A 288,358-nucleotide genomic window follows, 5' to 3' on the forward strand; every position below is an offset into this window, starting at 1 on the left:
ACACAAAGTACTGTACCTGACACATAAACACATACAGTACTGTACCTGACATAAACATATACAGTACTGTACCTGACATAAACACATACAGTACTGTACCTGACATAAACATATACAGTACTGTACCTGACACATAAACACATACAGTACTGTACCTTACATAAACATATACAGTACTCTACCTGACATAAACATATACAGTACTGTACCTGACATAAACACATACAGTACTGTACCTGACAAACATATACAGTACTGTACCTGACATAAACACATACAGTACTGTACCTGACACATAAACACATACAGTACTGTACCTGACACATAAACACATAAAGTACTGTACCTGACACATAAACACAAAGTACTGTACCTGACATAAACACATACAGTACTGTACCTGACACATAAACATATACAGTACTGTACCTGACACATAAACATATACAGTACTGTACCTGACACATAAACACATACAGTACTGTACCTGACACATAAACACAAAGTACTGTACCTGACATAAACACATACAGTACTGTACCTGACACAAACACATACAGTACTGTACCTGACACATAAAGTACTGTACCTGACACAAACACATACAGTACTGTACCTGACACATAAAGTACTGTACCTGACACAAACACATACAGTACTGTACCTGACACAAACACATACAGTACTGTACCTGACACAAACACATACAGTACTGTACCTGACACATACAGTACTGTACCTGACACAAACACATACAGTACTGTACCTGACACATAAACACATACAGTACTGTACCTGACACAAACACATACAGTACTGTACCTGACACATAAACACATACAGTACTGTACCTGACATAAACATATACAGTACTGTACCTGACACATAAACACATGCAGTACTGTACCTGACAGATAAACACATACAGTACTGTACCTGACACATAAAGTACTATACCTGACACAAACACATACAGTACTGTACCTGACACAAACACATACAGTACTGTACCTGACACATACAGTACTGTACCTGACACAAACACATACAGTACTGTACCTGACACATAAACACATACAGTACTGTACCTGACACATAAACATATACAGTACTGTACCTGACACAAACACATACAGTACTGTACCTGACACATAAACACATACAGTACTGTACCTGACACAAACACATACAGTACTGTACCTGGCACACACACATACAGTACTGTACCTGACACATAAACACATACAGTACTGTACCTGACACATAAACACACACAGTACTGTACCTGACACATAAACACATACAGTACTGTACCTGACACATAAAGTACTGTACCTGACACAAACACATACAGTACTGTACCTGACACATAAACACACACAGTACTGTACCTGACACATAGGGGTCAATCCTATTAGGTGCAAATTGCGAGGTGCGAGGTACGAGTTTCACTTCAAATTCGCATAGCTAATTTATTATTCAATCCAATTAGCAACTCGCACTGATCAGTCAGACTGAATTCACAACTTTCCATTCGCACCTCCCTGAGGGTGAGATGTAAGGGAAAATCTTTATTTTAAAGTTAAAATGTGGGGAAACCATGCTGAACCCCTTGGACACCCCCATAATGACTAATTCGGCATTTGGAAGTTTCCAATTAGCTTAATTAGTCCAACAATTACATGTCGTTTTTTGGGGGTAAAAAATAAAAATGTCCTTAAATTACCCCAAAATCTACTTTTTCGTTAGTTTAGGCACCCCAAATTTAATTACAATCATTTTTTAGTTGAAAAATAATTGTTTTTATCATTTTTAAAAAAAAAAATTTCAAGGTGCCCTCAAAGTACCCCAAAATCACCCTTTTCCCTATATTTTTTTTTTTGCACTTTTCGTTTAATTTTAATTAACAAAAAAAGTCCGCCATTTGACACAATTTAAAACCCTACAGTACCTTCCTAATGCCCACAAACAGCCTTCTATACGGTCCTGCTAACACAATTATCCATTTGGGGGGGTCCAGGATGGTCTCCCCACATTTTAATGCATTTCTCTCAAATCACACTTGACAGTCAATTCGCACCCCTCCGCTGCGAGTAGTGTGAATAGGCATTGTTAATTGGATTGGAGAATTCTCGGGAGTGCGCTTCGCTGCGAAGTGTGCGAGTTTCATGAAACAAACTCGTTACTCGCCATTCGCACCCAATAGGACTGACCCCATAAACACAAAGTGGAGAAGTTGTCATAGCAACCAATCAGCTCCTAGCTATCATCTTTCAAGTACATTCTATAAGATGATCGCTACAATCTGATTTGGTTGCTATGGGGAACTTCTCTACCTGTCCACTTACAGCTCAGTGAAACTGGGACAAGCTTCTCAGCTGACCTCCCAGCCCAGGATAAATCTCCTTCCCCTGTGACCACCAGTGGCATCGATATGGGGGTGCGAGTCACACCGGGTGTCACTAAAATGCAGTGTGACATTCTCCTGCAGAACCCGGCTCCTGTCGCAGAGAAGCCTACAGTACAAGCACCAATCTCCGGGGGTAGCCCAGCATCACCGGTAATGCTGGGCACGCCCCCAGAGGGATTTCCAGAGAGGCCACGCCCCTTTATCTTAGGCCACGCTCCGTTTTTCGGCCGCGTGAGGGGTTTATAGAGCGTTCACAGGGTGTCACCAGACCCGGTGATGCATCTGCACCGCCTCACAGCAGAGACATCCTCCACATGTCACCAGTATTTAAGGACAAGTGAAGTTCCCCATAGCAACCAATCAGCTACTAGCTATCATTTTATATAATGTACTTCATAAATGATAGCTAGGTGCTGATTGGTTGCTATGGATAACTTCTCCATGTGTCCTCCTAAAGGTGGGTACACATAAGATGAAACGTCGCCCGATATGGCGGATCGGGCCAACGTATCGTTCACATAGGCAAATGTGTACCCACCATGGACGACCCTCCGCGCTCCCGCCGGGTCGTTCATCGCATCGACACATTGAGCTGCATGGATGCTCTGGCCCTCATTCAGAGCCGCTCGTAAGCGGCCGCTCGTTCGTTATGAGCGATGTTCGCTCATCTGCGCATGCGTACGGATTTTAATACGCATGCGCGAACCAGTCAGTGCGGCCGAAAATCATTTGTTCGCTAAATAGCGAATGCCTGCTATTTTGAGTGACAGGAGGAGGCGTATGTGGGTGGTAACAGGGGAAGGTGCTTGAAAACGGGGAGTGGAGATCAGAACGTAGGCGTGCTTAAAGGTCAAAACGGGCGTTTTATTGGAGTGCATAATTAATACAGCAGCGTCATTGACCATGTCACTTGGTTGTTTTATAGTCAGAACTGCTCGCAAAATAGCGGTAGGAAAAACCAACCACAAGAATAGCGAGCAGTTCATACGCTGTTCGATGTACTCGATTAATCTATTAAATAGTGGACATGACGTATGGTGCGAGCGGCCAGGGGGCGTCTTTTTCAAAATTACGACCGCAAGTTTTGTTCGCTCGTTCAGACATAGAGGCGTGAACAGACCGCAAAGAGCGAACGGTTCATTTGAATAGCCACCCCTTTTTATAAAATGAACGACCGCAAATAGCGAGCGGCTCTGAATCAGGCCCACTGTGTGCCAATTTGATAGATGACCTCCATGCTACTATATTGTGGCTGGTGAGTGACATATCGCGCGGTGTGTACGGATCACACGATATTCTCGTTCATTGCATAATGGGTCGGCTGGGTACACGTCGTCTAATGTGTACCCAGCTTTAGAAGGCTTGATACATCTCCCCCTAAGTCCCCTAAGATGTGTCTCTCACCTGGGATGATGGTAGCAATAGACAGCATTGGGCCTGATGTACAATTTATATGATAATGCTTGCAGGAGGAAGCGTCTGTGGGAAAAAGACGCCTCCAGCTGGCGTCAATGATCCAAGTGCTGCATCCTACGACGCAGCATTAGATCAACAGAGCGATGGTCGCAGCCATCTGAATATGCCTCAGCCTACGCAGAATGACCGGCGGAACTGCTCAGCTGGACCAGGAGGTCTGTGTCAGAAGACGCAGACCCTGGCCACGCCTAAAGAACAGGGGCGACCGGCCCTTGTTTTGTAGAATGGTCCCCAGTCGCTGCTCCCGCTCCACCCCCCATACGTCACAACATGTCCATCACACTGCAGCTTGGGGGAACTGTGAGCAGAGGGAAACCTGCACGTGCGCATACAGATCCTGTGTACAATCAGTGAGTACGCCAACCATCGGGTTTGCGTACAACACTGAATTAGGCCCATAATCCGCTGATGTATCCAAATGTAGGCCTCATCGGACTTTGACTAGTGGTCTCATTCAGCAGCGTACGCAATGGTGATTTACGGACGCAGAAATTTCTCCAACGCCCCTGCACCCACCCTCCCTTCCACTCTATTACCTGGGCATGCAGGGACTATATATATATATATATATATGTATATATATATATATACATATATATATATTGTGATACAGTCAGATTAGGAGGTCTCTCTCCTGAGTAGGGGACTCCTTCCTTACACACACACACACAGCAGCAGGGAAGCAGCACACCAGTATGGATGCGAGTACAAGCTGGTCGGCGCCAGTCTTTATTGTACAATGTCAGAAATAACATAAAGAAAACAGAAACATAAATCCTAGCCCTGTCGGGGCACTAACTTCACAGGTGGTTCCCTCACTACCAGAACCTGGCAGGGCCTAATGCCCTCACCAGCAACAAAGGCACAGCACAACACTCACAGTTAGGTTTTCAAGTGTCTCTGAGCAAACTCCCTGTCTGCTCTCCCAGGTGAGACACTCAGCCCTAAACATACTAGGCTTATATTGGCCATTCTCAGGTGGGAACCCTAACAAGCCTGTTACCAGGCTGTGAGAACCAAAACCTGGAGTGGCCGTGGGTGGAGCCCTCCCTCTCCTCTCACCCACAACCCCCAGGTCCCAAACCGGCTTTTCAAAAAGCCGAGACTCAAGCCTGCTACACTGCAGACTTTCTCCTGGAGGTTTAAAACACATAAGACAGGAATCTGGGACAAATGTACCTGCCACAGACCACTTCACCAGTGATCCTATCACATATCCCCCCCCTTTGTTTCGACCTATGGGGCGGAGCAACTGAAGCCCCCAAACAATGAACGCGTGACAACGCGTCTGCATTAAACAACAGGCCCCCTGGCCTGTGTTCCACTGAAAATTTTAAAGTTTGTAACGCCAAGAACCATCTCGTAATTCTCGCACTACTGTCCTTATTTTCGGACATCTACTTCAAAGGGTATGGTCAGTGATCAATTTGAACTTTCTTCCAACCAAGTAGTACCTGAGAGCCTCTAACGCCCACTTTATGGCCAACGCCTCCTTCTCCACTGTGGCACCGGGTAGGCATCGAATTTTGAAACACTGTTCAACTTTCGGAAGTCATTGCAGAAACGCACACTCCCGTCGGGCTTTGGAATCAACACAATGGGACTTGACCATTCACTATGTGATACTTCAATAACCCCTAACTCTAGCATATTTTTAATTTCTTTCGCCGATGCTCTTGGTGCTTCTGGTAACCTATAGGTCTTTAGATTAACTTTAACCCCTGGGTCAGTGATGATGTCATGTTTAACGACCGAGGTTTTCCCAGGTACGTCAGAGAACAGCACCCTATTTCTGACCAGAAACTCCTTGACCTCTCGTTGTTGAATTGCCGACAGGGTTTTTGCCACTGTCACTTCGGGAACTAAGGGCCCTGGATTTACTGGAGGGGCTCGGACGGCCGACAGTACCGTTCTATCTTTACAGATTTATATGGTATATCTGTTCCGGCTTTCTTTTCCCCGGCTGGTAAACTTTGTAATTGACCTGTCCCACTCTTTCTAAGATTTCAAAGGGCCCTTGCCATTTAGCCAAAAGTTTATTTTCCACAGTGGGAACCAACACTAACACTCTGTCCCCAGGAGCAAAGCTGCGTAACCAAGCATTGCGGTTGTATACCCTCTGCTGTGCCTGTTGAGCCGGTTCCAGGTGCTCTCTTACTATCGGTACCTCTATAATAGGCACTGGAACTAGTGGACCCTTAAAATGTGGCCTGGGAGCATGATACTGACACTCAGGGCAGGATGCGCAAAAGTCAGACACCTCTTTATGAAGCCCGGGCCAGAAAAACCTCTGCATTATTCGCTCAGTGGTTTTCTCTACCCCTAGATGGCCTGCCGTTATATGACCATGGGCCAGATCCAACACTGTTCTTCTGTAGGCTTTGGGAACTATTAGTTGTTCCACAATATCTTCCCCCTTCTTAGTCACCTGATATAACAAATCCTGACACATTGCCATGTGGGGATAGGACAAAGGACTATCAGGGTCTACGGGTTTACCATCAACTACTTTTACATTCTCCCTGGCTTTTACCAAAGTAGGGTCATTCAACTGCTCCACGGCAAAGACCTCTCTTCTGAACTCTAAATCAGGCAGACGATCACCTGGCCCAACAACACTTCCCACCTCAATGGGAGGCACATCAGTTGGCGGGCCACCGTCACGCTCCGCATTCTCTAGTTCGCCAATCATAGTAGAAAAAGGGAGTACCTCTGACTCAGAAGGAACTCCCTCCTCCACTACACCGACAGCCTTCTCAAATGGATCGGGGTTGTTCACTTCTGGAACAAAACGGCTTTCCCACAACTTCCAGAAGTGAGCAAAGTCTCTCCCCAATATTGCATCGTACATCAGACCATGCACCAAACCCACAGAAACTATAACAGAACCACATGGTGTCTCGATGTTCACCTCGGCAGTAACATAATATCGAGTATCCCCATGTATGCAGGTCACACCAACAGTTTTCCCTGTACACCTCAAGGGGTTCACCAGCTCAGCTTTCATAAGTGTCACCGCGCTAGCAGAGTCTAACAGTGCCTCTACTCGGTTGCCATCTACAGTGAGTACATACATGTGCTTATCAGTCTCAGCCTGCCGGTCAGTCGTACAGGCTGTCTGTGCAAAGAAAGACCCCCTGCGGTAGACATGAGCAGTATCACATTGGTTCAGTTGTAAGTGAACAATTAGCGGAAATATGGCCGAAGTCACCACACCGGAAACACTGAATCATATTAATGTCTAGTCGTTTACAGGGCAAGAACCTTCGTGGCCTGGCAGGCCTGTCTCCAGGTTCTACACCCTCAGTCTTAGGTACATCCCACCGCCCAGCACCCTTCTCCCCTGGAACAGTCTTACCAGTGTCTGTGGGAGTTCGCCGGTGCTCCATCGGGGCTCGGTGGGGCATACTCATCAGCTCCTCAGCCGCCACGTACCTCTCCACCAGCTCGACCAACTGGTCCGCGGACTTAGGGTCTGCATGGCTCACCCACTTGCGCAGAGTCACGGGTAACGATCGCAGGTACCGGTCCATCACGACCCTTTCCACGATCTGTGGTCCCGTCAGCGTCTCGGGCTGTAGCCATTTTGAGGACAGATGGACGAGGTCATGCATCTGTGAACGTGGAGGCTTGTCCATATGGAACTCCCAGCGGTGGACCCGTTGGGCACGAACAAAGGTGGTGACTCCCAAGCGAGTTAGGATCTCCTGTTTTAGTTTTTTATAGTCCTTGGCATCAGCCAGGCATAAGTCGAAATATGCTTTTTGTGGCTCCCCAGACAAAAAAGGTGCCACCAGACTTGCCCACTGCTCCTTGGGCCAAATCTCCCTTTCGGCCGTTCTTTCAAATGCGGCGAGATAGGCCTCCACATCATCGCCCGAAGTCATCTTTTGGAGGAAGTGACTGGCTCGTATGGAGTGAGTGGTGGTGGGAGGACCAGTGGTAACATCTCTGGGCTGGGCGACCAGGTGCTGTACCACCTCTTTTATGGTCTGGCTGTTTTCCGCTAAGGCCCGGCTGTTTTCCGCTAAGGCCTGGCGGGTTTCCTCGACGGCGACCTGTTGTTGCCTCTGGGCTGTCTCCAAGGCCAACAGTTGCACCCTGGTGGATTCCTGCTGAGCCCAGGTAGATTCCTGCTGAGCCCTGGTAGATTCCTGCTGAAGTTTGTTCGTCTCCTGCTGAGCTCTGGTAGATTCCTGCTGAGCTGTTGTAGCTTGGAGCAAGGCCTTAATAATGTCCTCCATTTTGTCCTGGGGTGTAGGTTGGAAGCTGAACCTTGCCTCTCTGAGCATTGGCTGATGCCTCCTCTATGGAACTCCAAGGACACAGTGTTATTTCCACACTCACAAATTGGGTGTCTGTCCCTTTAATTTTTAAACGGAAAGTTTTCCTCTTGCTGCAACTTCAATGTGTGTGGGTTCCCGCATTCTCCACCATATTGTGATACAGTCAGATTAGGAGGTCCCTCTCCTGGGTAGGGGACTCCTTCCTTACACACACACACAGCAGCAGAGAAGCAGCACACCAGTCTGGATGCGAGTACAAGCTGGTCGGCGCCAGTCTTTATTGTACAATGTCAGAAATAACATAAAGAAAACAGAAACATAAATCCTAGCCCTGTCGGGGCACTAACTTCACAGGTGGTTCCCTCACTACCAGAACCTGGCAGGGCCTAATGCCCTCACCAGCAACAAAGGCACAGCACAACACTTACAGTTAGGTTTTCAAGTGTCTCTGAGCAAACTCCCTGTCTGCTCTCCCAGGTGAGACACTCAGCCCTAAACATACTAGGCTTATATTGGCCACTCTCAGGTGGGAACCCTAACAAGCCTGTTACCAGGCTGCGAGAACCAAAACCTGGAGTGGCCATGGGTGGAGCTCTCCCTCTCCTCTCACCCACAACCCCCAGGTCCCAAACCGGCTTTTCAAAAAGCCGAGACTCAAGCCTGCTACACTGCAGACTTTCTCCTGGAGGTTTAAAACACATAAGACAGGAATCTGGGACAAATGTACCTGCCACAGACCACTTCACCAGTGATCCTATCACAATATATATATATATATATATATATATATAGAAACAATACCAATAAAACATATAATATTCAGAAGTCGTCAGTCTGTCAGTTATCGGGAGAACAGGCTCATCTGCATAACATATACATGGACTGATATTGTTAATAATATCTGGACAGTTTTGTGTCCTTGTTTTACTAAGAACACCTCCTTCTATACCTCCTGCCTGCCGTGCTCAGTGTGGGGACAGCTGATGGGCAAACATACAATTTAAGATGTTTCAATTAAATTTGAATAAAAAAATTTTTTTTGCATTCGTCAAACTGCTGAAGAGCAATTTAGTAGTGGCCTGTACAGTTCCTCAGATTATCTCCTTATGGGGAAGTTTAGTAGTGGCCTGTACCGTTCCTCAGATTATCTCCTTATGGGAAAGTTTAGTAGTAGCCTGTACCGTTCCTCAGATTATCTACTTATGGGGAAGTTTAGTAGTGGCCTGTATCGTTCCTCAGATTATCTCCTTATGGGGAAGTTTAGTAGTGGCCTGTACCGTTCCTCAGATTACCTCCTTATGGGGAAGTTTAATAGTGGCCTGTACCGTTCCTCAGATGACCTCCTTATGGGGAAGTTTAGTAGTGACCTGTACCGTTCCTCAGATTACCTCCTTATGGGGAAGTTTAGTAGTGGCCTGTAACGTTCCTCAGATTATCTCCTTACGGGGAAGTTTAGTAGTGGCCTGTAATGTTCCTCAGATTATCTCTTTACGGGGAAGTTTAGTAGTGGCCTGTAACGTTCCTCAGATTATCTCCTTATGGGGAAGTTTAGTAGTGGCCTGTACCGTTCCTCAGATTATCTCCTTACGGGGAAGTTTAGTAGTGGCCTGTACCGTTCCTCAGATTATCTCCTTACGGGGAAGTTTAGTAGTGGCCTGTAACGTTCCTCAGATTATCTCCTTGCGGGGAAGTTTAGTAGTGGCCTGTACCGTTCCTCAGATTATCTCCTTATGGGGAAGTTTAGTAGTGGCCTGTACCGTTCCTCAGATTATCTCCTTACGGGGAAGTTTAGTAGTGGCCTGTACCGTTCCTCAGATTATCTCCTTACGGGGAAGTTTAGTAGTGGCCTGTACCGTTCCTCAGATTATCTCTTTACGGGGAAGTTTAGTAGTGGCCTGTAGCGTTCCTCAGATTACCTCCTTACAGGGAAGTTTAGTAGTGGCCTGTAGCGTTCCTCAGATTACCTCCTTACGGGGAAGTTTAGTAGTGGCCTGTACCGTTCCTCAGATTACCTCCTTACGGGGAAGTTTAGTAGTGACCTGTACCGTTCCTCAGATTACCTCCTTATGGGGAAGTTTAGTAGTGACCTGTACCGTTTCTCAGATTATCTCCTTACGGGGAAGTTTAGTAGTGGCCTGTACTGTTCCTCAGATTATCTCCTTACGGGGAAGTTTAGTAGTGGTCTGTAGCGTTCCTCAGATTATCTCTTTACGGGGAAGTTTAGTAGTGGCCTGTAGCGTTCCTCAGATTATCTCCTCACGGGGAAGTTTAGTAGTGGCCTGTAGCGTTCCTCAGATTATCTCCTTATGGGGAAGTTTAGTAGTGGCCTGTAGCGTTCCTCAGATTATCTCCTTATGGGGAAGTTTAGTAGTGGCCTGTAGCGTTCCTCAGATTATCTCCTTACGGGGAAGTTTAGTAGTGGTCTGTAGCGTTCCTCAGATTATCTCCTTATAGGGAAGTTTAGTAGTGGCCTGTAGCGTTCCTCAGATTATCTCCTTACGGGGAAGTTTAGTAGTGGCCTGTAGCGTTCCTCAGATTATCTCCTTACGGGGAAGTTTAGTAGTGGCCTGTAGCGTTCCTCAGATTATCTCCTTACGGGGAAGTTTAGTAGTGGCCTGTAGCGTTCCTCAGATTATCTCCTTACGGGGAAGTTTAGTAGTGGCCTGTACCGTTCCTCAGATTATCTCTTTATGGGGAAGTTTAGTAGTGGCCTGTAGCGTTCCTCAGATTATCTCTTTACGGGGAAGTTTAGTAGTGGCCTGTAGCGTTCCTCAGATTATCTCCTTATGGAGATAGGCTAAATGTAGGTGGCTGTCTGTCTCACCAATACGCAGATTGCCGCAGCAAATATCAGGACGGCGACAACAGATGGAAACAATTATTTGAATTGTGTAAATGTGCAAAGTTTTCTATTATTTCTTTGTTTTCATTTATTTTAAAACTTTTCCACTTTTTTTTCTAGAACGTGGTACTGTAAAGCCTTCTCTGTGCTCTCGGATACACTACGCCTGCTCCAGCTGGCCCACAAATCAGCTACAGCCACTGATCTGGGAACCATAATGCTGGGAAACGATATCAGACCTCCCAACTGTCCTGATTTCAGAGGATCCAGGGACTGTCCCAATGACCTACCCTGTAGGAAGTCAGCAGGTGAGTCCCCATCATGGTCAGGTGTCCCAGGCACCAGAGTCTGGTGTGTCTGCTGCTCGCTGCAATTGAATTGTGATTTTAAGGGAGAGAGGAGAGGTTTTAAGGAAGGCCTAACATCGTACACTACCCACGTCCCCAGGGTGGAGGCCATGATTTAGCCATGTGCCCTTCCCAAGCTGTGCCACAATAATGATATAAGCACTGCATTTTGTCTGTGAGCGTATATTTATCGTACATACTGTGTGTGTATATATATATATATACGTGTGTGTGTGTATGTATTTATCTACTGTATCTATTGTGTGTGTGTGTGTATATATACTGTATATACTGTTTGTGTGTATGAAACACATTAGCACATATCTAGTTATTGGACATCAAATAAGCTGTTTAAGTCATTTACAATGGACACCAATTACTTCTTATTTAAAGGTGAATACATTTTGTAATTGTAACAATATCATACTATCTGATTTAGATTGTAATCACATGATAAAACACTACTCTATTGCTGGGTACACACTGGCAGATATATTGACCGGTTCAATTGATCAGCCAATATATCGGGTGCTCGGCGGCCAGTGTGTACCAGCGATATGTCTGTGAATGACGTCGTTCTGCAGATACATCTGTCCATCGTACTGTGTGTGTACGGGCGGATAGCCAATCGCCCATACATTTGCAGCTGATGCCGCGGGAGGGGGGCACAACACGTCCCCTGGCCAGTGGGACCCGCGGACAGTTAACAGATGATGGCTGTTCAGTGTGTATGAACACCCATCATGGGCAGATACATCGGTTAGGTGTGTACCCAGCTTTAGAAGGCACCAGTCGGGTCTTTTCCCGATGGTTGTACAGCTGGGTAATTTAATAGAAGCAGACATCTAGGCCAGAATCTGGTGGTTGCTCAAATCAATGTCTAAGCCCATTACAGGTGCATGTAAGGGAGGGAGGGGTTCATCTAGGCCAGAAAAAACACACAAACAAAATGCCCCCAACACTCTGCACATAGGCCAATAGAGAGATTGGCATACTATATAAAAACAGTAATTGCAGAGATCTCAGAACATATATTTGCAAACATATGGTCCAGCCACGCCAAGGCGTCTCTGCTTTTGGTGCTCCTAACGCTACATGATAATAGCACCCACAGTGGCTCATACATTTATGCATTGCTACATGATAATAGTACATAGATTTATATATTTCTAACTTGAGAGTAAACTCGCCTACGTGGAGGCACCCCAGGAACCTCCAATATGGGACTACAAGGACCAGCACACCCTCCAACCACTGGTCCCATCCATGCATCTCAGAACATTAACACACAAAATGGTGGTTGCTCAAAATCAATTTAAAAGCCCATCACAGGTGCATGTAAGGGAGGGGTTCATTGAGGGGTTGTTGGTTTTATTTCTGGCCTAGATGAAGCGCTCCGTCCCTTACACGCACCTGGAATGGGCTTACCACCATTTTGTGTCCCATTAAATACACTCTGCTAAAGGTTCTATCTAACCCACAAAGCTGGTTTGGGCCAACTGAACTGACCGCAAGGTCCTGGGGAAGCTTGGCACAATGAGCTTCTGTAGGATGGTTAGGTCAATAATCGTTGCTCATCATGGGCCTGATCCTTGGTCAGAAGCCGCGGCGTCCGTGTGCAGCTCTTGCCGATAATTCTTATGCGAGTTTATGCAAATACCGGTATATATGCCCCTCCCTAGTGTGCAGCCATGCTTCTGTATGTGCAAGGACTGAGGCACCCACTTTGCGCCTCTTTAGACGCAACAATCGGTCGCACCATGAAAACTATCACCAGCCTCGTGCTGGACAGTATATCTGTCCGGGTACGGCCTCCAATGTCAGAGATTTAGCCACACGCCTGCGCTGTGCTACTTTTTAGCGACTTAGATGCATGCGCAGTAGCAAAAAAACCTCCATGAACAACGGCGCTGTGTGCGACTCAATCAGGCGCCATGTGTGGGCACAAATGAGCGATGTTTTCTTTACTTGTTTTGCCTTATCGTGCAGAAACACATTGCGCTATGCTGCTGCGCGGCCTCGCGGTTAATTTAATCGGCTCCTTTGGAATAAGTAACAAAAAATAAAAAGGGCCGGGTTTTTCCTTTAACGATTTTTGCTTCTGCAGCACAATTACGCGGAGAAGCAGTGACTGGGCACGGCTGCTGCACTTTGGCACAGACAGCGGGTTACTAGTTAGACTTTCCACATCTATTATGTAATGTTACACAGAGCAATTCTACAGTCACCCTTGTCCCCTATTACTGTACATCGTATGTACTAACTCAGCAATGATGCGGTTACAACAGATATTCATTAACCCCCATTCCCGACATATGAGCGTAACTTTGTGTCACTTTTAAACTAACTTCGGTTCCTCCTCTTCACTTTTTTTTTTTATTAATGATTTTTTTTATTATGGCACCACAAAGGGTCAGTGTCGCCGTACAGGGAAATTATAATAAAACGCAAACAATACATTGGGGTATATTTACTAAGGTGCAGGTTTTTAGAAGTGGTTTTGTTGCCCATAGCAACCAATCAGATTCTAGCTATTACCTTCTAGAAGGTGCTAGATAAATGTTAAGTAGAATCTGATTGGTTGCTATGGGCAACAAAACCACTTCTAAAAACCCGCACCTTAGTAAATATACCCCATTGTATTCAAACACACCGTAGAAGGGGAACACAAATCAGCTAGAGAGCTTTCTATACAACTCAGGGTGGCGGATGGACGGAGAGGGTCAGAAGCGCTGACTGTGCGTGGGGGCCCACTGGAGACCAGGATCGTGCAGGTTGAGGACAAGAGGGTGGAGGGCCCTGCCTATGACAGCTTATAGTCTAGATGAGAAAGGGGGTAAACTGGGAAGAGATAATGATGGAGGACAGGCAGCTTGATTTAAGGGTGTGAGGAGGGCTGAAGGGCGCATGTTCAGTTCACTTCTGAAGCCCTGCTGGCTGGTATAGAGTCTTATAGGGCAGGGGAGTGAGTTCCAGGGTAGGGGAGCAGCACGGGAAAAGTTTTGGATGTTGAAGTGGGAGGAGTTACAGCAATCAGCACAGAGGAGAGGTGTCAATCAAAGGAGGAGCGGAGAGGGCGAGAGGGCAAGCGGATTAAGAGGAGTTCGGAGATGTAGGGGGGTGAGGAGCTTCGATTGGATTCTGTAGACGGCCAGGAAAGGAGAGGAAAAGTGGAATCAGAGCCACGAGGTAGGAAGATGAGATGAGCATGGAGCAGCATGAAGGATAGAGGGGAGAGAGGGAGGACCACATATTATGAGGTTGCCGTAGTCCAGGTGGGAGAGGATGAGGGTATGATTAAAAGATTTAAGGAATAATTAGGGGTGGGGAGGGGGGGGTCAGAAGCAATCGCAGTAGCAGCTGCGTCTTTGTCCAGCCATTACCGAGTCTTTGTTAACGTCGTGGCTGATGGGCGTCCTATTGAGACTGCCACCAGCTAAGGCGTGACTCCGACGAATCTGCGTACAAAGACGCAGCCACTGAAACCGGCACGCCATCAAACTTTTTTTGCCACCCCTTCTTGTGGATTTTGGGCAAGGCGTATGAATGCAGCCACATTGCCAGGGAAATTACATTTCTACGGCTTTACCTCACTTTACTGCCATCAATAGACTCAATGGGGACAGCAGCCAAACTCTACCTACCCCGTGACAAGACCCCCTAAGCTCTTTGACACTAGGTAACGCCATCTTGAGACGGCCTAACCCAGACGTCGCCTCTGGCCAGCAATGGAGACCAGTGAAGCAGCTCCGGCGAGTACTGTAATCCCATTACACACAGTGCGTCCCCGGGTCTGTAATGCCCCCTGTGCTAGGATGCCGATCTGGCCCTGGGTTTTATGCTGGACAGATAAAAAAGGAGCATTGTGGAACTAGACGTCCAGGTCTATTACTGGGAGAAAGGTCAGCACTGATGTATTCCCAGGACAGGGCAGCGATTCAGATATTACAGCAGGTTTCATTTTCCTGGCATCAGACAGTGACGTTCTTTGTCCACCCTCACAGTTATTTACCAGCGATATTCAAAAGGACAGTCGCCCATAGCAACCAAGCCGCTGCCTTCCATCTAGTGCAAGTCGGGTAAATCGTAAATATCCATGATGTAATGTTGCAACGGGATAATGCGCAGTTACCGTTCTAAGTGGATATCCTTAAGAAATAAATCCATTTTTAAATCACTTAAAAATAACACCTCTTACCTGGTGTACGTAGGTTGCATCACAGGCCTATCCGTTTTGTTCTTGTTTTTTTTACTACGCGTCAAATTTTTTCCTTCATGCATCTATCCCTATGGCAGCTAGGACACAAATTACTTACACTTGAGACAGAGGCTGGGGTGGGTATGAAAGCTCGGGGAATGTACAAACACTGAACGATATCATGAACGTTATCGTTCAGTGCCGGTCTACCTCCCTCATTCCCGAATCGTTATCGTTCCGTCGTCAAAAATATCGGCAAGTGTGTACGCACCTTATGGGTGTCTTTGGGCAAATGCGCCTTGTGCTGATGTGTATGCACCAGTCAGTACGCGGATCACATACGGCCGCTGGGCCTTTGGCGCGAGATAGGACTAGGACAATTGGCGGCAGCTTCTGATGGGCTGAGTGCAACTGAATCCCTCCCGCTGATATTGTGGCTATTGCAACGTGACGGCTGCTCTCTAATAGCATTCTTACAGTGCTAATAGCCATAGGTCCAGGCGAGGAAGAAGATCTGAGCTTTTAATGGGGAAGGGAACGGATGTTTGTACTTAATGTGTTCATCTTGTATACGTTCCTGGTTTCGTTTGCCTTTTACATTGGCTCTTATACAGGGTGTTTCACTCGCTTTAGGCCCTAAAGTTGTTCCCGCATGTGCTAAGTGAAGGCCAGCTGTTCACCTCCCTAGTCCGCTGCGCAGTCCAAAATTCAAATAGGGGAGCCACACCAACTGCCACCCTCACAGGTTATATCCTCGCTGGCAGTTGGTGTCTCTCCCCCATTTGAATTTTGGGTTGCGCAGCGGACTAGGGCAGTGAACAGCGGCCTGGAAGCTAATGGAGGACACTTTCAGCACTTGCTATAACTTCCTTGTGTCTCTCATAGACCACGGTATGTCTGTGTCACATTTCACAAAATTATGTCAATTACTTTAAAAGTTATAAGAAAAACTTTGGGGCCAATAGCGAATGACACACCCTGTATGTTATCATCACTGTCCTGACAAACGATATGGTTTATGAATGATTGAATCGCATCCTGTGTAGCATTTAGTACAGGGGTGGGGAACCTTTTTTCTGCCGAGGACCATTTTGATATATATATATATATATATATATAACATTATTCGTGGGCCCGGTGCAGGCCATGCCCCCTCCATGTAATGTCACACGGGAGCGTGGCCACAATCCCCGGAGAATACAGCAATGCCCGGAACATCCTGAGGATGCTCCGGGGAGCTGTAAGGGCAGCGGTGTGACCGTCTGAAGTGTCCTAAGGACGCTCCAGGTGGCACTGCTGCATAGATTCTGGCTGCCATTCTAGACACCCTGCTAGCCAGATGAGGCTAGCAGAAAAAAGCTCCGAGGGCCAGGCCAAATGATGCCGGGGGCCTTATACGGCCCCCAGGTCTGAGGTTCCCCATCCCTGATTTAGTATTCGATACTGCAGCCGCACCCAGCACCATAAACCTGGAGCACTTACTGACGTTCTCTCCTGGCAGAACCCAGGCACATACAGTATGCCATCAGTGCCCAGCTGGATACAACTTGCTATACGACCACCTCAGCAAACTGTGTAATTTTTTTTTGGGGGGGGGGGAATGGGGGAGGGTATGAGCATTTTACGCTTGTATCCGTCCTCCTCTGCACGAGCCCCTTCGTGTTTATGTATAAACCCAATGACTCACAGTCCAGCATTATGGAAATCCTATTACACCAGAGACTATAGTGAGCCCGGCTAGAGCACAGATCCACCCGTTACCACTACAAATGATTCAGTCATGTAGAGCCGGGGGGGGAGGATTTATATGAAGCAGGGGGAAATGCATAATGATCCAAGTACACGGGATAATGAGGGAATTTGCTATAAATAGTTTTTTTATTTCAAACTTTTCTGCAAAAAAATAAATTAGACATAATAGAGTTGTGGTAAAACAAAAGTACAAATGTGACAGAATAATTTAATAAAAAATAGTTATATAATACATATGTTGCACACATCTTACACGGGATCACAGTGCCGGTCATATGGACGCATCAGACAGTCTGTTAGTGATCCTGAGACCAGTGCATTCAGGATCTGCATTACAATTATCCGGAGTGAAACGGATGGTTAGAGATGAATTATTGGGACTCTGAGATCTGAAGAGATTTATGGCGGCTGGTTTATTTCGGCTCTGCCCCCCCCCCCCCCCCCCCCTTCCATCCGGGTCCTGCTCATATAAACTCTACACATCCGTTATATGATCCTTTACCATGTCTGAATCTCTGAAACTGGGGACTGTATATTAAAAGACTAAATTAGTGAATAGGAGCATCTTACAGCCGAATGATACAGCCACGACTATGTTCCCACATCTATAGGTCCAGCGCTAGTCTTATAACGTCCTGCAATGCTGTACATGCTGAATAATTACATGACCGATTGTCCATGTAACTTGGTCCCAAATGAGGCCCTCTTATTACAGACACAGGATCAGAGCAGCCAAAGGCAACTTGTGGCTCGGCCGGCCTCCATTGTGGAACTACAAGGCACAGCAGGCCCTGCCAGCCAAAGCGTCTTCTACCAGAGATACCCACACGGGTCGCTATTATGTGATCCCAGGCGGGAGGAAGTGGATCATCACTTTTTGTTGGAAAACTGTGTAGCAAAAATCCTTGCAATGCGATTGGCCTCCTCTTTCGGCAACTGGGCTGCTGTCATCCTGGGCACTTCCCGGGGGCGACGTCGAAAAGGGATTCCTTTACCGATCTGTGCCTCATTTTCAGCCTAAAAAAAGAGGAAATCTTTGTTAATTGAAAAAAAAAAATTAAATAAAATGTAAATACCTTATATAATACCAAATTCTGCCACACTAAAATATATATATATATATATATATATATATACATATATATATATATATACACACATATACATACACACATATATACATACATACATATACACACACACACATATATTTTTCCTTCTGTGCACTTCCGTCCATCCGGCTGTACACACACTCGCTGTGTTGATCAGAACGGTGGCGGTCTTCCAAGTCACCTGCTGTTTTCCCGTGTAATATATATAGGAGCTCTCTCTGTCCGGTACGCAGACATTTTTAGACCAATTTTTGCAGCATCACAAGTTGGAGTCCTAATGACACAGGGAGAGGAAACCTCACAAAGGAGCATCTAGCGGGTTCCCTAATGTCATCGCGGTACAAAGTCAGTGCTTTTACACACCGAGTTACTGCCGAGACTCGCAACATGCTCTATATATGACCTGGCACCAGCAGACTGGATGGCTCACCCGGGGAGGTCTTCTCTGGAGTAGGTCACATCATGCTCATGAATTAGGGGGTCACCAAGATCATTTTCAGGGGCTGGAGAGTACTTTTACAGGTTATATAAGGCGGATCTACCCTAGTATCGGGCAGTGGGACTGACAAACAGTAGGTGGAGATGGAGGAAGACCGGAGGCACTGACTGCTGCTCGGCCACCCATGTGCTAACTGGCTCCGAGGTGATTCTGGTGGCATGACGGGACTGTCGCTGATAGCAAATGTCCTCCATGTATTGGTGTCCTGCGTGTCCTCTGTATAATGGTGGTTACTCAGAATCCCGACAGGTTTAGGACACGGAAACTGGTCGATCGCTATCATAACCCTCTCCAAAGGGCCTAAACCCAACTTCCCCCTCCCCGCACCCTAACTCTCCCACCTTAGTGCCTAACCCCTAACCTCGCTGCTTTCCTTCAGGATGTTGGTGGTCGGGATTCCAGGGCTGGGTTTCTGACGGGTGTCAGGATTCCGGCATTGGCATTCTGAGCACCGGAATCCTGGGGTCTGTATTATGACCGCATCCCACTGACAGCACCTGGCCACCATCTTCAATGTAGGTTTATAAACGTCCAGAGAGGGACACGAGATGGACAAAAAATTCTGTTTGGCAGACCGGGTTAAAGAAGCCCTTTCTGTCCTCCCTGCGACGATCACAGCGCCGGTGTGTAAGGAATCGCAGTGACGCCCATCAGTCTCCGTGTTAATGTTATGGGTCATTTAACCCCCTGGCTGCTGAACTGGCAATTTTTGGGCTGATATATTGTCAGTAATGATGTATGCAGCACCCACACAAGTTATACCTCGTTTTCTGTCAGAAGACTTTCAATTTCCGGAGAATAGCGTTTCTTATACCTCACATCGCAAAACGCCCAGAAAAAAGTGCTTTCATCACTGACAGTGAACACAAAGTAAACGTGTGTATTTACCACCACTAAGAAATGCCCTGTGGTACCCATCCTGGCAGTAGTACACGTTTCCCACACGGCGTAACGCCGGATTACACACGCAGGTTTACATAATAAACTCTGCACTTGAGGACAATGCGATATTTGTACTTGAATGAAACACATAATGGGCGCATTCTGATTTGGGAGCAAAGCAGATGGTACAGTAACTCTGCACCTAGACAAACCATGCTGCAATGCCAGGGGGGCACACACATGTTTTATTTCTGCATACAGGGTAAATACCAGCTGCTTCTGCATGTAGCCCACAGATGCTGGACAGCTTTATACTTCCACTGCAGGTTAGATGTGAGCTAGAACATGTCCCTCCCGAATCTAATCTCTCTGCACATCTTAGACAACCTACCACAATACATAAGGGGACCTCTGTGTCTGAAAGGGGAAATGGCGACCACTGGCTTCCCGACTGTCAAATCCCAGCAAGGTACTAATGACAGGCGTCGAAATCCCAAAATCATTAGACCTACGCCGGGAGCCTGACGCCCAGCATACCGAACGAAGGTAAGCCGGGCATGGACAGCCACGTGGGGGGGGCTAGGTTTTTGGCTCCCGGGGGGGACTTAGGGTTAGGCACCCCCGGGGCAAGGTTAGGGTTAGGCAGCCCCCCCGGGAGACTTTAGTTTAGGCTGCAGGGAAGGGGGGGTTAGGTTTAGGCACTGGGGGGGGGGGGGGGAGGTATTACATACTGATCCCTATGAAAGATATATTGGTGCATGTGTGTACGGGCGACCACCGCCTGCCTGTACACTGGTTGCAGGGATCGCTGACACCGACATCACAACTGGGCAGGCAAATTTAAATGCAAGCCCAGTTGTGATGTCAGCCCAGACACACAGGGGTATATTTATTATAATGATGGTTTTTAGAAGTGGAGATGTTGCCCATAGCAACCAATCAGATTCTAGCTATTATGTTCTAGAAGGTGCTAGATAAATAAGCAGAATTTGATTGGTTGCTATGGGCAACATCTCCACTTCTATAAACCCGCACTTTAGTAACTATACCACCCAGGGCGGTTGATTAGTAAGTGTGTATAGCTAACCAATCACTGCTCTGATTGTGGATCAGTCAGCAGATCAGTCGTCCTAGTGCATACCCTCCAACATGACCCGTTCCATTAGGTACAACATGCTCTGCTCCTGGACTTGCCACCTGATGTATGATTGCAGTCACCTGTGTTGAACTAGGTAATAGATGAGACAGGTGTTTCAGCTCAGGTGTCTGCAATCATAAATTAGGAGGGAAGTCCAGGAGCAGAACATTTTGTACCTAATGGAACGGGTCATGTTGGAGGGTCTGCTAGTGTGTACCCAGCATAAGAGGGAACATTGTATCAGAGAGGGCAGTCCCCTGTTTCATACATAGGTGCCCCCCAGCGTGTAAGTGCCCCTTCTGCACATGACTGCTAGGGGTAATAGAGAAGAGGGGATAGTATACTCTACCAGCCGGGTGACAGGGCGGGACGCCGCAGCCGGGTGACAGGGCGGGACGCCGCAGCCGGGTGACAGGGCGGGACGCCGCAGCCGGATGACAGGGCGGGACGGTGCAGCTCAGCAGAGCTTTATCTGACAGGTCTGGGCACACGGAACAAGGTGAAGGTGATGTGGGAGTAAGCTGGCGATGACGGGGTTAATGGGCACGTACAGTAGACACAGCTGCAATTGAGTAATATCAGATCCCAAGGCTCCTGGTACATCACCAAATTAGCTGCTAATATCAGCACCGCCAGCCAGACTGAGCCGGATCCTGATTATCACTGCCTGACCTTTGTACACAGTCCCACACATTACATGGGAAGCACGCAGAGTGCAGAACACGCAGACGTCATGTAATGCTCCGCTCACAGGACACAGAGATGACATGACACTATAGAGACCGTGCTGTACCACTCACATATACAGGACACAGAGATGACAGGACACTACAGAGACCGTGCTGTACCACTCACATATACAGGACACAGAGATGACAGGACACTATAGAGACCGTGCTGTACCACTCACATATACAGGACACAGATGACAGGACACTATAGAGACCGTGCTGTACCACTCACATATACAGGACACACAGATGACAGGACACTATAGAGACCGTGCTGTACCACTCACATATACAGGACACAGAGATGACAGGACACTATAGAGACCGTGCTGTACCACTCACATATACAGGACACACAGATGACAGGACACTATAGAGACCGTGCTGTACCACTCCCATATACAGGACACAGAGATGACATGACACCATAGAGACCGTGCTGTACCACTCCCATATACAGGACACAGAGATGACATGACACTACAGAGACCGTGCTGTACCACTCCCATATACAGGACACAGAGATGACATGACACTACAGAGACCGTGCTGTACCATTCACATATACAGGACACATAGAGGCCATGACACTACAGAGACCGTGCTGTACCACTCACATATACAGGACAGAGATGACAGGACACTATAGAGACCGTGCTGTACCACTCACATATACAGGACACAGATGACAGGACACTATAGAGACCGTGCTGTACCACTCACATATACAGGACACAGAGATGACATGACACTATAGAGACCGTGCTGTACCACTCTCATATACAGGACACTATATAGAGACCGTGCTGTACCACTCCCATATACAGGACACAGAGAGGCCATGACACTACAGAGACCGTGCCAAACTACTCACATATACAGGACACTGTAGCGACCGTGCTGTACCACTCCCATATACAGGACACAGAGAGGCCATGACACTATAGAGACCGTGCCAAACTACTCACATAGGATATATTACCTGTTATATACATACACCTTCATCTCCCATAGTGCAGGACAATGTAGATATATAGGATACAGGACAGTATACAGACAGGCCTAATCCCCTCACATAGGGTATATTACCTGTTATATACATATACCTACATCTCCCACAGTGCAAGATGATGAGGATATATAGGATACAGGACAGTATAGAGACAGGCCTAATCCCCTCACATAGGGTATATTACATGTTATATACATACACCTACATCTCCCACAGTGCAGGATGATGAGGATATATAGGATATAGGACAGTATAGAGACAGGCCTAATCCCCTCACATAGGGTATATTACCTGTTATATACATATACCTACATCTCCCACAGTGCAGGACAATGTAGATATATAGGATACAGGACAGTATAGAGACAGGCCTGGTCCCATAACATAGGGTATATTACCTGTTACATACATATACCTACATCTCCCACAGTGCAGGACAATGAGGATATATAGGATACAGGACAGTATAGAGACAGGCCTAATCCACCTCACATAGGGTATATTACTGAAGTGCCGTAAGTCATGGGATAGCGGTATGTAAAGGTAATGGTAGGTGGCGTCACTGTACTGTGACATCTTGGAAATGCCCAGACCTGTATCGGTTGTAATCTGACATCTCGTGAGTCAGATGAACACCGGCTAGGCTGCTCATGGCAAGGCGTCGTGAATTACTCGAGTTCGAACGGGGCATGATAGTGGGTGCCCGACAAATGTGACAATCCATTTCCGAAGTTGTACAGACATTCAACATTCTTCGATCTACGCGGTCACGTGTGTACCGGGAATACCTAATGAAAGGCATCACCACCCACTATGGACTGTGCAGTGGCCGACCAAGGGCGCTCAATTATCATGATCAGGGGCATCTGGCCAGAATTGTCCATGGTAACAGACAAGTGACACTGGCTCAGATCACATCCACATTCAATGCAGGAGGCACCAGACGCATACCCAGCAGGTCAGCGCAGCGTTCTGTAGTTACCATGGGATATGGGAGCAGAAGATCCACCAGAGTGCCTCTGTTACCACTACGACACCAGACACAGAGCCTCACCGTCACTAATTGGACCCTGGAGGATTGGCAACATGTGGTGTGGTCCGATGAGTCACGGTTACAGAGGTTTTGGGCTGATGGTAGGGTTCGGGTGTGACACAGACCCCATGAGGCCATGGACCCCAGTTGTCAACAAGGTACCATGCAGTCTGGCGGTGGTTCCAGGAGTGTGGGGGGCAGTGGATACGGATAGAAGGAGTGTGGGGGGCAGTGGATACGGATAGAAGGAGTGTGGGGGGCAGTGGATACGGATAGAAGGAGTGTGGGGGGCACTGGGATAGGAGGAGTGTGGGGGCAGTGGATATGGATAGAAGGAGTGTGGGGGCAGTGGATATGTTTAGAAGGAGTGTGGGGGGCACTGGGGATGGATAGAAGGAGTGTGGGGACAGTGGATACGGATAGGAGGAGTGTGGGGGGCAGTGGATACGGATAGAAGGAGTGTGGGGGGCAGTGGATATGGATAGAAGGAGTGTGGGGGGCAGTGGATATGGACAGTAGGAGTGTGGGGGGCACTGGGGATGGACAATAGGAGTGTGGGGGCACTGGGATAGGAGGAGTGTGGGGGGCAGTGGATATGGATAGGAGGAGTGTGGGGGGCACTGGGGATGGACAGTAGGAGTGTGGGGGCACTGGATATGGACAGTAGGAGTGTGGGGGCACTGGATATGGACAGTAGGAGTGTGGGGGCAGTGGATATGGATAGGAGGAGTGTGGGGGGCAGTGGATATGGATAGGAGGAGTGTGGGGGGCAGTGGATATGGATAGGAGGAGTGTGGGGGGCAGTGGATATGGATAGGAGGAGTGTGGGGGCAGTGGATATGGATAGGAGGAGTGTGGGGGGCAGTGGATATGGATAGGAGGAGTGTGGGGGGCAGTGGATATGGATAGAAGGCGTGTGGGGGGCAGTGGATATGGATAGAAGGCGTGTGGGGGGCAGTGGATATGGATAGGAGGAGTGTGGGGGGCACTGGGGATGGACAGTAGGAGTGTGGGGGCACTGGATATGGACAGTAGGAGTGTGGGGGCACTGGATATGGACAGTAGGAGTGTGGGGGCAGTGGATATGGATAGGAGGAGTGTGGGGGGCAGTGGATATGGATAGGAGGAGTGTGGGGGGCAGTGGATATGGATAGGAGGAGTGTGGGGGCAGTGGATATGGATAGGAGGAGTGTGGGGGGCAGTGGATATGGATAAAAGGAGTGTGGGGGCAGTGGATATGGGAAGGAGTGTGGGGGGCAGTGGATATGGCTAGAACAGGGGTCAGGGAACTTTTTTACCTTTTACCCCAAAATATATTTAGATACACCGAAGTTACCCCCTTGATTTGAAAGGAAGGAAATCATATAGTAGTGCCCCCATATAATGCCCCTATAGTGCCGCTTGTACAATATTCTATATTATACAATGATTCATATGCATGCCTGGCTGTCCATCCATTACCCCCAGGAATTTCATTTTTACCCCATGTGGGTTAATTTACCCCTGTTCCTCAACCACTGGGATAGAAGGAGTGTGGGGGGCAGTGGGGATGCATAGTAGGAGTGCGGAGGCACTGGGGAAGGGTAGAAGGAGTGTGGGGGGCACTGGGGATGGATAGAAGGAGTGTGAGGGGCACTGGGGATGGATAGAAGGAGTGTGAGGGGCACTGGGGATGGATAGAGGGAGTGTGGGGGGCACTGGGGATGGATAGGAGTGTGGGAGCACTGGGGATGGATAGAAGGGGTGTGGGGGGCACTGGGGATGGATAGAAGGAGTGTGGGGGCAGTGGGGATGGATAGTATGAGTGGGGGGCACTGGGGATGGATATAAGGAGTGTGGGGGCAGTGGGGATGGATAGTAGGAGTGCGGAGGCACTGGGGAAGGGTAGAAGGAGTGTGGGGGGCACTGGGGAAGGGTAGAAGGAGTGTGAGGGGCACTGGGGATGGATAGAAGGAGTGTGAGGGGCACTGGGGATGGATAGAAGGAGTGTGGGGGGCACTGGGGATGGCTAGAAGGAGTGTGGGGGGCACTGGGGATGGCTAGAAGGAGTGTGGGGGGCACTGGGGATGGATGGAAGGAGTGTGGGGGGGCACTGGGAAGGAGTGTGAGGGGCACTGGGGATGGATAGAAGGAGTGTGGGGGGCACTGGGGATGGCTAGGAGTGTGGGGGCACTGGGGATGGCTAGGAGTGTGGGGGGCACTGGGGATGGCTAGAAGGAGTGTGGGGGGGCACTGGAAAGGAGTGTGGGGGGCACTGGGGATGGATAGAAGGAGTGTGGGGGCACTGGGGATGGATAGAAGGAGTGTGGGGGGCACTGGGGATGGATAGAAGGAGTGTGGGGGGCACTGGGGATGGATAGAAGGAGTGTGGGGGGCACTGGGGATGGATAGAAGGAGTGTGGGGGGCACTGGGGATGGATAGAAGGAGTGTGGGGGGCACTGGGGATGGATAGAAGGAGTGTGGGGGGCACTGGGGATGGAGTGTGGGGGGCACTGGGGATGAATAGAAGGAGTGTGGGGGGCACTGGGGATGAATAGAAGGAGTGTGGGAGGCACTGGGGATGGATAGGAGTGTGGGAGGCACTGGGGATGGATAGGAGTGTGGGAGGCACTGGGGATGGATAGGAGTGTGGGAGGCACTGGGGATGGATAGGAGTGTGAGAGGCACTGGGGATGGATAGGAGTGTGGGGGCAGTGGGGATGAATAGAAGGAGTGTGAGGCACTGGGGATGGAGTGTGGGGGGCACTGGGGATGAATAGAAGTAGTGTGAGAGGCACTGGGGATGGAGTGTGGGGGGCACTGGGGATGAATAGAAGGAGTGTGGGGGGCACTGGGGATGAATAGAAGGAGTGTGGGGGGTACCGGGGATGGATAGGAGTGTGGGGGCAGTGGGGATGAATAGAAGGAGTGTGAGGCACTGGGGATGGAGTGTGGGGGGCACTGGGGATGAATAGAAGGAGTGTGAGAGGCAGTGGGGATGGAGTGTGGGGGACACTGGGGATGGATGGAAGGAGTGTGGGGGGCACTGGGGATAGATAGGAGTGTGGGGGCACTGGGGATGGATTAAAGGAGTGTGGGGGGGCACTGGGAAGGAGTGTGGGGGGCACTGGGGATGAATAGAAGGAGTGTGGGGGTTACCGGGGATGGATAGGAGTGTGGGAGGCACTGGGGATGGATAGGAGTGTGGGGGCACTGGGGATGGGGGCTGGTCCTTTTGTGGCAGGGCTGAAATGCAGTGGAAATGTTGTTTTTGGGATAAAGGGTCTGATTCGCACGCAGCTATCAGCAGCCAAAGTATGTAAATCCCGCAATCACTAACAAGACATTAGCACGCCCACTATGTCTTGTCGTGTGATCGCGGTATGAAATTAGACGCCCACCAGCCTGACACAAGTCGCCCACTTTCCCTTAGTAACATACGTCATCTCCAGGATGTGTATTAAACAATCGGTAACATCGAGTAACATCGGACCCATACGCAGCACTTGTGGCTGACCATACCCTACCACAAGCACTGCGAGTGCTGCTGTGTGTAATTCAGCCATGTGACGTGTACGCTGACGATGCGTCTTAATTATGCACGCCTACGGCATTACGACGCTCGGACACGCCTACGTTCGCACCACCACACCCCGTTTCCATTGACCACCCCCTGTCACCGCCCACCAACGGCTCGTCCTGTCACTCATGCTTGCGGGGCATCGGTGTACTGCGTGCGATTGCTTCCCGATCGCAGTCACTGGTTCGCACACCCGTACTGCGTCTTGTACGCATGTGCAGATTGCAAACATCGGCAGGCTACATGCGAACGCAGCCTTGTGACCGGGTCTGAATCAGGCCCTAAGTTCATTGTCATGGCACAGAGGGACTTTGCCATTCATCTGATCACTCTCCATGACAGTCTGGAGTATATGCAATCTGCCATCATAGACACTTGCCTGGCATGGGCATAACACCAGGCTTATCTTTAACTGACATGGTTATCATGGTCAAAGCCAGTCAAAAACACCCACTATGTCAGAGGGACCTCCTGGTCCATCTACACCCTCGACCCCCCTGCTTTGTGTCCCAATCACTGCTGGCCACAGTGATCAGGACTCGGCGGTAACCCCCTCTTGCAGCTGCGGCTGCTGCTGAGTCCCGATCACTGTCGCCAGCAGTGATCGGGAAGCCGGATTCATCCCCTGCCTGGCGCGGCTGCAGTGCAGCAGTGACCTTCCAGATAAACAGCAGCTGCGGCTCCTGGAAGCCGGCCGCGGCTGCTGCTGTGTGTACTCGGCGACGCCCCCACCTTCCGCTCCCGGCTACCGTCTGGGGATAAGCCCGTCCCTCCTTCCTACCGGGCACAGCCAGCAAGCTCTGCCTCCCATGTTCTGCCTGATCACTGCTGGCCACAGTGATGGAGCAGCAGAGTCTGTATGTATATAAAATATATATTATATATACACCACATGCATAAACACATACACACGCACATGTGTACGTGTGTGTGTGTGAGAGATATATATAACCATCTATCATATCACTGCTGGACCCCCCGCCGCAGGCAAAACCCCTTTCCGGCTTATATGCCGCCGGGCCCCACATCCCTGATGAGGATGCCGCCAGATCCCTGCAACATAGCCGGAACCCCAGTCTACGCTGCCGGAAATACATACACACATTATATATGGGATGTAGTTATGTGAGAATCCTGACAGCAGAATGCCGGCTAGGTCGAAATACCGACGCCTCTCATAATCTTGACGCCAGAACGCAGAGGACGACATCCCTTGAAGAAGTCTGATACCCAGACGAAACGCGTTGGAGGCTCCTCTTACCCTTCATGAATTTACCATTATTTTACCAGATAATCTTTTTTTATTCAATTCTAATACATGTGATGTTTTATGTATTTTATGTCTGTTTTCTTGAAGTATTACGTTCAGTACTTCATCACTGAATGCTAACCCTACCTCATATGCCTAGAATTTGTCTTAAATAAATTGTCTTTTAACACTTAAGTTATTGTATGATCCATTTGTCACCTATTTTTATTCGTATTTATATGTATACGTACATAAGTGGGTGCTGATACTGCTGCACATTAATATAGGGGTTGAAACTCTTTTATACACCCTGATTGCGTAATACACTTTATTGTATAAACATTGTCTTTTGTATAAATAAGGGACGGAGGTCAGATCCGAATAGTAGATATATGTACACAGCGTACTCTGATAGTGATATTTCATGATGTACTTGTCTTGCACAATGCACTTTATGGTATAAATATAGTTTATTTTCCAAATACAGAGTACACTGAAGGTATTTTAGGTCTATTATTTACCATAGTTTTGCACTTTGAATATAATTTCAATACTTCACATCTATTTTTATATACACATTAGTTATACAAGCACATTGGGCGCTCTAATACAGTTCTAATTATTGCATGTTTTACTAGCAACAGATTACCGGGTTGCAGTCAAAAGTCGACCGCCGGCTTCCCGACTCTCAAATCCCGGCAGGGACTAATGACAGGCGTCGAAATCCTGACACCTATCATACCTATGCCAGGAGCCCGACGGCCGGCATACCGAACGAAGGCAAGACGGGTGCGGACAGTCACAGGTGGGGGAGGGGAGGGGGGGGTTGGAGGGTTAGGTTAGGGGCTCCTGGGGGGGATTTAGGGTTAGGCATCCCCCCAGGAAGGTTAGGCTTAGGAAAGGGGGGGGGGATAGGCTCCCCACCCCACCCCGAGGGTTAGGTTTAGGCACCCCTTAAGGAGGGTTGGGGGGGGGGGGGGCGAAAGGTTCGGGATAGTTAGAAACTTACTATAGTCGGGATCCTGCTCTTCTGCTTTCCGGCATCGGTATAACATCCGGCTGTATTTCATACCGATCCCAGATTACCACTGTTGCTGTTTGAGCAGACACCTACACAGTGGAGGTGTGCTGTATATGCATTCGGTATGAAATGCTGGCTGCCGCATGGCCGGCAGTTCGATTCCCGGCAGCAGCAGCCCGACAAAAGAGCAGAGACCGATAGTGGAAGCCCGACAGCGCTGGAAATCCCGATCGTCCCTGAGGTAAGTACTTACTAACCTAACCAAACCCCTAACCCTAACCCTCCTTAGGGGTGCCTAACCCTAACCCCCCCTTCCCCGCTGCCTAACCCTAAGTCCCCCCCCAGGGGTGCCTAACCCTCCCTCCCCCTAGCCTAACCCTAACCCTCCAGGGGAGGTGCCCTAAACCTAACCCTCCCCCCCCCCGCGGCTGTCCGCTTGCGGCGCCCGGCATCCGCTCGATCGGGATGCCGGGCGCCTGTCTCCCAGCGTCGGGAAAATGACAGGCGTCTAGATTTAACCCTAGCCGGGATTGAGGATTCGGGAAGCAGGCGGTCGGTATTGCGGCCGCTGGCTTCCTAAACGTATCCCGCTGTATACACATAATTTAATATTTAATACGGGCACATCTCCTGTTTATCTTTGTACATTTTTATTTATACTTCGAGAAATATCTTAAATAACTACTCACTGATTATAGTAAGGGTTCATATCAAATGTTTGAATCGTGTTTAAATAGCTCTTATTTACATAATTTGATAATAATAAAAACTAAAATTTTGGGGATGTTTTTGAAAAAAAAAAGTGTCTCAGAAAAGTGGTTAAGTATCATTTCATATCGCGGCAATCATAAATTAAGGGGCCCATACATATGCAATCGATTGCCGCAATTTCCAGTTCTGACGATGCTAGGGAATCGGGGATATTCAACATGTTAAACAATCTCGATTCCTCGATCCTGACCCAAAAATGGATGGAATTGTCCATTTCAGGGATTTTAAAATGTTGAATTTCCCCGATTTGTCGGCATAGCGCTGATCGATGGTCGCCGATTCGCAGATTGGATTGCGATACGGGAGGGCTCGAAGAACGGGGAATCGGTGCTGTAGATGATGGCCCACATTACATTAAAACGGAATTTAATAAAGGTACCTTGCCGGCATACAGGCTCTGATAAGAGCAACATGTAACGCGCTCGCTTACATTATCACTTTACGTCCGAATCGGACCCGGCAAGGTTAATGTGCGTACGGAGCCTATAGGCTTACTATGGGCAATTGCCATCTGAAGATTTTGAGTCTTGGTAAATGTGCCATTATGGACAGCGATGGCGGCGGCTTGTGTTGACTATAGCAGAGAGACCACAGCAGATGTTTCCCATGTTTGCTGCGCTACCCTCATAATAAAAGGCCGTGCTACATAAACATGCTGCAAGCTTCTGACAATGTCCGGTTTTGCAGGATACTTTAATACATATGCACCAGAGAGGACAATTCACCACGTATGCAGCCATTGGCCATACAAGACATCGCGCGGCCAGGATTCATCACCCTGCCGCAACACATAACCCGGGCAGGGCAGTGCCAGGTCTGACTAGTGCCCACGGGTCACACAAAGGATGCCGGTATGTAGGTCACTGATATGGGAGCTCAGGCAGAGGGACCAATAGCCAGGTCACAAAGCTTTCCATGTCTGCCTATAGTAGCAGCACTCGTGCAGTCCGTTATAAAGAGGACGGTCATCGTTCAATCTGGCGTTGATTTGGTTGGTCATCGTTCAATCTGGCGTTGATTTGGTTGGTCATCGTTCAATCTGGCGTTGATTTGGTTGTGTTGAAGAGCAAAGTAAAACTGTTTTTACAGCAAAGAGGAAAACATCAGATCTTATTCCAGCTCTTTTGTTTGTCTCCGTCTCTATGTAAAACCGGTTCTCACAAACAAGAAGAAAACATGTTTATGATCCGAGGAAGCAGAAACTACCTCCCTGAGACGTCTGTCCCTGACCTGTGAGGTTCCCCGTCATTGTCCCCTCACACGCAGCACATTGCTCATTGCAGCTCCTGGAAAGTCATGTACAGTATGTTCACAGCATTCCTGGGCACTGCCAGCTGGACGGGGGAGGGTGGGAACCGATGGGGTCCTTGTCACACTCTGGAGGGAGGACATTACTAATCCCCCAAAAATAAAAAAACCACCACAAAGAATAAAACTTTTCCTTTCCAATTACTATGTCTTAATATCATCAGTAAAGTGTATAAATAGGTCTAATTTCATGTGACTTTATATAAATACCGCTACAAGCCCCTCCCCTGGCGTACAGCCGTGCGTCTGCATGTGCAAGGATTGAGAAGCCCACTTTGAGCATCTTTAGACGCTGTAATACTGCTTGGTGCATCTTTAGACGCAACGATCGGTCGCAGCATCAAAGCTTACACCAGCCCCATGCAAGGTGCAGATTATGGACCCCAATGTGAGCCAGTAAGCGTCCGAGTTCGCAACCAGTTCAGCGGCATGCCTGCGACACTCCCATAACACAGACCACCTTCGTGCGTCTAAATATCACCACCCAGTCACTGCCCGGGGACGCGCATCTCAATCGGTGCTGCCACTCTCTGCGCACACACTCTAGACGTATGCGCAGTGTGACGTGCAAGCAAGAAAACTCACACAACTGCATCCGCCATCGGCAGTACATCCGACTAAGAATAAGCCCCTAACGAGGAACCAGTCTATAGGAAAATACTTCAAAATTAAGTTACATATTTTAATTTTTCTCTGCCCCTACTGAAAACCCCGGGAGATAATAAATCTATTGTACAATCAATATCCGGACGTCTAATTTTAGGACATTCTAGTACGCGCTCCATGTGATTGCATTTCCCACAGAATTCCAGCGATTTCTGACACTTGCAACCGATGATTAATCATCACAGAGCTCCCTCTAGTGGTGCTCACACGCACTGCGACATACAGTAAGATTAAGCAGCATAATGTTCCTGGGAGGGCGCAATTGCTGGAGTTAGGGAAGTAATGTTTCAGTGCTGCACAGAATATGTACAGAAATGAATGTTTTCGGTCTTGAAAACACTGGATTTAAAGTTTACCCGTCGCTTCCACAAAAGGAGGCCTGAACCAGTATCCCTGTGACAGCGGCCTAGGGGATCATTAGGAACCCTGATATCGGCCAGCGGGGGCGCACATAGTGGGTACATACTAGACAATGGACCGAAATCAAATAGAAGTGAAAAGTCTGTTTCTGCGATAATTTTTCGCCGATGACGTCATTTTCGCCAATTCCATTTATCTCCGTATTTAATTTGTCTGACTTTTCGCCGGTGCGAAAAGTTTGCGCCTTATAACCAGCGGAAAAAAGTTTTGCCTATGAATACCTGGCGGAAAAAAGTGCAGAATCGGGGTTTTGGGGTGCAAAATTGCGGAAATCCCCCTAAACCCTTTTTACACCCCCCTTCACACTAACTGCGCCAAAATACGCTAAAAAACACAAAAGACCCCCCAAAAAAGCACATTGAAAAAATGGGCAAAAAAAATCAAAGTGAGGGTACAAAATAAAAAACTAGTGAAATAGCCTTTGGGGGGGTCTGTAAGTATGGGGGGGGGTGTATTTTTGATTGCAGGTGTTTGCTGAAAGTGCGTTTTTGGCGCTTTTAATGCTTGACTTTTGCAACTTTAAAATATGCTACCCCCCATATTCATGTACCCCAAATGTGATGGAAATACTTATTTTCCCCCAAAAAGTGGCTAAATGCTATTCTTCACCACTGACCCAAAGACGCTAAATAGCGCCTATTGAGACCATTCAAAGACCCCAAATACCTTCAGCAGGGCTAATCGGGGGTACCCATAGTGAACCCCCATGTCAGAGCATCTTTTGGGGGTGTCCAGCTGATTTCCCCAAAAACTACAGGACTTTTCGCCTGTTTGCGTTTCGCCTGGTCCCGTTTTCGCCGATTTGGAATTGAATAATAATAATGGTACCAGCGTCAGTCGGAGGGAGCAGGACACAATAGGCCACAGGTTCTCAAACTCGGCCCTCAGGACCCCAAACAGTGCATGTTTTCCAGGTCTCCTCACAGAATCACAAGTGACATAATTAGCTCCACCTGTGGATCTTTTAAAATATGTCAGTGAGTAATGAATACATCTGTGCACCTGCTGGGTGACCTGGGATATGAGGACTGTTTGGGGCCCTGAGGACCGAGTGTGAGAACCACTGTACTAGGCTACTACAGCTGCTGCCAATTATCACCCTCCTCAGTGCGGGTTGTGTACCAGGGGTCTGGCATCTGCAAGCGATATGTCTCCCGCCAGGTACTTCTGCTTCTTCAGGCCTCCATACATCAGAGATGGATTGCAGCAATCGTACAATTTGCATTCGATTGTGTATAAAAATCTGCAATGTATGGGCTTCACAGATCGCAGATTGCAACCAAAAAGTGATTGGAATTGTTTAATCAGATTGTCCAACATGTTGGATGTCACAGATCGATTGGGGCTGTAGATTGCTAGTGTATGGACATGATCAGCAGATTTGCAGACCGTTTCTAGCAAAATGATGGAACCTTTCGAGATTGCCAGATCTGTGTTTGCTGCAATCGATCTGCAAATCACTGAAAAAGATCTGTAGTGTATGGGCGCAGATTGCTCGATTGGGAAATCAAGATCGGGCAATAAATCTTCAAACTGTTTAATTGTGGTTTTCAGATTGCTGATGTATGGGGGCCTTTCCATGTGACCAGGATTAGAAACATTTTTTCATGACCACTCGTTTACCATGCTCGCCCAACAATTGCAGGATAAGTCCATCGACCGTTTAGCTCCTCTAAGCGAAGGGAAGCATAAACGCAAAACGTGTCCCAATTTACAAATGAATGTACGTAAATGTGCAAAATTTTTGTGCACTTGTGCGGTATTGAAAGAGGAAAAGAAAAGAAAAACGCATTTTTCTCCGAACAAAGCGTGCTGTCCCAGCTTTCCTGGGAAAAGTGCTGCCATATGTATATAGAAGCTTACATTCCAAGTATTATGTCATATAATACAGAAGGAAGTTCACAGGAAAGATATGAAGCTGAAGTGCCCTCTGAGAAGTGGCCGTGCTCACTAAGGGCCTGATTCATCATTGGGAATAGAGTGAGATTTAGCACTTAACTGATCATCTTGGTGACACCAGGCTGCACTGCAGGGGGGGGGGGGGGGGGGGCAGATTTATAATGTGCAGAGAGATTTAGATTTGGGAGGGAGGTGTCCAAACTGACATCTAAATTGTAGAGTAATAATAAAGCTGTGCAGTATTTGTGGTCTACATGCAAAAGCAGCCAGTATTTACCCCACATGCAAAATAATGTATTCACACCCCTTGCATTGCAACATGGTTTGTTCAAGTTCACAGTTAAGTGCTAATTCTCACTCTATTCCCAAAGCTGAATCAGGCCGTAAAGCTGGCCACACACTATTCCAACTTACATCCAACCAGCCAACTTGTTGATTGGTTGGAATGAAAATCTGGTAGGGTATGGGAGTAACTGACAATCAGCAATTTTCTCCCTAATGCCGGAAAATGGGCAAAAACTGTTGTTTGAACAAATTGTTTAGATCAAACATTTAACAAACTTGTCTGACGCCATTTTCATCTGTTTTCTGGCATTTAGGAGCAAATTGCTGATCATCATTTACTCCCATACATTACCAGATTTTCATTCCAACCAATCAACTAGTTGGATGGTTGGACATATAATCTTTAGATGTGTGGCCAGCTTAAGCCTTTTTTATTTTCCTTTGAAACCATGTAAGCCCATGTGAAACCATGAAAGCCCATGTGAAACCATGAAAGCCCATGTGAAACCATGAAAGCCCATGTGAAACCATGAAAGCCCATGTGAAACCATGAAAGCCCATGTGAAACCATGAAAGCCCATGTGAAACCATGAAAGCCCATGTGATTTCAGTAAAGAGGTGTCCTTTTACACTGCTGGCTTCAGTCGTGTCAAACAGCCCCTCTTCGCGCGCCAGTGTCTTCCTCGCTCTAAATGTGTGTCTTATTCACATAAATAAAATTGGGAGTGACAAATGCGTGTTGTTTGTATGTCTGTGTGCGACTTTATGGAAATGGCGCTACAAAGCCCTTCCGTGGTGTACACCCATGCCTTCCAATGTGCAAGGAATCCCACTGTCAGTGCTCGTAGATGAAGTACCGATTAGTGCGTGTTTAGAGGCCACCATTGGTCGCATTATGGCAGGTGCAGTTTCTCCGTCCGCGTACGGCCTCCTATGTCAGCGGTTTAGCATCTGTTTACACAAAAACGGTCACTGACACACGGCTGCAACACTACCATAACACTCCATAAGACAGACCATCTAAGTGCGTACGCTAATACACACAAAAAGTGTAAAAAGGGCTCCTGTGCGATCGGCCGCGGCTTTTCCTTGTGCCAAGTTCCGTTGTGCTCCATCTGCGACTTTGTACGTGTGTAAGACCAATTCCTGTGCGGTTAATATTGCAGCACATGGTTAAATGCCATTTTCTCTACACCATTGTGGTCTCTTATTATTTTTTCGGTCTTGGATTGCGGTCTGGGATTGTTTTTACCCACTAAATATTAGGCTTATGGAATAGTGTACGGCCATTAGTTATTGTGACATTTATATTACCATACATCCATCGGAACTTCTTTACATTTCACGTTGTCTATTTATTTAAATGCTAGTATATTTTGATAAATAGCTATGCCCTTCCTACAGGTAATCTATGTTTTGCTTGGTTATAAAACTGGTTTTTTGTTACAGCAAAATTACTTAATAGCAACAATGTTTTCTCGTCTTTTTTTCTTTGCTCAGAAATTAAATGTAATTTTACGATTTGTTTGTTCTCCCCTCTCACTGTTTTGTTTTTCCTCCCCCTTATGTTCAGTTTCTCCCAGATTGTTTTTCTTTAATAACATTTGTATTTATAATATTATATCTGGGCTAGTTCTCATTCACTGTAACGTTTTGCATTCTCCCTTCTACCCTGAGTTTGGATTGTTAACTTGACTCTCAATTTTCCACTGCACTGTCTGTTCATTTTATATCTGGTTATCTCTGGTATTTAATCCAGAGAGGGCTCCGTTTGTTTGGATAGGTAAATTAAGAAAATTGGTTGAGCCATAGACATGTTGATACTTTAATGTTAACCGTGTGGCTTCGGTTATTACCTCTGTTATACTTTTCTAACTTATCTTTTGTTTCCAGTGTTGCTTTTAGCCAGTTTGAACGCACCTCTGTTTTGTCTATATTATATTGTTTACATATCGCTTGTACCATCAACATTATCTTCATGTCTGATATGTGATATGATTTGACTATTACATCAATATGTCATGTTTCAATAAAAAAAAATGAAAAAAAAAATAATATTGCAGCCCAGCATATCTAGTGGTTATTCCTCCCGGAGCGCCGCAGTCGAGACGAGAGGGGGTCTCGCGACCATATACCGCATAGACACTAAGGTGTATATTTACTAAAGTGAGGAGTTTTTAGAAAGTGGAGATGTTGCCCATAGCAACCAATCATATTCTACTAAACATGTATCTAGCACCTTCTAGAAGATAATAGCTAGAATCTGATTGGTTGCTATGGGCAACATCTCCACTTTAGTATATGTATCCCTAAGTGTAGAAGAACATATCTGTACAAATGTGCATGTGAAACCTCCGAGCTACACAGTCACTTATAACCATCAAGGAGAACATAAGAAACAGACTTTAGTGGAGAATATTAAATCATACGCACAGATAGGAAAATGACTACACGCGCTCCCCAATGCTCACACAGACATAAATAACAGCAATAGGCAAGTAGATTGCACATACCGTCCGAGCTGGGGGTGACGGGAGAGCTGGCGAGAGGCTCAGGGCCCTCATGGAAGCCTCCAAGTGCTGCGGTGGGAGGAAGAAATTTGGGAGCAGGATGGGGTCACAACTGGACAGGTGGAGTTAGGGAAAGTAACAGCAGCTCCGCGTACAACAGGCAACAGATTATACTTGGAGACTGGCCTTTATTCCCATGTGATGTCACTTACATATAACACCCGCGTAGGTGACAGATTATACTCGGTGACTGGCCTTTATTCCCATGTGATGTCACTTACATATAACGCCCGCGTAGGTGACAGATTATACTCAGTGACTGGCCTTTATTCCCATGTGATGTCACTTACATATAACGCCCGCGTAGGTGACAGATTATACTCAGTGACTGGTCTTTATTCCCATGTGATGTCACTTACATATAATGCCCGCGTAGGTGACAGATTATACTCGGTGACTGGTCTTTATTCCCATGTGATGTCACTTACATATAACGCCCGCGTAGGTGACAGATTATACTCAGTGACTGGCCTTTATTCCCATGTGATGTTACTTACATATAACGCCCGCGTAGGTGACAGATTATACTCAGTGACTGGCCTTTATTCCCATGTGATGTCACTTACATATAACGCCCGCGTAGGTGACAGATTATACTCAGTGACTGGCCTTTATTCCCATGTGATGTCACTTACATATAACACCCGCGTAGGTGACAGATTATACTCGGTGACTGGCCTTTATTCCCATGTGATGTCACTTACATATAACGCCCGCGTAGGTGACAGATTATACTCAGTGACTGGCCTTTATTCCCATGTGATGTCACTTACATATAACACCCGCGTAGGTGACAGATTATACTCAGTGACTGGCCTTTATTCCCGTGTGATGTCACTTACATATAACACCCGCGTAGGTGACAGATTATACTCAGTGACTGGCCTTTATTCCCATGTGATGTCACTTACATATAACGCCCGCGTAGGTGACAGATTATACTCGGTGACTGGCCTTTATTCCCATGTGATGTCACTTACATATAACGCCCGCGTAGGTGACAGATTATACTCGGTGACTGGTCTTTATTACCATGTGATGTCACTTACATATAACGCCCGCGTAGGTGACAGATTATACTCAGTGACTGGCCTTTATTCCCATGTGATGTCAGTTACATATAACACCCGCGTAGGTGACAGATTATACTCAGTGACTGGCCTTTATTCCCATGTGATGTCACTTACATATAACACCCGCGTAGGTGACAGATTATACTCGGTGACTGGCCTTTATTCCCATGTGATGTCACTTACATATAACACCCGCGTAGGTGACAGATTATACCCGGTGACTGGCCTTTATTCCCGTGTGATGTCACTTACATATAACGCCCGCGTAGGTGACAGATTGTACTCGGTGACTGGCCTTTATTCCCATGTGATGTCACTTACATATAACGCCCGCGTAGGTGACAGATTATACCCGGTGACTGGCCTTTATTCCCGTGTGATGTCACTTACATATAACGCCCGCGTAGGTGACAGATTATACTCAGTGACTGGCCTTTATTCCCATGTGATGTCAGTTACATATAACACCCGCGTAGGTGACAGATTATACTCAGTGACTGGCCTTTATTCCCATGTGATGTCACTTACATATAACGCTCGCGTAGGTGACAGATTATACTCAGTGACTGGCCTTTATTCCCATGTGATGTCACTTACATATAACGCCCGCGTAGGTGACAGATTATACTCAGTGACTGGCCTTTATTCCCGTGTGATGTCACTTACATATAACGCCCGCGTAGGTGACAGATTATACTCAGTGACTGGCCTTTATTCCCGTGTGATGTCACTTACATATAACGCCCGCGTAGGTGACAGATTATACTCAGTGACTGGCCTTTATTCCCGTGTGATGTCACTTACATACAACACCCGCGTAGGTGACAGATTATACTCAGTGACTGGCCTTTATTCCCATGTGATGTCACTTACATATAACACCTGCGTAGGTGACAGATTATACTCAGTGACTGGCCTTTATTCCCATGTGATGTCACTTACATATAACGCCAATGCCGCAACATGCAGTAATTAAAGGGCTTAAACAAAAATGGTTGCTACTAACAGATTTTGCTCATTCATCCTATGGGGGCCACTGGTCACAAAGGGGAATAAAACATGGCGACAAGAGCTTGGGATCCCTATCCTCTATCATCCTATTAGCGGTCTGGGAATTTCAGTAGTGTTAGGATTTGGGGAGCTCTCCTGGGTTTTCAGTGCCCACCTTTACAGGATTTTATAATGGTCAATACTTTTGAATACAAAGGGGTCAATCTTATTATGTGCGAAGGGTGCGAGTTGCAGTTGCAACGGCGTTAAAACAGTGGCAACGAACCAGCACCTCACAACCTTTGCTGCCCGCTCTGAGCCCGAATTCGCGGAATTTTGCTGCAAAATTCAGCAATTCCAGGCTGCCGTAAAGTGCGCCCATTGCCGCGATGGCTCACGCCGGTGAGATCATTGCGGTTAATAGGATTGACCCAAAAGATGGCAGTTATGAGTGCTAGCTCGGGGATATTCCCATTATACTCAGGTTCCTCAATAGGATGAAAGAGCAAAATGGCATTTTTATATTCGCATTAAATCCTATTCCAGAAACCCTCCTCCCCTCCGCCTCCCCACCCCCTGCCATATGTCCTCCTCTCCTAAGGCTGTCCCGCCTCCCCGCCCCCTGCCATATGTCCTCCTCTCCTAAGGCTGTCACGCCTCCCCTCCACCTTCCCACCCCCTGCCATATGTCCTCCTCTCCTAAGGCTGTCCCGCCTCCCCTCCGCCTCCACACCCCCTGCCATATGTCCTCCTCTCCTAAGGCTGTCCCGTCTACCTTGCAGTGGGATCCGTTAGGGCGCTCCCAGTTTTCCACTGCCTGCACATTGAGGAGACAGGACAGACCTTATGCAATATATAGATATAATTGTATTATCTTGGCCCTGTTTTGGAATAAAATGTCTTAATGGATCTTATTAGCATAACACTTTGGGACCAGTAATTGCTTATTACAGTAACACTGGCAGACATGACAATGACATCTCTTAGCAAGGAAAGGATACAGGAGATTAACGCTCTGCTCGTCCGTACGCTCTGCAGTGTCTGGCTCTTCCCCTGAGCTCCCCAATGAGGGACTGGTGTTGGGCTGTGTAGAATCACAGTGTGACGATGACGGATATCCAGACTTACAGTCTTCTATCTCCTGGTTTCTGGAGGGATCACCTTTCCCATTATAATCCACATCAGGTACATGAGAGGCGTCAGGCTCACTGCTGCTGCTTACTGTCTCTGCAGACACAGTCTGTATTTCTGGCGCCCCCCTCATTTTATCTGTCCCTCCGCAATCCGAGTCATCGGAGAATCCGGGAGAAATGCTTTGCGCATTGACAGGCTGTGACCCCCAAAAGGTTTCTGCGTCTTGTAATCCAAGGTCATCCTGCTGGGCACAGCGGACAATCCTGGACTCCTCTTCTGCACTCTGGGACTCATACGATCCAGCGGAGCTGGGGGTGTTGGGCTGGTCAGAGTCGTGGCCAGAGGAGATCACATCAAGTCTCTCAATGTGTTTTCCACCGGTCAGAACATCTCCCAGTGTCCCCTGATCCGCCTGCGGATTCTGTTCTATGAAATCCGGCTCAGTGTCGTATAATATACTGGACCAGGGGCTGGTTCTATCTGTCATAGTGGTAATCTCATTAAGAGTCCTTGGTTCAATTAGATTTTCCTCATACTCCTCATCGCTGCCGGCATGAAGGTCTTGTTCTTCATAATCATAATCTAAAATCTGGCTTCCTTCCCTACCCGTGGGTTCCAGCAAGTCGTCCATGTTGTCCTCTTTTCGGGATGGGGATCCGGCCGATGAGAACGGGGGAGTATCTGCACGGAGACCCTCACGCTCATCATCAGACACCTCCCTGTGATCTATAAGCCGCCTGTTGTCCTCCTGTTGGATGGTTGGGATTTCCATCCTTCCTGTATCTAGGTTCTGAACACGACCTGTAACATCAGAGGTGCTGGGAGGCGCTTCCCTAAAGCTAGGATTCTCCTGAAGACCTAAGAGGAACAAACTGCAGCTGTAAGCTCCTGTAATTACTTATATTGGCACATTATAGGCAAGAACAAGGGGAGTGAAATAAAAGTGATTTTTCTTTTGACTTTCCATTGGCCTATACATTGGGTAACAAGTAAATTACCGATTATAATCTAATGTTATCTAAGACAGTAAAATATTCATTGGAAAAAATTTTGCACGATTGCTGTGATGTAGAATATATTAGGTCAGTGTTATTTTACAGATATGTACAGGACCTTACCGGTAATGAGGCTGCTGACTTGGGAGACCAATAGATTAGATTTTCTCAGCAGTAAATGAGCATCGCTGTCCTCATCTGGATGAGCAGATCTCTGAGGCTTTATACCCACACTATGCACTGAAGCTGCCCCGGGTGGCTCAGTGTTGGATAGGCTCCTGTACAGCTTCTGATGGAAATACTTCTGAATATCATCTAGTTCACTTATATTCTTCCTATAGGAACAAACAACATTGCATTATTATCCTGCAACAGATCACGGCCGAACCAAGAGAGCATAGAGGTCACTACTGGGCACAGTTACCCTGACAAAGCCACTACCGGGCACAGTTACCCTGACAAAGCCACTACCAGGCACAGTTACCCTGACAAAGCCACTACCGAGACTAGTTACCCTGACAAAGCCTCTGCCAGGCACAGTAACCCTGACAAAGCCTCTGCCAGGCACAGTAACCCTGACAAAGCCTCTGCCAGGCACAGTAACCCTGACAAAGCCACTACTGTGCACAGTAACCCTGAGAAAACCACTACCGGGCACAGTTACCCTGACAAAACCACTACTGTGCACAGTAACCCTGAGAAAACCACTACCGGGCACAGTTACCCTGACAAAACCACTACCGGGCACAGTTACCCTGACAAAACCACTACCGGGCACAGTTACCCTGACAAAACCACTACCGGGCACAGCTACCCTGACAAAACCACTACCGGACACAGTTACCCTGACAAGGCCACTACCGGGCACAGTTACCCTGACAAGGCCTCTACCGGGCACAGTAACCCTGACAAGGCCTCTACCGGGCACAGTAACCCTGACAAGGCCTTTACCGGGCACAGTAACCCTGACAAGGCCTTTACCGGGCACAGTAACCCTGACAAGGCCTTTACCGGGCACAGTAACCTTGACAAAGCCACTACCGGGCACCGTAACCCTGACAGAGCCACTACCGGGCACAGTAACCCCGACAAAGCCACTACCGGGCACAGTAACCCCGACAAAGCCACTATCTGGCATAGTTACCCTGACCCCTGACAAAACCACTATCTGGCAGGATCAAGCTGCAACTTGTAGAACTTTTAGTGTAAATGTCACAAACAGAGGAACGCTCATTAGAACCTCTCATACAGACAGAACGCTCGGCCCTTACCTGAGTGCAGACAGAAGAGAAGTGCGTGTGGATTGTGACAGAGCGTCCAGGTGTTCTGCGCTGCGAGTGTTCCATTCTGCCTGCTGTACGGATTCCTGGAACCGACGCATATTCTCCATGTGTTCTTCATGACGGATGGGTAGGGGCCCGTCCTCACTCCTGATAACATACAAAGACTTACATGGAAGGTGTAACATGGAACTACGCAATACAAATTCACCATTAACACAGCTGGCTGTTACCAGTCACACCAATTCATCATTCATACAGCTGGTGGTTACCAGTCACACCAATTCATCATTCATACAGCTGGCGGTTACCAGTCACACCAATTCATCATTCATACAGCTGGCGGTTACCAGTCACACCAATTCATCATTCATACAGCTGGCGGTTACCAGTCACACCAATTCATCATTCATACAGCTGGCGGTTACCAGTCACACCAATTCATCATTCATACAGCTGGCGGTTACCAGTCACACCAATTCATCATTCATACAGCTGGCGGTTACCAGTCACACCAATTCATCATTCATACAGCTGGCGGTTACCAGTCACACCAATTCATCATTCATACAGCTGGCGGTTACCAGTCACACCAATTCATCATTCATACAGCTGGCGGTTACCAGTCACACCAATTCATCATTCATACAGCTGGCGGTTACCAGTCACACCAATTCATCATTCATACAGCTGGCTGTTACCAGTCACACCAATTCATCATTCATACAGCTGGCGGTTACCAGTCACACCAATTCATCATTCATACAGCTGGCGGTTACCAGTCACACCAATTCATCATTCATACAGCTGGTGGTTACCAGTCACACCAATTCATCATTCATACAGCTGGGGGTTACCAGTCACACCAATTCATCATTCATACAGCTGGTGGTTACCAGTCACACCAATTCATCATTCATACAGCTGGCGGTTACCAGTCACACCAATTCATCATTCATACAGCTGGCGGTTACCAGTCACACCAATTCATCATTCATACAGCTGGCGGTTACCAGTCACACCAATTCATCATTCATACAGCTGGCGGTTACCAGTCACACCAATTCATCATTCATACAGCTGGTGGTTACCAGTCACACCAATTCATCATTCATACAGCTGGTGGTTACCAGTCACACCAATTCATCATTCATACAGCTGGCGGTTACCAGTCATACCAATTCATCATTCATACAGCTGGCGGTTACCAGTCACACCAATTCATCATTCATACAGCTGGCGGTTACCAGTCACACCAATTCCTCATTCATACAGCTGGTGGTTACCAGTCATACCAATTCATCATTCATACAGCTGGCGGTTACCAGTCACACCAATTCCTCATTCACACAGCTGGCGGTTACCAGTCACATCAATTCATCATTAATACAGCTGGCGGTTACCAGTCACACCAATTCATCATTCATACAGCTGGCGGTTACCAGTCACACCAATTCATCATTCACACAGCTAGTGGTTACCAGTCATACCAATTCCTCATTCACACAGCTGGCGGTTACCAGTCACACCAATTCATCATTCATACAGCTGGCTGTTACCAGTCACACCAATTCATCATTCATACAGCTGGCGGTTACCAGTCACACCAATTCATCATTCATACACCTCTGAATACAGTTCTGAAGAAGAGAGCTGGTCTGATATTTAAATGTGGTTTAAAAATTAGGATTAGTACAGACCTCTCACATACAACATGAAAAATACCCGTATGGCTCACCTATCGCATGGTCTAGTGTAGACATCACTCATGTGAGATGTGTGCGGAACAGGGTAGCTGCTGAATGAGCCACAGGAAGGGGGGATGGGATGATACAGGAAAGACGTATGTGGGGTGACCTAGAAATAATATATAGGGGGAGATATTACTCTATTCTACTATGAAAGAATATAATATTACAGGTGGGTAATAGGAAGCTGCTCATCACATAGACATTTATCTTTATGTCTCCTTTTATCCAGAGATCTCCACCTCAGGTAGAGGCCCCAGGGGAGAGCAAAACACTCAGGGGACTGGTCTGCAAGTCACTGCCCCAGTAATGAGAATACAACTGAAACAATATAAGGTAAAGGATAAATACTGCACCCCACACAAGCATATAAGGAGAGGCGGAGCCAAGAAACCCACAGTCACACACCGAGAGGGGCAAGGCAGACACACCCACAGACCCCAGGAGAGGCGGAGCTGACACCCACAGACCCCAGGAGAGGCGGAGCTGACACCCACAGACCCCAGCAGAGGCGGAGCTGACACCCACAGACACCAGGACAGAAGGAGCTGACACCCACAGATCCCAGGAGAGGCGGAGCTGACACCCACAGACACCAGGAGAGGCGGAGCTGACACCCACAGACACCAGGAGAGGCAAGGCAGACACACCCACAGACCCCAGGAGAGGCGGAGCTGACACCCACAGACCCCAGGAGAGGCGGAGCTGACACCCACAGACCCCAGGAGAGGCGGAGCTGACACCCACAGACACCAGGAGAGGCGGAGCTGACACCCACAGACACCAGGAGAGGCCGGGCAGACACACCTACAGACCCCAGGAGAGGCGGAGCTGACAAATATACAACAAGAGAGGTGCAGCTGACACCCACCGACAACAGAAGAAAGCTCACGTTTGCAAGAGAGGGCTCATGAATAAACAGAGAAGACATGAACTGGTTATGAGGAGAAGACCCTTGTCCCAGTAAAGTCAGGGTACGTATAGTACTTCTATGAATGATAGATACTGTCTCAGTATGTTAGAGGAGTATCACACACCTCAGATCGCGTTGCAGCCGCCGTGCTCCTCACCCGTCTCTCCTCCTTTAGATGGGAAATATTTTCTAGAGGAGTGATGGAGACTTTCATTTGTCCCTGGCATTGCCCGGCAAAGTCACCGATATTGTACCAGCCGCACACAGACTGGAAGCCGGAGAGTAACGGAGAGAGATCGACGGAGGCGAAGCCCAGGACTCGCTCCACGTCTGCAGGAGACCAGAGATGCGTCAGGGGTACACTTCTACAGACACATGGATAGCAGCACACACGTGTAACACGGACACAACTGCATGAAACATGCAGCAAATCATGGACAGAATAAACATTTATCGCAGAGAGCAAAGTGTCCAAAGAGAGATTTGCCATAAACATCAGACAACTGCTGCAGCTGTACATGTGACAATAGGGCTAAGTCATTCCCCTCTGTGGGGTTCTCGGGTACCCACAATGGCTGATCACAGCGGCCCTGTGTTATATCCCTGCTGTACATGTGACAATAGGGCTAAGTCATTCCCCTCTGTGGGGTTCTCGGGTACCCACAATGGCTGACCACAGCGGCCCTGTGTTATATCCCTGCTGTACATGTGACAATAGGGCTAAGTCATTCCCCTCTGCGGGGTTCTCTGGTCCACACTATGGCTGATCACAGCGGCCCTGTGTTATATCCCTGCTGTACATGTGACAATAGGGCTAAGTCATTCCCCTCTGTGGGGTTCTCGGGTACCCACAATGGCTGATCACAGCGGCCCTGTGTTATATCCCTGCTGTACAGCGACCGTCCAGAACGTGGCTCTGCAAGGCCATTTCCCACTAAATACATTACAGGCACACCGCAGGTGGAGATTATTGTACATATCCTGAATACACCCACAGGCCCTATGTACTACACCTATTATGTCACCATTACCTGCTTTATGCCACACCTTAAACACCAAGGTCTGCTGCGGGTCCAGGAGAAGCTCTTTGCTCAGCCTACAGTAACAAAGACAAGAATAGGAACCATTTATTCGCCGCTATCCATGACAGGTACGACTGATACTGTACATACGGGATGTGCGTGTGATGCGGGCGACTCGCGAGATGATCCAGACGCCCTGCCTGAGTGAATCATTGTCCGGCTGGATTATACAGAATGACTGTGGCCAGTTACTGGGGCCAGGGGATGACAGTACAGACAGTAATGACTCTATAGGGTTACTATTGGGCATGGGGCTTGTTTCGGGTGAACGGCTGAGTATCGTTGTCAATGTCACAGTGTCTGCAGCCAGCCCCCGCTATGCGTGCCACTCCCTGTACTATAACACCATCATCTCACACATATGGGTACACTTGGCCTGGGGGGGTAGTTACCTTGCTTGGTGCTGAAAGTTCCATGTCGGGGAGTCTGTGCTGGCCATTATCGGGGTAGCTACAGGGGTTGCGTTACCAGCTACAGGAAAGGACACACAGCAGCTGGGTGTGGACACGTCTCGCTCAGTCAGAGGACTCCCTGTAACATATAACATTGGGAAATTACACAGAGAGGGTAACGAAGGTCATTGATAACAGGGATTTGTTGGCAGAGAGATAAATTGTGAGGCCCTAAACAAAAATAAAATTCAAAATGCCAAAAATATTTGTGTGTAATAACTTCAGCTTTGTTGAAGGCATTTTAAGTACAGATCATGTGCACAAAACACATCCACACTGTTCATATAGTTATACACACAGTATAATGGGGTTTGTGGGCCTCCAGGTAAAGCCATCTCTTACAGTTCATTGGCAGACACAGGATCGCTACAGCCTGGCTCCATTACTTGCCGCACCGTAAAACCGCCTGACCAGGGCGATCTCGGAGGAGACACTGGCTGTCATCTGCTCCTTTATACCCGGCTCCATAACTTGAGGTAAAATCATCTCTGCCTCTTCCTCATCCATTTCTTTACGCCTCTACCCCAGGCAGACCTGAGTACCATTTGGTCCCTGCTTCAATTAGGCCTTTGTACCATTAAGGCATCACTCATACTTCAACCCACCCTCCTGCAACTTGTACTACCGTGTCACACCCTCCACTACTGCAACTTGTACTACCCCGTCACACCCTCCACTACTGCAACTCGTACTACCCCGTCACACCCTCCACTACTGCAACTCGTACTACCCCGTCACACCCTCCACTACTGCAACTTGTACTACCCCGTCACACCCTCCACTACTGCAACCTGTACTACCCCGTCACACCCTCCACTACTGCAACTTGTACTACCCAGTCACGCCCTCCACTACTGCAACTTGTACTACCCCGTCACACCCTCCACTACTGCAACTTGTACTACCGTGTCACACCCTCCACTACTGCAACTTGTACCACCCCGTCACACCCTCCACTACTGCAACTTGTACTACCCCGTCACACCCTCCACTACTGCAACTTGTACTACCCCGTCACACCCTCCACTACTGCAACTTGTACTACCCCGTCACACCCTCCACTACTGCAACTTGAACTACCCCGTCACGCCCTCCACTACTGCAACTTGTACTACCCCGTCACGCCCTTCACTACTGCAACTTGTACTACCCCGTCACGCCCTCCACTACAGCAACTTGTACTACCCCGTCACACCCTCCACTACTGCAACTTGTACTACCCCGTCACACCCTCCACTACTGCAACTTGTACTACCCCTTCACACCCTCCACTACTGCAACTTGTACTACCCCGTCACACCCTCCACTACTGCAACTCGTACTACCCCGTCACACCCTCCACTACTGCAACTCGTAGTACCCCGTCACACCCTCCACTACTGCAACTTGTACTACCCCGTCACACCCTCCACTACTGCAACTTGTACTACCCAGTCACACCCTCCACTACTGCAACTTGTACTACCCCGTCACACCCTCCACTACTGCAACCTGTACTACCCCGTCACACCCTCCACTACTGCAACTTGTACTAAGCCGTCACACCCTCCACTACTGCAACTTGTACTAAGCCGTCACACCCTCCACTACTGCAACTTGTACTACCCCGTCACACCCTCCACTACTGCAACTTGTACTACCCCGTCACACCCTCCACTACTGCAACTTGAACTGCACGGCCTCTACCAGCTACCTGACGTGTACCAAAAGTCAGTCTCTAGAGCATCATGTGTGGCCAAGCTGCCGTCCTCTAATTGTCTCTTATTTCCCCTTTAGAATGTAAGTTCTCATGGGCAGGGCCTCACGTCTGCTCTCGCTCAGGTCTTCCCCATGTGTCCCAGGCATATGTTATGATGAAGGGTTTTTATGCTTTTACACAAATGGCATCCTTATTCCGTGTTTGCTCATGTCTGTTACCCATCTCCCATGTCTTATGCCAAATGCTTCTATCTACATTGCAATTTGGTAGAAATCTCCTCCATGCTATTGTATTCTGCTACTTGTGACGGTCACTTATACCACTTTGTCGTCACCGGCTGTCTGATGTTACTGTGATGTTGTGATCTTTGCTTTGTGCTTAAGCTATGGGGACCTGCTGCGTACTGTACTTATTCTCCGCAATTCTAATATGGTTTTGTACGGCGATGTAATAATATTAGTCCCTGCATCCAGACAGATTCAGGACTAAAGGCCTGATTCATTACCGTACGCAACTGCGAATACGCACACAACTGCACGATTGTAGCGTTATGCGCATGCATCGCACTGTGTGTGCGTGAACTGGCCGCTGCGATCGCAGAGACTATGCAGACCCATCGCAGAGCGATAGACAGAAAGCACCGTTTGTGGGTGGTGACGGGGGGGGGGTGGTTGGGGGAAACGCAGGCGTGCCAGTGCGTTCGCATGCCGTTTCAGGGGCGTGCATAAATTAACCACTGCGATGCCATACGCAGTGTGAGGTCTCATAGCGTGCATGGCTGGTAGCAATTTCTGAGTAAGGTCAGAGCTTGTACAAGTGTGCGTGAGGCTGCGATGGTACTCACTGTTACTGATGGTTTCGCTATTCTGGGAAGTATTACGGATGTGTGTAATGTAAAGTGAGCGTCCTTATGGCTCCTTGGTTAGCCTATCGGGAGACGCATCATTAGCTTAGGATGGCCTCTTGGAGGCGACTCCACATGCCAACTCTTCCCTTCCTGCCTCTTACCTCCCTTATTGTTCCTCACTAACTCTTCCTCGCTCTCCCTCCTCTTTGTTTCCCTCGGTCTCTCTCTCCTTCTCTTCTGATAGTGATATTTCTTATCACATATAAAATATTAGGGGTTTGTTTCGATTTATATTTGCGAAGCTTAACTGTGTTCGTGTGTTTTCTCATATGGCTTGGAATATTATGAAATTTTGTGTCTTTTGACTCTACATTTTTTATGCTTTTGTGTTTTGTTTATTGTACCCTGAAAAGTCCAATAAAATAATTTGAAAAAAAAAGTGGGCGTCTTTATGTAGTGCTGAGTTTGCATTGCGATCGCAATGGATTATCATACTATCTCAGTTGAACTGCGTGCGTACGCAATATTACGATCCGTAGTGCATCAGGCCCTAAGACTAAAGACCTATTTCGTCCCAAACACAGACAACAGTAAAAGGGGAAAAGAACCAAGTAGATAAACAACTAAGGTAACAACATGGAGGAACCCTGGTTCCCACATTGAATTACAAGAGGGAGGGACTTGATGGGAGATACAAAAGCCCTGTAAAGATGTTTGTGAAGTGCCTGATTGTAGAACGAATGTCCCTATGCAGCCTATATATAGATACCGCTGCCTGATGTGCAGATAGCACATTTTTCCTGTAATACTTCAAGAGGCATCAAATAGCCACCGACAAATAGGTTTTTAGAGCGGCGCTACCCAGGGGGCGCTCGTGGCATCGGAGCCCAGGGGCTGAGTATTTTTTCCCCTGGGTTCCACAATTCAACTCGCTAAGCTGGGAAAGAACTGGTGCTGAGTGATGCTAGGGGCAAGGGCGGGGGGGATAGCGGCTTCTGACCGGGCCTTCTCCAGCCTCCTAAAGTGGTAGTCTAAAAGTTTTGTTAGATCTATTAGCCTAGATGCTAACACAGATGTATAGTTTAGGTCTCCTGTAATCCATAAGCGATAGCTAAGGTATAATAACTTCTACAGCAGAGGGGCTTCAGTGTACCCCCAAATAGTTTGTCCTTTACTCATATTAGTATTATTTTGGTGGGTTGGGTATGGGATCCCGGCGATCGGGATGCCAGCGTTTAGAATACTGACAGCGGCATCCAGTCAGAATCCTAAATACCCCCAACACTAACCCCAAACCCACCTTTCCCATCAGGTCACATTAGATAGGCAGATGGAGATAGATTATTATATATAAATGAAGATAGACTATTATACATAGCAAATGTAACTACACCGTAACAATGTGTCATTACGCTGCCCATAAACCTGTTATCATAACCTTTGCCCCTACGAACAATATGCTCTGCACCCAGGCTCTGCGTCTTACAGGTAGACAATGTAATTCTGTATGGAAGCGTACCTTTCAGGCTGAGGTGCATCGCTCGTTCTACAACTATATTCACAGCAAACGTGTTCCCTAGATCGACCTCGACTGGTGGACTGCTGGAGCTCTTCAGAGGATCATCAGGCCGTTCTGTCTCATTGGTTGCAACACGAACATCTGGTCTCCCATCAGAATTCTGTCCGGAGACATCCTGTGCATCGTCACCCTCGCTGAGGCTCTGCTCCTCTTCAGAGCTTGGGCACCGGGCAGTTACCGACGGGTGATAGGCAGAGCCCAAGGACAGGTGAGCCCTCACTGCGGAGCCCCACAGATTGGGGGAGTTACGCTTGAACAGAGGATAAACACCTGTAAAATAAGTAGAATGGGTTTTCAAACAACGACGTGCAGTTGTCACCACTGTCTTCATAACTACTTTTTAATTTATTTTTTTAAATCCCCCTCGCCACAAATACGAATACTGCAATGCTTTTACTTGCACGACCACCATGGTTCAGATCACCACCAGCGCCCATAACATGATGCGTTTTCCGGCTACAGCAGTAAAAGTTTGGAAGACTGTTCTTCCATCTGACAACCTTACAATGGGCCCGATCTACTTTCAAACTTCCCTTGAATGGTAAGATTTAGAAGAATCATGTTTGGGCACCAAAGGGTGAGGATCTCCAGGAGTTCAGAGTTCCTATTTATGGCTCCGTCTTAGTTCTACTAGAGAAGAAAGGTCCAACGCTCAATAAACAAATTCCATGGAGTTACGCTTTAAGTAGGTAAGAGAGAATCCTTGAAACACTCAGAAAAATTAGTCATGTGACATAAGATAACAGGGGCCTGTAATAATAGTAATGGAGTGGACAGATACATGAAGTGCTGCATGCATTTAGAATGCCGCCACTGACAAAGAACTTGACAAATCAATAGACCTACCACTAACTGAGAGAGTCGGAGAAGTGTTTTCAGAGAGAGCGGTAAGGTCCACATAGGCACATCCGAGAAGTCGGTCAGTCTCTTGAGGTCTTGGCCCACTGGTGTCCTTGCCGTAAGAGCGCCAGATCTGAATTTCTAACTTCTCCTCCCTCAGGTACCACACGAGAGGCTGGTGTCTCATTAGCTCTATACTCTTCGACTGCTCAAACACAACGGTTGCCTGCTGGCCATCTTCAGAGAGCGTTGGCCTTTTCAAGGAAGAGCAGACCGCATCTTTATCGTACAGCTTGTACCTTAAATAGCAGTGAGTGCTCTTCTGGATGTGTCTGTGTCCTGCGATTAGAAGACAGTGGACCGGAAGCCAGACCTTGGGAATAGTAACGGACAGGTTGACCAGGTCTTCCTTCTGCCACTCATCCCCTGCATGAACCCCGACTTCGTCCTCATCTTCACTCCAGCCCAGACCTCGAGCAACCTCCAGGACACGTTCTCTGTCTGAGTGATGAGCAAAACCAACGGAAAGCTCCAGGCCACCTACAACATTTTCCAAGATGCCTGAAGAACTGGGCAGCTTGGTGTCCTCGGGTATCATTACTGGGTACCAGCCGGAAATTCCTAAAAGAGAGAGACAGTAGTAAAATGTCAGACAGCCAGAGGTCAAGTTTTAATGGAAAGTCAGGATGAATACACAAAAATAACTTTACATTATAGTGTGATAAATTATATCGCTCTGGGACACTTAGGACTGTTCCCCACAACACTCACAGTAAATCTGGATCTGCAGAGTTCACACCACACCAGACAGGACAGGCTTGGAGTGCATGTCTCTTGCAGGCCAGGAAGGTGAAGCGTGTCGGCCTACACTACAATTCTACATAAAGCACATTGCTGGGTAAAGGCATTTTGTATTCCATCTGTGTGACATTGCTTCCCGAGTCCTTTACTCAAGAGACACAATGTAGACTTTTATATATCAACTAGCTGGAGTACCCGGCGTTGCCCGGGATTTTAAGAATGTTTGTTTACACTTCATCCTCCAAGAAACCTCTCCTTAGGCAGGCCTCAGGAAAAGTGTGGCCAACTTCCCCATCAACAGTCCTGAGGTCTTGGAAGGAAGTAGGACCTGTAACGGTGTAAAGCAAACTTCGGAGATAGAAGCATTTAAAATGTGTCGGATGAACAGTGTAAACACGGCCAAGGGCTTCTGTTGCTCTGATACCAGGATGATCATCTACAGCGACTCCCTGTTTCCTGCGCATAAAAACGTTTCGAGAAGCATTGCATGTGTAATATTTTGGCAGCTCACAGTACAGCAGGGTCCTTGCAAAGTCATCATTTTGACACAGTTGGAAGAAAGAAGTCAATGTTGTTGCGTAATTTGGTATAGTCAGGGAGCTGAGAATGCTGGCAAAGCCTACTAAAGCTCTCTTCGATAATAAACATTAAGATCATGACAAAACATGACAACACAAAACACTTGCTCCGAGGCCCTACCCATATGCCGTGAGGCCCCACAATGAGCATCCAGCAAAAATTGTGTTTTTCAATGAATTCAAAATGAACAGTAATTCATTTCAATTTAAAAAATTTTTTTGTTGCCTCGGCCGTGTATTAATACGCTCGTATGTAAAATTTCACGATCTTGGCTTGTACACTGTGGATTTGTATAGAAGGACAAATTTTCGCTTTTATATAGTAGATTTAGCGGATTTAGAATCTTGCAATTACCAACAAATACAATTTTACTGTCATACTATAGAACGGAGGTGGGAAACCTGTGGGATGGGACCCAGAAGCTGCATTAGTAGTTCCTGGATTGTCAGATATGCAAAATGGACCTATTGGGAACTGCTTTTTTTGGGGGGGGGGGGGGGGGGAAAGAGGGAGGAGGCTAAAGAACAATGAAGCACTAATGAAGGGGGAGGGTGCCCAATTACCTGATCTCTTGGTCAGCAGATCTCGAGCTGGGATTCTCACCACTCCCAGTTGATGGTCACGGGCTGGCAGAATTTTGCTACCACCGGCTGCAAATAAAACCATCAATTAGTTCTCCAAGATCTGGAAAAATGGTTCTTTAATGTTGTGCAGCACTTGATTTATAATCACAATGTGTGGGCAGACTGGCGACGCGGGCACACCTATAATGGAGTAGTTGGTTTACTCTTACCTTGCGTTACACTCTGGTGGTGAATGGACAGGACGATCTCGGAGAAGTGAAGGACCTCTGCCAGGCTGCAGGCCTCCCCGCTGCTCCTCTGTGTCACAAGGCTACAAGGGAACTCCGAGTGATGGTCAAACTCTGGGCAGAAACTGCGAGCGACCGTGCGAGTGCTACGACTCTCCGCCTCCGGTAAGAAAGGTGGGCGGATGACGACGAAAGTGTTCACACCAACGTCTGCGCTGTACTGAAACGAAGGGTCCTGCTGGGCCAGAACTCTGACAGAATATAAAAGGGAAGAAGTAGTCTTTCATCTCTTCATTTATCTGGCAGAATATAAAGAAAGACCCGTTTCCTGCCAAATAGCATGTGCCTGTACCCTCTCTGATGCTCCTCTCCATTCCTGTCCCACTTACTCTTTGTATCATGTGTTATCTCTTTTTATACACTAACATCTATGTCTCTCTGGTCTTACGTCCTGTATAGCTCAACGTAGCACGTTGTATACATAACCGGAGACATGACAGAGGTATATGTCCCATGGGCACTGGGGAAAAGAAACAGTCCAGGTTCTTCCAACGTTTCCCACGGCAGGGGTGGGATGTAACTGCAGAAGGAGAAGCTGTCCTGCATCACATACTAATATAGACAGAGAAGGAGGAACTTGTAAGAAGTACCTGGCGGCAGCCTGCAGACCAGACGCCCGGTGGATCTGGACGGATATAGAGACCATGCGAGTAGCCAACATTCCCACCGGGTTCCTGACGGAGTGTCTGTAGCTCACATTCACGCTCAGTAGACCTGGAAACATTTGGAGATGTTAGTTGTTCGGTTTGCACCACACTTATGCTGGTTTTAGGCGCAGAGTGATGTGCTGGTTACCGGAGGATGGAGGGTGAGACGCTGCTGGGATCTCACTCACAGGAGTAAGCGGCAGACAGAACGCCTGGATTCCCACTTCCTCTCGGTGGTGCATGGTCACCATGGCGCACAGACGAGACAGTGGAAGGACACCCTTGGCCACCATCTGGTCCCGGACATTGGGGTAATAGTACCTGCGCGGGATTGAAAAACAAAACACTGTCTGTAGGGTGATAATATGTCCACATGTGGTATTAATACAGCACCAGTGATATTTACCGCTATACCCTACGAGTGATTACAATATAGAAGGAGACCGCTAAAGCCTACAAGAGATTACAGTATAGAGGAGACCGCAAAACCCTACAAGAGATGACAATATATAGAAAACCGCAAAGCCCTACAAGAGATGACAATATGTAAGGAGACCACTAAACCCAACAAGAGATGACAAAATGTAGGAGACCACTAAACCCAACAAGAGATGACAATATAGAGGTGACCACTAAACCCTACAAGAGATGACAATATAGAGGTGACCACTAAACCCTACAAGAGATGACAATATAGGAGACACCACTAAACCTTACATGAGATAACAATATAGGAGACACCACTAAACCCTACAAGAGATGACAATGTAGAGGAGACCACTATACCTTACAAGAGATGACAATATAGGAGACACCACTAAACCTTACATGAGATGACAATATAGAGGAGACCACTAAACCTTACAAGAGATGACAATATAGAGGGGACCACTAAACCTTACAAGAGATGACAATATAGAGGAGACCACTAAACCCTACAAGAGATGACAATATAGAGATAACCACTAAACCCTACAAGAGATGACAATATAGAGGAGGCCACTAAACCCTACAAGAGATGACAATATAGAAGAGACCACTAAACCCTACAAGAGATGACAATATAGAGATGACCACTAAACCCTACAAGATATGACAATACAGAGGTGACCACTAAACCCTACAAGAGATGACAATATAGGAGACACCACTAAACCTTACATGAGATAACAATATAGGAGACACCACTAAACCCTACAAGAGATGACAATATAGAGGAGACCACTATACCTTACATGAGATGACAATATAGGAGACACCACTAAACCCTACAAGAGATGACAATATAGAGGAGACCACTAAACCTTACAAGAGATGACAACATAGAGGAGACCACTAAACCTTACAAGAGATGACAATATAGAGGAGACCACTAAACCTTACAAGAGATGACAACATAGAGGAGACCACTAAACCTTACAAGAGATGACAATATAGAGGAGACCACTAAACCTTACAAGAGATGACAATATAGAGGAGGCCACTAAACCTTACAAGAGATGATAATATAGAGGATACCGCTACACCCTACAAGAGATGACAACATAGAGGAGACAGCTAAACCCTACAAGAGATGACAACATAGAACACCAATATGAACATCACTAAAATAAAATGAATATATGTGTGAGTACAGCAGGCTTGGTTATCTAATAAGATTAATGATATCTAAAACAATAAATTCTAACATTACATATTGTACAGAGAGATAAACATACTTTATCACTGTATTCATCGATAGATGAGGTATATTTACTTAAGCGTTGCATGTCAATAGGCCCCACCCTATAACTGCTGTTCTGGCTCACTGAGCCTACCACTGCTGTCCTGTGTTACTGAGATCCTGTCTCACTGAGCCTATCACTGCTGTCCTGTGTTACCGAGATGCTGTCTCACTGAGCTAACCACTGCTGTCCTGTGTTACTGAGATCCTGTCTCACTGAGCCTACCACTGCTGTCCTGTCCCACTGAGCCTACCACTGATATCCAGGCCTCATTGATCCTACCACTGCTATCCTGTGTTACCGAGGATCCTGTCTCACAGAGCTTAACCACTGCTGTTCCTGTGTTACCAAGATCCTGTCTCACTGAGCCTACCACTACTGTCCTGTGTTACCGAGATCCTGTCTCACTGAGCCTATCACTGCTGTCCTGTGTTACGGAGATCCTGTCTCACTGAGCCTACCACTGCTGTCCTGTCCCACTGAGCCTACCACTGATGTCCAGGCCTCATTGATCCTACTACTAAGGTCCTGTCCCACTGAGCCAACTACTGCTGTCCTGTCCCACTGAGCCAACTACTGCTGTCCTGTCCCACTGAGCATACCATTGTTGTCCAGACCTCACTGTGCCTACCACTGCTATCCTGTCTCGCTGAGCCTACCACAGTTGTCTACTCACTGAGACAAGTGTGGTAGATGAGCGAAACTTTGTTAATTTTCCAATATCTTCTCACAACAGGCTATATACATATATACTGATTCCACTAATGAAATAATGGAACCAGTATCTGAGCATATAATTGGACTTCATTTTTTTTTATATTCAGTTTCATAACTCAACACTTTAGCAGTAAATGTAACTTTTGTTAGTCAATAAAACACAGCCTCATGTAATAAGGAAAGTGCTAAGCATCAGCCCAGAGAGAGAGACCACACATGCAAGTATAATAACCACATACTAGGCTTTAATATGGCACATAGAACAAAGCTCAGAGTAGGCGCCAGATCAATAAGTCACATCAGCCTCATGCCTGTAACTTACCGGCACCAGACCTCGAATGTCAGCCCTCCTCCCCCGGATAGGCCCTGCGTGGAGAACGCACCGAGCAGCAGCCTCTGTACCGGGGTGTCTGACGGCGCAACCAAGGCATGGCTCTGCCGATCATTGAAGACGGGATCTGGTACACAAAGAGTGGTGGCTGTGCGCACAGGCTTCAGGCTGATACCTGGAATACAGATATATTTATTTATTTTATTTATTAACAGTTTCTTATATAGCGCAGCATATTCCGTTGCGCTTTACAATTGGAAACATTGATAGAACAAAACTGGGTAATAACAGACAGACATAGAGGTAAGAGGGCCCTGCTTGCAAGCTTACAATCTATAGGGAAATAGGCATTGATACATAAGGATAGGTGCTATATATATTGCAATTTGGTCTGGCCAGAATGCAGAGTTTCTTGGTGGGCTGCATGATCCAGTCACACAGGAATGTCGGCAAAATGTCAGGAGTATGTGAAAGAAAGACAATATGTGAGGTTATGTGTGGACTGTGAGAGGGGATGTAATAAGACATGGAAGGTATGAAGGTTATGTGGTCAGTTCTGGAATCTGATAAGCTTGACTGAAGAGGTGAGTTTTCAGGGAACGCTTGAAGTATTGGAGAGTAGAGGAAAGTCTTATTGTGTGTGGTAAGGCATTCCATAGAGTGGGTGCAGCCCGAAGAAAGTCCTGTAACCGTAAATGGGAGCAAGTAATGCGCGGGGATGAGAGATGCAGATCTTGTGCTGAGCGGAGAGGTCGGGTTGGGTGATATTTTGAGATGAGTGAAGAGATGTATGTTGGTGTAATTCGGTTAATGGCCTTATGTGTAAGCAACAGTATTTTGTATTGAAAACGGTAGAAAACCGGCAACCAATGGAGGGACTGACAGAGCGGGGCAGCAGACGATGAACGTTTGGCAAGGAAGCCTTGCAGCTGCATTCATAATGGATTGTAATGGCGATAGCCTGTTTTTGGGAAGACCAGTAAGGAGACTATTGCAATAGTCAATGCGGGAAATAATGAGTGCATGGATTAGAGTTTTTGCAGTGTCTTGTGTGAGATATGGTCGAATTTTGTATATGTTTTTTAGATGTATGTAACATGATTTTGAGACAGATTGAATGTGGGGAACAAAGGACAGTTCAGAATCAAGGATGACACCAAGGCAGCGAGCTTGTGGGGTGGGGTGGATTGTTGAGTTATCAACAGTGATATAGAGATCAGATTGGTAACTGTAATTGGCCGGTGGAAATATAATTAATTCTGTTTTAGAAATATTAAGTTTCAGGTGGCGAGATGACATCCAAGATGAAATGGCAGAAATACATTCAGTGACACGGACCAATACAGATGGTGATAAATCTGGAGAGGATATGTAGATTTGAGTATCATTCGCATACAGATGGTACTGAAATCCAAAAGAGCGGATTAGTTTGCCAAGAGAGGTGGTATAGATTGAGAATAGTAAAGGACCTAAGACAGAGCCTTGAGGTACTCCAACTGACAGAGGTAGCGAAGAGGGGGCAGAATCATAAAAACGAACAGAAAAGGAGCGATCAGATAGGTAGGAAGAGAACCAAGAAAGAGCTGTGTCCTTAAGACCTAGGGATTGTAATGTTTGTATGAGAAGAGAGTGGTCAACAGTGTCAAAAGCAGCAGAGAGATCTAGAAGAATTAGTAGTGAGTAATGGCCTTTAGCCTTGGCAGTGATCAGATCATTTACTACCTTAGTCAGTGCTGTCTCTGTGGAGTGCTGGGAACGGAAGCCAGACTGAAGTGGGTCCAATAAGTTGTGGGTGTTAAGAAAGTGTGTGAGGCGGGTGTAGACAAGTCTCTCCAGTAGCTTGGAGGGGCATGGGAGCTGGGAGATAGGACGGTAATTAGAGAGTGTGTTAGGGTCAGAATTTTGTTTTTTCAGAATGGGAGTAATCACAGCATGCTTGAACAGTGATGGAAAGATGCCAGTAGAAAGAGAGAGATTACAGATTTTAGTTAGGGTTGGGATGAGCACAGGAGACAGAGCTTTACTAATTTTTGAGGGTATAGGATCTAGAGGAGAGGTAATAGAGTAGGAGGATGAGAAGAGTGTAGATACTTCATCGTCATTTGTGGGGTCAAATGAAGAGAATGTGCCAGAGGGTTCAGGTAGGGAATTGAGTAGGTCACTAGCTGAGGAAGAGAATAACATTTCATTTCGGATATTATTAATCTTGTCCTTGAAATAGGAAGCAAGATCTTGTGCACAGATAGTAGCAGGTGGCTTGGGTGAGGGAGGGGTAAGAAGCAGTTTAAATGTATTAAAAAGTCGCTTGGGGTTAGAGGCTTGAGCCGAGATAAGAGATTGGAAATATATTTGCTTGGCAGTGTCCAGAGCAGTACGATAAGAGTTGTAGATAGACTTATATGTGAGGAAGTCACTTGGAGTGCGAGACTTTCGCCACTGACGTTCTACTTTACGTGAGAGTTTTTGTAGATGCCTTGTTAAGTTAGAATGCCACGGTTGACGTCTAAGTCTACGCGGAGTGTGATGGGTAGCTGGAGCTACTTCATCGAGGGCTTTTACTAGAATCTGGTTTAGGTGTGATGCAGCAGTCTCAGGAGAAGTGAGTGCAGAAATTGGTGAGAGTCGTTGTTGTAGAGAGGTAGATAGTTGTTGAAAGTTAATCACATTAATATTTCTGCGGTTTTTAGGAGGTTTGGTTGATTTCACTGACATTGAGGTTGATGTAATGGAGGAAAGTGTGCAGGTGATAAGATTGTGATCTGAGAGAGGGAAAGGAGCATTAGTGAAATCAGAGACTGAGCATAGTCGGGTGAGTACAAGATCAAGGCAGTGGCCCTCCTGATGAGTAGAGGAGTCCATTGGGAGAGGCCAAGAGAGGAGGTTAGAGAGAGTAGTTTGGAGGCATGAGGAGATTGTGGACTGTCAATGGGGATATTGAAATCACCCATAATGATGGTGGAGATGTCTGAGGATAGGAAGTGAGGGAGCCAGGCAAAAAAATGTTCCAGAAATTGTTGTGGTGGCCCAGGCGGGCGATAGATAGCAGCAACTCGCAGAGAGAAAGGGGTGAAAGTCCTGATAGAATGTACTTCAAATGATGTAAATGTGAGTGAAGGTACCTGTGGGAGAACTGTGAATGTGAAAGATTGGGAGAGTAATATTCCTACCCCACCTCCTTTACAATTGCTAGGCCTGGATGTGTGTGAGAAGTGTAGGTTACCATGTGAAAGTGCAGCAGGGGAGACAGTGTCTGATTGTGTGAGCCATGTTTTTGTTATTGCCAGAAGGTTGAGGTTAGTTGAAATAAAGAGGTCATGGATGGATGTTAGTTTGTTGCAGACAGAGCGTGCATTCCATAAGGCTCATTTTAGTGACTTGGATGGTGAAGGGAGGCATGCAATGTTTATGAGGTTAGCTGGATTTATAGTTCGTTGTGGGTGTGGCATGTGGGTTGGGCCTGGATTTGGAGATATGTCACCAGCTAATAGAAGCAACAGGAGCGAGATATAAATATATTTGTTGGATTTGTCTGAATGTTTGTTATGGCGACAGGTTGTGGATGTTATTGTCAATGTGTATAGATAATTTAAAAGCTCATGTGTGTTTGTAAGAGAAGAGGAAAGTAATGAGGCAGCAATATGTACAAAAGGATGAGCTGCAGGGAGAGTAAAGGATGTAGTAGTCTTAGAGATGATTCCATGGAGTGAGATCATTAATAGAAGTTTCTGATACATTTTTTCAATACATTCAATAATGTACAACACACAAACTACTGGTAAGGAATGATATTGTAATTAACTTGTCGTAGATGTTGTTCAATGTTTGTTCAACTGTTTTTTTTTTAACTGTTATATAATTACACTTTGTGTTATAACACACTTAGTGCTTATAATACACGGCTGCCATCGACATCCACGGCTGCCTCTATACTGGTTCTAAACTTAAAGAATTATCACTCAGTCACAGTATTCTTGCCTACAGCATACAAGGCTGGCTCAAGTCACACTTTAAAGGCCAACAATAGACATTATCATGTGTGACATCGGAAGGAAATTACACTGCTCATGCCCGCAAGTCTGTGGCTCCCAATCTGGTGGCTCAGCCCCACGGCTCCCACCCACTCACCTCCCCATCCCAACCTGATGCAGATGGGTGAGAGAGAGCATGGGACGTACTGACTTCCTGAAATAACTTCAGCTAATGCATGTATATTAATAGCTTAATCCCTAATCCCAAAGGAATCTCAAAGAGATTTATGCATAAATGTATTTGAAACAATTGCTCCATAACATCACAATTAAAAAGCTCAATAGAAAAAAAAAATACTCAAAAATACAAAAGAAAATGCTGTTTCCTTCACTGCTCCAACACAAGTAACAAATTAACAAGAGCGATAACTTGCACAACTCTAGCACCAGGCGGAGAAGGCTGGTGATGCCCCGGCAGCAATCTCTCAGTGCCACGTCTTCACCAAAGAGACTTCAAGGGGGAGATTTACTAAATCCACTATAGCAGACAATCAGAGTCTGTCAATCATTTTCTAGGATGCTAGACAGAAAAATCTCTATAATCTGACTGGTTGCTATGGGAAACAGCACTACTTTTCATTTTTAGCTTTAGTGAATCTACACCCAAATCTCTTATTCAGGCTGATACTACTGCACTGCCCCACCCCCACCCCTTCTATTCTTCAGTTATGGGAGATAGGACCCTCTTTACCCTCATCAGCAGATCTTTCGGGGACAAATTCAATTGGCTGCACAATTTTTGCCAGAAAATGTAACGAGGCGATGGCGGACTCCCAATTTGCACATCCAATTGGAAAAAATTGGGCGCAATCATTTTTAGATAAAAAAAAACCTGCAGTAAAAAAATAATGGGGAAATCAGTCTGTAGGCTACCCTAAAAAACTTCAAACAAATATTGGATATCAGTATAGATATCTACTTCTGCCCTCAAGAAAAATATTTTGCGGTTTTTCAAATGGTTGATTTTTGCATTTTTTTTATAGCAGTAAAAAAAAAAAAAGAATCTATAGAAAGCAATAATTTTTTTGGTAAAATAAATGCTGTAGTTAAATTTAGGGCGCATAAAAATGCCAACAAGTTGGGTTTTGAATCTTTTAAAGCCACTTTAACAAATTCTTTAAAAAATAACTATAACTCCCACCTGCAATGTTTAAAACACCTGTCCCATCCATACAGCATCCCCATACACCTGGCCTGCCCATACAGCTCCCCCATACTTCTGTCCCTCCCATACAGCACCCTGATACACCTGTCCTGCCCATACAGCACCCCCATACACCTGTCCCGCCCATATAGCACCCCCATATACCTGTCCCTTCCATACAGCACCTCCATAAATTTGTCCAATCCATACAGCATCACACATACAGCACCCCATACACCTGTTCTGCCCATACAGCACCCCCATATACCTGTCTCACCCATACAGCACACCCATACACCTGGCCTTCCCATACAGCACCCCATACTTCTGTCCCTCCCATAGAGCACCCCGATACTCCTGTCCTGCTCATACAGCACCCCATATACCTGTCTCGCCCATACAGCAACCCCATACAACTGTCCTGCCCATACAGCACCCCCATATAGCAGTCATACCCATACAACACCTCCATATGCCTTTCTAGCGTTTCCGCAAGGCTGTTTCAGCGGGGCGCCATGCCCTGCCTTATTTCTAAAGGGCAGAAAGCACCCTGCCCTCCGGCATTGCGCCCCGCTGAAACAGCCTGCAGGTTCTGTCCCCTCCCGCGTGCCGCAGTGTCCAGCAGGTGGGATAAACGGTGGTGCAGCGGTCACTGCTGGTGAATGGATGCCAGATGCCAGTGACCGCAGTGCTTGGGGGCTGCCCGGGTACGGCCCCAAGAGTGATGAAAAAGGGACGCGTCATAAAGACATGCCCCCTTTTCCTTGGCCATGCCTACTTTTTGGGCGCCAAACCGACCTACACTACCTCTCCCACATCTTTTAACCCATTATTCTGCACTTTCTAAATAACACCCCAATAATATGTAATTATTGGCCCAATTAAGCTAATAGAAAACGTCCAAATTGTCTAATAAGTCATTAAGTATCCCAGGGTTTCTGATCCAAGTCCCGACTTTTTTACTTGCTCTGGGTCTGCGAGAAGAAAAGCATTGTTCATTTTTATTGAAATTACTATAAGTAAAATACTCGCGGCCACAATTTCTCACGACACGAGAAAAACGGAATTAACACGCCCAAATAAATAGGCCCCTTAAAGTTCAGTGCAGCTGTCAGCATCTTAGTACAGTGTGAATATGGATAACGGAATCAGGGGTCTGTCCAGTAACCCTGGTCAAAACGTTACAGAGCAAAGAGGAGATAAAAAAGGGGAAAATTCATGAAAACTGGCGCAAATAAAACAAAACAAAAAACACTGCAATAGAAAAAGGACACTCTGAGCAATAACAGTTTCCCTTTGTACCAGTTTTCATTAATATACTACTAATATCTATGCGGTGATCGATTAGCTGTATCGGCACAATAATGAGAGCCCACATACCTCTCTCGGGGAGCTCCGGTCCAATGCCTGGGGTGATAGACTGTACAGGGAAGTAATACTGTATAAAGCAGTCCGCTTCCCCCCACACCGTGGCCTGCAGAGGAGCGAGGCCTTTCACGTTTTCCACATGTACCTCAAAGACGTGATCAGTTGTCCTCTCTGATGCTCCAACAACCTGAGGAGACAGAGAAACGTCATTCTACGCACAAACACCTCCGAGTGTTCCCATCTCAGTGAGCATTAGGTCTGTACCTCCATCCATGGCTGCAGTGGGTCCAGAAAATGAGCCGGTCTTGGGGGCTGAACTGACGAAGCCCCCGCCTCACTCTTTAATCTCTGCAGCGCCATCACTTGGTCACCTGATCCCATGGCAAGTAAAACCTTCAGTCTGCCCCGCTCATCGCCGCTAAGCATGTCGCTGACGGGCACAAGGCTGTCTACCGCGACCACCGGATACTGCGCTTGGAGCAAGAGCCGGCAAACTTTCTGATCGCTGCACAAAGACAACCAAATAATCAGCACGACAGCTGCCACAATTCAGATTTATTCCACATTAATAGACCACGTTTACCCCGGAAAGGAAAACGGTTGCCGTCCTTCATGAGAAGGATCTGTGTAACATACACCGATATGGGGACCTGGGGTACAGAGTAGGAACTGTAACTGAGGCCCATAGTAAAGGGGAACACCTGGACAATGCTGCCTCCTAGTGGACAGGCGTAGACGGCACCAATTCCCAGAGGTAATACGATTAGTAGAGGTACCAGATGACACAGTCACTTTGCGTTTACCTGAAAGACATGTAGAACTGGTGCAAGGGGAGTTTTGCCAACCCCAACAGCTGGTCTGTCCCGGGGGCAGGAATTTTATTCCAGACCTCAATGACCATAACATTGTTCTTCATTCTCTCAAGGAGCAGACGGGTCAGATTCACAGGAGCCACCTGGTGGGGAAAAGATCATCATACAGCGAGACTGGAGAACACACAGGACACCTGATAGTAACCGGCAGTCTGTGCCATCAGTGACAGGAGCCACCTGGCGGGGAAGAGAGCATCATACAGCGAGACTGGAGAACACACAGGACACCTGATAGTAACCGGCAGTCTGTGCCATCAGTGACTGGAGCCACCTGGCGGGGAAGAGAGCATCATACAGTGAGACTGGAGAACACACAGGACACCTGATAGTAACCGGCAGTCTGTGCCATCAGTGACTGGAGCCACCTGGCGGGGAAATGAACATCATACAGCGAGACTGGAGAACACACAGGACACCTGATAGTAACCGGCAGTCTGTGCCATCAGTGACAGGAGCCACCTGGCGGGGAAATGAACATCATACAGCGAGACTGGAGAACACACAGGACACCTAATAGTAACGGGCAGCCTGTGCCATCAGTGACAGGAGCCACCTGGCGGGGAAGAGAGCATCATACAGCGAGACTGGAGAACACACAGGATACCTGATAGTAACCGGCAGTCTGTGCCATCAGTGACAGGAGCCACCTGGCGGGGAAGAGAGCATCATACAGTGAGACTGGAGAACACACAGGACACCTGATAGTAATGGGCAGTTTGTGCCATCAGTGACAGGAGACACCTGGCGGGGAAGAGAGCATCATACAGCGAGACTGGAGAACACACAGGACACCTGATAGTAATGGGCAGCATGTGCCATCAGTGACAGGAGCCACCTGGCGGGGAAGAGAGCATCATACAGTGAGACTGGAGAACACACAGGACACCTGATAGTAACCGGCAGTCTGTGCCATCAGTGACAGGAGCCACCTGGCGGGGAAGAGAGCATCATACAGTGAGACTGGAGAACACACAGGACACCTGATAGTAACCGGCAGTCTGTGCCATCAGTGACAGGAGCCACCTGGCGGGGAAGAGAGCATCATACAGTGAGACTGGAGAACACACAGGACACCTGATAGTAATGGGCAGCCTGTGCCATCAGTGACAGGAGCCACCTGGCGGGGAAGAGAGCATCATACAGTGAGACTGGAGAACACACAGGACACCTGATAGTAATGGGCAGTCTGTGTCATCAGTGACAGGAGCCACCTGGCGGGGAAGAGAGCATCATACAGTGAGACTGGAGAACACACAGGACACCTGATAGTAACCGGCAGTCTGTGCCATCAGTGACAGGAGACACCTGGCGGGGAAGAGAGCATCATACAGTGAGACTGGAGAACACACAGGACACCTGATAGTAACCGGCAGTCTGTGCCATCAGTGACAGGAGACACCTGGCGGGGAAGAGAGCATCATACAGTGAGACTGGAGAACACACAGGACACCTGATAGTAACGGGCAGTCTGTGCCATCAGTGACTGGAGCCACCTGGCGGGGAAGAGAGCATCATACAGCGAGACTGGAGAACACACAGGACACCTGATAGTAACCGGCAGTCTGTGCCATCAGTGACAGGAGCCACCTGGCGGGGAAGAGAGCATCATACAGCGAGACTGGAGAACACACAGGACACCTGATAGTAACGGGCAGTCTGTGCCATCAGTGACAGGAGCCACCAGGCGGGGAAGAGAGCATCATACAGTGAGACTGGAGAACACACAGGACACCTGATAGTAACCGGCAGTCTGTGCCATCAGTGACAGGAGACACCTGGTGGGGAAGAGAGCATCATACAGTGAGACTGGAGAACACACAGGACACCTGATAGTAACGGGCAGTCTGTGCCATCAGTGACTGGAGCCACCTGGCGGGGAAGAGAGCATCATACAGCGAGACTGGAGAACACACAGGACACCTGATAGTAAACGGCAGTCTGTGCCATCAGTGACAGGAGCCACCTGGCGGGGAAGAGAGCATCATACAGCGAGACTGGAGAACACACAGGACACCTGATAGTAACGGGCAGTCTGTGCCATCAGTGACAGGAGACACCTGGCGGGGAAGAGAGCATCATACAGCGAGACTGGAGAACACACAGGACACCTGATAGTAACGGGCAGTCTGTGCCATCAGTGACAGGAGCCACCTGGCGGGGAAGAGAGCATCATACAGCGAGACTGGAGAACACACAGCACACCTGATAGTAACAGGCAGTCTGTGCCATCAGTGACAGGAGACACCTGGCGGGGAAGAGAGCATCATACAGCGAGACTGGAGAACACACAGGACACCTGATAGTAACGGGCAGTGTGTGCCATCAGTGACAGGAGCCACCTGGCGGGGAAGAGAGCATCATACAGCGAGACTGGAGAACACACAGGACACCTGATAGTAACGGGCAGTCTGTGCCATCAGTGACAGGAGCCACCAGGCGGGGAAGAGAGCATCATACAGCGAGACTGGAGAACACACAGGACACCTGATAGTAACGGGCAGTCTGTGCCATCAGTGACAGGAGCCACCTGGTGGGGAAGAGAGCATCATACAGTGAGACTGGAGAACACACAGGACACCTGATAGTAACAGGCAGTCTGTGCCATCAGTGACAGGAGCCACCTGGCGGGGAAAAATATGAGATATGGTAAGAACTTACCCTTGTTATCTCTATTTCTACGAAGTCCATAGGGTTCCACAGGATACCTTGGGGTATAGGTGTGACGTCAGTCGCAGGGCACCAAAGAGTTAAGCTTTCAGCCTCCCAGGATGCACTAGGTCCCCCTCCTATACCCCGCCCACGGGCCAAGGCACCTCAGTTAGTTACCAAGCCATAGGCCGGAGGAGGAGAAGGAAGAGAGAGAACAAAGATCTGGACACATACAAGAATCACATTCTCACCAGAGGGAGACGGAAAACCGGTGACCAGAGCAAAGCCCATCTGCAGCACAGGTGCGACAGGGCGGGAGTCCTGTGGAACCCTATGGACTTCGTAGAAATAGAGATAACAAGGGTAAGTTCTTACCATATCTCATATTTTCTACTTCAGGGTCCATAGGGTATCCACAGGATACCTTGGGGATGTCCCAAAGCAGTATCCTTTAAGGGTGGGGACGCTCCTATGCAGAAAGGAGAATCCGCCGCCTGAAGGAAGCATCCTGAGAGGCGAAGGTGTCAAACCTGTAATACCTCACGAAGGTATGGACAGAAGACCACGTAGCAGCCTTGCAGATCTGAACTGCCGAGGCACCACGTCGAGCTGCCCACGAAGGACCCACAGACCTAGTGGAATGAGCCTTCAGAGAAGGAGGGACCGGTAGGCCTTCATGAAGATAAGCTTCAGAAATAGCCATACGGATCCAGGCTGCCAAAGTTTGCTTTGAAGCAGGCCAACCCTTTTTACGGAAGCCATAGAGGACAAACAAAGCGTCCGACTTCCTAAACGAAGAAGTGCGGTCAACATAAGTCCTTAAGGCCCGCACAACATCCAAAGAGGCCTCACCCACGGAAAGACCCGGTGAGTTAAAGGCCGGAACAACTATTTCCTCGTTAACATGAAACTGGGAAACAACTTTGGGAAGAAACTCGGGCCGAGTGCGGAGCACTGCCCTGTTCCCATGAAAAACCAAGAAAGGGGGTCTACAAGAAAGAGCCCCTAACTCAGAAACACGTCTGGCCGAAGCAATGGCCAGAAGGAAAACAGTCTTAGCTGTTAGCCATTTAATATCCACTGAGCCCAGTGGTTCAAACGGCGGTCCTTGGAGAGCCCTCAGGACCACAGCCAAATCCCAAGGCGCCACAGGTGGAACAAAGGGCGGCTGAATACGGAGAACACCTTGCATAAAGGTGCGCACATCCGGGATTGTAGCAATCCTACGGTGAAACCAGACAGATAGGGCCGAAACCTGTACCTTCAAAGAAGCAAGGCGAAGCCCATGATCTAGTCCCGCTTGCAGGAAGGCGAGAATCCGAGACAGACGAAACTCCCGCGGTGCATAACCTCTCGGTCGACACCACTGGAAGAACGTATGCCACACGCGATGGTATATCCTCGTGGAAGACTGTTTCCGAGCTCGTAACATGGTACGCACCACAGAGCTGGAAAACCCCCGGGACCTCAGCATGGCCGTCTCAACAGCCACGCCGTCAAAGACAGCCGAGTCAGGTCCGGGTGAAGACAAGGACCCTGAGACAGAAGGTCCGGTCGTAGCAGCAACCGCAGAGGACTGTCCACGGACAGACCCTGAAGGTCTGAGAACCAGTGCCGTCTGGGCCACGCGGGAGCTATCAACAGGAGCGTCCCTCCTTCCTGTTTGAATTTCCGGATTACCCGTGGAAGAAGGGAGACCGGAGGGAACAGGTATGCGAACCGGAACGTCCACCGGACGGACAGAGCATCCACCAGAAACGCCCCTTCGTCTCTTGTGCGAGACCCGTACACCGGCAACTTGTTGTTGTGCCGGGACGCCATGAGGTCGATTTCTGGAAGACCCCACCTGTCCACCAGTAGTTGAAAAACGTCCGGGTGCAGGGACCATTCCCCTGGATGAACGTCCTGGCGACTTAGAAAGTCCGCCTCCCAATTTAGCACTCCCGGGATGAAGACCGCTGATATGGCCGGAAGATTGCGCTCCGCCCAAACCAGGATCCGAGAGACCTCTACGAGAGCCGCCCGACTGCGAGTTCCTCCTTGCCTGTTTATGTAGGCCACGGTGGTAGCATTGTCCGACTGGACCTGCACCGGGTGACCCTGGAGAAATCGCTGTGCCTGCAGGAGAGCATTGAAGACCGCACAGAGTTCCAAGATATTTATTGGAAGCTCCGCTTCTGTCGGCGTCCACCTGACCTGGAACAAGTGTGGACCCGAAACTGCTCCCCAGCCCCGAAGACTGGCGTCCGTTGTCAACAGGACCCAATTTGGAACCCAGAACGGACGTCCCTTGTTGAGGTGGGTCGTCTTTAACCACCACGCAAGGGACAGGCGAACCTCCGGGGTGAGCACAATCGTCTGGAACTTCAGAGACTGCAGCACCTGATCCTGTCCAAGTGGAACGGGCTGCCTCAGAGGTCTGGAGTGAAACTGGGCGTATTCCACCATGTCGAACACCGACACCATGGAGCCCAGTAACCTCATCGCCGAGTGTAAGGACACCCAGCGGCTGTGCAGACAACTGCGCACCCTTGACTGTAAAGCAGAGATCTTGTCCTCTGTCACGAAGATCCTTTGCTGTCCCGAGTCCAATAAGGTTCCAAGATGCAGAATCCTCCGAGACGGGATTAGAGTGGACTTCTGCCAGTTGATTAGCCAGCCGTGCCGTTGCAGCAATGCAATGGTCAGGTCCAAGTGGTGTAACAGGAGCTCTGGAGATCCTACCACCAATAACAGGTCGTCCAAGTACGGCAACATGCGGACTCCTTGCAGCCGCAGAGAAGCCGCCATGACCGCCATCACCCTGGTGAAAACACGTGGTGCTGTCGCCAGGCCAAAAGGTAACGCCCGAAACTGGAAGTGGTCGCTGCGGATTGCAAACCGAAGGAACTCTTGATGGCGCAAAAGAATAGGGACATGCAGGTAAGAGTCCTGTATGTCCAATGACACCATGTAGTCCCCAGGTTGCAGCGCCAGAATGATGGACCGTAGGGTCTCCATCCGAAACTTCGGGACCCGCAAAGACTTGTTGAGTGCTTTGAGGTTGATAATCGGACGATATGACCCATTGGGTTTCTGTACCAAAAATAGATTTGAATAGAAACCCTGGCCCCTCTGGGAGAATGGAACAGGCACTATAACTCCAGCCTGGAGCATAGTGTGCAATACCTTCCGCAGCTCCGTAGCCTTGTCCCGGTCTGATGGTAGACCCGTGGTGAAGAATCGAGCCGGGGGTCTGTGCCGGAAGGAGAGGGCGTACCCGTGGGAGACCACCTCCAGAACCCAAGCGTCTGTCGTAGTGAACGACCAACACCGGGAGAACTGCAGCAGGCGGCCTTCCACCCTGGGATCCCCCAAGGGGAGACCCGGACCGTCAGGCCGCAGGCTTGTCATCTGGCTTGGGGGCCGGACGTCTGGTACTCCATGCCTGTTTCCGGGGCTTGACCGATTTCTTAGGGCCAGCCTGTCGAGGAAACGACTGTGGTTTGGGCCTGCCCTGGGCCCTAGATGACCGAAAGGACGATGGTCCAGAACCAGAAGGAGCAGCGGCCGACGGGAGACAAGCAGATTTGGCTGCCGCCAGCGTGGCCACAATCTTATCCAGATCCGGACCGAAGAGAACTTCTCCGGTAAACGGCAACGCTTCCAGACCTTTCTTGGAATCTGCGTCCGCCTTCCAGGATCGCAGCCACAAGGTGCGACGAGCAGCTACCGCTGCTGAAGAAATTCTAGACACCAGAGTACTAATGTCTAGAGCCGCCTCGTTGATGTAGGTGGCCGAATCACGGAGATTGCCAATCAACTCCGCCTGTTCGGCCGGACAGTCGGATTCAAAAGAAGCCTCTAATGAATCCGCCCAGCGCTCCATCGCTCTGGCAACCCAGCAAATGGCCATAGCCGGCCGTGCTGCCCCCCCTGCAAGGGAATAAGCGGACTTCAGGCAGATTTCTACCTTGCGGTCCGTAGCATCCTTAAGGGAGGACATGGATGGCATCGGCAATGTGGCACTACGGACAAGACGGGTCACGTGAGAATCCACCTGTGGAGGGGATTCCCACTTAGCAAAATAATTATCCGCGAACGGATAAGCCACCGCCAGGCGTCTCTGCGGCTGGTATCTTTTGCCAGGTTGTTTCCACGCCTCCTCTAAATGGTCCACCAACTGACCCGAAAGAGGAAAGACTGTGGCATCGCCCTTCACATCTTTGAAAAAGGCATACTTAGATTTAGCCGCTGGGGGAACTTCGTCCTCAATCACCAAGGCTGTGCGGACCGCCCGAATAAGTCCAGGAATATATACTTTGGACTTAGCATCAGCGTCCTTAGTATGGAGAGGTTCCTGATCGTAAGGATCCAGAATCTCCCCATCATCAGACGTCCCCTCGTCATCCTCATAAGGAGCCGACAGAGACGCCACCGGCCTTTTATGAGGCCGCATCACAGACTCCCCTTGCAACACATCCGACAAGTGCTGTACAGAACTCGTCAGGGAGTTAACCCATGCTGGCTCCTGAGAACCCGGGAGCGGGGAAATAGGGAGACTGTGGGGTACCACCAATTGTCGTGGGAACCCCTGCATGGGTGACGACACCACAGACTGCTGGGACAAACCCATCGGAGTAAACGCGGGCTTTAGCAGAAAGAACAGGGACAGTAATAAAGCTGACAGTTTAGAGAAGAAAAGTTACAGGCAGCGCTAGCACAGTCACATACAATGCAGAGAAATAACAATTCCTGCACTAACAGCGCTGATCACTCAACTACACAGACACAGGGCCTGGTAGGACACAGCGCTGCATACACAGACCTGAGCCACAGCGGAGGAGAGGTATGCGGGGGGACCCAGACCACGATGCTTCCTTCCAGACTTCCAGCAGCATTCACCATGCGTTGCAGAGAAGATGGCCGCCGAGGAGCAGAGAGAAGCTGGCCTGGGGGAGGAGCGCTGACACAGGACCAGTCAGCACAGTGCAGAGAGGGCTGTGTGCAGCGGGGGAGGCGCCGGCTGTGAGACAGGGAAGGCGCGCTCCCCTGGCATGCATTTAACCCCTGGGACGCCGCTCTGCTGCGGTCCGCTGTCCCAGGGGGTAGTGGAAAGCGCAGGTTCAGTACCTGGCTCCACGCTGCAGCCAGTCCCCAGGGAGCCCCCTGCCTGGGGACTTAGGACCATGTGACCAGCGGGGACCCACCGCGGGACCCCGCTGCTTACCTTTATCCCACTTGGATCCGGCCATGGTCCGGAACATCTGGGGTCACCGCTAGCTGTGACCCCAGATGCTCATCAGCATCCCCGGATCGGTACCGGCGTTCTGGTACCGGCGGGGGTGTAGGGAAGACAGCATGGACGTCAGGACTGACTGTCCATGCTGTTCATCCAGATGTGCAGCCACAGCTGCACTGAAGAAAGCTTCAGGGGCTCTTCTAGCCCCCACTCCGGCAGGTGCACCAGACGCCGGCCGGGCACCAAACTAAACTGAGGTGCCTTGGCCCGGGGGCGGGGTATAGGAGGGGGACCTAGTGCATCCTGGGAGGCTGAAAGCTTAACTCTTTGGTGCCCTGCGACTGACGTCACACCTATACCCCAAGGTATCCTGTGGATACCCTATGGACCCTGAAGTAGAAAGAGCATCATACAGCGAGAGAGGAAAACACACAGGACACCTGATAGTAACGGGCCGTCTGTGCCATCAGTGACAGGAGCCACCTGGCGGGGAAGAGAGCATCATACAGCGAGACTGGAGAACACACAGGACACCTGATAGTAACCGGCAGTCTGTGCCATCAGTGACTGGAGCCACCTGGCGGGGAAGAGAGCATCATACAGTGAGACTGGAGAACACACAGGACACCTGATAGTAACCAGCAGTGTGTGCCATCAGTGACAGGAACCACCTGGCGGGGAAGAGAGCATCATACAGCGAGACTGGAGAACACACAGGACACCTGATAGTAACAGGCAGTCTGTGCCATCAGTGACAGGAGCCACCTGGCGGGGAAAAGAGCATCATACAGCGAGACTGGAGAACACACAGGACACCTGATAGTAATGGGCAGCCTGTGCCATCAGTGACAGGAGCCACCTGGCGGGGAAAAGAGCATCATACAGCGAGACTGGAGAACACACAGGACACCTGATAGTAACCGGCAGTCTGTGCCATCAGTGACAGGAGCCACCTGGCGGGGAAAAGAGCATCATACAGCGAGAGTGGAGAACACACAGAACACCTGATAGTAACGGGCAGTCTGTGCCATCAGTGACAGGAGCCACCTGGCGGGGAAGAGAGCATCATACAGCGAGACTGGAGAACACACAGGACACCTGATAGTAACGGGCAGTCTGTGCCATCAGTGATAGGAGCCAGTAAGAAGAGATGCCTATAACAAAGCTACGTTACCTATGGTAACGTTTGTGTTCCTATTAACACCGCATAACTTGCTTTACAGCATAATCTACCAACAGACAATGGGCCTGATTCAGACCCACTCGCGAGCGGCTGTCCGCTCGCAAGTGGGTCGATGTTCTGGACTGAGCATGCGCACGACGGAGGGAGCTCCGTCGTGCGCATGCGCCAGACGCGACGAGCGAAGGAAAGTCCTTCGCTCGTTGTGTCTGATCAAAGGGGGCGTGCTGTCGATGTTGATTGACAGCATGCCCCCTTTGGTAGGCGTGCCGGGGGCGTGCCTCCCTGACGGGGGCGTTCCCACGGGAACGCCTCCCGTCAGAAGCCGGCCCACTGACTTCACTAGTGATGTCAGTGGGAGTGATTTTGGCTCTGATAGAGCCAAAATCACTCCGGAGCTTGCGGTTGAAAACCTCAACCGCAGGCTCCGGCTCGCAGTTTCGATGGTCAAGACCATCGCGGCCATCAAACTGCACGCTCGTATAGCCTGTGGGTGGTGACCCACAGCTATACGAGCGTCCAGGAGGACGCTCCATTTTCATGGAGGCCGACCCTCATTCAGAGCGTGCGCTCTGCTCAGAGCGTACGGCTCTGAATGAGGGCCAATGTTTCTGAAGCAGGCGAGGGGAATAGTAATTAGTGGATGCCTACTATGCAACAATTTAGTAACAGAATTCAGGACCCGACTAAAAGCTATACGGAATATACAACACCGGGCAGCAAAATTAAATGTTATATAGAGAGAACCTGTGCGGTGCGTACACACCTAAAGATTTTCTGTCCAACCAGCCAACTAGTTGATTGGTTGGAATGAAAATCTGGTAACGTATGGGAGTAACTGATGATCAGCAATTTGCTCCTAAATACCAGAAAACAGATGAAAATGGCGTCAGACAAGTTTCTTAAATGTTTGATCTAAACAATTTGTTCAAACAACAGTTTTTGTCCATTTTCCGGCGTTTGGGAGCAAATTGCTGATTGTCATTTGCTTTCATACATTACCAGGTTTTCATTCCAACCAACCAACTACCCAGCCTTAGTCTCCTGGGAGGCTGTACAGAAACAGGTGGAGAGGGCAGCTCACCTGGGAGAAGTTAAACACAGGCTGGATGCTGCCCCACACGACGGCGGACCGAGTGGCTTCCTGGGCAGAGAAGAGCTTGAAGTTCAGGTACGGGTTACACGTGGAAGCGTCTGTACCACAGGTTAATCCCTTCCCTTCAGGCACCATGAGGACAACGTGCAGTAATAAGATACTCTCCTCGGATGTCTCATGTGCTTCCTGGGACACCCGTGACCCTTCTGGTAGACTTTGATGGATGACATTAGGTTTAGCTGGTTTGTATAAGGACAACGGCTCTGTCCGATGCTCAGGAGGCGGCCGGGTGTCAGACTGGTCTTCAGGGGCTGCCATGCTCACACTGTGCCCTGCAGGAGAGGGCGACGCTTCCCGCACTGCTCCTGGCAATTTCTCTGGATGACCTGAGAATTCACTGCTGTCTCCAGCGACGACCACAGAGACCTGTCAGAGGGAAGGAACATGCAAGAGATGAAGCAGCTGCGTCTTCAGTGGCGTTGACCGCTGGATTTAAAGGCGTAATAATATTAAATACAACGCATGTCTGGTTTACTATTTAATATTATTGCCCCCTTTAAATTCGGCATCCGAAGACATGGCGGCTTTGAAAAGGGCTTCTCAGTAAATTTACCCCAAAGTGTCGCCCAGAAACAACAATTATAAGAAGAGAACACGATTTGGTTCTACTGCCTTACGCAATTCAGAGGGAATATGGTAAGGACGAGGACAGCCAGTGATTTTCTAAGTTTAGATATAGTGTAAATACTTTTAAGCTGAATGTGCCAGTAGATGCCAGTTTTATTGCCATGCACTGACTGTCCAATGAGACACTTCCTCACTCAGATCCTGATTCAGTCCCGCTCGCTAGGATGCGTTCGCTCGTAGCTGCCCGATTTTTCCATTCTGCGCATGCGCGAACCAGTGCAAGAGATTGGGAAGCATTTGCTCGCTGCGCATAGACAGCCCAGCAGAGTGAGTGACAGGAGAAGCCGTTTGTGGGTGGTAACAGGGGCTGACCATTAAAAACGGGGGAGTGGAGGTGCGAATACAGGCGTGCCTGAACGTCTCAACGCCGTTTCAGAGGCGTGCATAATTAAGAGACAGCATCATAGTACAGGTCACCTGGGTGGATTTTACACTGAATTGCTCGCAGTGCTTGTGGTAGGGTATGGTCTGCCTCAAGCGCTGCGATCGCATCCGATGGTACCCGATGTATCGATGGTTGCATACACTTCCTGGATATGACGTGCGCAAGTGGGCGTCTCTAGACAGGCTGGTGGGCGTCTGCATACACAGGGCGATCGCATGCCAAGACATAGTGGGCGTGCTAATGCCTTGCCGAGTGATAGTCTGCCTTGCATACGCTGGGTGCGTGTGAACACTTAGCTCGTTACAATGCATTAATGCTCGCTCTACACGGAGATTAGGTTTGTAATGTTACCTTCAGCGGCCCAACATCTGCCACTTCCCGTTGTTTCTCCGAGCAGCGCACAGGAAGTGAGCGCAGAATGGAGAGGTCTTCAGAGCGCAGGACATCGCGCAGAGGCAGAACAGCAGAACCAAGCAACCCGGCCTGGGGACAACACACAGAAACAACATTCCCGTATTACATGGAAGTAATGAGTCTTATGTGATGGGAGCATGAACACAAGCTCTTTCCTACATATATAATTAATGTGTTTAATGTCAGAGCCAACAAGCTGCTAATAGCCCCAGGGGGAAGAGTCTGCATGAGCGAGGTCTGCATGAGCGAGGGCTGTACCTTTTTCTGGGTGCCCTTTCTCAGGTAGATGGTGAAGGTCAGGTCGGCGTTCCACCAGTTGTGGATCATGTGTCCGCTGAACAGGACGGGAAACACAAATCTCTGCTGGAACTTCACAGCTGCAGAAAGGACAGATTAAAGGGCTGTAATGCAGTGTCAGGGAGAGCGCTCAGGACTAACACTATTATGAGGTTTTACTCCAGCAGACAAACTAAAGGTGCCCCACACACTAGGCAATATTTTACACGATCAGCCCGATTCTGACGCATCGGGACGACAGATCGTGTAAAATAGGTCCTAATCGTGAGTCCTAATCCTAATATTTAGTTACATAATAATAATAATAATAATAAAACAAAACATTATAATGAACAAGTGAGCACTTACCTCGGCCTATAATCTTGTTTGACACCAGACGGGTAATTTCATTGGCCGCAGTCACCTGTCCAGCTTTGTTTTTGGAGGACACAGGGAAATGGAACTCCACGAAGAAGGTTCTGCCAGCAGAAGAGAGCAGAGGAATTAGAGCCAGCAGAAGAGAGCAGAGGAATTAGCGCCAGCAGAAGAGAGCAGAGGAATTAGCGCCAGCAGAAGAGAGCACAGAAGTTAGCGCGTGGAAGAAGAGAGCAGAGGAATTAGCGCCAGCAGAAGAGAGCAGAGGAATTAGCGCCAGCAGAAGAGAGCAGAGGAATTAGCGCCAGCAGAAGAGAGCAGAGGAATTAGCGCCAGCAGAAGAGAGCACAGAAGTTAGCGCGTGGAAGAAGAGAGCAGAGGAATTAGCGCCAGCAGAAGAGAGCAGAGGAATTAGCGCCAGCAGAAGAGAGCAGAGGAATTAGCGCCAGCAGAAGAGAGCAGAGGAATTAGCGCCAGCAGAAGAGAGCACAGAAGTTAGCGCGTGGAAGAAGAGAGCAGAGGAATTAGCGCCGGCAGAAGAAAGCAGAGGAATTAGCGCCGGCAGAAGAGAGCAGAGGAATTAGCGCCGGCAGAAGAGAGCAGAGGAATTAGCGCCAGCAGAAGAGAGCAGAGGAATTAGTGCCGGCAGAAGAGAGCAGAGGAATTAGCGCCGGCAGAAGAGAGCAGAGGAATTAGCGCCGGCAGAAGAGAGCAGAGGAATTAGCGCCGGCAGAAGAGAGCAGAGGAATTAGCGCCGGTAGAAGAGAGCAGAGGAATTAGCGCCAGCAGAAGAGAGCAGAGGAATTAGCGCCAGCAGAAGAGAGCAGAGGAATTAGCGCCAGCAGAAGAGAGCAGAGGAATTAGCGCCGGCAGAAGAGAGCAGAGGAATTAGCGCCGGCAGAAGAGAGCAGAGGAATTAGCGCCGGCAGAAGAGAGCAGAGGAATTAGCGCCGGCAGAAGAGAGCAGAGGAATTAGCGCCGGCAGAAGAGAGCAGAGGAATTAGCGCCGGCAGAAGAGAGCAGAGGAATTAGCGCCGGCAGAAGAGAGCAGAGGAATTAGCGCCGGCAGAAGAGAGCAGAGGAATTAGCGCCAGCTTTTTGAGGTGAAGCAGGAAGCAAGAACGCAGAGATGTATTAACATCTCGGCCTCTGGAATAGGGGAGAGAAAACCCCCCATTCAGCGATCCCTACAAAACTCACAGAGCATCAGCCTAGTGCTGATTCGCTGTGTGTCTTACCTCCTGGCCAGCTACATGGCACAAGATCTCGTGCACATGCTGAGACCCCCACAGGGGCCATCCGGTCGCCTCAGGTTAGCACATGTGGCGGCAGGTAATCCAGGAAAATATGTTAAAAAACGATAAGCCCCAAAAGCATTCTTATCGTTTTTTTATTAACATCTGAATGATTTTCCGCTACTGTATGGCGATGATGTCATCGTTAGATATTTGCAGGTAACAGAGAATATGACCTCTACATTATCTGCTTTCATACATACTGATCTCCGTTGTAAGTGTCAAATAGCGCTGGTTATTGCACATTTGGCAATTACAACCTCTGCTTACATCTGCCTCTCGGAATTAGACCCCAGTGCATCCTAGAAATCTAAATAGGTAATGGGATACTCTAGCGGTAATACCCAATATAGAAACAAAACATCATTCTCATTACAAATCCAGTTTGTAAACACAGACAATAAAAATATTATAAAAAAAAAAATAATATATATATATATATAACGCTCTTGACTACTCTAATACAGGTCTTTTATGGGTGCTAATAACCACTGGTCCTTTACAATAAAGAAATACCGTTTTGCAGAGGATGCTGGCCGTGGCGGTTTTCCCTTGCTACTTCTCTTGCTGGGTGTGACCTGTGTGCTCTCTGGCTGGACCTTTAAAGACTCCACGATGACCCGCGCCACGTGCATCCGACCCAGGAGAGCCAGGCGGTCGACCGTCAGATCAATGGCTTCAGATCTTGCTGCAGCTTTATCAGAGAGTTCGTCAGACCTGTGCGTTCTTATAGATGACAAGAGTTTACATTTACTCCTGTTACTGACCCCATGAACACTGTGCGACTTCAGATTCAAGCAGGTAATTTCAGAGATATACGTGCTCAAATTACTTTGGGTCAATTATTATTATTATTAGTATCTTTTATATATTAGGTGCCACAAGGCGTATGCAGAATAGCACAAGAGGTAGACATAAAAACAAATACAAATCAACGGCATAAATGCAATGCACAGCAGTGAACCATCGCTTTAGTACACAGCATTAATACAAACATTGCAGTATAATCACAGACGAGGAGTGGTAAGAACAGGGGGAAGGGTCGGGCACTCGCTGTAGATAGAGTCGCAGGGGGAAGGCACAGCAGCTCTCAGTGCTCGCCCGTACCATGGGTACTGCTGAGGGAAACAAAAAGACAAGGTGCACTGGTGGTAAGGATAGTGCAAAAGGAAGAACAGGAGGGAAGATGGTACTGCCCGAGAGCTTACATTCCAAAGTCCACTAGCTTGAATACAAGATAGGAGAGATGGAGAACGGTGTAGAAAACAAACCCGTAAGTCTCAAACATCCATCCAGACTCTCCTGCAAAAATAATCTAGAACACAACAAAATGGGTCAATTGAAATAAAGAGTATTAAATCTTTTCTTCCAAACCTTACGATAAGTCTTAACCCGAAATGGACTTGGCCATGGTTAGTGACCTCACTGTAAGAGAAGCTCTTTGCCATAAGCATCATGGACTCAACAGCCACTAAGTTACATCCAGCCGGACTAAACCCTGAAGATGAAAGGGTCCCGGACATAACCGTCCCTGCATTAGAGCGAGAGTCCATGATGAGTCTCTTTCATCTTGTTCATGTCCATGTACCAGGTCATTCTTGGCTAGTCTGGAACCACCAGAATAACTTAAATAATTTCTTGTGAGTACATTCTTTAGCGCACCCAGAAGCATTGCCATCACAGGAAACCGATAAATCAGATAAGAGTCTACCAAACAGGCCTGCGGATCCCTCCCATCTTGTGTCCCATCATGTTGTCGACACCTGACTGACCTCACTTCTCTACAATGTTTGGGAACCCTGCTAAATGTAGAGATCATCCTCCAGGGTGAAGACACTCCAGCTGAGGAAACCGGCTTTCTCGTTTTCTACCCAAAGCATGATCTTGCTGGTTTCCATCATGGTAAGGGAGTTTTTGGTCCCTCGCTGATGTTGTCTGATGGAACTTTTGTGGCCTTTCCTCATAAAGTAGACATATATCCTCTGACTTCCTCATTTAACATCACTCTCTGATCAAGTTCGTTTATTGGGAGGTTTGATCCCCTCGTAGTGGTGGATGCCAATCTGGCCATATTTAGAATTCACAAAGTTTTAGGTCAATCTGGGGTGAGAATAAATTGCCTGCACCCATTATCCGAGTAAACAGAAAACAAAGATTAAATTTACACAGAACGGACATGGTGTAATGTCTTACACTGAATTCAACCTGGATGCCACCAGCGATTAAATATTTTCCGGATGACGCGACTACTCTCCTGGATAAAATGTATTTCTGCTTCCCGGAACTCCTGGAATAAACACTGTGGAAAGTGCTGCTACACTAACTTTTGTTCATCCCATGATATTCCTGACTTTTTGCTGAGCTTGCCGACCGACTCTTAGTAACTTCCTTGGACTACCCTTCAACAGATGTTGAGCACTCAAAAAAATCAAAAATAAAAAAAATCATTGTTTAAGACTGCTCTTAACTCAAGGACAGTTTTTGGTAACTCCAACTCCTCCTATCTCGGGTAACGTTTCTGAAGGGGATGGTAATGAATTACTACTCCCCCATCCAAGATGAGTGGAGCCTGTGGTCACAATTTCCTAGTTGCAAGTTAAGAAGGGACAATCTCTGCCGATATATAATCGCTTTAACCTCCGAAGAGACCACCTTGTATCGGGGGATTTCGTCAAATATTTGTGAATCAAGCAGGAATGGTCTTAAGTGAAACTGAGAAAACTGTATAGCCTTAGGGTGGGTAAACACCTAAACGACCGGCAATCGTGCCGATGTTCAGGGGAATTTGCCTTCACCCTGGACATTGCATGATTGCCAGTACACACTGCACGATTTAATGAACGACGGAACTATTACTTGTTCCGTCCTTCATTAATATGTATGGCTGCACAGCCAATCACACGATAACGCATGCGACAGCGGGGAGCTCTCAAATCGGGCATACACACTGCACGATATGGCCGATTTGTTGTTCCGATTTAGCTAAATCGGGGCGATATCGTGCAGGTGTGTACCCACCCTTAAACTTCGAGACCTTCTTGTCTAATAACTTTCATGCACACCGAAACTAAAGCAATTTCAATAATCCTGGATGTTTTATGCCCATTGACAAAATCACTGTTACACAGAAAATAAGTCCTAGGAAACACATTCACTTAGCCGGAATTTGACCGGACTCTGGGCCTGATTCAGACCCGGTTGCGAGCGCTGAGCGTTCACAACCGGGTCGATGGTGGTCCAGTGGGCATGCGCACGATGGAGCCGGCTCCGTCGTGTGCATGCGCGAGACCCGGATAGCGACGGGGACTCCGTCGCTCCGGGTCTCGCAACAAAGAGGGCAAGCTGTCGATGGTGAGTGACAGCTCGCCCCCTTTGGTAGGCGGACCGAGGGCGTGGCCGGCCAAACGGAGGCGTTCCCGAAGGAACGCCCACCGTTTGGGGGCGGCCCCACTGACATCACAAGTGATGTCAGTGGGAGAGCTTCCGGCTCCATTTGAGCCGAAAGCTCTTTGGGGCTTGCGGCTACGAGACCCTACCACAAGGGTCTCGTCGCAAGCCCAATGGTCGCGATGGCCTTGACCATCGCGACCATCATCATGGCTGCTCGCTATAGCTGTGGGTGGTCACCCACAGCTATGCGAACGGCTAGGAGGCCGTTCTAAAAAAACAAAAGCCTGGCGCTGATTCAGAGCGAGCGCCTGTCAGAGCGTCCGGCTCTGAATCAGGGCCTCTGTCATGGATGAGCCATCAATGAGGCTGTAATATCTTAATGGTTATTTTGGTCTGAAACTGTAGACAAGCATAGGATTAAAAGAACGCCTAAACACAAAATAATCGTAATACTTTAGATCTTAAAAGGGTTGCCGTGATGGCCATGATTTTTGTGAAGACCATAAGGGGAGAGACTGAAACTGAAAATATTGACATTTCCTTTAAACTTGGGAAGCACCGATGTGTATCCTATACTGGAACATGTAAAAATATACATCTTTTAGATCTATAGACACTACAAGTTACCCTGTTCCCATGCCCTGAACACGGGCTTTAGCTATTCCATATTAAAAGACTCAACCTGAAGGTATATGTAAGAAGTCCGGCAATCGTAGAATTAGCTGGAATGAAATGATTTGAATAACGCCCCAACCTCTTGGTGAGTCAGGAATGCAGTAACTACACCTGAATCTATTAGTAAATGAATCGCTGCTGAAAAAGGCCGTTTTAGGTTGGCGATAGAAAAGGCTTGGGTAAGGAAGAGCTTTGGAGGGGGTTTCAAAAACCGTTAGTATACAGTCGTGATCCACAATTCTCACCCAGGTATCCAGGGCTGAAGAGAACAGGTCCCTGAAGATAAGATGAGCAGTAATCATGGGGGACCCTGGGAAGGGAAGGTCCCGTCATACAGACTGTCTATACGCTTAAGCCGCATATACACTACACGACTAATGAACGATAACGACATAGGCCCTCATTCAGAGCCACTCGCTAGCGGCAGTACGCTCGTTCCGAGCGATGTTCGCACATCTGCGCATGCGTACGGATCGTTATACGCATGCGCGAACCAGTCAGTGCGGCCGAAATTCATGTGCTCGCAATATAGCGAATGCCTGCTATTTTGAGTGACAGAATGAGGCGTATGTGGGTGGTAACGGGAAGGTGCTTGAAAATGGGGAGTGGAGATCCGAAAGCAGGCGTGCTTAAAAGTCAAAACGGGCGTTTTATGGGTGTGCATAATTAATTCAGCAGCGTCATTGACCACGTCACTGGGTTATTTTATAGCCAGAACTGCTCGCAAGATTGTGGTAGCAAAAACCAACCAAAAGAATAGCGAGCAGTTCATACGCTGGTCGATGTACTCGATTAATCTAATAAATAGCGGACATGACGTATGGTGCGAGCGGCCAGACTTAGAGGTGTGAACAGACTGCAATTTGCGAACGGATCATTTCAATAGCCACCCCTTGTTTTTGAACGAACGACCGCAAATAGCGAACGGCTCTGAATCAGGCCCATAGTTCATTGCACTGTGCAGTGGATATTGTGCCCACACTGAACGATATGTCGGTCAGTGCAGACACCCTCTCTCATCTCCAGACCTGCACAACCTGACGATATCATCAGGTTGGACAGTAGGTTCAGGTGATGACAGATGCCGACAACGACCAGCGGAAGCGCGCATCGTTGTCGGCATATCCACTACACGATTAATGAAAGATTGAACGATATCGATGTCACTATCATTCAATCGTCCATTTATATCGTGTAGTGCAGTGGTTCTCAAACTCGAGCCTCAGGACCCCACACAGGTCACCCAGTAGGTGCACAGGTGTATTCATTACTCACTGACGCATTTTAAAAGATCCACAGGTGGAGCTAATTATTTCACTTGTGATTCTGTGAGGAGACCTGGAAAACACGCACCGTTTGGGGTCCTGAGGACAGAGTTTGAGAACCTGTGGTGAAGTGGATATGCGCCTTTAGCGTTAGCCTGTTCACTCTTTCTGGGGGGGGCGGGCAGATAGGAATTTCTACGGCCTGTGACCTGATGATTCTTTCCAATTTGGGATGGAATAGGACATGCCTGAGAAAGGAATAGCCTCTAGTGACCTCCTGGACTCTGGGGGGTCTGCAACCTACTCTAAGCCAGAGGAAACACCTGGCTCCAACAGAAGAGGCAGAAATTAAGGCTGCGTCCAATAATGCATCTGCAGTCTACTCAGAGGCATCCTAAATATGTTACTAAAGATAATTCGGCAATAGACCTTCCACAGCCTGAATCACTTTGCCCAGTTTTCCTGACCAGGTCAAAATTGCCTTAATTAACCCAGGCAGTCGCAAGCATAGGTCTTGCCGATGCCCGAGCAGCCACATAATTAGATTTAAGTGCGGACTCCCATTTCCTGTCTGAAGGATCTTACAACAATGATGCATTTAAAAATAGGTGTAGTATTTGTGTTGTCGCAATATAGGGGGCACTTTAGAAGGGAATTCCCATTTTTCACGATCATACAAAAAAAAATTAAAAATATGGATTCCAGGATAAAATAGTGATTTTTTTTTTTTAAATAAGACTTTTCCACGTCTCCACCAAAAATTATTATATTGGGAGGATGTTATTTCTTTCACTTAAAATAAAAACAATTTGGAAGACTGTTCGTTCTGAATTCTGATTCCCAAGAGTCTCACAAACAGCTCTTATTAAATAGTCATTTTTTTAAACGGAATCTTTCCCGGTATACGCCGATTAGGAAGAGGAAAAATTGCGAAACCGTCGTGAATTAGTCAAAGATTGGGCTGATTATGGTTCCTACATTTGAACCACTGGGGACGGTTGCTTGTAAGGCCGTTGGGCCAGAATCCTGAGCTGGACAAGAGGACATGTAATAACAGCACTTACCCCGAGACTAGTAACGATGTCTCAGGGGGAGCCGCTTTACGTGGAGACTCCCCCATTTGCCGTCCTTCATTCCGGACTGCTTTATTTTCGCCTTTATTCCTTTGAGATTTAGCGCGATCATCTTCATCGCTCATGTAATCACTGGTGCTGCCGTCTGATTTCTGCGCACAAATGCCCACCGCCAAAAAAATAAATAAAAAAATAAATAGACAAACATGTTAGAAGAGGTCCTTGGAGAACCCTCAGTTGTACTTTATAAAAGCAAACTCAGAGTTTATAGAACATAAAACCTGTTTGATTCCGAGCCCTTACAGGTGCCGTATAGAAGAGGTTCTCCAGCAGGCTCTGGTCATAGTGTGGATCATTCAGTTCACTCTCATTGTAGAAGTCGCTTCCTGCTATGGATTCTGGTGGTGATCCCGTCCCATCCCAGTACTGGCCATGAGATAGAGGAGAGCTGAGAGAGACACAACCAAAGCTGCAGCATTAGTGACTGGGGGAGGCGGAACAGGGTGCACAGCATTGGGAGATGACACACAAGGTATATACTGTATACACAGGTGGCAGGAGTGTGTGTCAGAAATTATGTTATATATACTGACGTACAGGGCGTAGTCATGTAATCAGATATTTATACAGGAACAATTTTTTGCCCAGGTAAGAAAAAAAAAACAGGATTTTGGTACTTACCGATAAATCCCTTTCTCCGATTCCACAGGGGACACTGGAGTTCAAGACAGTGGGGTATTGACGGTGGTAGAGCAGAGCCTGGCACTTTAAATAATTCTGAAGTGTGACTGGCTCCTCCCCCTCTATGCCCCATCAGCCCCAGTTTAAGAACTGAGCCCGAGAGGAGACGGTAGACAACAGGAAAATGAGGAGAAGGAGAAGACCACAGAACGGAACAATACCGACTGAAGAAGAACAGAGGAACCCACTGCAGGGAACACATGCAGTCACACAACTAGATAAGGACCCAACAAAACGGCAGGAACGCAGCGCTGGGTGGGCGTCCAGTGTCCCCTGTGGAATCGGAGAAAGGGATTTATCGGTAAGTACCAAAATCCTGTTTTCTCCTTCATCCACTAGGGGACACTGGAGTTCAAGACAGTGGGGACGTCCCAAAGCCAACCTCCCGGGTGGGAAGCGCGGAGAACTTGCCGACCTTTCGGCCAACTGAAACAGGGATAGCCCAAGACTGGAGGCATGTCGTAGAGCCAGGAGACAATCAGAGCTCCTTGCTGAACAGTCACAGACATTCCACAACTTACAGCGTAAATTCAATGGAATACGGCTAGAGAGAGTACCCGCAGATGAGAAGCATCAGAACACCATAAGCTCAGCCAAAAACAGACCAAGCAAGACCGCTGGGAGCAGAAAAACCCCAACTAGAATCCATAGAACGGCAGTAACAGGAGAACAAAACTCGAGAAAACCGTACCAGCGACAACTACAGGAAGCTGCAACAGTCTCAGACAGCAGAATCCCAGCACTGCGAGACATCATATAGATAAAAGTATAATGAGACCAATATACAGAGACAGAGCTGAACCTGTCCACAGACTCCTAACAAAGCAAACAAGGAGGCAAGAGTCACGACTTAACAGTCGCCCTGAACCATTCTCGAGGTCCAACAACTAAAGGGTTGGTAACCAGTGGAAGGATAGACCATAGAAGTTGTCAACGAGTGGAGATCCCACTGGGCATGAGGCAGAGGGGGATACGAGAGGATTGAGACTACAATTCCCTCCAGTGGGTCAGACGGCAGTAGCACCCATCCTGTCAAACAGCAGACAACTTCCTACATGATGGTAGAGTGTAATCAGTACCAACTACTGGCCTGAACACCCAGGATACCCTTAGCAGAAAAAGAGCACGGATGCCACCTCCACCCAGGGAGAGCTACCAATATAGGGAAGTATCCCATCCGCAAGGCTAAAGCACTAGGACAACTATGAAGGTACCATTGAGGTACCTGTCAGTGAGATGAAGTTATCAACAGATACTGAGCAGGAAACAAACCAGGCCTCCTGTATGGAACATAGAGATGTACTTCAGTCCATAACCCCAACAGATTCCAGTAGAATAGGGTCACAAATCTCAATGTTGCAATTATGCACCCACACACCAGGAAAGCTCTAAAGTGTACAGCCAACTGATTTAAAAGAACTGAAGGCTGCTAGGACAGCAGCTAGGGTGCGTAAGAGAGAACAACAGCTATGTCAGGATGCATGAAAAAGAAAGCATCTTCCGAGGCATTAGTGGGGTAAGCCCGCTTACCTGTGAGCGACCAGAAGCCCTCTGGACGCTATGTAGGATGTCACTGACCTTATTCATCTCACAGCAAACCACCACGTCAGGTACAGAGAGTAACCTCAGTGGGCAAAGATCAATGCTCTACAGCACGGACTTCAGTCTGGAGATGCTGCAGAAGAAAATACTGTAGAAACTAGCAAATTGTTAACGGAGACAAGAAGGCCGTACAACAGGACGCTATACCTGAGCCTATTCCATTAGGGATATGTATCCATATAGAGATTACACATACCCCAAAAACGGTCTGCTAGTGTATCCTTGCATTAACACTTATAATGGTGAATTGTGTATTACGCCCACAATCTGATACAACCCAGGCCAGACCCTGCCTATATCGGCGGGTGGCCCTAGGCCTCATGTAAATTAACTAAATAAGCCATGAGGATGGAATAGATCCTGGATTCTCTATGTACTGATAGGAAATGTACCCAAGGGACCTTCAGATACCTATTTTATTGAGATATGCGACAAGACAATAAGGTACCAGAATCGATACTGGGAAAGGTACCTGTACATAGACATAGAATGCGTTAATTATCCCAAGTAAAGAAGAGATATATCTGTAGTGATAACGCCAGTCAGGGCCAAAAACAGATTTCTCCAATTATTAGGAAAATTCATACAAGGAATGGGAATATATCAGTATATATACACATACACAGTCACACACATAAACATAGCTGCATGAAAAGGCATACCGACATAGTAAGTCACTTGTCAAACTCCTGCACCAGGAGATCAGCACGCACACACACATACACATATATACACACATATATATATATATATATATATATATATATATACACACACACACACACATACACATATCCCGCAACAGGAGATCAGCATGCTATATCTATATATACACACATTGCATTCCTAGTGTCTTACAAGTTTGTTACTAAGTGCACCCTAGAGTGTAGTTGTAATTAATAGGTCCCCCGAAGTGGACGCCGTAGATATAGACTAACGGAAACAGGACTATAACCCGAGGCGGGTGTAAGTACATATCCTTATATACATGTGTGGACATACAGGAAGGCCCCAGGACATGTATAGAGTCCATACTAAAAGCAATGCCATAGGAGTCTGTGACTATCCTATGTAAGCTGCAGAACATGACTCTAATCTATAGAGCCACCATATAATATGTATGGATATAACCGACAGCTTCTGGTAAACCCTGGCAGCTTTCCAGACGTGGAATAATATGTATCTTAATGAATGTGGAAGTATAGGCATACCTACACATATCCATAATTATATACATATACACACACCACCCAATCCCTAGGGAGAGATGGTGTAAAGCGGAGTTATAGAACAAACTACCAGATCAGGAGAGTCCAGCCTCCCATCGCAGCATCCTCTTTAAATATGCTAGGTATCAGACATAAAACTGAGAAGAACATATCCTACCCCTGCTTTAATGTTAAGGATAAGAAGCAATATATATATATATATATATATATATATATATATATATATATATATATGTATATATACATATATATATATACACACACACATACATACACATATATACACACACACACATAACACATACATAAATCCCTACATGCCTACGCGTACCTACATACAAGATTAGTAGGTGACGATATAATTTGAAAAATATAACATGGGCAATAGTTAGAAGGAACTGAGCCCCAGGTCTTAACGCCGGGTTTAGTATAAAATACAAGTATATACATACATGTGGCTTACCTCCACACAGGGAGACTGCTCATGTGCCGCGCGTGGCCGTCATTCTGCTACAGCGTTGGGGCAGGAAATGTTAGCAACGTACTATCCCAGACTGATTGCGATCCTGGGACTCTTCCGTTACCGGTGTACTCGCAGCAATGCCAACCACTACAACGGCCATACGTTACTTCTTGTGTGTGCTGCCGAAGGGAAGCAGCAGCCAGAACAGTGGCCCCGACTATGCATACTATACACATTTAGGCAGAGTGATCTCTGGCAGCTATAGATGCAAGAAACACACTGCATTATTCTGTTACACATCAACCATATTTGCCCCAGATGTTCAATGTAATAAGCCTGCCGCACCTGGTATACCCAGGCGGTCTCCCATCCAAGTACTAACCAGGCCTGGCGCTGCTTAGCGTCCAAGATCAGACGAGATCGGGCGTGTGGCCGTAGGCGCTGATAGATATGTGGTGGGCAAAGTGGCATGGACACAACCTCTATATTAGGCTGTGGCATGTTCCTCCCTGTGCTTCAGGGTGCCTGGGACCCGGACACTCTCTATAATAGTGGCGGCGGGTCCCTTTTTGTTATATATATATATAATATTAAACCAGTACACTGCCCAGTTCCGTAGGGGAACTACCTGCAATATAACAGAGATGAGGCAGAGCCAGAATCTATATAAGGACTGCAGGTTAAAGTACAAACTCCACAGTTGTGCCGTTAAACCTAATAAGACCAGGTGCTGTAGGTTTAAGTAAAGAAAAAAATAACAGTAGAGGCGCATATGCAAGCACAGGGAGAATATACAAACTCCAAACAGCTAGGGCCGTACTGGGAATAAAACCCACAAGCCTGTTAAGGGTTGCACCCCCCACACAACTCCAGAGTGAGGATGCAGGAGATGCTGGCAATAAGCCCCGGCTCCTTTTAAGGCAGGTGCATATGCTAATAATACTCGCTGGAGTATGGCGGCATCTGTGCACGCCAGCATGGACTAGACTCTGCCCCTACTATAAATAAGCGGGCGGGGCGCAAACAATGTATAGTAGGCATAATGAGAGTGGGGGAGCGGGAATGAAATAGACAGCGCCGGTGCAATCTTCATACAAGCACCGGCGCCGCAACCCGCAGCCGAGAGCTCTGTGAATAACAGCCTCGCTCTCCGGCGGCTGTGTGCAGAAGCCAGCGCCAGTGCTTCTACAAGCACCAGCGCGGCAGGGAACAGCCGCGCTGAGCAGCTCCCTAAGCCCCGCCATACGGCCAATTGGTGCGCAATGTAGACTGCCTTTTGGGAGTAGCAGGGCGCGGCAGGCTCCCTCCCTGTGGGGATAGAGCAGAGGGAGGATTCGGCTCTCGTGAGAGCAGCAAACAGAGCGCTGTCAGGCTCTATTAAGTCAGACAGCGCTCAGTCGTGCAGGGATTCAGGCATGCTGCTAGGCAGCAACGTTACAGACTGTCTGAACAGTCTCCCTGTACATGTATCCGCACTCTATGCGCGGTAGCTCCGCCCCTTGTAATAACGCTAGCGGCGTTATAACAGGATTCCAGGAGGGGATATACTACAGTATAAACCACATGAGCCTGGGAGGGGGCGGAGGGGCCGCAGATTAAACTCCGTTCCCCATAAGAGGAACAGTGCTATACTTACCACTGCTGGCATCAGGGCTGCGGCTAGGCATTCGGAAGCACGGACACAGTCTCTATATTAAGCTGTGGCATTTCCTCCCTGAGCTACTGCCAGGGTGCCTGGGACTCCGACACGCACTCTTTTTTAGTGGTGGCGGGTCACCTGATGCCTCCATGTAGCAGGCTGACAGACGCAGTACTCTGTCAGCATGTCCTCAATGCTTTGTGAAAGCTAGAAATTAAAATAAAGTTGAAAATAAAAAAATAAAAATACTAAGAGTGGGCTGGAGCTCAGCCCTATGTGACCGGCTCTCTCGGGCACATTCTAAAAACTGGGGCTGATGGGGTATAGAGGGGGAGGAGCCAGTCACACTTCAGAATTATTTAAAGTGCCAGGCTCTGCTCTACCACCGTCTATACCCCACTGTCTTGAACTCCAGTGTCCCCTAGTGGATGAAGGAGAAAATATATGGAGAATCAACAATACACAAACCTAGAACACCTGCAGAATTATAGAGACGATGGGACATCTGACAGCCCAGAGACACTAAAGAGTAGGACACTTAGTGAGGTACAAGACCATCCTGACCAGGGACAGTGCAAAGTCTGCAGCACAAATTACTTATTCAATAAATTAATACGTGCTAGGTGGATCATCCTATGTAAAACCCCCTCCCAAATAAATATTAAGCTGCAATCCAGTATTCATATTCTTCAATGAGTCCCACGAAACAGTGATGGGAGCAGGCCAAGCAGCGGCGGGAGTGAGCCGGGAGCAGGCCAAGCAGCGGCGGGAGTGAGCCGGGAGCAGGCCAAGCAGCGGCGGGAGTGAGCCGGGAGCAGGCCAAGCAGCGGCGGGAGTGAGCCGGGAGCAGGCCAAGCAGCGGCGGGAGTGAGCCGGGAGCAGGCCAAGCAGCTGCGGGAGTGAGCCGGGAGCAGGCCAAGCAGCTGCGGGAGTGAGCCGGGAGCAGGCCAAGCAGCTGCGGGAGTGAGCCGGGAGCAGGCCAAGCAGCTGCGGGAGTGAGCCGGGAGCAGGCCAAGCAGCTGCGGGAGTGAGCCGGGAGCAGGCCAAGCAGCTGCGGGAGTGAGCCGGGAGCAGGCCAAGCAGCTGCGGGAGTGAGCAGGCTAAGCAGCTGCAGGAGTGAGCAGGCTAAGCAGCTGCAGGAGTGAGCAGGCTAAGCAGCTGCAGGAGTGAGCAGGGAGCAGGTTAAGCAGCTGCGGGAGTGAGCAGGCTAAGCAGCTGTGGGAGTGAGCAGGCTAAGCAGCTGCAGGAGTGAGCAGGGAGCAGGTTAAGCAGCTGCGGGAGTGAGCAGGCTAAGCAGCTGCGGGAGTGAGCAGGGAGCAGGTTAAGCAGCTGCGGGAGTGAGCAGGCTAAGCAGCTGCAGGAGTGAGCAGGTTAAGCAGCTGCGGGAGTGAGCAGGCTAAGCAGCTGCGGGAGTGAGCAGGGAGCAGGTTAAGCAGCTGCGGGAGCGAGCAGGGAGCAGGTTAAGCAGCTGCGGGAGTGAGCAGGCTAAGCAGCTGCAGGAGTGAGCAGGGAGCAGGTTAAGCAGCTGCGGGAGTGAGCAGGCTAAGCAGCTGCGGGAGTGAGCAGGGAGCAGGTTAAGCAGCTGCGGGAGTGAGCAGGCTAAGCAGTTGCGGGAGTGAGCAGGGAGCAGGTCAAGCAGCTGCGGGAGTGAGCAGGCTAAGCAGCTGCGGGAGTGAGCAGGGAGCAGGTTAAGCAGCTGCGGGAGTGAGCAGGCTAAGCAGCTGCGGGAGTGAGCAGGGAGCAGGTTATGCAGCTGCGGGAGTGAGCAGGCCAAGCAGCTGCGGGAGTGAGCAGGCTAAGCAGCTGCGGGAGTGAGCAGGAGCAGGCAGGAAGTTAGGGGACGTGCTGGCGACTCTGATGGCTGGTAAAGGATTATGGGACATAATGGGACATGGGTTTGGCATAGTTGTCTTTGCCAGTGATATCCATAGGTTTAGACACCTACCTGCCCAGTAGCAGCTCAATAGCCCTGTCCTCATGTGAAATATCTAACTCGGGAAGCGCCTGGTCTGCCGGCTGCAGAATCACATCTCTACTTAGCACAGATTTATGGACATTGAGGAGGTTTTGGTGAACACGAGATGAAAGGATCTCTGGAGAAGCCCTGCAATAAAACAAATAAGTATATAAATAACAATGTAACTGAGCATAGTACTGAAGTGAAATGTTTCTATGTGCCCTTATAGTGCAGTCACCTGACAGCGTGTGAAGTGTAATCTCTATTATCCAGGTCCGTGTGAGGATCCAGCCGCAGAGCAGATTCGGCTATGGCGTCTCTTAGTCGATTTCCTTGGTGTAAGAGAACTGAAAAAATATGAGATATGGTAAGAACTTACCCTTGTTATCTCTATTTCTACGAAGTCCATAGGGTTCCACAGGATACCTTGGGTATAGGTGTGACGTCAGTCGCAGGGCACCAAAGAGTTAAGCTTTCAGCCTCCCAGGATGCACTAGGTCCCCCTCCTATACCCCGCCCCCGGGCCAAGGCACCTCAGTTAGTTACCAAGCCATAGGCCGGAGGAGGAGAAGGAAGAGAGAGAACAAAGATCTGGACACATACAAGAATCACATTCTCACCAGAGGGAGACGGAAAACCGGTGACCAGAGCAAAGCCCATCTGCAGCACAGGTGCGACAGGGCGGGAGTCCTGTGGAACCCTATGGACTTCGTAGAAATAGAGATAACAAGGGTAAGTTCTTACCATATCTCATATTTTCTACTTCAGGGTCCATAGGGTATCCACAGGATACCTTAGGGATGTCCCAAAGCAGTATCCTTTAAGGGTGGGGACGCTCCTGTGCAGAAAGGAGAATCCGCCGCCCGAAGGAAGCATCCTGAGAGGCGAAGGTGTCAAACCTGTAATACCTCACGAAGGTATGGACAGAAGACCACGTAGCAGCCTTGCAGATCTGAACTGCCAAGGCACCACGTCGAGCTGCCCACGAAGGACCCACAGACCTAGTGGAATGAGCCTTCAGAGAAGGAGGGACCGGTAGGCCTTCATGAAGATAAGCTTCAGAAATAGCCATACGGATCCAGGCTGCCAAAGTTTGCTTTGAAGCAGGCCAACCCTTTTTACGGAAGCCATAGAGGACAAACAAAGCGTCCGACTTCCTAAACGAAGAAGTGCGGTCAACATAAGTCCTTAAGGCCCGCACAACATCCAAAGAGGCCTCACCCACGGAAAGACCCGGTGAGTTAAAGGCCGGAACAACTATTTCCTCGTTAACATGAAACTGGGAAACAACTTTGGGAAGAAACTCGGGCCGAGTGCGGAGCACTGCCCTGTTCCCATGAAAAACCAAGAAAGGGGGTCTACAAGAAAGAGCCCCTAACTCAGAAACACGTCTGGCCGAAGCAATGGCCAGAAGGAAAACAGTCTTAGCTGTTAGCCATTTAATATTCACTGAGCCCAGTGGTTCAAACGGCGGTCCTTGGAGAGCCCTCAGGACCACAGCCAAATCCCAAGGCGCCACAGGTGGAACAAAGGGCGGCTGAATACGGAGAACACCTTGCATAAAGGTGCGCACATCCGGGATTGTAGCAATCCTACGGTGAAACCAGACAGATAGGGCCGAAACCTGTACCTTCAAAGAAGCAAGGCGAAGCCCATGATCTAGTCCCGCTTGCAGGATGGCGAGAATCCGAGACAGACGAAACTCCCGCGGTGCATAACCTCTCGGTCGACACCACTGGAAGAACGTATGCCACACGCGATGGTATATCCTCGCGGAAGACTGTTTCCGAGCTGGTAACATGGTACGCACCACAGAGCTGGAAAACCCCCGGGACCTCAGCATGGCCGTCTCAACAGCCACGCCGTCAAAGACAGCCGAGTCAGGTCCGGGTGAAGACAAGGACCCTGAGACAGAAGGTCCGGTCGTAGCGGCAACCGCAGAGGACTGTCCACGGACAGACCCTGAAGGTCTGAGAACCAGTGCCGTCTGGGCCACGCGGGAGCTATCAACAGGAGCGTCCCTCCTTCCTGTTTGAATTTCCGGATTACCCGTGGAAGAAGGGAGACCGGAGGGAACAGGTATGCGAACCTGAACGTCCACCGGACGGACAGAGCATCCACCAGAGACGCCCCTTCGTCTCTTGTGCGAGACCCGTACACCGGCAACTTGTTGTTGTGCCGGGACGCCATGAGGTCGATTTCTGGAAGACCCCACCGGTCCACCAGTAGTTGAAAAACGTCCGGGTGCAGGGACCATTCCCCTGGATGAACGTCCTGGCGACTTAGAAAGTCCGCCTCCCAATTTAGCGGAAGATTGCGCTCCGCCCAAACCAGGATCCGAGAGACCTCTACGAGAGCCGCCCGACTGCGAGTTCCTCCTTGCCTGTTTATGTAGGCCACGGTGGTAGCGTTGTCCGACTGGACCTGCACCGGGTGACCCTGGAGAAACCGCTGTGCCTGCAGGAGAGCATTGAAGACCGCACGGAGTTCCAAGATATTTATTGGAAGCTCCGCTTCTGTCGGCGTCCACCTGCCCTGGAACAAGTGTGGACCCGAAACTGCTCCCCAGCCCCGAAGACTGGCGTCCGTTGTCAACAGGACCCAATTTGGAACCCAGAACGGACGTCCCTTGTTGAGGTGGGTCGTCTTTAACCACCACGCAAGGGACAGGCGAACCTCCGGGGTGAGCACAATCGTCTGGAACTTCAGAGACTGAGGCAGCCCGTTCCACTTGGACAGGTGCTGCAGAGGTCTGGAGTGAAACTGGGCGTATTCCACCATGTCAAACACCGACACCATGGAGCCCAGTAACCTCATCGCCGAGTGTAAGGACACCCGGCGGCTGTGCAGACAACTGCGCACCCTTGACTGTAAAGCAGAGATCTTGTCCTCCGTCACGAAGATCCTTTGCTGTCCCGAGTCCAATAAGGCTCCAAGATGCAGAATCCTCCAAGACGGGATTAGAGTGGACTTCTGCCAGTTGATTAGCCAGCCGTGCTGTTGCAGCAGTGCAATGGTCAGGTCCAAGTGGTGTAACAGGAGCTCTGGAGATCCTGCCACCAATAACAAGTCGTCCAAGTACGGCAACATGCGGACTCCCTGCAGCCGCAGAGAAGCCGCCATGACCGCCATCACCTTGGTGAAAACACGAGGTGCTGTCGCCAGGCCAAAAGGTAACGCCCAAAACTGGAAGTGGTCGCTGCGGATTGCAAACCGAAGGAACTCTTGATGGCGCAAAAGAATAGAGACATGCAGGTAAGCGTCCTGTATGTCCAATGACACCATGTAGTCCCCAGGTTCCAGCGCCAGAATGATGGACCGTAGGGTCTCCATCCGAAACTTCGGGACCCGCAAAGACTTGTTGAGTGCTTTGAGGTTGAGAATCGGACGATATGACCCATTGGGTTTCTGTACCAAAAATAGATTTGAATAGAAACCCTGGCCCCTCTGGGAGAATGGAACAGACACTATAACTCCAGCCTGGAGCATAGTGTGCAATACCTTCCGCAGCTCCGTAGCCTTGTTCCGGTCTGATGGTAGACCCGTGGTGAAGAATCGAGCCGGGGGTCTGTGCCGGAAGGAGAGGGCGTACCCGTGGGAGACCACCTCCAGAACCCAAGTGTCTGTCGTAGTAAACGACCACCACCGGGAGAACTGCAGCAGGCGGCCTCCCACCCTGGGATCCCCCAAGGGGAGACCCGGACCGTCAGGCCGCAGGCTTGTCATCTGGCTTGGGGGCCGGACGTCTGGTACTCCATGCCTGTTTCCGGGGCTTGACCGATTTCTTAGGGCCAGCCTGTCGAGGAAACGACTGTGGTTTGGGCCTGCCCTGGGCCCTAGATGACCGAAAGGACGATGGTCCAGAACCAGAAGGAGCAGCGGCCGACGGGAGACAAGCAGATTTGGCTGCCGCCAGCGTGGCCACAATCTTATCCAGATCCGGACCGAAGAGAACTTCTCCGGTAAACGGCAACGCTTCCAGACCTTTCTTGGAATCTGCGTCCGCCTTCCAGGATCGCAGCCACAAGGTGCGACGAGCAGCTACCGCTGCTGAAGAAATTCTAGACACCAGAGTACTAATGTCTAGAGCCGCCTCGTTGATGTAGGTGGCCGAATCACGGAGATTGCCAATCAACTCCGCCTGTTCGGCCGGACAGTCGGATTCAAAAGAAGCCTCTAATGAATCCGCCCAGCGCTCCATCGCTCTGGCAACCCAGCAAATGGCCATAGCCGGCCGTGCTGCCCCCCCTGCAAGGGAATAAGCGGACTTCAGGCAGATTTCTACCTTGCGGTCCGTAGCATCCTTAAGGGAGGACATGGATGGCATCGGCAATGTGGCACTACGGACAAGACGGGTCACGTGAGAATCCACCTGTGGAGGGGATTCCCACTTAGCAAAATAATTATCCGCGAACGGATAAGCCACCGCCAGGCGTCTCTGCGGCTGGTATCTTTTGCCAGGTTGTTTCCACGCCTCCTCTAAATGGTCCACCAACTGACCCGAAAGAGGAAAGACTGTGGCATCGCCCTTCACATCTTTGAAAAAGGCATACTTAGATTTAGCCGCTGGGGGAACTTCGTCCTCAATCACCAAGGCTGTGCGGACCGCCCGAATAAGTCCAGGAATATATACTTTGGACTTAGCATCAGCGTCCTTAGTATGGAGAGGTTCCTGATCGTAAGGATCCAGAATCTCCCCATCATCAGACGTCCCCTCGTCATCCTCATAAGGAGCCGACAGAGACGCCACCGTCCTTTTATGAGGCCGCATCACAGACTCCCCTTGCAACACATCCGACAAGTGCTGTACAGAACTCGTCAGGGAGTTAACCCATGCTGGCTCCTGAGAACCCGGGAGCGGGGAAATAGGGAGACTGTGGGGTACCACCAATTGTCGTGGGAACCCCTGCATGGGTGACGACACTACAGACTGCTGGGACAAACCCATCGGAGTAAACGCGGGCTGCGGAGCTAACTGGCCCACTAAAGCTGTTAACGCCTGAGCGAAACAAGCCCAGGGCGGCTCCTGTACCGGTGCTGTAACCGTAATAGGCCGCGCCATGGACAAACACTGCCGGCAAAGGCCCTCCGCGCTACCCTCCCCCTCCGCTAACGGTACTTTGCACGTGGTACACTGTAGCCGGAGGGGAAAATCACTTTCAGACATGATGGCACCACGTATGTGACCTCTCTCACCAATTAAGTATTAAATAGGCGAGAGACCACCCTGCACAGACACAGGGCCTGGTAGGACACAGCGCTGCATACACAGACCTGAGCCACAGCGGAGGAGAGGTATGCGGGGGGACCCAGACCACGATGCTTCCTTCCAGACTTCCAGCAGCGTTCACCATGCGTTGCAGAGAAGATGGCCGCCGAGGAGCAGAGAGAAGCTGGCCTGGGGGAGGAGCGCTGACACAGGACCAGTCAGCACAGTGCAGAGAGGGCTGTGTGCAGCGGGGGAGGCGCCGGCTGTGAGACAGGGAAGGCGCGCTCCCCTGGCATGCATTTAACCCCTGGGACGCCGCAGCGCTACCGCTCTGCTGCGGTCCGCTGTCCCAGGGGGTAGTGGAAAGCGCAGGTTCAGTACCTGGCTCCACGCTGCAGCCAGTCCCCAGGGAGCCCCCTGCCTGGGGATTTAGGACCATGTGACCAGCGGGGACCCACCGCGGGACCCCGCTGCTTACCTTTGTCCCCCTTGGATCCGGCCATGGTCCGGAACATCTGGGGTCACCGCTAGCTGTGACCCCAGATGCTCACCAGCATCCCCGGATCGGTACCGGCGTTCTGGTACCGGCGGGGGTGTAGGGAAGACAGCATGGACGTCAGGACTGACTGTCCATGCTGTACATCCAGATGTGCAGCCACAGCTGCACTGAAGAAAGCTTCAGGGGCTCTTCTAGCCCCCACTCCGACAGGTGCACCAGACGCCGGCCGGGCACCAAACTAAACTGAGGTGCCTTGGCCCGGGGGCGGGGTATAGGAGGGGGACCTAGTGCATCCTGGGAGGCTGAAAGCTTAACTCTTTGGTGCCCTGCAACTGACATCACACCTATACCCAAGGTATCCTGTGGATACCCTATGGACCCTGAAGTAGAAACACAAAGCCGCACACTTACTAATCTACGGTATACTGGTCTGTCTGCTTGTGAACAAGAAATAACGGATTGTGATAAACAAACAAACAAACAAACCCTTGTGTAACAAAACATGGGGTGAGGGCCCTGCTCACAAGAGCTTACATTCTAAAGGACAATGTGGAAGGAGAAGGTGAGGTAGGCTTCAGTAGAAAGGTGAGTTTTTAGGGCTGGATGACTGATCAGGGGAGGGCAGGTACTCCAGAGGACGGGAGCAGCACAGGAGAAGTCATGAAGGTGGGAGTGACAGGAAGTGATCAGGGGGGAGGTGAGGAAGTGGTTGTTGACTGGGCGGGTGACAGGGAGTGTGAGCGGAGATGATATTGGAGAGGTGGGGGGGGGGGGGCAGGGAGTGGGTGAAGGCCTTTTGAGTGGGGTGAGTAAGTGGTGTCTGAATTTAGTGTAGTATTGGCAGCCAGTGGAGTCTGACAGCCAGGAGGTGAGGGAGGAAAATGAGCTGGGCAGTGGAGTTGAGGATGGATTGAAGAGGTGAGAGAGGGGTAAGTCCAGAGAGAGGGAGAGAAGGTTGATAGTTGTGGTGGCCTCCAGGATGAGAAAGGGGCTGATCCTGTAAACATTGCGCAGGTAAAAGTGGCAGGCGTGGGCGATGGACTGAAAGGGGGGAACGCGGGGGGGTGAGAGAGAGAATGAGAGGGCGGAGTCATGACACAGATAGCGGACTCGGGAGGGAGGTGTTGTCAACAGAGAGTAAGATGGGGGGGGGGGGGGCGAAGGCTGACTTTGGTTTTATAGATGTTAAGTTTCAGGTGGCATTGTTACATCCAAGAGGAGAAAGGCCAATGGACAGTTGGGAACTCGGGAGAGGACAGAGGGTCTCATTCAGAGCCGCTCGTAAGCGGCTGTTCGCTCGTTCCGAGCGATGTTCGCAAATCTGCACGTGCGTACGGATTGTAATACGCATGCGCGAACCAGCCAGTGCGGCCGAAAATCGTTTGTACGCTATATAGCGAGTGCCTGCTATTTTGAGTGACAGAATGAGGCGTATGTGGGTGGTAACAGGGGAAGGTGCTTGTAAACGGGGAGTGGAGATCAGAACGCAGGCGTGCTTAAAGGTCAAAACGGGTGTTTTAAGGGTGTGTATAATTAATACAGCAGCGTCATTGACCACGTCACTTGGTTGTTTTATAGTCAGAACTGCTCACAATATAGTGGTAGGAAAAAACAGCCACAAGAATAGCGAGCAGTTCATACGGTGTTGGATGTACTCAATTAATCAAATAAATAGCGATCATGACGTATGGTGCGAGCGGCCAGGGGGCGTCTTTTTCAAAATTACGACCGCAAGCTTTGTTCGCTCGTTCAGACTTATAGGCGTTAGACCGCAAAGAGTGAACGGTTCATTTGAATAGCCACCCCCTTTTTCTGAACGAGCGAGCGCAAATAGCGTCCGGCTCTGAACCAGACCCAGAGGGCGAGATGTCAGGGGTGGAGATAAAGGTGGGAGTTGTCAGCATATAGGGGACTTGAACTTTGAACAGCGATACCTGGATGACAGACAGCGAGTCGCGCAAGTACTGACATGTTGTAAGGCAGGTCCACTAATTCGCCCTGACCAGTGCCAGATGGAGATGGCAGAAGTGCTGTACTTGGCGCACCATAAGGAAAATGAAACAAACGTTTGTCCACAGCCGTCCCATGTCGAGAATATCTGACCCCCCCCCTCCCCCGAAAGCAAGTCCAAATTTTTATAGAGATGTCTGGAAGTTTGTGCCAAAGTACAATTCCATTGCCAACCCCAAAGATACTTTATGAACCCCTGCCGATAGATCAGCTGCCCCAGTTGCTTCCCCTTTGCCTAGGTGTGGTACTTCAGAAAAAGCCGCTGCCTGCCCCCTCCCAGCCTGGCACAGCCCCCCTAATGGAGTTCCAGCTCGGAGGATGAGAACCGAGACTACTGCTACAGCTCAAGGAACAAACTACCTTTTTGTCACATCGCCGGAGCACAGTGTGGAACCCTGACCCAATGAAACGGAGGCTCTGGGGACCGTGGGCACAACCTGCGGAAGCTGGAGCGAATTCCACAAGGGAGGCAATTGCCCCAAATGCTTCCGTAGCAGCTGCTAAGGGACGCCAAAAGGTAAGAACAAGAACAGCGCAAAAATTCTACATAAGTGAAGCTGCAGAGCAGAGCAGCGCAGCCCGCCGGCTCACTCGGGAACGAACACAAACTGATGCCAGAAGGTCAGGTCGGGGTAGATGGAGGAGTGCCTAAGCTATTCACACCACACACTACCCCACTGTGTGCAGTGTCCTCCATGGATAAATGAGAAACAAATGAATGCAGCATCCAGCTGCCTTGTATCGTCAAATGGAAAAAATAAAAAATATACTCAAAGTCGCTCAGGTGAAAAAAAGGCGCTCGGTATCCCGGCAGTCAAAATCCAGTCGCCGGCATTCCGACAAGGTTAGGATGCTGACACCTGTCGGTAGGTATCCTAACCCTCCCTCTCTCTCTACCCTAAGCCTACCTCCCCGGCGCCTGAACCTAACCTGCCCCCTAGTCCCTAAACGTAATCCCTCCTCCTCGCACCCTAAAGCTAACCTTCCCTAGTTCCTAACCCTAATCCTCCCCCTAGTGCCTAACCCCTAGCCCTCCACCCAACCCTGCTACTTACCTTTGGGATACCGGCGATCAGGATGACAGCGCCGGCATTCTGACAGTTGTCGGGATTCTTGCGCCGGTATTCTAAGCGCCGACATCCCCTGTGTCAGGATACTGAACGTAAATGGGCTGAAGCCCCAACCACTTCCCAGCGCCTGGATGGACTTACCGCTGTCATCAGCTTTGGGGTTTTAACATTTAGAAGATCACTAGACCTTCTTCTATGCTGCGCTGGCCGGGAAGAATCAAACACACCGGCGTTATGTGTAATAACTTACAGCACCGGCTCAGAAACAGACCCGAGGGTGCTCTGACGCCCGTCTTCCCCCTCACCTGTAAGCAAATCCTTAGCAGCAGGTGCAGACGCTGCACTGGGGTCACCTCTGGTCACCTCAGCGCTAGATCTCTCCTGTGTTACACCAGTGGAGGGATGAATTTCACATACATGGACATCTTCTTGGTTGAAGTGATCCTGTGATCCCTTACACAGCTCCTCGTTAGGCTCTGCGTTTTCTTTGAAGTACAAGTGATCTCTGCCCCTACAAGAGTTGAAAGAATTCAGGCAAATACACAACACTCAGCGTAACGTTTATAAAATCCAATTCTCACTGCACCATAACAGTGCATGTTTTCCAGATCACCTGGAGGGAACACAGTTCCAGGTGGTGCTAATTATTTTAGCAGTGATTCTGTAAGAGGTTCTGGAAAGTATACACTGTTAGGGTGCCCTGAGGACTAGCGTAGGGAAATACTGAATGAGGGACTAGGAACAAGACAGCACTGTAACACTTTACAAACGGATAATATAAGTAATAATGTATCCATAATTCGAATACTAAAATACTCCTACTAACACCAACAATAAAAATACTACAAATGTTCTGCATGCAAAAATGTGCACCCTGCACAGTACAACATGTTTTGCTCTGTATGTACATAGAAGTTATTGTGCTGGAATGAACGTACAGCTTCAAACGATGTGGGGGTGACAGGATCACTCCGATTCACACTAAGTATCCCGATTACCTGGGGGTGGATAACTTGCTGCTGCCTGAAGACATCACAGACAGTTTTCTGGGCTGTAATGAGTCTGCCTTAGCCAGGGGACCAGACAGTGCAGTGTCCAGGCTGATATCGGTGTTCGGGATAGAGCTACTGCTGTCATACGTCTCACACAGAGGTTCCAGGGCCACAGACACCTACAGCAAAGCAAATACAGCTATCAATTAGCTTCACTGTACTTGAACTACAAGTGCCAGCATATCACAACAGCCAAGTCAATGATATGTGTTCCCATATTCTCACCTGTAGTTCTCCCATTTTCTCTGACGTTGGGGAAACAACTGTGAAGAAGCCGTTGAGTGGGTGCGTTGGGGAGAGATGCGAGATCTGATTGATTTGTGCACGACCAATAGGCAGGTGGTCCAGTCTGGTCATGACCTCTAACACAAGTGCGCCCATGTCTGCAAGAGGCGAGAGCACGTTAGTTAGGATAACGGTATAGATACAGCACACAGGAAGTACGATCATGACACAGGTGCAGTTAATGTAAACCTACAACAACCTAAAGATGGTACACACTATACAATTACCAACCCGATCAGTCAATTTTCCGTTGATCAGCTTGATTTTCGTGTAGTGTGCAGGCTGGAGTTGCAGAAACGCAGAGAAAATGGGCCAGAAACACTTGGCTACAATTTTACGAGCGCTCAGAAATTCTGATATATGTAACGATATCATGTCGTGTGTGGGCATTCCCGATAATCGGACCCTATTTCCTCCAAAATTTTTGGCTTATGTCATCATCTTTGTGGGCGTACATGAATTACTGTGAAAATCAGCACTTTTTTACTAACTTAGTATGTTGTAGCACCGATATCGAGAGCGTCACTGGCAGCAAAATCGTAGTGTTCCCGCTGTTTTAGCAGGGCACGGTGCCCTGCCCGATTTTAAAAAGACAAAATGTGCCCTGCCCTTTTAGTGGCATCCCTCTAAAACATCCTGCCCTGAACCTTCTCCACCCACGGATAGCATCTGGTGGGACACGTTGCGGTGAGCGATCACCGTCGGGCGAATAGATGCAGCGTGCATGTGCACGCCATCTATTCCCTGTGACTGGAGAGCTCGGGGGAAGCCCTGCACCTCGGTAAGTGCTGGGCACGCCCCCGAGTGTGACAAATTGGAGGCATGTCACAAGGGCACACCTCCTCCCTGGCCTGACACGCCCCCTTTTCAGGAGGGCGCGCAGGGACTCCCTGCCAGCACCTTCAGCGCCCTGCCCGCAGTCTAGTGGGAACTCTAAAATCATACTGTTTATCGGATTGCTAGGAAAATCGCTTTAGCGTGTAGCCGGCTTTATACTAAGAGGACTTGATAGAACCAGGAACTTGGTTTACTGTCAACATGTTAGCCGAAGACCAGTCCAATTTGTGCCATACAATGTTTAGTGTAAGTCAGAGGATACAGTCTGTAGGGCTAACCTGTAAGATATGAGGTTAGCTGCTTAGGTCCACAGCGAATAGCATATCGGGTTGTTGTTTTAGCTCCCTTTTGGTCAGTGTGTGAAGTGTCCCTTGGGTGGAAGATGGTGCCATCGGATGTCTCCCCCCACCAACGGAGTCTTACAACGACATATTGTGGGGGCTTAGACACTGTCCAGAGAATCTTACTGACGGTTATCCTCAGGAAACACCGGAGCTGGCCCTCTACGAGGGGTGGGAGACTAGTTGATGGGCAAACGTCTGTAGCTTCTACAAACACAAGGCAGAGGAACAGATGCTAAAAACCAATAGATATGACACCAGGCTGGAACATTTATAAATACTAGGACACCAAACAAGAGATTACCGTTTAAAATACTCTTTTACATATTCTTCTAAAAACTTTAAATATATATCAGCCAGAAAAATTAAAATATATAAATCTTTGTTATATACCACAAAACAAGGAAAAAATAGCCCTGGATTTAGACTCATCTAAGTTTTACATTTATCCTAAATGAAGGGATATCAGGACTGCGTTACGGAACGCCCTAACAATAAAAATAAAACTTGCTTCTTAAAATGAAATATTGATTTGCACCTCGCCGCCAAACTAGACAGCACTTAGCAAAGAACAGCCTAAATCTATGTACACACTGACAGATATATTGGCCGATCAATTGATCGGCCAATATATCTGCTGCCCATCGGCCAGAGTGTACCCGCAATAGGTCGTTCACAGACATATCTGTCCTTTGGCAAGTGTGTACGGGTAGTCCGCAGATCGCCCGTACACATGCGACAGCCGCAGGGAGGGGGCGCCCCCCCCCCGGCCAGCGGTACCCACCCCCTCCTACGCACTGAACACAGATCATGGTTGTTCAGTGTGTACAAACAACCATTATCTGCAGATATATCTGTTTAGTGTGTACCCAGCATTAAATTATCTGTCCAAGCTGGCTGGTTGGAACGATAACCTGGTAATGTACGGGAGCAAATGACAATCGTCCCAAACGCTGGAAAAACGGACAAAAACTGTCAGACAAATTGGTTAAGTCAAACAGATTTGACCAATTTGTCTGAACGACCTTTTTTGTCTGCTTTCCAGTGTTTGGGAACAAATGGTTGATTGTCCTCCCAAACATTACTAGATTTTCATTCCAACCAGCCAGATTGGACAGATAATCTATAGTGTGTACCTATTTTGATGATGCGTACACACGATACGATAAAAATGCACGATATGAATGATCACGATATCGAGCAGGTTACATAGAGACCTGCGATCGTTGGCCCGTCGTTGGTGGGTTGGTGGTGTGCTGGATGAATGATAACGATCATCCAGGACACCGGGAAGGTACAGAACGATCAATCAGCGATATCGTTATCGCTAACTGATCTTACCGTGTGTACGCACCATAACTCTGCCCAACTGCTTTCATCGCTGGGTAAGACCTCTTCCTAGGACACCCATGCACTTTAATCAAAACTTAGTTGCACCTACACAAATCAAGCTAAAAATAACAACCACAGAGGGTTTCGCATCGGCTGTATTGTGCTACATGATGCCCAGTGTGTTATTTCATGATTAGGACGGTACAAAGAACACCCAGGTTGCTGCAAGTTTGACCAATGAAACAAAACACAAAATGGTTGTGCTGAGTATTCGCCAAAATCACATTGCACCAAATAATAGCTTGCACAGAAGTAACAGCCAACGCACCTTCAATCATTAAGTGATGACACTATATCATCTATACATCCACATTAGGGCAGCATGGACCGACCTCTCGTCACTCTCCTTACCACAAGCTCCCTAGTGAAACCTTCCTCCCATATTAATATTTTCTTTACAAGTGCCAGCAGACCCTTAATGTCCGGGCATGCTGGCACTTGTTGTCCCACAAGTGCCGTCATGCAAAGGTGGCTGCTTGGGACTTGTAGACCAACTGTAACAAACATTATTTACTATTTTATTACTATTAACCCCGCACCCACCGCCATCAGGGGTGTAGGGAATAGGGCCCCCCCTTTCCGAGGAATTCTAGCTCTGGGCTGACCAGTTTGGGACTGGTTAATGTGATGGCAGGGGGACCCCATGCTTGTACCCCCTGCTATGGCATTATCTCCCCCGGCTGGTTCAGCTTGGTAATGTTTATAAAAAAGTAGGGGAACCCCACACTGTTTTCTCCCTATATTTTCTCATACCAGCTCAGGTTGAGTAGTTCAGGGCTGGCTACTAATTTGGGTGGGCACACTTTTTTTTTTTTTTTTTAACTCTTTCTTCACTTTTTAACATAAAAAAGGCTGCACAGATCATATTGATCTGTGCAGTGTTCCTCCCAAAATCGCCTCAGACAGGTCTATTGATTAGGCGGGTTTGCTGTCCTTTTGCCATCGGGTTTTAAAACAGACTATTAGTCAATCTCTGGTTTCTTTAGTTGTCTAGATGTTCTACAGTCAGATTTTTGGTCAGTTTTCTGGCGGTTTTGACTTTAGTAAATGGGCGATTTGCAAAGTCACAGAAAACCGCAAACCGACCTTTAGTAAATTTACCCTCATTTCAGAGTCGTATCTTAAGCAAAAAGTAGCAGTATTGCCAGACGCTTCGGAATGATCTGTTCAGTTGGACCCCATTAGTCCTGAAATATTATTATCTTTTCTATGAGAAGTTATATTTACTTGTATAGTCAAGTGTTCTCATATACTTGTTCTACAGCATTGGAATATGGCATAGATTTTATTCTTTAGTGTGTGTAGATTTAATAAATAGGAAGTTGTTGTATTTCAAATTGGTAAGAGGCATATATTACACATCGAAAGACGTTTTCCAAGATCTCTGAAAGAGAATCCAAATTGTAACACTAGTTGTATCAGTTATATGTTGCATTACAAGTAAAGAAGTAAATCTTGTTGCAAATATTGATACGGTGTATCGTTGCATAACAGCATGAGATTAATAGTCTGCTGATGATCATGTTAGTAGTAATCATTAGCTGTTTTATTTTTCAAACATGCAAAACCAGATAGTGCTGATGCAAATAGTAGTAACACTGGGGTAGGTTGGATATAGGTCAGTGGTTCCTAAACTTTCTCGGTTCAAAGCACCCTTATTGTCCCAGAATCACTGCACCCCTAGGTCAAGGAGTAGATTCAGTTAGCGTTGAGGTTCCCTTTTCATGTTAATGTAACATTATCAATAAATAGCGAGGTACAATAGTAACCTCTTATGTGTGTAGCGCTTAATTGTATCCCCCCCTAAAAACTGCCCACTACTCATTAACACATTTATTTACAACCCAATACTGCTACTGGGCCTAGGTACAAAGAATCGCAGGGGTGCCGCAATTGTTTTTAATGTACATAGCAGTGGGGATCTTTTTACATGATTATCCCTTCTATGTACTAAAGATAACTTGCAGGGACGGCGGTATCAATAACCGCTGTCCCTGGGAGATACATCCGGGGTTACCGGAGGAGCCTTTTGAAAGAACCCTCCGGGAAATCTAACACTGTGCATGCCAACAGTGCCAGGTTCGGGAGTCAGATGGAGGCTGCAGTGAGAATGTCTCCATAGGCATAAAGTGGTTTATGTCGTAGGTACAAAATCCGAAAAGCAGAGTTTGGTACATGGGGTCACATCATAGCCCACTTTGATAACAATGGGGGCAGCAATTAGCACCAATAATTAGCTTTTTGCAGGAGACTACTGTGAAAACGCCTGCATTAAGCTATGAAGACATAGCACCGAAACTATAGTTCCTGCATAATTTTATAAAAACTGCCTTGATAGATATGCCCGTAGCGTTCCCACTAGGCTGTTTTAGTGGGGCGCCGCGCCCTGCCCTATTTCTAAAGGGGAAAAAGCACCCTGCCCTTCGGTGGGGCGCAGTGTCCCACGGGTGGGGAAAACAGCAGTGAAGCGGTCACCGCATGCGCCCAGCATCCATTCACACTGATAGCAGCGCTTGGGGCAGCCCAGCATGTCCGCAAGTGACGGGCACGACCCCAAGAGTGACGAAAAAGGGATGCGCCTTAAAGACACCCCCACTTTTCCTTGGCCACATCCCCTTTTCGGGCGCGCGCAGATGTGCTCTTTCTCTAGGACCGACGTCGGACCCAGAATGAACACAATGCCCGTTATGCATTAAAGCTGGGCACACACTATACAATGTGTGTACCCAGCCACTGCGCAACGCGAGGTAACGATATATTGCACGCGTCTTGCAGGCTACACGAACTATCAATTTATCGTTACATGCTTGTATGTAGCAACATGGCGTCATTCATTGTATCGTATCTGTGAAGCACAGCAGATGGGACGATGCGATGAACAACCGACTTGCGCGCACAGTAATGACTACGCACCATGCGATCCGCAACAGAACGACACATCTTATAGTGTGAACCTGGCTTTAGTCCATGATACAAATAAAAGAATTATATTGATAGACACCTATATTACAAATCTATGGAGATATGAGGCTCCGTAACGTAATTGGAGACCACTACTAATTATTAGCTAATCATCTGTGACAGTGTTCTAATACACATACCAATCTGATTAATCAGTAAGGGGCACTCTCTGATACCCTATCTGAGTAATAAAACATTGTAATACGCTGTAGAGATAATTTGAGTTCTTTATTCACCATATTGCAAACACACAACATAATCATAAAAGAAGCTGGAATATATATATATATATATATACACACATACACACAGCGGAACATTAACATTTTATTCTCACACAATTTTTCTAACTATAAACACTATTCTCTGTTATCTTTAACAAAAAATGTTGTTGTTTATTTGGATTTGGTTTTATAACTTAGATTATCTACTTTTAATACACTAATAAATGTTATATTTTAGTAAGTGCACCCATAATAGATGCTTTTCTCGTTATACAATGAGTGCCTTGTACTACGCCCAGGTTGCTGCACCACGGCAAAGTGTTTGTGTGCTGATGCTTCCACAGTCAGTGGCTATCTCCATGGGTAACAGTAAGTTTTTGGTCAGGCCCTTTTTTTACCTCATCCTCTGGTCATGGGGCTACATATCACTTCCACATAAGGTGCCGAAGCCGGATGGTTGGCTGAGACCTAAATAGGAAAATCTAAATCGGCACGACGCCATTTTATTTTGCCCCTGACGACGCCATTTTGCGTCGTCAGCATGAAACCATTGTGTGCGATACGAATATGCTATTAGCATCGTGCGACTACATTGCTACCGCATATTGATTAAAATCCCACCATACCCCATACGCACATTAAATCATACATATAATATATAAGACGTACAGAGCACAGTTGTGCTGTTTAGCAAAGCACTCTACACGTAAAACGCACCACGCATATTAGCGACTATACGCAATATCCGCACACTGACGCATTGCATACTTACACAAAAAGGCTCCCTAGCATTGAGGCTAATATTAAAGGTTTTATACGTTATCAAATCTATTGTGAATTGCATGTATTTGATATCTAAGGGTTAGGACATGATAAGCAGACCGTGTTTGGTGCTATTCTAAACCACTTTTTATTTGCAGACTTACGGTCCCATCGGCAAGAAGATCGCAACATGCGTCTGCGAATTATGGATCATAGAGAGATAGGCATTGAAATGTACTCTGTAATGTAATGTTTATTAGCCAGTTTAGACTTGTTCTTCGGTGGGAAAACACACACAAAGAGCTGATGGAGGCTGAACTATTACAATACAAACTGACCTATGAACTGTATCGTAACAGAAGAACCAATGGGATTATGCCAACATGTTCTATTGTATTGCCTAACTCTGCAAGGGTACATATGCAGGCACACTGGACCTGGTAGTTAGTTATCTTTTCTTTCTGTTGGCGGAGGTTTCATAGTTGATGCCCTGAAATCTGGATCCAGAGCGCATGCGTATGTACCTTGCATTTTGTATAACCTTTGCGCTAATTGTGTTATAGATCAAGGCATGTAACTATATGCTTTTATGTGAATAATAACTTTTGTGCTTTGGAACCACACTCAAAGTCTGGAAAGCGATTATTTCATATGAGTACGCAACGCTAAATAGCGACTTTATGGTATAAAGGTTAAATAGGAATTCATATAGGTAAGATTTGAAACCTTGTGACTTCGCTGCATCCATAAAGAATCCTGTTGCTCGATGGTGCGGATGCCAAGACCTGATCTAGCAACACCAGCCAGAAGCCTATGGGCATATCCAATTAGCCGCGGGGTTTACCCAGGGCTATTTATCGCGCTGGGTGGGATTAAATTTAGCGGGGATTTCCCATGTGCGAATCCCCGCTTTCGGCCAGTACCTCGCACCTCATGTTGGTGCGAGGTAAATTCTGCGTGTATATGCCTTTTACTGCCTCGCGCGAGACGCAGTAACACACTGTTTCCGCATTTCTCGCGGAAACAGTGTGTCCCCGCGTGCGAGAGCTGTTTTAATGGCGCGGGGAAAAAGCTATATTATTGAACAGCTTAACCCTGCGCAGCGGGACTTTTGAGCCTCAATTACTCGCGGGAGAAGTCCCGCAGGTAATTGGATATGCCCCTCTGTACTCTCAAGCTTTATATACAGTTATATGAAGGGGTGTAGATTCCCGATACGGCCATCTTTAGCTTCCTGCATAAAATTCTACCCATGGGCAGACCACACAAACACCATAGCTATGACATTAAGGAGAAGGTAAGAAGCATACAAGAAGGTGGGGTTGGAAGACTCTTTTTCCAAGTGTCCCAATCCACAGCTCCGCCAAGTGTCCCAATCCACAGCTCCGCCAAGTGTCCCAATCCACAGCTCCGCCAAGTGTCCCAATCCACAGCTCCGCCAAGTGTCCCAATCCACAGCTCCGCCAAGTGTCCCAATCCACAGCTCCGCCAAGTGTCCCAATCCACAGCTCCGCCAAGTGTCCCAATCCACAGCTCCGCCAAGTGTCCCAATCCACAGCTCCGCCAAGTGTCCCAATCCACAGCTCCGCCAAGTGTCCCAATCCACAGCTCCGCCAAGTGTCCCATCCACAGCTCCGCCAAGTGTCCCATCCACAGCTCCGCCAAGTGTCTCATCCACAGCTCCGCCAAGTGTCTCATCCACAGCTCCGCCAAGTGTCCCATCCACAGCTCCGCCAAGTGTCTCATCCACAGCTCCGCCAAGTGTCCCATCAGGAATGGTAGCCCTTTTTCTCTGTGTGTTGCTGTCATCTATCACCCCTTTGGATCACACCCACAATTTCTTGAACATTTATCTGCCTGGCTCCATCATTTCTTATCCCGGGACAACCCCACCATCGTCATAGAGGATTTCAACATCTTATTTCATAATCCACATTCTCATTGGTTCTCCAAACTACCTTCTCTTACCTCCTCTCTCCCAGTGGACGGACTCCTCTACTCATCGGGATGGCCACTGCCTTGATCTTATATTGTTTATACAATGCTCAGCTTCTAATCCCTTTAATACTCATTTGCTTCTCCCAGGTCATCATCTGCAAGCTCTCTTCCATTACACTAAAATCTCTGCTGACAAACTGTACCAAGTTTTCCCCGCAGAATTCTCAGTCTTATTATAAAGAATTATCGCTAATGCTGGGCATACACTATACAATTATCTGCCAGATATCTGTCCAATCTGGCTGGTTGGAATGAAAACCTGGTAGTGTATGGGAGCAAATGACAGTCGATCATATGGTCTTAAACACTGGAAAACGTACAAAAAAACAATTGTTCAAATTGGTTAAATTCAATTTGTCTGAACGACCATTTTTGTCTGTTTTCCAGTGTTTGTGAGCAAGCGGTCGATTGACATTTGCTCCCATACATTACCAGGTTTTCATTCCAACCAGCCAGATTGGACAGATAATTGTATAGTGCAGTGGTTCCCAAACTTTTTTGAATCACGGCGCCCTAGAGTAACAGCATTGTTTTCACGGCACCCCTAAGCCAAATGTTTGTTATTGAGAAATTCAGAAAAAAAATGTAGTGAGGTAAATTGTGCTGACCTGTCCTCTTTAGTGTCAGTTATGTGGTGGTGGACAGGTTTGTGCTTTTGTTTGTCCACAAATTTAAATTACATTGACCATAAATAATTTGATTTTGTGCTAGACCACCAACCTGAGGCACCCCAGGGTGCCTAGGCACACAGTTTGGGAACCACTGGTATAGTGTATGCCCAGCATTACTGAAGTCTTACACATTAACCAAAAATACAAAGTGTACAATCAGCAGGATACAAACATTATGAAACTTATGATGCATCATATCAGACAAGTGCATAAAAAGGTATAAACATCGGAATTCCCTTTCTCCTGTGCCAAATTTATCCATAATATGTAATCTCTCTCTTTCTCTCTGTTGGTATCTTTCCATCATTATTCCAGCATGTATATCATATAGATCATGCACAGTTCAGATCTTATTTATCTCATTAGATCAGCATTATGGCCCTCATTCAGAGGCGGTCACAAGAAGCGACCGCTCGCTCTGAATGAGGGCGGCCGCTTCCTTTTTGAAGTGCGGCCTCCTGGTCGCTAGCTAAGCTGTGGGTTACCACCCACAGCCTTAGTGACCGACCAGGGTGATGGTCGCGATGGTCAAGACCATCGCGACTATCGGGGCTTGCGATGAGACCCTAAGGTTGGGTCTCGGCAACCGCAAGCCCCACTGCTGATGTCAGTGCAGCCGCCCACAAAACGGCAGGCGTTCCGTTAGGAACGCCTCCGTTTGTGTAGCCACTGCCCCGCCTACAAAACAGGGCGAGCTGTCGATTACCATCGACAGCCGCCCCTTTTGTAGAGAGCTCCGGAGCGAGAGATTTTCTCTCTCGCTCCGGGCTTGCGCACGCGCAGTGCGGCCGCTGCGCGTGCGCAGGGCCTCAACATCGACCTGGTTGTGAGCGCTCAGCGCTTGCAACCAGGCCTGACTAAGGTCCTATGTCCTTTTGCAAACAGGAAGCCATAAGTACAGTAGGATACAAAGTATCTAAAATATACATTATTTAGTTTGCATAAAGCCAAAGGATTAGTTACAAACCTTACAGTTAGATTAGCCTGCTGTGCATTACTGCTCGGAGACATGCAGGTTCAAAATGTAGGTCTTACAGATAATTAAAATATATCAATCTTTGTAAATCCAACTTGCTGATTACAAGCTACACACAACGCAAAATAATTTGCAAATTTATTAGGAAAACAATATTCTTGGGTATATTTAATTGGCTGCATCCTGGCAGAGGGTCATAAAACAAATTTGACAATACATTCATAAACCCGCTGTATGTGATACTCTCAATTGCTGGAACAATACTGCCCCATCCCAGCATATAACTGCCCCAAACACTGCCCAGTCACTAGCTGCCCCTACAATATACTGATACTGCCTCACCCCAGGATATAACTACCCCAGTCTCTGCCCAGTCACTAGCTGCCCCTACAAAATACTGATACTGCCCCAGGACATAACTACCCCAGTCTCTGCCCAGTCACTAGCTGCCCCTACAAAATACTGATACTGCCCCAGGACATAACTACCCCAGTCTCTGCCCAGTCACTAGCTGCCCCTACAATATACTGATACTGCCCCAGGACATAACTACCCCAGTCTCTGCCCAGTCACTAGCTGCCCCTACAATATACTGGAACTGCCTCACCCCAGGATATAACTACCCCAGTCTCTGCCCAGTCACTAGCTGCCCCTACATTATACTGATACTGCCTCACCCCAGGATATAACTAGGTGCCCCCACATTATACTGTGACTGATACTCCCCCCAGTCCCTGCCCAGGGGACTGGGGTAGATAACAGCCGGTACCTTTCTTTCTCCTGCTCGCCGCCTTTCCGCTCTTACATCCCCGGCTCTTCATCCTATCTCCCGGCTGTCATGTCCCTCTCCCGCCGCCGCCGTCATACGGAAGCTTCTCTCGTTTCTCCAGGCAACCATGGAGACACTTCCGCCCCTACTGCCAATCAGGAGCCGGCATGCGGGGGTTGCTGGGAGTGACAGTTGTGGTGATGACGTCACCCGCTTAGTTTGCACGTGTCATGTGATCAGATAGAGTGGGAGGGACTATCATATGATCAGAGTGGAAGCGGTCATGTGACTATGAGACAGACTAGGAGCTGTCACATAATCAGAGCTGCCATGTGTGATCAGAGTGGGAGCTGCCATGTGTGATCATAATTGGAGCTGCCATGTGCGATCAGAGTGGGAGCTGCCATGTGCGATCAGAGTGGGAGCTGCCATGTGCGATCAGAGTAGGAGCTGCCATGTGCGATCAGAGTGGGAGCTGCCATGTGCGATCAGAGTGGGAGCGGCCATGTGCTATCGGAGTGGGAGCGGCCATGTGCGATCGGAGTGGGAGCGACCATGTGTGATTGGAGTGGGAGCGGCCATGTGTCACCGGAGTGGGAGGGGCCATGTGTGATCAGTGTGGGTGCGGCCATGTGTGATCAGAGTGGGAGCGGCCATGTGTGATCAGAGTGGGAGCGGCCATGTGTCATCAGAGTGGGAGCTGCCATGTGTCATCAGAGTGTGCTGTTCCTTTCATATACTCTGTATGTATAGTCGCATTAAGCAGCAGTGGCAGCACAGACTGCCTGAGTGTGACTAATATAGAGTGTATATACTTATAGCTAAAATCTCATCCATTACAATTCCCAAAAATGTATCGACGGTGACCTGTCCTGACTCAGCGGTGCCCCCTTCCTCCAACAGCTCCCACCGCAGCGATGGAAATGGACAGACCACCAGAGAGGAGTGCTAGCAGGGTGAGAAAATAGCTGAGTGGGTGACCTGGCATATGGCGGGTCCATTTTACTAGTTATACAATAGTTGCCAGACTTTGCTGCTGAGCCTGTGAATCTTACTGCGTACTGTATATCGATTCCTGCCTTTCTATACCTTCTAACAATCGATTCCTGCCTATACCTTCTAAAATTGTTGCTATTCAGCGTAATGATTCGCACAAGAAATAAATGCTTTCAGACTTTGAGTGTGGTTCCAAAGCACAAAAAGATATTATTCAATATAAAAACAGATGGTTACACGCTGTGACCTAAATACAATTAGCGCAAGTAAATCATACAGACCCAAGGTACAGTTGTTACATACGCACGCGCTCTGGGCCCAGATACCGGCATCAGCATTAGAAACCTCCATCAACAGCACAGCAAGAAGACTCTCGACTGGGGTCAGAGAGCGCACATATATACACTTACAGGGATAGGCAATACAATAGAACAGATTGACATGATTCCGTTGGTTCTCCTTCATGGTGCTTCTGTTACAGGATAGTTAATAGGTCAATTCAAATGGACACAAACAGCCTCCAACAGCCCTTTGTGTCCTTTTTCCCGCTGTATGCTCATCTAAGCTGATAACATTACAGAGTACAGTTTAATGTTTTAACTCTCTATAGTCCATAGTTTGCAGACGCATGTTCCGATCTTCTCACCGATGATACCGGAAATCTGTTGAGACACAATGGATCAGTACAACACCAAACATGGTCTGCTTACCATGTACTAAACCTTAGATATCAAATAATCTTTATTTCACAATATTAATAATTACTGAATACACCTAGAATATTACACTTTAATGCTAGGGAACTTTTTATGTAAGTGTGCAGTGTGTAAGTATTGGGGAATTGGGAAAAGACGCTAGTTAGCGCTGTGCGACTATGTGTTTTGTGGAGTACACCATGGTACGTGTTTTGCAGGTTTAATAATTTTATATGTTTTAGTGACTGTCTGTATTTGTATGGTGTGGACTTTTAACTTCTTTCCATTGCGTGGGAATCGCACGATGCTAAATAATAGAATCGCCGTATGTACTTATAATGGCGTGATTCACTAAAATGGCGCTGGGCGACCAATCACAAAATGGCGTCTTGATGCCATTCGCAAAATGGCGTTGCCCTGATCTAATTTTAAACCGATCCTGTCTCAGCCAATTATCCGGCTTCGACAGTATTCATTGGGAGCTATGCATCCATGATGAAAGACTGCTGTATACATGCACTTAGTTTTAATTATAAGCCCAATATCGTACAGTGTGTGGCCCTGGATCACGCAGGATGCCTGGTAATAAAGGGATCATTGTTATATGATTGCTAGAAACCTTTCTCTGCATATACATGCTTGACCACAGACTTAGGCCTGTATTCAATTAGTTTCGCGTACGCGATAAAGTTTTGCCTGCCGGACTTTTCGCATACAGTGCGTATTTTAGCCGCAGAAACTTATGGTGCGCGTACCCGCGATTCGCCTTATTCAATTCCAAAAGACGCTAAAATGGAGACACGTGGAGTCAGAACAGGCGAAAAGTGGTGTCAGATTCGGGGAAATTAGGCTGAACCCCCCTAAAAGATGCAGAAACATTGGGGATCAATGCAATAGTACCCGATTAGCCCTAATAAAACTGTTTGGGGTTCTTAAGTTTGCGCAGTTGCCTCTAATTAGCGTCTTAGCACAAGTGGTGTAGAATGGCATAAAGCAGTAAATTTGGGGTACTTGAAAATGGGTGCTAGTATATTTAAAATTCGCTAAAGTGAAGCTTTAAAAAACGTAAAATACGCACCTTAAGCAAGCACCTGCAATCCAAAAACACCTCAACCCTACTTGCAGACCCCCCAAAAGTCTATTTCGCTACTTTTTAGGGTTGTAACCCCACTTTGTACTTCTTCGCCCCCAATTACAAAGTACTTTTTTGGGGTGTCCCTCACTTTTTGTAATGGATTTTTTGACGCAGTTATCCTTTGGGGGGGCTGTCCCAAGGGTTCTGAGTGGTTTCCCCACCATTGCACCCCTAAATAAAAAAATGCACTTCTTTTCTCCTGCTATTCAGAGGCGAATCTTTTTCACCTACTACATTGCTTTGACTCTCTGCGTACGCGAAAAGCGGATGGAATTGAATACGGAGATAAGTCTCAATCGGCGACACTTATTCGCGGATCTTGGCTTTTCGCTTCTAAAGGCCCCCATACATCAGCAGTCTGAAAACCACAATTGAACAATTTGATGATTTATTGCCCGATCTTAGGATTTCCCAATCGAGCAATCTGCACCCATACACTACAGATCTTTTTCAGTGATTTGCAGATCGATTGCAGCAAACACAGATCTGGCAATCTTGAAAGGCTCCATCATTTTGCTAGAAACGGCCTGCAAATCTGCTGATCATGCCCATACACTAGCAATCTACACCCCCAATCCATCTGTGAAATCCAACATGTTCACATGGACAATGTGATTAAACAATTCCAATCACTTTTTGGTTGCAATCTGCGATCTGTGAAGCCCATACATTGCAGATTTTTATACACAATCGATTGCAAATTGCACGATTGCTGCAATCCATCTCTGATGTATGGGGGCCTTAACTGAATACGGGCCTTCCTTTGTACCTCAGTCAATTTGATTCAACCACCTGTGCTCAACCATGGATATCTCTAAAACCTGAACTGTTGGGTTGCCTTGAGGACCGCATTTGGGAACTTCTGCACTAATACATGGACACTGTGCAGCTCTTTTTCCTTGGGGCTTCTCTGTTACTGATACCGCCCTAAAGGGGGGTACGGCTAGGGAGGGGGGTTGGGATGAACGGAAGGACCAATGGCAATCTGCATCATAGTGACATTTGAATGGTTTCCTGCTCCATCGCAATCATCTAGGGCAGGGGTTCCCAAACAGTTCAGGTTTTAGAGATAGCCATGGCTGAGCACAGGTGGTTAAATCAAATTGACTGAGGTGCTAATTAAGTCACCTGTGCTCAACTATAGATATCCCTAAAACCTGAACTGTTGGGAAGCCTTGAGGACCGCGTTTGGGAACTGCTGATCTAGGGGCCGATTTATTCAAATCAAGTGATAATTGCCCCGAAACATATCGTTTCTTATCGCCGCTAATAGCTGTGATTTTTTAACAGGTTTTGGAGCAATTAATTTTTTTCCTCTAAGTCAGGGGTTCCCAACACGGTCCTCAAGGCACACTAACAGTCCAGGTTTTAAGGATAGCCATACTTGAGCACAGGTGACTTAATTAGTACCTCAGTTATTTTGATTTAACCATCATAACACTAAGAGGGGTATTCAATATGAAACGTAAACTTCGCTGTCGAAGTTTACATTTCATATCGGAGATTTTACCTGCGTTAAAGTATCGGGCGCGCGGCCGCTTATCCCCGTATTCAATATGAAATTAACAAAAACGGGAGCCTGCGAAGTTGGATTTGCGTAAAGTTACGAATTTTTCCTTAAAAAAATTGTAGGACCCCCCTAAAGTTCTAAATATATGGGGGATCACTGTGGGTACCCCCGTTTTAGCCTTTAAATGAAAGTCGGGGATTTAAATAGAAGTGTTGCAGAAGAGCACTTAGGTTGTTTTTTTTCATTTTTTTAAGTGGTGCCATCAATTTTGGGGTACATGAAAATGGGTACTAGCATATTTTTAAGTCCCTAAAGTAAGTTTTTAAAAATTCTGCATTTGTGCACCTGCCGCTAATAATCTATTCTAGAATACACCTGCCGCTATAAATCTATTCTAGAATACACCTGCCGCATACTTGCAGAATAGCCCTGAACCTATTTCCCTATTGTTATACAATTTATTCCCATTTTTTTTTCTTCACCCCAATTTTTAAATTCATTTTTTGGGGTGTCCCTATTTTTTTTAAAAAACTTTTTTTGACACAGTTCTTTTTTAAATGTCATTCCCAGGGGTGCAGGCTATTTTTTTTAAGCCTGCAACCCTAAACCCCAATTCTGCACTTTTTTTCGACACCTATTCAATGGTGAAAAGTTATCACCGTTTTTTATCAAAACTTTTCTAACCTGCGAAAAGTCTTTGAATTTGAATACGGTGTAAAACTAAAACCTGCGATAATGACGTCATAAGTGCGATATTAACGCAAAAACGATGTTATCGCTCCCATATTGAATACCCCTATAAAACCAGGACTGTTGGTGTGCCTTGAGGACCGAGGTTGGGAATCACTGCTCTAAGTGGAACAGCTGCTCCTATTCCCCTGTACTGTACTTTTGCTGCCAATAGTAGCAGTTTACAGTGGCGGGCTCTGTCACGGCAGTGTTGCTGGGCATATGCACTGTGGAGCTTAGAGGAAGCAGGGGACTTGCACAGGCATGTATTGGGGGGGGTCAGGCCATCCCTAGACACATTATTGGTCGCCCTCTTCATGTCGGGGTCAGTCCCAGTGCTTCCAAATAGCCAAAGCAGCCCCAACCTCATCCCCCTGCCACCACCAACTCCCGCACCACAATTTGCTGCCCAGTACTTCCCCTCACTGCCAGTTGTCGTAATGACAGAATAAAGTCACCTGACCTCATCAGTGGCCTAGCATGGCTCTCATGTAGGGGAGCCTTCTGTGCCGCTCCCCAGCATGTCACCACTCGATCTACATGGATCCCTCCCCACACTCCGGGAGCCATATTTGCACTCCGGGTCCCATTCACTGCATAGGAAGAGCCGCTGCTTGTAGATGAGATCATCGGCTCACTACGTGTTGGCGGTGACTTCATAGGGGCCGCCAGTCTGAAAGGGGTCTCAGCTGGGTCTCACCCGGGATGGAACAAAGGGTCTCATTCAGACCCGCTCGCGAGCGCTGTACGCTCGCAAGCGGGTCGATGTTACCCAAATGCGCATGCGCATGACGGAGGCGTCTCCGTCGTGCGCATGCGCGAGACCCGAATAACGACGGAGTAGCCGTCGTTATGGGTCTCGCACCAAAGGGGGCGTGCTGTCGATGGTAAGTGACAGCACGCCTCCTTTGGTGGGCGTGCTGGGGGCGTGGCTGCCCAGACGTAGGCGTTCCCATGGGAATGTCTACCGTCTGGGTCCGGCCCCACTGACATCACTAGTGATGTCAATGGGAGTGTTTTTGGCTCTGATAGAGCCAAAAGCACTCCAGGCTTGCGGCAGACAAGACCCTACCAGAAGGGTCTCGTCGCAAGCCCGATGGTCGCGATGGTCTTGACCATCGCGACCATCTTTTTGGACGCTCGCATAAGCTGTGGGTGGTCACCCACAGCTATGCGAGCGGCCAGGAGGCCGCTCCAATTTTAGGTAGGCCGGCCCTGATTCAGAGCGAGCGCTCTGGTCAGAGCGTCCGGCTCTGAATCAGGCCCAAAGTCCCAGGTGCCAGGTGCGACCCGGCACACACATGTGAAAGGGGTATCAGTTAAACACCCAGGCTATTGCTGAGTCAACCCAGGTAAAGATCAGTTGAAACGGGTAACCCTGGTCATCCGACCCAGGACACGTTTACAGCTAGGGGAGAGCAGCATTTTGGCGCAAGGAGATGATGTAATCTCCAAGCAACGGCACTACACTCGTGTGCAGTGTGAACAGCGCAGATCCGGGAATAATCCGAATTGGCGCTGAAGTGGAAAAGGGGTCTGCCCGGGTCTTACCCGGTTTGGAACTATGGGCCTGATTCAGACCCACTCGCGAGCGGCTGTCCGCTCGCAAGTGGGTCGATGGTGTGCACTGCGCATGCGCACGATGGAGGGAGCTCCGTCGTGCGCATGCGCGAGACGCGACGAGCGAAGGACTTCGCTCGTTGTGTCTGATCAAAGGGGGCGTGCTGTCGATGTTGATTGACAGCACGCCCCCTTTGGTGGGCGTGCCGGGGGCGTGCCTGCCAGACAGAGGCGTTCCCAAGGGAACGCCTACCGTCAGAAGCCGGCCCCACTGACATCACTAGTGATGTCAGTGGGAGTGATTTTGGCTCTGATAGAGCCAAAATCACTCCTGGCCTTGCGGTTGAGAAACTCAACCGCAGGCTTCTGCTCGCACTGGCGATGGTCGCGATGGTCAAGACCATCGCGACCATCATCCTGCACGCTCGTATAGGCTGTGGGTGGTGACCCACAGCTATACGAGCGTCCAGGAGGACGCTCCATATTTATGGAGGTGGGCCCTGATTCAGAGCGAGCGCTCTGGTCAGAGCGTCCGGCTCTGAATCAGGGCCTATGTTCCAAATCTTGAGTCAGACCCAGGACTTAAGTGGAAAAGTTGTATTATTCTACATGACAATTTGTGAATGAGATGCAGCTGTCACTTGGTAAGGTGGTTGTTGTATTATAGAATTATGGGACAATTGCCCTGACTGACTTGCTATGACAAGCTCGCTGCCTAGGTGTCATCTGAACTGTCCTTTGTTCCCCACATTCAATATCTCAAAATCACATTACATACATGTAAAAAACATAGCTAAAATCCCACCATATCTCACACAAGACGCTGCAAAAACTCTAATCCATGCACTCATTAATTTCCCGCGTTGTATATTGCAATAGTCTCCTTACTGTTCTTCCCAAAAACAGACTCTTGCCATTATAATCCATTATGAATACAGCTGCGAGGCTGATCCTCCTCCCCAAACGTTCATCGTCTGCTGATCCGCTCTGTCAGTCCCACCATTGGTTACCGGTCTTATACCGTATTCAATATAAAAATACTTACACTCACACATAAAGCTATTAACAGTGGCGTATATATAATGGGTGCAGTGTTTGCGGGGCACACGGGCCCCCGGGTCCAGGAGGGCCCCGCACTGCACACCCTGCACCGATATTTTTTTTTAAACTTACCTGTCCGTGGTCCCGCTGCTCAGAACACCGGAAAATGGCCGCCGCGGCCACTTTTCCGGTGTTCTGCGCATGTGCAGTAGACTCCGGGCACACTCTAGTGCCAGCCACCGGGGAGAGAGGAGGGGGCCCAGCACGGGGAGTGCACACGGGCCCCCTTCTCTCTTAAGACGCTCCTGGCTGTTAACCAAACCACACCAACATACATCTCTTCACTGATCTCAAAATATCTTCCAACCCGACATCTCCGCTTTGTACAAGATCTGCGTCTCTCATCCACATGCATTACTTGCCCCATGCACGGTTACAGGACTTTTTTCGGGCTGCTCCCCACCCTGTGGAATGCCCTCCCACACACAATAAGACTTTCCTCTAGTCTCCAAACATTCAAGTGTTCCCTCTTCAGACAAGCTTATCAGATTCCAGAATCGCCTACATTAACCTTCATAGCTTCCCTATCTAATTACATCCTTTCTAAAGGCGGGCATCCACTGCCCGACAGTGAAAAGACTGAACGATAACGTTATCGTTCACTACACTGCAGCGTGCCCACGCTGAACGATATGTCGTTCAGTGCAGGCACAATCAATCATCTGCAAACATGCTGAACCTGACGATATCGTCAGGTTGACCAGCATGTTTGCACGATGATAGATGTCTAAAAGATGTCTACATTTTCAAACGATTATCGAACGATATCGTTATTGTTCAATCGCTCATTTTAATCGTCCAGTGGACAGGCCACACATAGGGCTGTATTCAGAGGCGGCCGTACGGTCTACGACCGCCTCGATGTTTGTCAAGTGCGCATCTGCACGAGGGAGCCGGCTCCTTCGTGCACATGCGTGAGACCCGCTACGACCGACAGCGCTGGTCGTAGCGGGTCTCTTTCCAAAGGGGGCGAGCTGTCGATGTTGATTGACAGCTCGCCCCGTTTGGAAGGTGGGCAGGGGGGGTGGCAGCCCAAACGGAGGTGTTCCCATGGGAACGCCTACCGTTTGGCGGAGGCCCCACTGACATCACTAGTGATGTCAGTGGAGAGCTTCCGGCTCTGACAGAGCCAGAAGCTCTCCGGGGCTTACAACAAGTGAGACCCTACCCTAGGGTCTCCTTGTAAGCCCCGATGGTCTCTGACCATCGCGACCATCACCCGAGCGGTCGTTAGAGCTGTGGGTGTTAACCCACAGCCTAACGACCGCAACAGAGGCGGGCGGTCAGGATGCAAGCCGTCGCCCAGTTTCTGAGCGACCGCTTGCATCCTCCGACCGCCTCTGAATGAGGCCCATAATCTTCATAGCTTCCCTATCTAACTCCCTTCCTACAGTATACACCTATCACATTTTCTTTCTTCAATTTCACATCCTCCTAATCCTGGGCCAACTTTCCTGTGTGACTGGATCATACAGCTCACCGAGGTATGCAGTCGGGAAGCCGGCGGACCTAGTCCCGACAGCCGGCTTCCCGACTGCTTAATCCCGGCGAGGGTTAAATGACAGGCGTCTAAATCTAGACGCCAGTCATTTTACCGACGCCAGGAGACCGGCGCCCGGCATCCCGATCGAAGTGATGCCGGGCGCTGTGCGCGGACAGCCGCGGGGGGGAGGGTTAGGTTTAGGGCTCCCGGGGGGGATTTAGGGTTAGGCACCCCCTGGGAGGTTAGGGTTAGGCTAGGGGGATGGGGAAGGGGGGTTAGGTTTAGGCACTGGGGGGAAGGTTAGGGTTAGGCACTCCTAAGGAGGGTTAGGTTAGTTGATACTTACCTGGGGATGATCGGGATTTTCATCCTTGTCGGGCTGCTGCTGTCGGGATTTGAACCGCCGGCCAGGGGTCCGGCGGTAAATCATACCGATTCCCTCTGCAATCTGTTTGGACCAATTTGCACTATGTAGCCCCTATCCTTGTGTATCAACACCTATTTCCCTATAGATTGTGAGCTTGCGAGCAGGGCCCTCGTACCTTTATGTCTGTCCCTTACAACCCAGTTTTGTTCTATTAATGTTGTTTCAAATTGTAAAGCGCAACGGAATACGCTGCGCCATATAAGAAACTGTTAATAAATAATAATAAATATGATCTGTCACACTGTGTAGCTTATGGTTCTCCAACGTTAGTGTAAATAAAAGTCAGACCATTTGGTGGGCAGTTCATGCTGAGACTTGTAGTTCCACGGCAGCAAGCCATAATAGCCTGCCACTGAATTAATGTGCTTATTATGAGAAAGAATGGCTGTCACTGACTCACTGTATTTCATTTACCGGGACTGATAAAGTTATTGTTAGAAAACAAAAAAACAGTTAAAAAAAAAAAAACACCACCTGTCTGGCTCAGTGGCTGCAGCCCCCAGAATCCTCCGCGGCATGATGACGTGTGATCCGGAGACAGCGCTCTGGGGGCGGATCCGGCTGTCTCCACGGAAACCGATCTGGCTGGTGGGCTGCGGCCTGGAGGGGCTGACACTGGGGGTGCGTATGACCGGGGGCCGGGGCCTGGGGATGGGGGGATGTCTGTGTGTGTGGGATATCTGTATATGAGGGAGATTTAATGTGAAATATCTATATGTGGGGGTGATGTGATCTATCAGGGGGGTGAAGGGGGTATCTATACGGGGAGACATGTGTAAGGGGGTATCTATACGGGGAGACATGTGTAAGGGGGTATCTATACTGGGAGACATGTGTAAGGGGGTATCTATACTGGGAGACATGTGTAAGGGGGTATCTATACTGGGAGATATAATGTGTAAGGGGGTATCTATACTGGGAGATATAATGTGTAAGGGGGTATCTATACGGGGAGACATGTGTAAGGGGGTATCTATACGGGGAGACATGTGTAAGGGGGTATCTATACGGGGAGACATGTGTAAGGGGGTATCTATACGGGGAGACATGTGTAAGGGGGTATCTATACGGGGAGACGTGTAAGGGGGTATCTATACTGGGAGATATAATGTGTAAGGGGGTATCTATACTGGGAGATATAATGTGTAAGGGGGTATCTATACTGGGAGATATAATGTGTAAGGGGGTATCTATACTGGGAGATATAATGTGTAAGGGGGTATCTATACTGGGAGATATAATGTGTAAGGGGGTATCTATACTGGGAGATATAATGTGTAAGGGGGTATCTATACTGGGAGATATAATGTGTAAGGGGGTATCTATACTGGGAGATATAATGTGTAAGGGGGTATCTATACTGGGAGATATAATGTGTAAGGGGGTATCTATACTGGGAGATATAATGTGTAAGGGGGTATCTATACTGGGAGATATAATGTGTAAGGGGGTATCTATACTGGGAGATATAATGTGTAAGGGGGTATCTATACTGGGAGATATAATGTGTAAGGGGGTATCTATACTGGGAGATATAATGTGTAAGGGGGTATCTATACTGGGAGATATAATGTGTAAGGGGGTATCTATACTGGGAGATATAATGTGTAAGGGGGTATCTATACTGGGAGATATAATGTGTAAGGGGGTATCTATACTGGGAGATATAATGTGTAAGGGGGTATCTATACTGGGAGATATAATGTGTAAGGGGGTATCTATACTGGGAGATATAATGTGTAAGGGGGTATCTATACTGGGAGATATAATGTGTAAGGGGGTATCTATACTGGGAGATATAATGTGTAAGGGGGTATCTATACTGGGAGATATAATGTGTAAGGGGGTATCTATACTGGGAGATATAATGTGTAAGGGGGTATCTATACTGGGAGATATAATGTGTAAGGGGGTATCTATACTGGGAGATATAATGTGTAAGGGGGTATCTATACTGGGAGATATAATGTGTAAGGGGGTATCTATACTGGGAGATATAATGTGTAAGGGGGTATCTATACTGGGAGATATAATGTGTAAGGGGGTATCTATACTGGGAGATATAATGTGTAAGGGGGTATCTATACTGGGAGATATAATGTGTAAGGGGGTATCTATACTGGGAGATATAATGTGTAAGGGGGTATCTATACTGGGAGATATAATGTGTAAGGGGGTATCTATACTGGGAGATATAAAGTGTAAGGGGGTATCTATACTGGGAGATATAATGTGTAAGGGGGTATCTATACTGGGAGATATAATGTGTAAGGGGGTATCTATACTGGGAGATATAATGTGTAAGGGGGTATCTATACTGGGAGATATAATGTGTAAGGGGGTATCTATACTGGGAGATATAATGTGTAAGGGGGTATCTATACTGGGAGATATAATGTGTAAGGGGGTATCTATACTGGGAGATATAATGTGTAAGGGGGTATCTATACTGGGAGATATAATGTGTAAGGGGGTATCTATACTGGGAGATATAATGTGTAAGGGGGTATCTATACTGGGAGATATAATGTGTAAGGGGGTATCTATACTGGGAGATATAATGTGTAAGGGGGTATCTATACTGGGAGATATAATGTGTAAGGGGGTATCTATACTGGGAGATATAATGTGTAAGGGGGTATCTATACTGGGAGATATAATGTGTAAGGGGGCATCTATACTGGGAGATATAATGTGTAAGGGGGCATCTATACTGGGAGATATAATGTGTAAGGGGGCATCTATACTGGGAGATATAATGTGTAAGGGGGCATCTATACTGGGAGATATAATGTGTAAGGGGGCATCTATACTGGGAGATATAATGTGTAAGGGGGCATCTATACTGGGAGATATAATGTGTAAGGGGGCATCTATACTGGGAGATATAATGTGTAAGGGGGCATCTATACTGGGAGATATAATGTGTAAGGGGGCATCTATACTGGGAGATATAATGTGTAAGGGGGCATCTATACTGGGAGATATAATGTGTAAGGGGGTATCTATACTGGGAGATATAATGTGTAAGGGGGTATCTATACTGGGAGATATAATGTGTAAGGGGGTATCTATACTGGGAGATATAATGTGTAAGGGGGTATCTATACTGGGAGATATAATGTGTAAGGGGGTATCTATACGGGGAGATATAATGTGTAAGGGGGTATCTATACGGGGAGATATAATGTGTAAGGGGGTATCTATACGGGGAGATATAATGTGTAAGGGGGTATCTATACGGGGAGATATAATGTGTAAGGGGGTATCTATACGGGGAGATATAATGTGTAAGGGGGTATCTATACGGGGAGATATAATGTGTAAGGGGGTATCTATACGGGGAGATATAATGTGTAAGGGGGTATCTATACGGGGAGATATAATGTGTAAGGGGGTATCTATACGGGGAGATGTGTGTGTAATGGGGGATACATGAGAGAGATATAATGTATCAGAGGGGTGTACGGGGGGATATATCTGAATATGGGGGAGATATAATGTATCAGGGGTGTAAGGGGGGATATATCTGTATATGGGGGAGATATAATGTATCAGAGGGGTGTAGGGGGGATATATCTGTATATGAGGGAGATATAATGTATCAGAGGGCTGTAAGGGAGGATATATCTGTATATGGGGGAGATATAATGTATCAGATGGGTGTAAGGGGGTATCTATACTGGGAGATATAATGTGTAAGGGGGATATCTATATGAGAAGTGTGTAAGAGGGATATATCTGTATATGAGGGAGATATAATCTATCAGGGGTGTAGGAGGTATATCTGTATGTGGTGGAGATATAATGTATCAGAGGGCTGTAAGGGAGCATATATCTGTATAAAGGAGATATAATGTATCAGATGGGTGTAAGAGGGATATATCTGTATATGAGAGAGATATAATGTATCAGGGGGCTGTATGGGGGGATATATCTGTATATGTGGGAAATATAATGTATCAGAGGGGTGTATGGGGGGATATATCTGTATATGGGGGAAATATAATGTATCAGAGGGGTGTAAGGGGGGATATATCTGCTCATAATCTTTGATATGCTCAGAGAATAGATGAAAGCTGACTCGCTGTAGATGTGTGCAGGGTATATTGATCTGTACATTATGACATTGATTTGATGAACTGATGCGTGATGATGAACTAGGTTACGGTTTCCCATTGAATGTTTACAGAAGTTATTTGAGTCATGTATGTAAATGGGAACCTCATACAAGTATGATGAGATCGGCACTCATTCTAGAGCTCCGCAGCCGCTGTATAGTCCTACTTCCGATATCGCCTGTTCCATGTCTGTCCATCGCCTGTAGCCGACATCCTGTCCTCTCTTTCAGAGAACATGTCTGCATTGGAGAAACATTTCCACCTGGGGCGGTTACCCCCTCGGCCTCCCATGCCGGGCGGTCTGCAGTCTGGATCCAAGATGAGAATGGGGTATGTGGTTCTAAATGGCGGTTTCCATATGCTGGTCATTTTCTTTCAGTGAACTAGACACATTTGTCTGCTTATTTTATATTGCACCGGTATAGCTTTATGTTATGTTTGCTTTCATAGACCATTATATGAGTATACACTGCAGAACCGTCAGCAACATCCACAAATATGTGGGTACATTTAATCAAGTGACTGGATGTAATGATATTAGGGATTATGGATCCTGCACATTATACTTCTTGTTGGTAACATCATGACAATATTATGACAGATATCAGTGGACAGTACTGCACAGTGAGATACAATGTGCTCACATACATCTATCCTCCGTGCGCTGCAAGTCGCACCACACATAATGCGGGAGCTCAGTGTGACTTGGTAGCGCTGAGCGTCTCTTCATGCGTCTTTTTACCTTCAAATGCGTCGTATTCACACAATGATGCGAATAGATAGCACAAGCAGCTTCTGCTGATTAAAACGATATGCAGCATGTCTATGTTCTCAATGCGTCTGCGGGTGTATCTGTATGTGAAATGCTACGTTACAGTCAGGGGCTGGCTGGCAACTTTTAGCCTGGGGGGCAAATGCATGCAGGCGGCCCTGGCAGAGGAGTAGCGTGTAGCCAGGGTGCCCGAAGAACGTGCGTGCTACGGCGCCGCCCCCCCTCAAGTGTTTCAGGGAGGAGGCGGGTCCATATGGGATTAATGTAAGGTAAAAATAAAGATTAGGGGCAGCCCCCTGTCGTAGTGCCCATATGCAGTGCCCCCGTGTGCCACAGGAGAGAACACCCTTATGCAGGCCTCCAGTAGTGCCCCCAGTAGTGATCCCCCCCCCCTATGCAGTGCCCCTTGTGCCCCCAGTAGTAAGCCCCTTATATAGTGCCCCCAATAGTGGTACCCACTATGCAGTGCCCTTTATATAGTGCCCCCAGTAGCAGTCCACCCCCCATGCAGTGCCCCCAATAGTGGTAACCCTTATGCAATGCCCCTTAAATAGTGGCCCCAGTTGTAGTCTCCCCCCTATGCAGTACCCCCAGTATTGCCCTTTATATAGAGCCCCCAGCAGTGGTCCCTCGATGCAGTGCCCCCAGTGGTAGTCCCCTCCCCCTATGTAGTGCCCCTAGTAGTAGTCCCCTCCCCCCTATGCAGTGCCCCTAGTAGTAGTCCCCTCCCCTTGTAGTGCCCCTAGTAGTAGTCCCCACCCTTGTAGTGCCCCCAGTAGTAGTAGTCCCCCCTTGTAGTGCCCCCAGTAGTAGTAGTCCCCCCCCTTGTAGTGCCCATAGTAGTAGTCCCCTCCCCCCTATGCAGTGCCCCTAGTAGTAGTCCCCTCCCCTTGTAGTGCCCCTAGTAGTAGTCCCCACCCTTGTAGTGCCCCCAGTAGTAGTAGTCCCCCCTTGTAGTGCCCCCAGTAGTAGTAGTCCCCCCCCTTGTAGTGCCCCCAGTAGTAGTAGTCCCCCCCCTTGTAGTGCCCCCAGTAGTAGTAGTCCCCCCCCCTTGTAGTTCCCCCAGTAGTAGTAGTCCCCCCACCTTGTAGTGCCCCTAGTAGTAGTCCCCGTTGTAGTTCCCCCAGTAGTAGTAGTCCCCCCCCCTGTAGTAGTAGTAGTCCCCCCTTGTAGTGTCCCCAGTAGTAGTAGTAGTCCCTTGTAGTGTCCCCAGTAGTAGTCCCCCCTTGTAGTGCCCCCAGTAGTAGTAGTCCCCCCCCCTTTGTAGTGCCCCCAGCAGTGGTCTCCTCATTGTAGTGCCAGACCCCCCCCCCCCCCCAGTAGACACACGTAATATAAAAAAACAAAATAAAAAAAAAACACTTACCTGAATACCTGCTCCCGCCACCGCCATCTGCTCCTCCGTCTGTCCTCCCGGGCCGGGCCGCGCCGCTCTGCATCATGGGAGAGACGTCATATGACATCATGACGTCTCTCCCATTGCCCACTGCGGGAGCCGGAAGATGGAGCGGCTCCTGCAGTGGGCGCAGCAGCAGCTAATGAGCTGCTGCTTACAACAAACACACAGCTGCCGATGCCGGCGGCTGTGTGTTTGTCACTTGTGTAGCGCTGACCGAACTCCGTCCGGTCAGCGCTACACACGCGGTGCAGTCTGTGTCACAGTGACACAGACTGCCCCCGCAGGCGGCCCGCATGACGCTGCGGCCCGGGGGGCACATGGCACCCTGCCCCCCCGGCCCGGCCCGCCACTGGTTACAGTGTCAGCGGCTGTAATACTGTAACGTAGCATTACGCATGCAGATACACCCGCAGTCACACACAGAACATAGGCATGCCGCATAGCACAATCAGCTTCTGCTGATTAAAATGATATCTATTCACATCGCTGTGCGAATAAGACGCATTTGAAGGTAAGAAGATGCACGAAAAGACGCATGGGCGCTACTGAGTCACGCCACAACATGGCGCTACTAGAAGGGCCGTTTAATGCGCCAGGAGGCTAGATGTATGTGGACCCATCTGTAGATAACTGTTGCATGTTTAAGCATGTTTGTTTTTGAAATATTGTATTTTAGGGTTAGGCCTTTAAATGAGAAGCAGACAATGGTCCTGATTCAGAACCACACTCAATGGCGATGGTCACATAGTTGAGTGTTTCTTCCAACGAAAAATTCTAAAAATGCGTACAGCGCATGTTACTCGGAGTGTACGCTGTTTTGATCGAGACATACTGTATCAATCGTGTTGTGATGGGCGTCCCCGCCAGTGACTGGGAGGTGACTAGCAAAAATGATCCGTTCTGTGGGAGTGTCGCGTGCGTGCCATGGCAAATGGGGGCGTTCACAGACGCAGTCACAGGAGGCCATGGTTAGACGGAGAAACTGCACCTTCCATAGGGCTGGTGCAAGTTTCGATGTTGCGTCCGATGGTGGCGTATAGAGACGCACCAATCAGTATTACAGCGTGCATGGGCGCTAAAAGCGAGCGTCTCAGTCCTTGCAAGTTTATTATCGGCTTCTGCATAAAACCGCCAATAGACGACGACGCTGCGTGCGTGCTTCTGCATCCGGCTCACAATCGGGCCATGTTTTGGAGGGATTGTCAGACAGAATAATGGTCATGGTCAGCGTGGAGTCCAGAACCTGGTCATTGCTGAGCTGCGGTGTCTCCTCTGGATAACGTTCCTCTGGATAGAGGGTGATGTCTCTTTATGATTCGGATTTCCTCATTTCAGGCCTGGAAGAAAGCGAGACTTCTCCCCCGTTCCCTGGAGCCAGTATTATGAATCCATGGAAGATGTGGTGGTTGAATGTGAAACTGGCAAAGACATATCCTTCTGTGCGGCAATGTAATCCTCATCGTAAGATGAGATGATGATGAGCCCTGCTGTTCATTGTTCTAGATGATGAGGTTTTTTTAAATTATTTTCAGTTATTTATATTACTATTCCTGTAGTAATACGCTGTGAGAGTGACTGCTGTGTGTGCAATAAATAATGTATTTCTATACGATATTCGTATTATACCGTACACTGGATGGCTGTTACTGTATACCTCGCTACCTCTTTGCATGTTGGCATGAGATGGCCAGTTCTAGGTAAAGGGGCGCTAATCTAAAGATATTTTCACATTTTTTATTTCTCATTTATAAATTCCTAATCTTAAAACAATCAGTGTTTTAATGTCTTCAGATAAAGGTTTGTCTGTGGAACGCTGGGGTTCATCGGCTAACATTACATTTTTGCTGTAGAATTGCCCTAAACCACAGCGACCAATCGGGCACTATCATTGTCTGACTTGAATTTAGGTCGGTTCCTGTGGTTCACTGTAAATTGTTTTTGCCTAAATGCATTAAATGAACTTTACCTTTAAACTTCTTGATGCTTTAAATCTAGTGATTGCCGCAATAGCGCCTGCTTCCGTAATTTACATTTGGCCCTTAGCGTTTGGTTACACTTAACCGGCAGCAGTGGGTGTTTGTAGCCAAAGATGTCACCGGATGGTCACAAAACCGGTGCATGGCCAAATATATGTGGACACACCCCATCTACTTAATGCGTTTAATTAAGCATTAATGGGTGTGGTACATGGGTGCCCACATACGTTTGGCCATGTAGTTTATATTTCTTCTTAAGTTCACCCTGATAAATCACATGGAAATGCTTTTAGAATGGGGGAAAGGTGCCTTTGCCAGACCTCAGACAATCCCTATATTACCTCCGTTCTCATTGTTCAGCTATTTACTGTGGGCCTGATTCAGAGCCGGACGCAATTAGCGCTCGCTCGTCCTGAAAATAGGGGTTGCTATTCAAATGATCCGTTCGCTGTTTGCGGTCTGTTCACACCTCTAGGTCTGAACGAGCGAACAAAACTTGCGGTCGTTTTTTGGGAAACTACGTCCCCTGGCTGCTCGCATCTTACGTCATATCCGCTATTTATTAGATTAATCGAGTACATCAAACAGGGTATGAACTGCTCGCTGTTCTTGTGGTCGGTTTTTGCTACCACAATTTTGCGAGCAGTTCTGGCTATTAAATAACCCAGTGACGTGGTCAATGACGCTGCTGTATTAATTATGCACACCCATAAAACGCCCGTTTTGACCTTTAAGCACGCCTGCGTTCTGATCTCCACTCCCCGTTTTCAAGCACCTTCCCCTGTTACCACCCTCATACGCCTCTTTCTGTCACTCAAATTATCAGGCATTCGCTATTTTGCGAGCACATGAATTTCGACAGCACTGACTGGTTCGCGCATGCGTATAACGATCCATACGCATGCGCGGTTGGCCAAACATCGCTCGGAGCGAACGAGCTGCCGCTTACGAGCGGCTCGGAATCAGGCCCAGTGTCCCGTCAGAATGTGTTTGTGATTTTACTTAGTAAATGATTGTGAATGGTTATCCCACCAGCAATGTGGAATTAGGCTGACTCTGATTAAGTGTATTTTACTACAAATACTTTTGCCTCCAGGATTTCCTTAACCTTATAACACAGCTTTCGTATTTACAAGAGTGGATCGGACGGGCCCGTCCTGTTCCTGCTGCATGGCGGGGGGCACTCCGCTCTCTCCTGGGCCGTGTTTACTGTGAGTGACAAGAACACTTCTGTTACTCTGATTGCCGGGGCACCTGCAAACGATGGTCGATGCGCGGCCACGTATGGTCATTATCGACCATCGTCTGTAGTCCGTGCAAGCAGGCATACCTGGTCGATATCGACCAGGTTAGCCTGTTTACAATAGGGACCCGCGATCGTTAATCGCGGGTCGTTATAGTTGTAAGGGGCTTACAGCATGTGTTGAATGTTCGATAACAATCATCCAACACATGCAGGACGATCAGATAACGAACGTTATCGTTATCTAATTGTCCCCCCTGTTGTACCGTGTGTACGCACCATTACAGGAGGTGTCCACCAATAGCACTATTTCAGGAATACCCAGATTTTAGACTGACAGCAGTTCCCCTGATTCTCCTGTTAGGGTGATACTGTGCACATATCCTGTCAGAGCCCTCGGGCATTGGACCCCCTGCCGTTCCTGTATCTCGGTGTAGGGGGATTTACTAGTTCAGAAGAAGATCAAGTAGATGTCCACCAAGACAAGTTATTTTAAGTGATAAATTCATCTTTGTGGGTGTTTTTTTTTTTTTTTAATTAACTTTTATAATTTTGATTGTTTTATTATTTTTCGTACACTACGCAGAATGTGGCAGAAAGCCATCTAAATAACCTTTCAATGTGTATTATATTGACATATACTATTAGTGGGAAGAGCTAGAAGATATAAAGGAGTGAGGTGGAGAGAGGGAGGGGAATGGGGGTGTACTGATGGTATGCAGTCGGGAAGCCGGTGGACCTAATCCCGATAGCCGGCTTCCCGACTGCTTAATCCCGGTGAGGGTTAAATGACAGGCGTCTAAATCTAGACACCTGTCATTTTACCCGCGCCGGGAGACCGGCGCCCGGCATCCCGATCGAAGAGACGCCGAGCGCGGAGGGTTAGGTTTAGAGCGCCCGTGGGGTGACTTGGGGTTAGGCACCCCCCCCCCGGGAGGTTAGATTTAGGCTAGGGGAAGGGGGGGCTGGCGTTAGGCACCCCCGGGGGGGATTTAGGGTTTGGCACCCCCCCCCGGGAGGTTAGGTTTAGGATAGGGGGAGGGAGTGTTAAGGTTAGGCACCCCTGGGGAGAGGTTAGGGTTAGGCACCCCCCCGGGGGATTTAGGTCTAGGCGGCAGGGAAGGGCGGGTTAGGTTTAGGCACTTAGAGGGGGGATTAGGGTTAGGCACTGGGGGGGAAGGTTAGGGTTAGGCACCCCTAATTGAGGGTTAGGGGATAGAATTAGGTTAGACAATACTTACCTTGGACGATCAGGATTTCCTTTTCTGCCGGGATGCCGCTGTCGGGATTCCAACCGCCGGGCATGGGTCCGGCGGTAAATTATACCGATTCCGTACTGATGGAGGGGGAGACATGACCTGCAACCTTCAGGTGCCAGGAGCAGTAGAGGGCAGCTACATAATTTACATTGGTTTATTCTAGGGATGTGCAGGCTCGGATAGGTTCGAGTTTGCACGCTGAGTTCGGATTTTTCCCTCCAAAAAAACAGAACTCAGAAAGAGGCAAAACGTCATCTTGCATGGACGAACATCATCAAAGTCCAGGAATGATGATGTTCGTCCATGCAAGATGACGTTTTGCCTCTTTCTGAGTTCCGTTTTTTTGGAGGGAAAAATCCGAACTCAGCGTGCAAACTCGAACCTATCCGAGCCTGCACATCCCTAGTTTATTCTTATCAAAGCCCTGAAAACATGCACATTCTGCGCTGTTAGTCAGTTTAGAGGCAGTCTAGTACAGGGAGAGGGCTTTTGTCTAGATAGCAGTGAGAAGCCGACTTGCAGCTGTCAGGTTATGGCCTTGTGGAAGAAGGTTCAATGACAACAGATCTTGGCAGTGACAGTAGGAATATCCCTATGACCGGTCTTCTAGTTCCTCCACCCCAGGACAGAGGAGAGGACATTTGTCACAATGGCCCAGTACTCAGCCACCATAGGCAGGATGACAGAATATAGCAATGATGAGGGGGGGAAGCTCTTCCAGTCTGGACCTTTATTGCAGCTCTTGAAAAAACCCTACATCTAGGTGTAAAAGTGTTTGGGGTTATATAAATCATGGTACGTGCGACCTCATAGCGTGTTGTGTTTTGTTTCCCTCCAGACTGCCATTATCAGCCGAATTCAGTGCAGGATTGTCGCATTAGATCAGCGAGGTCACGGTATGTATTACTGCAGCCTGACCAGGTGTCTTTTACATGGAATATATACAATTTTTATTGACAGATTGATAAAAAGAACAAAACACAATGTCAGATACAAATATTTGATATAAAATGTCCAATAACATACAAACAACTAAATATCAATAAGATATACAGCAGAAAGGGGGTGTAAACAAATATATGAATCCCATATAGGAAACTTGGAAATTTGGTCATAAGGCCAACCGCATCATTTAGAAAGCTATTCCTGAACCCACAACTTCCAATTGATACCATTCCGTTTAACCAAAGCACTTTCTTAATGCTTCTTTCAATACATCCGAAACTGTATGAATATAGGGGAGCCATGTTTCAAAAAAGATTTCCGTCTGTTTTTCTTTATGTAAAGAAACGTCTGTCCAATCCATGTAAAATAAAAAGGAAAATTTGGTATAGAATAAATTTACGGGAAGTGGATCCGCTGACATCCATTGTGATAAAATGACCTTTTTAGCAGCTGCTGCCAATTTAGTAAGTAAAATGCTGTTGCCCTTAGACCATCACTACTTCTAATGAAGTAAATTCCCCAAAACAACCATTCTTTAGTTATTTTAAAACTAATCTTCAAACAGTTAACAATATAATCCTGAAGGAACTTCCGAAACACTTGAACCTGAGGGCAATACCAAAAGCAATGTATAATATCTGCCTCTGGAGTACCACATTTGTAGCAGTTGGAATTTACTGCGTCTCCAATAATACATTTTAATTTTGGGGTGAAGTATGCCCTGTGTAAAATTTTCTGGTTCATTTCGGTGTAGGAAGATGAGGACAAAATGGAATATACACATTTATCAGGTTAGATGTCAGTAGATGGCACGGCTTGTGTGCATAAGCTGTGCCCACTCAGGGGTGGGTATATCTGGCACCATTAGATGTATGCAACTTGCATCAGACTTAGCTAATATAAAGGAATCTACTGCAAGATAGCAGACGTCACATGCATACATAAATCAGTCATGGCTCCAAAATAGAAAATTTGTACTAATTTGTTAATATATTAATTTTTTATCTGATATTTGTTCACCATTAAAAATACACATAATCTACAGACAAATACAACTCACATTAGTCAATATATACAATACACAAAACAATAAACCTCTATTGAGCATATATATCTACACTAAAAACCACTTTGCTACTTGTGCATGATATGGCAAAGTGGTTTTTAGTGTAGATATATATGCTCAATAGAGGTTTATTGTTTTGTGTATTGTATATATTGACTAATGTGAGTTGTATTTGTCTGTAGATTATGTGTATTTTTAATTGTGAACAAATATCAGATTAAAAATTAATATATTAACAAATTAGTACAAATTTCCTATTTTGGAGCCATGACTGATTTATGTATGCATGTGACGTCTGCTATCTTGCAGTAGATTCCTTTATATTAGATAAGTCTGATGCAAATTGCATTCTTGGTTTTTTATGGGTGTTCACATATCCCATCATTTTAGACTTGCTGATTTTTAGTAACTGGTTGTTGCACATCTATTTGGTAAAATTTGGACTTCCAGATTAGCGCCGGGATCATTGGTTTGGTGTGTGGTTTCTACCATTAGATGTATGCAGCAACAGTCATGCCATTCAGATTAAACCATTCTACATCCTTTAGATATGAGAGGTTCCGCTTTGCAGATGCTTCCTGGTTATTCGCCTTGGTGTTCATCTCCTGTATGTACCTGCTGTAAGTGACGTATAATATATAGATCATCTGGTTTGCTTTCTAGGTGAAACTAAAGTAAGGAACACTGAGGACCTGTCTGCAGAAACCATGGCCAGGTAAGTGTCCCCACTCATACAGAAGACCCTGCCCCTCTCTGTATGTAGCGATAAGGCTTCCATTTCCAGCCATAAGGGACAATAACTCGCAGTGAGGAAGATAACAAGGGGTAAATAGTGTAATCCCTCTGACCCCTCTGGGAGAGCATCACAGAAGAGTGACGTCATGTGGGAGTGGGCTACATTCTCACCCCGGAACCAGTACATCAGTCTCCAAGAGCAGCAGCTAAATAACATTCCTACTACTCCCAAATCCCAGGTTCTGTGTTCAGGGCAGGAGATGGATTCATTCCAAGCGATGTCATTGTCATCGCTGGGAGTCCTTGCCTGGAGGGAGGCCTGGGACAAAAAGCTGAAACATTACAGCATAAATTAACATGTTGTATTCACACAAGTTTTAGAATATGTAAACAAGCTAATATATAACATGAGAAATCGCAGGATACATTGTGGGGTGTAATTCTGGAGTCGCACTAAACTCGAGAAAATGTATAATAATGAATGTACATTTATTTCCTTTTATTCATTCACATTTCCCTCTATAACCCAAACAAAAAAGAAAACTAGATCTGCTGATTAAACTAATGTCCCATCCGTTCAGTGCAAATGAGCCATGGTACAATACGTAGTTATTCCCTGGTGACCGATTCATAGAAGTGTTGTGAAATGAGTTCAAACCTACCCAGACATTAGGGTGGGTGCAGAGTGGAACCTGTACCTGTTTGCACAGCGTATCTTGCGTAATGCTTCACCCATAATGCTGCACGCAAATGCAGCCAGTGCAGAGTCGTTTGCATTGAATTGCAGCTACACTATGGGCTGTGCAGAGCTGCATGTGGGCTATGCTGTGGGCTGTGCAGAGCTGCATCTGGGCTTAGTGTAGCTGCATGTGGGTTATGCTGTGGGCCCCTTAGTGTAGCTGCATGTGGGCTTAGTGTAGCTACAGGTGGGCTATGCTGTGGGCTGTGCAGAGCTGCATGTGGGCTGTTAGTGTAGCTGCATGTGGGCTGTGCAGAGCTGCATGTGGGCTTAGTGTGTCTGCATGTGGGCTGTGCAGAGCTGCATGTGGGCTGTGCAGAGCTGCATCTGGGCTTAGTGTAGCTGCATGTGGGTTATGCTGTGGGCTGTTAGTGTAGCTGCATGTGGGCTGTTAGTGTAGCTGCATGTGGGCTTAGTGTAGCTGCAGGTTGGCTATGCTGTGGGCTGTGCAGAGCTGCATGTGGGCTGTTAGTGTAGCTGTATGTGGGCTGTGCAGAGCTGCATGTGGGCTATGCAGAGCTGGTTGTAAGCAAAGGCCCGTTTGGAGGCGTCTATTTTGCACCCAGAATAGGATAGCTGCAGCTCACACTTGCCTGCTCTTCCAACTCATTTCTTGCACCCAGCCCGTTGCCTAGTGAAATGACCTAGTTGGGGTGCATTGACACATTTCTCTGAGAAACACATAATCTAGGTCCCGTCCCCTCCTCGCTGACCCGCTATTAGCTGCATAATGCAGTGAGGGGCTAAGGCCTAATGACTAGATGTGCCTGTTTCCGACCCCTATTGGGAGCTCTCACAGAGGGGAACATGTCTGAGTTGGCAAGTATGGTGCAAGTGCTCAGTGCTGATGGTGACGATTTGTAATAACCCACCTGCCGGCGTGGATATAGTCACGTATTGACATGAGTACCTCTCTCCATATGGGCAATATACACATTTTATCTGTGCTTCTTCCTTTGCGTAATGCTTGTATGATTTACTTCCAGCTCTGCATCGGGTACTAAGTGGTTTATTTACAGCTGATATTACGTTATGTGACCTCCCTCTCTGTGCTTCCACAGGGACATTGGGAACGTGGTGGAAGCCTTGTACGGGGATCTGCCTCCTCCCATCATGCTCATTGGTCACAGCATGGGCGGAGCGATTGCCGTGCACACCGCCGCTGCCAACCTTGTGCCAAGCTTGCTGGGCCTCTGCATGATTGATGTTGTGGAAGGTAAGTGCTGCCACTCTGTAACCTCTCCATGGTGCCCGCCTCCTGGGAGCCCAACGTTCCCTAAACTCAACTGATGGAGTGCTGCATGCAGCAGAGAGACAGTCAGCACTGGAGGACTGTAGATAGCAGCTGCTGGGATGCTGCATGCAGCGGAGAGACAGCACTAGATGACTGTAGATAGGAGCTGGTGGAATGCTGCATGCAGTGGAGAGACAGCACTAGAGCACTATACATAGCTGGTAGAATGCTGCATGAAGTGGAGAGACAGCACTAGATGACTGTAGATAGGAGCTGGTAGAATGCTGCATGCAGTGGAGAGACAGCACTAGATGACTGTAGATAGGAGCTGGTAGAATGCTGCATGCAGTGGAGAGACAGCACTAGATGACTGTAGATAGGAGCTGGTAGAATGCTGCATGAAGTGGAGAGACAGCACTAGATGACTGTAGATAGGAGCTGGTAGAATGCTGCATGCAGTGGAGAGACAGCACTAGACTGTAGATAGGAGCTGGTAGAATGCTGCATGCAGTGGAGAGACAGCACTAGATGACTGTAGATAGGAGCTGGTAGAATGCTGCATGCAGTGGAGAGACAGCACTAGATGACTGTAGATAGGAGCTGGTAGAATGCTGCATGCAGTGGAGAGACAGCACTAGATGACTGTAGATAGGAGCTGGTAGAATGCTGCATGCAGTGGAGAGACAGCACTAGATGACTGTAGATAGGAGCTGGTAGAATGCTGCATGCAGTGGAGAGACAGCACTAGATGACTGTAGATAACAGCTGCTGGAATTCTGCTTGTTGCGAAGAGACAGTCCGCACTGGAGGACTAGTGAAGCTGCTGGGGTGGGAGGTGCGTAGTAAAAGCACCTGATTGGTGGATTTAGCTACTAACCAGTAAGATAACAAATTCACGTCCGCTCCTGCTTGATAAGTTTGATTCTTCGGCCCAGTCATCTTGTAACAATGAAAGGTCCACTACTAGCTGACAATCGCAGTCCGTCAGCTGTATGGTCAAGGCTCGGTGGGGACCTTAGTCTACAACCCCAACTGCAGTGCAGTCAATGAGGTGGGGAAGAGCCAAAACTGGACAACTTGTGTAATAACTCGATTACTATTTATTACCTGGCTAAGGCTTAGCAGCTGTGACATTTTCTGTATTTGAGATCACAAATACCAAGGTTTATGTAACGCTGGGTCTCCGTGTCTCAGGGACGGCGATGGACGCATTGAACAGCATGCAGAACTTCCTACGCGGCCGTCCAAAAACCTTTAAATCGCTGGAAAATGCTATTGAATGGAGGTCAGTGATCAGAGATCTGTGGTTACTAATGTTAATAGAGAATAATGGTAATGAACAAATTATATAATGCACACTTTCCAATTACTCTAACGATATCGATCTACCTATATAATCTATCACTATATACCTCTTCCTGTGTGTGATCCTCAGTGTGAAGAGTGGCCAGATCAGGAATCTGGACTCCGCCAGGGTTTCCATGGCTGGACAGGTGAAGCAGTGAGTATTCTGAATGTGTCAGTCTGGTTTGCAGGGACAGAGGCTGATTACCCTGTACTGAGTGTGAGCGCTGTTGTTTAACCTATAGATGCGAGGAAGCTATGACTCCTGAAGGGCCGAAAGCTATAGTAGAAGGAATTATTGAGGAAGAAGAAGAAGATGTAGAAGAGAATGGAGGACAGTCCATTAACAAGAGGAAGAAGGAGGATGATACAGAGGTAAGGAGAAGAGTTAATTGGCTGATATGCGGTTATAGACTCCGTATGTACACATGTGCTGTATATATTATTATAGACTCCGTCTGTACACGTGCTGTATATATATTATTATAGACTTTGTCTGTACACATGTGCTGTATATATATTATTATAGACTCCGTCTGTAGACATGTGCTGTGTATATATATATTATTATAGACTCTGCCTGTACACATGTGCTGTATATATATTATTATAGACTCTGCCTGTACACATGTGCTGTATATATTATTATAGACGCCGCCTGTACATATGTGCTGTATATATTATTATAGACTCTGCCTGTACACATGTGCTCTATATATAATTATAGACACCGCCTGTACATATGTGCTGTATATATAATTATAGACTCCGCCTGTACACATGTGCTGTATATATGATTATAGACTCCGTCTGTACATATGTGCTCTATATATGATTATAGGCTCCGTCTGTACATATGTGCTGTATATATTATTATAGACTCCATCTGTACCTACAGTCAGGTGCATAAATATTGGGACATTGACAGAATGTTCATATTTTGGCCTCTATTCACCACCACAATGGCTTTGAAATGAAACAAACAAGATGTGCGTTAACTGCAGACTTTCAGATTTAATTTGAGGGTAATTACATCCAAATCAGGTGAACGGTGTAGGAATTACAACAGTTTCTATATGTACCTCCCACTTTTTAAGTGGCCAAAAATATTGGGACTATAGCTGCATACACACACAACGATTTTGTTACCAACGATTTTATGAACGATTATCTGTCAGATATTTTAAAGTGTAATGAACGATTTTTATGAACTACAAACGATTTTTGCATATTCCCTTAATGAAAATCGTTCAGTTGACAAGTCAGACTGAACTACAAACTACAAACGTGAATGCGCATGAACGATAATCGTTCATCATTTGACTCAGAAAGTGAACGATTTTTTTCAAACGATTATCGTTTAACGATTATCTGTCAAAAAATCGTTGTGTGTGTATGCAGCTTATCAACTCAAAAGCTATTTCATGGACAGGTGTGGGCTATTCCCTCGTTATTTCATTATCAATTAAGCAGGTAAAAGATCTGGAGTTGATTCTAGGTGTGACATTTGCATTTGGAATCAGTTGCTGTCGACTCTCAATATGAGATCCAAAGAGCTGTCACTATCAGTGAAGCAAGCCATCATTAGGCTGAAAAATCAAAACAAACCCATCAGAGAGATAGCAAAAACATTAGGTGTGGCCAAATCAACTGTTTGGAACATTCTTAAAAAGAAAGAACGCACCGGAGAGCTCAGCAACACCAAAAGACCCGGAAGACCACGTAAAACAACTGTGGTGGATGACAGAAGAATTATTTCCCTGGTGAAGAAAAACCCCTTCACAACAGTTGGCCAAATCAAGAACACTCTCCAGGAGGTAGGTGTATATGTGTCAAAGTCAACAATCAAGAGAAGACTTCACAAGAGTGAATATAGAGGGTTCACCACAAGATGCAAACCATTGGTGAGCCACAAAAACAGGAAGACCAGATTAGAGTTTGCCAAACAACATCTAAAAAAGCCATTACAGTTCTGGGACAACATCCTATGGACAGATGAGACAAAGATCAACTTGTACCAGAGTGATGGGAAGAGAAGAGTATGGAGAAGGAAAGGAACTGCTCATGATCCAAAACATACCACCTCATCAGTGAAGCATGGTGGTGGTAGTGTCATGGCGTGGGCATGTATGGCTGCCAATGGAACTGGTTCCCTTGTATTTATTGATGATGTGACTGCTGACAAAAGCAGCAGAATGAATTCTGAAGTGTTTCGGGCAATATTATATGCTCATATTCAGTCAAATGCTTCAGAACTCATTGGATGGCGCTTCACAGTGCAGATGGACAATGACCTGAAGCATACTGCAAAAGCAACCAAAGAGTTTTTTAAGGCTAAAAAGTGGAATGTTATGCAATGGCCAAGTCAATCCCCTGACCTGAATCCAATTGAGTATGCATTTCACTTGATGAAGACAAAACTGAAGGGAAAATGGCCCAAGAACAAGCAGGAACTGAAGACATTTGCAGCAGAGGCCTGGCAGAGCATCACCAGGGATGAAACCCAGCGTATGGTGATGTCTATGCGTTCCAGACTTCAGGCTGTAATTGCCTGCAAAGGATTTGCAACAAAGTATTAAAAAGTGAAAGTTAGATTTAGGATTGTTTAGTTTGTCCCATTACTTTTGGCCCTTTAAAAAGTGGGAGGCACATATAGAAACCATTGTAATTCCTACACCGTTCACCTGATTTGGATGTAATTACCCTCAAATTAAATCTGAAAGTCTGCAGTTAAAGCATCATCTTGTTTGTTTCATTTCAAAGCCATTGTGGTGGTGAATAGAGCCCAAAATATGAAAATTCTGTCAATGTCCCAATATTTATGCACCTGACTGTATGTGCTCTATATATGATTATAGACTCCATCTGTACATATGTGCTCTATATATGATTATAGTCTCCGTCTGTACATATGTGCTTTATATATGATTATAGTTCCGCCTGTACATATCTGCTGTATATATTATTATAGACTCCGTCTGTACACATGTGCTGTGTATGTATGTATATATATATATATATATATACATATGATTATAGACTCCGTCTGTACACATGTGATCTATATATGATTATAGACTCCGCCTGTACACATGTGATCTATATATGATTATAGACTCCGCCTGTACATATGTGATCTATATATGATTATAGACTCCGTCTGTACACATGTGATCTATATATGATTATAGACTCCGCCTGTACATATGTGCTGTATATATTATTATAGACTCCGTCTGTACACATGTGCTGTGTGTGTGTGTGTGTGTATATATATATATATAATATATATATATATGATTATAGACTCCGTCTGAACACATGTGATCTAGATGTGATTATAGACTGTCTGTACATAAGTCAGTTCTCTTTGGCTTCTACAGTATATGTGATTATAGACTTCATTAGCACATGTGGGCTGTATGTGTATATAACATCCATTTGTACACATGGGTTCTGTATGTGATTATATAATTTGTCAGTGCACATATGTACGTCTTATGGAGCATACACACGGTCAGATTTGTCAGATGAACGATTTGAACGATTTTTACCAAAGATTTGAACGATTTCTGACTGCATTAAAATGAATGGAAATAGTCCAAGTCTGACTGCAAACACATCAGATGTCAGATATCGTTATCTGACCATCGGGAACGCGCATCGTTCAAATCGTTCATCTGACAGATCTGTCAGATATGTCAAATTTTCCTTCAGATATGAACGACTGAACGATTTTTTAAATCGTTATCGTTCAGATCTGAAGGAAAAATCTGACCGTGTGTATGCACTATTAGGCATGTGTCCTATGTAGAGATGAACCCCTCATGAGGCACATCCTTACACTCTCCCTAACACTGGTGTAAAGATTACTTTATGTATGTAGCGCAGCATTGCTGTCTTTTATTTGTTCTATTCTAATACATTTTTCATTCATCCTCTCGTGGACACTGGTGCCTTGGGGGTATAAGGGCTCATCCTGGAGTTTGGACAATCTAAATTTAAACATTCCCCCCTCCCAGCCTTCTGGGAGCGTTCCTGCTGGAGTTGGCGCTGTTTACCTGGAGTTTTTTTTTTTTTTTTTATCGTTTATTCTATATTTTATTTGTTTCATTTTATTATGCTCTGACTTCAAGTCGGTTATAGGCATGGCATTCTGGAGGGTTCTGTAGATGATTTCCACAATCATAATGTCCACAGTGTGATTGGTGACACCGTTAGGTTGAACACGACAGGCTAGTCATTTAAGATTTAATGCATTCCAACAGTATAGGTTTTTAGAACTTCAATAGTGATGGTAAAGCATCATGTTTGAAGGTCTGCAGTCAGCACTTTTATGCCGACTATAGCATGTTGTCATTGTTAGCATGTCGTCATGCCGGATGACCCAACAGTGTCCCTGTTTTCATTGTCGACATTATGATTGTCAAAAACGCAACTACATTTCGTTTTGGTGCTAACTACTTCTGCTGCCCACCACCTTTCTGTGTGTGAATGTGTCCATGAGGGAACTGGTCAAAGCTGCCACGAATAGTGACAGGGGAACCCCGCGCTGACAAAGTCATTAAGCTATAAAGTGCCAGCAGCGCCTCCGTTGCTTGGGGGTCCGGCGGTGGCTGTGAATTGTAGCGGCGCTACACTTGGCATTGGGGGCTTTGTGGATGATGGCCATTCCCTACTGGGCTGGACCCTGGTGGGATAGGATGCTATCCACCAGCATTTAATTTTCTCAGGCCTTCCCTTACTGAGGCAAGCCCGGCAGAGGAGACGGAAGCACAGCCAGCTGCTCCCTTCTACCCTCCTAACTTATCCCCCTGCAGGGAAGTATAGTGTGAGGGGTGTTTTGTCACTTTGCAGATACACCTTGGCTGTGTGTACTGCAGCTGTCCTCTTTCTTACCTTCTCTTCTGTCGTGTCTGATAGGGGAACACTTACAGGGCTAAACCTGGAGGGAGAGCAACAGTGAGATTTTTATTTGGACCAAATTTCTCTCCATATTGCCTCAGTGGACATTGAGGTGCAGACACATATTATGCGCATTGTGTGAGCCAGATGGCTGGCGCTAGGGGTAGACATCGGAAGCCCGGCATCAAATGGTTGGACATCAAATCCAGCAATGCAATGGCAACTGTTCGATAGTATAACCATAGCGATGGTTATACTTTGCACATGCACAGAAGCAGTCGTAACTTTGCGCATGCCTCGTGGTACCCCCTATCATGTCACTGTGAGGGCGTGCCCAGGACACTCCGTGATGCTGGGCTGTCCCCAGGCTCCCCCTATACTGTGAATATATGCCATGTGCATGTCCCATCCTGTCCCCCACTTCCAGGTGTCCGCAGGTGAAAAAAAATAGCCAGCCATTGGATGGGCATCGTAAAGCTGTATCACATGCTATGCGATTGAAAAAGTACTTCCATCAAATCGGAAACATTGATGGTGGCTAACCATCGACTTCTGATGTCCATTCTTAATTCGCGCTTGAGTTTGAGGGTTACTGTACCCCTGAAATTATAGCATCCTTCCTTTCTTGGGAGCACTACGCTAGGGGCCTTTGGGCTCCCCATCAACCTCATCCGTTGAGCTGGCTTGGGCCCAATACCAGGGACATGCAGTCAGGGTAGGCCTGAGATTTGATATCAAAATTACTAGAATAATACAAAGAAGATATTTTTAACTTATAAACATCTTCTTTGTTTCTTGTCATCATTATTATAGTTAACACTCACCAGCTTTGTGGAGCTCCCTGGGACTGCAGGGAGACTAGAGATGAGGCAGCAACAGCTCAGCCTCGCTTCTATATAGTCGGACACTGCTTGCAGAGCTGGGGGCAGGGCCACATCACGGGCAGTAAGCTGCACAGAAAGAGAGCTAATGGAGGCATGCCTCTGAGTATGGGGGGGGGGGGGGGGGGGCGTGCCTTGAGCGATGCTGGACACCTTGGATGTGTCATGTGATCAGAAAGTGCACTGCAGTGTTTACAGCTCGGAGCTGACTGAGTAAGCAGCAGCAAGAGCAGTCACAGTGATGCAGGTAGGAGAATCAATGGACACTGACGCTTAGTGTAGTGAGGGGAGAGTTACAGTGAGTAGGAGGTGAGACAGACTCCCAGCACTCAGACCCATCTCCATGTGTGCCTCCCCAGCCATTGACCTCCATTTTGTGCACTGCTGAATCAGGCCCTTAGTATGAGCTGTCCAGCAGGCACTAAATATTCCATTCTTGACAATTGCTGTTTAACAGGAAGGAAAAACAAATTTGTTTCTTTCTCCTCAGTTGGTAGATCTATTATGTGAGGTGTGGACCAAACTTGATTGGAGGTTGCAGGTTTCTCATTGGATGACAACCCTGCCCAAAGTGGAAGCTCACGTAGCATGTCCACCTCTATTCAGAATCCAACAGCCTATAGTGATAGCATGCATCGGTCTATAGCGTTTTTGTTGAGACTGGGGCCTCTCTTACACCCATGTTGAGTTGATGCAGGCGGAGAGCTGGCTTGAGCGACTGTTGGATAGCTTACAGTCCTTTGCTACCCCAAACCTAGGGGCCACATGTTTCGTTGCTTTTATGCTTTGGGGAAACAAAGGAGTCAAAGTTCCACAGTATTGGTCAGCTAAGAAGCCGACTTCCGTGATGGGCAATCAGGACACCAGACAACTCCTGTGGTGGGAGCCCATCTGCTTCTCTTTTGGGAACGTTGGGTGAGAGGAATTATAGGTTAACAATATATCATAGATCTCCTGAAATCCCCAGTACTGGCCTGCCAAGAGACAAAGATTTAAAGCAGCAATGGTTTTTCTTTTTGAAGGCAAAACAGTTTTTTCCTTTAAAAAAAAAAATTTGCTGCTTTAAATCTCACCTGAAATCACCCATTTAACTTGTTTAGTAATTCCAGTCCTGGCTGACCGGAAGGGGTTGGAATCTAAGGGGTAAATTTACTAAAGTGAGAGTTTTTAGAAGTGGAGATGTTGCCCATAGCAACCAATCAGATTCTACTTAACATTTAACTAGCACCTTCTAGAAGATAATTGCTAGAATCGGATTGGTTGCAATGGGCAACATCTCCACTTCTAAAAACGCACTTGAGTAAATTTACCCCTAAGTCTCTTGGTCTAGAAACCAGACCGATCGTTTCTGCCCATTTTCAACCTAAAGCTTCAGGTGAACAGGTTCATGATGGAGTCCTCGAGGCCTATTATAAATAGAATGGAGCTGAACAAGTTTGTGCTGTCTCTGGACATCAAGGATATATACTGGAATGTACCAATCTGAGAAGGACAACGGTGTCTTCTGAAACTTGTTATTCAAACCCATTATTTTCAGTTTCTCCTTTACCTCTTTACTTGGCGTCAGTGTTTACAAAGATCATGGCAGTTATGGTTGCTCGTGTTAGGGCCATTGGGATGACTTCTTCTTCCTTTCCTTGATGACTTGTTGAGCATGGTGGAGATCAGGCCCATGGGCCAGAAACAGAATCTCATGGGTGGATCATCAACCAACCTAAGTCCAGCTAAACACCTTCACGGATGATTGTTTTCTTAGGAGTGGACACCCAACAACAGGGGATGTTCATCCGTCTTACATGCGGCAGTTGCTTCTCTGGAGGATGATGCTCTGCAACTTCAGGAGGGGTCGTCTCTTCACCATTTGTGATCGGACACCGGATACCTCTGAGTCTGGGAGGCGTTCAGTCTTCAGTGCCTCTTTCAGGGTCTTTGGACTCTGGACAAGTCGAAGCTGCCAATAAATGGGCTGAAATCTCAGAGTGGTGTTAAACAATCTAGTCAAGAGGAAAGACCATAAAAGTTCAGTCAGCCAATGCCAAGGTGGAAGCATAACTCAATCAGCAGTGCGGCGCCAAGAGCTCCCTTGCCATGAGGGACACAACTAATTATGCTCTGGGTGAAACTAATAATAATAAAAGAAAAAATAAATGTTCCTGCAATATCTGCGGTGTTCATCCCAGGAGTGTAAAACCCAGAAGCATATATTCTCAGTCCTTCCTCCCCCGAGGAATGGTCTCTTCATCTGGAAGTCATTCAGCAGATTGTGGCAAAATGGGCTCAGCCAAATGTCAACATGATGTCGTCTGGATTTGACCCATAAGGTGGGATCAGCGTTATTGGTAGGCCTGATCTCAGTCCCTTGTAAGACTAATCTGATTTACTTGTTCCCTTTGGTATAGCAATGCGTCGGCTTGTGCTAAACTAGGTAAAAAGAGAGGACCTTAAGTTGATTTCAGTGGAGCCCTACTGGCCGAGAAGGTCGCTGTACATGGATATTCTCAAGATGGCAGTGTGTTTATCATGGCATCTTCCTATCAGACAAGACCTTGTTAAGTAAGGAACCGTTTCATAATACAGGTACTGTATAGCACAGCTGACTTTAACGATGTGACTATAAAAGCAGAAATCCCTAGAGGTAAAGGTGTGTTGTACAATGTGGCTGAGCCCGTGCTCAATGCTTGTAAGCAATTTTAGGTCAATAATTATCATAGATTATGTAGGACTTACATTTACTTATAGTTCCTTACTGGGAAGACAACTTTTTTTTACTATCTCTACAGCTAGGAGAGTTTCAGAGCTGGGGGCTCTTTCTTGTAGGCTTCATTCCTCCTCCTTTTCATGAATGTGTACTCTGTTAGGTCAAAACACTTTTTTTTAAGTCCAATGAGGTCTCCTCTTCAATCAGGATATTCTGATTCCAGCCTTAGACAATAGGATCTCCTCAGTCTTTGGAAGTTGTCAGGGTTTTGAGTACCTTTTTGTTTGCAAAAGTTAAATGTTTGCAAGATGGCTGATCTTCCTGGTCTTCTATGATGCCCACAGGAGAGGTTGGTCGGCATCCAAGCTGGTTATGGCTAGGTGGATTACTTTAGTAATTTGTCAGCCTTACATTGAGGGAAACCTGTTCCTGTAACTGCACATTCCACCAGATCGGGGATTTGCTCCCTGGATGGAGCGGCAGGGGGGGTCTCGGCTGGCAGCCTCCTAGTCAATGTTAATGTGTCCAAAGATGCTGAAAAGATGGGTGAGATGCGCTGCGCCCTGTAACTTCTCAGCATAACCTCCTGTAGAGGCAATTTTGAGACATCCCCCAGGGTATTTAAAGTGTTGATTGTTGTTGGAAATATCTTGTGTTTCCTATCTTGTTTATTTCCTCTTTTATTATGTCCCTCTGGTGCTTGGCTATAAAATTAATTTACCAGCAGGTTATGGGGGGCATGGAAAAAAAGACAGGGAGGAGTTCATTGTTTTTGTTAAACATTAAAGTGCCAAGACTCCAGGATGAGCCTCTAGCCCCTAAGGTGCCAGTGTCCCCGCAGTGGGTTTATTGGAAAGGATTTCAGGTACAGTAGGTGTAAAAATCATGTTTTGTTTTGTTTTTTCTTAGGTGAAGAAAGAACGTCCTTATACCTGGAGGATTGAGCTGTCCAAGACAGAGAAATACTGGGACGGGTGGTTCAGGGGCTTATCTAACCTTTTCCTCAGCTGCTCCATTCCTAAGCAGCTTCTCCTGGCGGGTGAGTGATGTGACGCCTATTTCTCTGTGTGCTGTTCAGTCTGTATGTTATACACTCTGTTACCCCCCCACCCCACCCCAACCAGTAGCCTGTGACCAGCTGGTTATATCCAAGTTTTGGGGTCATTAACTGACTTATTTTCTATAATATATATATTTACATTTTACTCCAGTACTGAAGGGCAGATTTATCTGTCCCCAGTAAAGTTTTATTTCCCCACCTTGCTAGTGCTAGTCCTAGCTGTCTCCTATGATTCAGTTATATATACTGTAGAGCAGGGGTGGGGAAACCTTTTTTCTGCCGAGGGCCATTTTGATATATAGAACATTCTTCGTGGGCCGGTGCAGGCCAAGCCCACTCAGTGCGACGTCACACGGGGCGGGGCCACAATCGTCGGTGATTTCAGCAATGCCCGGAGCATCCTGAGGATGCTTCAGGGAGCTGTAAGGGCAGCCCTGTGACCATCTGAAGCGTCCTAAAGACGCTCAAGGTGGTACTGCTGCATAGATTCTGGCTGCAGGGCGCCATTCTAGGCACCCTGCTAGCCAGTTGAGGCTGGCAGAAAAAAGCTCAGAGGGCCAGGCCAAATGATTCTGCGGGCCTTACACGGCCCCCGGGCCTGAGGTTCCCCATCCTTGCTGTAGAGGGACAGCTTCATCTGTCCCCAGAAATATTGTGGAGTGTTGTAAAAACACCCTTGCTGTCTGCCTGCTCCCAATGCGGGAATCCTTTGCCCCACTTCTTTTCCCAGGGCCCAGCCCTTAGCAAAGCTTACCCTCGGCTTCCTAGGCTGAGGAGTAGATATCCCCTCCGCAGCTGTTCCTGCTTTTGCTGGTCCTCTCAGAGCAGTTGCTGTAGTGATGTCAGCAGAGAGGGCAGAAGAGTGCCAGACTACCACAGTCAGATGCTAGTGGTTCAGAAGCTGCACCAGAGGCTGTGATCTCGGAACCTATTGCAGTGCATTCGCTTACCTGGCAGAGTAGCCTGGCAGGGGACTGGGGCATTCAGTGCTCATTATTTGGAGACCTCCCCACCTGGACAGTACAGAGCACAGGATCCTCTCTCGCTCGCTCTCTCTCTCGCTGGTATTTCTTCTGTCCTTAACACAGAATCTTCAGTGTCAACCACAGATCTATAACCTGTAGTGGTCCAGGTGCTACTGACACAAACTGTCCCTGGCTCTGCCGTCTACCTTTAACTTTAGGAGCCGGCCTTTCTCCATTGTCTTTTCCTGCTTCACTCTTTCCTCTTCTGTATGTTTGAAAGTGAGACTTGGATTCTCCCGGGTGCTGATTGTCATTTGCTCCCATGCATTAACGGCTTTTCATTCCAACCAACCCACTAGTTGGATAATTGGAGGAAAGTTGGTCTGGTGTATGGCCAGCTTAAGAGGAGTATGACTGGTGCCCCAACCTTGTTGGTATTCTCCTACCATCTGCATTGCATGCCAGACCAAGCTGTCTCTAGTACAGTCAGGCTCGTTCTGCACCACAAGGGAGGTAAACCTTCAAGGGATGGTCTAGTGGACCTCAGTGCATGGACCATATTGTCATGGCAAGAAACATGAGAATATGTGAGCGCTCCAGGGTGTCCCCTGCATCCATCCCGTTTCCTAACTGAGGTTTAGCATGGCTGGCTGTAGCATTGTGGTTGTTGGTCATGATCCTTAGATCTAGAGTCTTCTCTAATAGAATGTAAGGAAGATGTTAAAATTTGAGAGCAAGGTTAAAAAGCCTATTATCCAGGGGCCTCGACTTTTCTAGATGGCCATTTGTACTCTGGAGGCTCACTTTTGGATTATCAACGGGCTCTAATGTACGGATCACAAGTAGTTGTTCCTTACCAAAGGCAATGTTCTTTCACTAAGACTAATACTGTCTCTCCTTCTATGCGACCAGTGTTTCATCAGGTACAGTATGACGGCTGCGAGGATACCCAAAGAGGTCCCTTACGCTCACTCCCACATGCATCTCCTTCAGATCGCACTGCTGGAACAGTCTTCATATCCTATCCAACTCTATATATTTATAAGGAGGCCTTTCTTGGTCTTCATCTGACAGTTGTCTATGAGGGATTCCCGACATTGGCGCTGGACAGTGTTTCATCGTCTTCGTTTCGCCTCCGGACACAAGGTCTCCATAGGTTTCCGATCAGCACATTTGTGCTCCGGGCCATTTCTCTTTCCCTTAGTGTCAGGGTACAGACAAACCTAGATGCCACTGTGGTTGCTTACCTAAACCATCAGGAGAGCACTCGCCAAGCAATGAAAGATGGTATTCTGTGATGGGGTGAAGACTATTATTCAGTGGTGATGGAGCTGCTGGCACTGCCATCTAAATTGCAAGTTCCCCCTCCTGGTGCTGGGAGTGCATCTAATCAATGAACTGGAGGTCTTGTGGTCATGTGAGTTTTTTTTACCTTTTCCCTTGATTGCTAATTTCTTGGATCAGACTGTAAGGGGTTTGGGCAGCGTTCAATACTGCTGTATGGGCTATAGGGCCTGATTCAGACCCGGTCGCTGGCAAACGTACGCTCGTTGCTGGCGATGTCTGCTAATGTACGCATGCGTCGCAGTGCATGTGCGCAAACTAGTGCGAGCGATCGGGAAGCGCTCACTCGCCCAGCAAAGACAGCCCAGTGGAATGAGTAACAGGAGAGGCCGTTTGTGGGTGGATTCAGGGGCAGGCCAGCAGTAACGGGGGAGTGGAGGTGTGAATACAGGCGTGCCTGAGTGTATCAGAGGCGTGCATAATTAATAGGCAGCATCATAGTACACGTCACCTGGCTGGTTTGTACACTGAAGTGCTCGCAGTGCTTGCGGTAGGGTAAAGGCAACCACAAGCGCTGCGAATGCTCTCGATGGTACCTGATGTACCGATGGTTGTATACACTTCCTGGAGATGACGTGCGCAAGTGGGCGTCTTAAGACAGGCTGGTGGGCGTCTGCATGCACAAAGCGATCGCACGCCAAGACATAGTGGGTGTGCTTATGCCTTGCCGTGCGATCGCCTGTCTTGCTGGGTGTGTTCCTAATTTGCATTACGGCTGGGAGCTAGCGTACGTATCTAGCGACCGGCTCTGAATCAGGCCCATAGTACACTGATTTGGTCAACATTTTGGCTAACCAGCCACGTCTTCCTTTTTAACCAGATCTGCTGATTCAGGTCCCCCTCTTTGGTCATTGCCTGCAGTAAGCAGCTTGAAGAGGATGGCTTATCAAACCATCAACCATGGGATCACAATCGTATTGTAAAGGTTCTGCAGTTGAATTCCTATCAAGCCCCCTTCATTTAAATAACTGGTCCCCCTACTCTGCCCCACCGGAATCTGGATCTTCATCTGACCATTACCCCCAGGAATGTTCCTCCTCTTGTCTTCTCGCTGGGCCTTACCATTTTCTTCCAGTGCCGTTCCTCTTAGAAAAGGTGGAACATTATCTGTGCCCCCTACAGACTCAGAGAAAAGGATTTAATAGTAACAATATAAATCCCCTGCATTCATATTCGCTAATAATCTGTATAATGTATTGTATTTTTTTTTTTCTTAATATATTTTTCTTCTGTGTTTTTCAGGAGTGGATCGGCTAGACAAAGATTTAACAATAGGACAGATGCAGGGTAAGTCACGTACATGTGACCTGCTGACGACTGCTTGTGATTGGCTTAGCAGGTACCTACCTACAGCCGCATTGCAAACAACACTGCTGCTGGTAACCGAGCAGGACATGCAGGTACTTGTAGTACCTAAATGGTTCGTCTTGGTGACAGAGAACCAATCTCCTCTGTAGAGTCCTTTAGGGGAGATGTATCTAAGCATTTATAGCGGACGTTACCCATGGCAACCAATCAGATGCTATCTATGGCTTTATAGTGTTTACCAAATAAGTGAAAGCTTGGGCAAAGTCTGGTACCTCCCCCCACCCAGGCTTATAGCAGCACAGATTGGCTGAGGAGGCCCAGTCGCAGATTATAGAAGCAGAGACGACTGACTCTTATGGAGGTCGCTGGGTTATTCCATTGCTCCCTTACCTGCCATTTATGGGGTACTGTTTATTCCATTGCAGGGAAGTTCCAGATGCAAGTTCTCCCGCAGTGCGGCCATGCTGTACATGAAGATGCGCCAGACAAAGTAAGAATAAAATAAAGCTATCCAGCTCCCACCGCTGACATCACCGCCGCCATGTCCGTCAGCTCTAAGCTAGCGCAATAATGAAGCCCGTTGCATCACCCTATTCCTTCACACTGCGGCACCGCTGCAAAACGTCGCCCTATTGCTTCCAAGAGCATATCTCAGGCATGAATGCAGAAAGTGTGAGAGGATATTGCTCTGCACCCAGACCATTCTGTGCTTTCCCAATAACCCCAGATATGTACTAGTGACAGCAGGCTGGTGTTCATTATCTTACCTTACCTAAAGGGGGTATCCACTAGACAATTAAGTTGAACGATAACGATCGTTCAATCGTTTGAAAATCGTTTGCAAAAGTGTCTAAAACGACCAGCGATGCGCGTGCCCGCTGGTCGTTTAGACATCTATCATCTTTCCAACATGCTGGTCAAGCTGACGATATCATCAGGTTCAGCATGTTTCCAGATGATTGATGACCCTGCACTGAACATCTGCTCGCTCAGTGCAGGCTCATCACACGACTGACAAACGACTGAATGATTACAATGTCGTAATCGCGCAGTCGTTTTCAGATCTTGTAGTGTATACCCACCTTTACTGTGCTCTTCTCTTCAGTTTTTACCATACTATGTGCATTGTTCCCTGCACTCGGTACCTGCCACATTGTTACTATAGTATGTACAGTATTCTCTGCTCTCAGTATATACAGTACCAGTCACATTGTTACCATAGTATGTACAGTATTCTCTGCTCTCAGTATATACAGTACCGGCCACATTGTTACTATAGTATGTACAGTATTCTCTGCTCTCAGTATATACAGTACCGGCCACATTGTTACTATAGTATGTACAGTATTCTCTGCTCTCAGTATATACAGTACCGGCCACATTGTTACTATAGTATGTACAGTATTCTCTGCTCTCAGTATATACAGTACCAGCCACATTGTTACCATAGTATGTGCAGTGTCCTCACCTTCAGAGGCCTCTAGGACCTCCTCAGCCTATCATATCCTCACCTTCAGAGGCCTCTAGGACCTCCTCAGCCTATCATATCCTCACCATGTAGTCAGGGTCGACGGTCAAAAAGGTGTCGGTCACAATTCCGACAAGTTAGGGTCAGGCTGCGGTAGGGGACAGTTAGGGTTAGGCTGCGGTAGGGGACAGTTAGGGTTAGGCTGCGGTAGGGGACAGTTAGGGTTAGGCTGCGGTAGGGGACAGTTGGGGTTAGGCTGCGGTAGGGGACAGTTGGGGTTAGGCTGCGGTAGGGGACAGTTGGGGTTAGGCTGCGGTAGGGGACAGTTGGGGTTAGGCTGCGGTAGGGGACAGTTGGGGTTAGGCTGCGGTAGGGGACAGTTGGGGTTAGGCTGTGGTAGGGGACAGTTGGGGTTAGGCTGCGGTAGGGGACAGTTGGGGTTAGGCTGCGGTAGGGGACAGTTGGGGTTAGGCTGCGGTAGGGGACAGTTGGGGTTAGGCTGCGGTAGGGGACAGTTGGGGTTAGGCTGCGGTAGGGGACAGTTGGGGTTAGGCTGCGGTAGGGGACAGTTGGGGTTAGGCTGCGGTAGGGGACAGTTGGGGTTAGGCTGCGGTAGGGGACAGTTGGGGTTAGGCTGCGGTAGGGGACAGTTGGGGTTAGGCTGCGGTAGGGGACAGTTGGGGTTAGGCTGCGGTAGGGGACAGTTGGGGTTAGGCTGCGGTAGGGGACAGTTGGGGTTAGGCTGCGGTAGGGGACAGTTGGGGTTAGGCTGCGGTAGGGGACAGTTGGGGTTAGGCTGCGGTAGGGGACAGTTGGGGTTAGGCTGCGGTAGGGGACACTTGGGGTTAGGCTGCGGTAGGGGACACTTGGGGTTAGGCTGCGGTAGGGGACACTTGGGGTTAGGCTGCAGTTTGATTGTTGGGATGCCACTATTGGTATTCTGACCGTCTGCATCGTGACCAGTGGGATCCCGCACCTAACCCCTCTAGGACCTCTCCAACCTCCTCACCAGTTACTTCTCAGTTCACTTGGAAATTAATCGGCACAGAACCTGGGCGTTTGCATGATTAAGAGGTAGAGGCCTCATGGGATTCAATCGGGAAACCGGCTGACGTAAGCCCGACAGCCGGCTTCCCGATTGCTTTATCCCGGCGAGGGTTAAATGACAGGCGTCTAAATCTAGACGCCTGTCATTTTTCTGATGCCGGGAGACCGGCGCCCGGCATCCCGATCGAAGGGATGCCAGGCGCCGCGAGCAGACAGCCCTCCCCTCCCGCGGCTGTCTGCTCCCCCCCCCCCCCCCCCCGGGGAACTTAGGTTTAGGCAGCAGGGAAGGGGGGATTAGGGTTAGGTACAGGGGGAGGAGGTTAGGGTTAGGGGGGTTAGGTTAGTTTGTTCTTACCTGGGGACGATCGGGATTTCCAGCGTTGCCGGGATCTCTGCATCTGTTGGGCTGCCGCTGCTGGGAATCAAACTGCCTGCCATGCGTCAGCCGGTCTTTCATACCGAATGCGGCCTCACATACAGTATGTGGTTTAGTAAAGACTCTATTTAGGCAACTGACTGCCTGCCTCTGAGAGACTGGAGAGTGGGATGGGGTCGGGGGCTGAATAGTAAAAACAGACATTTCACTCCCCTCAGAATGATGCACAGGTCGTCCAGATTATTATTCTACATCCAAGCAAGTGATGCAGAAACATTAGTCTGGGAATTACTATTATACATCCAAACAGAGGATAATATGTTAACGGATAACGTACATGACAAAGGTACAGATACACACACAGTGCACTCAGCAAGTCTAAAGGAAAACCCATTGAAGTAGCTGAATAGTGCAATTTCCTAGACAGGTTCCTAATGGAGGAGAGCACCACTTCTAATCCTGCCTGACATTAAATGGAGGATCTTTGTAGGGAAAATCCCGCCAAGCACAGGAGAAGAATACTCCACAGCTCCTGGTCCAGCACCATAACATGGCCCTGTCTAACACCGTGCCCCTGATCTCTATGGCTGGCGGGAAAGCCTCTGAGACCATCGGGGCCTCCCTATCCTGTGTCTCTGAGCACCGGAATCCTGTACTCACCGAAGCTGATAATAATCAGAGGACCGCATCAGACACCGCATCAAGCACTGCGAGAGAGACGGACTGCGCCTTGTGCCAGACACAGCATCCCGTTAGGCGGGAATTCTCCAGCGCTGGCACCTGAGAACAGTTCAGTAATTGTACAACCAGAATGCCAGGACTGGGAGCCAGGTCCTGTGCCACTTATCTGCACCGAGCATCTTTATTCGCATAAATAAAACAACTGGCAATGACAGAGCTGCATTGTTAGCGGTCACCGATCACCGGGGTGTACATCTACTGTATGTGCGACTAAATTTGAATCTGTAAGATGCAGGCGGCCGCGTCTCTTCCTCACGCCGTGCTCTGTTGTGCTTCTTCTGCGACCGTGTGGATATAGCTGCAGCCCAGCGTCTCTAGTACACCGTGACCGGCTTTGCGCTGCGACTAAGACTCAACAGTACTTCCCTGGGAGCGTCTCAGCGGCGCCAAGCGTCTTGCGCCGTATGGCATAAAGACTCCAAGTGTACGAGGACACATCTGTAACCGTTGCGGCAGACAGAGCACTAAATAGCACTACTGGTACCAGGAAGTTTTCAAGGAAAACTTCTGTAAAAATATTGAACATAAACCGTAATAGAAATTAATATAATTATATCTGAAGAGCGTCATGTTTCAGGCCAAAAAAGGGCTTAAAATATTTGTGCGAACAGAGCAGCTGGCCCGGCTTATACACAGACTGACAGACTTCACTTTGGGGTCTAACCTGACAGAGAAGGACTTCACCGCACTAAACACAGATCTGCAAAAAGCTGAGACGCACCCATGCACATCCATACACAGGGGCCAGAGGAGCAAAACTGGCCCTAAGCAAGCAGCTTAGGGCAAACACATAGCATGCCTGCACTACAGTCTGTGGGCCAGCAGAGGGCGGTGAGGAGCGGCTCCTATAAATGAATACATGCCTTAGAAAATAAGAACTTGTCTCATTGATGTTGTGTGTGAAAATGTAGATACATTTTGCAGTTATCTCTTTATTGCAACTACGTAGGCAGGGGCCATCTTATATTCCATAATGGCAGATGCCATTGATGAGTTTGTGGTCTGTAATAACGGAGCCCAGTCTTCTCAACAAATCCATAACCATGAAACATTGAAAACATACAGTAGTAATTTGCATTTATTATTGGTCATCATTTATTGATAACAGTGTAAGGACAGCACAGACGGTGTAATGGTTAGCATTACTGCCTCACAGCACTGAGGTCGTGGGTTCAATTCCCGCTACGGCCCTAATGGTGCATACACACGGTTAGATTTTCTGTGAGATATGAACGATAACGATTTTAAAAATCGTTCATATCTGAAGGAAAATCTGACATGTTTGTCAGATGAACGATGCGCGTTCCCGCTGGTCAGATAACGATATCTGACATCTGATGTGTTTGCAGTCAGAAACCATTCAATCGTTCATCTGACCATGTGAATGCTCCATCTCTGTGTGGAGTTTGTATATTCTCCCTGTGCTTGCGTGGGTTTCCTCCGGGTGCTCTGGTTTCCTCCCACACTATAAAATATACTGGTAGGTTAATTGGCTCCCAACACAAATTAACCATAGTGTGTGTGTGTACATGTGATAGGCAATATAGAGTGTAAGCTCCACTGGGGCAGGGACTGATGTGAATGGACAAATATTCTCTGTATAGCGCTGTGGAATATGTGCGCGCTACATAAATAACTGGTAATAAATAAATAATAAAGGACCAGATAATAAAGAAATGGTGATGGGCAGATCAGCATTACTGCATTGGGACCTACAATCCTGCTAACCTGCATAGGCCTCAAATGGTGATGTAGAGGGGGTAGCGTTCTGTTCCTGGTTCCCCCTACTCGTTCATATCATGCCTAACAACATGGATGGTTATATCGGCCATGCCCCTCTGAAGGCGTCTGTCGTGCATGCTCACGTCTCACGCCTACCTGATGATATTTTTTATCAGCACTCGATTTTATTATATAGCTAATGTGTAAAGGTAAAATGTACATGTCGTCCTGATAAAATGTAAGTGTTCCATGTTACTGAATTTTGCAAAATCAGAAAAATGCTACTTAGTCTGTACAAGGTCTCACTTTGTATTAGACTGTAGGGGCTCTGAATTTGTACAGATCGGAGCTGATCTGTAATGTTACAGCATACCTCTACAGGCACCACCATGTGTAGTTATAATGCTAAAGATTATATATATATATATATATATATATATATATATATATGAGATAGAGATAGATAGATATATGTGTGTGTAGTTCTTTTGTCAGACTGATGGAATCTCCCCTCCTGAGCAGGTCGCTGAAGCAGTCGCTACATTCTTGGTGCGTCATCGATTTGCAGAACCAGTTGGGGGCTTTCAATGGTAAGCACATCATTTATCACTGTCAGAGAAGTTCTAGTGCAGAATATGAAAAGCATGTAATACGCCCCTGTCCTGTCCTCCTTACCAACTCTCTCTGTCTTTATCTATTTTGCCATACTAAGCTGTTATGAAATATTACATTTATTTGTTATAGGGGGATGTTCTCTAAAGTCAGGGCACTGTATTGTATTTAAACTATTGTCTCCTACACACCTCAGATGTCTTCAGTTTTTAAGCAAGTGGGGACGGGACAATTGCAGCCATTCAAACGCAGACAGAGCTGATCTTGTCACTGCAAATATGATTGTTAGTGAGGACAGGGCTGCATGTGACAGGGGCAGTGACATGATGTGAGGAGGGGAATGGAGACAGCAGGAGGTCACAGACAGAGTTATATACTGGGAGGAGCAGGATCCCCAGCAGCACAGAGTATATCAGGAGATGACTGATGTGTCAGTGAGGACAGGGTGGCATGTGACAGGGGCAGTGACATGATGTGAGGAGGGGAATGGAGACAGCGGGAAGTCACAGACTGAGAGTTATATACTGGGAGGAGCAGGATCCCCAGCAGCACAGAGTATATAAGGAGATGAGTTAGTGAGGACAGGGCTTTATGTGACAGGGGCAGTGACATGATGTGAGGAGGGGAATGGAGACAGCAGGAAGTCACAGACTGAGAGTTATATACTGGGAGGAGCAGGGTCCCCAGCAGCACAGAGTATATCAGGAGATGAGTGATGTATTAGTGAGGACAGAGCTGCATGTGACAGGGGCAGTGACATGATGTGAGGAGGGGAATGGAGACAGCAGGAAGTCACAGACTGAGAGTTATATACTGGGAGGAGCAGGGTCCCCAGCAGCACAGAGTATATCAGGAGATGAGTGATGTATTAGTGAGGACAGAGCTGCATGTGACAGGGGCAGTGACATGATGTGAGGAGGGGAATGGAGACAGCAGGAAGTCACAGACTGAGAGTTATATACTGGGAGGAGCAGGGCTCCCCAGCAGCACAGTGTATATAAGGAGATGAGTGATGTATTAGTGAGGACAGGGCTGCATGTGACATGATGTGAGGAGGGGAATGGAGACAGCAGGAAGTCACAGACTGAGAGTTATATAATGGGAGGAGCAGGGTCCCCAGCAGCACAGAGTATATCAGGAGATGAGTGATGTGTTAGTGAGGACAGTGCTGCATGTGACAGGGGCAGTGACATGATGTGAGGAGGGGAATGGAGGCAGCAGGAAGCCAGAGACTGAGATATGGAAGGTGCAGGGTCTCCTAGCAGCACAGAATAATGTGTCATTTGTTTCTTTCAGTGTGTACCCGGCCTGTTAGTAACCTGCAGTCTGTGGGCACAGAGTCGTCTTGTAAATATTCTGCTCCAGAGACCTCCTGGATGTTGCTGGTTTGCTTCATCAACCCGGGCACAGCAGAGAGATGCCGGTATCCTCTGTCCGTACACGCAAATCATTATAGCAGCCACACGTGTCCATGTTTAGTCTTTATGTTCTGATTGGGTTTCCACCCGCGCTGTATGAGAACACACAGGATCACGCAGCTGGACCTCGGAGAACTGGCGATCCACTTTCCTCCTAAATTATTAACTGAAGTGAAGAAATAAAGACGACAGATAATCGTCCAGCACCTGCTTCCTGACAGTATTCCGTACGCTGTCGTTTTACTGGAGGGCAGCGCCAACGTCGGGCCACAAACCCTGTGTGTGAAAGAGGAAACGCAGACTTTATGCTGTATAAAATCTTTATGGGTTCTAGGTTACATAAAGTGACAAACCAGCTTTAGTCTTATTAAACTGTTCCTGATCTGCATTCACATGAAAGCGTGATGAAGCTGTAGCACAATAAGCGCCAGGCAGCAGAGTATTGCCCAGCAGTGACCTGGACGGAGGGAATCGCAGACGTCTCCAGCAGAGCAATTCTATGTGGTGATCAATTTCTTTTTTTTTTTTTTTTTTTTTTTTTTATGTACTGTAATATTAAAATATAAATAAAAAGTGAGCATTGCTGGCTGCACTTATCTTAGGAAGGTTGTGGTACATTCTCTTTGATGCAGTGAGCGCCGCCCTGCTGGTGAAAGTGGTGCACTCATAGCATCGTAGACATCATACTTGTTATTGACTTGTGATATTTTAGGACTCCACCTGTGTCAGGAGCGTAGACAGCCCCCACTCATTGTGTGTAATGGATAGCCAGCTACCGGTATATAAACTACTGTGGTAAAGGATAATGATAACACTGGAAATTATTTATGCTCTCATTGCCTTGTTTGGGAGGGGGTTCAGCTCCCCCCACCCGCCCTGCTTCCTTCCCAATGACAGAATTCCTATCTATGCACACCTCACAAATAGCATAAACACTATGCTTCCAATCATTGCACTAATCAGTCAGGAGCGCAGTTATTTACCCTCGCCATCTATATGTCCGATACGTGTCCTCTCATCAGGTTTACATTGCGCAGGTTTCTTAAAACGCCTCCCAAAGAAAAAAATGCTGTGACCCACAGCAACCAGTCAGATTACTGCTTTTATTTTGTAAACTGCACTAGAAAAATAACAGAATCTGATTGGTTGCAATCACCAGCCTTTTCTTTGGAACATTTCATAGCCTCCCCCTTTTACCTTCTGTGCTGCCAGCTTTGTGCCACTCCCAACATGCCTCCATATAAACCTCCTCTGCTGCCTTGTAAGGTTGGCCGTGGTCTTAGGGGTGAGCCCTGGAACTGGAACGTCCATTGGATCAGGGTATTTAGGTTGGGAACGGACTTGCTGTGAGCTTTATTTTTCAAGTGGACCCGTCCCCATCGATGGAGGCAGCCATCTTGTGAGCTGAACGATTATGCAGCCAATGAAACTGCTTCGAACCATTGACATCACTAGTTTATTGCCAACCTAATATTCATAGGGCCTGACAGAGAGCGACCAACCAATCAGCTCCCAACTGTCATTTTTTTCAAACACAGCCTGGAACATGACAGTTGGGAGCTGATTGGTTGGTCGTTTATCACTCTCCACTTTATCACTTCCCAGAGCTTCATACATCTGCCCCATTGTGTCTTGGTGACAGGTCCACCTTCAATCAGCCTCCCAACTTGGACACAGCCAACCTGTCTCGCCAGCTGTTGTGGAACTACAAGGCCCAGCAGGCTCTTCCATTACAGGTGCGATTGATCAATACCACTAGTCGGAGGCTGTGATGGCTTGTCTAGAGATTCTTTGACAATTGTAGAGCCACAGGTTTCCCAAATCTTCTCTATAGTGCCCCCCAGTGGTTTATGTGTACAACACAACTTTAACACGTTTATCTTGAGTGCTGCCATATTGTTCAACAACAAGCTGTACAAAATCTGCTTTACTTCTATTGTACCTCATATACGTATGCAACTCCTGGCATAATAATGGAGCCGTCCGACAGACGGATTTACTCAGTACGATGGTAGAAAGCCAGACGTTGAAGATTGCATGGTCGTTACCCATTCATTGCTGGCACAACGGTGAGAGGCCGACAGCCTCACTGCAAGTTATTGTGTTTTTTTTTTTTTTTTTTTCTCGTTCTGCTTTTGTAACCACTCTGACATTGGCGCGGTTCTCCTGGGTTAATCTCTCTGACATCACTCAATCTGTTTACTCCTGAGCAGAATCGCTTTATGGCCGCAGTTTTTTTTACTGAATGTAAACATTATTTATGGACAGATATGACCGGACATTGATGAGATACAATGAACTTTCCGCGTTCAAATTCTATAAACCAGACCACAATAATAATAATAATAATAATAAAAAACCTACCTAAACATCAAACACTGAGAACTGTTTTATTCAGTCTGATTCTGTTATTGCTGTGTTTTTTAGATGATTTGTGTAAATATTACAAATAAACTTTTATTTTTGTAGTGGGGCACACACACCAGGCCGAGGAGATATAGAGACCATAATGACTTTGGTGCTTTAAATATATACAAGCTGTATACTCTCCTCCCATTTCTATATCCCCATTGACCATGAATTGTGAGGGGGGGGGGGGGGGGGGTGTATTTCCACCTCTGTAAGGCGTCATCGATATCAGTTACAGTAGTATAAAGTGGGTGTGACTGCCGGCCTGAGGTGGACACACTGCCGATGTCGCTTGTAGTGGGGCAATTATTTTGCTACTGTGCATGCGTCAAAGTTGCACAGAGCATACGTCCCAATTGTATCCATACAGAGTTGCAGTTGTGATATCAGGCGCGAGCAGGAAGGAGTGTAGTGGGCAGTAACAGGGAGGTATCTTAGCGCGCACACGCAGGTGGTCTGTCTCATGGTGTCGCAGGGCTGTTGGTGATAGTGGCTGTATACACACAGAAGGCCGTACATGGACGAGAAGCTGCACCTTCCCATAGGGCTGGTGCAAGTTTTGATGGTGCGACAAATGGTGGCGTAGCAGGATGCACCAAACGGTATTACTTAATGCTGACCGCCTTGCCGGCCATGTATAATATCTCGGGTCTCTATCTCTATAGTGAGGTTTCTTTGGAACAGATTAAATACAACAAACTCTGAAAGCATTATCGCAAAGGCGTCCCAACAGACGGTGACACCCTCTGCAGTGCCTCTAGAACCCTTGCGTGACTATGAAAGGGGACGAGGCCCCGTGCCTGTGAGTTCACACTCTGGATTTGTGCCGTTTTGGGGGCGTGCCCGGGTGTCATGCCCCTATCCTGGTCATGCTGGGTGTAAAGCCCAGGGCTGTTCTTTACGGCGAGTGCAGGGTTAATGGATGAAAGCTAGTAATCGTGTTCTTTTCAGTGGGACTACAGGTACCAGCAAGCCTGTTCTGGCATGACAGTACTTGGAGAACCTCACGTGCCACCATATCCAGACAGTAAGGGCCCAGTAGCACCCGCATCCCCGGTAAGAAGAAAATATTTTAAAAAAGACAGTACATGGACACCGAATATGTTAACACTGTGGGCCTGATTCAGTAAGGATCGCTATTGTGATCGCAACTCCATAATCGTAATATACTACTGATTGCAATCGCGATGCTGTTGCAGCCTAACATAAGGACGCCCACATCCCCTTACACGCATCCGTAATACTTGGCTAAATAGCAAAATCATCGGTCCCTCACGCAGAATGACGGGACCCACGGACCCGGAAGCACTGTACGGAAATACTGTGTCCATAACAGCGCTTCCCGGAAAATGACAGAACCCACGGACCCGGAAGCACTGTACGGAAATACTGTGTACATAACAGCGCTTCCCGGAGAATGACGGGACCCACGGACCCGGAAGCACTGTACGGAAATACTGTGTACATAACAGCGCTTCCCGGAGAATGACAGATCCCACGGACCCGGAAGCACTGTACGGAAATACTGTGTACATAACAGCGCTTCCTGGAGAAAGACTGGACCCATGGACACGGAAGCACTGTACGGAAATACTGTGTACATAACAGCGCTTCTCGGAGAATGACGGGGCCCACGGACCCGGAAGCACTGTACGGAAATACTGTGTACATAACAGCGCTTCCCGGAGAAAGACGGGACCCATGGACACGGAAGCACTGTACGGAAATACTGTGTACATAACAGCGCTTCCTGGAGAATGACAGAACCCACGGACCCGGAAGCACTGTACGGAAATACTGTGTACATAACAGCGCTTCCCGGAGAATGACAGAACCCACGGACCCGGAAGCACTGTACGGAAATACTGTGTACATAACAGCGCTTCCTGGAGAAAGACGGGACCCATGAGGCTTCCTACACTTTAGCGCTGATTGGCTAAGAGTCAAACGTCTCTCTGCATCTCTGTATTAGATCTCTGCATTTCTTTATCGTAGCTCTGCATCTATGTATTACAGTTCTGCATCTCTTTATGTATTGCAGCTCTGCATTTCTATGTATTACAGCCAGTGGCGTAACTAGGGTATTTGGAGCCCAGGGCAAATTTGAAAAGGGAGCCCCCTAACATCCCGATATGTGAGCGCGCCGAAGGCCCCATGTAGTGGTCCCCCCAAATGCAGTGCCCCATGTAGTGGTCCCCCCAAATGCAGTGCCCCATGTAGTGTTCCCCCGTATGCAGTGCCCCCAGTAGCAGTCCCCACAATGCAGTGCGCCCAGTTGTGGTATCCCCTTATGCAGTGCCCTTTATATGGTGTCCCCAGCAGTAGTCCCCCCCCATGCAGTTTTCCCAGTAGTGGTCCCCCCTTATGCAGGCACCCAGTAGTGATCCCCCCCCTATCTAGTGCCCCCTGTAGTGGTTCCCCCAGTGCAGTGCCCCTAGCAGTAAGCCCCTTATATAGTGCCCCCAGCAGTAGTCCCCCCCCCCTCCCATGCAGTGCCCCCAGTAGTGGTCCCCCTGATGCAGGCCCCCAGTAGTGACCCCCTCTATCCAGTGGTCCCTGTAGTGGTCCTTCCTGTTATTGCCCCCAGTTGTGGTCCCCCCAGTGCAGTGCCCCTAGTAGTAGGCCCCTTTTATAATGCCCCCAGTAGTAGTCCCCCCCCCCCAAGTAGTGGTCCCCAGTTGAGGTACCCCCTCCCGATTAAGTGTCCCCAGTAATAGCCCTCCCAGTAGAGGTCCTCCCAATAATGGTGCCCCCAGTAATAGCCCCCCCCAGTAGAGGTCCTCCCAATAATGGTGCCCCCAGTAGTAGCCACCCCCCCACGTAGCTGATTACTGGTACCGGCTCCCGCCTCTGCACTCCCCGTTAGAGCAGAGTGGGAGCCCGGTAACCGGGGGAGACCCTGGATAACGCCACCGTTATTATCAAGGGGCTTTCCCCGATATTTTTTAAAAATTTATTTTTAGTAACTCTGGTCGGATCACATTTCCCATTACAATTATGGGAAATGCGATCTGCTTTACTAAAAATAAGTGATACTTAGGGGTTGGAGTAGAATTTTACTAATTCTACTCCAATTGCCCTGTAATAACTATAGGTGAAACTAAAATAATGTGAAAAGGGAGTAAAAATAATGTTAATAAATAGAGCCCTATGTGTTACAGCTCTACATCTCTATGTATCATAGCTCTGCATCTCTATGTATTACAGCTCTACATCTCTATGTATCACAGCTCTGCATCTCTATGTATTACAGCTCTACATCTCTATGTATTACAGCTCTACATCTCTGTATCACAGCTCTGCATCTATATGTATTACAGCTCTACATCTCTATGTATCACAGCTCTGCATCTCTATGTGTTACAGCTCTACATCTCTATGTATTACAGCTCTACATCTCTATGTATTACAGCTCTACATCTCTGTGTTACAGCTCTACATCTCTGTGTTACAGCTCTACATCTCTATGTGTTACAGTTCTACATCTCTGTGTTACAGCTCTACATCTCTATGTGTTACAGCTCTACATCTCTATGTGTTACATCTCTGCATCTCTATGTATTACAGCTCTACATCTCTATGTATTACAGCTCTACATCTCTGTGTTACATCTCTACATATTACAGCTCTGCATCTCTGTTAGAGCTCTACATCTCTGTGTTACAGCTCTATTACAGCTCTGCATGTCTTTATGTATTACAGCTCTGCATGTCTTTATGTATTACAGCTCTGCATGTCTTTATCACAGCTCTAAATCTCTGTGTTATAGCTCTGCATCTCTATGTATTACAGCTCTGCATCTCTATGTATTACAGCTCTGCATTTCTTCATCACAGCTCTGCATCTCTATGTATTACAGCTCTACATCTCTGTATCACAGCTCTGCATCTATATGTATCACAGCTCTGCATCTCTAGGTATCACAGCTCTGCATCTCTAGGTATCACAGCTCTGCATCTCTATGTATCACAGCTCTGCATCTCTATGTATCACAGCTCTGCATCTCTATGTATTACAGCTCTGCAATTCTGTATCACAGCTCTGCATCTCTATGTATTACAGCTCTGCATCTCTATGTATTACAGCCCTTCATCTCTATGTATTACAGCTCTGCATCTCTTAAGATCTGTGTATATCTGTGCATTTCTTTATCACAGCTCTGCATCTCTATGTATCACAGCTCTGCATCTCTATGTATTACAGCTCTGCATCTCTATGTATCACAGCTCTGCATCTCTATGTATCACAGCTCTGCATCTCTATGTATTACAGCTCTGCAATTCTGTATCACAGCTCTGCATCTCTATGTATTACAGCTCTGCATCTCTATGTATTACAGCCCTTCATCTCTATGTATTACAGCTCTGCATCTCTTAAGATCTGTGTATATCTGTGCATTTCTTTATCACAGCTCTGCATCTCTATGTATTACAGCTCTACATCTCTGTATCACAGCTCTGCATCTATATGTATTACAGCTCTACATCTCTATGTATTACAGCTCTGCATCTATATGTGTTACAGCTCTACATCTCTATGTATTACAGCTCTGCATCTATGTGTTACAGCTGTGCAACTCTTTATGTATTACAGTCTGCATTTCTTTATTACAGCTCTACATCTCTGTGTTATAGCTCTACATCTCTATGTATTATAGCTCTGCATCACTGTGTATTACAGCTCTACATCTCTATGTATTATAGCTCTGCATCACTATGTATTACAGCTCTACATCTCTATGTATTAAAGCTCTGCGTCTTTATGTGTTACAGCTCTGCATCTATGTGTTACAGCTGTGCAACTCTTTATGTATTAGTCTGCATTTCTTTATTACAGCTCTACATCTCTGTGTTATAGCTCTACATCTCTATGTATTATAGCTCTGCATCACTGTGTATTACAGCTCTACATCTCTATGTATTATAGCTCTGCATCACTATGTATTACAGCTCTACATCTCTATGTATTAAAGCTCTGCGTCTCTGTGTTACAGCTGTGCAACTCTTTATGTATTACAGCTCTGCATCTCTATGTATTACAGCTCTGCGTCTCTAGAGATGCAGAGCTGTAATACAGAGATGTAGAGCTGTGATAGAAATGTAGCGCTTTAATACATAGAGATGCAGCTCTGCCTCTATATATTACAGCTCTGCATTTATGTATTACAGCTCTGCATCTCTTTATGTATTATAGCTCTACATCTCTTTATCACAGCTCTACATCTCTATGTATTACAGCTCTACATCTCTTTATCACAGCTCTGCATCTCTAGGTATCACAGCTCTGCATCTCTATGTATCACAGCTCTGCATCTCTATGTATCACAGCTCTACATCTCTATGTATTACAGCTCTGCATTTCTTTATCACAGCTCTACATCTCTATGTATCACAGCTCTGCATTTCTTTATCACAGCTCTGCATCTCTATGTATTACAGCTATGCATCTGTTTCACAGCTCTGCATCTCTGTTTATTAAAGCTCTACATATCTGTGTTACAGCTCTGCATCTCTATGCATTACAGCTCTGCTTCTATATATTACAGCTCTGCATCTCTATGTATCACAGCTCTGCATCTCTATGTATTACAGCTATACATCTATTTATTACAGCTCTGCGTCTCTCTGTATTAAAGCTCTACATATCTGTGTTACAGCTTTGCATCTCTTTCTGTATTACAGCTCTGCATCTTTTTCTGTATTACAGCTCTGCATCTGTGTATATCTGTGCATTTCTTTATCACAGCTCTGCATCTTTATGTATCACAGCTCTGCATCTCTATGTATCACAGCTCTGCATCTCTATGTATTATAGCTCTGCATCTCTATGTATTACAGCTCTGCAATTCTGTATCACAGCTCTACATCTGTGTTATAGCTCTGCATCTATGTATTACAGCTCTGCATCTCTAGGTATCACAGCTCTGCATCTCTAGGTATCACAGCTCTGCATCTCCAGGTATCACAGCTCTGCATCTCTAGGTATCACAGCTCTGCATCTCTAGGTATCACAGCTCTGCATCTCTATGTATCACAGCTCTGCATCTCTATGTATCACAGCTCTGCATCTCTATGTATTACAGCTCTGCAATTCTGTATCACAGCTCTGCATCTCTATGTATTACAGCTCTGCATCTCTATGTATTACAGCCCTTCATCTCTATGTATTACAGCTCTGCATCTCTTAAGATCTGTGTATATCTGTGCATTTCTTTATCACAGCTCTGCATCTCTATGTATCACAGCTCTGCATCTCTATGTATCACAGCTCTGCATCTCTATGTATCACAGCTCTGCATCTCTATGTATTACAGCTCTGCAATTCTGTATCACAGCTCTGCATCTCTATGTATTACAGCTCTGCATCTCTATGTATTACAGCCCTTCATCTCTATGTATTACAGCTCTGCATCTCTTAAGATCTGTGTATATCTGTGCATTTCTTTATCACAGCTCTGCATCTCTATGTATCACAGCTCTGCATCTCTATGTATCACAGCTCTGCATCTCTATGTATCACAGCTCTGCATCTCTATGTATTACAGCTCTGCAATTCTGTATCACAGCTCTGCATCTCTATGTATTACAGCTCTGCATCTCTATGTATTACAGCCCTTCATCTCTATGTATTACAGCTCTGCATCTCTTAAGATCTGTGTATATCTGTGCATTTCTTTATCACAGCTCTGCATCTCTATGTATCACAGCTCTGCATCTCTATGTATCACAGCTCTGCATCTCTATGTATCACAGCTCTGCATCTCTATGTATCACAGCTCTGCATCTCTATGTATCACAGCTCTGCATCTCTATGTATCACAGCTCTGCATCTCTATGTATCACAGCTCTGCATCTATGTATTACAGCTCTGCAATTCTGTATCACAGCTCTACATCTGTGTTATAGCTCTGCATCACTATGTATTACAGCTCTGCATCTCTATGTATTACAGCCCTTCATCTCTATGTATCACAGCTCTGCATCTATGTGTTAAAGCTCTGCATTTCTATGTATTACAGATCTGCATCTATGTATTACAGCTGTGCATCTCTTACGATCTGCATATGTTTATTGCTTTTCACCATACACCTTATTAGTTTACTTAGCTATAAATAAAGACACGGACAACTATAGCTTGGCTAAAAAAGGTCACAGCTTTTTATTTATGCATCTCTATGTATTACAGCCCTTCATCTCTATGTATTACAGCTCTGCATCTCTTAAGATCTGTGTATATCTGTGCATCTCTATGTATCACAGCTGTGCATCTCTATGTATCACAGCTGTGCATCTCTATGTATCACAGCTGTGCATCTCTATGTATCACAGCTGTGCATCTCTATGTATCACAGCTGTGCATCTCTATGTATCACAGCTGTGCATCTCTATGTATCACAGCTGTGCATCTCTATGTATCACAGCTGTGCATCTCTATGTATCACAGCTGTGCATCTCTATGTATCACAGCTGTGCATCTCTATGTATCACAGCTGTGCATCTCTATGTATCACAGCTGTGCATCTCTATGTATCACAGCTGTGCATCTCTATGTATCACAGCTGTGCATCTCTATGTATCACAGCTGTGCATCTCTATGTATCACAGCTGTGCATCTCTATGTATCACAGCTGTGCATCTCTATGTATCACAGCTGTGCATCTCTATGTATCACAGCTGTGCATCTCTATGTATCACAGCTGTGCATCTCTATGTATCACAGCTGTGCATCTCTATGTATCACAGCTGTGCATCTCTATGTATCACAGCTGTGCATCTCTATGTATCACAGCTGTGCATCTCTATGTATCACAGCTGTGCATCTCTATGTATCACAGCTGTGCATCTCTATGTATCACAGCTGTGCATCTCTATGTATCACAGCTGTGCATCTCTATGTATCACAGCTGTGCATCTCTATGTATCACAGCTGTGCATCTCTATGTATCACAGCTGTGCATCTCTATGTATCACAGCTGTGCATCTCTATGTATCACAGCTGTGCATCTCTATGTATCACAGCTGTGCATCTCTATGTATCACAGCTGTGCATCTCTATGTATCACAGCTGTGCATCTCTATGTATCACAGCTGTGCATCTCTATGTATCACAGCTGTGCATCTCTATGTATCACAGCTGTGCATCTCTATGTATCACAGCTGTGCATCTCTATGTATCACAGCTGTGCATCTCTATGTATCACAGCTGTGCATCTCTATGTATCACAGCTGTGCATCTCTATGTATCACAGCTGTGCATCTCTATGTATCACAGCTGTGCATCTCTATGTATCACAGCTGTGCATCTCTATGTATCACAGCTGTGCATCTCTATGTATCACAGCTGTGCATCACTATGTATCACAGCTGTGCATCACTATGTATTACAGATCTGCATCTATGTATTACAGCTGTGCATCTCTTAAGATCTGCATATGTTTATTGCTTTTCACCATACACCTTATTAGTTTACTTAGCTATAAATAAAGACACGGACAACCATAGCTTGGCTAAAAAAGGTCACAGCTTTTTATTTATGAATTAGAATTAATCAACCTAACCAGGGTGACCAAGAGATGCTGTAGACTCAGTTCTAGCTTTCATCTCGCTCAAACCAAATATCTATCGAGGAATGACTAAACGTCCCCCCTACAAGACGTACTAACGATGTGAGAGTTTCACTTCCCTACTGGGCCAATCTGAGGCGCTTACGCACATAAAAGCGCCCGGGTTCCCCCATGCAGAGGACAAATTCGCCATGGGCATTGAGGGCAAGTGGCCCCATAAAGTTGTCTTACGCCACATAAAGCCACTGAGCTGCAGCGTACTCTCGCCAAAGCCAGGCCCTAGGAAGACTGGCCCGCCACCCAAACAACTAGCTCAAAAAAGAAAACAAATCCCTCACAAAGAAATCAGTACCTAACACATTTAAATGAACACCATCATGCCTGAAGAACCGACCAATATCCCCTACCAAACAGCCATGACTCAATACCAAACCACCTATGGACTCAATATGCTTAGCCACCGCCACATTTGCTTTCTTACGCGCTCTTTCTAGCGCACCATGCTTCTGCACTCCTCTCCAAGTCATACGCGGCATCATCTCGGACCATACGATACGAACAGACGGCCATCGCAAACGCACCTCATCCAAAACCTCACGCAAACTGACAATCAATGCTACGCCCTTCATTTTTCCTAGATCATTCCCTCCAACGTGTAACACCATATATTTTGGCTCTCCCCATTTAGCCACAGAGGAAACAATCAAATCCATCACTGACTCCACACGCAAACCTCTAACACCAAACCAACGCATCAGACGTCCATCTAACGGCAACAGAACCCTTTGACCTCTCACATGCTTTTCAGCCCAAAATATAAAGGAGTGGCCCACAAACCAAACCTGGCCATCTTCTGTTGCCCTTGCTGTGGAAAAAGAGAAACCCTGACCGTGAGAAACCACATCAAACCCAATTCAAAATGACACAACTCATAAAAACACATAGCAACTAAATAGCAGGGATGCATAACAGGGAAAAACCAGTAACCCGAGTGAGGGAGAAAAAACAAAAAACCTACCCGGGAACCAAAGTGGGTCAGCTCATGGCTACCGGGAGGAAAAATGAAAAAATTCCCTCACACCCTCATTTGTTGAACGCTAGTTGTTCCCATGGGAACGCCTCCGTTTGGGCTGCCACCCCCCCGGCCCGCCTTCCAAACGGGACGAGCTGTCAATCAACATCGACAGCTCGCCCCCTTTGGAAAGAGACCCGCTACGACCGGCGCTGTCGGTCGTAGCGGGTCTCACACATGCGCACGAAGGAGCCGGCTCCCTCGTGCGCATGCGCACTGGACAAACATCGAGGCGGCCGTGTGGTCGTAGACCATACGGCCTCCTCTGAATGAAGCCCAATGTCTTTAATCAAAAGCCCAGAAGAAGTAGATGTTTTATGCTGCCGCCAATTCACTGACCCTAAACGCCCCAAAAAATGCTACAGAATAAGCTAGCCGGAAAAGGGAAACCTCAAAATTGTCAGAGGGCACCCTTTCCATAACTGCTAACAGCTTTGACAACAACTGAACATCAACGGTCCGACGTGAGTCGGCCCGAGTGGGGGACCCCTTCGACCATCCCTTAATGCCTTAACAAGTACGAAAGACTTGGTCGGATCATGTAAACCTTTCAATCTATAAAAGAAGGAGACACCCACCAGAGCCGATCCCATGAAGGCCTTCGATCTACCTTGTTGGTACCTTTCCCAAACAAAGGAGGAAAGCACCTCACTTGGAGACTTACCAACCATGTTCGGGAGCGCGCCATGAGTACATCAAGCACGCCAGGCGGCAGAGTACGCGCATAGCGTGGATGGAGCCAGCGATTGTAGTGCCAAACTTTCTAAGCCGGCCTGATGATCTGCCACACAAACGAGGGCCACACCAAACGAACATTAGAAGCTGATGGTACAAGCGCTTGAAATCACGCAAACTGAAAGCGAGAGAGAGCATCCGCAATTGAATTCACTGCCCCCGGAACATGCCTGGCCCTAAATCTTATATTAAATCTTATATTAGCCTCCAAACAGTGCAATATTAAATGGCGGAGTAAATGCAACACTACAGGTGAAGACGAACGCTGGTTGTTGATGGCATGAACCACACCAAAAAAGTACATGAGGGTTACTCATTCACGCAGACCAAAGTGCCACCGCTACAACAATGGGGAACAGCTCTAACAGCAACAAATTACTCGTCAAACCATCCTCGCGCCAATCTATCGGCCATGTGGCAGCGCACCATTCCCTATTGAAAAAGGCCCCAAAACCGGATGATCCTGCCGCATCAGTAAACAGTTGCAACATGCTGTTAGCCAACGGTGGTGAAGGCCAAATAAGCTCACCATTGAAATGCACCAAAAACCTGATCCAAATACGAAGATCATCTTTGATCTCACTTGATAAGCGAACATGGTGATGCGGCCTGACCACTCCGGTTGTGGCCCTCTCTAATTTTCTGCAAAACACTCTACCCGTTGGAATTATCCGACAAGCAAAGTTAAAAGACCCTAGAAGTGACTGTACCCTACTTAGCCTCACTGATTTCACCTCTAAACAGCTAGCAATTTGTTCCAGCAACCTATCCACCTTGTCACGGGGCAGCCTACAACAACCTGCAGCTGTATCTATCTCAGGGCCTGATTCAGAGCCGGACGCAATTAGCGCTCGCTCGTCTGGAAAATAGGGGTGGCTATTCAAATCAACCGTTCGCTCTTTGCGGTCTGTTCACGCCTCTAGGTCTGAACGAGCGAACCAAACTTGCGATCGTTTTTTGAAAAAATACGCCCCCTGGCCGCTCGCATCATATTTCATGTCCGCTATTTATTAGATTAATCGAGTACATCGACCAGGGTATGAGCTGCTATTCTTGGGGTTGGTTTTTCCTACCACAATCTTGCGAGCAGTTCTGGCTATAAAATAACCCAGTGACGTGGTCAATGACGCTGCTGTATTAATTATGCACACCCATAAAACGCCCGTTTTGACCTTTAAGCACGCCTGCGTTCGGATCTCCACTCCCCGTTTTCAAGCACCTTCCCCTGTTACCACCCACATACGCCTCCTCCTGTCACTCAAATTATCAGGCATTCGCTATTTTGCGAGCACATGAATTTCGACCGCACTGACTGGTTTGCGCATGCGTATAACGATCCGTACGCATGCGCAGTTGGGCAAACATCACTCGGAGCGAACGAGCGGCCGCTTACGAGCGGCTCTGAATCAGGCCCACAATTCCTAAATAGGTCAAGCAAGAGACAGGACCCTCTGTTTTTTCATGCGCAGGTGGTACTCCTAAAACCTGAAGCAAAGCTTGAGCAGAAAAAAGGAGATCAGAACAGATCACGCTATTTCCCGGACCTATAAAGAGAAAATCGTCCAAATAATGAGCCACGCCCCTATGCCCTGTTCCGGCCTGGAAACCGCGCAGCCCATTGGCAAACATTTATCAACAAAATAACCTGAATTTAAGCGAAAACCCATAAACTTCATAGCTTCCGGATGCATTGGCAATAAACGGAAGGCTGATTCTATATCCAACTTTGCTAACAAGACGCCATGCCCAAAACTGCGCACCAGTTCCAAAGTCTCATCAAACGATTGATACACAACTCTACAGAAAATATCTGGGATAGCGTCATTGACCGAACCACCAGGAGGATATGAAAGATGTTGAATTAAAGAAAACTTTCCTGGAACCTTCTTGGGAACGACACCTACTGGAGATATACAGAGATCCTGCCAGGGAGGACAGGGGAAAGGACCTTCCATTCAACCCAGCAGGGCCTCCTTTCCTACTTTTATCCTTTAATTCCTCAGGGAAATCTCTGGCAGAGCGCAAGTTACTAGAAGCTCTAACTATCAACGGACCCTCTATAGGCAATTGAAAACCAAATGAAAAACCATTCAACAAGAACAAGGAATCTTTCCTACAGGGGTACAACTGAAGCCATCTACTAAGAGAAGCTAAACAAACGGTAGAGACAGCCTTATCCAGTTCCCTTGGAGCCATCTCCACGGTCTTGTGGAGCCACTCCCGACCCACGTCGACAGTCCTTGGCCGGATGTTCACCCCCGCAGAGATGACAGGAGTGGCAAAAATGTCAGCCCCGACCCCCGTGTGCAGCGGGAGTCATTGTAGGCAAAGCATTTTCCTCTCGCCCATCCCGTTGTCCCTGACCTTCCGGTTGCCGAGTTCCTACGGGGCTGTACCGGATCCAAAGGAGGCCGACGATTCTGTGACACCTCTAACCATACTTCCACGTCCTTCACCTCGAACAGAATGATCATACTGCCGTCATGTTTTTTTCTGAACTGCGCATCATATTCTCGCCATGCTAAATTACGAGACCTAATGAACATGTCCAATATCAAAAATAGGTATCGAATAATATTCACATGCTCCTGTGCTCACGTCTCTAGATAGCATGTACCGAATATGAGCATACCCTTTAACTTGTGGTTATCAAAACCACAAAAAACATCTTCCCCCCCCCCCCCCCACCCCTGGTCTTTTTAGCCTGTGCAAAACTTTTTTTTCATGTCGTCAGTGAGGGAGAAAAAAAATCCACAAACTTCTCTTTTCTAATCTTACCTCGCACGCTTTTGCGTAAACCATGAAGCACCGCGGTATTCGCACAATGGACTGTGGGTCTCATTCAGACCCGCTCGCGAGCGCAGGACCCAAATGCGCATGCGCACGACGGAGCCAGCTCCGTCGTGTGCATGCGCGAGACCCGGCGAGCGACGAGGAAGCCGTCGCTCGGAGTCTCGCACCAAAGGGGGCGTGCTGTCGATGGTGATTGACAGCACGCCCCCTTTGGTGGGCGTGCCGGGGGCGTGGCTGCCAGACGGAGGCGTTCCCATGGGAACGCCTACCGCATGGGTCCGGCCCCACTGACATCACTAGTGATGTCAGTGGGAGTGATTTTGGCTCTGATAGAGCCAAAATCACTCCAGGGCTTGTGGTCACCGAGACCCTACCGCAGGTATCAAGGAATGAGGTAAAATCTCTGTGAAAGGGGGGAAGGGGTGGGGTAGGTACTGGAACGATAGGAGGGGCATAGCCCTGTCAGGGTGGGAAATATGGGTAGGACAGATGGGGCTGCTGAAAGAATGGTGCATAGGCCCCAGAAGAGGCCGATGCATGAGTGGCAAAATAGGGGGCAGTAGGAAGTACAGCAGCGGAGGAAAAACTGGGGGTGCTATACCCGAGCTCCATGATGCCTGGCCCCAGGACGGGCCAGCAGACAAAAAGGGGCATTGGGCACTATACGCGGGTGTCTGACCGCCAGCGGCCGTGTACCAAGGGCAGGTGTAGAATAATGACTGGATGCACCCATATGCAGAGCAGGGTGCCTACTGGTAGGGGACAAAAACGGGGAAGCTGCATGATGATGATAACCCCCTCCATGAGGGGAGGCTGTCCCTAAAATGGCTGCTTGATCTAAAATCGCCGCCGAGCCCGTCGCAAAGACCAGGCTGGGCAGACCACACAGGGACTGCAGCGCAGGCAGCCCTGCATGTGCCGGAACGGGTTGCCCCCGTCCCTGTGACCTGCCCGGGGTACACAGATGACGACACATGGCCGCGCGCCCAGGTCCCCACCCGCCACACCGCCAGAGGAGGCACCGGACAGGTGAATAGGCGCAGTGGGATCGAGGCCATCCCAGGGAGATGAATTGGGGGGAGCCACGCGACAGGAGCATGCCTGCCGGGGGAGAAAGAGGGCTGAGCATGGGGGGCGGCGCGGCAGGCAAGAGCACAGGGGGGGGAAGTGGTCGCCCGACACGCAACCACGCCCGCTGCAGCCACGATGGGCGCGTGTCCCCCAGCCGCAGCTGGCCGCGGGGTGGCCCTGAGGGATAACGTGTGGTGCGGGTAGAGGGAGACCTGGGGAAGCGGTGGATGCCTGGACCATGCTCGAGCCCGCAGCAGCCGCGGGGAGCCCGGAAACCACCGCCGCCCCTGATCTGGGACTACCGCACATGGGGAGAGGGACTTGGTGGCTGCCGGAAAAGCTAAAAGGGATGTGGCTGGGGGGGGGCAGAGCGTCTGGGACGGGGCATACTGTAGGAAGTGAACAAAATGTGAATAAAATAATGCAGAAAGAACAGTAATTAGATAGATAAAACAAGTGCAGTCAAGAATACTCAGCTGTTTGTGAAGATTCCAGCAAAAGAGGCTGGATAGAAACAAGCAGGCCAATATATACCGTATTCAAACTCCTCCTTCTCTCAATGACAATTGGCTTAACACAACAGCTGACCACAGAAACTTACCCAGCAACAAGGCTGTCATACCTTCAACATTACAGCAAATAACCATCAGTCTTATTTATCCTCAACCTATATTCAGAATTTCGTCTACATTTATGTATCACAGCTCTACATCTCTGTGTTATAGCTCTGCATCTCTATGTATTACAGCTCTGCATCTCTATGTATTACAGCTCTGCATCTTTATGTATTACAGCTCTACATCTCTATGTATTACAGCTCTGCATTTCTTTTCACAGCTCTGCATCACTATGTATTACAGCTCTGCATTTCTTTATCACAGCTCTTCATCTCTATCTGTTATAGCTCTGCATCACTATGTATTAAAGCTCTGCATCTCTTTATCACAGCTCTGCGTTTCTGTATTACAGCTCTGCATCACTATGTATTACAGCTCTGCATCTCTATGTATTACAGCTCTGCATTTCTTTATCATAGCTCTACATCTCTGTATTACATCTCTGCATCTCTATGTATTACAGCTCTGCATTTATGTATTACAGCTCTGCATCTCTATATATTACAGCTCTGCCTCTTTATCTATTACAGCTCTGCATCTCTATGTATTACAGCTCTGCATTTATGTATTACAGCTCTGCATCTCTATGTATTACAGCTCTGCATTTTTTTATCACAGCTCTGCTAAGCCCCACCAACCCGCGCGGACCCCCCCGTGACCCCTCCTCACCCTTAATTACACTTACCTGCATGATCCGGGCTCCGGTGATGTCCTCCGGTCAGCTGACTTCCCATACTGCACTGGGACCCTGTCAGGTGATGACTGGTCTGCAGTGCAGCATGGAAGACCAGCTGACCAGAGAAAGGACATCACCGCCGGAGCCCAGATCACCTCCCTGGAGTCAGGTAAGTTTTTTTTTTTTTTTTTTACTTTTTACTTTTTTTTTTTTTTTTACAGTGAATCAGCATGTGGTCTGTTTAGACCACACAGCTGATCACTGGGGCCGGCTACGGGTTCTGCTCTCCCCATCAGAGCGGAGCAGGAGGCCAGTAACCGGGGGGAGACCGTAGATAACGCCATCTCCAGGTGGCGTTATTATCACAGGGCTTTCCCCAATATTTTTTCACAATTTATTTTTAGTAACTCTGGTCGGATCACATTTCCCATTACAATTATGGGAAATGCGATCTGATTACTAAAAATAAGTGATACTTAGGGGTTGGAGTAGAATTTTACGAATTCTACTCCAATTGCCCTGTAGTAACTGTAGGTGATACTAAAATAATGTGAAAAGGTGTGAAAACACCCTTTTTCACTTTAATTTAGTAAAAATAATGTTAATAAATAGAGCCCTAATAGACCACACACACAGCACTGTATCCCTCCGCCTCTCTCCTCAGTAGTAGATCACACACAGGCCCTGATTCAGAGCTGGACGCTCTGACAGAGCGCTCACTCTGAATCAGGGCCGGCCTTCTTGTTTTTTAGAGCGGTCTCCTGGCCGCTCACATAGCTGTGGGTGACCACCCACAGCTATAGCGAGCGGCCAGGAAGATGGTCACGATGGTCAAGACCATCGCGACCATTGGGCTTGCGACGAGACCCTTGTGGTAGGGTCTCGTGGCCGCACAAAATCTCTCCCACTGACCTCACTCGTGAAGTCAGTGGGGCCGCCCCCAAATGGAGGTGTTCACATGGGAACGCCTCCGATTGGGCAGCCACTCCCCCGGCCCGCCCACCAAAGGGGGCGTGCTGTCATTCAACATCGACAGCACGCCCCCTTTGGTACGAGACCCGGAACGACGGTTTGCCCGTTGCTATCCGGGTCTCGCGCATGTGCACGACGGAGCCGGCTCCATCGTGCGCATGCGCACTGGGCCATCATCGACCCGCTTGCGAGCGCATATCGCGCCTACAGAGCATTGTGGCCCTCATTCAGAGGTGCTCGCAAAATGTGCAAGCAGTCGCTCTGAATGTGGGCAGCTGCTTGGGTCTTGAAATGCGGCCTCCTGGTCGCTAGCTAAGCTGTGGGTTACCACCCACAGCTTTAGCGACCGACCAGGTTGATGGTCGCGATGGTCAAGTCCATCGCGACCATCGGGGCTTGCGATGAGACCCTAAGGTTGGGTCTCGGCAACCGCAAGCCCCAGGGAGCTTCCTGCTCTGATCGAGCAGGAAGCTCCCCACTGACATGACTGCTGATGTCAGTGCGGCCGCCCACAAAACGGCAGGCGTTCCTTAAGGAACGGCTCCGTTTGTGAAACCACCCCCGCCACGCCTACAAAACGGGGCAAGCTGTCGATCAACATCGACAGCCGCCCATTTTGTAGTGAGCTCCAGAGCGAGAGAATTTTGCTCTCACTCCAGGGCTTGCGCACGCACAGCTTAGCGACTGGCCAGGGTGATGGTCGCGATGGTCAAAACCATCGCGACCATCGGGGCTTGCGACGAGACCCTAAGGTTGGATCTCGGCAGCCGCAAGCCCCAGGGAGCTTCCTGCTCTGATCACTGCTGATGTCGCCCACAAAACGGTAGATAAGGAACGCCTCTATTTGTGAAACCACCCCCCCGCCCCGCCTACAAAACAGGCCGAGCTGTCGATCAACATCGACAGCCGGCCCTTTTGTAGTGAGCTCCGGAGCGAGAGAGTTTCTCTCTCGCTCCGGGGCTTGCGCACGCGCAGTGCGGCCGCTGCGTGTGTGCAGGGCCTAACCATCGACCCGGTTGGGAGCGCTTAGCGCTCGCGACCGGGTCTGAATGAGACCCTGTATTTCTCCACCTAGGGATGGCCATTGGTGGTGGTACCATCGATGTCAGAATAGCAAGTAGATATCGATGGCTACAAACTATTCAATGGATGACCATCGATGGTCATCCCTGTTTTGTAACTGACTGGTCTGTGGGCCAATCAGAACATGGGGGTGGGGCTTCATGGGTGCCAGGGCCGGAGCTATGTTCAGAGTGCCTTGTAAAAAATAAAAAAATATTTGGTTATACTGTAACTTAGACATTGATGGAAGGAAACCATCTGGTTCTCCCCCGTTGATGGCAAAAGCATTCAACATCGGCCATAAACCATTGATGATTAGGAAACATCGATGGTCATCCCTACCTCCGCCTGCACTGTCACAGGGGGGGGATTGCTTCATATTCAACCACTAAATACACTTTTTTGTTTTTAAATTATGCAGCATTTGAAAAAAAAATGTAATATAGGAATTTGCCTATAAAGTTAAAAATAATTTGGTTGATATAACAGATTTAGGGCTCGTTCAGGTGAACAGCGAGTCATTTATATAAGAGGTTACACGTGTCCTGCAGTGTAAGTGTACTGCTGTGAGTATCACACAGGCATTAGGATCACTGACCATGCTGTCTGCAGAAACATCTTTAATGAAACTTGTGTCAGTGCTCCTCTTTACCTTATCTTACATTATTATCAGTACTTTGCTTATGACATGTACAGTCCTCACTTTGGCCAGTAGAGGGCGCTCTTATACTGAAAGTCTGAATGTACTAATACCTGTAAGAGTCATAAAGCTACTGGGCTATCTATATAACTTATTGAATGTAGAGGATCCGGTAACAAACTGAGTATAGTTACCAAGATGTTAAAATAATTTCTGTTCCCTTTTCTGCCAAGCAGATACATCTAAGTACATCCCCCTTAGTACAATCTGCCCTAGACTGTAAGGCGTTCTGCCTGATGTCTGCTCCTGCTGTTGTATGTCCTTGTTCTGTTCCTATGTGGGATTTGTACTTTTAGTATAAATTGTTAGACTATCCGGCACTACAGAAGTTTGTGGCGCTGTATATATAAACGATGATAATGACGGATAGGCCTTTGTACTCTAAACCCCGCATCAGAGAGAACTTCACTCAAAATAAAATAACATTTAGGTTTTTGCCTGAATTAAGGGAGTTAAAATAAAAAATAATTGCATTTATATTGCACGCTACATTCTCTGCAACTGCTGGCGCATATATCTGATGATTGTATAGCGAGTATTACAGAATGGGATGCTTACAAAGTTCAATCAGCTAACTAGGTGTCAATGCCCCTCCCCCTCATTCAGGTGAATGGGAAGATAATTGGGGAGGGTCTCTGACACCCACTCTGGCAGCACTAAAAGGGCAGATGACTGGACCATATGACCGTGGCGTCCTGCGCATACTTGCCTACTTTTGAAAAAGCAGTTCGGGGAGATTGTGAAAGCAGCACCTATGAGTCTTACTTGTCTGCCTTGTTGTTTCTTCCCTGGGAGATGCCCGGGGAGGAGAGGCAGGTGGATTGTGATGGGGGCGGGGCCTGATGGGTTGTGCCATTAAGCCCTGCCCCTTCAGGGAAATCACTGCAATTGGCGCTAATTTAAATAGGGGGCGTGGCCAAGACCAGCCCCCTACACAGGGACCCGGGATCGCCGTGGGTGCCTACCCTTCCGGGGGAGCGGGGGTTACCCAAAAAATTGGGAGTCTCCTGCGCAAACCGGGAGGGTAGGCATGTATGCTATGAGCTCGGCGGTAAAGTGGGCGTGTACTGCTACATCTGAGAGGCGTGTCATAACACTGACTTACATCCAAATGTAAATGAGCCCCAAAGCAGTCGGTAAGATCTACTTGTTGATAAAACACACTGATACTTTTCAGTAAATGCCTGTAGCCATAGGGATCATTGTGCCTTATACCCAATGCAGGGGAATTAATGATCCCATTTAAATGTATATATCACTGTTTTTTTTTTTTTAAATATAACAGCTACATAATGGGGGTAAGGTGCAATCAGGGAGATTGCCGGACTCTTCAGGGAGACAGGGAGATTGCTGCTATTTCAGGGAGTCTCCCTGACAATGAGGGAGAGTTGGCAAGTTAGGTCACGGCACCACTGTCGGGTCCCTGTCAGATTCAACGAATGGTGCATACAAGTACATGTAAATTATAATGTTACTTTTTATTTTTATTTGTTATTATATTTCCTTTTTATATTTGGGTGCTGTTTCCTGTACTTTATGGTGCTATGTCTGGAATAATAAATCCCTCAGAATAAGAAGATTGGGGCCCTTATTTAGGGTTAGTAGCTAGCAGCTGCAGTGTTACACTTTGGCATTGTGAGCTGCAAGGGGAGCACATTAAAACTGTGCAGACAGATTTATAGCTGGGGGGGCGCGTCCTAGTGCAACGCAAACGTGAGGCCCACAGCGTGTATTGTATTCCGTATACAGAGGTACAAGATGACTTCACATTCAGTGCACAGAATAGGAATGCAAGAAATAGGTAACAGCCAATGATAGCATTCCCCAATCCTATATAACAGCCACTCAGAATGGGGGTAACAAAGAAATCTATGTAAAAATAAAATGCTTTATCCATTGAATCATCCTCCTCACCTCACTTGCACATGTCAATTAAGTCAACTAAGGTTTAAAACCCCCTTTAACCCCCTCACTTCAAGTTGCAATTTTAAACTCAATATTCTACTTTCAACTTGTGACAAAAGATCAGCACAAATATAACATTTCTCTAAAGCGATGAGGAATTCGAAATACTAATGCTGGGCATATACGGGCAGATAAAGTGCCTGTCAGACCGACAGACATTTTATCTGGCAGCCTGCCAGCCGCAGATGTCCACGGCATACACTTCTCTCACAGTGTATCAGCCCCGACATCTGCGCTCCACCGCCGGGGGAGGAGACATTTCCCTGTTCCTTCCCCTGACATCCGCGCTCCGCCCCCGGGGGAGGAGACATTTCCCTGTTCCTTCCGTAGGAAGGAACACAGGAAATGTCGGTCTGTCGGCCGCGGCTGGGCATACACTGCCCGATGCGGCCGACAGTTTACCCCCTAAATATCGCATCGGACGGGCATAATGGACAATCCGGCATGCCCGACCGAGCAATATTTAACAATCGCTCACCCGCGCACACGCTACAATTATCGGGACGATCTATGGATATCGGGCGAATCGCCCTCGATAATTGTTGTGTGTATGGCCAGCATTAGATGTGTAATGAAATTGTGGGATTAAAGTGATCTTTGCTGAGGCCTCCTGGTGAGAATGTGACACTGTGTAGAGAGTGCACAGCCGGCCTTTATTACCTTCATAAAACCTGAAACACTCTCTGCAAATAGGAAGCAATTAGCAGGTGGTGAGGAAACCTATAATCTGTGGTTAGCAGATCACTAGTGCTATTCTCAGAGGAGAGGATCTGTAAGAGCTGTGCCTCTTCAGCCGGGTACACACTAGACGTCCTGTGTACCCAGCCGGCGGCATATCGACAAACGACATATCGTACAGTCCGTACAACCACACGATCTGGTGAATGACTGCACGATATATCGTTCCCCCGCCGCATCCAAATGCACGGGGTCGTCAGTCAGATCCTCAGATTGAGCAGCTTGTACGACGGATCTGAGGATGCAACGGACGACCCCGCGGGAGTGTGCACAGTGCGTACACGCTGGACGATTTGAACAGTTTTTCATTCTGATCCATCGGAAAATAACTAATCGTTTAAAAAAATCGTCTGTGTACCCAGCTTTAGGCTTGTTTTACCCATCATGGTTTCCCATGTGCTTTGCTACACAAACGTTTTTTAATCGCTCTTTAGTTCGATGATCTCTTTTATCAACGCAATTTAGCCAACATGCACGAGCTTCATAGAGATTCACAGGACGAGCAATTCATGGCTTATTAAGGAGCAGTCAGCCAATCAGGGGTCAATTCAATTAGCCGTAAATTACGCACGGTCGCAAGTAAATGCAGCTTTTTCCCTCCAGACTTGCAGATTTTTGATTCCCTTCCTGCTCTCTCCCATACTGAATTGTGCCCCCAACTGCCTCATACTGCATAGTGCCCCCAACTGCCTCATACTGCATTGTGCCCCCAACTGCCTCATACTGCATAGTGCCCCCAACTGCCTCATACTGCATTGTGCCCCCAACTGCCTCATACTGCATTGTGCCCCCAACTGCCCCATACTGCATAGTGCCCCCAACTGCCTCATACTGCATTGTGCCCCACACTGCCCGATACTGCACTGTGCCCCCCACTGCCCCATACTGCATTGTGCCCCCCACTGCCCCATACTGCATTGTGCCCCCCACTGCCCCATACTGCATTGTGCCCCCCACTGCCCCATACTGCATTGTGCCCCCACTGCCCCATACTGAATTGTGCCCCCATCTGCCTCATACTGCATAGTGCCCCACACTGCCCGATACTGCATTGTGCCCCCAACTGCCCGATACTGCATTGTGCCCCCAACTGCCCGATACTGCATTATGCCCCCCACTGCCCCATACTGCATTGTGACCCCCACTGCCCCATACTGCATTGTGCCCCCCACTGCCCCATACTGCATTGTGCCCAAACTGCCCCATACTGAATTGTGCCCCCAACTGCCTCATACTGCATAGTGCCCCCAACTGCCTCATACTGCATTGTGCCCCCAACTGCCTCATACTGCATTGTGCCCCAAACTGCCCCATACTGCATAGTGCCCCCAACTGCCCCATACTGCATAGTGCCCCTAACTGCCTCATACTGCATTGTGCCCCACACTGCCCGATACTGCATTGTGCCCCCAACTGCCCGATACTGCATTGTGCCCCCAACTGCCCCATACTGCATTGTGCCCCCCACTGCCCCATACTGCATTGTGCCCCCCACTGCCCCATACTGCCTTGTGCCCCCCACTGCCCCATACTGCATTGTGCCCCCCACTGCCCCATACTGCATTGTGCCCCCACTGCCCCATACTGCATTGTGTCCCCCACTGCCCCGTACTGCATTGTGCCCCCCCACTGCCCCTTACTGCATTGTGCCCCCCACTGCCCCATACTGCATTGTGCCCCCCACTGCCCCATACTGCATTGTGCCATACTGCATTGTGCCCCACTGCCCCATACTGCATTGTGCCGCCCACTGCCCCATACTGCATAGTGCCCCCAACTGCCCCATACTGCATTGTGCCCCACTGCCCCATACTGCATTGTGCCGCCCACTGCCCCATACTGCATTGTGCCCCCCACTGCCCCATACTGCATTGTGCCCCACTGCCTCGTACTGCATTGTACCCCTCACTGCCCCATACTGCATTGTGCCCCGTACTGCATTGTGCCCCACTGCCTCGTACTGCATTGTGCCCCCCACTGCCCCATACTGCATTGTGCCCCACTGCCCCATACTGCATTGTGCCCCCCACTGCCCCATACTGCATTGTGCCCCCCACTGCCCCATACTGCATTGTGCCATACTGCATTGTGCCCCCCACTGCCCCATACTGCATTGTGCCCCCCACTGCCCCATACTGCATTGTGCCCCCCACTGCCCCATACTGCATTGTGCCATACTGCATTGTACCCCCCACTGCCCCATACTGCATTGTGTACTTTTCCTGATCGGTGCAGCTATTTACACCACAATGTAATTGCCCTGTTATACCGAATATATCACTGATAACAAATCGTTATACAAGGGGAGACATAGCTGTAGGGATCGCCGCTGAGTGTAAAAGTGCAGCACATTGAATTAAATCTCAGTGCTGTGTGACGGCGGCTCCGGCCCCTCCTCCTCCCTGTATTACCCCCATCTGTAAAAACGAGCAGCACAGCTGAGGGGGTGATAAAACCCAACATTAGAAAACCTTTCCCATCTCCCCTGCTGACCACAGCAGCAGCCAAGTACTGTACAGAGCTATTTACTCAGTAATTCCCCCTTACAGCACACGTATAGATTGTTATATACGATCTCCGCTTCTTATAGTATAGTGTATACTCTCCCTGTATCCTCCTGGTCCTGCACATTTGTAGACTCATACGAGTGACCCTGCTGTTGTCTATGGTTCTTTAGTAATAAATGAAACTGTTATTAGGAGTAAAACATAGCAGGCAACGTCAGTACCCTATCTAGGTGTCCGGGCGACCCTGGCAAAGTCAGTACCCTATCTAGGTGTCCGGGCGACCCTGGTAAAGTCAGTACCCTATCTAGGTGTCCGGGCGACCCTGGTATAGTCAGTACCCTATCTAGGGGTCCGGGCGACCCTGGCAAAGTTAGTACCCTATCTAGGGGTCCGGGCGACCCTGGCAAAGTCAGTACCTTATCTAGGGGTCCGGGCGACCCTGGCAAAGTCAGTACCCTATCTAGGGGTCCGAGCGACCCTGGCAAAGTCAGTAACTTATCTAGGGGTCCGGACGACTCTGGCAAAGTCAGTACCCTATCTAGGGGTCCGGGCGACTCTGGCAAAGTCAGTACCCTATCTAGGGGTGTCCGGGCGACCCTGGCAAAGTCAGTACCCTATCTAGGGGTGTCCGGGCGACCCTGGCAAAGTCAGTACCTTATCTAGGGGTGTCCGGGTGACCCTGGCAAAGTCAGTACCTTATCTAGGGGTGTCTGGGCGACCTTGGCAAAGTCAGTACCTTATCTAGGGGTCCGGGCGACCCTGGCAAAGTCAGTACCTTATCTAGGGGTCCGAGCGACCCTGGCAAAGTCAGTACCTTATCTAGGGGTCCGGGCGACCCTGGCAAAGTCAGTACCTTATCTAGGGGTCCGGGCAACCCTGGCAAAGTCAGTACCTTATCTAGGGGTCCGGGCGACCCTGGCAAAGTCAGTACCTTATCTAGGGGTCTGGGCGACCCTGGAAAAGTCAGTACCTTATCTAGGGGTCTGGGCGACCCTGGCAAAGTCAGTACCCTATCTAGGGGTCCGAGCGACCCTGGCAAAGTCAGTAACTTATCTAGGGGTCCGGGCGACTCTGGCAAAGTCAGTACCCTATCTAGGGGTCCGGGCGACTCTGGCAAAGTCAGTACCCTATCTAGGGGTGTCTGGGCGACCCTGGCAAAGTCAGTACCCTATCTAGGGGTGTCCGGGCGACCCTGGCAAAGTCAGTACCTTATCTAGGGGTGTCCGGGTGACCCTGGCAAAGTCAGTACCTTATCTAGGGGTGTCCGGGCGACCTTGGCAAAGTCAGTACCTTATCTAGGGGTCCGGGCGACCCTGGCAAAGTCAGTACCTTATCTAGGGGTCCGAGCGACCCTGGCAAAGTCAGTACCTTATCTAGGGGTCCGGGCGACCCTGGCAAAGTCAGTACCTTATCTAGGGGTCCGGGCAACCCTGGCAAAGTCAGTACCTTATCTAGGGGTCCGGGCGACCCTGGCAAAGTCAGTACCTTATCTAGGGGTCTGGGCGACCCTGGAAAAGTCAGTACCTTATCTAGGGGTCTGGGTGACCCTGGCAAAGTCAGTACCCTATCTAGGGGTCTGGGTGACCCTGGCAAAGTCAGTACCTTATCTAGGGGTGTCCGGGTGACCCTGGCAAAGTCAGTACCTTATCTAGGGGTGTCCGGGTGACCCTGGCAAAGTCAGTACCTTATCTAGGGGTCTGGGCGACTCTGGCAAAGTCAGTACCTTATCTAGGGGTGTCCGGGCGAACCTGGCAAAGTCAGTACCTTATCTAGGGGTGTCTGGGCGACCCTGGCAAAGTCAGTACCTTATCTAGGGGTGTCCGGGCGACCCTGGCAAAGTCAGTACCTTATCTAGGGGTGTCCGGGCGACCCTGGCAAAGTCAGTACCTTATCTAGGGGTCCGGGCGACCCTGGCAAAGTCAGTACCTTATCTAGGGGTCCGGGCAACCCTGGCAAAGTCAGTACCTTATCTAGGGGTCCGGGCAACCCTGGCAAAGTCAGTACCTTATCTAGGGGTCTGGACGACCCTGGAAAAGTCAGTACCTTATCTAGGGGTCTGGGTGACCCTGGCAAAGTCAGTACCCTATCTAGGGGTCTGGGTGACCCTGGCAAAGTCAGTACCTTATCTAGGGGTGTCCGGGTGACCCTGGCAAAGTCAGTACCTTATCTAGGGGTCTGGGCGACTCTGGCAAAGTCAGTACCCTATCTAGGGGTGTCCGGGCGACCCTGGCAAAGTCAGTACCTTATCTAGGGGTGTCCGGGCGACCCTGGCAAAGTCAGTACCTTATCTAGGGGTGTCCGGGCGACCCTGGCAAAGTCAGTACCTTATCTAGGGGTCCGGGCGACCCTGGCAAAGTCAGTACCTTATCTAGGGGTCCGGGGCGACCCTGGCAAAGTCAGTACCTTATCTAAGGGTCCGGGCGACCCTGGCAAAGTCAGTACCTTATCTAAGGGTCCGGGCGACCCTGGCAAAGTCAGTACCTTATCTAGGGGTCCGGGCGACCCTGGCAAAGTCAGTACCTTTATCTAGGGGTCCGGGCGACCCTGGCAAAGTCAGTACCCTATCTAGGGGTGTCCGGGCGACCCTGGCAAAGTCAGTACCTTATGTAGGGGTCTGGGCAACCCTGGCAAAGTCAGTGCCCTATCTAGTGGTCCGGGCGACCCTGGCAAAGTCAGTACCTTATGTAGGGGTCCGGACGACCCTGGCAAAGTCAGTGCCCTATCTAGTGGTCCGGGCGACCCTGGCAAAGTGAAGGACTTGTCTAACTAAGACGACTACTCAGCTGCCCTTCTGGGCTACAACATCATGGAGACTTTGTGATGGTCACAGTGGTTAAAATTTGTGGGTGGCAAGTGCCATCTTGGCCAACCGGTAGTTATGGGCATGAGCAGAATACGCAATTAATCTGTTTGCTGCAGCTAAGGACCGGGTCACAGGGAACTATGCAATACACGCTATAGGAAACGTCCGTGGGGTCGCTGCTGTAATCCCTCCATTGCCTCTGGTAGCCGCCACCCACATAGGTTTCTGAGGGGGATACGATGCATTCCAGATATTGGCTCCTGCAGCTAACGCCATATGAAGATGACGTTAGCCGCTGTAGCCTATGGGCTATACCGTGCACTATTAGCGGAACCCTCCCCGGCTATGGCGGATGTGCATGTTCAGTACCCCCTGCACTGGCCGGCAGCTCTCCGTGTCCCTACATGTCCCAGATGATACATCCGGCTGATATAATCGCTTTTTGCAGTGTGATCATGGGTGTTACTGGCATGCGCTGATTGCATTGCGATCATTGATATAAGGGGCCCCTATATGTCCGCTTTGGAAATCTGCAATCCATGTCAGTATTTCTTATGCTGGGAGAGGAGGGAGCTACATCACATACATCTCTGTCAGGTAGCTCACTGATTAATTCATTTGTACGTCGCTTAATTATGGTAATAAGAACGTTGCTCATTTTTAGTTTTACTCATACCCATAAGAGGTGCGAGCAAGAGCAATTGGAGATAATTTCCTAAACATCATGTTTGTGTGAAAACGGAAATGTTCTCTTCCCATGAAAATACAATGGCAGAGTCCACCTTTCTTTTTATGCTGCTAGAGAGCTGCTGAATCTGGCTCCTACCCCACTTGCATAAAATGTCAGAGGCAAAGTGCATGCAAGTAACCTATAATATAAGCATTATTGGGGCCAGAAGAAACCAGGAGGTGTTATTTGTGTGTAAGATGTTTAGAATTAAAAGAATGTTAATTCCACGTGGTCATTGTATGTGTAAAGTGTATCTGAGATCCTATGATATCTCTCTAAACATTCAGCAACCTCTCCTGCTGTCCTGCCCGGGCACCAGAGGCTGCTGGAGAGCCTGGGAGATAGTGATTTCATGCTGTGAGGCTGGGGGTGCCTGCAGAGACTGGAGCAGACAGAGGGGCCTATGTGTGTGAGGAAGGGGACACGTACTGTACTCTGATGATCCCAGGAGCACAGATGTGGACAGAGGCCAAACTACTGCCCGGAGCTGTCCCAGACCCAGCACTTTCATAAGTGTTATTATAATATACATCTTGATCTAACATACACATAACCTGTGTCCACACGCCTCCCCGAGGGCGGCCAGCCAGTAATCCCAGCCAGCACTTCACTGTGTGACTGGCCAATTCACAGCTTGTGGGGAAAAGCCGGAAACAGACCAAATACCTGAAGTATAAACGCTATATCTGTCCAGAGCTGCAAATTACATAACACATAGCACCTAATATGTAGTTATTAATTGTGTTATTATTGATACATTGGAACTTATTCACGGTCAGTCTGAAAGGTAACCTCATGCCCCTTTTACACCAAGGGGCTACCCGGGTTAACCCTGCGTTAACCCGGGTTATAGCTCTGGTGTAAATGGAGACAGGGTTGGATTCTTGGGTGGAGTGACCCGGCAATTCAACCCAGGTAACCTGCAGGGTCTAACATGGTAATGACCCGTGAAATCCCTGCAGTGTAAATGGCGTGATCCTGGGTCAGGATGACCTGGAGCGCGCCGCATGCCGGCTGATTGGCCGACTTCAGTGGCGCTTGGGGATGACTACCTCTCCAAGCGTCCACTTCCACCCTGGAAGAGCCGAGTCACTGCAGACCCGGCTCTGGTGTGAACAGCGCCGACTCAGGAATTTCCTTGGTCGGCGCCGGCTAAATTCCGGGACTGATCCGGTTTGGAACCCTGGGCCTGATTCAGAGCCGGACACATTGAAAGAGCGCTCGCTCTGAATCAGGGCGTTTTTTTTTTGTTCGGCCTCCTGGCCGCTCGCATAGCTGTTTTGCGCATGCGCAGTAGAGAAATCACAGGGAAAATGGCTGCTGCGTGATTTCCTGGTGTCCTGCGCATGTGCAGAAGACTCTGGGCACAGACAAGTGCCCAGAATCTACTGCTGCTGTCTGTTCCCTGGCGGCCGCTGGGGAGAGAGGAGGGGGCCCCAGACGGCGGGGGGACCCTCCTCTCTTAATACACCCCTGTAAGTACCCGAGGGGCTTGCAGCAATGAACGCTGGGTGAAGCAGACACAAATATTGTTATATATTCTTTTTTCATGTCACTACTATGAATGTGCAAGTTTCCCTTTCCCCAACTGCACGTCAGTCTTATTTCTGCTAAGCGAGTGTTCCTTGCAGTGTGATATTACTTTTTCAGCACTGCTCCAGCTGTTTTACTAAAGCTGAGTAAATGGGAGTGTTTTTCACATTTGCGACCAATTATTAGCAGATCCGCAGTTATCACTATTTACTTTTACACTTACACCAGGGTCAGGAGGCTGCGTTGTGTCACCCCTCCCGTTCCCTCCCACAAATGCTCCCTCGCTGGCGATCATACCGCGTCCACCGGCCTGCCTGAGAGTTTTATGCAAACCCGGTGATTTATGTACAACTCCGATGTTTTGCGATCTGCGACGCTCGCAGGTCCCCCGAAGCCCCAGCATGATTGACTTAAAACCCAGACCATTAAAAAAAAGAGAGACGGATGATATCTTGCATAATACCATAGATAAAAGGCCACAAAGGCGATTCACATCACACAGATGAGCCCCATATGGCGAGCAGGACTTTCTCCCTACCAGAGCTCACATTGTGCAGGAATATCACAAATACATCCCAAATGAACCTGGCTCCCTGGAGCCGTTGTAAAGTCCTCCGTGCTGCAGATGGAATCCCGGTATAGGGAGCTGGAAAATCCTCTCAGCGTCCCACCATTTGCCGATGAGTATTGATACATCGGTATCTTTCCCCCTTTAGAAAGATACTGAGGTATCGATACGCTTTGGCAACAATTTAACATATTACACTATCGGCCTGCTTCTGAGTTGTACGCTAATCCCACCGTGACTGCGTCTTTTTACGCAGATACTGAGCAGCTGACGCCATATCCAAGCATCTGCGCAAAACTTTCAGCTTCTGCGTACAGCGTCGGCCACAGATCATTTGATTATCTCATTCCTGAGTAAGCCTATGGTCCCGCAGAATGGGCGAAGGAACTAAGAGGCTGCCACAGTGAAGCTGCGTACAAGACGCATTTGCTGGTTTCGACGCGCCCGTGAAACGGTTGCAAAACATTTTTCTAACCACCTCCTCTGTTACCACCCACTAACTGTCCCCAACTGTAGTCACTCTGTTTCTCATTTCTCTCTGGTAGCGACATTGCATAGGCACTGGGACGCATGAGTCGCGCAACTTAGACGCATGCGCCATAATAAAAACACTGGCCAACTGTGAAAATATTGACATAGCGTACAATGCTGAATCAGCCCCAAAGAGCCCAGGAATGATGGGAGAGACTCTAAAAGAGCCCCAATACCCTCCATCCTGGCTCCTACAGACACTCCATTGCATCTGCTTGCACAGCTAGGGGCGGTGCCACACCACGGGCAGTAAGCCATGAAACCGTCTGATATGAATGATTATCATGCAGTGTGTGGTGAGCTGTTCTCTAACAAAGGGAGAGATTTTAGACATTTCCCAGTTTTTGGTTAAGTCTGGGACCAGTAGTTCTATTTCAACAAATCAATCAATTCACAAATATGTTATTGTTGGATGAGTAAAACAAAAATAAGAACTTTTAATAGTCTTTAGGGAAATAAAGTATTTTATAGTGTAAATTTGTTCAAATTTTGTTATGTGTAACTTTTTTATGACTTTATTGTAGTTCAAGGGAGTTTTTTTCCCCCCAACCCACCCGGAATTTGCTAAATTTCTGCCAGTTGTTAACTTTTTCATTGCTTCACTCATCTACAATAATACACTTTTCTGCCAGTATACAGATATCTGTGTCATTCATTACTAAGCCCTTCTCAGGTTACCCTCCAGCAGTTGAATGGTTAATGGAGCTCATTGTTTCTCCCTGGGGGAACAATCTAATCTGACTGGCAGTGAGGCTCTGCTACCTCTTCCTAATATAGACACCTGATCTGCCAGGACCCCCGGGCTGGGCTGGAGAGGGTCTGTCAGCAGCCGGGTCTTCCCTCTGAGTCAGATCAGAGGGAGAATCATATTATTCTGCTGCTGACAGATGAACGTTCTCCTGCAGACAAGGAGGAAAAGGCAGAGGGTGATAGACTGGCGCAGCGGGATCCATACTCCAGGGAACGATGGTTATCAGAGCTTTAATATTGTAGGTTGGATGATATTTTCCTTATCTGCTCAGTAACAATGTCGGGATTGACCAGTTACATTATATATTTAAAATTCAACTGAACTCTTAACTCATCATCTACATGGAACTATACAAATGGTGATATGTGGATAAATGTTCTGCTATTTATTCTGTGTAGCTGTCAGTGTGCCACTCGGGGTCTCGGTACAATGACGCACTGACACTTGTGGTGCAAGACAAATGGCACAATGATACTTGTGATTCCAGAACAATGACACACTGACACTTGTGGTTCCAGAACAATGACACACTGACACTTGTGATTCCAGAACAATGACACACTGACACTTGTGGTTCCAGAACAATGACACACTGACACTTGTGATTCCAGAACAATGACACACTGACACTTGGGATCCGAGAACAATGACACACTGACACTTGGGATCCGAGAACAATGACACACTGACACTTGGGATCCGAGAACAATGACACACTGACACTTGTGATTCCAGAACAATGACACACTGACACTTGTGATTCCAGAACAATGACACACTGACACTTGTGATTCCAGAACAATGACACACTGACACTTGTGATTCCAGAACAATGACACACTGACACTTGGGATCCGAGAACAATGACACACTGACACTTGGGATCCGAGAACAATGACACACTGACACTTGGGATCCGAGAACAATGACACACTGACACTTGGGATCCGAGAACAATGACACACTGACACTTGTGATTCCAGAACAATGACACACTGACACTTGTGATTCCAGAACAATGACACACTGACACTTGGGGTCCGAGAACAATGACACAAAAACTCACACTTCGGTCCCAGGACAGTGACATCTTGGTCCCAAAACAATGACACACTGACACTTGTGGTTCCAGAACAATGACACACTGACACTTGTGATTCCAGAACAATGACACACTGACACTTGGGGTCCGAGAACAATGGCACACTGACACTTGGGGTCCGAGAACAATGACACAAAAACTCACACTTGGGTCCCAGGACAGTGACCTCTTGGTCCCAAAACAATGACACACTGACACTTTGGTCCCAGAACATTGGCACTGAGACTTGTGATTCCAGAACAATGACACGCTGACACTTGGGGTCCGAGAACAATGACACAAAAACTCACACTTCGGTCCCAGGACAGTGACATCTTGGTCCCAAAACAATGACACACTGACACTTGTGGTTCCAGAACAATGACACACTGACACTTGTGATTCCAGAACAATGACACACTGACACTTGGGGTCCGAGAACAATGGCACACTGACACTTGGGATCCGAGAACAATGACACACTGACACTTGGGATCCGAGAACAATGACACACTGACACTTGGGATCCGAGAACAATGACACACTGACACTTGTGATTCCAGAACAATGACACACTGACACTTGTGATTCCAGAACAATGACACACTGACACTTGTGATTCCAGAACAATGACACGCTGACACTTGGGGTCCGAGAACAATGACACAAAAACTCACACTTCGGTCCCCGGACAGTGACATCTTGGTCCCAAAACAATGACACACTGACACTTGTGGTTCCAGAACAATGACACACTGACACTTGTGATTCCAGAACAATGACACACTGACACTTGGGGTCCGAGAACAATGGCACACTGACACTTGGGGTCCGAGAACAATGACACAAAAACTCACACTTGGGTCCCAGGACAGTGACCTCTTGGTCCCAAAACAATGACACACTGACACTTTGGTCCCAGAACATTGGCACTGAGACTTGGGGTCCCAGAACAATGACACACTTACATTTGGGATTTCAGAAAAACACTATATTTGTGCTGAAGCCCCAGGTGTCAGTGTGCCATTGTTCTGGAATCCCAAGTGTCAGCGTGCCATTGTCCTGGAATCCCAAGTGTCAGCGTGCCATTGTTCTGGAATCCCAAGTGTCAGTGTGCCATTGTTCTGGAATCCCAAGTGTCAGCGTGCCATTGTTCTGGAATCCCAAGTGTCAGTGTGCCATTGTTCTGGGATCCCAAGTGTCAGCATGCCATTGTTCTGGAATCCCAAGTGTCAGCGTGCCATTGTTCTGGAATCCCAAGTGTCAGCGTGCCATTGGTCTGGAATCCCAAGTGTCAGCATGTCATTGTCCTGGAATCCCAAGTGTCAGCATGCCATTGTTCTGGAATCCCAAGTGTCAGCGTGCCATTGTTCTGGAATCCCAAGTGACAGCGTGCCATTGTTCTGGAATCCCAAGTGTCAGTGTGCTATTGTTCTGGAATCCCAAGTGTCAGCATGCCATTGTTCTGGAATCCCAAGTGTCAGCATGCCATTGTTCTGGAATCCCAAGTGTCAGCGTGCCATTGTTCTGGAATCCCAAGTGTCAGCGTGCCATTGTTCTGGGATCCCAAGTGTCAGCGTGCCATTGTTCTGGGATCCCAAGTGTCAGCGTGCCATTGTTCTGGGATCCCAAGTGTCAGCATGCCATTGTTCTGGAATCCCAAGTGTCAGCGTGCCATTGTTCTGGAATCCCAAGTGTCAGCGTGCCATTGTTCTGGAATCCCAAGTGTCAGTGTGCATTGTTCTGGAATCCCAAGTGTCAGTGTGCATTGTTCTGGAATACCAAGCAGTGGCGTAACCAGGGCAGGGCGAGCGGGGCACGTGCCCTGGGCGCTGTGGCAGGCCCAGAAGAGGGGGGCGCCACCGGCCAGGACACCGTACCCCCCCAGCCCCTCCATTGCTCCCGGACTAAAAATAGAACAAACAGGCAAGTGTGCCTGTTGGTGCTGCTGGGGGACTGCAGGGGGAGCTGCAGCAGAAGCGCGCAGCCCCTCCCAGGCAGTCTCCCCATTCTCTCTATACTGAGAGCTGCGGGTGCCGCCGGAGCTGACTGTGACACAGGGTCATTCTCCGTCCCCAGCGCTCTCTCTGCTCCGGACCAGCCAGATTGGACTGCCGCGAGGGGGGAGGGGGGGGGATTATGGGAAGGGTGACTTTTACTTGGCCGGCTGCATTTGTGGTGAATGGTGAGTCTGTATGTGTGTCAGTGTGTGTGTATCTGTGTCTGTATATGTCAGTGTGTATGTGTCTGTATGTATATGTGTCAGTGTGTTTGTGTGTGTGTTGAGAGACAATGCAGGGGGGGAGGTGATGGTGTGTTGAGAGTTGACACTGGGGAGGTGATGGTGTGCTGAGAGATGAAGCAGGGGGGGCAGTGATGGTGTGCTGAGAGACAAAGCGGGGGGCAGTGATGGTGTGCTGAGACGATGCAGGGGGGGCAGTGATGGCGTGCTGAGACACAACGCGGGGGGGTGATGGTGTGCTGAGATGACGCGGGGGGGGCGGTGATGGTGTGCTAAGACGACGTGGGGGGGAGGCGATGGTGTGGCTAAGAAGAGACGACACAGGGAGGGAGATGATGGTGTGGCTAAGAGATGATGCAGTGAGATGATGGTGTGGCTGAGAGACGCAGGGGGAAGGAAGTTACAGAAGGGGAACGAGTCTGGTTGATCCGCTATCGTATGATGATGACCTTGTTAATATTCCTACACAAACAGGCTTCTTCTGGACGATGTGACCTACATAAATAGTGAGTACCGACTGAAGACGCCATCATCCCAAGGGGGATGTATTTCTTCAGAGGTTCCACATTGTGAGAAACCACCGTATAGATAAGGTGCATATGGAATAGAAAGGAATGTTCCCAGACTGATAAGAAATTGGTGACGTGCCATGTTGGCCTGCCCCATTTTCAGTAGCCACGCACCTTTTGTTGTTTGACCATGCCCAATTTTTTGTCACGCGTCATTGTTCTGGGACTACAAGTGTCACTGTGCTGTGGTAGCTAATATAAAGTGTTATTGTGCCATTGTTCTGGAACCTAAAGTGTCAGTGGGCTATTGTAGCCAATATAAAGTATGACATTGTCCTGAGACCCCAAGAGTCAGTGTCCCATTGTTCTGGAACCCTAGGTGTTCTCCTAGTGCTATTGTTCTAGGACTAAAAGTGTCACTGTGCTATGGTAGCCAATAAAAAGTGTCAGTATGACATTGTTCTGAGGCCACCAGTATCAGTGTCCCATTGTTCTGGAATCCCAAGTGTCAGTGTCTATTTGTTCTTGGACCCCTAGAGTCAGTGTCCCATTGTTCTGGAACTCCAAGTCAGTGTCCTCATTGTTCTGTGACTACAAGAGTCAGTGTCTTCATTGTTCTGTGACTACAAGAGTCAGTGTCCTCATTGTTCTGTGACTACAAGAGTCAGTGTATCATTGTTCTGTGACTACATGAGTCAGTTTGCTATTGTTCTGGGACTACAAGAGTCAGTGTGTCATTGTTCTGGGACTACAAGCGTCACAGTGCCATTGTTCTGGGACTACAAGCGTCAGTGTCCTCATTGTTCTGGGACTACAAGCGTCAGTGTGTCATTGTTGAGGGAAATCTTAAATAAGTTATATGTTCTTAACAATTAGGGGACCCCAAAACAAATTGACCGGCACTCTCCCACCAGTGTTATTACTATAGTACTGTACAGTGTGTGGTTACCATTCTGGATACACAGTAACTAAATCTTAATACATATCTTGATGTGTTTCAGGATTTGTCTGTTTTGCGATGTTATACATTGACCCCTGGACAGTGTTACCTGTTCAGTATACTCTGTGGTACTTCCGTGGTACTTCCGTGTGATAACCACAGCCTTACTCTCCGGGACTAAAATGTATAATTTCAGAACATAACATTAATAGAGGACAGCGGACACCTCACCCTATGCTGCTGCTGAAAGGGCAGACATCTGATCTGTTATACAAAGAGCCATGAACTTTTTGATATTTGTAAGTCTGAGGTGATAAGATCTGTATATAGACTGTCTCCACCATCTGCTGTGGTTCTCCCCACCTACCTCTGTCACTCCACAAACTAGCTTCTGCCGTACCCATCACCTGAGTATACTGGTGGCTGATATTTTGTGGGCTAAGCCAATATTTATGAAGAGGTGAATTTATCAACTTTCTAGAAACCTGTGATGTCACTGGGGCCCATATCTGACCCATTTCCTCTTTTAGAAGAGGTTACATGGTGTATTTCCAGTTTTTCACCTATACCCCATAGGGCAATTATGTGGGCTCAATTAAAAAAAAAACTTACCAAGGCCCTCATCCACCCAAACTTCCCACCAGACAAGATCATGTATTGCATTTTTCACTATGAAATGGGATCATGTAGAGCAGGGGTGAGGAACTTTTTTCTGCCGAGGGCCATTTTGATATGTATAACATTATTTGCGGGCCCCGGTGCAGACCATGCCCCCTCCGTGTGATGTCAGATGGGGCGGGGGCCACAATAGTCAGTGATTACAGCAATGCATGGAGCATCCTCAGGATGCTCCGGGGAGCTGTAAGGGCAGCAGTGTGACTGTCTGAAGTGTCCTAAGGATGCTCCTGGCGGCACTGCTGCATAGATTCTGGCGGCAGGGTTCCAATTCTAGGCACCCTGCTGGCCAGATGAGGCTAGCAGAAAAAAAGCTCAGAGGGCCAGACCAAATGATTCCGGGGGCCTTATACAGCCCCCGGGCCTGATGTTCCCCATCCCTGATGTAGAGTAATGTTTTATATGAATTTATTGCCTAATTCACTAAGATACATTTACACAGTATACTGTACAGTATTTACAGTCAGGTGCATAAATATTGGGACATTGACAGAATTTTCATATTTTGTCCTCTATTCACCACCACAATGGCTTTGAAATGAAACAAACAAGATGTGATTTAACTGCAGACTTTCAGATTTAATTTGAGGGTAATTACATCCAAATCAGGTGAACGGTGTAGGAATTACAACGGTTTCTATATGTGCCTCCCACTTTTTAAGGGGCCAAAAGTAATGGGACAAACTAAACAATCCTAAATCTAACTTTCACTTTTTAATACTTTGTTGCAAATCCTTTGCAGGCAATTACAGCCTGAAGTCTGGAACGCATAGACATCACCAGACGCTGGGTTTCATCCCTGGTGATGCTCTGCCAGGCCTCTACTGCAAATGTCTTCAGTTCCTGCTTGTTCTTGGGGCATTTTCCCTTCAGTTTTGTCTTCATCAAGTGAAATGCATGCTCAATCGGATTCAGGTCAGGGGATTGATTTGGCCATTGCATAACATTCCACTTTTTAGCCTTAAAAAACTCTTTGTTTGCTTTTGCAGTATGCTTCGGGTCATTGTCCATCTGCACTGTGAAGCGCTGTCCAATGAGTTCTGAAGCATTTGACTGAATATGAGCATATAATATTGCCCGAAACACTTCAGAATTCATTCTGCTGCTTTTGTCAGCAGTCACATCATCAATAAATACAAGGGAACCAGTTCCATTGGCAGCCATACATGCCCATGCCATGACACTACCACCACCATGCTTCACTGATGAGGTGGTATGTTTTGGATCATGAGCAGTTCCTTTCCTTCTCTTCTCTTCCCATCACTCTGGTACAAGTTGATCTTTGTCTCATCTGTCAATAGGATGTTGTTCCAGAACTGTAATGGCTTTTTTAGATGTTGTTTGGCAAACTCTAATCTGGTCTTCCTGTTTTTGTGGCTCACCAATGGTTTGCATCTTGTGGTGAACCCTCTTTATTCACTCTTGTGAAGTCTTCTCTTGACTGTTGACTTTGACACATATACATCTACCTCCTGGAGAGTGTTCTTGATTTGGCCAACTGTTGTGAAGGGGTTTTTCTTCACCAGGGAAATAATTCTTTTGTCATCCACCACAGTTGTTTTCCGTGGTCTTCCGGGTCTTTTGGTGTTGCTGAGCTCTCCGGTGCGTTCTTTCTTTTTAAGAATGTTCCAAACAGTTGATTTGGCCACACCTAATGTTTTTGCTATCTCTCTGATGGGTTTGTTTTGATTTTTCAGCCTAATGATGGCTTGCTTCACTGATAGTGACAGCTCTTTGGATCTCATATTGAGAGTCGACAGCAACTGATTCCAAATGCAAATGTCACACCTAGAATCAACTCCAGACCTTTTACCTGCTTAATTGATAATGAAATAACGAGGGAATAGCCCACACCTGTCCATGAAATAGCTTTTGAGTTGATAGTCCCATTACTTTTGGCCCCTTAAAAAGTGGGAGGCACATATAGAAAACGTTGTAATTCCTACACCGTTCACCTGATTTGGATGTAATTACCCTCAAATTAAATCTCAAAGTCTGCAGTTAAATCACATCTTGTTTGTTTCATTTCAAAACCATTGTGGTGGTGAATAGAGGCCCAAATATGAAAATTATGTCAATGTCCCAATATTTATGGACCTGACTGTATAACACTCTCCAAGTAGAACTGGGTCAGAACTGCATTAAAGGATCTGGGTGGTAGATGTACCTAAAAAGCTGCAATACAACAATAATAAGAATATCATATGATCCAATAATCGCTGTCAAATCATATATATTATTTTTATTTAGGATACTTTTTCTGAGTTAATATCCATAATAGCTTCCAGATACTGTACTTGTCATCATAGGATGACCCAGCCCCCTGAGCCTGCTCATCCGTTACATCGTTCATCCATAGGTACGTTATCTAAGCAGAGATCCAGCTGCGAGTCTTAGTGATGTCATTAGCATACATTAGCATACATTTAAGGGTTTCAGTGGTTAATAACCATAACAGTCACTTACTTATTGCATGTACCCTGAGTAGTACATGGCGTGAGGTATCAGTAATCAGTCACTGCTAAATGCACCTGACAATAGCAATTTGTATATGGATAAAAACAATTTCCAACAGTATAAGGGATGACAGTGAGCTTGCCACCTCAGGCGGCGAGATAGATACGCACCAGCTGTATTGCGCACAGCTAGTAATAGGGGATTAGATCCAACGTGGTACACTTCTCTTTTTATGCATTTGGGATAAAAACGGATGACCTGTATTTTCAATGTGAATTCTGGAGATGGACGTCATCACCAATGAACGTTATTTTCCACCGCTTGCTACCTTCATCATCAGGTCACCCAGAGGCGAAGATTAGAGATATTCAGTATGACGATAATATAATGGGATCAATATAAGCGCTTTGGTATCGCCATGCAGCGACCATGTGCAGATGTTGAGGGCTAAGGGATAGGCGCAGTTCTGAGTCTTTGTGCTGGGTGATGTAGCGACATGTCCGACCACTGATTACAGTAGTACCTGGTCACCTCATGCTGTCATGCTACAAAGCCCAGTAACCCGGGATCCGTCTGTCTAATAGGTGCTCCTGGAAGATGATGATCTCCCAGGCCCTAGCGATAGATAAGGTCCTGGATCAATTACTCTAAGAATCTTCCAAGGAATTTTTTAATGACAGTCTGCTACTCACAGAGCACATTGTACCCCAGGAAAATGACCATCGTTTCCGCCGTCAATTGTATCTCAGTTCTTTATGTTGAGGAGCTGTCTCTGAGGGGGGGTTGTCCACACTCCCAGCAACACAGAGCAACCCTCCAACCATTCATCCTCTGGTCAATGATCAATGTGGTTGCGAGGACAGCACTTATTTGTGGTATGTTCTCTCTCCAAGAGACATGACCATAGATGCAGGAATTGGGGGTCTTCCCTTACAGGGGTCCAGGCCTGGCTGGTGGTTATGACCCCTCTATGTCACGCCTGACCACCAGTGGCTGAGAGAGGTCTGCTCTCCAATCCAGATCCAAGTCCTCAGGTTCTCCATCAGTGGTTTTCAGAGTCTAGGAGACCCTCTTCATGCTGTAGGCATCTGCCCCTCAACTCTGCATGGCTTAGTTTTTGGGGTTCAGGGTGCAGGGCCTGTTGAACTCCTGACCGTGCTCGTGAATCCATTTATTGGCCACTGCAGAGAGAAATAATATCTGTAAGAACATAAAAAAAATCTTAAACAAATGACTTATAAAGTAATTTCCTGGATGAGTATATTCTGTAACTAGGGAGGAAAGTATTGAATGGACTTGGTTTAGATTTAGAGTAGTATCCCCAGCAGATTAGATAAGTGACTTCCCCTTAGTGTTCATTCTAGCACCCTGCATCTGGCACAACCTGTGCAGTTCCTCATTCCTGCCTGCAGTGTTGCTCTCTGCTCGGGTGCTTCTAGCACACTCTGGTCTGTATCTCAGCAGTTGGTTGCATCAGCTGAGTGTGCTAGAAGCACCAGAGCAGAGAACGACACCCCAGGCAGGACAGAGGAACTGCACGGGTTGTGACAAGTGCAGGGTGCTAGAATGAACACTTAATATTGCTATAATTATTCATCTCCCTCCGTGCTGTGCAGAGGACATAGAACACCCAGAGAATTATAATAATTATTACATGAATTTTAGCGTACAAAACATGGAGTCAGGATGGGAAGACTCGGCCCTTGCTGCAATATCTTCCATATTAGAGGAGCTTTTTACTCACCCCATTTATTGCCGATCAATACTGGGCAGCCGGCGTGTAGCGTATCTTCATTCCCATTACCATTCCTGTGGAGGTTCCACCAGAAGACTGCTGCATTCTGAAGACAAGAGGTGGAGCGTGTATATGGGGCCGGTAAGAGGCAATCGCAACAAAATTCATCACCAGTCTGTCAAAGATGTCACCAGCATATGCTGTATCCACAGACCCCAGCGACTTATCAATCAAAAGGCTGAGCAGGCTGAAGCCTCGCAAGGACTTTGGGGGTGCCTGATACAAGATTGGAACTGCACCCACGGCAAGGATGCGTTGGCCTGGACAATTTTGAGTGTGGTGTAGAGTGGGGCGGAAGAGGGATAGACAAATGGTAACGTGCTTTGGGCCTGATTCAGAGGCGCTCGCAAAAAGTGAACGCTTGCTCTGAATCAGGGCGGCCGCATGGTTTTTTTTGTTCGGCCTCCTGGCCGCTCGCTAAGCTATGGGTGACCTAAGCTGTGTGATGTGCCTATGTCCTTGCTGTCCACTATGAATACAACATGATCACTCGTACCGCTTTTATACCTAAATTCCGGGTCGGACCCGGAGGTTGGAACAGGGTTCCAAACTGGATCAGAGACGGAATTTAGCCAGCACCGACCCAGGATATTCCCGAGTCGGCGCCGTTCACACTGGAGCCAGGTCTGCAGTGACCCGGCTCTTACGGTGTGGAAGTTGACGCTTGTAGATGACGTCATATCCAAGCGCCACTGAAGCCGGCCAATCAAGCATGCGGCGTGTTCCAGGTCATCGTGACCCGGATTGCGTCATTTACACTGCAGGGTTTCACGGGTCATTCCCGTATTAAAGTTACATGGGTTGGATTGCCGGGTCACTCCACCCTGTCCCCTTTTACACCAAGGAGCTACCCGGGTTAACCCTGCAATAACCTGGGTTTTAGCTCTGGTGTAAAAGGGGTATCAGTGATTCAGGGATACACACTATACAGACGGAGACAGTTGAAGGCTTAGGAGGTCAAACGAGCTACTTCATTTGTGCACCAACAGGTACACAGAACATAAGTTGAAAAGAAATTGGACGTTAAATTATCGTTAAACGATATCGTTTAACGATAATCATTCAAAAAATCGTTGTGTGTGTATGCAGCTTAATGGAGCATACACACGGTCAGATTTGTCAGATTTGTCAGATGAACGATTGAACGATTTTACCAAAGTTTTGAACGATTGAACGATTTTTGACTGCATTAAAATGAATGGAATCGTCCAAGTCTGACTGCAAACCCATCAGATGTCAGATATCGTTATCTGACCATCGGGAACGCGCATCGTTCATCTTTCATCTGACAGATCTGTCAGATATGTCAGATTTTCCTTCAGATATGAACGACTGAACGATTTTTAAATCGTTATCTTTCAGATCTGAAGGAAAAATCTGACCGTGTGTATGCACCATAAGACTTTACTACAGGTGTATAATAAGAACTGACCTTAACAACAGGTGTGCTGAAATTAGCATAGATAAATGCTGTAGCTCCTCCCACATCTACAGAACTCAGCTGAAATAAAACAGAAGCAATTATCAGACAGGAGACAGAAGAAGCGGAATATTTTCCACCCGCAATCTAACAAATCGCCAGCGACTCCCTCGGATGTGACTGCGGCAATGTGATTAGAAAAATATTTTCTACTTGATACAAATTTGCAACATCTAAATCATCTGTCATTAAAATGCGTCATTCCCACTAAAACACCCGGTAAGAATCTGTCTATATGATAGCGAGGGTCATTCACACGTGGTTACTTCCCCTCTTCCCCTAAATTTCTGCCTATTAACCACATGGTATAGCACCATCGCACCAAGCTGAGAGTGTAGGTGTATAATATGTCTCCCTCTGATGATGGGAGGTGTGCAGATCAGGGAGCCCCTGGTCCTGGCTGGTGGGTTAGGCGGAGGAATACGCCTTGCAATGCGACCTTGTTACCAAACTATACTTCCTGGGTAGTCTTACGCCCAGGGGTGCTGGAGATTACCTGCCAGCTCACACTAAGGCCCGTATTCAATTTGGAGCGAAAAGCCGAGATCGGCAAAAAAGTTTTGCCGATGACGTCATTTTGCCAGGCGGAAAAGTATCGCCGTATTCAATTTGAAAGACTTTCAGCCTAGGCGTAAAGTCAATGCAATATAATAGGCGAAAAAGTTTCGCTTATGAATAGCAGGCGGAAAAAAGTGCCTTAAGACAGTCCCCCAAAGGTAAACTGCGTCAAAAAATTCTTAAAAAATACTTAAGAACACCCCAAGAAATTATTTTCATTTTGGGGGCAAAAAAAAAACGTTGGGGGACAAAGTTAAAAACTAGCGAAATAGACTCCAGGGGGGTTCCCAAGTATGGCCCAGGTGTTTTTTTGATTGCAGGTGTTTGTGGCAGGTGCATTTTTAACGTATTTTTAAACGTTACTTTAGCAAATTAAAAATATGCTACCCCTCATTTTCAGGTACCCAAAATTTGCAGGGGCTAGTTCATTTCTTCAGAAATACGCAAAACAGCGCCTATTGAGACCATTTAAAAACACCAAATACCTTCAGCAGGCCAATTCGGGGGTATCCATAGGGTATACAATCGGGAAGCCGGCTGTCTTAATACTGACAGCTGGCTTCCCGACTGTCATATCCCGGCGAGGGTGAAAGGCCGGGCGTCTAGATGTAGACGCCTGACATTTCCCCGACGCCGGGAGACCGGCGCCCGGCATTCCGATCGAAGGGATGCCGGGTGCCGCGAGCGGACAGCCGCGGGGGAAGGGAGGGTTAGGGCACCCGGGGGGGGACTTAGGGTTAGGCACCCCCCCGGGAGAGTTAGGGCTAGGCTAGGGGGAGGGCGGGTTAGGGTTAGGCACCCCCGGGGGGAGGTTAGGGTTAGACACCCCCCCGGGGGACTTAGGTTTAGGCAGTGGGGAAGGGGGGGGCTAGGGTTAGGCACAGGCACCCCTAAGGAGGGTTAGGGGGTTAGGTTAGGTTAGTTTATACTTACCTTAGGGACGATCGGGATTTCCAGCGCTGTAGGGCTTCCGCTGCCGGGCTCTGCTCATCTGTCGGCCAGGCGCTGCCGGGAATCGAACCGCCAGCCATGCGGCCGGCAGTATTTCATACCGATTCCATCCATAGTGATCCCCCATGTCAGTTCATCTTTTGGGGGTGCCAGGCTGATTACCACATTTTGGAGTGGACTTTCCGCCTGTTCAAGTATCACCGGTTGCCATTTTCGCATACTGTCATATTGAATACGGGGAATAGCGGGGACGCGCGCGAAAAGTATCCGCACCCAAAACACGCGATATAGGCGAAAAGTCCACCAGACGAAAAAGTGTCACGGGTGTGAAACATATTGAATATGGGCCCAACAAGGCAAAACTCACTGCCACATCAGACCCCATGACTATAATGTGCTGGATCTTAAATCTTTTCTAAACAGGATTAGTGCAGAATATGAATTTTATAGCCAATGACAGACAAAGACTTACATAGATCATAAATGTGGCCATTCGGTTCCCAGTGTTGATACGATACAGAGGACTCTTTCTGGACTGGAATAGAGAACCATGGGTTATATCTGCTTAGGCTTACAATACTATCATAGATATATATATTATATATATATATATATATATATATTATATATATATATATATATATATATATATAGCTTATTATATATATATATATATATATATATATATATTATATATATATATATATATATAGCTTATTTTAAATAAAAACTTTTATGTATTATTTCTATCATTATATCATAATTGTATCTCTAATGTTTATCTGATTATTGTCTTTGGATTTATAATATATTAACACGCGGTTATAATATAAGTGTCTTTTAAATACTGAGGATCCTGTCTTTTTCCTATTAGAGTTGCACTATATTACTATGCATGGAGGAATCACCAACAAAATGGCGCCTCCCTGGGTGAAGACTAAGTAGCCCTATAATATTATTCCTCTAGTAATCAGTTACTATTAGAGGGCAGGATCAGCCAGGTATATAAGGAGACTTAGAGGGGTATTCAATATGAAACGTTAACTTCACTGTCAAAGTTAACGTTTCATATCGTAGTTTTTTTCTGCGTTAAGGTATGGTGCACGCTCCCGCTTATCCCCGTATTCAATATAAAATTAACGAAAACGGGAAACTCCGAAGTTGGATTTGCGTTACGAATTTTTCCTTAAAATAATTGTAAGACCCCCCTAAAGTTGTAAAAACATGGGGGAACACTATGGGTACCCCCGTTTTAGCCTTTAATTGAAAGTCGGGCATTTAAATAGCCGCAGTAGGTGTTTTTTTCCTGTCATTGAAGAAGTGTTGCAGAAGAGCACTTAGGTGATTTTTTTCATTTTTTTAAGTGGTCCCATCAAATTTGGGGTATATGAAAATGGGTACTAGCATATTTTTATGTCCCTAAAGTAATTTTTTAAAAATTCTGTATTTGTGCACCTGCCGCTAATAATCTATTCTAGAATACACCTGCCGCTAATAATCTATTCTAGAATACACCTGCCGCTAATAATCTATTCTAGAATACACCTGCCGCTAATAATCTATTCTAGAATACACCTGCCGCTAATAGTCTATTCTAGAATACACCTGCCGCTAATAATCTATTCTAGAATACACCTGCCGCTAATAATCTATTCTAGAATACACCTGCCGCTAATAATCTATTCTAGAATACACCTGCCGCTAATAATCTATTCTAGAATACACCTGCCGCTAATAATCTATTCTAGAATACACCTGCCGCTAATAGTCTATTCTAGAATACACCTGCCGCTAATAATCTATTCTAGAATACACCTGCCGCTAATAATCTATTCTAGAATACACCTGCCGCTAATAATCTATTCTAGAATACACCTGCCGCTAATAATCTATTCTAGAATACACCTGCCGCTAATAGTCTATTCTAGAATACACCTGCCGCTAATAATCTATTCTAGAATACACCTGCCGCTAATAATCTATTCTAGAATACACCTGCCGCTAATAATCTATTCTAGAATACACCTGCCGCTAATAATCTATTCTAGAATACACCTGCCGCTAATAATCTATTCTAGAATACACCTGCCGCTAATAATCTATTCTAGAATACACCTGCCGCTAATAATCTATTCTAGAATACACCTGCCGCTAATAATCTATTCTAGAATACACCTGCCGCTAATAGTCTATTCTAGAATACACCTGCCGCTAATAATCTATTCTAGAATACACCTGCCGCTAATAATCTATTCTAGAATACACCTGCCGCTAATAATCTATTCTAGAATACACCTGCCGCTAATAATCTATTCTAGAATACACCTGCCGCTAATAATCTATTCTAGAATACACCTGCCGCTAATAATCTATTCTAGAATACACCTGCCGCTAATAATCTATTCTAGAATACACCTGCCGCTAATAATCTATTCTAGAATACACCTGCTGCTAATAATCTATTCTAGAATACACCTGCCGCTAATAGTCTATTCTAGAATACACCTGCCGCTAATAATCTATTCTAGAATACACCTGCCGCTAATAATCTATTCTAGAATACACCTGCCGCTAATAATCTATTCTAGAATACACCTGCCGCTAATAATCTATTCTAGAATACACCTGCCGCTAATAATCTATTCTAGAATACACCTGCCGCTAATAGTCTATTCTAGAATACACCTGCCGCTAATAATCTATTCTAGAATACACCTGCCGCTAATAATCTATTCTAGAATACACCTGCCGCTAATAATCTATTCTAGAATACACCTGCCGCTAATAATCTATTCTAGAATACACCTGCCGCTAATAATCTATTCTAGAATACACCTGCCGCTAATAATTTATTCTAGAATACACCTGCCGCTAATAGTCTATTCTAGAATACACCTGCCGCTAATAATCTATTCTAGAATACACCTGCCGCTAATAATCTATTCTAGAATACACCTGCCGCTAATAATCTATTCTAGAATACACCTGCCGCTAATAATCTATTCTAGAATACACCTGCCGCTAATAATCTATTCTAGAATACACCTGCCGCTAATAATCTATTCTAGAATACACCTGCCGCTAATAATCTATTCTAGAATACACCTGCCGCTAATAATCTATTCTAGAATACACCTGCCGCTAATAATCTATTCTAGAATACACCTGCCGCTAATAATCTATTCTAGAATATACCTGCCGCTAATAATCTATTCTAGAATACACCTGCCGCTAATAATCTATTCTAGAATACACCTGCCGCTAATAATCTATTCTAGAATACACCTGCCGCTAATAGTCTATTCTAGAATACACCTGCCGCTAATAATCTATTCTAGAATACACCTGCCGCTAATAATCTATTCTAGAATACACCTGCCGCTAATAATCTATTCTAGAATACACCTGCCGCTAATAATCTATTCTAGAATACACCTGCCGCTAATAATCTATTCTAGAATACACCTGCCGCTAATAATCTATTCTAGAATACACCTGCCGCTAATAGTCTATTCTAGAATACACCTGCCGCTAATAGTCTATTCTAGAATACACCTGCCGCTAATAGTCTATTCTATAATACACCTGCCGCTAATAATCTATTCTAGAATACACCTGCCGCTAATAATCTATTCTAGAATACACCTGCCGCTAATAATCTATTCTAGAATACACCTGCCGCTAATAATCTATTCTAGAATACACCTGCCGCTAATAATCTATTCTAGAATACACCTGCCGCTAATAATCTATTCTAGAATACACCTGCCGCTAATAGTCTATTCTAGAATACACCTGCCGCTAATAATCTATTCTAGAATACACCTGCCGCTAATAATCTATTCTAGAATACACCTGCCGCTAATAATCTATTCTAGAATACACCTGCCGCTAATAATCTATTCTAGAATACACCTGCCGCTAATAATCTATTCTAGAATACACCTGCCGCTAATAATCTATTCTAGAATACACCTGCCGCTAATAGTCTATTCTAGAATACACCTGCCGCTAATAGTCTATTCTAGAATACACCTGCCGCTAATAGTCTATTCTATAATACACCTGCCGCATACTTGCAGAATAGTCCTGAACCTATTTCCCTATTGTTTAACAATTTTTTCCCATTTTTTTTTTCACCCCAATTTTTAAATTAATTTTTTGGGGTGCCCCTATTTTTTTTCTTTACTTTTTTTGACACAGTTCTTTTTTAAATGTCATTCCCAGGGGTGCAGGCTATTTTTTTTAAGCCTGCACCCCTAAACCCCAATTCTGCACTTTTTTTTCGACACCTATTCAATGGTGAAAAGTTATCCCCGTTTTTTATCAAAGACTTTTCAAAACTGCGATAAGTCTTTGAAATTGAATACGGTGTAAAAGTAAAACCTGCGATAATGACGTCATACCTCCGATATTAACGCAAAAACAATGTTATCGCACCCATATTGAATACCCCTGTTAAGCTGCTCACACACTAGACCAACTTTCATCCAACCAGCCAACTAGTTGGCTGGTTGGAATGAAAATCTGGTAACGTATGGGAGTACCTGATGATCAGCAATTTGCTCCTAAATGCCAGAAAACAGATGAAAATGGTCGGTCAGACAACAACAGTTTTGGTCCATTTTCCAGCGTTTGGGAGCAAATTGCTGATTGTCATTTACTTTCATCCCTTACCAGATTTTCATGATTCTACAAGAAAACTCTCCCGTAGGACCATCCACCCTGTTTTTAAGATAAGTTCTTTTACTTTTATTGTAAAATTGTTCCCTCTCTCTCTTTCTAATATATATATACCGTACTATCCCTTTATATACAGTCAGGTCCATAAATATTGGGACACTGACAGAATTTTCAGATTTTGGCCTCTATTCACCACCACAATGGTTTTGAAATGAAACAAACAAGATGTGCTTTATCTGCAGACTTTCAGATTTAATTTGAGGGTAATTACATCCAAATCGGGTGAACAGTGTAGGAATTACAACAGTTTCAATATGTGCCTCCCACTTTTTAAGGGGCCAAAAGTAATGGGACTATCAACTCAAAAGCTATTTCATGGACAGGTGTGGGCTATTCCCTCGTTATTTCATTATCAATTAAGCAGGTAAAAGGTCTGGAGTTGATTCTAGGTGTGACATTTGCATTTGGAATCAGTTGCTGTCAACTCTCAATATGAGATCCAAAGAGCTGTCACTATCAGTGAAGCAAGCCATCATTAGGCTGAAAAATCAAAACAAACCCATCAGAGAGATAGCAAAAACATTGGGTGTGGCCAAATCAACTGTTTGGACCATTCTTAAAAAGAAAGAATGCATCGGAGAGCTCAGCAACACCAAAAGACCCGGAAGACCACGGAAAACAACTGTGGTGGATGACAGAATAATAATTTCCCTGGTGAAGAAAAACCCCTTCACAACAGTTGGCCAAATCAAGACAAAATCAAACCAGGAGTTAGATGTATATTTGTCAAAGTCAACAATCAAGAGAAGACTTCACAAGAGTGAATATAGAGGGTTCACCACAAGATGCAAACCATTGGTGAGCCACAAAAACAGGAAGACCAGATTAGAGTTTGCCAAACAACATCTAAAAAAGCCATTACAGTTCTGGAACAACATCCTATTGACAGATGAGACAAAGATAAACTTGTACCAGAGTGATGCGAAGAGAAGTAAAGGATCTGCTCATGATCCAAAACATACCACCTCATCAGTGAAGCATGGTGGTGGTAGTGTCATGGTGTGGGCATGTATGGATGCCAATGGAACCTTTGTATTTATTGATGATGTGACTGCTGACAAAAGCAGCAGAATGAATTCTGAAGTGTTTCGGGCAATATTATATGCTCATATTCAGTCAAATGCTTCAGAACTCATTGGACGGCGCTTCACAGTGCAGATGGACAATGACCCGAAGCATACTGCAAAAGCAACCAAAGAGTTTTTAAGGCTAAAAAGTGGAATGTTATGCAATGGCCAAGTCAATCCCCTGACCTGAATCCGACTGAGCATGCATTTCACTTGATGAAGACAAAACTGAAGGGAAAATGCCCCAAGAACAAGCAGGAACTGTAGATATTTGCAGTAGAGGCCTGGCAGAGCATCACTAGGGGTGAAACCCAGCGTCTGGTGATGTCTATGCGTTCCAGACTTCAGGCTGTAATTGCCTGCAAAGGATTTGCAACAAAGTATTAAAAAGTGAAAGTTAGATTTAGGATTGTTTAGTTTGTCCCATTACTTTTGGCCCCTTAAAAAGTGGGAGGCACATATAGAAACCGTTGTAATTCCTACACCGTTCACCTGATTTGGATGTAATTACCCTCAAATTAAATCTGAAAGTCTGCAGTTAAATCACATCTTGTTTGTTTCATTTCAAAGCCATTGTGGTGGTGAATAGAGGACAAAATATGAAAATTCTGTCAATGTCCCAATATTTATGGACCTGACTGTATATATTGGCTTACCATACTATCCCTTTATATACATAGGCTTACCATACTATCACTTTATATATACATAGGTTTACCGTACTATCCCTTTATATATACATAGGCTTACCATACAATCCCTTTATATATACATTGGCTTACCGTGCTATCCCTTTATATATACATAGGCTTACCGTACTATCCCTTTATATATACACATAGGCTTACCATACTATCCCTTTATATATACATAGGCTTACTGTACTATCCCTTTATATATATACATAGGCTTACCATACTATCCCTTTATATATACATAGGCTTACCATACTATCCCTTTATATATACATAGGCTTACCATACTATCCCTTTATATATACATAGGCTTACCATCCTGTCCCTTTATATATACATAGGCTTACCATCCTGTCTCTTTATATATACACATAGGCTTACCGTACTATCCCTTTATATATACATAGGCTTACCGTACAATCCCTTTATATATACATTGGCTTACCGTGCTATCCCTTTATATATACATAGGCTTACCATACTATCCCTTTATATATACATAGGCTTACCATACTATCCCTTTATATATATATATATATATATATATATATATATATATACACATGGGCTTACCGTACTATCCCTTTATATATACATAGGCTTACCATACTATTCCTTTATATATACATAGGCTTACCATACTGTCCCTTTATATATACATAGGCTTACCATACTATCCCTTTATATATACATAGGCTTACCATCCTGTCCCTTTATATATACATAGGCTTACCATACTATCCCTTTATATATACATAGGGTTACCATACAATTCCTTTATATATACATAGGCTTACCATCCTGTCTCTTTATATATACACATAGGCTTACCGTACTATCCCTTTATATATACATAGGCTTACCGTACAATCCCTTTATATATACATTGGCTTACCGTGCTATCCCTTTATATATACATAGGCTTACCATACTATCCCTTTATATATATATATATATATATATATATATATATATATACATGGGCTTACCGTACTATCCCTTTATATATACATAGGCTTACCATACTATTCCTTTATATATACATAGGCTTACCATACTGTCCCTTTATATATACATAGGCTTACCATACTATCCCTTTATATATACATAGGCTTACCATCCTGTCCCTTTATATATACATAGGCTTACCATACTATCCCTTTATATATACATAGGCTTACCATACAATTCCTTTATATATACATAGGCTTACCATACTATCCCTTTATATATACATAGGCTTACCGTACTACCCCTTTATACATACATAGGCTTACCGTACTATCCCTTTATATATACATAGGCTTACGGTACTATACTGTTATATATACATAGGCTTACCATACTATCCCTTTATATATATACATAGGCTTACCATACTATCCCTTTATATATACATAGGCTTACCGTACTATCCCTTTATATATACATAGGCTTACCATACTATCCCTTTATATATACACATGGGCTTAAGGAGGGCAAAAAGTGCCCTGCCCTCACAGCCTGCGGGTGCCGTCTTCACCCGCGGGTCGCAGTGTCCCTCGGGTGGGGAAATGTTCGGTGACCTGGTCACCGCCGGAGAATAGACACCGTGCGGCATCTATTCTCCCTGTCGGCAGCGCTTGGGGGCTACCTGGTGTGTCTGTAAGTGCCAGGCACGCTCCCAAGAGTGACGAAAAGGGGATGCGTCTTATAGACATGCCCCCTTTTCAATGGCCATGCCTGCCACCGGAGCTAGAGTGAGCACTATGTATAACTAGCACCTTCTAGAATATAATAGCTAGCATCTGATTGGTTGTTATGGGCAACATCACTTTTAAAACTCACTTCTAAAAACTCTCACTTTAGTAAATTTACCCCTAAGAGGTGTCCAGGTGTAAATTACCCCCTTTTAGCTGGAATTGTTCCTAACTTTAAAAGAGACATTAATGCCCCTTTGACACATAGCCTAAATACTGTACATGGGTTTTTGCCGGGGCATACGTACAGACCCGGGTCTAGACTATGCGCCTGTTTCAGAGATGGACAGAATTGCAGAGCAGCACACAAACAGCTGAGCAACTCCGTCCATCTTAATGCAAATGCAGACACCATCGCGACCATCGCAACCCTTGCTGCATTTACGACCATCGCGACCCTTGCTGCATTTACGACCATCGCGACCCTTGCAGCATTTACGAGCATTGCGACCCTTGCTGCATTTACGAGCATCGCGACCCTTGCTGCATTTACGAGCATTGCGACCCTTGCAGCATTTACGAGCATCGCGGCCCTTGCAGCATTTACGAGCACCATAGTGACCTCCGTTGGTCAGGCTGCAGGAGCTAAACCCTCCTGGGTGCTGATCACTTCAGAGGCCAGGAATCTGCGTATGCCGACACTGCGGCTCGGCAGTTCTGCAAGCGTAATCGCGCAACCCATTCTGCACATGTGCAGAACGGGTCCTGCGTAGGTGCAGACCCCTAACCATCGGAGATGTACATTCATCATCGGATGTACATGTCTGATTAGGCCCCATGTGTGCAAGGCGCCGACCCGGGTTGTCTGTAGTGTGAATGGTATTATGACCAGCATAAGGCCAAACGTCCACTGTCTGACAGAAGCCCCCGATCTGGTGTGAATGGTGATGACCTGGGTCGTCTGTAGTGTGAATGGCATAATGACCGGCATAATGACAAACGTCCACTGTCTGACAAAAGCCCCGGGTCACTGGAAGCAAGGCTGGCCCGAGCCAAAGATATCGGTAAGCGGGAATAGATTTTGGTGCCCCTCAGTGGACCTTCATACTAGCTCACTCATCCCCCCCATGGAGCCCCTCACAACCCAGCACCCCTCACCACAGCCCCGGTCATCACAACCCCCCTCAACACAGCTCTTCATCACAGTCCCCATACCGCCCTCATCACAGCCCCCTCATATCCCCTCTTCACAGCCCATCAAAATAGCCCCTCTCACTCCCCCTCATCACAGTCACCTCCATCACAGCCCCTCCAGTACAGCCCCTCATATCACCCTCATCACAGCCCTCTCATATCCCCTCATCATATCCCCTCATATCACCCTCATCACAGCCCCTCATATCCCCTCATCACAGCCCCTCATATCCCCTCATCACAGCCCATCATATCCCCCTCATCACAGCCCCTCATATCACCCTCATCACAGCCCCTCATATCCCCCTCATCACAGCCCCTCATATCACCCTCATCACAGCCCCTCATATCCCCCTCATCGCAGCCCCTCATATCCCCCTCATCACAGCCCCTCATATCCCCTCATCACAGCCACTCATATCCCCTCATATCACCCTCATCACAGCCCCTCATATCCCCTCATCACAGCCCCTCATATCCCCTCATCACAGCCCCTCATATCACCCTCATCACAGCCCCTCATATCCCCCTCATCACAGACCCTCATATCACCCTCATATCCCCCTCATCACAGCCCTCATATCACCCTCATCGCAGCCCCTCATATCCCCCTCATCGCAGCCCCTCATATCCCCTCATCACAGCCCCTCATATCACCCTCATCACAGCCCCTCATATCCCCCTCATCACAGCCCCTCATATCCCCTCATCACAGCCCTCATATCACCCTCATCACAGCCCCTCATATCACCTTCATCGTAGCCACTCATATCCCCCTCATCGCAGCCACTCATATCCCCTCATCACAGCCTCTCATATCACCCTCATCACAGCCCCTCATATCACCCTCATCACAGCCCCTCATATCCCTTCATCCCAGCCCCTCATATCCCTTCATCACAGCCCCTCATATCACCCTCAAAACAGCCCCTCATATCACCCTCATCACAGCCCCTCATATCCCCTCATCACAGCCCCTCATATCGCCCTCATCACAACCCCTCATATCGCCCTCATCACAGCCCCTCATATCCCCCTCATCACAGCCCCTCATATCACCCTCATCACAGCCCCTCATATCACCCTCATCACAGCCCCTCATATCCCCTCATCACAGCCCCTCATATCACCCTCATCACAGCCCCTCATATCCCCTCAACAAAGCCCCTCGTATCCCCCTCATCACAGCCCCTCATATCCCCCTCAGCACAGCCCCTCATATCCCCCTCATCACAGCCCCTCATATCCCCTCATCACAGCCCCTCATATCCCCTCATCACAGCCCCACATATCACCCTCATCACAACCCCTCATATCCCCCTCATCACAGCCCCTCATATCACCCTCATCACAGCCCCTCATATCCCGCTCATATCACCATCATCACAGCCCCTCATATCCCCTCATCACAGCCCCTCATATCCCCTCATCACAGCCCCTCATATCCCCCTCATCACAGCCCCTCATATCCCCCTCATCACAGCCCCTCATATCCCCCTCATCACAGCCCCTCATATCCCCTCATCACAGCCCCTCATATCCCCCTCATCACAGCCCCTCATATCCCCCTCATCACAGCCCCTCATATCCCCTCATCACAGCCCCTCATATCCCCCTCATCACAGCCCCTCATATCCCCCTCATCACAGCCCCTCATATCCCCTCATCACAGCCCCTCATATCACCCTCATCACAGCCCTTCATATCACCCTCATCACAGCCCCTCATATCCCCGAATCACAGCCCCTCATATCCCCCTCATCACAGCCCCTCATATCCCCCTCATCACAGCCTCTCATATCCCCCTCATCACAGCCCCTCATATCACCCTCATCAAAGCCCCTCATATCCCTTCATCACAGCCCCCTCATATCCCCTCATCACAGCTCCTCATATCCCTTCATCACAGCCCCCTCATATCCCCCTCATCACAGCCCCTCATATCCCCCTCATCACAGCCCCTCATATCCCCTCATCACAGCCTCTCATATCACCCTCATCACAGCCCCTCATATCCCCCTCATCACAGCCCCTCATATCCCCCTCATCACAGCCCCTCATATCACCCTCATCACAGCCCCTCATATCACCCTCATCACAGCCCCTCATATCCCTTCATCACATCCCCTCATCACAGCCCTCATATCCCCCTCATCACAGCCCCTCATATCCCCCTCATCACAGCCCCTCATATCCCCCTCATCACAGCCCCTCATATTCCCCTCATCACAGCCCCTCATATCCCTCTCATCACAGCCCCTCATATCCCCCTCATCACAGCCCCTCATATCCCCCTCATCACAGCCCCTCATATCCCCCTCATCACAAACCCCTCATATCCCCCTCATCACAGCCCCTCATATCCCTCTCATCACAGCCCCTCATATCCCCCTCATCACAGCCCCTCATATCCCTCTCATCACAGCCCCTCATATCCCCCTCATCACAGCCCTCAAATCACCCTCATCACAGCCTCTCATATCCCTCTCATCACAGCCCCTCATATCCCCCTCATCACAGCCCCTCATATCCCCCTCATCACAGCCCCTCATATCCCCCTCATCACAGCCCCTCATATCATCCTCATCACAGCCCTCATATCCCCCTCATCACAGCCCCTCATATCATCCTCATCACAGCCCCTCATATCACCCTCATCACAGCCCCTCATATCTCTCTCAACACAGCCCCTCATATCCCCTCATCACAGCCCCACATATCCCCTCATCACAGCCTCTCATATCCCTCTCATCACAGCCCCTCATATCCGTCATCATATACCCTCATATCATCCTCATCGCAGCCCTCTCATATCCCCTCATCACAGCCCCTCATATCCCCTCATCACAGCCCCACATATCCCCTCATCACAGCCTCTCATATCCCCCTCATCACAGCCCCTCATATCCCCTCATCATATCCCCTCATATCATCCTCATCACAGCCCCTCATATCCTCTCATCACAGCCCCTCATATCATCGTCATCACAGCCCCTCATATCACCCTCATCACAGCCCCTCATATCATCCTCATCACAGCCCCTCATATCATCCTCATCACAGCCCCTCATATCTCCTCATCACAGCCCCTCATATCAACCTCATCACAGCCCCTCATATCACCATATCACAGCCCCTCATACAGCCCCTCCATCACAGCCCCTCATATCCCCCTCATCACAGCCTCTCATATCCCCTCATCACAGCCCCTCATATCCCCTCATCACAGCCCCACATATCCCCTCATCACAGCCTCTCATATCCCCCTCATCACAGCCCCTCATATCCCCTCATATCATCCTCATCACAGCCCCTCATATCATCCTCATCACAGCCCCTCATATCACCCTCATCACAGCCCCTCATATCATCCTCATCACAGCCCCTCATATCCCCTCATCACAGCCCCTCATATCCCCTCATCACAGCCCCTCATATCCCCCTCATCACAGCCCCTCATATCCCCCTCATCACAGCCCCTCATATCCCCTCATCACAGCCCTCATATCCCCTCATCACAGCCCCTCATATCCCCCTCATCACAGCCCCTCATATCCCCTCATCACAACCCCTCATATCCCCCTCATCACAGCCCCTCATATCCCCCTCATCACAGCCCCTCATATCCCCTCATCACAGCCCCTCATAACACCCTCATCACAGCCCCTCATATCACCCTCATCACAGCCCTTCATATCACCCTCATCACAGCCCCTCATATCCCCGCATCACAGCCCCTCATATCCCCCTCATCACAGCCCCTCATATCCCCCTCATCACAGCCTCTCATATCCCCCTCATCACAGCCCCTCATATCACCCTCATCACAGCCCCTCATATCCCTTCATCACAGCCCCCTCATATCCCCTCATCACAGCCCCTCATATCCCTTCATCACAGCCTCTCATATCCCCCTCATCACAGCCCCTCATATCACCCTCATCACAGCCCCTCATATCCCTTCATCACAGCCCCCTCATATCCCCTCATCACAGCTCCTCATATCCCTTCATCACAGCCCCCTCATATCCCCCTCATCACAGCCCCTCATATCCCCTCATCACAGCCTCTCATATCACCCTCATCACAGCCCCTCATATCCCCCTCATCACAGCCCCTCATATCCCCTCATCACAGCCCCTCATATCACCCTCATCACAGCCCCTCATATCACCCTCATCACAGCCCCTCATATCCCTTCATCACATCCCCTCATCACAGCCCTCATATCCCCCTCATCACAGCCCCTCATATCCCCCTCATCACAGCCCTCATATCACCCTCATCTCAGCCCCTCATATCCCCCTCATCACAGCCCCTCATATCCCCCTCATCACAGCCCCTCATATTCCCCTCATCACAGCACCTCATATCCCTCTCATCACAGCCCCTCATATCCACCTCATCACAGCCCCTCATATCCCCCTCATATCCCCCTCATCACAGCCCCTCATATCCCCCTCATCACAGCCCCTCATATCCCCCTCATCACAGCCCCTCATATCCCCCTCATCATATCCCCTCATATCATCCTCATCACAGCCCCTCATATCCTCTCATCACAGCCCCTCATATCATCCTCATCACAGCCCTCTCATATCCCCTCATCACAGCCCCACATATCCCCTCATCACAGCCTCTCATATCCCCCTCATCACAGCCCCTCATATCCCCTCATCATATCCCCTCATATCATCCTCATCACAGCCCCTCATATCCTCTCATCACAGCCCCTCATATCATCCTCATCACAGCCCCTCATATCACCCTCATCACAGCCCCTCATATCATCCTCATCACAGCCCCTCATATCTCCTCATCACAGCCCCTCATATCAACCTCATCACAGCCCCTCATATCACCATATCACAGCCCCTCATACAGCCCCTCCATCACAGCCCCTCATATCCCCCTCATCACAGCCTCTCATATCCCCTCATCACAGCCCCTCATATCCCCTCATCACAGCCCCACATATCCCCTCATCACAGCCTCTCATATCCCCCTCATCACAGCCCCTCATATCCCCTCATCACATCCCCTCATATCATCCTCATCACAGCCCCTCATATCATACTCATCACAGCCCCTCATATCACTCTCATCACAGCCCCTCATATCACCCTCATCACAGCCCCTCATATCATCCTCATCACAGCCCCTCATATCTCCTCATCACATCCCCTCATATCAACCTCATCACAGCCCCTCATATCACCATTATCACAGCCCCTCCAACACAGCCCCTCATATCCCCCTCATCACAGCCTCTCATATCCCCTCATCACAGCCCCTCATATCCCCTCATCACAGCCCATCATATCACCCTCATCACAGCCCCTCATATTCCCCTCATCACAGCCCCTCATATCCCCTCATCACATCCCCTCATTACAGCCCTCATATCCCCCTCATCACAGCCCCTCATATCCCCCTCATCACAGCCCTCATATCCCCCTCATCACAGCCCCTCATATCCCCTCATCATAGCCCCTCATATCATCCTCATCACAGCCCCTCATATCCTCTCATCACAGCCCCTCATATCATCCTCATCACAGCCCCTCATATCACCCTCATCACAGCCCCTCATATCATCCTCATCACAGCCCCTCATATCTCCTCATCACAGCCCCTCATATCAACCTCATCACAGCCCCTCATATCACCATATCACAGCCCCTCATACAGCCCCTCCATCACAGCCCCTCATATCCCCCTCATCACAGCCTCTCATATCCCCTCATCACAGCCCCTCATATCCCCTCATCACAGCCCCACATATCCCCTCATCACAGCCTCTCATATCCCCCTCATCACAGCCCCTCATATCCCCTCATCATATCCCCTCATATCATCCTCATCACAGCCCCTCATATCATACTCATCACAGCCCCTCATATCACTCTCATCACAGCCCCTCATATCACCCTCATCACAGCCCCTCATATCATCCTCATCACAGCCCCTCATATCTCCTCATCACATCCCCTCATATCAACCTCATCACAGCCCCTCATATCACCATTATCACAGCCCCTCATACAGCCCCTCCAACACAGCCCCTCATATCCCCCTCATCACAGCCTCTCATATCCCCTCATCACAGCCTCTCATATCCCCTCATCACAGCCCCTCATATCCCCTCATCACAGCCCCTCATATCACCCTCATCACAGCCCCTCATATTCCCCTCATCACAGCCCCTCATATCCCCTCATCACATCCCCTCATTACAGCCCTCATATCCCCCTCATCACAGCCCCTCATATCCCCCTCATCACAGCCCTCATATCCCCCTCATCACAGCCCTCATATCACCCTCATCACAGCCCCTCATATCCCCTCATCACAGCCCCTCATATCCCCCTCATCACAGCCCCTCATATCCCCTCATCACAGCCCCTCATATCCCCTCATCACAGCCCCTCATATCCCCTCATCACAGCCCCTCATATCCCCTCATCACAGCCCCTCATATCCCCATCATCACAGCCCCTCATCCTCTCATCACAGCCTTCATATCCCCTCATCACAGCCCCTCATATCACCATTATCACAGCCCCTCATACAGCCCCTCCATCACAGCCGATTACTCAGACTTACCTGCTGGCTCCAACAGTGGCAGCAGAGGACTGAAAGCGGGGAACAGGTCTGGCTGGCAGTGACGTCGACGGGCGCCCTCCTGTCTGTCTGCCCAGAGGCACATGACCTGGCCCCGCCCCCTCCCGCGTAGATCTCAGTACAGCCAGCACTGCTCGGATCGGATTACCAAAGTGATGATCTGCTGGCCGCGGATCATCACTTTGGTAATCTGAACGCTTCATTGCTCTATAGATGAGAGGGGAGGAGAGCGGTCCCTCCTCCCCCCTCCAGCAGGGACTCGAGCCTCAGGCCGGGTGACTGCCGCCGTGCCCTCCTCAGTCTGGTGCTCTACGCGGCCGCATACCCGGCGTATAGGCCAGGCCGGCCCTGCCTGGAAGATCCGGGTCTGGTGTGAAGAGTGACGACCCGGGTTATGAGTGAAAGGGGTATACCTGTTAGTTATGAATGGTAAGTGTCCGGGTTGTATTATGAGAGTCTCCATCTGGGCCCCCTCCTCTCTAGTGGGCGGCACATGTGAGCATGCTCTGGCCCTGTGCCGCTGTTCCACTTTCCTGGTGACTTGTGCAGCACTATCACTGCCAACTCCGAAGAGGTAAGTATTGAACATGGGTGCTGGGTGTGCGATTTGTGCCCCCCCTGTACCCAGGGGCCCATGTGCGCCACACACCCTGCACCCATTATACATATGCCACTTGTAAGTGTAACCCTAACGCTGATGATAACCCTAGCCTCTAACTCCTAACCTTAAGCCTAACCGTCATGGTCATGTCGGCATTTTCACTGTCATTATTTAATTTGTCAATATTCTAAAATGACATTTTCCAGGTGTCGACATTTCAACCATGTCGACATAATAAATCTGCACATTCTAGTGTCAACTATATAACTGCTATATAATTATATACCTATACAATAACGAGCCCTTCCCCAGGGGCGTCATAAATATAGTGTATGTTCCAGAAGTGAATGAATTTCCTGTATATAACAATTACGGAATCGGTATGGTTTACCGCCGGACCCATGCCCGGTGGTTGGAATCCCGACAGCGGTATCCCGGCAGAGGAGGAAATCCTGATCGTCCAAGGTGTTGTCTAACCTAATTCTACCTCTACCTCCTAACCCTCCCTTAGGGGTGCCTAACCCTAACCTTATCCCCCCAGTGCCTAAACCTAACCCCCCCCTTCACCGCTGCCTAAACCTAAATCCCCGGGGGGGGGGGGGTGCCTAACCCTAACCTTCCCCCGGGGGTGCCAAACTCTAACCCCTCCCTCCCCTAACCTAAACCTAACCTCCCCGGGGGGTGCCTAACCCTAAATCCCCCCCCCCCCGGGAACCCTAAACCTGTCATTTAACCCTCGCCGGGATTAAGCAGTCGGGAAGCCGGCTGTCGGGGTTAGGTCTGCCGGCTTCCCGACTGCATACCAATAATTGCATTTGTACTTATAAGCTGTGGCCCCTGACACTGGCGGCTCATACATGTAGAGGCCGTGTCATTGGCTGACAGCGTGTATCATACAGGGTATAGCTGAAGGCAGCGTGCAGCTGGTCACAGTGATCCCGTACTTTGTCTGTGCATGGAGGTTACTTACCGTGGCGTGATCAAAGTGCGGCTCGTAGTGTCCCCCGATACCGTAATTCACCACCTGGAGATGCTCCGCGTATGGAACGTGGACGTTTAAACCGGTCGCTGCAGCAATACGAGTGTCCAACCTTCTGATGACTGGGTCGACCGTGTCCTTCAGCCAGGCACTGCAATCCATCATATTGGCGGAGGCGGCTTTTATTACATGGTATCAGGCTGGGTACTACAGATTATACACACACATTGTATGGTGATCTTTTATCACATATATGGAGAATATGCAGCTTTTACTCACAGTATATTAAATTATTAAAACAACTGATTCAGGGGGTATATTTGCTAAAGTGCGGTATTATAGAAGTTGAGATGTTGCCCATAGCAACCAATCAGATTCTAGCTATTATCTTCTAGAAGGTGCTAGATAAATGATAAGTAGAATCTGATTGGTTGCTATGGGCAACATCTCCACCATAGGCAAATGCAGGGGGGTTTCCAGCTGCCTGGAAACCCCCCTGCCCGGCCCCCACCATGACCACATTAGAGATAGTAATATAATAGATTGTTACTAGTGCTGCATGTTCTTCTCAGTATCACAAATGAAGTAATTAGCACCACCTGTGGATCTTTTAACATGCATCAGCCAGTAATAATTAACCTGTGCACCAACTAGGAGATCTGGAAAACATGCACTGTTAGGGATGCACTGCTATAGAGCCCAATATGTACATATATGTCCAGGGCAGTGCTCCAATAGTCTGGAATGGTGCCCACATCTAAAATAAATACATTCAGCTCAGGCAGGATGGCCCTACTGCCGTATCCAATGGCTTACTGTGATCACTGGTTTACCACTGTAGGGCAGGCTACTCCTTCCTCTCAGCTGCCTTCTGTCATGTTATACGGCTGTCTATACAGAGTGGGGGAGTAAAGCTGGGTACACACTAGGTTGGCCGTCCCGCCGACCTATCTGGCGATTGATAAATGTATACACACCTGCCAATCTTCTGCCCGATGTGCTGGGCTTGACAACTCAACTTGGTGGGCAGTTCAATTACCCGCCCTGTTGAGCTGTCAATCACCGGCGGGTCTCTGCAGCATGTGCACGGGTGATCGGCCGCCTGTACACATCAGCAGATGACAGATATATCTTTCACAGCAGATCGGATATGTCTGTGATCGACGTCCTATCCACTGTACACACCGGGCGATGCACTATAGATAAATCACCCGTTCAATGGAACGAGCGATATATATCTATCAGTGTGTACCCAGCTTAACATTTCAGACTACTATCCATTCAAGATGATGATCGGATTCATCCCCTGCAATCTCCAGATCACAAGTAGATAGGTTAGGAATGACCAATGCTGTATGTTTTTTTTTTTTTAATATTGCAAAACAGTCTATTGTCAACTTCAGTTCCCAATCCGACATCTCTCTGTATGGAAAGCTCCCCTGGTACAGCTGCCGCTGCCTTTCTTTAGCGTCCTCTTACTTTTCATGTTTGTTACTGTATCTCGCTGTATTGTATGGAAGCGGCAGAACTATCTGCACAGTCTGTAACTCTGCTGCTTATTGGGTAACCTAGGAGGGCACTTTGTTATAGCCAAAGCCACCAGAACAAGGAATATGCCCTAATGACCCTGAAAGTGCCCTAAATCTATAGCCACGCTGAGAGAGAGCCACAGGGATTGGTTACCTTTTACTTATCCTATATTCCACCTGCGACTGCTTCTCTCCTGAGGCCACCACAGACCTCTGCAGCTGGGAAATAGAGAACAATGACAATGATATTAGAGACGTGGCACTGTGCACCTGTCAACACATGAAGAATAGGCGGCCTATGTATCATTGTCAGGGCCACGCGGACCTGGGGCTGAGAATGATCAGGGGCCTATTATGAGAAGCGGAGGAGGTGGTGGGCGGTGCTGTGTGGGTGTGGCCGGTGACATGTGGGCGTGTACGCTGTACAGCGTGAAGACAGGTAACGCAAAACAGGATTTTCAGCAGGAAGTTCTGTGAGATAATAAGTACAGATGTGCCCACGACACAGTAAGCCACGGTGCAGCATTGATGGCACCATGCAATCCTATGGCATCGCGGGTGCAAACACCATACACGTGCCCACTAGCACAGTATGCCATGCTGCAGCATTGATGGCACCATGCAATCCTATGGCATCGCGGGTGCGAACGCCGTACACGTGTCTGCTAGCGGGCGATTATTCGGGCATGCATGCCGCAGCGCCTGCCAAGATGGAAAAGGCTACATTTGTAACGTGGAGATGGCAGTCACGACAAACAGTGCTGCTGCTCTCCTGAGAACCTGCTTTGACATTTCAAAGCAGAGCGTCAGCGCAGGAGGCGGGGTCTGTGAGGCGAGCAGCAGCAGGTGCCTCAGTGGGTAGGAGTGTTGACTCGGAGTTGAGGGTGAATGTTGCAACCATGTTGGGCTTCAGAGACCAATGGCGGAAACTGAAAAACAAAATATGCAGGTGGTGCAATGTGGCCCCCAGCGGAGGAAGCCAAGTTCGACTACAGGGTGATATGGGGGCCCCGGGAGATCGCCCCTGTTTCCCCGAAACTACGCTGGTCTGCGTGAGTTAGATTTGCGTGAATGCACCCTTGCTGAACTTTGCCGGTATGAGAACGCCCCTTCACACCCTCAGACGTAAGCGTAGCTACATTCAGAATGTGTCTGACTCTGCTAAATTTTTGTCTAGCATGAGCGGTGTAAGGGCCTGATTCAAACCCATTCGCTATATGCGTGCGCTCGCAAGCGGCCTGATTTTCTGCGTACGCGCATGCTTCGTTCTGCGTATGCACGAACCACTCACTGCGATCGCATACCGCTCGCTCGCCCTGCAAAGACAGCCCAGGGTAATGAGTGACAGGAGAGGCTGTTTGTGGGTGGTAACAGGGGCAGGACACTAATAACGGGGGAGTGGAGATGGGAACGCAGGCGTGCCAGAGTGTTTCAACGCCGTTTTAGAGGCGTGCATAATTAACAGGCCACGTCATAGTACATGTCACTTGCCTTTATTTTACCCTGATTTCCTCGCAATGCTTGCGGTATGGTAAAGCTCCCTCAAGCACTGCGTTCACGTCCGATGGTGCTCGATGTACCAATGTTTTAATACACTTCCTGGAGATGACGTGCTGCTGGTGGGCGGCTCTGCCTGTGCGATTGGGAATTAGCATACACAAAGTGGCCACTCGCTAAGACATGGTGGGCGTGCTTATGCCTTGGCGAGCGATCGCTTCCCGTGGCGTCAATTTGACAAATTTGCATACGCATCCAGCGAGCGTACGCAGATAGTGAACGGGTCTGAATCAGGCCCTAAATGCGCACAAACAGGAACACGTTCTGCTCGACATCAGCCCCATATATATTAGGGGTGAGCGGGTTCGGATTTCTGAAATCCGAACCCCCCCGAGCCCCCCCGATCCGAGTCCGATCCGAGTCAGGCTCGACTTTTCCCGCCTGACTCGGATCTGAAATCGAGGCAAAACGTCATCATCCCGCCTTCCGAGTCTCGCGGGTTTTGGATCCTATATAAGGTACCCGCGTCGGCGCCATTTTCTCACTCGGCTGTGGACAGTGAAGAGGGAGGGTGGGAGTTAGGGCTGTGTAGTGTAGTGTAGTGTAGTGCTGCTGTTGTCCACTACTTCAAAGTCCATAGGGGCTGGCTGTGTTGTGCTGCTGTTGTTAATAGGGGCTGTGTCCACTACTTCAAAGTCCATAGGGGCTGGCTGGACTGTGTTGTGCAGTCAGTTCTCCATAGGGGCTGTGTCCACTCCAAAGTCCTGTGCAGTGTCCCAGTCCTAAAGGAGTGTTGTAGTGTTGTCCAGGGGGTGCTCTGTCCATCAGGGGTGCTCCCCCCAAGTGCTAAAAAAATAATATATTTTCTGTGTTTGTGAATTGTGTGCGCAGTAGCCGCACGTGCATCAACAAAGTAGTGCCAAGCGTGCGCCTGTGTCATAAGTAAAGGGCCGGCTGGCTTGACCGTTAAAGGGTGCTGTAACCCCCGAAAGTACACTCCAGTCCAAACCAAAAAAAAATTATTTTCTGTGTTTGTGAATTGTGTGCGCAGTAGCCGCACGTGCATCAACAAAGTAGTGCCAAGCGTGCGCCTGTGTCATAAGTAAAGGGCCGGCTGGCTTGACTGTTAAGGGTGCTGTAACCCCCGAAAGTACACTCCAGTCCAAACCAAAAAAAAAATAATTTTCTGTGTTTGTGAATTGTGTGCGCAGTAGCCGCACGTGCATCAACAAAGTAGTGCCAAGCGTGCGCCTGTGTCATAAGTAAAGGGCCGGCTGGCTTGACCGTTAAGGGTGCTGTAACCCCCGAAAGTACACTCCAGTCCAAACCAAAAAAAAAATTATTTTCTGTGTTTGTGAATTGTGTGCGCAGTAGCCGCACGTGCATCAACAAAGTAGTGCCAAGCGTGCACCTGTGTCATAAGTAAAGGGCCGGCTGGCTTGACCGTTAAGGGTGCTGTAACCCCCGAAAGTACACTCCAGTCCAAACCAAAAAAAAAATTATTTTCTGTGTTTGTGAATTGTGTGCGCAGTAGCCGCACGTGCATCAACAAAGTAGTGCCAAGCGTGCGCCTGTGTCATAAATAAAGGGCCGGCTGGCTGGACCGTTAAAGGGTGCTGTAACCCCCGAAAGTACACTCCAGTCCAAACCAAAAAAAAATTATTTTCTGTGTTTGTGAATTGTGTGCGCAGTAGCCGCACGTGCATCAACAAAGTAGTGCCAAGCGTGCGCCTGTGTCATAAGTAAAGGGCCGGCTGGCTTGACCGTTAAGGGTGCTGTAACCCCCGAAAGTACACTCCAGTCCAAACCAAAAAAAAAATTATTTTCTGTGTTTGTGAATTGTGTGCGCAGTAGCCGCACGTGCATCAACAAAGTAGTGCCAAGCGTGCGCCTGTGTCATAAGTAAAGGGCCGGCTGGCTTGACCGTTAAGGGTGCTGTAACCCCCGAAAGTACACTCCAGTCCAAACCAAAAAAAAAATTATTTTCTGTGTTTGTGAATTGTGTGCGCAGTAGCCGCACGTGCATCAACAAAGTAGTGCCAAGCGTGCACCTGTGTCATAAGTAAAGGGCCGGCTGGCTTGACCGTTAAGGGTGCTGTAACCCCCGAAAGTACACTCCAGTCCAAACCAAAAAAAAAATTATTTTCTGTGTTTGTGAATTGTGTGCGCAGTAGCCGCACGTGCATCAACAAAGTAGTGCCAAGCGTGCGCCTGTGTCATAAATAAAGGGCCGGCTGGCTGGACCGTTAAAGGGTGCTGTAACCCCCGAAAGTACACTCCAGTCCAAACCAAAAAAAAATTATTTTCTGTGTTTGTGAATTGTGTGCGCAGTAGCCGCACGTGCATCAACAAAGTAGTGCCAAGCGTGCGCCTGTGTCATAAGTAAAGGGCCGGCTGGCTTGACCGTTAAGGGTGCTGTAACCCCCGAAAGTACACTCCAGTCCAAACCAAAAAAAAAATTATTTTCTGTGTTTGTGAATTGTGTGCGCAGTAGCCGCACGTGCATCAACAAAGTAGTGCCAAGCGTGCGCTTGTGTCATAAGTAAAGGGCCGGCTGGCTTGACCGTTAAAGGGTGCTGTAACCCCCTAAGTACACTCCAGTCCAAACCAAAAAAAAAATTATTTTCTGTGTTTGTGAATTGTGTGCGCAGTAGCCGCACGTGCATCAACAAAGTAGTGCCAAGCGTGCGCCTGTGTCATAAGTAAAGGGCCGGCTGGCTTGACCGTTAAGGGTGCTGTAACCCCCGAAAGTACACTCCAGTCCAAACCAAAAAAAAAATTATTTTCTGTGTTTGTGAATTGTGTGCGCAGTAGCCGCACGTGCATCAACAAAGTAGTGCCAAGCGTGCGCCTGTGTCATAAGTAAAGGGCCGGCTGGCTTGACCGTTAAAGGGTGCTGTAACCCCCAAAGTACACTCCAGTCCAAACCAAAAAAAAAATTATTTTCTGTGTTTGTGAATTGTGTGCGCAGTAGCCGCACGTGCATCAACAAAGTAGTGCCAAGCGTGCGCCTGTGTCATAAGTAAAGGGCCGGCTGGCTTGACCGTTAAAGGGTGCTGTAACCCCCGAAAGTACACTCCAGTCCAAACCAAAAAAAAATTATTTTCTGTGTTTGTGAATTGTGTGCGCAGTAGCCGCACGTGCATCAACAAAGTAGTGCCAAGCGTGCGCCTGTGTCATAAGTAAAGGGCCGGCTGGCTTGACCGTTAAAGGGTGCTGTAACCCCCGAAAGTACACTCCAGTCCAAACCAAAAAAAATTATTTTCTGTGTTTGTGAATTGTGTGCGCAGTAGCCGCACGTGCATCAACAAAGTAGTGCCAAGCGTGCGCCTGTGTCATAAGTAAAGGGCCGGCTGGCTTGACCGTTAAAGGGTGCTGTAACCCCCGAAAGTACACTCCAGTCCAAACCCCCAAAAAATTATTTTCTGTGTTTGTGAATTGTGTGCGCAGTAGCCGCACGTGCATCAACAAAGTAGTGCCAAGCGTGCGCCTGTGTCATAAGTAAAGGGCCGGCTGGCTTGACCGTTAAAGGGTGCTGTAACCCCCTAAGTACACTCCAGTCCAAACCAAAAAAAAAATTATTTTCTGTGTTTGTGAATTGTGTGCGCAGTAGCCGCACGTGCATCAACAAAGTAGTGCCAAGCGTGCGCCTGTGTCATAAGTAAAGGGCCGGCTGGCTTGACCGTTAAAGGGTGCTGTAACCCCCGAAAGTACACTCCAGTCCAAACCAAAAAAAAATTATTTTCTGTGTTTGTGAATTGTGTGCGCAGTAGCCGCACGTGCATCAACAAAGTAGTGCCAAGCGTGCGCCTGTGTCATAAGTAAAGGGCCGGCTGGCTTGACCGTTAAAGGGTGCTGTAACCCCCGAAAGTACACTCCAGTCCAAACCAAAAAAAAATTATTTTCTGTGTTTGTGAATTGTGTGCGCAGTAGCCGCACGTGCATCAACAAAGTAGTGCCAAGCGTGCGCCCGTGTCATAAGTAAAGGGCCGGCTGGCTTGACCGTTAAAGGGTGCTGTAACCCCCGAAAGTACACTCCAGTCCAAACCAAAAAAAAATTATTTTCTGTGTTTGTGAATTGTGTGCGCAGTAGCCGCACGTGCATCAACAAAGTAGTGCCAAGCGTGCGCCTGTGTCATAAGTAAAGGGCCGGCTGGCTTGACCGTTAAGGGTGCTGTAACCCCCGAAAGTACACTCCAGTCCAAACCAAAAAAAAAATTATTTTCTGTGTTTGTGAATTGTGTGCACTGTGGCTGCACGTGCATCAACAAAGGAGCAGCGCCAAGCGTGCGCCTGTGTCCCATAAGTAAAGAGCCGGCTGGCTCATTTCTTAAAGGGTGGTGTAACCCACAAAGTGCACTACTCTCCAGCAAAAATAAAATAATATTTTCTGTGTTTGTGTGCGCTTTAGCCGCACGTATATATATCAATATAACATAAATGGAGGACCAAACTTTCTCCGATAAAAATAAAATAGGGAAAGATCAAGAACCTCTTCCTCCTAGTGCTGTTGCTGCTGCTGGGAGTTGTTCATCATCCCAGAGAGGAAGTAGGAACATCACTACTTTTACTAAACAATTGACCCTCCAACAGTCCCTAGCGATGAGGATGAAGTACGACAGCAGTCATCCTGAAGCAAAACGTATAACTGAGGCCTTGACTGCTATGTTGGTGTTAGACGTGCGTCCGGTATCCGACATTAGTGCAGTGGGATTTAGACAATTGATGGAGGTAATGTGTCCTCGGTTCCAAATCCCGTCTAGATTCCACCTGCATCCTCAAAGCAGCAGCGACAAGCGTGCGTCTGCCTGTTAAAGGGTGGTGACACCCTCAAAGTGTTCTACACAAACAATTAAAATATTGTTCTTTTTTTTTCGGTCTTTGTGAAATGTGTGGGCTGTAGCCTCACCTGCATCCTTAAAGCAGCAGCGACAAGCGTGCGTCTGTCTGTTAAAGGGTGGTGTAACTCTCAAAGTGTTCCAAAAAATAAAAAACTATTTTTTTAATGTGTTTGTGACTTGTGTGCGATGTAGCCACACTTGCATCCTCAAAGCAGCAGCGACAAGCGTGCGTCTGTCTGTTAAAGGGTGGTGACACCCTCAAAGTGTGCTACACAAACAATTAAAATATTGTTCTTTTTTTTTTGGTCTTTGTGAAATGTGTGGGCTGTAGCCACACCTGCATCCTTAAAGCAGCAGCGACAAGCGTGCGTCTGTCTGTTAAAGGGTGGTGACACCCTCAAAGTGTGCTACACAAACAATTAAAATATTGTTCTTTTTTCTGTCTTTGTGAATTGTGTGGGCTGTAGCCGCACCTGCATCCTTAAAGCAGCAGCGACAAGCGTGCGTCTGTCTGTTAAAGGGTGATGACACCTCAAAGTGTTCTACACAAACAATTAAAATATTGTTCTTTTTTTTTTCGGTCTTTGTGAAATGTGTGGGCTGTAGCCGCACCTGCATCCTTAAAGCAGCAGCGACAAGCGTGCGTCTGTCTGTTAAAGGGTGGTGACACCTCAAAGTGTTCTACACAAACAATTAAAATATTCTTCTTCTTTTTTCTGTCTTTGTGAATTGTGTGGGCTGTAGCCGCACTTGCATCCTCAAAGCAGCAGCGACAAGCGTGCGTCTGTCTGTTAAAGGGTGGTGTAACCCTCAAAGTGTGCTCCACAAACAATAAAAATATTCTTTTTTTTTTTCTGTCTTTGTGAATTGTGTGGGCTGTAGCCGCACTTGAATCCTCAAAGCAGCAGCGACAAGCGTGCGTCTGTCTGTTAAAGGATTACATCGGTGACAGCATCCAAGTAGGCATGTCAGACAGTCCGTACCTGTACTGGCAGGAAAAAGAAGCAATTTGGAGGTCCCTGTACAAACTGGCTCTATTTTACCTGAGTTGCCCCCCCTCCAGTGTGTACTCCGAAAGAGTGTTTAGTGCAGCCGGGAACCTTGTCAGCGAAAGGCGTAGGAGGTTGCTTCCACAAAATGTGGAGAAGATGATGTTCATAAAATGAATTATCAACTCTTCCAGGGAGACCAGCCTCCAGAACGTACAGAGGGACCTGTGGTTCCAGCAGGGACGAATTAATACTCTGTGAGGATGAGGATGTACACACTGAAGAGGGTGAGGAATCGGTGGATGAGGAGGATGAGGATGACATCTTGCCTCCGTAGAGCCAGTTTGTGCAGGGACACATTAATTGCCAGCTTGTTTTGTGGGGGCCCAAACGAACCAATCATTTCAGCCACAGTTGTGTGGCAGACCCTGGCGCTGAAATGATTGATTTGTTAAAGTGTGCATGTCCTGTTTATACAACATAAGGGTGGGTGGGAGGGCCCAAGGACAATTCCATCTTGCACTTCTTTTTTTTCTTTGCATTATGTACAGTTTGGGGCCTAGTTTTTCTAACTGCCATCCTGTCTGCCACTGCAGTGTCACTCCTAGATGGGTCACGTGTTTGTGCCGCCCACTCGTGTCGCTTAGCATAGTCATCGGTGCAACCTTTTGGACATGAAAACACTATTGTGAGGTGTGAGGTGTTCAGAATAGACTGGAAATGAGTGGAAATTAAGGTTATTGAGGTTAATAATAGCATAGGAGCAGAGAAACCAACAAATTCTGTGATTTTAGCTGTTTTTATGCTTTTTTAAAAAAAAATACAGATCCAAAACACAAAACCCAGAACCCAAAACACGGAAGGGTGGTTTTGGCAAAACCAATCCAGATCCAAAACACGAAGAAAGATCCAGATCCAAAACCAAAACACAAAACACGAAAAGTGGCCGGTGCACACCCCTAATATATATACGATATATCCTTACAATATTTTTGTGAATTTTTGTTTTTAGGGTGAAATTCTGGGGTTGCGATAACTGCATAGAAGGACTGTGAAAACAGGTCTGGTCAGTATGGTGTAAAACTGTCCCTTGTCCCTAAGGGGTTAATCTGGGACAGTAAACTAGTGAAGAAGACAGAATGATGTGACAACAGAATAATGGAGGCGCATTTGGATGAGAGACGATTCTGGACGACGTCCATTGCTGTGAGGGGATTTCATCTCCTCCCTACACTGGGGCCTCAGCCAGATAATATATTAGAGGGAAAAAGCTGCGTCACTGTACTGGATGATTTCTCGCCAACCCGACTTCTAAGAATTTGTAATAAAGACGTTTATGATCTAATTTAGCGTCTCTAAAATGCCCCAAACTCTGGAGATTGATGTTTATTTTGTATCCAGGGCAATAATGTCTCTTATGACCTCCTTGTACGTAATGTACGACTGGCAATGAAATACACACTGCATGGGGACGCTGCCATACAAAGCTCATTGGCGTTTGTGCATGAAAGATTCCATACAAAGTACACTCGGACATTATTACCCCTCTATTCTCCTATGCCAGGAGGCAGGAAACAGGCGCACAGCGGCCAATCAGATTGCTTACGACCACGCCAAGTGTTTAAGCTTTGGGGTGCGTCTGTTTCGTTGTCATAACCTTAAGGCAAAGAAAACGTGATATCGTTTTTCTCACAAGAGATTGAGATTAATTTTGACAGCATATTGGAGTAATTATTTGGCCCTATGTTGTTAGAAATTATGTGATGTGTTGATATTGCAGAGTTATGTAGACACACACCAGCAGACAACTCAAAGCCCAGTTAACCATGGATGTTGGTTTATTGACAGCCGTACTCACTGTTACATGCACACTGCTGATGGAGCAGAGCTTGAGCGAAGGGTTGTATAGAGCTCACTAGCCAGTGCGTGTTTGCTGGTTGCGTTTAGAGGTGCAGGATGCAGGAGCTTTATATGTAGGTATCAACCAGGTCTTTCACTACTGTCTCTCACCATGTCACTCTTACACAGAAAAGACAAGATGGCTCCTGCATGTGCTCAGCAGTGACCTAGGCAGCCATCTTGGAACAGGGCATGAAGTGTTGGCATTGTTACCATCTCAATATGCTTCACAGTTAGCCATCCAATATAACCCACTCAATGGTTTACTAGTACGCATGCTCAGTGGGTGCATGCACATAGGAGTTCTGCTACAGACACACCGGGTATCTCCTTCCTGGTGTTAACTATCGAAGCAGCGATTACAAAGAAGCAGTGATGGCAAGGTCACCAAGACTTTGGGTGGACGGTGAGGTGACCTGTGTGCCGGGGTGTGCGGCTGTAAGAATGGGCTCAGCTACGCCCCTCCTTGTGTGCGTATCTATGTTGCAATATCGCAAGGTAGAAGATGGGAGGGGTTATGTCTCCCCTGCACTCCTTCCTCCTGTGCCAAGGTGATGGCTATCATCGCCATCCTGGCATTGAATGGAGAAAGCATCTCCATCGGATCGGAAACATTGATGGATGCCAACCATCCATTTCTGATCCCTACTTCATACAGGATTGTGTATGTCCTATTTCCCTGTAGAGTATGGTGTAAAGCAAGACACTGGAACACATGAGTAGGAAAATGGCTGTAATGTGGTGCACTGGGGTGTTACGAAATGTGAACATATAAAAGCAGGGATAGGTTGTATGGATAGGAAATGACCGTCACTGATGTAACGGAGGGATGACATCACATGACATGAATGCACAATGGTCAGTAGTGCAGCTGTGATACACAAGTAATGTTTCTGGTCAGGATAGACCTGTACCACTCACCCAGGGAGCTGCCAGTCCCTTTATCCTCTCCGCCTCCTGGTCGCTGACAAAGTCATGATAGAGAACCACGTACGGATCCCGACTGACGATCTCTTTCTTCAGGGGCTGGAGCGTGAGATAAGGGCTGTTGTTTGTGTGGAAGGAGCACAGAATTTTTGGGTCCTCGTACAGCTTTGGCTAATGGGAAACAGAGTTGTGCTCATGGTTAGCCACATAAAGCCACGTTTCTAACACCGCTGTTCTGCAATATTGGGGAAAATTAGGAAAACGATCTCAACATTGTAAGAAAACATGCAATGTGCTGTATAAATGTTACGCTAATGCGACAAATAACACACACAACGCTACCCTTAGTGAGTGATCTGCGGTACTGTGCAGCTTGTACGCTACCCTGTCGCTGTGTCCCAGTTCTCTAGCTGATGGCATACCATGCCAAGTGTAGGGATCCACGACTGAGAGGCAGTATTACAGTACAATGATCCCTAACAAAGTATTCTAATCATTATGTCATTATTATAAGGGCAAATTAGCATGTGCAGGTCCTGGCTTATTATCTCCCAGTATTAAAATGGCCAAAGTGATGCATCTTTTTTTTGTCACATAATAAGGAGGACACTATATAGGAGCCACCGACAATCGGGACAATGTGGAAGTAAACATGGGTGGGTCACTGGCTCTAATTAGACTCATCATACCTGGGACCCCAGAGACTGGCAGAGCCCCTCATACAGGTCTCTGGTCCTGAGATGGGTAACGTTGGGTCTCTGCAGCCATGGCTCCTGTATCACGACGCTGGGCGGCTTCTCCTGTAAGATCGTCTCATATTTGGCCACGTTTTGAGCCAGTCTTTTGTTATCTGGATCTGTGCAAGGTAAGGGGGGGAGAGATAAGTGGCAGAAGGTCACATTCACCCTGAACATATAAACACAGCGCCTGATTCAGAGACGGACGCTGAAAGATCGCTCGCTCTGAATCAGGGCGTTTTTTGTTTTTTTTGGAGCGGTCTCCTGGCCACTCGCATAGCTGTGGGTGACCACCCACAGCTATAGCGAGCGGCCAGGATGATGGTCGCTATGCTCAAGACCACCGCGACCATTGGGCTTGCGACGAGACCCTTGTGGTAGGGTCTCGTTGCCGCAAGCCCCAGAGAGCTTCTGGCTCTAATAGAGCAGGAAACTCTCCCACTGACATCACTGGTGATGTAAGTGGGGCCGCCCACAAACGGCAGGAGTTCGAATGGGAACGCCTCCATTTGTAAAGCCACCCCCCGCCACGCCTACAAAATGGGGCGAGCTGTCGATCAACATCGACAGCCGCCCCTTTTGTAGTGAGCCACGGAGCGAGTGCTTTTTGCTCTCGCTCCGGGGCTCGCACGTGCGCACTGGGCCACCATCGACCCACTTGCGAGTGGGTCTGAATCAGGCCCACAGTCCCCTCTCTACACTGACTGTCTGATCAACTAATAGGCTGGGCAGGCTGCAGTCTAAGGCGCCAGGACTTGGGGGGCAACGATGATGCAACAGCCAGGCAGTGAAATTAAGACTGGAATTCATTCCAGGCTGGTGGCAGCGCAGAGCTTCAATCACATAAACAGCTTCTGAGTGATTCAGCAGTTCTGATTCTCTCATCTAGGAATAGGACATGAAGTAATCAGCAGGGCTCCCCTCCCATCCTGCAGCGCTGGTATTCCCAGATGGGAACTGCCTCTCATTTACACTGGTGTCTGCAAAAGTGCAAATGAGAAGCAGTTTGCATGCAACAGCCAAGACCCCTTACCTAGGGTTACTATAATATCCCTTTAATAAGGGACACATATGAATTATACAGGTTCTGTGGCTGATTGAAACCAGGTTAAATGCAGACATGAAGTCAGCCATCTCCACAGGGGCATTTCTAGAGAGGAGGGGGCCCGTGTGCAGTCTCCGACACAGGCCCCCTCCTCTCCGCCCGGCAGCCGGCAGCGCACTGAGCTGTACACGGCCAGCGCCGGAGTTATAGACTCTGGGCACTAGAGTGTGCCCAGAGTCTATAGTGTATGCACAGGTCACCGGGAAAATGGCAGCAGCGGCCATTTTCCCTGTACTGTGCAAACGACGGGAAAATGGCCACGGCTGCCATTTTCCAGCCGTTTTACAGCGCCGGACGCCCGCGTCGTCGTGAGACTCCGGAGAGGTAAGTATTATTATGGGGGCAGGGTGTGTGGTGCGGGGCCCCCCTGGACCCAGGGGCCCATGTTGCCTGCACATCCTGCACCCATTATAGATACGCCCCTGCATCTCCAGAACCTGTGCAATTCATAAGTCTCTCTGATTAAAGGCATTTTAATAGTTACCCTACATACCTGTACCGCGCATGATGTCAGCCCTATCCACTATTCTGCTTATTACTGCTCTTGCTAGTATTTAGATCACACCTCTATAGGACAGAAGTAAAAACATTGAAGGCTTTCCTGGCCTAACACCCCACTGAGTAGTAACATGCATGGTGATGGCGGAGCCTCTCGGCTCCCTGAGTGTGCACCTGAGAGTGATATGGTGGGAGGGGCATGACAGAATAGGGAATGGATGCTTCTCTCATGCAGGAAGGTTGCAGTGTAAAACGCGTCTCTGTATTAAACATACTTCATCCATCCAACTTGTTCAGATAGGAAAAGATCATTTATTTTTATGCAGAAGATTTCCTTAAAAATATATTTTTTTTTGTTGGGCCTTGGGAATCCTTGTTCAACAATGTCCTCTAGAATGTAAGCTCACGCGTGCAGGGCCCTCTTTCCTTTCGTGGCGCTATGTAATGATATCACTTGTGGTTTAAATGATGTAAATATGTACATTTGTATGTAACTATCCTTTGTACGGGATGCAGTCACTAAATCGACATTCACCAGAGTGCTGACAGTTATGTCAATATGGTTAAAATATTGACATAATAAATATCGACACCTGAAAAATATTGACATGGTCAGAATGCTGACATACTGTGAGGAATGTGAAAATGTCGACATGTGCATTAGGGGTAGGGTTAGCATTAGGCATAGAGTGACCATAAAAACAAACTGTCGACATTACACCAGTGCTGACATACTAAATGTCAACATTATGAACATGTGAACACGAGCGATGTTGACATAACCATATCAACATAAAAAAAGAATGTCTACATTTTGACCATTGATATAATATACCGAACCCCTTTGCACTTTTGTAAAGTTTATGTATGTTCCAAGCCTATGTACTGCAGAACCATTGTGGCGCTATATAAATAAAATGTAATAATAATTTATTATTAAACAGCTGAATACAGTAACAGATCCACAATACATTACAGACAGACCACATACCATAGAGGAGACACTCCCGGGAGAGGTATAAAGCCTGGGAAACGTTCCCTGCCTGTAAGACATGTAGAGAGGGTAATAAAGAGTGAGGAGAAATTCAAATGAGCTCTGTGCTGATGCATTCATTGTAACACCAAAAGGTCGACGTGGAAGAATGTCTACATGACAAAAGTTAGACAGTACAGAAGGTCAACAGGTTCAAAAGGTTGACATGGAAATGGTCAACACAGAAATGGTCAACACATTTTTTTTTTATTTTTAGGGTTAGGCACTGGGAGGGTTGGTTAGGGTTGGGCACTAAGAGGGACAGATAGGGTTAGGCACTGGGAGGGGTTAGAGTTAGGGTGAAGATTAGGGTTAGGAAAAAAAATTGCGCCGGTCGTTTCAACGTCGACCTTTTGAACCTGTCGACCTTTGTACTGGCCGACCTTCTGCACGGGCTAACTTTTGTCATGTCGACCTTTTCCACGTCGATTCTTTTGGTGTCGACCAAATTATTGTCAACCTTTATATTGCCGATCTTTTGTATCACACCCGTAAAAATCATAGGACAAGGTTTAATTAATAATCTGGTAAAGTCAATTTTCAGTCCCTAACAGGGTGGCGCTCTGACGTTTGGGCAGCTGTGTTTATGGTCGGGGGCTGTACAGTAGGTGAGGTCTACAGCCTCTGATAAAAAGAGAAAAGTGCTCCTTTAGGAGAAAAGCGCTATATAAATAAAATTATTATTATTAGAATACACCAATAATCTGCTGCCATTTCCCATCACTTCATCACCTCAGTAATTGCTGAGAGAGTCTTTGCTTGTCTGATAAATAAACACAAAATATGATACATTTATTATTATTCATACAGAATTGTTGCCATGAAGTCAGCATTTCACATCCTTGGAAAGCGAAGACTTCGAAAAGTAATTTATTGCTGGAAGCTCTGTCCAGGCTGTGGATTGTGGATTTTCCTTGTAAAATCCATCCCCTCAGCGGATTATTTTACCATATGAACAGGAACAGCTCCCCTGCCGACTACGCAATAAGACGCCAACACCATAAACCCCCTACAACTGACTCAGGGCAGAAACTGACAACAAAACACGGGAGGGTGTAATATAAACTGTGCGAGAGACTGAAATACATGGTTGGAACAGTTCTACGTTCGCTTTGGGTCATCAACCTAAATCCAGTTCAGTCAAAAGGAGAAACGCCAAGTGAGAGCACAATGGGGGGCAGCATATGCACCTCTGACAATAGATTGCATCCTCTGCATAATGATGCAATGGTGGAAACAACTTTTAGTGCATTATATTAATAAATATGCAGAAATGTTCTGCACAAATGACATGTAGCAGAGGTGCATTGCTCTGATTCAGCATTTGATACTTTATTTGTAAATGATCATTTTGCTGGTTATACACAAATATGAAATCCTGATGCTGTGTAGTGTTTGGTTGGGGTAGAACTGAGAATTCCGCATGGAACAAAATTAGTATCGGGGATTCCACACGGAACAGACATAATCCTAGTTAGAGTGATGATAAATTCCGCAGCAGGATGTGGAATGAGGCAATCAGGAGACACTTTGTGCTGCGGGAAGACTGAGACCTGGAACATTGGGTAACATCAACAGCATGAGAATGGATAAAATGTTTGCAAATTACATTATTGAGGAACGTAAATCACTGAGGGATCATCACCTTCATGGAAACTCAGAGACATGGGATCTATAGACCCACACCTATATATCTCTGTATTATATCTACTGCTATGTTTTTATGGCTAAAAATATGTTTGTTTTTTGTCAAAATAATAAATGTTTAATTTGTGTTCAATAACAGTGAAGCACAAAGAGGAAACTGATCTTCCACAGCCCCCCGCGCACTCTCCGCAGCGCAGACAGGACCAGCAGATTATAGCTCAATGACCAGGGAGATAAAAGCTGCGTACACACACAATGATTTTGTTACCAACGATTTTATGAACGATTTTCTGTCAGATTTTTTAAAGTGTAATGAACGATTTTTTTGATCTACAAACGATTTTTGCATATTCCCTTAATGAAAATCGTTGAGTTGGTCAGTCTGACTGAACTACAAACTACAAACGTGAACGCACATGAACGATTATCGTTCGTTTGACTCAGAAAGTGAACGATTTTTTCAAATGATTATCGTTAAACGATATCGTTTAACGATAATCGTTGAAAAAATCTTTTGTGTGTATGCAGCTAAAGTATTTATAAAATCACTTCAAACATTTTTGATTGCATTGATAAGCACCCATTCGTTTATTACTAGGATAAGTGTAATTCTAATAAATACGTCTTACAAAATCTCAACTAAAAAAGGGGGAGGTTTAGGACCCCGATTTAGAGAGAGACTAATGCGATCGCAGCTGCGAAAATTTGCAAATAGTTCGAAAGATCAACCGAGCATAGGGACCCCCTCTGCTGCCTTCTTACCTGCGTAAATATCGGTAACATCGACGCACATCGAGTGGCCATCTTGCCCTTGCGGCAGGTCTGATCAGCCGTAAACACTGCAGCTCTCCCAACACGCAGAGAGCTCTCATGCTGCGCAGGCCATCGCAGTGGCTAATTTATGCACGGTCATGAAACGGCGTTCAAGTGTACAGACACACCTGCGTTTTTTCTGACCACCCCCGTTACCACCCCAAACGCTGACAACCTGTCGCTCGCTTTGCAATGGATTTCTCTGTGCATTCATAATCGCACTGCGTTTGCTGCGCACGTGCAGTGCGGCTTATATGCATGCGCAGTGGCAAACAATCGCTCAATCTGCGTAAAAATCTCCATTGCGTCCATCTCTGAATCAGGCCCTTACTTGAAAGTGGCACTCACATTCAGCGTTCGGCATGCCAGGCTTTTACCCTGAATGTCAGTGCCACTTTCAATTTCCAGCTCCAACACGCAGAGCAGCGGCAGCTTATGAAAGATGCCGCTTCATCAATGTGGCCCACAGTTCTGCATTTGTTGGCATCTGTTACCAATCAGCAATGAGTTTCTATCTCTCTAGACATTAAAAGCAAGTGTCTGATTGGCTGTTATGGTACTTTAGTGCATACTTGGCTTTTAAATGCTATGGGCCATATTCAATATGGAGCGAAAAGTCAGTTCGCCGATGATGTCATTTTCGCCATTTTCACTTATCCCCATATTCAATTTCAAAGACTTTTCGCAGGTGCGAAAAAAGTCTTTGGAAAAAAACAGGGATAAGTTTTCACCACTGTTTAGGTGGCGAAAAAAAGTGCAGAATTGGGGTTTTGGGGTGCAGAATAATAATAAAAAAAAATAGACTGCAGGCTTTAGAATGTCCCCTAAATGTGATCCGTGTCCAAAAAAATAAAAAAAAAAATCTTTAGGACACCCCAAAAAAGGTACTTTCATTTTGGGGGTGAAAAAATAAATGTTGGGGAACAAACTTAAAAACTAGCGAAATAGCCTCAGGACGGGTCCACATGTATGCGGCAGGTGTTTTCTAGAATGCGGGTGGTTGCGGCAGGTGGATGTTTGAAGAATTATAAAAAATCACTTTAGGGACTTAAAAATATGCTAGCACCGATTAGCAGGGAATCGGTATGAAATACCGCCGGCCGCATGGTTCGATTCCCGGCAGCGCCTGGCCGACCACAGCAGAGTTCCCGGCAGCGGAAGCCCGACAGCGCTGGAAATCCCGATCGTCGATAGGTAAGTATTGACTAACCTAACCCCCTAACCCTAATCCTCCTTAGGGGTGCCTAACCCTAACCTCCCCCCCAAGTGCCTAACCCTAACCTCCCCCCCAAGTGCCTAACCCTAACCCCCCCTTCCCCACTGTCTAAACCTAAGTCCCCCCCGGGGGTGCCTAACCCTAGCCGTCCCTCCCCCTAGCCTAACCCTAACCCTCCCGGGGGGGGTGCCTAACCCTAAGTCCCCCCCGGGAGCCCTAAACCTAACCCTCCCCCCCGTGGCTGTCCGCTCGTGGCGCCCGGCATCCCTTCGATCGGGATGCCGGGCGCCGGTCTCCCGGCGTCGGAGAAATGTCAGGCGTCTACATCTAGATGCCCGGCATTTCACCCTCGCTGGGATATGACAGTCGGGAAGGCGGCTGCCAGTATTAAGGCAGCCGGCTTCCCGATTGTATACCATTTTCATGTACCCCAAATTTGATGGGCATGGTTATTTAAAATAATAATAAAAAAAAGATAAAATGCTATTCTTCACAGGTGCAAGCGGCTATTTAAAATCCCTGATTACATTCAGCAGGCCAAATTGGGGGTACCCATAGTGATCCCCCATGTCAGACCATCTTTTGGGGGGAGACAGGCTGATTTCCCCTAAAGTGACAGGACTTTACTATACTCACCTTTCCGTGGGTCCCGTTTTCGCCAGATCCTAATTGAATACCGAGATAAGCGGGCACGCACCCAATACTATATCCCAGGAAAAAACGGCGATGATGAAAACTGATGACCCTATGTCCTTTAATGGGTCCTAGAGACCCCACTGTAATCAGAATCGTGAGTTCAGACAGCTTCCATACAAAAGTGTAACTTATACTTACTATGTGAAGGAGGGGCGGGCCTGCACCCGCTTTGGCAGTGCGCATGCATGAACTCAGCAGTGACACTGTGTTAGGAGCTGCGGTGGTCAGCGTGGCATACCGTTGATCGATAGGACAGTAGCTTCTTTCCATGCTGGTGTCGGTCATTACTTGGAGATTGGGACACCTCTGTGGTTGAACAAAGGCTGCACAGGAATCTTTGCAGCTGGGACACTCACTAGTTGCTCTTCTACTGTATGTGCAGCCTCACACCTGTAGCATATTTCACTTGCGGAGGGGGGGCGGGGAGTTGTCTTGCTTGATCCTTTGTGATTGGTCTAAGGGCCTGATTCAGAGCCGCTCGTAAGCGTATGGGTTGTAATGCGCATGTGCCAACCAGTCAGTGCGGTCGGAAATCATGTGCTCGCAAAATAGCGAATGCCTGCTAATTTGAGTGACCGAATGAGGCGTTTGTGGGTGGTAACAGGGGAAGGTGCTTGAAAACGGGGAGTGGAGATCAGAACGCAGGCGTGCCAAACGGTCAAAACGGGCGTTTAATGGGTGTGCATAATTAACAAAGCAGCGTCATCGACCACGTCACTTGGTTGTCTTTTAGCCTGAATTGCTCGCATGATTGCGGTAGGAAAATGCTACCACAAGAATAGCGAGCAGTTCATACGCCTTTCGATGTACTCGATTAATCTAATAAATAGCGGAGATGACGTATGATGCGAGCGGCCAAGGGGCGTCTTTACAAAATAGCGAGCGCATGTTTCGTTCGCTCGTTCAGACATAGAGGCGTCAACAGACCGCAAAGAGCGAGCGCTCAATTTAAATAGCCAGCCCCTTTTTCAGAACGAGCGTCCGCAAATAGCGTCCGGCTCTGAATCAGGCCCTAAGTGTGTAGTAAAAGGCTGACAGGCCCTTACTTCCTTGTCAGTCGTAGCTTCATGCCTTGGTGTTTAGCCTGCTGATCTTGATGCCTGGTGAACCTCCATATTGCTACTATTCTGATCAGTTTGTGCATGTCCAGTCTGGTCTGTGGTCTCCTATCCTCTGCATCACTTGTTGTTAAGTATTGCTTTACTTAATTTTGGAAAAGTGCTGTTTGTCTGCAATTCCCATTATCAGGCTACCTGTTTAAACTATACAGCTACAGTTGTCATTAGTGAGAAAAGTTCTTTTTGTTTGCAATTAGCATTATCAAGCTATCTGCTTACCATACAGCTTCAGTATACTCACATATTGTATCAGTCACTCCAGCATTAACCCTTTGATTACCTGTTAATTGTACGAGCCCCTACTATCCTGAGTGAAGTCCTGGTGGCATCTCAGTACCAGTGAGAGCATCTCAGTCCATGGAAAAAGGGTGACTGTTATAGGTGAATACCGCTGTAGAGTGGTTCTAAGGGTCTCATGCAATTATTCAGCTGTATCATAAAACACTGAGGGGTCAAACCTGGCAGTGTAAACTTTCGCAGCCACCAATTAATGGAGAAAGTGTTATTGGTAGGACTCAAGCGGACAGCTACTTTTTCGGTGCCGTTGTCCTCTCACTGGAGCAATATTGAATTGCCCGGTAATTTGGAATCTGCCACCGCAAACTCGTGGTGAGTGGGATATCTATTTGATGGGGGCCAGATGGGGAATGATGAGGAATGTGTAGAAAAAGGCTCCTTGTAAAGTGCACGCCAGGATTTAATATGGATGAAGTGACACAGTGCCCTCGGATGTCAACACGACTCACTTCCAATTGAGATGGGACATTTGCTCATATAGTGCAACCAAGGCCAAGAAAATGGCATACAAATTATTCAGAGGAACATAAAATATTAGATATAGAGAAAAAAACAAGAACTCAGCGCCTACACTCCAGTAAGCACAGTAAAGAATGATATGTATTTAAGATGTATACAAAGGATAAACACTTAGCAATGAGATGTATATAAAATAAACATATTTATTAGCCAATGCTAGCACATAAAAACAATAATCTAGACAATGACAAAAAATAACATTCAAAAAATACAAACAATAAACCAATAATTGGACATAAGTATACACCAATTATTGGTATGCCTGAACACTGTGCTCCTTATTACAATTGATACAGATAAATGTTTGTCATGAGTAGCCTTATGTTAAACTTTTGCTACTGTGAGCTAGTGCTGCAGCAGATAAAATGTGGCTGGATAATAATACAGAAAATCTTGATCTAGGAAAGATATTTATGAAAATCAGGCAATCTGTCCAAAAACATATATGTTTTTGTTTTTTTTCCTTCCAGCTTTCAATAAAGCAGTCTCTGTAAATTAGATCATGATGTGATGTCGGCTCCTATTAATATATTCTGAAGCATGTATTTTCAACTGCGCCTCTTAACACTTCCACCGCTAATCAAAAAGTAAAAATAGTTCTCTTTGCAATAAGTACAGCCCTTCAAGGCAAAGTGGTAAGTGCTTTGTAGACAATTAGAAATTAAATATGGCTCGTGCAGCTGATCAAATCAAGTCTCCACCAAAGACTTATGAGTGAAAACTTGAACACGGACCGTCCATAAGTGGAGGAACTGTGAGTACATATCATTCTTTACTGTGCTTACTGGAGTGTAGGCGCTGAGTTCTGAGTTCTTGTTTTTTTCTCTATATCTATTTTCTTTCGCAAACATATACAGAGTTTGCAACTTGGCTGCATTACTCCAGTACCCCATTTATATTTATCATAAATAGTTCATTACTAATAGGTACCTGCGCCAGAATTTGGTGGTTCTATATACTGAACATAAAATATTGCTGTAACTTACTTTATAGTAGGAAAAGGCTAAATAATCCAACGCATCTTCCAGAGACCCCTGGTCTTCCGTGAACCATCTGCCGTAGGATCCCCGGAACATGCTGACCGCTTCCTCCAGCCATGGTATAGAATGATAATAATCCTCCATGTCATAAGCCACCTGCAGAGCATTGGGGAATTGTGGTAAACGAGGTTTCCCATTAATAACGCACTGTTATATCCTGCCAGGCCTATGCTAGTCGGATAAGGTTTATCTATACTAATACAAGGGCGTAACTAGGTATTTGAAGGCCCCATAGCAAAACTTTGCAAAGGCCCCTATGTACCATGCAATGCTGAAAAATTTGAAACACATGTAACTTTGACAAGGAAGATGGGCCTCATAGCAGCTGCCCCTCTTACACTTATGGTAGTTACGCCCATTCTAAGATAAAAACGTTTTATCTGTTTGTTTGTTCCAAGATGGCGCAAAAACTTGTTCCAAGATGGCGCAAAAACTTGTTCCGAGATGGCACAAAAAAGTTCTGAAATGATTTTTATGAAACTCATTTTGTAGTGGAAACTCCTAGAAATCTCCTGAGCTTGTTTCATCTCCATCCGTCCAGTTAAAGCTGAGCAATTTAAAAATGTTAATGATTTTTTCCAGGATCCACAGTGGGAACCTTGTCTCCCTCTACGATGCCCCTCGCAACGCAGAACAGTGACGCCCCACCAGCTACCTTAAGGTGTGTGCAGTTAGTTAAACTTCTTATACAAACTGGTTGAGCTTTAGAAAATGTATCAGTGGTCTGGAACTGAGTCAGCACTATACAAATATTTATAAAATAAATAGAATGAATAAGTGATGACTATGCAGAAATAATAATAATAATAATAATAATAATAGTAATAATAATAATAATAGTAATAATAATAATAATAATAGTAATAATAATAATAGTAATAATAATAATAATAGTAATAATAATAATAATAATAATAATAATAATAATAATAATAGTAATAATAATAATAATAGTATTTCAACCCTGCTCATGTTACACCTCTCAGCCAGCAGATAGTTATCCTTCTATCTTACTGTTGTCTATAGTCTGTGTGTAGGGCAGAACGCTCTCACTGCGGTTTGCCCTACACTTGTGTGGGCGGGGGACTAGCAGGGGTACTCCACTCCTTGGCTGCTGGTTGCACTGCCGGACGGCAACCCCCCTTTGGTCGGCGCCCCTGGCGAGTGCCATCCTGGCCAATGGGTAGATATGCCCCTGCGTCCGCATAACCTGTAGGTCACACAGGCGCACTAATTTCATTGCTCCATAAGCAGTGAATCTTTTCGGATCAGCTGTCTCCGTGCCGGAGCAATGATGAACTGCTATGGCGCTCGCGTCGAGTTGGAATGTTAATTATCGGACCCCGATAATTAACCTAATGAATAGACCCCTCAGACAGATACTGCTTTTCTCAGTTGCTATAAATGATCTTGTAGGAGACAGAACTGAGCTATGAAAGCCCACTGCTATTGTGCTGATCAGGCATCCGGGCACCTCCGCACCACACAGTGACTGACGATAGGAGTCAGCTATTTATCCTGATGGAAGTAACACACTGATTACATTATTCCCAGTAAAAGAAACTCATCGCCCACATGTCACGCTCAGTAAAAATCGGCTGTAAATGTCTTGTGTAGCAAACTTTTATTTTAGATCAATTTGGAACGCCTCTGCGATTTTCCACATGGAGGAAGGCATTCCTGGGTAATAGGCACACATGTGTTCCGCGTTAATGTAACGCTTGCATCAAATTAAGCCCAGGCATTGCCACTGACACGTGTTCAAATTTCCTTCTAATTCACATAAAATGTGGGGGTAAAAGATATGAAGACTGATGATAGATGAGACGGTGATAGGTGCGAGACACATGAAATACTGTGTAACGTAACGCAGACATCTGTGTGTAATACGGCGCTGTAACGAGAGAACCAGGCTGAAGACTCCCGCGTGTCCCATTTTACATACTTCACATTCATCTATCAGGGGAAATATTTTCTGTCTAGCTGCAGGACGAGAGACCTGGGGCACAGTCATTTCATAACTCAGGACAAAGAAGTAATTGTGAGGCCATTTATTCATTATCAAGGGTTTGGACTTGATAATTATAACTGCTTATTGCCACTACTCAGGGTAATAAGAAATGAAGAACCTGCCTGGAGTTGTCATTTATCACATCCAGGGACAGGGCCTACGACAGGAACCCAAACCTCCAATGTGTAAAAGTAAAGTGATCACTTATTTTATTTGCTGGGGGCCACCACGCTACAGTACTAAATTCAGCAAGAAAGCAGCCCGCATAGATTTCTAGGGTTGGGCATAATAGATCGACACTGGTAAAGGTCGACACTGTATAGGTCGACACCAAAATGATAAACAGTTAATATGTCAACAGGGACAAAAGGTCAACACACAAAAGGTCCACCTGGATATAGGTCGACAGGTACAAAAGGCCAACAGGGTCAAAAGGTGGACATGGGACTGGTCGACACGTGTGTGTTTTTTTGTTTTCTAACCCTAATCTTCACCCTAACCCTAAATCTAATCCTCACCTTGGTGCCTAAACCAAACTGTCCCTCCTTGTGTCTGACCCTAACTGTTGAGGTAAGTGCTTACCCCTAACTCTCCGGTAAGTGTCACTGCCTAACCCTAACCCCCCAAAAAACAAGGGTTGACCATTTTTGTGTCGACCATTCACATGTCGACCTTTGGTACCTGTCGACCTAAACCCATTACAACCTTTTGTGTGTTGACCCTTTGAACCTGTCATCCCTTTCTCCCTGTCGACCTATTGACTATCGACCATTCGGTGTTGACATATACAGTATCGAAATTTTTTGTATCAACCTGCCAAACAGTAACCACCCTCCCCCCTTGAAAAAAAAAATAAAAATGTATATTTTTAGGGGATATCTTGCAAATAATTTATTAGTAAGCCCCTTAAAATCTAATTAAATCAGCACATAACATTCACACACACGTCTAAGGCTGCACCCCTTACTGGACCAGTGTCTTTTATTCCAAATATGATATCATGAAGGCAAAACAGACATGATGAATGAAGATGGAGCCTGGCTACAGTGAATGTTGGGCAGGGTTGGTGGGGTCAGGACGAGGCATGGGCTGTTCTGGCTGTTGGCCAATATTGTCCCTTTTATTCTTCTATTGGAAGATGCCATCTTCTCAGTTCTCACTTGTATAAAATGTGTGTGTGTGTATATTATATTCACTCAGTCTCAGGCCCCAGTAATTATATTTCATATTCTGAAAAATATACCTTTCCAATATGGAAGCAGTCATCAGCCGACATGGTGGAGACCTGATCGGTTCTGTGCAGGAGACTGAAGTGTGAGCTGGGTCCAGTCTGGAATATACCTTTCGTCAAACCCTTCACATTCAAGGAGTAGACGTCCTGTAATCTCATGAGGGCTTTAGCTGCTCCTTCAACATCATCCAAGATCGGAAGTCTCACCTCCACCTTCTCATAACCATCCTTGAGTGCTGAAGAAACCAGGAGCAATGAGTAAACTATAGCAGCAAGATGGGTCGTGTATGACCTCCGAGACACTACGTCAGTCTCAATTCTGATAACTCCAACAACTGACCTCACTGCTTCATTTCATCATACTACTCACTGGAATTGGATTAACTTGGACTGATTATTACAGTTAGCAAGATATCTATGGACACACCTCAATCTATGGACACACCTCAAACCTAAGTGGACACAGCTGACTTCTCCTAAAGCCTCAAAACAATGGGACACTTGTGTCTAAAATGTCGATCGCATAGTACATTTAAGATGGCCATATATTAACTGATTCTGCTATTTGGCCCTCAGTATTCTAGTTCCATTTGGCAATTCATGTGAGTTGCAAAGTTGAAAGAGATCTGGCTATTTGGCCACAGGGCAAGTGTCCAGACCAAGTATAGACCCATTGAGACCCGTTATATAGTGAGAAGATGACAGTACACATTGGTTAATAGCTGTCATCTTCTGCCTTCATTTTCCTAAATATCCTCCATGTCCAATAAATGGTCCAATTGGCTTTATGGGAACCATTCTGGGAATCATGGACATTTTTTGGCCCACACATACTATAATGTCTGGCTAATGGCAGTATGCAATATCCAATCTAGTCTGTCCAAGTGAATCCCACCATGCTCTTAACTGAATCAGGGGGGAGGATTTGGAACTTACAAATAAATTAACTGGAGATATATTTAAAGAGCATAAAGATTTATTGATGATGTGCAATTGCTCTATTTCATGTTGTTTCTTTTACTTTTCAAACATTTTAAAATTTTGAGCATTTTTTTTTAAATGCCTATGCTGACTTCTAACACAGGGCCTGATTCTCTACGGATCGCGATATAGCTACGCACGCAGTTCAGTGCGATTGGAAGCTAATCTATTGCGATTGCAATGCCGCCATAGCACTATATAAGGACGCCCACTTTACCTTACACGCACATCCGTAATGGTTAGCAAGACTGCGAAAACATTGGTCCAGTCGAGTAACATCGGAGCCATACACACAGTTAAGGCAGGTCAGACCTCACTCAGGAAATGCTAACTTCAGGGCACGCTATGAGGCCTCAGACTGCGTATGGTATCGCAGTGGCTGATTTATGCACGCCGTTGAAATGCACTGGCATACTTGCGGTCGCCCGAACAACCCCCTGTCACAACCCACAAATGGCACTTCCTGTCAGTCATTCTGCGATGGGTCTGCGTCCCGATCGCAATTACTGGTTCGTGCACTGTGATGCATACGCATGCGCAGTACGCAACAATCGGTCGATTGCGTGTGTATTAGCAACTGCGTTCTTTGCTGACTTAGGCCCACAATTAATGATTAGTAATGAAACACAAAAATTAAAAAATTGCTGAAACATTTCACTCTGACTCTTTTCTGCAGGGTCAACAGTGTATGAGATGAGAGGAATGCCGGAACTTTGCCCGAGGCCACTGTCCGTTATATACTGTAACACGATAACGTGTTCTAAAGAGTCCTCACAGTTCTCGTGGAGGCCTTGATTCACGTGACAAATCATCTTCTGTAAGATAGATGTCAGAGACAATATAGATGAAACTAATTAACCTATCACAATGCAAACCAACGTGTTATTGGATAATGTGAGGCTATGGTTCCCTATGTTCCGCTGCCGATAGATTATAGGATTTTGTTCTTGGGTCAAACTGAAATCTCCATCCTAACACTGAGGAAAGCTGAGAGTTCATGAAGCTCTAGTCTGATGTACGAAATTGTGGTCTCACCAGCTTTCACCAGCTTCAGCTTCTCATCTACCAGGAGAGCAGAACGTGGCAAAATCCCTAAAAATATCTGTTTAATTTCAAACGGTAACACCTCTGCTGTCCCTTAACCTCTGCTTTCCCATTACCCCTGTTTTCACATTACCCTGCTTTCCCATTACCCCTGCCTTCCCATTACCCCTGTTTTCACATTAGCCCTGCTTTCCCTTTACCCCTGCTTTCCCATTACCCCTGCTTTACCATTACCCCTGCTTTCCCATTACCCCTACTTTCCCATTAGCCCTGCTTTCCCATTAGCCCTGCTTTCCCATTACCCCTGCTTTCCCTTTACTCCTGCTTTCCCTTTACCCCTGCTTTCCCATTACCCCTGCTTTCCCTTTAGCCCTGCTTTCCCATTACCCCTGCTTTCCCATTACCCCTGCTTTCCCATTAGCCCTGCTTTCCCATTACCCCTGCTTTCCCATTACCCTGCTTTACCATTACCCCTGCTTTCCCATTACCCTGCTTTCCCATTACCCCTGTTTTCACATTACCCTGCTTTCCCATTACCCCTGCTTTCCCATTACCCCTGCTTTCCCATTAGCCCTGCTTTCCCTTTACCCCTGCTTTCCCATTAGCCCTGCTTTCCCATTAGCCCTGCTTTCCCATTACCACTGCTTTACCATTAGCCCTGCTTTCCCATTAGCACTGCTTTCCCATTACCCCTGCTTTCCCTTTACCCCTGCTTTCCCATTACCCCTGTTTTCACATTACCCTGCTTTCCCATTACCCCTGCTTTCCCATTACCCTACCTTCCCATTACCCCTGTTTTCACATTACCCTGCTTTCCCATTACCCCTGCTTTCCCATTACCCCTGCTTTCCCATTAGCCCTGCTTTCCCATTACCCCTGCTTTCCCATTACCCTGCTTTCCCATTACCCCTGCTTTCCCATTACCCTGCTTTCCCATTACCCCTGCTTTCCCATTACCCCTGCTTTCCCATTAGCCCTGCTTTCCCTTTACCCCTGCTTTCCCATTAGCCCTGCTTTCCCATTACCACTGCTTTACCATTAGCCCTGCTTTCCCATTAGCACTGCTTTCCCATTACCCCTGCTTTCCCTTTACCCCTGCTTTCCCATTACCCCTGTTTTCACATTACCCTGCTTTCCCATTACCCCTGCTTTCCCATTACCCTACCTTCCCATTACCCCTGTTTTCACATTACCCTGCTTTTCCCATTACCCTGCTTTCCCATTACCCCTGTTTTCACATTACCCTGCTTTCCCATTACCCCTGCTTTCCCATTAGCCCTGCTTTCCCTTTACCCCTGCTTTCCCATTAGCCCTGCTTTCCCATTACCCCTGCTTTCCCATTACCCCTGCTTTCCCATCACCACTGCTTTACCATTACCCCTGCTTTCCCATTACCCCTGCTTTCCCTTTACCTCTGCTTTACCATTAGCCCTGCTTTCCCTTTACCTCTGCTTTTCCCCTTACCCCTGCTTTCCCATTACCCCTGCTTTCCTTTACCTCTGTTTTACCATTAGCCCTGCTTTCCCCTTACCCCTGCTTTACCATTACCCCTTGTTTACCCTTTTATCCTGCTTTCCCATTACCCCTGCTTTCCCTTTACCTCTGCTTTACCATTAGCCCTGCTTTCCCTTTACCTCTGTTTTTCAACTTACCCCTGCTTTACCATTAGCCCTACTTTCCCATTACCCCTGCTTTCCCATTACCCCTGCTTTCCCATTACCCCTGTTTTCACATTAGCCCTGCTTTCCCTTTACCCCTGCTTTCCCATTACCCTGCTTTCCCATTACCCCTGTTTTCCCATTACCCTGCTTTCCCATTACCCCTGCTTTCCCATTACCCTGCTTTCCCATTACCCCTGTTTTCACATTACCCTGCTTTCCCATTACCCCTGCTTTCCCATTAACCCTGCTTTCCCTTTACCCCTGCTTTCCCATTAGCCCTGCTTTCCCATTAGCCCTGCTTTCCCATTAGCCCTGCTTTCCCATTAGCCCTGCTTTCCCATTAGCACTGCTTTCCCATTATCTCTGCTTTCCCTTTACCCCTGCTTTCCCATTACCCCTGTTTTCACATTACCCTGCTTTCCCATTACCCCTGCTTTCCCATTACCCTACCTTCCCATTACCCCTGTTTTCACATTACCCTGCTTTTCCCATTACCCCTGCTTTCCCATTACCCTGCTTTCCCATTACCCCTGTTTTCACATTACCCTGCTTTCCCATTACCCCTGCTTTCCCATTAGCCCTGCTTTCCCTTTACCCCTGCTTTCCCATTAGCCCTGCTTTCCCATTACCCCTGCTTTCCCATTACCCCTGCTTTCCCATTACCACTGCTTTACCATTAGCCCTGCTTTCCCATTACCCCTGCTTTCCCATTACCCCTGCTTTCCCATTACCCCTGCTTTCCCTTTACCTCTGCTTTACCATTAGCCCTGCTTTCCCTTTACCTCTGCTTTTCCCCTTACCCCTGCTTTCCCATTACCCCTGCTTTCCTTTACCTCTGTTTTACCATTAGCCCTGCTTTCCCCTTACCCCTGCTTTCCCATTACCCCTGCTTTCCCTTTTATCCTGCTTTCCCATTACCCCTGCTTTCCCTTTACCTCTGCTTTACCATTAGCCCTGCTTTCCCTTTACCTCTGTTTTTCAACTTACCCCATCTTTACCATTAGCCCTACTTTCCCATTACTCCTGCTTTCCCATTACCACTGCTTTACCATTAGCCCTGCTTTCCCATTAGCACTGCTTTCCCATTAGCACTGCTTTACCATTAGCCCTGCTTTCCCTTTACCTCTGTTTTTCAACTTACCCCTGCTTTACCATTAGCCCTACTTTCCCATTACCCCTGCTTTCCCATTACCACTGCTTTACCATTAGCCCTGCTTTCCCATTAGCACTGCTTTCCCATTAGCACTGCTTTACCATTAGCCCTGCTTTCCCTTTAGCCATGCTTTACCATTACCACTGCTTTCCCTTTAGCCCTGCTTTCCCTTAAGCCCTGCTTTCCCATTACCCCTGCTTTCCCATTACCCCTGCTTTCCCATTACCCATGCTTTCCCATTAGCCTTGCCTTCTCTTTGCCTGTGCTTTCCCATTATGTCTGCTTTCCCATTACCCCTACTTTCCTTTTGCCTCTGCTTTCTCATTACCCCTGCTTTCCCATTATGTCTGCTTTCCCATTAATCCTCCTTTCCCTTTACCCCTGCTTTCCCTTTACCCCTGCTTTCCCATTACCCCTGCTTTCCCATTACCCCTGCTTTCCCTTTACCTCTGCTTTTCCCCTTACCCCTGCTTTCCCATTACCCCTGCTTTCCCATTACCCCTGCTTTCCCTTTACCCCTGCTTTCCCTTTACCACTGCTTTCCCATTACCCCTGCTTTCCCTTTACCTCTGCTTTACCATTAGCCCTGCTTTCCCTTTACCTCTGCTTTTCCCCTTACCCCTGCTTTACCATTACCCCTGCTTTCCCTTTACCCCTGCTTTCCCTTTACCCCTGCTTTCCCATTAGCCCTGCTTTCCCTTTACCTTTGCTTTTCCCCTTACCCCTGCTTTACCATTACCCCTGCTTTCCCATTAGCCCTGCTTTCCCTTTACCTCTGCATTTCCCGCGACCCCTGCATTTCCCGTTACCCCTGCATTTCCTGTTACCCCTGCGTTTCTCGTTACCCCTGCATTTCCCGTTAGCCCTGCTTTCCCATAACCTCTGCTTTCCCATAACCTCTGCTTTCCCATTACCCTGCTTTCCCATTACCCCTGCTTTCCCATTACCACTGCTTTACCATTAGCCCTGCTTTCCCATTACCACTGCTTTCCCACTACCACTGCTTTACCATTACCACTGCTTTCCCATTACCCCTGCTTTCCCATTACCCCTGATTTCCCATTACCACTGCTTTCCCTTTACCCCTGCTTTCCCATTACCCCTGCTTTCCCATTACCCCTGCTTTCCCTTTACCCCTGCTTTCCCCTTACCCCTGCTTTACCATTACCCCTGCTTTCCCTTTAAACCTGCTTTCCCATTACCCCTGCTTTCCCATTACCCCTGCTTTTCCCCTTACCCCTGCTTTACCATTACCCCTGCTTTACCATTACCCCTGCTTTCCCTTTACCCCTGCTTTCCCTTTACCCCTGCTTTCCCATTAGCCCTGCTTTCCCTTTACCTCTGCTTTTCCCCTTACCCCTGCTTTACCATTACCCCTGCTTTCCCATTAGCCCTGCTTTCCCTTTACCTCTGCATTTCCCGTTACCCCTGCATTTCCCGTTACCCCTGCATTTCCCGTTACCCCTGCGTTTCTCGTTACCCCTGCATTTCCCGTTAGCCCTGCTTTCCCATAACCTCTGCTTTCCCATAACCTCTGCTTTCCCATTACCCTGCTTTCCCATTACCCCTGCTTTCCCATTACCACTGCTTTACCATTAGCCCTGCTTTCCCATTACCACTGCTTTCCCACTACCACTGCTTTACCATTACCACTGCTTTCCCATTACCCCTGCTTTCCCATTACCCCTGATTTCCCATTACCACTGCTTTCCCTTTACCCCTGCTTTCCCATTACCCCTGCTTTCCCTTTACCCCTGCTTTCCCTTTACCCCTGCTTTCCCCTTACCCCTGCTTTACCATTACCCCTGCTTTCCCTTTAACCCTGCTTTCCCATTACCCCTGCTTTCCCATTACCCCTGCTTTCCGTTTACCTCTGCTTTACCATTAGCCCTGCTTTCCCTTTACCTCTGCTTTTCCCCTTACCCCTGCTTTACCATTAGCCCTGCTTTCCCTTTACCCCTGCTTTCCCATTACCACTGCTTTACCATTAGCCCTGCTTTCCCTTTAACCCTGCTTTCCCATTACCCCTGCTTTCCCATTACCTCTGCTTTCCCTTTACCTCTGCTTTACCATTAGCCCTGCTTTCCCTTTACCTCTGCTTTTCCCCTTACCCCTGCTTTACCATTAGCCCTGCTTTCCCTTTACCCCTGCTTTCCCATTACCACTGCTTTACCATTAGCCCTGCTTTACCATTTGCCCTGCTTTCCCATTAGCACTGCTTTCCCATTAGCCCTGCTTTCCCTTTAGCCCTGCTTTCCCTTTAGCCCTGCTTTCCCTTTACCTTTGCTTTATCATTACCCCTGCTGTCCCATTACTCCTGCTTTCCCATTACCCCTGCTGTCCCATTACTCCTGCTTTCCAGTTACCCCTGCCTTCCCAATACCCCTGCTTTATCAATATTTCTGCTCTCCCTTTACCCCTGCTTTCCCATTACCCCTGCTTTCCCATTACCTTTGATGTTCTCACTGGCCTCCAGACTGTTCACCACATTCATCCACTCGGACTGCAGCCTCTTTAATAAGGTGTAGGCCACAATTGGGTCTGACACTGGTGTACCAACCACATGGTGAAAAGCTGTCACTTTCCTATAGAACCTGAAACACATAAAGAGGTTATTTTTGTGGCCATTACACCAGGGCCAGCGTTTACAGTCAGTGCAGGCCTGGCAACATTTTGTGTGTGCATAAAGTAAAAATGCCCATACATGCTGCCATCTGATGGGCAATTACACTTTTTAGAGCTATAGGCCAATGCAGACCATGGATCTTCATTGACATCTAAGTAGGGTATACAGTCTCAGGGATGGGTCGTGATGGACTATAGATGTAGCTGGACAACGGACCAAAAAAAATTGTTCAAATTGGTTAAATTTGGGTGTTTTAAACAAGTTGTCTGAACAAATAATTTTTGGCTATTTTCCAGTGTTTGTGAGCAAATGGACGATTGTCCATTTGCAGGGGGGAGATGACGGTGTGGCTGATACTAGAGATGACGCAGGGGGGGAGGTGATGGTGTGGGTGAGAGACGATGTTTGGGGAGATGATGGTGTGCTGAGAGACAACGCAGGGGGAGGTGATGGTGTGCTGACAGAATGCAGGGGAGAGATGATGGTGTGCTGAGAGACAACGCAGGGGGAGGTGATGGTGTGCTGACAGAATGCAGGGGGGAAATGATGGTGTGCTGAGAGACAACACGGAGGAGGTGATCAGTTGGCTGATTGATGCAGAGAGGAAATTATGGTGTGGCTCAGAGACGACGTGGGGGGAGATGATGGTGTGCTGAGACTAGAGACGATGCAGGGGGGGAGGTGATGGTGTGGCTGAGAGACAACATGGGGGGGAGATGATGGTGTGCTGAGAGATGATGCAGGGGAGAGATGATGGTGTGCTGAGAGATGATGCTGGGGGAGGTGATGGTGTGCTGAGAGATGATGCAGGGGGGAGGTGATGGTGTGGCTGAGAGACGATGCAGGGGGGAGATGATGGTGTGCTGTGAGACGATGCTGGGGGGAGATGATGGTGTGCTGAGAGATGATGCAGGGGGGAGGTGATGGTGTGCTGAGAGACGATGCTGGGGCGAAGTGATGGTGTGCTGAGAGACGATGCTGGGGGGAAGTGATGGTGTGCAGAGAAACGATGAAGGGGGGAGATGATGGTGTGCTGAGAGACAATGCTGGGGGAAGTGATGGTGTGCTGAGAGACGATGCAGGGGAAAGATGATGGTGTGCTGAGAGATGATGCAGGGGGGAAATGATGGTGTGCTGAGAGATGACATGGGGGAGGTGATCGGTTGGCTGATTGATGCAGAGAGGAAATTATGGTGTGGCTCAGAGACGACGTGGGGGGAGATGATGGTGTGCTGAGACTAGAGACGATGCCGGGGGGAGGTGATGGTGTGGCTGAGAGACGACATAGGGGGGAGATGATGGTGTGCTGAGAGATGATGCAGGGGAGAGATGATGGTGTGCTGAGAGATGATGCTGGGGGAGGTGATGGTGTGCTGAGAGATGATGCAAGGGAAAGATGATGGTGTGTTGAGAGATGATGCAGGGGGGAGGTGATGGTGTGCTGAGAGACGATGCTGGGGAGAGGTGATGGTGTGCTGAGAGACGATGCAGGTGGGAGGTGATGGTGTGCTGAGAGATGATGCAGGGGGGAGGTGATTGTGTGGCTGAGAGAGACGATGCTGGGGGGTGATGATGGTGTGCTGAGAGACGATGTAGGGGGAGGTGATGGTGTGCTGAGATACGATGCAGGGGGGAGATGATGGTGCGCTGAGAGATGATGCAGGGGGGAAGTGATGGTGTGGCTGAGAGATGATGCAGGGGGGAGATGATGGTGTGCTGTGAGACAATGCTGGGGGAGATGATGGTGTGCTGAGAGACGATGCAGGGGGGAGATGATGGTGTGCTGAGAAACGATGCTGGGGAGAAGTGCTGGTGTGCTGAGAGATGATGCTGGGGGAAGTGATGGTGTTCAGAGAGATGATGAAGGGTGGGATGATGGTGTGCTGTGAGACGATGCTGGGGGAAGTGATGGTGTGCTGAGAGACGATGCAGGGGGGAGATGATGGTGTGCTGAGAGATGATGCAGGGGGGAGATGATGGTGTGCTGAGAGATGATTATGGGGGGAAGTGATGGTGTGCTGAGAGTTGACATGGGGAAGATGGTGTGGCTGATTGATGCATGGAGGAAATAATGGTGTGGCTCAGAGACGACATGGTACAAGATTATGGTGTGCTGAGACTAGAGATGATGTAGGGGGGAGGTGATCGGTTGGCTGCCGGGAGAAAATTATGGTGTGGCTCAGAGATGATGCGGGGGTAATGATGTTGTGCTGAGACTATAGACAACGCAGGGGGGAGGTGATGGTGTGGCTGAGAGACAACACTGGGGGGATGATGGTGTGCTGAGACGATGCAGGGGGAGATGATGGTGTGCTGAGAGACGATGCAGGGGGGAGATGATGGTATGGCTGAGAGACAACACTGAGGGATGATGGTGTGCTGAGATGATGCAGGGGGAGATGATGGTGTGCTGAGATACAACGTGGGGGGGAGGATGATGGTGTGCTGAGAGACATCGCGGAGTAGAGGCAATCGTGTGGCTGATAGATGCAGGGAGGAAATGATGGTGTGGCTCAGAGACAATGTGGGGGGAGATCATGGTGTGCTGAGACTAGAGACAATGCAGGGGGGACGTGATGGGGTGCTGAGAGATGACACGGGGGGAGATGATGGTGTGCTAAGAAACGACACAGGGGGGAGGCGAAGGTGTGCTGAGTGACAATGCAGGGGGGAGGTGATGGTATGCTGTGAGATGCGGCGGGGGTGATTGTATGGCTGAGAGCCTCAGGGGGAAGGAAGTTACAGAAGGGGAACGAGTCTGGTTGAACCGCTGTTGTATGATGGTGAATTTGTTAATATTCCTGCACAAATAGACATCTTCTGGATGTTGTAACTTACAGTACATGAAGATTGAATACTGACTGAAGACGCAGTCGTCCCAGGGAGGATACATTTCTTCAGAGGTTCCACATTGTGAGAAACCAGTGTATAGGTAAGATGCATATAGAATGGAAAGGAATGTTATCAGAGTGACGAGAGATGGGTGGCGTGTCATGTTGGCACGCCCCATTTTCAGTGGCCTCTCCCATTCGGAATGTGACCATGCCCATTTTTTTCTGCCTGCCGAATGTGCAAATATAATTTTCTATGCGTGTGTGTTTGGGGGGTGTGTGTTCTTCAACTTGCCCTGGGCTCCAAAGACCCTAGTTATGCCTCTGCTCCCCACTTTATCTCTCTCCAAGGCTTAGTACATATCCCCCTTTTGTGTCTGTATGCTAATACAAGACTCTGATCACAGGATGGTGCATGTGCCAGCAGAAAGCCGTGCCGCCCATTCATTTTTCTTTTGCCGCCGCAACCATCATCACTGCCCTTCTCCGTGCGCACAGAGCTTTTTATTCACCGCACCCCCCCAACACTCCCATGACACTTCCCCAAGTCAGGGCCCCCTCTGTGCGATCACTTTACGCCGCTGCCATCCAGAAGCGCTCTATTTCACAGACAGATCCGAACAAGTTGCATCTGACTCTGGATGGACAGGCATACGTAACTAAATATGCGCTGTATGCAGTAACTCACCCACTGGTGTCCATGAAGAGCGATCTGTGCTAGTCAGAATCAGCCCCTATATGCGGCAGTTGGATGGATTTTGAGACCCTGCACGGTCCCTGTCTCCAGACCGCTCCCACTCACAGTCAGTGACCCTGGTCGCCTGTCTGCCCCTCCCAGGGCCTTGGCTCATTGGGTGTTATGGATAATAACGGTCACTCACTTAGTTGTGTCGTTATCTCACTGTTTTATTTGGTCCCTGTAATGTCTGTTTGCACCTGTTTATATTGTGTTGTGTGCTTATTCTATTGTAATGCTCCCTGTATGGAGGTATTGTCTGTATTTGGACCTATAGCATTGTGGCCATGTGTGTCATATTATACTGCATGCCTGACAAGTCTTATTCCCCTCTATCACTGATATTTCTCTCACCAACATCCTCTCTGACTTCACGGATCAGGAATCCCAGACTCTGGGTGACTCACTCTCAGCCACGAATCTGACTCCTACTGTGATTATGCTTTGCAGAATATAACTTGATTCATACAGTCATATGGAAATTGTGTTATGATAGAGGCATATTACACCAGGAGTCACCTGACACAGCCAATGAGCACAGCTCAAAAGCATAGTTTATCAAAACTTTTTGATGGCACAGCCATTGTTGCCTATACTCGCCTACATTTGATTGTTCCCCTCCAAGAATAGCCTGGAGAGGGGATGTAGCTGGCTGCTGCTGGGTGGAGGGTTGGGGTCTTCTTGTCATTAGACCCTGCCCTTTCATACCAGGACATAATTCCACAAGTCTGTGACGAGGGGGTTGGGTCAAAATTATGCTTTTCCTATATGAATCGCTTCATAGTCCCGTGATTCGCTGCTGTATGCCCTCAACCCTGCTCATTTTACTGGAAAGTGTGCGGGTTGTGTGTGTGTGCAATTGGGGGGCAGGGGAAAACTACTCTTTCAGATTTCGGGGAACTCCCCGAAATTAATGAATCTCCTGGACATTCCGGAGAACAGGTAAGTATGATGCAGCCTATTGGCTACAAAATTTGGATCTTTTGAGTCCCACTCCATTAATGGCCATTTGCAAAGGCGCAGCCCATTGGCTCCCCGTGTGCATTACCTCTGGCGGATCCAAGACCGGGCAGTAAAGATTTGCCCCTGATATCTTGGCAAAACCATTGTAATAAATTGCAGTTCTGTGAATCGCGGTGAAGTTGTGATGCTTGAAAATGTTCACAGGTAAACGCGTCACTGTCCCGATCTATGGACACCGTGGACTCCTGACTTACCTATACATTGCACCTTAAACGGGGGAAGCAGCCATTTCTGAAGTACTAGACCTTTACTTTTACAGTTTTCTGGAGCTCTGAATATAGGGCCTGATTCAGACCTATTTTTCAAGAATAAAGAAAGCATCCTATATGGTGCACTCAGAACCAACTTATTCTAAAACTTATACTTTTATTGGTATATAATAAAATAACATGTGAGAATCGGTGAAATAGTAAAATAAAATAGAAGTGTAAGAAAAGATATTGGCCCTCATTCAGAGCCGCTCGTTAGCGGCAGTACGCTCGTTCCAAGCGATGTTCGCACATCTGCGCATGCGTACGGTTTTTAGTACGCATGCGTGAACCAGTCAGTGCGGCCGAAAATCGTTTGTACGCTATATAGCGAGTGCCTGCTATTTTGAGTGACAGAATGAGGCGTATGTGGGTGGTAACAGGGGAAGGTGCTTGAAAACGGGGGAGTGGAATTCGAACACAGGCGTGCTTAAAGGTCAAAACGGGCGTTTTAAGGGTGTGCATAATTAATCCAGCAGCGTCATTGACCTCGTCACTTGTTTTTTTTAAACTCAGAACTGCTCGCAAAATAGCGGTTGAAAAAACCAACCACAAGAATAGCGAGCAGTTCATACGCTGTACGATGTACTCGATTAATCTAATAAATAGCGGACATGACGTATGGTGCGAGCGGCCAGGGGGCGTTTTTATCAAATAAACGAGCGTATGTTTTGCTCGCTCGTTCAGACTTAGAGGTGTGAACAGACCGCAATGTGCGAACGGATCATTTGAATAGCCACCCCTTGTTTTTGAACGAACGACCGCAAATAGCGAACGGCTCTGAATGAGGCCCATAGTGTGTTTAAAATATATCGGCTGCTAATAAAAATACGTGAATCTGTTGTGTCTTTAGTTCTAGGCTTATCTGCTCTATTAGCTGCACTGATGGTTGAAGTGTTGAATTGTCACAAAAGGGTTCTGTGTTTCTTTATAGATTGTTTCAAATTACACTGTATAAAGCTCAGCTAAATGAAATTAAATAGTATCCTATGGTCTAAATAGAGGTTATGTTACTTATACATCTGTGTCCTTCAATATCTCTAACATATGTAAATCATTAGCATAGGTGCACCTAGCCAATAGCTGGTGTTCAATAATATATGACGTCACTATGACTAATATCCTAAGTGCTGTAAACTAATATATATGTTTGAAAAAACAGGAGACAGATTAAATATTTTGATTACAAGTTTTTATTTTTCTGATACATTGGGCAGCTCATCAACAGCTGTTTCCTAGTTTTAATCAGTTCCTGTCATGGTAATTAGTCCTTGACCGTTAGTAGGACACAGTACGTATGGACATAAATTATAAGCAAACCAGAATTAATCAATATTCCGTTTGTAGCCTCTTATTTTGTCTTGTGTTATAGCTACTCAGCAGTTATCCCTCTATTTGGTTCATTAACCATCACAATAGCAAGGCTCCGCTCTGCTGTTACTGGTTTTATTGACTACAATGCCGCTGTTCAGTACATGGGCTCCTATTGAAGCTATCAATTATCACAGCAATAGACGCCAGGTTGTGGCATGTGTCTGAGAGATAGTTCCCTAATATAGCTTACCATCAACTATTCCACTGTCTCAATAATTAGCCTTAACATCCGCAATAGCGCCGTTAGCTACCAATGCATGTATAAATTAACACGCCGTTACTTGGCGATTCATCTCATATTGTGGCTGTAGATTGCCATGGTAATAGGCACCAAATAGTAACTAATTATCGGGGAGACAGGGTAGAGAATCCGGCTTTACCATACATTAGTAGAGTACGGGCTGCAAGCGGGATTCTCTCCCCTGTTTACAGCACTTAGGATATTAGTCATAGTGACGTCATATATTATTGAACACCAGCTATTGGCTAGGTGCACCTATGCTAATGATTTACATATGTTAGAGATATTGAAGGACACAGATGTATAAGTAACATAACCTCTATTTAGACCATAGGATACTATTTAATTTAATTTAGCTGAGCTTTATACAGTGTAATTTGAAACAATCTATAAAGAAACACAGAACCCTTTTGTGACAATTCAACACTTCAACCATCAGTGCAGCTAATAGAGCAGATAAGCCTAGAACTAAAGACACAACAGATTCACGTATTTTTATTAGCAGCCGATATATTTTAAACACACTATGGGCCTCATTCAGAGCCGTTAGCTATTTGCGGTCGTTCGTTCAAAAACAAGGGGTGGCTATTCAAATGATCCGTTCGCACATTGCGGTCTGTTCACACCTCTAAGTCTGAACGAGCGAGCAAAACATACGCTCGTTTATTTGATAAAAACGCCCCCTGGCCGCTCGCACCATACGTCATGTCCGCTATTTATTAGATTAATCGAGTACATCGTACAGCGTATGAACTGCTCGCTATTCTTGTGGTTGGTGTTTTCAACCGCTATTTTGCGAGCAGTTCTGAGTTTAAAAAAACCAAGTGACATGGTCAATGACGCTGCTGGATTAATTATGCACACCCTTAAAACGCCCGTTTTGACCTTTAAGCACGCCTGTGTTCGAATTCCACTCCCCCGTTTTCAAGCACCTTCCCCTGTTACCACCCACATACGCCTCATTCTGTCACTCAAAATAGCAGGCACTCGCTATATAGCGTACAAACGATTTTCGGCCGCACTGACTGGTTCACGCATGCGTACTAAAAACCGTACGCATGCGCAGATGTGCGAACATCGCTTGGAACGAGCGTACTGCCGCTAACGAGCGGCTCTGAATGAGGGCCAATATCTTTTCTTACACTTCTATTTTATTTTACTATTTCACCGATTCTCACATGTTATTTTATTATATACCAATAAAAGTATAAGTTTTAGAATAAGTTGGTTCTGAGTGCACCATATAGGATGCTTTCTTTATTCTTGAAAAATTTGTCTATGTTATATAGCATCAAGGTAGCACCCTCATAAATTTGATAAGATTAATAAAGAAAATTGTATTGGAGGTAATTTATTCCCCATATATATGAAGATGATTTCAATTATGAGGTTTTGAACATAAAATAATATAAGATAATATAATATAATACAAATCCAGTTTTCTGGACACTGGTGCGGGATTTTTTCACAATAAGTTCCTGATTCAGACCTGCTCGCGAGCGCTGAGCGCTCGCAAGCGGATCGATGTTGCCCTAGTGCATATGCGCACGACGGAGGGAGTTCCGTCGTGCTCATGCGCGAGACCTGAATAGCGACGGCCAAACCGTCGCTATGGGCTTGGCCGTCGCTACGGTCTCGCACCAAAGGGGCATGCTGTCGATGGTGAGTGATAACACGCCCCCTTTGGTGGGCGTGCCGAGGGCGTGGCTGCCCAGACGGAGGCGTTCCCATGGGCAGGGGCAGTGTCCATAGCAGTGTCCAGACATTTCTTATAGCCTACCACAGTGATGTGACGCTTCTTATAGCCTACTGCAGCGATGTGATACTTCTTATAGCCTATCACAGCGATGTGATGCTTCTTATAGCCTACCGCAGCGATGTGACGCTTCTTATAGCCTACCGCAGCGATGTGACGCTTCTTATAGCCTACCACAGCGATGTGACGCTTCTTATAGCCTACCGCAGCGATGTGATGCTTCTTATAGCCTACCGCAGAGATGTGACGCTTCTTATAGCCTACCGCAGCGATGTGACGCTTCTTATAGACTACCGCAGTGATGTGACGCTTCTTATAGCCTACCACAGCGATGTGATGCTTCTTATAGCCTACCGCAGCGATGTGACGCTTCTTATAGCCTACTGCAGCGATGTGATGCTTCTTATAGACTACCGCAGTGATGTGATGCTTCTTATAGCTACCGCAGTGATGTGACGCTTCTTATAGGCTACCGCAGCGATGTGACGCTTCTTATACCCTACTGCAGCGATGTGACGCTTCTTATAGCCTATAGCCTACCGCAGTGATGTGACACTTCTTATAGCCTACCGCAGCGATGTGACGCTTCTTATAGCTACCGCAGCGATGTGACGCTTCTTATAGACTACCGCAGTGATGTGATGCTTCTTATAGCTACCGCAGTGATGTGACGCTTCTTGTAGCCTACCGCAGCGATGTGACGCTTCTTATACCCTACTGCAGCAATGTGATGCTTCTTATAGCCTACCGCAGCGATGTGATGCTTCTTATAGCTACCGCAGTGATGTGACGCTTCTTATACCCTACTGCAGCGATGTGATGCTTCTTATAGCTACCGCAGTGATGTGACGCTTCTTATAGCCTACCGCAGTGATGTGAGGCTTCTTATAGCCTACCGCAGTGATGTGACGCTTCTTATAGCCTACCGCAGCGATGTGACGTTTCTTATAACCTACCGCAGTGATGTGACGCTTCTTATAGCCTACCGCAGTGATGTGATGTTTTTTATAACCTACCGCAGCGATGTGACGCTTCTTATAGCCTACCGCAGCGATGTGATGCTTCTTATAGCCTACAGCAGTGATGCGACGCTTCTTATACCCTACTGCAGCGATATGACGCTTCTTATAGCCTACCGCAGCGATGTGACGCTTCTTATAGCCTACCGCAGCGATGTGATGCTTCTTATAGCCTACCGCAGCGATGTGACGCTTCTTATAGCCTACCACAGCGATGTGACGATTCTTATAACCTACCGCAGTGATGTGACGCTTCTTATAGCCTACCGCAGCGATATGACGCTTCTTATAGCCTACCGCAGCTGTGACGCTTCTTATAGCCTACCGCAGTGATGTGACGCTTCTTATAGCCTACCGCAGCGATGTGACACTTCTTATAGCCTACATCAGTTATGCAACGCTTCTTATACCCTACTGCAGCGATATGACGCTTCGTATAGACAACCGCAGCGATGTGACGCTTCTTATAGCCTACAGCAGCGATGTGACGCTTCTTATAGCCTACTGCAGTGATGTGAAGCTTCTTATAGGCTACCGCAGTGATGTGACGCTTCTTATAGACTGCCGCAGCGATGTGACGTTTCTTATAACCTACTGCAGTGATGTGACGCTTTTTATAGCCTACCGCAGTGATGTGACGCTTCTTATAGCCTACCGCAGTGATGTGACGCTTCTTATAGCCTACCGCAGCGATGTGACGCTTCTTATAGACTACCGCAACGATGTGACGCTTCTTATAGCCTACTGCAGCGATGTGATGCTTCTTATAGACTACCGCAGCGATGTGACGCTTCTTATAGCCTACCGCAGCGATGTGACGCTTCTTATAGCCTACCGCAGCGATGTGATGCTTCTTATACCCTACCGCAGCGATGTGATGCTTCTTATAGCCTACCGCAGCGATGTGACGCTTCTTGTAGCCTAAAGCAGTGATGTGACGCTTCTTATAGCCTACCGCAGTGATGTGACGCTTCTTATAGGCTACCGCACTGATGTGATGCTTCTTATACCCTACCGCAGCGATGTGACGCTTCTTATAGACTACCGCAGCGATGTGATGCTTCTTATAGCCTAATGCAGCGATGTGACGCTTCTTATAGCCTACCGCAGTGATGTGACACTTCTTATAGACTACCGCAGCGATGTGATGCTTCTTGTAGACTAATGCAGCGATGTGATGCTTCTTATAGCCTACCGCAGCGATGTGATGCTTCTTATAGACTACCGCAGTGATGTGATGCTTCTTATTGCTACCGCAGCGATGTGACGCTTCTTATAGACTACCGCAGTGATGTGATGCTTCTTATAGCTACCGCAGTGATGTGACGCTTCTTATACCCTACTGTAGTGATGTGACGCTTCTTATAGCCTACCGCAGCGATGTGATGCTTCTTATAGCTACCGCAGTGATGTGACGCTTCTTATACCCTACTGCAGCGATGTGATGCTTCTTATAGCTACCGCAGTGATGTGACGCTTCTTATAGCCTACTGCAGCGATGTGACGCTTCTTATAGCCTACCGCAGCGATGTGACACTTCTTATACCCTACCGCAGTGATGTGATGCTTCTTATAGCCTACCGTAGCGATGTGACGCTTCTTATAGCTACTGCAGCGATGTGACGCTTCTTATAGCCTACCGCAGCGATGTGACGCTTCTTATAGCCTACCGCAGCGATGTGACGCTTCTTATAGTCTACCGCAGCGATGTGACGCTTCTTATAGCTACTGCAGCGATGTGACGCTTCTTATAGCCTACCGCAGCGATGTGACGCTTCTTATAGCCTACCGCAGTGATGTGACACTTCTTATAGACTACTGCAGCGATGTGACGCTTCTTATAGCCTACCGCAGCGATGTGACGCTTCTTATAGCCTACCGCAGCGATGTGATGTTTCTTATAACCTACTGCAGCGATGTGACGCTTCTTATAGCCTACCGCAGCGATGTGACGCTTCTTATAGCCTACAGCAGTGATGCGACGCTTCTTATACCCTACTGCAGCGATATGACGCTTCGTATAGATAACTGCAGTGATGTGACGCTTCTTATAGCCTACTGCAGTGATGTGACGCTTCTTATAGCCTACTGCAGTGATGTGAAGCTTCTTATAGCCTACCGCAGTGATGTGACGCTTCTTATAGACTGCCGCAGCTATGTGACGTTTCTTAGAACCTACCGCAGTGATGTGACGCTTCTTATAGCCTACCGCAGTGATGTGACGCTTCTTATAGCCTACAGCGGCGATGTGACGCTTCTTATAGACTACCGCGGTGATGTGATGCTTCTTATAGCTACCGCAGTGATGTGATGCTTCTTATAGGCTACCGCACCGATGTGATGCTTCTTATACCCTACCGCAGCGATGTGACGCTTCTTATAGCCTAACGCAGTGATGTGACGCTTCTTATAGCCTACCGTAGCGATGTGACGCTTCTTATAGCCTACCGCAGCGATGTGATGCTTCTTATAGCCTACCGCAGCGATGTGACGCTTCTTATAGCTACTGCAGCGATGTGATGCTTCTTATAGCCTACCGCAGCGATGTGACGCTTCTTATAGCCTACCGCAGTGATGTGACGCTTCTTATAGCCTACAGCAGTGATGCGACGCTTCTTATACCCTACTGCAGCGATATGACGCTTCGTATAGACAACCGCAGTGATGTGACGCTTCTTATAGCCTACTGCAGCGATGTGACGCTTGTTATAGCCTACTGCAGTGATGTGAAGCTTCTTATAGCCTACTGCAGTGATGTGACGCTTCTTATAGACTGCCGCAGCTATGTGACGTTTCTTAGAACTTACCGCAGTGATGTGACGCTTCTTATAGCCTACCGCAGTGATGTGACGCTTCTTATAGCCTACAGCAGCGATGTGACGCTTCTTATAGCCTACAGCAGCGATGTGATGCTTCTTATAGACTACCGCAGTGATGTGATGCTTCTTATAGCTACCGCAGTGATGTGACGCTTCTTATAGGCTACCGCACCGATGTGATGCTTCTTATACCCTACCGCAGCGATGTGACGCTTCTTATAGCCAAACGCAGTGATGTGATGCTTCTTATAGCCTACCACAGTGATGTGACGCTTCTTATAGCCTACCGCAGCGATGTGACACTTCTTATAGCGTACAGCAGTGATGCGACGCTTCTTATACCCTACTGCAGCGATATGACGCTTCGTATAGACAACCGCAGCCATGTGACGCTTCTTATAGCCTACTGCAGCGATGTGAAGCTTCTTATAGCCTACCGCAGTGATGTGACGCTTCTTATAGACTGCCGCAGCGATGTGACGTTTCTTATAACCTACCGCAGTGATGTGACGCTTCTTATAGCCTACCGCAGCGATGTGACGCTTCTTATAGCCTACCGCAGTAATGTGATGCTTCTTATAGCCTACCGCAGCGATGTGACGCTTCTTATAGCTACTGCAGCGATGTGATGCTTCTTTTAGCCTACCGCAGCGATGTGACGCTTCTTATAGCCTACCGCAGTGATGTGACACTTCTTATAGCCTACTGCAGCGATGTGACGCTTCTTATAGCCTACCGCAGCGATGTGACGCTTCTTATAGCCTACCGCAGCGATGTGATGTTTCTTATAACCTACTGCAGCGATGTGACGCTTCTTATAGCCTACCGCAGCGATGTGACGCTTCTTATAGCCTACAGCAGTGATGCGACGCTTCTTATACCCTACTGCAGCGATATGACGCTTCGTATAGATAACTGCAGTGATGTGACGCTTCTTATAGCCTACTGCAGTGATGTGACGCTTCTTATAGCCTACTGCAGTGATGTGAAGCTTCTTATAGCCTACCGCAGTGATGTGACGCTTCTTATAGACTGCTGCAGCTATGTGACGTTTCTTAGAACCTACCGCAGTGATGTGACGCTTCTTATAGCCTACCGCAGTGATGTGACGCTTCTTATAGCCTACAGCGGCGATGTGACGCTTCTTATAGACTACCGCGGTGATGTGATGCTTCTTATAGCTACCGCAGTGATGTGATGCTTCTTATAGGCTACCGCACCGATGTGATGCTTCTTATACCCTACCGCAGCGATGTGACGCTTCTTATAGCCTAACGCAGTGATGTGACGCTTCTTATAGCCTACCGTAGCGATGTGACGCTTCTTATAGCCTACCGCAGCGATGTGATGCTTCTTATAGCCTACCGCAGCGATGTGACGCTTCTTATAGCTACTGCAGCGATGTGATGCTTCTTATAGCCTACCGCAGCGATGTGACGCTTCTTATAGCCTACCGCAGTGATGTGACGCTTCTTATAGCCTACAGCAGTGATGCGACGCTTCTTATACCCTACTGCAGCGATATGACGCTTTGTATAGACAACCGCAGTGATGTGACGCTTCTTATAGCCTACTGCAGCGATGTGACGCTTGTTATAGCCTACTGCAGTGATGTGAAGCTTCTTATAGCCTAACGCAGTGATATGACGCTTCTTATAGACTACCGCAGTGATGTGACGCTTCTTATAGCCTACCGCAGCGATGTGACGCTTCTTATAGCCTACCGCAGCGATGTGACGCTTCTTATAGCTTAATATAGAATACTGCAGTGATGTGACACCTCTTATAGGCTACCGCAGAGATGTGACGCTTCTTATAGAATACAGCAGCGATGTGACGCTTATTATAGAATACCGCAGTGATGTGACGCTTATTATAGGCTACAGCAGTGATGTGACGCTTCTTATAGCCTACCGCAGCGATGTGATGCTTCTTATAGCCTGCCGCAGTGATGTGACGCCTCTTATAGGCTACCGCAGAAATGTCACGCTTCTTATAGCTTATTATAGAATACTGCAGCGATGTGATGCTTATTATAGAATACCGCAGTGATGTGACGCTTCTTATATCCTACCGCAGCGGTGTTGCTTTTTTGCTACTGCGCATGCGTCTAAGTCACACCGCACATGCATCCCGGTTGTGTTTGTACAGAGTCGCAGTTGTCATTTCAGCAATGAGAAGTGTAGCGGATGTTCCTGGGCGGTGAATGGGACGCATATAGTGCAAGTACAGAGATGGTCTTATGTTCGTGTTATGGGCGTGATGCTGGGTCACATAGGAGGCCGTACTGGGGTGGAGAAACTGCACATGCACATTGCTCCCACATTCGGACACACGGATGTACGCAACTGAAGGGCTTTGTATCAGCATTTGCATAAAGTCGCAGACGCAGCTGCAAGCGCTCCTGAATTTGCCCGATTCAGGCCATTCATTTCTAGCTTGAAGCCATTTGGTGACACAGGGCCTGATTCAGAGCCGGGCGCTATTTGCGCTCGCTCGTTCAGAAAAAGGGGCCGGCTATTTAAATTGAGCACTCGCTCTTTGCGGTCTGTTGACGCCTCTATGTCTGAGCGAGCGAACGATACATGTGCTCACTATTTTGTATAGTCGCCCCCTGGCCGCTCGCATCATACGTCATCTCCGCTATTTATTAGATTAATCGAGTACATCGAAAGGCGTCTGAACTGCTTGCAGTGCTTGTGGTAGGATTTTCCTACTGCAATCATGTGAACAGTTCAGGTTAAGAAACAACCCAGTGACGTGGTCGATGACGCTGCTTTGTTAATTATGCACACCCTTAAAACGCCCGTTTTGACCATTTGGCACGCCTGCGTTTGGATCACCACTCCCCGTTTTCAAGCACCTTCCCCTGTTACCACCCACAAACGCCTCATCCTGTCACTCAAATTAGCAGGCACTGGCTATTTTGCGAGCGCTCGCTTTCCGACTGCACTGACTGGTTGGCGCATGCGCATTACGACCCATACGCATGCGCAGTTGTGCGAACATCGCTCGGAGCGAACGAGCGGCCGCTTACGAGCGGCTCTGAATCAGGCCCACAGTGTAGGACGGAATAATATAGATTTATATCACTGAAGTGGTCGCAGTGTCAGTAACGTTCTGCTGCTGTCTCCCCATCGCAGCTGTTGTGCCTGACACACATTGGAATGTCCCAGCTGTTACTAAATTCAACTGTTATTTTTAAACTTTAGAAAGGGATCTTTTTGCATAACCCCAGAGGGAGCAGGTGGAAACCCTGGGAGGAAATCGGAAATTGTGAATATTTGTGTCTCTCCCACTGTCTCCAGCTACTGTCACACAACAGACGGAAGAGTCTCTTTATGTAGACCCTTTAGTAGCGCCGCTATTTAGCAATCCTTCACCAAGGTGGTCTCTGCTTCATTGGCGGCCTCGCGCTGCCGGCAAAATGTCGCTGCAAAATGCACATGACCCGGCAGGACGACACGAAGCCTTTCTGCCATTGCTTTCCACCACTTGTTGAATTGCGCAGTCTATTGTGATGCGGTAATCTGCAGAGATACGGGGGCCACAAGAGAAAGCAATGATTTGCTGTGGTATCCCTGTTGCTAAACAGGAGGAAGCAGTGAGGACCCCTCTCCTCTGGGAAAAATAGAAAATGGTCTATTTAATGATTCTGGCGTTAGTAAATATAGCAATATATAAAAGATTGGCAGCTGGGCGATGCTGAGTTCCCCACGATACCGGCTGGCAGTGGTAAGAACAATCGTATACCTACGAGGGCTGTGCGTATGTGATGACGTAATTGGCACGGAATTGTTTAATCGTAGCCCCACTCCCGCTATATAATGTCTGTTTTCTAGGCACTGTATAGCAGGGGACGGGGCCACGATGATGCGATCGTGCCACCAGGCCCCCTGCACAGCCCAGCTTTCCGGCCACCATTCCCCCTCTGTGCTGACCTGGCTGTCAGTAAGTTTGCACTACTCATCATAACCAGTTTCTGTGTCTGAACATGGCGTCCTGTGTCAGTGCTACTGTGTCTTTAGATGCAGCTGCAGTCAGCGACACGCCCTCGTCTGCCTAACCACCCCTCACCAATGTATCAGACCCACAAACATAGTGCAGTGGTTGGAATCTAACCAATGACTGAAATGCTGTGAGGCAGCAATGCTTTCCACTGTGCCTTGTGGCCACCCATCTATCATGTGCATTTACGTTTGCAGTTTATGAGGTGATAGCAAGAGCCGCCATAAGTTTCTATCTCCCATTTTTACATGCAAAGTTGTGACAAATGAATCCCTGCGCCCAATCCTCCCAAAACACCCATAGGAAGCGCTGACTATCTGTGTAGCTTCCTGCGATTCAGGACTGACCCCCACCAGATTTACTACCTTACTGTAGAACAGTCCCTAGGCCTAATGTGTCAGATTGTGCGCCTGCAAGCGGAAACCTCCACCGCTCGATGACCTTACACCAGCTGCTGCAACCGACTGACAGATCCGACCGAGTTTCATACGTCACAGAACAGGACAGACATACGCAAACATTTGTGAATTTGCATCTGTACATGCGCTGTATGCAAAAATGCGCCATTTGTGTCCATGCACAGTCGTCTGTGTGACTCAGAATCAGCTCCTGTATGTGCGAATACTGACATATGTAAGTACAAACTGGGAGTATATATATATATACAATGTCTGGGTATATTATATATGACAATGTCTCTGCTCCATCACTTTCTGTTGGTTTTCAGTTGGAATTAAATCATAATTATATCTGTGAACAAACGACTAAACATTGAGTGTGATTGTACTCCGCCTCCTAGGACAGAATAAAATAACTAACAAGCGCAGACCAGGCGACGCTGCGGGTGCACAGACACTGAGCCCTTTCTCTAGCTCCGCAGAACCTCCCAGGACACAGGCCGCTCTCATGTGCCCATTTATAAATGAAGTGTTTGTATCTATGGCCCTCATTCAGAGCCGTTCGCTATTTGCGTTAGTTCGTTCAAAAACAAGGGGTGGCTATGCAAATGATCCGTTCGCACATTGCAGTCTGTTCACACCTCTAAGTCTGAACGAGCGAGCAAAACATACGCTCGTTTATTTGATAAAAACGCCCCCTGGCCGCTCGCACCATACGTCATGTCCGCTATTTATTAGATTAATCGAGTACATCGAACAGGATAAGAACTGCTCGCTATTCTTGTGGTTGGTTTTTTCAACCGCTATTTTGCGAGCAGTTCTGAGTTAAAAAAAACCCAGTGACGTGGTCAATGACGCTGCTGTATTAATTATGCACACCCATAAAACGCCCGTTTTGACCTTTAAGCACGCCTGCGATCGGATTTCCACTCCCCGTTTTCAAGCACCTTCCCCTGTTACCACCCACATACGCCTCCTTCTGTCACTCAAAATAGCAGGCATTCACTATATTGCGTACAAATGATTTTCGGCCGCACTGACCGGTTCGCGCATGCGTACTAAAAACCGTACGCATGCGCAGATGTGCGAACATCGCTCGGAACGAGCGTACTGCCGCTAGCGAGTGGCTCTGAATGAGGGCCAATGTTCTTTACTGCCTCCTTCTTGTCAGTGCATAGCTGCACCCCTGATGCTTATCCCCTCCAGCCTTATCCGATAGGCCCCGCCATTTAGCACAAGCAGGGATGTTTATCGGTTTTCCAAACCATCGATGGTTTCTTGCCATTGATGTAAAACTGATGGCACCACTGACGGGGTCCATCGATATGTATTTCTGCATTAAATGTCAAAAATAATTTTGACACCGATGAGAGCTATATGACAATATTTGTTAGTGTTCAGCATGAGAATCAATATATATATATTATATATATATATATATATATACACACATACATATATATATATATATATACACATCCCAACAATCCCGATGTTTGCGGGACAGTCCCTGTTTTTGGACACTGTCTTGCCGTCCCACTCGTGTGGTAGTATCACACACTGAGGGTCTCATTCAGACCCACTTGCGAGCACAGGACGCTCGCAAGTGGGTCGATGTTACCCCAATGCGCATGCGCACGACGGAGGGAGCTCCGTCGTGCGCATGCGCGAGACCCGGACAGCGACAGCCAAGCTGTCGCTCCGGGTCCTGCACCAAAGGGGGCGTGCTGTCGATGGGAACGCCTACCGTCTGGGTCCGGCCCCACTGACATCACTAGTGATGTCAGTGGGAGTAATTTTGGCTCTGATAGAGCCAAAATCACTCCAGGGCTTGCGGCCACGAGACCCTACCGCAGGGTCTCGTCGCAAGCCCGATGGTCGTGATGGTCTTGACCATCGCGACCATCATCATGGATGCTCCACATTTAAATAGGACGGCCCTGATTCAGAGCAAGCGCTCTGGTCAGAGCGTCCGGCTCTGAATCAGGGCCTGAATTCATACATATACATGCTTAGCAAAGCAGCGGTGAATAGATGCCATGCGCATGTGTGCGGCGTCTATTCCGTGGAGAGTAGGACTAGGGGCATGTCCAGCGGCTCCTGGAGCACCGGGCTTGCCCCCAGCATGATGAAAATGGGGGCATGGCTCGCAGGTGCTGCACTTCCAGCTATGCAATGCCCCCTGCCGTAAGGCCAAGTTGGGCGGTATGTACATATATATTTTAATAGGTTTTGATTCGCATAAAATTATGACATGGCTCAGCTCAGGGGCTGGCTGGCAACTTTTAGCCTGGGGGGAAAATGCATGCAGGCAGCCCTGGCAGAGGAGTAGCGTGTAGCCAGGGTGCCCGAAGAAAGTGATTGCTACGGTGCCCCCCCCACCCCTCAAGTGTTCCAGGGAGGAGGCGGGTCCATATGGGATTAATGTAAAGTAAAAATAAAGATATGGGGCAGCCCTTCGTGGTGCCCATATGCAGTGCCCCCCTGTGCCCCATTAGAGGACCTTCTTATGCAGGCCTCCAGTAGTGATCCCCCCTATGCAGTGCCCTTTATACAGTGCTCCCAGTAGTGGTCCCCCCTGTGCAGTGCCCTTTGTGCCCCCAGTAGTAAGCCCCTCATATAGTGCCCCCAGTAGTAGTACCCCCTATGCAGTGCCCCTTATATAGTGCCCCCAGCAGCAGTCCACCCCCCATGCAGTGCCCCCAATAGTGGTAACCCTTATGCAGTGCCCCTTAAATAGTGGCCCCAGTTGTAGTCTCCCCCCTATGCAGTACCCCCAGTATTGCCCTTTTTATAGAGCCCCCAGCAGTGGTCCCTCGTTGCACTGCCCCCAGTGGTAGTCTCCTCCCCCCTATGTAGTGCCCCTAGTAGTAGTCCCCTCCCCCCTATGCAGTGCCCCTAGTAGTTGTCCCCTCCCCTTATAGTGCCCCTAGTAGTAGTAGTAGTCCCCCCTTGTAGTGCCCCTAGTCGTAGTAGTCCCCCCCTTGTAGTGCCCCCAGTAGTAGTCCCCCCCTTGAAGGGCCCCCAGTAATAATCCCCCGTAGTGGTCTCCACCTTGCAGTGTCGCCAGTAGTGGTCCCCCCCTTGTAGTGCCCCCCCTGTAGTCACCCCCCCCTTGTAGTGCCCCCAGTAGTAGTCCCCCCAGTTGTAGTCCCCCCCTTGAAGTGCCCCCAGTAATACTCCCCAGTAGTGGTCTCCACCTTGCAGTGCCACCAGTAGTGGTCCCGAGTTGTAGTGCCCCCCCTGTAGCCGCCCCCCCTTGTAGTGTCCCCAGTAGTGATCTCCCCCTTGTAGTGCCCCCAGTAGTGGTCTCCCTCTTGTCTCTTGTATTGCCGCCAGTAGTAGTCCCTCCCTCTTGTAGTGCCCCCAGTAGTAGTCCCCCCCTTGTAGTGCCCCCAGTAGTAGTCCCCCCCTTGAAGGGCCCCCAATAATAATCTCCAGTAGTGGTCTCCACCTTGCAGTGCCGCCAGTAGTGGTCCCCCCTTGTAGTGCCCCCCTGTAGTCACCCCCCCCTTGTAGTACCCCCAGTAGTGATCTCCCCCTTGTAGTGCCCCCAGTACTAGTCCCCTCCCTTGTAGTGCCCCCAATAGTAGTAGTAGTAGTCCCCCCCTTGTATTGCCCCCAGTAGTAGTAGTCCCCCCCTTGCAGTGCCTCCAGTAGTGGTTCCCCCCTTTGTAGTGCCCCCAGTAGTAGTAGTCCCCCCTTGTAGTGCCCCCAGTAGTAGTCCCCCCCTTGTATTGCAACCAGTAGTAGTCCCCCCCTTGTAGTGCCCCCAGTAGTAGTAGTCCCCCCTTTGTATTGCTCAGCTCATTTACTATATAGGTAAATTAATAAATTCATGGGATAATTAAAGCAAACCTAATTTCATGATAGAACACAGGGCTAGGGATGGCCATAGACCATCGATGATTAACCACTGACGATGGCAGAGAGCCAAACAATCTTTTTTCCCACCTCCATTTGCCGGGACGCTAAGCTCAGCCCCGGCCCCCATCATGACCTGCGAAGCCCCACCCACACTACCTGATTGGCCTGCTGCCCGGCCAGTATTAAAACAGGGATGACCATAGGTGGATGAAACATCGATGGTTAACAGCCGATGGTTTAATACCATCGATGTCAACCACCAAAGGTACCATCGATGGTGACCATCAATGGGTAACCTACCGATGGCCATCCGCACACAGGGCCCTAGCAGGGCGATTATTTGCTATTTGCCAGCCCTGCCCCCAAACATGTGACATTATGATGTCATGCCAAGGGGACAGGGCTGCTGAGCACCAGGCTTGCCTACCCTCCCGATTTGGCCGGGAGCCTCCCGATTTTCGGGTGCCGCTCCCGGGCCCCCCAGAAAGGCAGGCAAGCCTCCCGGAAGTCTCTGACCCTCCCTACCTCCCCCCTGAAACAACTAGAAACCCCCGCAGCATGGGGGGCCGGTGACGTGATTTGCGCTGAATCGCGTCATCGTGGCCCCGCCCCCTGCTTCACAACACCGAAAATAATGGCATTGTGAAGAGGGGGCGGAGCCACGATGACGCGATCGTGCAGCCCTGCCCCCGGCTCCACCCCCAATGAGAAACAACCTGACCGGCCCCGCCCCCGGCTCCACCCCCAATGGCCATCCCGCCCCCCGCTTTAGCCGAGAATCAGCTCCCTCCTGGAAGGCTGGAGCTGATTGTCGTCAAGTATGCCAAGCACCCCACAAGCCAAATACAGGTGCCATTGACTAGTGATAGTGCCGCCTCCTAGGCCCTACGCCCAGGACGGCAGCACCACTTGCCCACCCCTAGTTATGGTCGTTATGGAACAGGTAATATAAATGCGCTTGGAAAAAGCTACATTTGGCGCAGCTTGCAGAACTGAATACATCGTACGATGTGTGTCTAGTGTTCACTCCGGCGCGGACCTAGAGAAAGGGCACATCTGCACACCCCTAAGGCGGGCGTCCAAAAAGGGGACGTGGCCAAGGAAAGGGGACATGTCTTTAAGACGCGTCCCCTTTTCGTCACTCTTGGGGGGTGCCCAGCACTTACGGACATGCCGGACTGCCCCCAAGCACTGCCATCAGTGTGAATGGTTGCTGGCCCCATGCACCCGGCATCCATTCACCCGCGGTGACCGCTACACCGCAGTTATCCCCACCCGCTGGACACTGTTATCCGTGGGTGGGGATGGCAGGGCGCTTTTTGCCTTTTAGAAATAGGGCAGGGTGCGGCGCCCCGCTAAAACAGCCTAGCGGAAATGCTATGTGTCATTTGCAAGATCACATTGAGGGGGACGGGACAAATCGCATCATCACATCCCCCGCATTTTACTAGGAAGTGGGTGCCGGAGGGTGACTTATACTCTATGGAGTCCGTAGGATGTCTCCTCAAAGTCTGGGTGTCTCAGGGATGTTCTGGGAGGGTGTGAAAGTATATACTATAGTCACACTACACAATTCATGCACATTATAGTACATTGCTGAAGTGTCAGAAGTCTCATATGCCATGTAAGATACAATTGAGTACAGGCGCTAATACAAAATGAAAGGACTAATTAAGTTCAGATAAACAGAAACATCCATTGTCTTCCCCTTTAAAATCAAATGGGGACCTGCCATGGACCAAAAGCAAATACAAGATAGATAATACGAATAGACTGCAACAATCTCTTCTCTACAAGCAACTGCTGTCTGCTCAACCTGGACAATAATCACTGGACTCTGGGCCTGATTCAGAGCCGGACGCTCTGACCAGAGCGCACGCTCTGAATCAGGTCCCTCCTCCATGAAAATGGAGCGGCCTCCTGGCCGCTCGCATAGCTGTGGGTGACCACCCACAGCATATGCGAGCGGCCAAAAAGATGGTCGCGATGGTCTTGACCATCGCGACCATCAGACTTGCGACGGAGACCCTGCGGTAGGGTCTCCCTGCCACAAGCCCTAGAGTGATTTTGGCTCTATCAGAGCCAAAATCACTCCCACTGACACTAGTGATGTCAGTGGGGCCGGCTTCAGACGGTAGGCGTACCCATGGGAACGCCTCCGGCTGGCCGCCACGCCCCCGGCACGCCCACCAAAGGGGGCGTGCTGTCAATCAACATCGACAGCACGCCCCCTTTGGTGCGAGACCCGGAGCGATGGAAAGCCCTTCGCTCCCCGGGTCTCGCGCATGCGCATGACGGAGCTCCCTCCGTCATGCGCATGCGCAGTGGGGAACATAGACCCACTTGCGATCGTACTGCCGCTCGCGAGTGGGTCTGAATGACCCCCTCTGTTTGCTCACTCTAAGAACTTTACTTGCTAATATTTGGGCTGGCTCTCTGATTTCACAAATATTTTACAGCATAATGTACTGTATCTGTGCCAATTCAGTTTATCTCTACCTTAATTATTTGCCAAGCCTGTCATCTGTCTTCTAGCACAGTTTACTTTAATAATCCATTTTTTCCCTGCTAAATCTCCATTTTTCCTTCCCTCAATTATATCCTTTTATCAATACAAAAATACACCTTCTTCCACTGTACTTTTACTTGATTCTCTGCAAATCTCCTGCACTTTCTCTTACATATATACTCTATTCCTACATCTACATTGCCTCCCCAAACTCTACCCAGCCACACCATGACCATGTTTTCATCCAATTCCTCCTCCACTCAGTGTATACCCGATCCACTGCTTTGCCCCCTTCTTCCACCTTTATCATTTCCCCCTTATCTCCTCCACCACCTCCTTCCTTTATCTCCCCTCCTCTGTCTGCCTTCCTCCCTCTCCTCTCCCATTACTCCACATTTGTTTTCTTCTACCCCACCTGGGTCCTACTACCCCACCGCTAATCCCTCCTCCAAACCTCCTCTCCATGCCATGCCACCCCACCTCCACCCACATCTCATTAAACTCCCTCCCTGCATACCTCCTTCAGGTTCTCTTCCCAACACTGGTGCCCGCACAATCTATCCACTACATTCATTTCGATCACCCCAATTAATCTCACCTTCTCGTCACAGCAACCCTGATAATCTTATTCACATCTCTCCCATAAACACTGTCCCTCTATCTTGTGCCCTCTGGAATGCCAGATCAGTCTGTAATAAACTGGTTCCCACCCATGACCTTTTCATTTCCAAAAACTTGCATCTCCTAGCCATTACTGAAACCTGGATTTCACCCTCTGACACCCCTGCAGCTCTCTCTTCTGGGGGCCTCACCTTCTCTCACACCCCTCGCCCCGGGGGTCGCCATGGTGGTGGTGTGGGGGTCCTTCTATCCCCAGGTTACTCCTACCAACTCCTACCCTCTGAACCATCTCTTACTTTCTCTACATTAGAGGTTCATGCTATTCGCCTCTTCCAACCAGTACACCTGCGAGTAGCTGTCATTTACCGTCCCCCTGGCCCTCCCTCTAAGTTCCTTGACAACTTTGCTTCCTGGCCCCCTCACTTTCTCTCCTCTGACCTCCCCTCCATTATCCTTGGTGACTTCAATATTCCAATTGATATCCCCACAGAATCCTCTGCCTCCAAACTCCTTACCCTCACATCTTCATTTGGTCTCTCACAATGGACCTCCTCACCCTCACATGTGAGTGGGCACTCACTTGATTTAGTCTTCACTCACCGCTGTAATATTTCTAATTTTTCCAACTCCCCACTCCCTCTCTCTGATCATCACCTTCTCTCTTTTAACCTCTCTCTCTCTCCCTCCTCTCCTCTACCTTCGAAGGCCACCATCACTAAGTGTAACATTGAGGCTATCAATGTTGTTTCTCTATCTTCCCTGCTTGACTCTCTTCTCTCCCCTATCCTCTCTCTCTCCTGCCCTGAACAAGCTGCTTCCCTATACAATGCCTCCCTTACTTCTGCTCTGGACTCTGTTGCACCGGCAATCACTACTCACCCTCGCAGATCCACACTACAACCCTGGCATTCCAAATGCACCAGATATATGCAAAAGTATTCAAGAACTGCCGAGCAACAGTGGAGAAGATTACGCTCTAAGGCAGATTTTCTCCACTTCAAATTTATGCTCTCATCCTACAGTGTTGCCCTTTCCCTATCTAAACAGTCCTATTTCAAAAACCTAATTTCCTCCCAGTCCTCAAATCCCCAGCATCTCTTCACCACCTTCAACTCCCTCCTCTGTCCACCCCCTCCCCGCCTCCCCTCCTCACTCACTGCCATTGACTTTGCTACCTACTTTACATCCAAAATCGATTCCATACGTCAGGACATCACATCCCACCAGTCCCCCTGCTCTACACCTCCTTCTTTCCCTGATCACCCATCTCCATCCATTTCACCAACTCTGACAGCCTTCTCCCCTGTATCTGGAGAGGAAGTCATGGCTCTCATCCGGTCCTCCCCCCTTTCTACCTCCCCCCTTGACCCTATCCCTTCATGTCTCCTCCACTACCTCTCTCCTTGTGCCTGTTCCCATCTTGCCCACCTCCTCAATCTCTCCCTCTCATCTGGCACTGTCCCTTCTGTATTCAAACATGCAATAGTCTCCCCCATTCTTAAAAAACCTACCCTTGATCCCAACACTCTCTCCAACTACCGTCCCATCTCTCTCCTCCCTTTTGCCTCTAAGATCCTTGAGCGTGTTGTTTACAAACGCCTTACCACCTTTCTTTCCTCCCACTCCCTCCTTGATCCTTTTCAGTTTGGTTTCCATTCTCTCCACTCCACTGAAACTGCCCTCACAAAAGTCAGCAATGACCTCCTTGCTGCCAAATCCAAGGACCACTACTCTCTGCTTATTCTCCTTGACCTCTCTGCTGCCTTCAACACTGTTGACCACCCTCTCCTGCTGCAAATCCTTCACTCCCTTGGTTTACGTGACACTGCTCTCTCCTGGCTGTCGTCCTACCTCTCAGACCGGTCCTTCTCTGTCTCTTCTCATGACTCCTCTTCCCCACCACAGCCTCTTACAGTAGGTGTTCCCCAAGGTTCCGTTCTTGGACCTCTACTATTCTCCCTCTATACGTCCTCTCTAGGTGAACTCATCAGCTCATTTGACCTCCATTATCATCTCTATGCTGATGATACTCAGATCTACCTTTCCTCCCCGACCTCTCCCCCTCTCTCCTCACTCGTATCTCCAACTGTCTCTCTGCTATTTCTTCCTGGATGTCCCAGCAATTTCTTAAACTTAATATGTCTAAGACTGAGCTGATCATTTTTCCACCCTCCAACATAACCTCACTTCCCACTATTTCTTTAACAATTGATGGCACAACTATCTCTTCTAGCCCCAAAGTGCGCTGTCTTGGAGTTATCCTGGACTCCTCCCTCTCCTACAAACCACATATCCAGAGCTTCTCACAGTCCTGTCGCTTCCATCTCAAAAAATATTTCCAAGATTAGACCCTTTCTGGTCATATCCAGATTGGACTACTGTAGCCTTCTCCTATCTGGCCTCCCCAACTCCCATCTCTCATCTCTCACCTCTCCAGTCTGTCCTCAATGCTGCTGCTCGACTCATCGTCCTCTCCAAACGCTCTACATCTGCCTCCCCTCTCCTACAAGCCCTCCACTGGCTCCCCTTCCCTTTTAGAACCCAATTCAAGGTTCTCACACTTGCTAACAAAGCCCTCACCCATTCCTCTCCCATTTACATCTCTGACCTCATCTCCCTCCACTCTCCTGGCCGCCCCCTTTGATCAACCAATGCACACCGCCTCTCATGCCAACTGATTACTTCCTCCCACTCCCGCCTCCAAGATTTTGCCCGTGCTGCTGCCGACCTTTGGAACTCTCTCCCTCTCCCCATCAGACTCTCCTCCTCTTTACAATCCTTCAAACGGGCTCTCAAGACCCACTACTTCATCAAAGCCTTCCAGCTCCCATCCTAACTTGCTGCAACATGCTCCTTCCTCCGTTTAACCCATCTGTGTCACACCTGTTTGTCTGCCCCTACCCTTTAGAATGTAAGCTCTTACGAGCAGGCCCTCTACCCTATTGTGCTTCTCCTTACTTTACTTTCGCCTACTTCTTACCCCCCTCCAGGGCACCTAACACTTGGTTGCTTACGCTCTGTTGCATATCTAGGTGTTATGGTCACTTATGTATCAATGTATATTATCCATGTCCTTGTCCTATTTTGTACTGTAAGTCATTTGTCAAATTATTTGTTTATGTACTATGTAAGGCGCTGCGGAACACTTGTGGCGCCATATAAATAAAGGATAATAATAATAATAATAATAATAATAACAGAGACACAGTAACAGTAACAGTATCAGTGGGAGGGATAAGCGGGTGACCAATGAATGGTTTACCATCAATGGTTTCATCAAGGTCTCATCAGGGTCTATGGCAATAAATCATCAATGGGAAACCATTCATGGTTTGCACCATTGATGAACCTGCTTGTGCTACACAGTAGACCAATCAGAGAAGATGGGCGGGGCTAAGCAGGGTGCCTTTGGGGGGGCAATGTGCCACTGGTATCCAAATAGAATGACAATGTAAAGGTCGACAGTCAGTAGGTCTACACCAAATGGTTGACATTCAATAGGTCGACAGACAAAAGTTCGACAGCGCAGAATATCAACAGGTTTAAAAGGACGACATGTTCAAATGGTCAACGCAAAAATGGATGACGCATTTTTTTAATGGTTTTTCAACATTTTTATTGTTAGGGTTTGGGGATAGGGTCAAGGTTAGACACTTGGGTAAGGGTTAATGTTAGGCTGCCGGATGTGACCGTTAGGCACTACATGGAGGCTTAGAGTTAGGCTAGGGTCAAGTTTAGGCACTAGGGAGATGGTTAGACCACAGTTAGGGTTAGGCACTAGGGGTAGGGGTAGGTTTAGACAATAGGGAGAGGATTAGGCTCCAGGGGGAGGGTTAGGGTAAGGCACTAGGGAGAGGGTTAGGCTCAAGGGGGGGAGGGTAGGTACTAGGGAAGGGTTATGGTTCGGCTCCAGAGGGATTGTTAGGGTTAGGTACTAGGGGGAGGGTTAGGGTTAAGCTCCAGAGGGAGGGTTAGAGTAAGGTACTAGGGGGAGGATTAGGTACTAGGGGGAGGGTTAGGGTTAGGTACTAGGGTTAGGGTTAGGCTCCAGGGGGCGGGTTAGGTACTAGGGGAAGGGTTAGGGTTAGACACAAGGGGGAAAATTAGGTTTAAACATTTGGGGGAGGATTAAGCTTAGGTACTAGGAGGAGGGTTAGGATTAGGGTTAAATTACAAAAGAAATATGTTGACCATCTGTGTTTTGAGAATTTGAACCTGCCGACATTTTAACCTTGTCGAATTTCTGCACTGTTGACCTTTTTTTAACTGTCAAAATTTTGCCCCTGTCAACTTATTGCATGTCGACCATTTGGTGTTGACTCATTGACTATCGACCTTTTCAGTATTTTATAACACACCCTGTGCCTATCCTTTGGCGACTACAAACCACCCAGGTTTGCATAGAGGTACAAAAATGGCAATCAGCTCCCGCTGCAAAAATGCGCGAATCACGTCAAAGCCTCCTCCATCCACAGTGGAACCACCACTCTCATTAAATTACATTTTTCCATTTTTCTTCTGCAGCTCAATTTAGCCTCATCTATGAGTTACATGAGGGTGAGCGGACACTGGGGATATATTTGCTAATGGGCGATTTGTTAATGATGCCGATCATCGGTGGCTTTGATCGATAATTTTAAAATGGTAACAGGAATCAATGCTAAACAAGCCTGATCTAACAGTGATTCCTGCTGCTATTCTGACAAATCGCCCATTAGTAAATAGACCCCTGGGAGCCTCACTGCCTGTCTATCTTTTGTGAAATCACAGGGCTAGAGCAACCTGCAACCAATCAGAGCATTAGACAATTCACAGAGCTAGAGCAACCTGCAGCCAATCAGAGAATTAGACAATTCACAGAGCTAGAGCAACCTGCAACCAATCAGAGCATTAGACAATTCACAGAGCTAGAGCAACCTGCAGCCAATCGGAGCATTAGACAATTCACAGAGCTAGAGCAACCTGCAGCCAATCAGAGCATTAGACAATTCACAGAGCTAGAGCAACCAGCAGCCAATCAGAGAATTAGACAATTCACAGAGCTAGAGCAACCTGTAGCCAATCAGAGTATTAGACAATTCACAGAGTTAGAGCAACCTGCAGCCAATCAGAGCATTAGACAAGTCACAGAGCTAGAGCAACCTGCAGCCAATCAGAGAATTAGACAATTCACAGAGCTAGAGCAACCTGGAGCCAATCAGAGCATTAGACAATTCACAGAGCTAGAGCAACCTGCAGCCAATCAGAGCATTAGACAATTCACAGAGCTAGAGCAACCTGCAGCCAATCAGAGCATTAGACAAGTCACAGAGCTAGAGCAACCTGCAACCAACCAGAGCATTAGACAATTCACAGAGCTAGAGCAACCTGCAGCCAATCAGAGCATTAGACAATTCACAGAGCTAGAGCAACCTGTAGCCAATCAGAGCATTAGACAATTCACAGCGTTAGAGCAACCTGCAGCCAATCAGAGAATTAGACAATTCACAGAGCTAGAGCAACCTGGAGCCAATCAGAGCATTAGACAATTCACAGAGCTAGAGCAACCTGCAGCCAATCAGAGCATTAGACAATTCACAGAGCTAGAGCAACCTGCAGCCAATCAGAGCATTAGACAATTCACAGAGCTAGAGCAACCTGCAACCAATCAGAGCATTAGACAAGTCACAGAGCTAGAGCAACCTGCAGCCAATCAGAGCATTAGACAATTCACAGAGCTAGAGCAACCTGCAGCCAATCAGAGCATTAGACAATTCACAGAGCTAGAGCAACCTGTAGCCAATCAGAGCATTAGACAATTCACAGAGTTAGAGCAACCTGCAGCCAATCAGAGCATTAGACAATTCACAGAGCTAGAGCAACCTGCAGCCAATCAGAGCATTAGACAATTCACAGAGCTAGAGCAACCTGTAGCCAATCAGAGCATTAGACAAGTCACAGAGCTAGAGCAACCTGCAGCCAATCAGAGCATTAGACAATTCACAGAGCTAGAGCAACCTGCAGCCAATCAGAGCATTAGACAATTCACAGAGCTAGAGCAACCTGTAACCAATCAGAGCATTAGACAATTCACAGAGTTAGAGCAACCTGCAGCCAATCAGAGCATTAGACAATTCACAGAGCTAGAACAACTTATAGCCAATCAGAGCATTAGACAATTCACAGAGCTAGATCAACTTATAGTCAATCGGAGCATTAGACAATTCACAGAGCTAGATCAACTTATAGCCAATCGGAGCATTAGACAAGTCACAGAGCTAGATCAACTTATAGCCAATCGGAGCATTAGACAATTCACAGAGCTAGATCAACTTATAACCAATCAGAGCATTAGACAAGTCACAGAGCTAGATCAACTTATAGCCAATCAGAGCATTAGACAATTCACAGAGCTAGATCAACTTATAGCCAATCCGAGCATTAGACAAGTCACTGAGCTAGATCAACTTATAGCCAATCCGAGCATTAGACAAGTCACTGAGCTAGATCAACTTATAGCCAACCAGAGTATTAGACAAGTCACTGAGCTAGATCAACTTATAGCCAACCAGCGTATTAGACAAGTCACAGAGCTAGATCAACTTATAGCCAACCAGAGTATTAGACAAGTCACTGAGCTAGATCAACTTATAGCCAATCAGAGCATTAGACAAGTCACTGAGCTAGATCAACTTATAGCCAACCAGCGTATTAGACAAGTCACAGAGCTAGATCAACTTATAGCCAACCAGCGTATTAGACAAGTCACAGAGCTAGATCAACTTATAGCCAACCAGCGTATTAGACAAGTCACAGAGCTAGATCAACTTATAGCCAACCAGCGTATTAGACAAGTCACAGAGCTAGATCAACTTATAGCCAATCGGAGCATTAGACAAGTCACTGAGCTAGATCAACTTATAGCCAACCAGAGTATTAGACAAGTCACTGAGCTAGATCAACTTATAGCCAATCAGAACATTAGACAATGCACAGAGCTAGAGCAACAGTTTCAAAGGAAAGATTGGAACCCAAGAGATGGATACCGGGGGCTGTCTAATGCTGGAGAAGCACAGTATGTGGTATTGTACAAACTGCAGTGCCAAAATTCTAACAATAACCCAACAGCGTCCAACACATCATAAATTACCATAACACAATAAAGGCTACTTCAGAAAGGCAACGTGTGGCTCTGTGCATCGCGCTGCTCCCTGCCCCATGCGCAATTTATCTACTATGTGCACTTCCAGTCAAACCCACAAGGCGCAAATTCATTTTCTGGGAACAGCATTCATAAAAATCCATTAGTGTATTGTTTTCTGGATTCATAAAGTTAATGAGATTACTTAAACTGAAGTTTAGATTGCAAGCTCTTGGGCCATCTAATATTACCTTACTAAAAAAAAAAAAAAAAGCATATAATGCAGGCTTTAGCAAGCCGTGGGTTTCCAGCTGCCAAGATACTACAAATGCCAGAATTCCCTGCTACCAGATGTTATCAATGCAAGCTGGAACTTGTAGTTCTATCACAGCTGGGGAGCCACAATATGCCTGTCTGTGATACAATGAAAGGAAAAGAAAATATTTCTCATTTCTATTTATGATTAATATTAGATTACCTGCGCAGATCATTCAGGCGGTGGCTCTCCTCTTCCAGGTAGGTGCCCAGGTGCTGTATTAATACCTGCTCGGTCTCCATGGCCTGCTGGACGTTCAGCATTGAGCTGTACATGTCTGCTAAGGTGCGTTTTATAAATCCCAGGTACAAGAACAGAATCCACAACCTCTGTCTACTCAGATGCATCCCAAAAGCAGGAGCACAGAGAGCAGTTCTCATCCTCCAGTACTGCAGCCAGTGATGCCTTTTACTGGACAATATACCACCAAGAGCA

At 47.6% G+C, this 288,358-nt stretch overlaps 3 protein-coding genes across 4 annotated transcripts in view; 1 reads left to right on the forward strand and 2 right to left on the reverse strand.

Annotated features, from left to right (window-relative positions):
• Nucleotides 1–17,499: 17,499 nt before the first annotated feature.
• Nucleotides 17,500–114,025, reverse strand: C2CD3 (C2 domain containing 3 centriole elongation regulator). 2 transcript variants are annotated; one of them, XM_088445840.1, is made up of 33 exons: nt 113,850–114,025; nt 104,034–104,303; nt 102,859–103,016; nt 102,580–102,752; nt 101,887–102,092; nt 93,032–93,140; nt 92,782–92,940; nt 85,466–85,610; nt 85,154–85,314; nt 79,276–79,485; nt 77,459–77,568; nt 77,072–77,190; nt 76,751–76,882; nt 75,316–75,753; nt 65,113–65,264; nt 64,574–64,814; nt 64,322–64,496; nt 57,761–57,944; nt 55,146–55,318; nt 54,941–55,064; nt 54,273–54,541; nt 54,043–54,129; nt 52,106–52,720; nt 51,200–51,529; nt 47,075–47,213; nt 46,632–46,696; nt 45,725–45,930; nt 44,678–44,796; nt 42,931–43,089; nt 41,783–41,994; nt 40,532–41,522; nt 37,411–37,519; nt 17,500–18,328 (listed from the first exon to the last, which is right to left on the reverse strand). In XM_088445840.1, the coding sequence occupies exons 1-33, from the start codon at nt 113,899–113,901 to the stop codon at nt 18,182–18,184; spliced, it is 6,939 nt and encodes a 2,312-aa protein (XP_088301966.1). In that variant the 5' UTR covers nt 113,902–114,025; the 3' UTR covers nt 17,500–18,181. The 2 variants fall into 2 exon arrangements, with proteins under 2 accessions (XP_088301966.1, XP_088301967.1); XM_088445841.1 differs by lacking the exon at nt 104,034–104,303.
• Nucleotides 114,026–123,992: 9,967 nt separating this feature from the next.
• PPME1 (protein phosphatase methylesterase 1) lies at nt 123,993–161,464 on the forward strand. Its single transcript, XM_088445842.1, has 15 exons — nt 123,993–124,106; nt 127,837–127,936; nt 131,113–131,204; nt 132,870–132,964; nt 135,094–135,151; nt 136,930–136,981; nt 138,802–138,956; nt 140,169–140,259; nt 140,410–140,475; nt 140,564–140,693; nt 149,712–149,841; nt 153,414–153,458; nt 153,905–153,969; nt 159,356–159,423; nt 160,742–161,464. The coding sequence occupies exons 2-15, from the start codon at nt 127,842–127,844 to the stop codon at nt 160,758–160,760; spliced, it is 1,161 nt and encodes a 386-aa protein (XP_088301968.1). The 5' UTR covers nt 123,993–124,106; nt 127,837–127,841; the 3' UTR covers nt 160,761–161,464.
• Nucleotides 161,465–201,351: 39,887 nt separating this feature from the next.
• The window catches only part of P4HA3 (prolyl 4-hydroxylase subunit alpha 3), an 87,071-nt gene continuing 64 nt past the window's right edge, over nt 201,352–288,358 (reverse strand). Inside the window, exons 1-13 of the mRNA XM_088445815.1 lie at nt 288,086–288,358; nt 256,863–257,005; nt 249,585–249,808; nt 246,277–246,426; nt 238,943–238,994; nt 236,301–236,467; nt 235,606–235,782; nt 225,613–225,677; nt 223,921–224,080; nt 206,820–206,882; nt 204,791–204,859; nt 203,308–203,404; nt 201,352–202,744 (exon numbers count right to left, since the gene is read on the reverse strand). The exon at nt 288,086–288,358 is cut by the window's right edge and continues 64 nt beyond it. Coding sequence (XP_088301941.1) covers nt 202,674–202,744; nt 203,308–203,404; nt 204,791–204,859; nt 206,820–206,882; nt 223,921–224,080; nt 225,613–225,677; nt 235,606–235,782; nt 236,301–236,467; nt 238,943–238,994; nt 246,277–246,426; nt 249,585–249,808; nt 256,863–257,005; nt 288,086–288,303 — 1,656 coding nt within the window. The 5' untranslated portion in view covers nt 288,304–288,358 and the 3' untranslated portion in view covers nt 201,352–202,673. The remainder of the gene's footprint in view (nt 202,745–203,307; nt 203,405–204,790; nt 204,860–206,819; nt 206,883–223,920; nt 224,081–225,612; nt 225,678–235,605; nt 235,783–236,300; nt 236,468–238,942; nt 238,995–246,276; nt 246,427–249,584; nt 249,809–256,862; nt 257,006–288,085) is intronic.

The sequence above is a fragment of the Taudactylus pleione genome, unplaced genomic scaffold (genome assembly GCF_031769625.1).
Source record: "Taudactylus pleione unplaced genomic scaffold, aTauple2 ptg000390l, whole genome shotgun sequence".
Classification (NCBI taxonomy): Eukaryota; Metazoa; Chordata; class Amphibia; order Anura; family Myobatrachidae; genus Taudactylus; species Taudactylus pleione.

Bases quoted from the DNA above. Each gene is read 5' to 3' on its own strand.
- C2CD3 (XM_088445840.1), bottom strand. From the start codon at position 113,901: ATGAAGAGCCGGGGATGTAAGAGCGGAAAGGCGGCGAGCAGGAGAAAG. The intron at 104,304-113,849 runs GTACCGGCTGTT...TTGTGTTTGTAG, and splicing joins GGCGAGCAGGAGAAAGAAAG to AAGCTACAGACGTTTGCCCA. The intron at 85,315-85,465 runs GTAAGGGCTCGG...ATTTGTGCGCAG, and splicing joins ACCTCTTCTATACGGCACCT to AAATCAGACGGCAGCACCAG.
- PPME1 (XM_088445842.1), top strand. From the start codon at position 127,842: ATGTCTGCATTGGAGAAACATTTCCACCTGGGGCGGTTACCCCCTCGG. The intron at 127,937-131,112 runs GTATGTGGTTCT...TCCTCATTTCAG, and splicing joins GGATCCAAGATGAGAATGGG to GCCTGGAAGAAAGCGAGACT. The intron at 131,205-132,869 runs ACATATCCTTCT...TAACCTTATAAC, and splicing joins TGAATGTGAAACTGGCAAAG to ACAGCTTTCGTATTTACAAG.